This window comes from Triturus cristatus, chromosome 2_2 (assembly GCF_964204655.1).
Source record: "Triturus cristatus chromosome 2_2, aTriCri1.1, whole genome shotgun sequence".
NCBI classification, from domain to species: domain Eukaryota; kingdom Metazoa; phylum Chordata; class Amphibia; order Caudata; family Salamandridae; genus Triturus; species Triturus cristatus.
Genome location: NC_140582.1, coordinates 1106019209 through 1106307566, shown reverse-complemented (window position 1 = coordinate 1106307566; position 288358 = coordinate 1106019209). Strand labels below are relative to the sequence as shown.

At 45.3% G+C, this 288358-nt stretch overlaps 1 protein-coding gene and 1 pseudogene across 1 annotated transcript; both read right to left on the bottom strand.

Moving 5' to 3' along the window:
• Nucleotides 1-66448: 66448 nt before the first annotated feature.
• LOC146863228 (serine/threonine-protein kinase TBK1 pseudogene) lies at nt 66449-67542 on the bottom strand (annotated as a pseudogene).
• A 36046-nt stretch (nt 67543-103588) lies between these two features.
• On the bottom strand, nt 103589-284059 carry SUCLG1 (succinate-CoA ligase GDP/ADP-forming subunit alpha). Its single transcript, XM_085642659.1, has 9 exons — nt 283790-284059; nt 247597-247700; nt 207696-207812; nt 190349-190561; nt 178565-178622; nt 171601-171684; nt 164768-164919; nt 149399-149587; nt 103589-104530 (listed from the first exon to the last, which is right to left on the bottom strand). Exons 1-9 carry the CDS (start codon nt 283821-283823, stop codon nt 104504-104506), a joined length of 978 nt encoding a protein of 325 aa, XP_085498785.1. The 5' UTR covers nt 283824-284059; the 3' UTR covers nt 103589-104503.
• Between the last annotated feature and the right edge of the window lie 4299 nt (nt 284060-288358).

The following is a 288358-nucleotide window of genomic DNA, read 5'->3' as shown; positions in this document are numbered from 1 at the left end:
TGGGCAGAACAAAAGAACTTTTGAAAGGCCATTCTTCTCACATGGAAGCTGTTTTGAACAAAACACTGAAAGTAGAACCAGCCAACGCCATCGGTCCACACCCAGTGCCAGTAGACCCAGGAAAGGTGGTATGGCCCCATGGAACGTGCAGTTACTGTAGCAGACCAGCCTACTGACCCACAGAATGCCCAACGAGGGGGAAAGAAATGCACAGGTTGTGGTAAACTGAATCAATTTGTGAAAGCTTGCCATTCAGGTAAAGGGCACTCACCGCGCACCACGGTGAATGCCATACCAGAAGTACAAGAGACAAGCAGTGATATGGATGATGATGACAATGAAGAACACAACATCCACTCCATCTTCGCTGTTGGTACAGTATTCCAAGGCACACATCAACTTCGCCAGTGCCAAATACTCATTGAAGCTCATACGACAACAGCAGTAGTGAACACAGGAGTGTCCATCAACATAATGTCTTCCGAAGCATATCACGTCATGCAACCACCTCCATGTCTATACCAAGCAGTGATCAAGTATTTACCTATGTGCAAGACAAGATGATTGACTTAAAAGAAAAGTTCCGAACAACGATCACATATGATTCTCAATCAGTAGATGTGCAAATATAAGTTGCAGAAGAAGGGTATAGAGCACCGGAAGCCCTGGGCATCATCGGTTTTGCATTTAGAGTCCACCAAAAAGCCAAAATCCCACATCCTCAATGAGTTTCCCAAGATTACACATAGACAAATCGGTGCAACCCATAGCCTTCCGTCACCAATGTATTGCTTTTCATCAGAGGCCTCAAGTTGAAAAATAACTAGAAAATCTTGAGAGAGTGAGAGGTCCCACCCATGGGTGCCTCTAATTGTAGTAGCCAGGATGCCCAAACAACCTTGTGAGGTCCGGATATTTGTAGATATGCGTCTACCTAATGTTGCCACTAAGAGAGAGCGACATCTAACGCCAACAATAGACAACCTGATTGTTGAACTCAGTGGGGCCTGCTGGTTTTCCAAACTAGATTTGAACTTTGGCTATCTCCAGCTTGTCCTTGCAGAGGATGCTCACTTCATCAAGACCTTTTCTACTCATATAGGTCTGTAGCGTTACATGCAACTAAATTTTGGAATCTCCACCACCGCTGAGGTATTCCAAAATGTCATACACAAACTCCTAGTCAACCTCCCAGGAGTCATCAATGTCAGCGACAGCATCCTAATACATACCAAGTCCATCCCAGAACATAACATAAGGTTAAAGAAGGTGCTCCAAAGGATTCAAGATTTTGACCTCACCCTGCACCTCAGTAAATGTGAATTCCTAAAACAAAAACTTAATTTCTTTCGATACATGTTCTCCTAAAAAGGAGGAGTTCCAGACCCTGACAAGGTACGGGGCATCAAAATATCATCTTCTCCCACTACAGTGACTGAAGTATGCAGTTTTTTAGGTATGGTCAACTACCGCGGTCATTTTATCAAAGACTTGACGACTCTCACACAACCACTCAGAGAGCTCACCAAAGCCACGGTCCCATGGTCATGGGCACTCAACCAAGAACAGGGTTTTAAAGCTACAAAGGAAGTCTTGTCAACTGATAAGACACTGATCTATTTTGAACCCTCAGAAAGAGACAACAGTAGTGGCAGACGCAGACACAAAAGGTCTGAGTTCTGTGCTAATGCAACGCTAAGTGGGCGCAGACTGGATCCCTGTGGCGTTTTCAAGCCGATCTCTCACAATGATGGCACAAAGGTATTCTCAGATTGAGAAGGAGGCAATCGCCATACACTGGGGATGTAGTAATTTTCAACTATACGTATATGGCAATCCGTTTACAGTCATGACTGACCACATGCCCCTGATACTGCTATTCAATGGAACAGACTCAAAACTAAGGGTGGACAGAGCTGGCGTAGTGCCTCTACACAGAGCTCCACGGAGTTTGAAAAAAACTCATTGGAGCTCCCTCCCCCCTCCCAAATTATTTAAACATTTAAAAAGAAGGCACTTACCTGCGTGTCTGCCACCTCCCCTGCCTGGCCACTCTCGTTCCTGCTCCTCGCGTCCTTCTTCCATGAAAAAACTCCTACATTGTACGTCTTGCGCGTACACTGCAGGAGCCTGTGTTCAACCTCATGGTCACAGGTTCACATCCCGGTGGGTCCATTCAGCCTTTCATCCATCTGGGGTTGATTAAATGAGTACCATTGAACTGTGTAACAATGAACATCTGTTATTCAGTGCCAAGATACCTCTGGGTGAACGTGTACTTTCCAAATACACATGTTCAGGTAGTCTATTCTCGAGAAGTGAACATTTTTCTTACTATGGAAGATGTCCTCCCCACAATTCCTCCCCACTCTACGAAAGACGTCACATATGTTCAAATTCTCCATCATATCCAGTAGGTATGCCCTCATCTCTTTTTATTGAAGAAGGACGCGAGGAGCAAGAAGGAGAGCGACCAGGCAGGGAAGGCGGCAGACACGCAGGTATGTGCCTTCTTTTTTAATATTTAAAGAATTTGGGAGGGTGGAGGGGCTGGCTAACTCCGCTATACCATTGAGTTGGATTTTTGCCTACCTTCACAATTGAGCGTGGAGTAGGCAAATCTCCGCAAACACTGCTGGAGGAGCGGAGTTACCCACCCAGGGTTACTCAAAACCTCCTCTGTCGTTCGAAAAATGGATGCTCTGACTTCAGGAGTATAAATGTAAGACAGAATATCGCCCTGGGTCCAACAACCTTCCAGACAACCTGTTGGAGCACCCTCATGCTGCCACACTAGAGGAAGAAGAGGCCAACAAAACAGAAGAGTGCGTGAGGTATGTGACTAATCGATATCCTCCTCTTCCACTCTATATAGATATCCTCCGTCAAGCCACGAGTAGTGACGAATGCCAGCAAAAAACCCTGGATGGCATAAAAAATTATCAATGGGTTGCATTCAAAAACCACTGAGCCTAGCTTACACCTGATGCTGATCCAGATGGCTGCCTTTTGAGGGGACATTGCTTAGTCATTCCAGCAGCCTCACTGACTGGGTAGTTCAGTTTATCCATGCTGGACACCATGGTATGGTCAAGACCAAGAGTCGGCTATGTACCAAGATGAGATTCCCCTTGATGATGAACTAGTTGAAGCAATGATAAGGTTGTGTGCCTGGTGTCAAGAGTCAGCTGAAGTCAATCCGCCAGCTCTGGTGATGACAGATGTACGACCTCAACTGCCTTGGGTGAGTGCTAGACTTGATTTTGAGACCCTCCCAGATGGAATGCACACCATGGTTATGATTGATGACTATTCAAAATACCCCATGGTGGAAAGACTTTTCTTTCTAAGTGCAATAGAAGCACTACCCAAGATTGAGAAAATCATGGAGACATATGGCTTGATAAAAGTATTAAAAACTGATAACGGTCCACCGTTCTGAGACCAAGAGGTGGCAGCCTATCTGAGGTCACTGGACATAAATCACAAATGAATCACACAACGTTGGCCTCAAGCCAACGGCAAGGTAGAAAGAGTCATGAGCACCTTAAACAAGGTCATTCAGATCGCATCTGCCAGCCAACAAGCTCCTGAATTGGCCATCTATTAATTTCTGCAAAATTACCACAAGACTCCAAACTCCACCACGGGCAGGATCCTGAGTATCTCTCTATGGGTATAGTAGTAGTAGACACTATCCCTCATTACCAGACATGGACATCTGCTCCTATTGATGCTTCCGAGTGCACAAGAAAAGAACAAAAGCCAATGATAGAGCCAGCCAATACCGGCATGCGAAAACATCTGCTCATAAGGTTAGAGACTTAGTCCTCATCAAGGACCGATTCCCTTTAAGCAAATTCAGACTACCATTTGAGTATTTCTCTTGGACCATTATTCATGTACATGGTACAAAACTTACTGCTCGTCGGGGACTGAAGAGGTCACTCAAAATGTGTCAGCGTTTAGGAGATATGACCCCTGTACTGAGTATTCCAGGGACCCGGGTGGCAGTGATCCCCAGGTGGATGAGCATGACACAGTGTCAGAGTAAGGCAGTTTGGTTTACTCTTTGCGGGCATCATTTGATGAAACTCCTGATCTGGCATCCCCTTCACAAGGCAAAGTTGTGAAGCTAGCTCACCTGAACAATGCCGTAATCGTGCCACTCGTACCAGATATGCACTGAGAGGGAACCCAGCACCTTCCAAGAGGCTGACGGATCATGTACCATAGATAAGTATTTGGACCCAGGTAACAGAATCTCTTATCATTAATGAAAGGACATTTGTGCATTTCATTACTTCTTCTCATGTGGTTCAGATAAGCCTGGTGTATTCGTGCATCAGATTCTGTAGATCACTTTTTATCTTTATTTTTCAACATTGATTTGTGTTGTCATTAACTGTTGTAGTCTTTTTTTCAATTCGTTCGTTTTGGGGTGGAATGTTGAGTCATTCTAGTGGCGTAACTGGAGTGCGGGTTTGTTTAAAGAGAATAGAGGGAATTAGGTATTTGTGTAATCCCCCTTTTGAATGTACAAATGTTGTTTGACACATGTGACCACGTTGGTCAAGGAAATAAAGGAGGGTTCGGTGAGGCATTGTCAGGAGGAGTTCGGCTGATGCGTGACACCACTGAAAGCCACATATGACTGTATCTTTATTTATGGGCCTCAGAACAAGTGTCACTTACACACTTGAAAGTACTGAGTCAACATTGGCCACGACACAAAAGACCACCACACTAACTCAGGTTTATATCAATCGAAACGTTAATTAATTTTACCACAGAATTAGAAAATAAAGTGGTAGAGTGAATTCCATGAAGGATCTTAATGAAAATTATACAGAAAATGCAAAAAGCAGAAGCCTTCTGGCTCACCCTCAAAATGAAGGGTTGTTATACATTATTTATTTTTGCATATGAAATTACAGGATCTTCTGACTTACTGTGGTGTGAACAACTGTGGCATTTCATCAGCAAATTAGAGTAAATGAAAACTGAATGTCATATTGCCTTAACATCTAAGCAGTACCCACTACATTAATAATTATTCAGCACCCTCTATGATAGAGATGCTAGATCAAACTAGATACATGAACAATAATGTGTTATTTGAAAGAATAGTCACAGTGAACCAAAGGAAGGATCTTGCAAATGTTTTGGGTTGTGACTAAAAGTTCATCGACTGCAGACTAACAATGGAAATGAACCAATAGATGTCAGCTTGACTGTGCTGCAGAATCTGAGGGGAGAGAAGTGCGCAGGGGGGAGAAAAGTGAATGACAGAGGTGACTTCCATCTTAGAAAAGACGCTGTGTATGTCATGAAGCCTATTTAACATATATCAGAAAACCACGCTCCTAAACATCACAGAGAATATGTTTCAAAAGCAACAGTACTATATCAGTATATACATGTGTAATCCAGTGAAAAAAAATATATTGCACACAAATATAAACACATAACATCTTCTGCACCACCACCATCCTCTATTAGAAAAACACTGCAGGCAGAGCTTGCTGCAAAATCGGCGTTAGATCGCAGGGCCAATGTATCTTATAATTATTTGTAAAGGGAAATTCCAGGACTTGATACACTGTGTTTTGTACAGAAGGAGCAATCTGGAAAACTGAAGTGTCTTATGTGAAGATTGTTTTATGTTAATATTGGCAATGAAAGTACAGAATCCCAGTGCAACATACTTATTATAACAAGGATGGAATAGGCATGTTCAGAGCATTGATTTGCTAACAGCGTGATGGTTTAAAGGAGGGAAATAATTAAATGGACATGGAGAATGGAGTACTCCATCACCTAAAAGAAGTAATTTCACAAAGAAAAATCTAAGACTTGAATAGGCATTGCCACCAGTTCTTCTAGTCACTCAATTATGTTTTTTTATTTCAGCAAACAGGCAATACACTGAATGAACATGAAACAGTCATCAACACACTTTTCATCCCTTTTTAGGTCTCTCCTGCAGGGAGGGTGTATGTGTTGTCGCTTGGCAACGACCTGTTGTGTCTAAAAAAAAAAAAACACTCTAAAAAGGGGCTTTTAGCTCACCCATTACTAACCATTTGTTGGCATCATTATCAGCCTTCTAATTTGGCAGAGTGTTCCAAGCGTCTCTTCCTTGTCTTTGTGTGGTGCACGGATGAAGTACACATTGATTTACCTTAATTAGAATCTGTCCACTGCTTGCACTGTGATAGAGGTACTATTTTGTCTTTTTTGGGCATTTTTATACAGAGCAACCTCTACCGAAGCCCGAAGAAGTGCTTTACATAAGCAACAGTTATGTTCCAAAAGGTCACATTAATTTCTAAGCACGGGGAGATTAGGTGATTGCCCAGAATCCTGGGGTGTAGTTTAGTTAATAACATTAGAGGGGTGTGAGTCTGACATTCTGTCATTTCCCAACAAGCAATATAGAGTACTCAACTAAAAAAGACATATGGAGGGTTGGGACATAGTTTGGAATTGGTGATGCTAATGAAATTAGTTTGGACCATAGACAATGAAGCAATATTCTTGGGAACATTAATAGATAGAACCATTCTCTGGCAAAACAACTTTGGAAACCCCTAAGTAATATATAGTAAAAATCCCAGTTAGATAATAAACAAATGGCAGGCAATGCAATAAACCAAGCACATGACATAGTGCTTCATTACAAAGTGGCACATTGCAATGCCACATTCATATGGCATACAACCATATGTATGGACATGAGGCATGACATAATCCCACTTCAGTACTATGTTATGTGTTAGTCTTGGGTCATTCAATTCTGTCTTTTTTTAACTGGGTTTTAGTTTATAAAATGCCCAATGCAAGATCACAATCTAAATAGCTATGCACGGAAATTATTGGATGCAGGTGCTTGCAGAATCAATCTTTAGGAAAAACAGCAAGTATAAATGGCGCCTAATCTCCGTGTCTTCTACCTACCACAACCATCTCCTGTAGAGTCCAACTCCCATGGACTGACCTTCGATGCGTCCACTTCACCCTCAGAACACCCACCATCCACAGACACCTGCACCTGCTCCAACAAAGAAACTGGACCAGAATCACAGACAACCAGCTAACCTCATCACTCAGCAACTCCACCCCAACCATCGCGGAAAACGATGACCACAACACCGCAGCCCGAACCCTGCACTGATGGATCTCCGACAGCGCCAACACCATAGCCCCCCTCAAGAAAAACAACAATACCCATGCCAAGAAAGCCAGATGGTTTACCACCGAGCTTCGAGACTCCAGACGTACTTGTCGCCGCCTCGAAAAGGCCTGGAGGAACACCAAATCCACAGAAGCCTACAACAACTTCAGAGCCGCCACCAACGCTCACCACCAGCTCATCAGAAATCACAAAGTGATTGAAGACAGAATCTCCACTCACGCACACAACAGCAAAGAACTCTTCAACATCATCAAGGAGTTCGCCCAACCCACCAGCGAGTCCACCGACATCCCTCCCTCACAAGACCTCTGCGACAAACTCTGCACCTTTTTCCACCACAAAATCAAGAGCATCTACGACAACTTCGACTAAGACAACCAATACACTGAAGCCTCACCAACCACCCCCGACACCCTGAAGCCAGCGATCGACAACTGGAAAGCCCTCACCACCGAAGACACACTAAAGACGATGAACTCAATCCACTCTGGGGCCCCTACGGACCCCTGCCCCCACCAAATTTTCAACAGAGCCACCAACACCATCGCACCCATGCTCTGCCACACCATCAACTGCTCCCTTGCAACCGCTACGTTCCCCGACGACTGTAAACACGCTGAGGTCAAACCCCTCCTGAAGAAACCCTCAGCGGACCCCACCGACCTCAAAAACTACAGACCCATCTCCCTGCTCACATTCCCAGCAAAAGTCATCGAGAAAGCCATTAACAGCCAACTCGCCACATTCATCAAAGAGCACAACATCCTCGACTCCTCGCAATCCGGCTTCAGAAAAAACCACAGTACGGAAACCCCCCTCCTCGCTGCAACAGACGACATCCGCACTCTACTGGAGGGCTCTCCAGCAGCCCTCATCCTCCTCAACTTATCAGTGTCGTTCGACACAGTCTCTCACCGCACCCTAATATGCAGACTCCACATTGCAGAGATCCAAGACAAGGACCTCAACTGGATCTGCTCCTTTTTCTCCGGCAGAACGCAGCGGGTCAGACTCAACCTTTCTTCTCCGACCCTTCACCTACCACCTGCGGAGTCCCCCAGGGGTCCTCCCTCAGCCCTACACTCTTCAACGTCTACATGGCTCCGCTCGCCCCCATCGTCAGAACCTATGGACTCAACATTGCGTTATACGCTGTCGACACCCAACTCATCCTCTTCCTATCCAACGAACCCAATAACGCCAGACACAATTTTCGAGAAGGCATGGAAGCCGTCGCCAAATAGATGAAAAACAGCTGCCTACAACTAAACACCATACACTAACAAATTGGTCAGGTAGTATACAATAGATTGAAAACACACAGTAAATCACAGCCACAGTACCGAGTTATTCGGAGTCCAAAGGATCGGAACTCCAATTTATCAAACAGTGTAATTTTGTGTTTTCGTTCGTGGCAACGCAGTTGCTCAAAGCTCTTAAACTGGTGCTAATATTTACAAATATTTACACTATTTGGTGTTCGGGGTAGGGTAATGGGAAAAGGAGTGCTTGTGAACATTGTGGAGTTGTGAGGGTAGTGGACATGGACAGGGTAGTTTGACATATATCCATCTCATTTGCATGGTGATACTGATCCGGCCTTAAACAGAAGTCCGTTGTTCCACATATATTACATAGCTTTACATCGATACCGTCAATAATTTACAATTGTCCTCGCTTGTAATCAGGTAGGTAGTTGTCGACAATTCGACCCCTGTATATTAAACTAGGTAAATCCAGCCTTAAGGGGGGGGGGGGGGGTCTTCTTCAGGATTGTGATAGAGCACCTAGAGGTAATGGAATACTATGTGTTAGGGTGGTGATAGTGTTGGCTCATGGTAGTGGATGTGAAAGCAATGTGTAAAATCAATTACCTAATTGGACTTCCAGCATGTGCCTGGTTGCTGAGTACTTGGAAAGAGGAAGTGGGCTCGTCAGAGCTCCTAAATGCAGAGAAAAAGTCTAGGTAAGTATAAAAAAGAGACGCAGGAAATGACTAAGCACCCAATCTAAATTCACACTTACTCAGAGGGGTCGGTGTACGGCCTTAAGTGCATGTACCTGGTAGGTCAAAATATCACTGGCATCATGCAGATGAATCTATAATATTGAAGGACAGACAAGGTTCAGTGGTCTGAGGTCAGTGTATTTATGGTAAACACATTAAAGGAGAGAAAAAATAAAAAATTACAGAAGTCACACAATCCCAGTATGTGGACCCTGTGGTGTCCGCCGTGGGTCCAGCTGTCGGGCAGCATGTTAAGGGCCAGGGTGAAAAATTCAATAAGCGGCCACGGTGGGTCCGCAAGACTTTAATTGTGGAGGCAGAGTGCGTATTAACGCTGGGGCATCGCTGTGCGGTTAAGACTTTCAGAAGTCATACAATCTCAGTATGTGCACCCTCCGACGGCCGCCGTGGGTCCAGCTGACAGGCAACATCTGGGGTGAGTCAAGGGCCAGGGTGACAAATTAAATAAACTGCCACTATAGGTCTTGAAATTGTGGAGGCAGAGCGCACTCAACGCTAGGGCATCACTGTGAGGTGGCGCTGATCTGAAAAACAGCTAGCTTGTATTAAGACAAAAGTAAACAAAACCTGCTGCCGTGCAGGTCCGCGGCAAGCAGAAATTGTGCCTAAAAAAAAATGGTTCACTATAAGCTGGGGCCTCGCTCTGCGTAGAACAAAGAGTATTGAACAGCAGAGAATCTCTTACCTCATGAACGTTCTAACCGTCTCCAACGGAATGAGCCGGCGGATGCCGGTTACATTAAATAGATGCGGAGGATGAGCATGCACGTCGGGTGCAGCAGCTCAATGTCTAAGTGTTGGTAGACGTGTGGGTCCTGACTACTATGACGGGCAGGAAATGCTGTAGATGTTATTACGTTTAGCCCAGGGCATCGATAATGGGATCTTTGTCTGTTTGCATGAAAAGACTTTGAAAAGTGCAGTGTTACTGAAACTACTATTTGAACTAGATGGAACGGCAATAGTTCACATGTAAAATATATCTGTGTGAAATTATTCCACATGATGTTTTGCAGTGCCTCAGGGGTGGGAAATATATTATGTATACATATAAAACATAATAGTAAATGCATCAATTGCTAGACATATAGAAAAATAGAAAAGAACACATTCGTACCCAAATAACTCTGGATGGTCTTTGACAGTATTATTATTAATCAGTAGCAAGGATAAGTCTTTATTGCATAGCAGCTTACTGGCAACGCATTGGTCGAGATAGTAAACGATCTGGAAAGTGCATATGTTATAGGTTGTACCCATTGTCTTTGTGTATAATAAAGAACGTGAAGAAATTGTTAAACATGCCACTTGTAGCCCTGATGTTCTGGAAGTGTCAAAATTCACTCATGTGAGAGACTTGTATTTCACATACAATATTTGAACATAGCTAAAAAGACATCTGTTTATAAACATAAGAACATGTTGGTAACCTAGCAATTCTGTACAAAATAGAACGCTATTGGTGTTTATTCAGTAGCAAGTGTAGACATTTGGGCATATGTGCCCTCTAGTTCATTGAGTCCATTGTTTACAGTGTCCAATTTATGCATCCATTTACATTCCCTTGTGTTTAGGATGCAGTTGATGTCACCTCCTCTATCACCCGAAGTCACTTTCTCGAGGACCAGCCATCTCAGTGAATCAGGTTGATGTAGTTTGGTGGTAAAGTGTTCAACTAGGGGTGCTCCTACTGTTCCGCATCTGATCCTGCTACAATGTTGTAGTATTCTTGTTTTAACTTTTTGTCTCATCTGTCCAATGTACAGTTCGTCACAAGGGCACAGGATGATGAAGATCACATCGGTTGTATTGCAATTTGAGTGAACTTTCAAATCGATGGTGTGATGTTTATAGCAAAATTGTTTTATCTCAATAGTCACCTTGCATGCCTTACATTTGGTGCATTTGTAATGTCCCACTATTTCTGGTAGATTCCATAGTGTTTGGATGGTAGGTTGGGGAGGTGTGTCCAACAGAGACCGAATGACATGATCTCTGACATTTTTTGCTTTTTTGAAGGATTGTAGTGAAGGGTCCGCAATATCCACATCATCTGAGATAAGGTTTCAATGTTTATTCACGATCTTACTTATTTTGTTGCTCCTTGTGCAAAAGGTGGTTACACATATCATTCTTGAAATTTCTGTTGGTCGTTGTTTTGGTGTTAGGAGAGCTTCACGGTCGTAGTACCTGGCCCGTTTCCTGGCCCGTTTGACTAACCTTTTAGGATATCCACGCTCAATCAGGCGGTTAATTAGGTTTTCAGATTCTTGGAAGTAATCATCTCTGAGGGAACAATTCCTATGAATCCTGAGGAATTGTCTGAAAGGTAGATTATCACGGAGCCCTCTAGTTTGATGACTGGAGTATCTGAGTATTCCTGTCTGCAGGTTTTCTATATAGTGTTGTATATAAATGGTCTTTGTCTATTTTGATGGTGATATCTAGAGAATCCATGGTATTTCTGTGCCATTTGATGGTAAATTAAATGCCTAATGATCTCGTGTTCAGCCATTCAAAAAATTATTGGAGTCATCTTCATTTCCAGTCCAAATTAGTAATACATCATCTGTGTATCGGCTCCACTCCGTCACCTTGTCTCTGAAAGGATTGGTGAGATGAAAGATAAATTGTTCTTCAAATTCATCCATGAATAGAATCACCAGATCCGGTGCAAAGACTGCCCAGATGGCTACTCCCTTTGTTTGGACAAATAACTTGTTTTGGAATATGAAGAAATTCCTCATCATAGCTATCTTCAAGAGTTTGATGATAAAATTGGTGGGGATGTAGGTCGGTTGTGGTCTTTTCTCCAATGCTCTGGTCATAGATTCTAGTGCCGGCTGTTGGGGGATGCTCGTGTACAACGACACTATGTCCAGTGTCACGAGTAGTTGGGTTTCTTCATTAAAGGGTATGTCATCAACCAAGTTGATTACTTGCATGGTATCTCGTAGGTATGAAGAGGTCAGTTCAGCCAGTGGTTTTAAGAAGAAATCAATATATTTACATATAGGTTCCAGAAGGGAGCCGTATCCGGAGATAATAGGTCTTTTCCCGGTGGCTTGGCTTGGTTCTTGTGCACTTTGGGTAAAGTGTAGATCGTAGGTAGTCGTGGTTGCTTGGTGTTTAGGTACTGGAATTCATGGTCAGATAAATAGCCAGCTGTTATACCTCTTTCGCTGATTAACAGGATTTGTTTCTTGATGTCTTTAGTAGAATCCGTAGTCAACCTGTAGTAACTTACTCCATCATAGAGTTGGGAGTAGATTTCAGCCTTATAGTCCTGTGTGTTCTGAACCTCTCTTGCTCCTCCCTTATCTGCTGGTTTGATTACTATTGACTGGTTGTGTTTCAGGGTTTCAAGGGTTTCGCGCTCACCATTGGACTCATTATGTTTGGTATATTGTTTTGTCAAACACACCTTCATCACGTCACGCAGGACCACACTTTCGTATGCCAGTATCCTGTGTGGCATCATATGCACTGGTGGCATGATCGTGGAGGCTGGTCGAAGTCCGGTTTGTGATGTTGACGAAATCGGTAAGGAGTTTTGAAAAAGTGCCTCAATCTTATTTTCCGAAAGAAACGGTGTAGTTCTGATGTGATAATGAAGTGATTGGGGTAGGTAGTAGGCATGAAGGATAAGCCCTTACTAAGGACACTGGTTTCGTTGTCCGATAGTACATATGAAGAGAGATTGATGATGGGGCTCTTCATCTTTGTCACCATCTGTAGGTTTGTCTGCGGGTCTGGATCTCTCCGTGTTGTTCCTGAGGGAATCTTACCTGCTTCTGTTCCTGTCCTGGTGGGCGGCCTGTATTCCAGGTATGCTGGTTCTGACCCCGGTGGGCAGTCCTGTTCCAGTTGTAACTTCTGCCTCTGGGCGGTCGCCATTGACATTCTTCTAAAAAATACGGTTATGCCTGCGGTGGTTGGTACCAGGCGTCTTGATATTGACACCCACTGCTGGTTCCTGCGTGTTCGGTGTCGCTTCCAGTGCTATTGGAGCCCGAAGATTCAGAGAAGGTGGTATATCGTTTGTTCCCTCTGAATCCACCTCTGCCCCTGTTGTAGAAACGCCCTCGGTTGTCCTGTTTAAAGTAGTCTTCCTGTAAGTAAGGGTATGTGATCTTCTTACCGTAATACTTAATGTCTTTAGCCAGTTTATCCAGTTTCTTGGTTGAGTGTTAATATCAAAATCTTTAATGGTTTTCTCCAGTTTCTCTAGGGCTTCTTTTGCATTTGTAAGTGTGGAATCTCCACTGATTTCAAGTTTGAGCTCATTGATTTCTTTCAACAATCTCTCCACCTAGTCGATAGCTGTCTCTATGCCCAGGACCATCCAGTGACGCAAGCAGTTGTTCGCCACAAAGCTGAAGCCCTCCATGAATTTGGGCAAGTCAACAAAAATAGCCGGCTTGTTTCTGACCTGAAGTCCAGACGGGATAATGTTTGCCTGTAGATAGTTGGTCAGGAGAAGTCCGTACAAGCGTGTGCGAATTAATTTTTTCTCCAGACGTTCTAATCTATTGATTTTCTCATTTAGAGAGAAGTCAATATTAGGTGTTTCTGATGATTAGAAAACAGACCTAGATTGTCCTTGTATTAGACTGTTTATATAGTCTTCTGTGTAAGATAATGTCTCTTTCTCTGACATGTTCGGACCCTTAGGTTCCAGAAACAAAGGATCCTCGCAGGTAGGTCTCTGCACAGAGAGTGTTGTGTATCAATGGGAAATACCCGAATGACTACCAGACCCGGGTTAATAGTACAGTACAGTAACAAATTGGTCAGGTATTATACAATAGATTGAAAACACATAGTGAATCACAGCCACAGTACCGAGTTATTCAGAGTCCAAAAGATCGGAACTCCAATTTATTATACAGTGTAATTTTGTGTTTTCGTTCGTGGCAACGCAGTTGCTCAATGCTCCGAAACTGGTACTAATATTTACAAATATTTACACTATTTGGTGCTCGGGATAGGGTTGTCTACGTTTTGACCCCTGTATATTCAACTAGGTGAATATATATGGGGGTCGAAACGTCGACAACTACCTACCTGATTACAAGTGAGGACAATTGTAAATTATTGACGGTGTTCATGTAAAGCTATGTGATATATGTGGAATACCGGACCTATGGTTAAGGCCGGATCAGTATCACCATGCAAATGTGATGGATATATGTCACACTACCCTGTCCATGTTCACTACCTTCAAAACTCCACAATGTTCACAAGCACTCCTTTTCCCATTACCCCACCCGAGCACCAAATAGTGTAAATATTTGTAAATATTAGTACCAGTTTAGGAGCATTGAGCAACTGCGTTACCACAAACAAAAACACAACTCGGTACTGTGGCTGTGATTTACTGGGTGTTTTCAATCTATTGTATACTACCGACCCAATTTGTTACTGTACTGTACTATTAACCCGGCTCTGGTAGTCCTTCGGGTATTACCCATTGATACACTACAGCTAAACAGCAACAAAACAGAAGTACTCATCATGGGCCCAAACCCGACGCATGGAACAACACCTGGTGGCCCCCCGTCTTCGGAAGCCCGCCCACCCCCACAGACCACGCACGCAACCTGGGAATCCTCCTGGACTCTGAGCTCAAAATGGACCGCCAGATCAACTCCATCTTGTCCTCCTGCTTCCACACCCTCCGCCTCCTACATAAGACCTTCAAATGGATTCCCCTTGAACAGAGAAAGACCGTCAATCACGCCCTGGTCACCAGCAGACACGACTACGGCAACGCACTCTATGCCAGAATAAACAAAAACCTCACCCGCAAGCTACAGAACATCCAGAACGCCGCCGCAAGACTGGTTCTCGACCTGCCAAGACACTGCCACATCTCCCAGCACCTGCGCACACTCCACTGGCTCCCCATCGAAGCTAGAGTCACCTTCAAGATGCTCGCCCACGTCCACAAGGCCCTCCACGACACCGGACCAGTATACCTGAACAGCCGACTCAAATTCCATGCACCTCAGAGGACCCTACGTTCTGCCCAGCTCTCCTACGCTGTGGTCCCCCGTACCAGAAAGACCAGATCGAGAGGCCGCTCCTTCTCCCTCTTCGCGGCCCGAGCTTGGAACGCCCTGCTGCTCCACCTCTGACAGACAACATTGCTGCCCATCTTCGCAAGAAACCTCAAAACCTGGCTCTTCGACAGACCCCCCCCCCCCTTGATGGACTGGAGCCTACTAACCCCCCTTCCCCCAGTGCCTTGAGACCCCTACGGGTGAGTAGTTGCGCTTAACAAAAGACTGATTGATTGATTGAGAAGCAAGGTATTTAACTAGGCATTCAGTTCTACTTCATATTACCTGGAGTTGTATTTGCAGACAGGAGAATGAACTGTTCTCTTCCTTAAACCTTATCTGTTTATGGACAGTTCACACCCAAGATCCCAGTTTGATGATTGCCAGCCAATTAGCAATGGTAACAGGAAATTTGTGGATGGTAGGGGGCGATGGTGGGTGATGTTTTCTATACTAGTCCTGTTCTTCGGCACAGCAGAGTAGCACACTGCCGACAAGTAGAGTAGTCCAACAGTAGCCCTGGTATAGCAAGAGCAAACTGGACTGAGGCAGGGGCAGCATTCCATGATTAGACTAGACTGGGGGATGCAAAAAGATCATTCAAGGGCTGCATGAGAAATAAAAGTTCCAAATTCTGATTGGTGAAAACTGTGAGATGGCAGAAAATGCTGCCAAATACCTAGCAGCATGTGACAACATGAGGCACGCAAAACTCCAGCGATAATATTAGAAAGTGTACTGTAAGGAAATGCAACTTCTTGCATTTTCACCCCCACATTTTTGGACTAAAGCTGTTGTTTTTTTGACTCTGAGAGTCCACTGAGGCCTGCCAATCAGACCTCAGTGCCAGTGTTCTAACCCTATACAAAAGATATATTGAATTAGGTAAACCCATTTGGCAAGTACTGCCTTACTTATATGTCTCTAGTATATGATACCCAGGGCATGTAAGGCAACGTGTTCACACAGACCTTCAGCACTGTTTGTGCAACCCTGAATGTGACAAGGACAAAATGGATCCCAGCCTATCACTGCAGACTGAAAGGACATTGATTAGACTGGTAGTTCGACTTTGCCATTTAACTAATGGCAAAAGACCCCACTTCCCTCAATATTATCTGTACATCTCCCCAAAGGAACGCCTATAGAGCCTTATGGCAGGGACCTATTTATAAGTAGGACATGTCACACAGAGTGGATGTGGATGTGGATGTGTCCCGAGCTGCTGACTCAGGGGCTGGGGATCTGGGTTCCAGCCTTGGTGTTGGCACAATATCCTGTAATTCTAGGCAAAATACTTAATCACCCCATGCCCATGGACAGCGCCTGGATACCTCATGGGTGAAAACCGCACTATATAAATCTACAAAGAAAACAAACATATCTTTCATATGTCTTAACAGCAGCACTTTCAAATTGTCATTTTGCTGTGGAAAGGTTAGTAGCTCCATTGGTTACTGTCTGGTACCCCAGCCTAGCTAACCTCTGAATGGGACTACTTGAGTGGGTCACGTAAGGTATCAAATTGTCATGGCATTGAATCCTGCATTGATGCCGAGGTTGAATATAATGTCACTATTAAAGAAAGGAACTTTTAGAAAATTGCCACTCTGCACTCCAGCTACAGTGACCTCACAAAGGCCCTGGCACACAGACAGCTTTCTGCCTGCCTGGGGAGATATGTGAATGCTTCTTTAGCCCAAGAAAGGCAGTTGCCACACAGCGAGATGGGACCTCATCTCCCAGGATGGCCCCTCAAGGTATTAGCCCAAATGGCTGGCTTCAAAAAGGAAGCCACCTTTGACGGGCCGACTGCAGCAACACCCCAGACCGGCTGCAGACAATTAGGAGACAGAGCCAGAGAGATGGTAAACCCATCATCAAACCTGTTTTACCGTGGGGTGAAGCCCACTGGTAGCCACACCTCTAGGGTGGGCTACCAGTCTCCTGATGACCAAGGAAGGGTCGTGTCATTTTAAAAGGGCCAAGAATGGAGCACTCTTGGATAGCCAGATGCCACACATTGTAGAAAACATGTAACTCTATGTAGGAGGGGACCCAGTAGCCCATTGGCTAGTGACTGTGTGCACTCCTGACTCTTTGTCCCTCAGATCATGCTGGAATAGGAGAAAGGACCAAAGGAGGACTGCCCTGCTGCCCTTGAAAGCTCTCAAAGAAAGGCTGCACCGTCAGAAGGACTGCACTTGCTGCACAGTGGGATAGCGAAGTTTGGACTGGGCCTGCGGCTCCTGGCTTGTGGAAAAGTTGTTCTACAGCCCAAATCTACAGCAGTGACCCCAAGGATCAGTCGCTGATCCCCTGGAACCAGCTCCAGGGACACAAGAGCTGAAAAAGCCCAAACCGACAAGTTGGTAGCTAAAGCAGCCGTTTTGTTGATAACAGTCACCCAGCGCACAAAAGGACAAATCCGAAACAGCCAAAAGTTGCACCCGTATCGGACAGCTATCAAAGATTAGATTTGTCATACACAGCCTCCACCTAAAGATTTTGCCTAAACTGCCAAGCAGGGAGACCAGTAGCCAAGCATTGGCTTTCCCTCTACTCCATTGTAGAGAACTTCAAGTGACCCTGATCTCTGTGGCCAAAGTGACCCCATATCACCTTGAGATTGAGGGATCACCACACAGACAACCCTGTTGACCGCTCCACAACTGGTGCATCCTTGGAGCATCTTTTGCCTGTATCCATAGAATCAGGACCACACCATTGATGGCTATGTCAGTGGACCTGTAAAGTTTGGAACTTGCCTTAAAATGTTCTGGTGGCCAGGTAACTGTCCAAAGTATCCTCTCTGGCCCCCTCGATCTTTTCCCTGTCAGATTTTGTCCCCAACCTGGGATGGAGTACTGCACTAACTCTTTCAAACTTTCGAAACGTTTACAAACTCTTTCTTGATCAATGCTTCTTTGCGGTTGCATTTAAAGGGGATAAAAACATCTAACATCTTTATCCTTGGAACCCTCTGGTGGATTTTGATGATCAAGGTCTCAAAAAATTCATAAAAATATACAATATTTTTTTTATAAATTGTCTTTTTTTATTGGTGTGTGACTTTCTTATTTTGTTGTTTGGTGCTGTTAAATGCTTTACACTGAGTTCCTTTGCCAAGCCTTACTGCTCACTGCCACAGATACCCAAAGTTGAACTATGGTTAAGAAAACGAGACTGACTGGACCCAGGATGGTATTTATGAGTGTACTCCATGATAAGCCCCACATCAATATTATATAGTACACCCAAATCCTCACAGTAACACTACCACAACTTGCTAAAAAAACAATATTAAAGAGTGTTTGGGAAATTTTTGAGTACTTTCAAATAGTACCAACCAAGACTGACTTTCACTGGACGTGTTAAAGATTGACTCGTCCCAAGAACATTTTCAGACATTGTTGTTAAAATGGTGCAATTCTCAGCAGAGTTTCTTAAAGCTATAGATAATAGAAGGAGTTTATAAACTGCAATGTCATTTGACCTATCATTGACCCTAGCATCTAGTTAGATCTATATTATTTATTCATGTCCTAACACCTTCCAAGTAGATTCTCAATCATATGCTGTAACTGAGAATCTTCTTGGAAAGAAAATGGTTGCAAATAAATATAGAATCTTGCAATCCCAGTCAATACAGGAAACCTAGAGTGCAGCAGACTATTTACACAATCAGTCGTAAACAGTTTGTTTAAGAGCAGGGCAGCTTGGTGGACTTCTCAGGGATGGTTCATGGCCATCCAACAGTCTTCGTCCTTGTAGTTTTGATGTTTATGAACTGACATTTTTGGTAGATTATTAGTGTCTTATTCCATCTGAGTCTGATGGTCCATACATAAAATAATTTCAGCCTCTGCATGTAGCCTGGCCACTTTGGAAAGCAGCGTGCATGCTACATAGAAGAATGAAAGTCATCCTTTATACTATAATGTTCGGAATTCAAGGACAGTGGCTTGAAAATGTCAGGTAACAGTTGAGTTTTTTCGGACAAATATTTTGGAAGTGTGAAGTCATAGTTGAACAATTATTTTGTTTGTAGGTCGTGAGTGACTCAGAACACCCTTCTGAATAGGATCAGTAGCTTGAAAGGCAGGACAACCTGGACTAAGCAGAAGAGAATATGATGTCTCTTGTTCACGGCTCACAAGGGGCACCTAGTGCTGGACTTTCTACACTTCAAAAGTCTTCACAAAATCCCAGGTACTTTCAGACATCTTCAAAGCCCTCCATGGGGAAGATCTCGGCCCCTCTGCGTGATGGCTAGCACGACGGAAGCAAATAAGAAGGCTCTGGCACATGGTAGGAATCTTGTTAGGGAGTGCAAGAACAATATTTCTTTTGTTGATGCACGGAAGCAAGTTCACTAAACATAGACACTACTCTGGACCACTACTTGAACTTCATTACTATCACTTTCCTTAACTGCAAGAACATCAGTAGTCTCCAGGGAGCAGTGGGCGCACACACATCCTGGACTCTTCCCTTAACACTTTGTTGTGGGGGATGATTCCTTCAAATCAGGAACCTTTGAAGTACTCAGACAGGCAAGTTATCTTGTACAGAACTGCACTCCTGCTGGAGGCTGTGGGCTAACATACAATTCCATGTCTTGATAACTGCACAAATCAACTTTGAGGTCTGCAGGTATAATCCTTTCTGATCTTTTTTTAAAATCCTAGAGCCAGATTTATCTAGGGCTTGTGTTGCCCTTGTATCATGTAAAGCAACACAAGCCTTAAGTCAGATTTACTATGCCATGCAGAGCCAACTTTCGTGACTCTGCTAGTAAATCTAGAGTAACGTAAGGCAGCGTAAGTTGCTGCATTGCATTAGTTTGCATTGGTATAACGGTCCATGGGTGGAGCATTGGTGCTCCCGCCCATCCACCCATGTTTTTTGGTGCATTCCCAGATTTACTAAGATTAGTAAACCTGGTAATTCATCAAAATGCGGCGCCTTCCCAGTTAAGGCATAAGGAGGAGAAATATTTTTATTTCACCTCATTACTTCCCCTTTCTATGTGTGCTGCATTCTGCAGCATCCACAGAAAGAGGAAAATGCCTCACAGAGTTAGTTGTTTTTCTGCAGTAAAGTGTCCCACCCTGCCCAGAAGCAATCCTGGCTGTAACACAGGCACACTTGCACCACGGCTCAAGGGTGCCTGCATTGGTGCTAGGCAGCACTCAGTGCACCAACGCAGTGAAAGAGCAGGAGTGCGTCATGTATCAGTAGATATGGTGTATTCCTTCTCTCTCTGTCATGCAGCACAGTGCAACAAGTTATCTTACTGTATTGCATTGTGTCACTTTTTCTTAAAACTGACCCATAGTGACTAGCCTATGCAAAAGGAAGACTGTTCCGTTGTCATTTCCCTCAGTTGGCACACTTAAAACAGTCTTTGTTAGAGTTCAATATAGACTTCAGCTTTCAAGCCAGCCAGCTACATAATACATTTTCTGTAGGCAGGCAGATGGGAGATAAGATGAAAGGGCACAATGACAAAAGAATCCTACCTAGTGATGGAGGAGGGGTTCATATTTAATACTATCTCTCCTCTTGAGTGTATAACTCATTTCCTTTACCTACCTTGTTAGAAATTAGGTTGTTGGTTGACTGGGGTGTGAACCCTAGTCAAGCAGCAAACACTGTCCTAGTCAGGGTGAGGCACAAGCAATCCCCATATTATCCTGTGCTCAACCCCCTTGGTAGCTTGGCACAGAGCAGTCAGGCTTAATTTAGAGGCTATGTGTAAAGTATCTGTGCAACACTTCAAACAGTAAAACTGTGAACACACCACACAAACAGATCCCACACCAGGATAGAACAAACAGAACTGAATGTAATAAATAAAACAAGACCCAAACGACAAAAATCTAATCAGTAGAACTGGCGTTATTCATTTTTGAAGAACAAAGTGAAAAATAGCAGCTAGAAACATAAAGCACCAGAAAGGGATAGATGGTCATACTGGTCCAGATCAAAGTTCAGGCCGACAGCAATGGGGCACAGTGGATACAGTCTCAGATGTGTCCCTCTGAAGATTTACCATTTCAAGTTTTGTGCCAAGAGTCCTGTTAGACCTGGCATTCTTGCCGTGGTTTTCCCTGACTTTTTGCCTCTACTTTCTATGTTTTGCTGCTATGCTGGATTTAGTTTTTGCTGGTTTAGATGCTTTGGGCACTTTGCCACTGCTGATCAGTGTCATAGTGCAAGTGCTCCCTGTATAAATTGTTATAGTGATTGGTTATCCATGATTGGCATATTTGTCTTACCAGCAGGTCCCTAGTAAAGTGCACTAAGTGTGCCAGGGCTGGTAAGTCAAATGGTACGTGTGGGCCTGCAGCACTGATTGTGCCACCCACATAAGTCGGCCCGAAGAGATGTCTCTGGCCTGCCACCGCAGTGCTTGCTCACAGTTGCTAACTGCCATGTTGATCTTGCCAGTGCACCCACTTGCCGGCCTTCCCCTTTCATTTTCTTACACATAGGACACCCCTATGGTAGGACCAAGGTACCCCCCTGGGCAGGGTGCAGTGAATGTGAAAGGAAGGACATGTACTTGTGTGTGTAAAATGTCCTGATAGTGAAATACTGCCAATTTTATTTTTACTATTGAAAGGCCATCTTGCCCATAGGACAGAACTGGGAATGCTGTGTAACATGTTTACCTCCATATCTTCCCATAGGAGTGAGATGGGACATTGGAATCTGGTATCCCTGAACTCAGAATTTAATAACACATCATTTAGTAAATATGTTTTTTAAATTCTGTGTTTGAAAATAGCACTTTTAGAAAGTGGCTATTTTCTTGTTCAACCTTTCTGTGTGCCTCTGCCTGGTTGTGTATTGACTGTCTGGATTGAGAGTGACGGGGGCTGGGGTGGCTCATGAAGTCTGGGTGAGTCAGCACTAGGCTGAATAGACCTATCTGCATTTGGACTGGTGGGAGGAGTAGCACCTGGGCCTGAACAGGGCTGTGCCAGCCTTCCACAATGCTGGCTCAACCTCCTGTGGTGCGTCTGAAAACCCTGGCTCACAGTCACAAAGGAAGAAGTTGTGCGCTGGCAGAGTGCACCCAAAACTGGTTTGAACTGGGTCCAGGACCCCTAACACATGAAGAACAAAGACCTTTGGGGTATACAAGTAAGAGCTGAAACCCCTGTAAAATTAGACTACTTTGTGATCAAGAGGAACTTCTGCCAAAGAAGAACAGCTGAAGAGACTGAGGAGAAGTACTGCCCTTGCTGTGTGCTCTGGGGCTGGCCTGCAGTTTGCTGATCTAACTGAGGAGAGGACAAGGGGCTTTGCTGTGTCCCCCCTGCTTGCTAAGGACTTTGCTCTGTGCTGTGTCCTGAAGAAACAAGTCTCCAGGGGCCTGAGGAGAGCTGGCCTCCTGTTCCAGAAACACAGGGAAATTGAAAGTTTTCAAAGATTTTGAGGCTCGCACTTTCTGAATAGTGCTTCGTTTTCTACTGCCTCCAAAAGATAGCTGCATGTGCTATCTGCCGCCTGAAACAGCCGTGGGGCGTGTGCTGTGTCTGTGTGACTGGAGACAGCCTAGCCGCCACCTTTGTAGCAGTGTGACCAACGAAGCGCCGCAATTGCCCGAGCCATCTTCAACCGGGAGCTGCAAACATATCACCACCGCTGGCACCTTCACTCGCTCAAGAAGTATTGGGAGCGTTCACCACCATGGCCCGAGTCGGGAGGAAGAGCCGCGCTGAGAAAGAAAAGCTGCAAGGCTTTGCCTAGCAGCGTGGGGGCTTGTCACTAGAAGGAGCTGCGCTGAGGACAGGAAGAGCGAGGCGTCACTGAGCAAGCCGACTCCGCCATGAGGAACAGTGGCTGCCTGCGAAGAAAGGAGAGAGACCGCACACCCCAGGTAAACGCTCGGACTAAGTCCAGGGAGCGTATGTGTGTTACCGCCTGGGACGGGGGTGCAGGTCTGCAAGAGTCTGCTCTCGGCCTCCAGCCTTTGTAGAGCGAGCATTGTGATCGTAGAGGCCCGTACTTGCCCCTAGAGGAGCAACAGTACTGGGGTCTGTGTTGGGACAATCCGTTGCATTCCTACAGCATTTGGGGCATATTTTGGGCAATCGCTGACGACTAAGTCAGCATTTCGACTAACGAAGCAGCTGGGGACCCATTAATTTGTCTAAAACAGATCAAAGGGTGAGAGGAGTCCCACGCACTACAGAGAAGTGCCCAATATTAAGGGCAACAGTATTTAAAACCCGCAGCTTGCTTTTAAGTAACTTTCCACACGTCTGGAACAGTGTTTCCATCCATACCATACCTACAAGGTTATTCTCCTTTTCCTTACCACAAACCTTATCAAAGACATTCCTAAAGAAAAGCTAATTGTGTATGTGGAATTTTTGTTGCTTTGGTCTTGACTAAAAATTAGATCACGATAACTACATTTATATAATAACCTGTGTGGTGCTCATTTGTGGTGTTTTACTGTGTTACTGTGGGTGTTGGTGCAAATACTTTACACATTGCCTTGGGGATAAGCCTGTCTGCTCGTGCCAAGCTACCAAGTGGGTGAGCAGGGGTTATCTACAGTGTGTTTCCCCCTTAACCTGACTACAAGCAAGGGTCCCTAGTTGGACCTACCTCTGCCAACAAGAGACCCCCAGTTCTAACAAGCCCCATTCATATTGGAGAGTGCTGCAGGGAGAAAGGACAGCGTCACTGGCGGTAGTCGTCGTGGCTCGAAGAGCAGGGAGGGCCAATTGGAGTTTTACTTTGGTGGACCTCTCTGGGCGATTGATGCTTGCTGTGCAAAGGCAAAGGCTGTTGGTGACGTGCGCTGAATTTCGGTGCAATGCTAGTTCGGGTGCGAACGGGCACGTTTGAGATCACAAAGAGTCAAAAAGTTTGATTTTATAGAGCTCATAAGCCATATACAAGGTACAGGACCTGAGGGGTACCAGCTGGGTCCAGGAGTTGGCTGGGGAGCCTTTTATGTCTCTGAGCCTCAGATCAGGAGGCCAGCAGACTAGCCCTTGGAGTCAGTCTGAGGTCATGGACTCAAGATGAAGTTGAAGGTTCAGTTCTCCTTCCCCAGGAAATAAGGCAGCAGGTCAGGGTAACAGTTCCTTTAGAGCGGTAGAGTGGCATTCCTTGTAGCAGCACAGCAGTCCTTGTTACTGGCAGAGTATCCACAGTTCCATAAGTATACTGAAGAGTTGCTCTCTATAATGGACCATCACTAAAATATTTTGTGATTTATATCCTGGCTAGCAGAAAGTGTTGGAAGGGATTCTAAATATTCTTCAAAACCCCCACACCCATTTTTAATAATCACACTGTGGATACTTTTACAAGTTAGTAAGACCTGCCTGCCCAGAATAGTATGTTTGGCAATCATGTACTTGCTTGCATTTTTAAAACAGTAACAGAACTTACCTGCAATGTTTAAATAAGCCTAGAGTAGACACATTAAAACAGTGCCAGTTTAATAGAATAATTGTGGACGTTTTTGAGGGGGGGTGATGACTTTTTTTGGGGGGGGAGCGGTGCTGCATTAAAAGGCTTGAGCCAATGACTCAGCGGTTACACTGTATGCATGAGAGACCTCACACAGCTTTAGAACGGAAGGGAACTCGGGGACACAGCTGAATGCTGGGTCAATGGACTGCAGGAATGAAAGTAGCAGAGCTCTTTGGTCTAGGACTCCTTAGAAACGACTAGACATGAATCTGCCTTTCTGACCCCAGCTCTACGTGGCACCAATCAGGCTCAGATGCCTGAAACACGGACGAGAGGAGGTGTCTCAGCCCGGGCTGACACACACAACAGGGGGGGCTGAATCCCGTTGAGCCCAATGGGCGTTGCGTGCCTGGGTCACAGTAACGAGGACCGCCGGGGCATAATATTGTATTGTATCGCAGCCAAGTGTTAGGGGTCTATTTGTGATTAATACAAATTGCACACTCACACGTGGTATCACCACTCCCATCAGAAGGCATTTAAGAATCAAAAAGAACTGCAAATGGATGCATGATTTTCCTGTATTTCACCTTGGTGGGTTATAAAGCGCTTGTAACGTTCAAGTCCTCGCGATGGCGCTATCATGCATGCTGAAGACCAGGAAGAAAACCTGTATGAAGAGAGGGCGTTTCTTTCTTTCAGACATGTTGGTGTTCCCAAGGAGAGGTACTTTCCAGGTTACATTTCAGCACTGAGGGACATGGAGGCGACACCCTAATTAATGTTTTTTTTGTCTCCCAGGAACCCAAAGTGTCCAGAACTTTTGAATGTGTATTTAGGGCCACCTCTTAATAATGTGAGCTGTAATTATACTGCAGCCAGGGCCGGGCCACCGAGGGACTCTGCTCACACCTACTCTAGGCTAGATTTAGGCGTGCATCAACATTTTAGGGAGAAAGCAGATAGACTGGGGTCCTGATTAGCAGGATCCCAATCAGACTAGTCTAAAACTGGGGCGTGGCTTGATCACCGGTGAGGATGGAGGCATCAGAGTAGAGCTCCGCAGGGAGACGCAGTGAATCTTGAGGCATTTCGCACATTTCTTCGACCAAATGACTTTTATCGGCAGCGGATTCTGCCCTGCCTGTAAGGACGTCTTTGGCGGGTTCCGCGGTGCCTTTGAAGCGCAGACCTCCCGCATATCGTTCTTTGCCTCACATCGGATGCAAACGCGGCAGCCATTTCCTTTTTATCGGCGCTACTGAGGTTACAGCTGATGCTCAGAATATGCCTGCATTTGTGCTTACAGACTTCTTTTTGTGACTTCCTCACTTCCTTTTTGGGCTTGGCATGATGTGGAGGCGCTTTTTATATATTTTTATGAGGTTCTTTACATAGAATTTTGATTGTTAAATCTTTGGAACTGATGGCAGCTATTTTGTTCGTCCCTTCTTCAACTAATATTCTGCTTTGCTGACAAAGGTATAGGTTTCTCAGACCAAGACGCCTCAAACATAATCAGTTGCTGGTGTGAATCCCTCCTCTCGTCTCACTATAACCATTTTTTGCACTCTCTTTTCACCACTGCGATTGTGATCTGAGACATCTGTGCACTACTGCGTATACCTGATTGTCCCGGCGCAATTGGTATCACTTTTTTTCTACTTTATATGGGAAGGTTACGGAGAGGAGGCTCCTCCTTAGCTCGTCCCACACAAGTATTTATTAAAAATTCTACGCTATTTTCAAAATACTCTGCGATGGAAGATGAATTGGCATCTGTTTCAAAGAGCTCTTCTTCTTCGATTCCCGCCCCTGTTGTTGCGGGGAAGGCTTCCATAAAACGTGTAAAAAAAGGACCCACCTTCACCGCAGAAACCTTCCTCCCCGGTTTCCATGGACATGTTAATGGAAGAAATCCGGTTGCTGCAACAATTCATGGAAGCCGCATCTACAAAGTTGCAATTTCTCCCTGAAAATTGGTCAACAATGAACGAAAGACTTACTGTAGTAGAGCGCTATGTATTCTCGCTTGAAAGCACTGAGAGTAAGTTTACTTCTCTGCAATCTCAAGTCAACTCACTCTAAAAACAGGTGGAGGACTTGGAAAACAGAAACAGGCGTAATAATTTACGCATTTACGACCTGGCGGAAGGCACGGAGACCAACGATCCACTTACATTTTATAAATCCTTCCTTCCGAAGGTTTTAAATATGCCACCAGTAACCTCTCTCAATATCCAACGTGCTCATCGCCTTTGACGTATGCCAGCTTCCTCCACCAGTTTGCAACGGCCTCGAGGTGTTATTCTATATTTTTTAGAATATACTGTTCTACTCAAGGTCCTGGCAGCTGCTAGAGCACTCAAACGTGTTGTTTGGTCTGGTACTACACTCTACTTCTCTCAAGATTACGCCAAAAATACAGCTGACAGGCACAAAGAATTTCTCAACTTGAGACCTGATCTCAGATCCCTTGGCGCTCGTTTTGGTCTATTCCACCCTTGTCTATTTAAGGTCACCTACAAGAATAGAACCACTACTTATGAGGATCCGATCAGACTGAAAAGTTTTATTAACTCGTGCTAGTTGGAAGCAATGGATCTTTCTGGATCTTCTTCCTCCTAAACTATATTAATTTGTAAAGTTCTCTAAAAATTGTCTATGTTTTTTGTTGGATTTCAACATGTATTTTGTTTCTCTATCCAGGGTAGTACTGGTTAATATGACGTTGGTCTATTAGATTTCACTGTTGCCTGTAATATGGTTCTTCCTTTTGACTAATCATTTCTTTCCTCCTCACAGGTTGTCCTTGTTATTCTTGTTTGTTCCTGTTTGTCCTTCATGGTCTTCTATGAGTCGTGGTTTTTCCTCGTTCTCCCACTTGACCTACTTGGATGTCCCTCCTTCCCATTCGGTCTCCCCCCCATTCTCAATTGGATCTTTGGTATGTTATCACTCCTTTTTTTCTGTTACTCCCCATCCGTTTTTTTTTCCCCTTTTGTTTTCTCTTAGTTGGTGTTCAATTAAACGATTTCGGATTTATTATGTTTCTTGTTTATATCTTCATAATTATGTGCTACCATTTGTTTTTATTTTTCTAAACTTTGTATACAATTTGAGTGTTGCTGTAGCTTTCCTACACTTTCATCCAATTTGGTGCTTTTTTCTTTCTATTTTTATTTCCACCTCATCCCTTCTCCACTTTTATTTCCTCTCCTTTATTCTCGTTCTCCCTTTTTTCTTTCATCTCCTTTCAGTCACATGTACCATTTTTTCTGTTTTCTTGCATTTCAATCATCAAGTCTTGTCTTGTCTCTTCCTTATTCTCTTACTCACCTCTTGTTTTTTTATTTTATTTTTCTTGCTTATAGTTGGTTCAACTTCAAGTATTCTCTTTGTTATTTGACACTATACATTTTTTGTTCCCTTCTATCCTTTTTCTTACCTCTTTTATGTCCTTAAATTTTATTTCCTGGAATGTCAAAGGTCTGCATTCAACTATTAAAAGACAACGGGTGCTCACCCACTTAGCTAAATTGGGGGCTGATGTAGCATGTTTACAGGAATCTCACCTAACAGCTGAGGAATCCATTAAACTAAAGAGAGCTTGGGTCAGGGAAGTTTTCTATACCCCAGGAGATGGTAAACGATATGGGGTATTGACTCTTGTTCGGAAATCTCTTTCTGTTAAATTGATCTCACAAAGTGTGGATGATGGCAGATGGCTATTTACTAAATTGATAATTGGTAATGCTCAGGTCTCTTTACTTAATCTATATGCCTCCACCGTGGGAAATCCCTCCTTTTGGACTTCCCTAGCCCAACAACTTGCGCATTGCATTGATGAGAATTGTATTCTTGCAGGGGACTGCAACCAGGTTTTTGACCCTTTTTTAGATCGCCATTCCAAAGTCTCTTTTATCCCCCATAGATCCCATAAGCTTTTTGTTCAGACTATTAAACAACATAAACTTCTGGATGTCTGGCGGCTTTGTCATCCTACTACTAGGGAATATACCTTTTATTCTCCAGCTCATCAAACTCAATCACGCATTGATTATTTTTTTGTATCTCATAATATTTCCCAATCTCTAATCGCAGCAGATATTCTAATATCTGAGCATGCTCCTCTCTCCATTCGATTGGATGTTTTCCAGAAGCCGACCTCCTCTCGTACCTGGCGTTTTAATACCGCTCTCCTCTCCGATCACGTATTCACTTCCTCCTTTACTTCTTTCTCCAATGAATACTTTCTGTTTAATCAGAATGACACTATGCCTTTTCCTGTGGTGTGGGATGCTTTTAAAACCGCAGCCCGGGATTTCATTCTTGGCTATGTTTCCAAACGATGTAAACAGTCAAGAGATCTTACCAAAATCCTTTTAGACAAGAGAAAGAGACTGGAGCATTCTTTTTATTCCTCAAAAAAGAAATCGAAAGATTGTTTGGCAGAACTTATTAACGTTAAATTTCAGTTCAATAAACAGTCTACAAATGATGCATCTACATTTCTATTAACATCCGGTGCAAAATGTTATGGGGGCCAGAACAAAGCTGGCAAGGTGTTAGCTAACATTATGGATGAACATCAAATCTTGAAATTCAAAGACGATGAAATTTTAGACAATTTTCTCTATTATTATAAAAAATTGTACACCCCAGAAAGTCCCCCGACACCTCACCACATATCCCACTTTTTATCTAGTATCCAACGACCTTCCCACGCCCAACCAAACCTCATTCTCCTCGAAAATGACATTTCATAAAGGAACTTCTTACCGCCCTACAGACCCTTAAAAAAGACAAGGCCCCGGGACCAGACGGATTTACTGTCAAGTTTTTTGCACATTTTCAGTCTTTATTGCTTCCCAAATTACATACTCTTATGACTTCTTTTTTACAAACTGGTGAATCCTCAGGTTCTTTTTCAGATGCCCTAATCTGTCTCATTTCTAAGGGTAAGATATACAATATTGTAAAAATTATCGACCTATTTCTTTGGTTAATGTCGATTATAAAATATTCTCAAAAGGTTTGGCTTTGCGTTTGGATTCCCATTTGCCTGATCTTTTGGGATTGGAACAATCTGGTTTTGTTCATAATCGTTTCATCACCGATAACACGTGTTTATTTTTTGACATTCTATCCAAATCCCCCCACGTCCCCCACTCCTTAGCAGCCATCGCGTTAGAAGTAGAAAAAGCCTTCAACCGAGTAGAGTGGCCGTACCTTTTCCAGACTCTCAAATGGTTTGGATTTGTCCCAAAATCATTTCCTTAATCACAATTTTATACTCAAATCTGAGAGCTGCAGTGCGTGCAAACGGTAAAACCTCCTCTTATTTTAATTTAGGCAGAGGGGTTCGTCAAGGCTGTCCTTTGTCCCCTTTTCTTTTTAACTTAGCCTTGGAGCTCTTCCTCACCCGGATCCGTCAAAATGAGGATATCCATGGATTTCAATTCCAAAACACTCATATTAAACTAGCAGCATACGCTTATGATGTTCTCTTACTTCTGTCCCAACCTCAGTCTTCTCTCCCCGCATTTCTCCACGAAGTACCCTCTTTTGCTGCTATTTCTGGTTATAAACTCAACACAGATAAATGTGAAATTCTACCCCTGACAAAATATACTTTTAAAGAGGACTTCGCTATTTCTAACTTCACTTGGAGTTCCCAACATGTCAAATATCTAGGTCTTCATTTTACCCCCTCTGTTTCAGGCACAGTTTTACGATATATAGAAAACTGCATACAGAAAATCTCCTCCTTAACCACCCAAAGGCATCCTTTGTACTTATCATGGTGGGGTCGTCTTGACACCATGAAAAATGATGTTTTCCCCTATAGCTTTCTTCACTATCTCCAGCAACCCTGTATCAACCCCCCAAAAAATGTTAAGAAAATTAATTCTTTATTGTCGTCTTTTCAATGGAGCAACAAGAACTCTCGTATGTCTCTATCAAAATTAATACGCCCTAAATCAGAGGGTGATGTTAATCTCCCTCCCTTACCTTCCTATCACAAATCCTTTTCGCTTCATCAAGCTGCAAAGTGGCTCTCTATACCTTCCAAGGTTTCTCCTCTTTGGGCCCAACTCGAACTCTCTTATCTTTCTCCTTTCTCATTTAAAGAATATCTTTCTTTTTCCAGTAAACCGCAGTTCCTTTCCACTCCCATCATTAAACACACAACTATGCTTTTGAAGTCCGCTTCGCCTAACCCACCTCTGGACTGGACTTCTTTTTCTGACTCTACAATCTGGCACAACAATACAATTTTAATACGTGGCAAACCCTTTTACTGGAAATCTTGGCGGCAGAGAGGTCTAATCTGGGTACATCAACTATTCGCACAGGATGATCTCATGTCATTTTCGCAAATTAGTGAACATTTTGACCTTCCCCCAACATTTCGTTCCAAATACTCCCTACTGCAGCAAGCTGTTCTAGCTGCTCGCACCCGGTATCTACTTCGGGGCCCTTTGAATGCCCACGCACCTTCCTCCGTTGACCATTTACACACCCTTTTACGTATAAATACCAAAGCCTCTACTCTTTAGACCCATTTACAAGCTCATGCATTTCCCGATAAAAATCCTAAGGTGGAACTCGCCTGGGAACTGACCTGGATGTTAACTGGTCTACACATACATGGGCCAAGCTATGGACTAAAATTCGGAAATCTTCTAGATCAGCGAGTACTACGCAAACATAATTTTTTTTATAATCGATTGTTACTGACCCCAGTTACTTTACACATACGCCATGCCAACCTTCCAGATGTTTGCTGGTCATGTTCCTCACCACATGCAGATTTTCAGCACTCACCTGCCCCCTCGGTTATACATTTTGGGAAAAGGTATGGTCCCAAATTAACTTAAGTTTTGGTTCCAGTCATCCTGTTACTATTTGTGATATATTTTTAGGTAGCCTGTCACCCGTATGGGCATAATGTACTTCTAGCATAAAGATAATTGATTTACTGTTAGCAGGTGTCTTTCAGAAAATTACCAAGAATTGGAAGGATTTTCGCAAATTATCTTACCAAGCTTGGTGGTATGCTGTGTGTTATAATCACAGATTAGATACAACTTTTGTGTATCCTGTCACTCTAACAGTGAAACACTTGAACTTATGGTTACCTGTTACATTATTTCTCGATTCCAGTGCTTGATGGACAAGCATCCTAGGACAGGTTTCCGGGTTTCACCCCTCTTCAGCCAGGATAGCTTGATTCCAGCGGCACAGTTTTTTTGCATTTGTCACCCCGAGTGGTACGGGTATGCCCAGACTTGGGTCCCATGCTCTCCATGACATTGGAATCAAGCTATCCTGGCTGAAGAGGGGTGAAACCCCTAAACCGGTCCTAGGATGCTTTTTTCCAGTCCAGGGAGGACCTGGCTTGGCAATTCGGGCTGGACTGTTCCCATGAGGCACAGGGTCAAGACTGATTTGCATATGGCTGGGTTCAAACTGGAATGGCATGGTGAGCAAAAAAACGATGGATTTATGCCCAGATACCTGTACTGGGGTGAATGTATGACATTGTTCTGCATTTTGTCCATCAACTGTTTTTTTGCCTTCTAATTGGCAGCATCTTTTCTTTGGTTGGAACTTGGACCAAGTACAGATTGATTTATCTTGTCATTTTTAGGTTTCGCCTGCACATTGCTTGTGCTGTGCTTGTATTTAATATATCTGAAAAGGGAGCTCTCATCTGTTCCCATAACCGAAGTACTGTGTTCATCTGCGTATGTGTGGAACTTGTTTTTTTAAATGTTTCCTGGCTGCACTCATTGAAATTGTGATGTTGCATTTGTCTCACTCATCTTTTTCTTATTTGTTGTCTTAAAATGGAAGCTACTGTACTTTTCACGCGTTTATGTTTTTTTCTACATATCTTATCGGTGGCCCAAGTACCACAACACTCGTTGCAGCTCAGTAATTTCCGTGTTTGGACTGGAGCGCCACATCGTGATGTGAGGCGGAACTGTGTTTGTGCTTGAACCGAAGAAACAATTAAGCAATGTGTATGATAACAAAAAGTACATAATAGCTTTAAAGAGGCGTGTTTTATTTTATTAGTTGTTTTAGATTAGAACAAACTGTCAAACATTTTATATACGCTAAATGAAAACAATAGTTACAAATATATAGAAAAAAATATTAGATTCCCGAACTCTGGACGCTTCTATTACTATTTTCACCTTACAGATATATGCTTCAAGCCTGCCAAATTATATTTTTACTGACAAAATTTACAAACTCTTCTTTTGCCAGCACGCATTTTACGCGATTGTTAGCTGCATGTTCTTGCTTTGTCGCCTTCTGTAAGCATGCATGTTAAGCATTGTTAACAACTGAATTATTTTTCGAGATCTTCTGATGCATTTAAAAAGATTTTCTTATTTTATCTCCCACAACTTCAAACTTATTTTGTCCTATTGACACTCATTTACAGTAAGTTTGTTGTGTTCATTTCTTTTGCTTTATACTCCACCCTTTCTCTAGTTTCCTACTATCTGTACACATTTACTTCATTATGAAAAAAAATTATGGACAACGAACGGATAGTTTATTTCGCTTGATGACTTCATAACATCAGTGCAAAATGCATTTCATAAAAGCAGAACATCAGTCCAATATGCATTTACAATATTTTGCAGGTTTAACTCTTGGACGCAGTATTTTTCATTATGATTGTATATCCTCTTGTCTGAACCTTTGGAGGAGTCTAGATTGCCGGGAGGAGGACGTTTGATTCTAGACCTACCACCATTCCTGGCCGCCTGGGGTGAGAGACAGTGCAATCTGCCTGAAGGACTCGTGGTCTGTGGCTAAAAGGGTGCAGCAGGGCTACGAGCGTTTCAGCAGGGACTCCATCTCCCAGGAGTCCCTGCCAGACCGACTGCCAACACCTGGTCCGCTCTCCCTGTTGCTCCGCCCACGGCCACCCGAGAGGATTACAGACACCTGCCTGCCCTGCTTCAGTGGGACCTCTTGTCTGAACCTTTGGAGGAGTCTAGTTTGCCGGGAGGAGGACGCTTGATTCTAGACCTACAACCATTCCTGGCCGCCGGGGGTGGTCCGCTCTCCCTGTTGCTACGCCCACGGCCTGTAACCCCGCCCTACTTAAACGATCTAGATCCCCGCTGCGCGGGAGTGCCCGGGGCTAAGCCCGGGCAAAGGGCAGGCCCTCTGAGGCCGAGCAAGGCCGGGCAGGGCTCATTCCCTTTCATCTTTTTTCCTTTTCATTTGTATCTTTTGTTAGCATCGTTGCTATGGCCCAGAGTCTGGACTATGTCATTCTAGAAAAGCCGGGGAGGTCGTTAAATGGCACCCTCGACAGTTACTTCACAAGGGTTCCCATCGATTTAGATAGGGAATCAACACTAGAAGAGCGTAGGGCAGAGCGCCGTCGCTCGGTTGGATGTCTGAAAAATAGGGCTTCAATAGATCTCACGCCTCACGCCCTCTCCCTCAGTGGAGGAAGTCTCAGTGGTATTGCCGACCTTACATCCTTAGAGAGTGTTCCACTCCTGCTACGTGATTGCACACCTACACCATGTCTCTCCATTGAACAGCCCATGAGTTATACTCCCCTTCCCAGTCCCGTCAACATAACTGCCAATTTGACCAATCCGACCACTAGTAGGGGAAAATCTGTCCGAAATAAGATGAATAAATTATTGCCGCATAAGGGCTATGGCCCACCACCAGGCAAAAGAAGACGCAAAGGGGGGGAACAACAAAAATCCAAGATTAGTCACACCGACTTTGGCAGGCCTTCCAAGCCAGCCATTAGAACAGATCAGGCATCAGTAGCCGTACTAGTCAACTTGCCTAACTTGGAAGCTCCCCTTAAACCTCCACATATCGATAAGGAAGTTAGTACCATTGTACCTACTGCCATTTCTGCTGAATCCATGCTGAAAGCAGCATTTCCCACCGTCCCACCAGATAGCATGGAACAACTAATTAGGTCTTTTTTTCTACCAATTATTGAGGGGCTAAAGAGGGTGGAGAAGCGACTCGAGGCCATCGAGTCTGTTATTAGCAGTAGGGACGGTGCAACTAGGGCCACAGTGAGTACGGCGGTGCCACCCATAACCCTGGTTGCACAACCAACCAGTTCTGCCTCTAAAGTTTTATTCCAACCCACCAAAGTTACATCACAACTTCCCAATCAAGCAAAATCTAATCAACAAAGATTATTTCCCCCATTGCAGGCAAACAAACTAGCTGTAACTCCTGCCAGTGAACCCACGAGGGGAATGGAAAAGGTACTTGTAGGAAAAACGCGGGAGGAGGGGGGAAGCACCAGACACGTAAGGGCACCAATGAACAATGGTCCACTAGTTGAACTTCCCCCTGAAGCTGTGCCCTTCGTGGTTGTCTTGACGGGGGTCCCTATACTGACAGACAATAAAAGGGAAGGGTTCGCCCAGTTAAAAAATAAAATCATGCACTGGTTCAGTATATACAGACCAATCACAAAAAACATCAATGGTGAAATAGTGCATGTTCGGCGACTCCCATGGCTGGGTGGTAGAAGTAAAGACCTTGAGGGAGATGTAGTTATAGTTAATTTCAGAGACCCATGTGTGGTCAATTACATATTAAACTGGCCCACGGGCAATGGCAATAACTGCATCATCCCTCGTGCCCTAACATACTTCTATCCCAGATCACTTGTGTTCCCTCCAACCTACATAAGCGGACAAGCACCTACCTATACAAATTTCTTAGCACCGTACAACACTGGGCATTTTGTGCAAGCACAATGCCCAGTACCTGTTGCCGATCCCTTTGGGTGGAATACCGTACCTCCTAGTTTTAACATAACCACTAACAGGAGAATGGATCATTTGAGACCTTTCACACCCCTGGAGACAGTAAACAGGTTTGATGTGTTCAATGGCATGGAAGGGTGCGATTGAAGATTACAGCCCTTGTGGGGCATGTGGGCCACAACTCATTGAACCCTCTAGTACACAAATAGTTCAGTCTGCCCCCCTCACTGACCGCGATTCCATTATTGATCATGGTAATATTTGTAGGGAGGAGGTTTTGATGGTTGGTGAGACTTGCTCTGTAGATGAAAAAGGCCTAACTACAACTTTTAATGTGCCATCGCCTTTGTCAGTTCCAGTTAGGGAAGCTCCAACCGATGGTGGGGAAGGGGTAGGAAGTCTAATGTCATGGAACATTGCGGGCTTGCGTCACAAACAGGAGTCCCAAGACTGGGTTGACTTTGTTAATGGTTTTGATATATGTCTATTTCAAGAGACATGGATGTGCGAACCCATGTTCCTTCAGGGCTATTTGAATTACTCTATACCAGCTACTAAGGGCCAAAAGGGTCGACCTATGGGAGGTCTGATGATCTGGGTTCGGCAAAACCTGCGTTTTAACATAAGAGTTATTGAGACAGGGAGTAAGGATATCCAACTTATAAATCTTGATTTGGGACCGTTAGGGCGACTTGATTTATACAATGTATATGCCAGGGGCAACAAGGGTGGAAAGTCTGAAGTTTTAGCTTCTTTGGTGGCTTTCCTAGAGACTCACTCCCTGGTTAATAATATCATAATTGCTGGCGATTTTAATCGTACATTCGAACCACTAGACACAGGTGATGACTGTATTGGGTCAGAAGAGGATAGGCATTGGGGTGTCCCTCCACTAGATCTAGACCCGATAAAACGATGGTCTGATGATGTTATTTGCCTTAACGCCATCTGCCTAGAGAGAGGCCTCCGTGCGTTGAATGGGAGAACCAAGAGTGACAGGGTGGGGGCTTGCACTTTTGACAATGGCCGGAGTAGGAGTAGGATAGACTATGTCATGTGTAGTTTGGAAATATGGAAGCAGGTTAATGATATGGAGGTCATGCACAGGTTGGAAAGTGACCATGACCCTCTGTGTATTTGTCACAGATGGTGGACCTTGCTTAGCGGGAATGTTCGAACAGAGTGGGAAGGTCTCCCCTTACCAGTTCCTTCCAATGATACACGCCGGTTAAAACGGCCTCGTGTACTGGCCAATCAAGATTCTATGGCTAGTATAAATATGGAGGTGGATAGAGCAATTGAGGCCTTGGAGCAAGTTGCCATTGTTACCCAGGGGTCGCAGGAAGCGACATCAATTCACATTTATATTCTCTTTTTAACCATTAAGTCACATTTCCAGAAGGTAGGTAGGAATAATAGTAGGTCCCTAACCAAGACTGCGAAGTGGTACAATGCACAGTGCAGGATGGCAAGGCTTGCTTTGGGCAGTGCTATTAAGACTAGGGACCTGGCGGTAATTCGTGGTGCCAGAAGGAATTATAAAGATTGTATAGTCGCAGCAAAAAAGGAGTGGGATGAGAGGCACTGGAGAGAGCTACTGGAAGCCTGCGGCTCCAAGGATTCCAGGCTTTTCTGGAGTATTGTTAAATGGGGGAGGGGTGGTGAGCCTGACTGCCCTGATAATAATGTCCAGGAGGAGGATTGGGTCAAATATTTTAAAACTCAATATGCCGAATCTAATCCTGGCAGGGAGATGGACGGGTTTAAGGTTGTCTATCCCAAAGAGCCATTTTTTAGTCTCAAAGAGGTCCTGTTGGCATTAAGTGTAGCATCGTCGGGTAGAGCCCCTGGAATGGATGGGGTCCCGGTAGACCTTTTTACTAATGATAAGGAACGATGGGGTAGATACATCCTTCTCCTCGCTAATGCAGTCGCTCAAGGAGCACCGGTACCGATGAGTTGGAGGGATGCAATCATTATTCCCATATTTAAGAAGGGCGATAGGGGGTCGCCTGGGAACTACCGGCCAATTAGCTTGATAGCGACCATACAAAAGGTTGTGGGGAGGATGGTGGTAAACAGGCTCATGGAATGGGTTGATGAGCATAATGCACTATCACCCTACCAAGCAGGGTTTCGGAGGGCCACCAGCACGATGGACCAGGTGTTTCGATTCACTCTGGTACAGTGGCGGACTGTGGTACTTGGCGATGGCAGCTTGTACGCTGCTTTTGTAGATTTGCGGGCTGCCTTCGACCTGGTGCCTAGGTCCAAGCTGTGGTTTTGAATTAAGAAGCCTGGGTCTGCCTGACGATCTACTGACTATGGCTATGCAGTTACATGAGGCAAATTTCGCCAGGATACAGTGGGGTAGGCAGGGTGAGACTACTGCTGATTTTCCGGTAGAACGGGGTGTGCGACAAGGGTGTGCGATGGCCCCGCTGCTCTTTTCACTATTTATTAATGGGGTAGTAGCAAGAATGCTATCCGCGAATGTGGACGCACCCTCGTTGGCGGGCATCAAGATACCGATCTTGATGTTTGCCGATGATACGCTGATCCTGTCAAAGACTCCCAGTGGTCTGCAAAGTGCCCTCTGTATTTTTGATGATTTTTGTAGGAATAATGATTTGGAAGTCAACGTGGCAAAGACTAAACTCATGTTTTTTAACCCTCACCGCAGTGTCAGATCCAAGTTGTATTTGAGCCAACGCCCCCTAGATGCAGTTAGAGCCTTTACTTATCTGGGCATTTACATAACAGATGATTTAAGATGGCCTCAGCACATTGACTTGGCTGCTCGAAAGCATAGGCAAGTGGCTGGAGTCCTTGGGCTCGAGCATAGGAAATCACAGTCGAAATCTATTGCACCAGCTTTGCAGGTGTATGAAGCAAAAACCCTGGGATCTGCACTGTATGGTGCAGAATTGTGGGGATTTGGTAACCTCAATTCGATGCAGATGTCTGAGAATAACTTTTCTAGGTCATTAACCGGTCTCCCTAAAAGTACACCTCTGATCCCCCTCAGACATGATTTGGGAAGGAAGGCAGTAGGTGACCTGTCAAGGTTACGCCCGATTTTATATTGGAGGCGGCTCTGGACTAGACCAGAACTTAAGCATTATGCCGAGGGCTTTCTAGCAGTGATTAAGGCCGATGTCTTCCATAAGATCCAATGGTTGAGTAAACTTAGAACATTGTTATGTGTGCCTGGGCTAAAGCTCCTATGGGATTCCCCATTAGAAGCATCCTTTCCAAGCAAGCAAGCAATCAAGGAGCTGTATTGGGCCCATGTGTCTGAGCAGGCATGGAGAAAATCTGATGCCGGTTCTATGTCTGGTCGTTTCTTGGAGGTTAAGCCCCTCCCTACACTGGAACTATTCTGGGACATTATAACTAACCCAAGGGATAGGAAACTTTTCTTTCAATTGAGGATAGGTGCCCTCCCTTTAAGGTCTTTAACCGGGAGGTGGAGGGGTTCTACCGATACTACCTGTCCTGCCTGTGGAATTACAAAAGAGTCCATTGGGCACCGTTTGTTTTCCTGCAAAGCCTATGCAGCCCCACAACGTATTTGGTTAGCACCGGCCTGTAAAAATTTGTGTGCTCCCAGCAGCTCTGTAGCTATGAGAATTATTTGCACCAGCTCCTGTCTTCAACTGACTGTAGCAACCGCTAAATTTTTGGGGTGGGCATCGTCCATTAGGCAGAGTGTCATTGTTTAGGAGCTATTTAATTAAAAGAACGTAATATTGGTTACTGTGCTAATGCATTGTGTTTATATCTAGTTTTCTGAATTCTGATTGTCTGTACATTTTATGAGGTATGATTTTAACAATGTTTTCTAAAAATTATCATTGTGTGTACTGCTTTTATGAGAATTTCTCGAATAAAGCCTCTTGATTGATTGATTGTATATCCTATGCGAACATGGATTAAAGGCTTGCACAATGTTCTCACCTCTATTTCATAAAAAAAAAAAATACTAGGCTCTTTACATTATCTCCCAGGATTTGCCTTACTTCACTTATGTTTTAACAGTATGTTTTATGTTACTAACAACTTCTTAATATGAAGTTGCTTACAATAAAGGCAGCACACATTTACTGGAGGGTACCCTTTAAACTCACAGAAATTACACAAGATTATTTGGATCTACATATTATTCTATTGATGTTGTTAACTCTTTACATTATATCACCATGGCTGCATGGATAGACTCGACCTTACCCCTTAAACTCCTGAACGATAGGCATTTCTGTTTATGGCTGCATAGTATTGTATAATTGTGTACTCTATATCATAAACTAACACAAGTTGGAGGCAAAAATATATTAATCTAAAACTGCTTTTTGGATGTTATCTAACACCTTTTATATAATCTTTTACCTATATCAACAGAACCTTTTAACGTTTTTTCCCATTACAGCACACTGTTTAAACACATTAACTTGTACACATCCCACACGAACATACATCCACCACTGCAAACACAATATTAATACAAACACAGGACTAGCAGCTTACAACACATTTTACTTACAAAAAAATAGAACACCACTTTATAAAATAATTCTCATGGGTATTATATAGTCACTAAGCGTTCGTGGGTACAGATTATTTTTTCAACATCTGAGGTTTTTATTTAATTGCCACATTGCTATTTGGTGGCATATTTCACATCTTCCTCCATGCACTTTAACCAACAAATACTGTCAAAACCTGTAGTATTCTTCAACCACATTAAAAGATCTTATCACCACCTACTTTCTCTCAGAAAGGATGACAACATTTTCAGATTTATCCTGATTTACATCCTACCCATAACTGTGATCCAGCGCAAGACTGGGAAATGGGGAACAACATTTACCAATGCCCTCCCTGCGTCGAGGACCCGACGTCACACTAGCTCATTCACACACACAATCATTGGTGGGGCCCATAACACCAACACTCATACATCTCTCTCACGAGTCTGCACACACAGGAGGGATGAGTAATTCAAGCGCTGGACATGTGGGGGGAAATACCTTATATAACCTATAGGGAGAGAAAAGTTATTTTACAAAATATACATTAATATCCTTCGCCTATAGATCCCTAATCTCAAACATCAAGGCACTCCTCCCACCTGGTCAATGGACCATTTTAGTTGCATTGGTTGATGGTGATTTAGAACCAGCTAAAACACAATTTAAGACTCAGAATCCTTATTTCCCTCAATGAAACCACAAACTCATATTTCTTGTTAATCAATATTTGTTTATCTAAATCTTCATAATGATTATTATTTGCATTTGTCTCAGCAAAGTTTAGAGTTTTAGATCAATTCAAATAAACCACAGAACATCATATTTACCTAATTTGGCTATTTTAAGTCCTCTAATTCATTGGCTCTGCATAACCAAATTTAGTCGTAAATTGTCCGAAAAGCCGGCCAAAGCTCAAAGTCCTCTGCTCAGCACGCTACAATCCCAATTTATCAATGGACAAGAAATCATGCAAGCATATATCATAGCCCGTGGATTTTTAGAAAACGTTTGCAGTCATCAAGCGGTCGGGCAGCATCTGGATCTTCAGAAAAGGCGTCACAACGAACGTGGAAAAATGATGAATAAAAGAAAGAGAGATCATCATCCGCTGTACTCTCCCTATTCTACTAGCCTTTTTATAATAAAACAAGTCAAAGAAGATACAAATTTAAACTTTAGAGCAGTCGTGATTGGCTGGTTGAGATCGTACGACCAGTATTCCAAGATTTTCAGTATAGTTCGAGGGGTGAGTTCATTGGTTAGCAAAGAATCGGCTTGTTCCGGTTTACTGTAAGGTTGATTGATCCCGTGTCTTGGCGAGTGTCCTGTTTCGTCTCCTTGACCAGGGACAGTCTGTGCAAAGGTCGCTACGAGGTTTAGGAGATCTCTTACACATGCGCAGCTCACTTTGCGCCTCATGAGACAGTGGCCACTTCTGCGTGTGGTGACAGCGGCCATATTGGATTTAGGCCCAAACGCCAACTTAAGCAAAACAAACACAAAAGAATATTTAATTCATGGAAATGGTGATCCTAATGTTAACCCCTTGCTAATCCCTCTATGTGCTTGTATTCAACTAGCATATAGCGACATTTAAAGCAATTATATTCACCTTTTTCTAACCTCTTCAAGGGTGTAACATCTCAAAGCAACATATATCATGCAGTATTCTATTACAACATATACTATTGTTAATATGCGTACAGATTTTAGTTATAAGAGTTATTTAGCCATGCAATTAGCAAATCCCATGTGTATTTTAGTATTAATAAGGTTGATTATTATACATGCAACACTTGTTTAATAATATTATAATTAATAGATTATATAATTAGTATTTTCATGCAAAAATAGAGGAGGTATACAAACTTTTGCACTACCTGCTCCATCAATCCCCCCTTTGGTGATTTTATCACCACAATACCTACAATTTTGTAAATTTATTATGAAAAGAAAATGAATTCATAGAAGTTCAGTTCACATTTCTGTTTCTCCAATTTCTTCTTCTTTCGCTTTTCTATACATACTATCTTTCATTTCTTCTAATTCTATTTCTTCAAATTCTCTTTCTTGTCTTTTATTCTCTTTCTTTCTTAAAGTTTCTCGTTTAAGTTTTTCTGTATTTTCTTTCTTTTGCAACAGAAACATCCTAGTCTTATGACTAATACTAGAAAAATTACACAGTTTAATGGAAACAAGATTTTACCTATAAATTTACTACCTAATTTTAATAAGAACTCTTTAATAGAAGATAATTTCTTTCCAATCTTTTCCCAGACACCTTCAACCTCCAGTGGTGCAATTTCCTCATGCAAATCAGTTTTAATGTATGACTTTAGATCTTGACTTTCGTCTGGAATATAAGTACAACAATGTTGAACTTTCAAAATTCCACAGACTCCACCCTCTTTTGCCAAAATTATATCAAGGGCAAGTCGATTTTGCATTACCATGGCGCGCATGGCAACCAATTCTGTTTTTACCAATAAAAATCCTCCAGCGGTGCTTGTTGACAAGCGATCCACTACTGTTGATAATTTTCTAATTTTATGTACATTCAGAGATATTCCCAAGATTCTCTCTTTCTACGTGTTAGCTGTCTACCTAACTCATGTACACCATCTCTTCCTCTTCCCACATGAAATATCTTTGGAAAAACCAGGCCCACATAAAATGTGCCAAACCAGTGATCTGGTAATCGATAATATGTTTTGTTCCCGCAGATAAAATATAATCCAGGAAAAACTGGATCATTTCCTCCTTTAATTCCCCATCCACCCATGATTTGATATGTATCATGGCAATCACTGTTACCTCCAAAATAATTATCATATGCAGAAATGTTTTTCCTTTTCAACATCCCAGACTGTCCTTTCCTCTCTTCCCTCAGATACTTTCTTTTGCATTTTTAATCTCCTTTCTTCAACCATGTCCAAGAACACTTTCTCCTCCTTCTTTAACTACAAGTTAGATTATTTCTAAATATAGACTCTAATGTTAATTATTTAGTTTCTAAGAAAAATTCACCTAATACCTTTGCAGGTTTTACTTTATTCAATGTGTTAATTACAGGGATTTGTGAAAATATGTTATCTACATCTGAAAAGTAATATTCTAATTTGCCTATTTTGTAAAACAAACTTGCTATTACACTACATGTTATTCCATACGTTACTGTAGGTGATGATAGGTCACTCCCTCAGATACAGATGCAGGTAACTGCATGCAGATGTAGCAATCCCTCACGTCCATTGTCTTTACATATTCATATAGTAGTTTTGAAAATAGATTGTTAGAGAAATCATTTATAGACCTGTCTTTATGTAAATCATTTCTATCTATATTAGTCGGATATACTTTCTGAAACTTTTCTACATTCGTTTTATTCTCACTATGTCCTTCTATTGTATCTAGTGTAACTTTAAATGAGATCATCAAAGCCAAAGCACTCCATAGAAGCATTAGTAATCCTGTACAACAACAACTTATTTTTAACCACCTTCTAAGAAATATACATTTAGTTTTTCTATTCTCTGTGTTTGCCATTTCGAAAAATGATCAGTGTCTTTTGACTTAGCCTCTTCTACTTAACAACTAGTTTTGTTTAACCCAAGGCTCTAAGCACCTACTTGGTTCTATCAGTTATGTCTCTTCCAGTAATTTTATTGTCTTTCCATTGGTATCAATTTTTGGTCTTTGCAGTTTGGCATTTGATCGTCTTTCACTTTTCCTTCACAATCTTGATACAGAACTTCCTGAACATCCGTTTCTTCTCCAATGTCGGACAAGATAACTCTCAGGATTTCTGATTCTTTGTCTTCCTCAACCACTTCTGGTACAGTCACCTCTGGATTTTCTTGGCTATCCGCCTCTTCTTTTATTTCAGGCAGCGCCACATATGACCATTCTGGCAACTTATACTTCTGGTTAGGTTTTCTAAGTTCTCTTATTTTCTTCGGTTGTCGTTTTTCCCTCGTCTTTCAACTTTTCTTGACTAGATACTTCAGTGACTTGTTCAGCTCTGGATGAATTTACTTGTGTCAGTCGGTATCTCAATCTCTTTATTTTGTTTGGCCAGATTTCATCTCTTGCTGGTCTTTTCAATGTATTTCCCTTTTAGCTTTTCTCAGCTCTCCATGCTCTTTTTCTCAGAACTCGACCTTCTGGTACTTCTTCATCAATGTCCTCTGTTTCTGTTTCAACTTGACTTTTACTTTCAGCTGTTTCTTTTTCCACCACTTCTTTTATTTTCCCTACTTCTGTCCCTCCTCGTGTTTCTTGCACACAATCTTCCTGCTGACTAACTGTCCCTTCCTCTAACTGGATGTTTGAATTCCCTACAACTCCTCGGGGGTCTTCCTCAAAAACCTTTCCCTCACTTTCTGTATCTGTCACCTTACCATCTGCTTTTGTTACTTCAGGTGGAATTTCTCTCAACTTTCCATCAGAAATTTCTTTATCGAGAACTTCTTTAATTGTCTCTTCACTGTTTTTCTCTTTTCCTGTATGTACTTGGGCTTGTTCAGTTTCTGAGTCTGAGCTGGTGTCTGAGATCTGCAACTTCCTCCTCATGGGAATGTTCTCTGGGGCAACAGTCACATTTGGTTCTGACTCCCCCTTTCAGGGATTTGTCCTGTTCTAGTGTCTTCAGTAGCAGATTCAGAGCTGGATTCTGATTCTTCAAAATACTCTCCTTCCTTGTTATCTACTGGATTTGGAATTCGCAAGGTATGACTAGCATGGATCCAGTTCTTTATTCTGGCACCCCTTACAGCTGTTGTTGTAGTTAAAATCACTTGTCGTGGTTTTCCCCAACATGGGACCAAAAAGTTCCTTCTTCTGTGCACTTTAATTCTCACCCAGTCACCTGGGCTCAGATCATGAGCTGGCTTCTTTTCAAGGGTGGTGGCATCCGATCCAACCTGCTGAAACACAGAATGTAAGGCATCAGCCAGCCCCTTACAGTAATCCAACACCAAGTCATCAGAGATAGGCAATAACTTGTTGACTGGTATGAATACATGCCTCATTGCTCTCCCCATTACAATTTTGTGGGGACTCAAACCTGTGTTCCTATCTGGAATTGATCTAATAGTCATGAGTACCAGAGGCAAGACATCAGGCCATTTCAGTCCTGTGGCTAAACATATCTTTCCTAATCTGTTTTTAATAGTGCCATTTACCTGTTCTACCACACCAGAAGCTTCTGGCCGATAGGCACAATGCAGTTTTTGTTGTATATTCAATGCTTCGCAAATTAGCTTCATGATTTCATATGGAAATGTTTTCCTCTATCTGGCTCAATTGTGACTGGAAACCCAACTCTTGGGATGAACTCCCTTAAAAGCAGTTTTGCTACTGTTATTCCATCACTTCTTCTTGTGGTATATGCTTCTACCCATCTAGAAAATAAGCAGACCATCACTAAAACATACCTAAACCTGTTACAAGGAGGCATCTCAATGAAATCGATTTGCATTCTGGTGAAAGGCCCTCCTTCTCGACCTATCGTTCCTAGACTTACCACTGTTTTTCTTCCAGGATTGAACTGCTGACATATAAGGCATCGCTGACAAAGACTCTAAGCTACAAGTCTGAATTTTGCATTGTACCATGTCTGTTTAAATAGTCTAAGCATTGCATCTCTCCCTACGTGTGCTTGTCCATGATACATCCGGGCCATGGCTGACACCATGCTATCAGGCATAACTGGTCTTGCATCCCGATAGACCCACACATGATCTGTTTCCCTTGGTGCACATCCTGCCTTGACCCATTGTCTCATTTCCTCATCTCCTGCTTCTTCCTGTAACTGCCTCACTTCTTCCCATGTATTCACAATGTTAGTAAACAACAAGGGACATGAATTAATTTCCTTCTCTTTTGCCCTGTTTACCGAATTCTGGTTTCGCGCACAATATTGAGCCATATCATTCGCATACTGATTCCCAGCTGTGATATAATCTCCGGCTTTGGAGTGGGCAGCACACTTCACAACAGCCAATTGCTTAGGCAGCTGTATCACCTCAAGCAATTTCCCAACCACTTCAGCATTCTTTATAGGGGTTCCACTTGAAGTCAAAAATCCTCTCTGTGACCAAATTTGGCCAAAGTCATGCACAACACCAAAGCCATACTGACTATCAGTTATCACAGTCACTCTCACATTCTTTCCCAACTTACATGCTCTAGTTTTAGCAAATAGCTCAGCAACTTGGGCTGACTTTACTCCCTTTAGATAAGATGCTTCCATTACTGCTGCTTCTGTGCACACTGCATCCGAACCACCACCGGAGGAAGATCGTTCTCCTACCTGGCAGCCAAGACATGGAATTCCCTCCCCGCACACCTACGACTGACACAGGACCATCTCACCTTCAGGAAACACATCAAGACCTGGTTATTCGAGCAATAGCGGCACCCCCCTCCCTTCAGCGCCTTGAGACCCTCACGGGTGAGTAGCGCGCTCTACAAATGTATTGATTGATGCTGCACTCAGAGTTCCTTTGTCTTTTCTCAAGCATGATCCGTCCACAAACACCACATAGTCACTTTCTGTCAAAGGTATATCTTTTATATCAGGTCGTGGTTTGGTACAGAAATCAAGCACATCCAAGCAGTCATGAGCCATATCATCTCTGACTTCCACATTCTCAGCACCCGGCAATAATGTTGAAGGATTCACATTCAGACATCTTACAAGGCTCACATTTGTTGCACCTAATATGACTTTGTCATATTTAGTCAGCCGACTATGTGTCATGAACTGAGTGCGGCTCCTTGTTAAAAGGATTGCCACAGCATGAGGTACGAATACTCGCACAGGATATCCCATCACAATCCCCTCGCTCTGTTCCAAACTCTTACAAGTGGCAGCCACTGCTTTCAGACAACCAGGTAACGCTACAGCTACTGGGTCAAGTATAGCTAAAAAATATGCAATTGGTCTTCTCAGTTTTACATGTTTCTGTATTAATACAGAGAGTGCACATCCATTCCTCTCGCTGCAGTATAGTTCAAACTCCTTCTCATAATCAGGCATACCAAGTGCTGGTGCCTCACACAAACTATCTCTCAATTGTTTAAAGGCTGTTAACTCTTCTTTATTCAATTCAATGGGATCTTTTACATCACTTCTTGTCAGGCGTACCAAACGTTTTGCATTCAGGGAAAAGTTACTTATCCACTGACGACAATATCCTACCTTTTCAAGAAACATTCTCACTTCTCTTTGCGTCATTGGTGCTCTCATTCCTTTTATTATCTTGATTCTTTCTGCTGTTATTTTCCTCAGTCCTTTTTCAATATTATGGCCTAAATATTGTACTTCTTTCTGGCAGAATTGCAATTTCGATGGGGATACTTTAAGTCCTTCATCTGCTAGATGATTTAGCAATGCTATGGTATCCTCTACACAAGCTTCTCGTGTTTTTGACGTCACAAGCAGGTCGTCAATGTATTGGACTAGTACTGAGCTCTCTGACATCTCTAGATCTTCTAAGGACTTTTTCAATATCTGGTTAAATATTGAGGGGCTCTCTGTATACCCCTGAGGGATTCGGTACCATGCCAAAATACGTTCGCCAAACCGGAACGCAAAAATCTGCTGACAGTCTTGATGCAATGGGATGGAAAAGAAAGCATGACACAGGTCAATCACTGTGTACCGTTCTGCATCATGTGGAATCTGATACAAAATCACTGATGGATTTGGTACAATAGGGCAACATGACACAACTATTTTGTTTATTTTTCTCAAATCTTGCACTATTCTGAACGTTGCATTAGGATTTTTCAGGCCCATAATTGGTGAATTACATGGACTACTCATTATTTCTCTCAAAATACCTTGTTTAATCATTTTCTCTATTATAGGAGTAACTCCTTCAACTATTTCGGGTGTCAATTTAAACTGAGGAATATTTGGGTAACTTATTCCTTCTTTTATAGTCACTTTTATGGGATCCACATTTTTCATTAATCCTACATCTTCTCCTGTGAAACCAAACCTCTGCCTTTACTGTCTTTTTCAGTTCCTTTGGTAGTTCTTCAGGATTAAATACAGCAAATGCCTCAGTAATCTCAGGTTCCATATTAGCCATAGTCATTTTATATAGTACATCTTCATCAGGGGTCTCAAATGCTATACCATCGGGAGTGCAAAATATGGTGCAATTCATTTTGCACAATAAATCTCTTCATAACAAATTTACAGGGCTTGAATCACACACGACAAAGCGGTGCATTTCAGAACATTTTCCTATGTTAACTTTTACTGGTTCAGTGAGATATATTTTAATCTGTCTGTTGGATACCCCAACAACTTGGATTGTTTCATCCGAGAGACGAAGGTTTTTAACATCAGCTGACCTAACAGTTGAACGAGTAGCACCAGTATCTACTAGGAAAGTAATATTTTCATCATTTACCTTTCCATCGACAAAAGGGCCTGTCTGGTCTACTTCTAGAGTTGTGCCAAGTCCGCACTCTTCTTCCTCCTCTCGGCACCGTCAAAAACTTTCTTCTAACTCACTCTCATCGCGTTGTAGCCAATACTGCGAAACAGCACTAGCGCGCGACAGCTTAGTTACCTGTTCTTCATTGTAGAATCCTGTCTCATTACTGTATTTATGAGGATTTACGTTCTGTGGAAAAGGCGGTTTTGGCGCCTGATTCTGTTGGGCAACAACCTGCTGCTGTCGCTGTGGTTGACAACTCACCTCTTTCTGCACCTGCAAATTCAATGATGCATTATCACCATTAGTACTCGGGGGAAATTTACACTCGGATTTCCAGTGCCCTATTCTTCCGCAATTATGACATGGCCACTTCTTTCGGCTTCTTCTATATTAAATTGTTCCTTTCCCTCTCCAACATTAAATTTAGGTTTCATACTTGCACCATTTTCCTGTTCAATTAATTGAGCTTCCTGTCTTTCTGCCACCTTTACCTGTGCCCATATAGCTTTTTCTTTTAACTTACGCTGTTTGGCTTCAATTTCATCACTAAAATATTTGGCATGTCTCAGTACTTCATCTATTTTCTTATTTTGCCAGTCTACTGTATGCTGCTTAATCATTTCACTTATTTCTGGACGCAGCCCATATACAAATCGGTATATAAAGTGACTTAAATCCTTTTCACTCAAATTTTCATCACCACTGAACTGCTTAAAGGCAAGGATCAACCTCTCATAATAAGCGTGTACCTATTCCTTAGCTTCCTGATGAGTCCTGTCAATTTTTACCCAATCAGTCTCCTTGGGAGGTACTTTGTTTTTCAGAAAGGTAATTACTTGTTCATATTTTTTCATCACTTCTGGGTCAGGGGCACCTGTTTTTGGGTCTCTAGGGTATTCTTGTGTAGGCCAATTTATCATTATTTTACGCTCTGTCCATAACTCTGCTGGTACTATTATGTCAAAAAGACTATTTTAATCAATCCATAAAACTTTTGATAACTTTACAAACCTATCCACTTGCCTATACCACTCGACTGGCTTTTCGCTTAGTCGAGGGAAATCATTGGTAAATGACAAAATATCTTTCTAGTCCAAGGGACATGTACATATCCTCCTCCTGGAATTTCCTTCATGGGGCATTCTGTTACTACCTTTTCTTTTTCTCTTACGGGGAAAGCTGCAAACGTCTTGTCCGAGACATCATCTCGTTTTCGGAACCATCGACTCTTCCATTTATCTTCATCTCCCCATTTTCTTAACAAAATGATTATGTCTTTGATCTGAGTTGTTCTTCCTGTGGTATTCAGATTTTCAATATCTTTTTCAGAAAAATCTACTCTGTATGGTTTTTGTAAAGCTTTTACTTTTTCAAAGCCTACACCCATAGGCGATTTTGGTGGGGGAAGAACTGTCCCTCTCGAGTCACAATCGGTTTGTCTTTTTTAAATAAGCTCTTTATTTTTCCAAACCAGGACTTTTTCTCTTTTTCTGGTAGATTGTAATACATCATTTACTCTTCCGTGTATCGCTAGATTTTCCTATGGCTATTCTGTTGTTTTAACCAATCGTAGCGCAATTCACACTAACGCACCAATCCGGAGCGTCTATGTCACTTCTGTAATTCTCCAATCCCAGCGTGATTTACACTAACGCACCAATCAGGAGCGTCCACGTCACCCTGTGATTCTCCACTCTTAGCGCGACTCACACTAACGCATCAATAAGGAGCGCCTACGTTTCTTACTGACTGGCCAATCCCAGCGCGGTCTTTCTGACGTCAGCTTTTCTCGCTAATCCTGCTTCTGCTGACCCCTCCTTTACAAAATTTATCGGCAAACTTCTTTACGTTCTTCTGACTTACAGATCTGTTAGTAACGACATAAAAACGCCACCATTATCTGTTTCGCTAACCAAAGGATAGTTAATGACTTTTGTCACAAGAATTCCGTCTTTCCCGAGAGCAGCGCTTACCTCTGCCCAACTACAGAATCGTTACTTCCGTTGATAAAGTATTACATCCCTCTACCTTACCCTTCTAACAAGCATTAGCTTACCGTTTCTCCAGAATTAAGACACCTAGTTGGAGACGCTCTGCTTCTGAGAAATAAAACCAGAGTTTCACAATTAACCTGAATGCTATTTCATTCACGCACTTTCATATGGAAAATGTAGTTCATTCACACAGAATTCTGTCTTTCCTGAGAACAGCGAACTGTCTGCTCTACTACAGAATTATTACACTTGTTAATAAAGTAGCACTTCCCTCTACTTTATCCTTCTAGCAAGCTTAGGGAACACCTATTACCTTTCCAGTGATAAGCGTAATCAGAGTGCCTTTTGGACTCCTGGTACCTAACACCAAAAATTCACAGGTGATCTTCGCTACCATACATTTCTCTCATACAGAAAATGTACCTAATGGCAACACACGATGATGCTACCGAATCGAACCCGGACAATGCATCGTGCAACTCCAATCATCACACGTTTTCCCCGTGTACCTACAGGGCAACAACAATTCCGTCTTTCCCGAGAGCAGCGCTTACCTCTGCTCTACTACGGAACCGTTACAAACTTCCGACTTCCTACATCCCAGAAGCCGTCAGACAACATAGAACTCGACGCGACTCAACATAGAGTGTTAATACATAAACCAATTCTCATCCAAACATCCGCAATCAATAACCAATAAGCAAAATTGAGAAATCAATAAGCAATAATCAGATCAATAAGCAATAATCACCAAACCAAAACAATAAAACCATCATACTGCTACTAGAAAAACGGATCCAGCGCAAGACAGGGAAATGGGGAACAACATTTACCGATGCCCTCCCTGCGTCGCAGACCCGACGTCACACTAGCTCATTCACACACACAATCATTGGTGGGCCCATAACACCAACACTCATACGTCTCTCTCACGAGTCTGCACACACAGGAGGGATGAGTAATTCAAGCGCTGGACATGTGGGGGGTAATACCTTATATAACCTATAGGGAGAGAACAGTTATTTTACAATATATACATTAATATCCTTTACCTATAGATCCCTAGTCTCAAACATCAAGGCACTCCACCCACCTGGTCAATGGACCAATTTAGTTGGATTGGTTGATGGTGATTTAGAACCAGCTAAAACACAATTTAAGACTCAGAATCCTTATTTCCCTCAATGAAACCACAAACTCATATTTCTTGTTAATCAATATTTGTTTATCTAAATTTTCATAATGATTATTATTTGCATTTGTCTCTTCAAAGTTTAGAGTTTTAGATCAATTCAGTTAATTCGCAGAACATCATATTTACCTAATTTGGCTATTTGAAGTCCTCTAATTCATTGGCTCTGCATAACCAAAATTTGTCGTAAACTGTCCGAAAAGCAGGCCAAAGCTCAAAGTCCTCTGCTCAGCACGCTACAGTCCCAATTTATCAATCGCGCAAGCATATATCATAGCCTGTGGATTTTTAGAAAATGTTTGCAGTCATCAAGCAGTCGGGCAGCATCTGGATCTTCAGAAAAGGCGTCACAACGAATGTGGAAAAATTATGAATAAAAGAAAGATAGATCATCATCCGCTGTACACTCCCTATTCTACTAGCCTTTTTATAATAAAATAAGTCAAAGAAGATACAAATTTAAACTTTAGAGCAGTTGTGATTGGCTGGTTGAGATTGTACGACCAGTATTCCAAGATTTTCAGTATAGTTCTAGGGATGAGGTCATTGGTTAGCGAAGTATCGTCTTGTTCCGGTTTACTGTAAGGTTGATTGTTCCCGTGTCTTGGCGAGTGTCCCGTTTCGTCTCCTTGACCATGGACAGTCTGTGCAAAGGTCGCTACGAGGTTTAGGAGATCTCTTGCACATGCGCATCTCACTTCGCGCCTCATGAGACAGTGGCCACTTCTGAGTGTGGCGACAGCGGCCATATTGAATTTAGTCCCAAACACCAACTTAAGCGAATCAAACACAAAAGAATAATTAAATCATGGAAATGGTGATACTAATGTTAACCCCTTGCTAATCCCTCTATGTGCTTGTATTTAACTAGCATATAGCGACATTTAAAGCAATTATATTCACCTTTTTCGATCCTCCTCAAGGGTTCAACATCACAAAGCAACATATATCATGCAGTATTCTATTACAACATATACTATTGTTAATATGCGTACAGATTTTAGTTATAAGAGTTATTTAGCCATGCAATTAGCAAATCCCATGTGTATTTTAGTATTAATAATGTTGATTATTATACATGCAACACTCGTTTAATAATATTATAATTAATAGATTATATAATTAGTATTTTCATGCAAAAATAGAGGAGGTATACACAATTTTGCACTACCTGCTCCATCAACTGCTTCACCCACATTTTCAACATTGACCTGGGCCACTAGTATACACCTTTTAACAAAACTTCTTTTTCAAGCACATCCCTCATTATTTTGCAAACATGATGAAATGTGCTCACAATATGTCTGTAACAATTCCTTTGGAATGCAAAAAACACACAGGGCTCAAAGTGAGTGAATGAAAATGAGGTGAGGCTCCTGCGATATGAGTTTTACACCAGGAAATATACACAGCCTTGATGTCATCACAAACATTTGAACAGACTTCCAGTAACTTATATTGCATAACTGTTCACCAAGCTACAACTTACTACAACAAAACTGCTTTTTATTAATTCCATAGACTGAACCTAATGCATTTACCAATGCTTGTTTATATAGCGCAGACCCAAAGGAATTTGATGTACATCACATTGCATGAAAACCAATCACATTTCACAAGGTCACCTTGATTTTTTTTTTTAGGTAGGCTAGATAAAGTAATTTGCCCAGATTTACAGGATATTGATGCCACACAAAGTTTGGTACCTGGTTTTCCAGGCCCGAAGTCTGCAAGTAGCGCCACATCCATCGTCCATCTCCCACCAACTCCTTCTCTACTGGGCTTTATACATAAAATACATTTGTGTCAGCCTCCATGATGGTAATGCAGGACAATCGTCCTTTCGGTAAAAGGCGCGCATGAAAGTTACACACTCTGGTAACAGCATATTTGTTGCAGCTGCTGGCCTAGAAAGCATTTGGCTGTGCTCTTGTCCACCCGCCACATGTAAGCATCTTGACGGGTTAGTGCAGGGCACAAATCACTGGGTACATGCGGGTAGACCGTGTCTACCATCTATTTTTACAGGATAGACGCTGTCTTCTCTGCCAAGAAGCTGGTCCCCACTGAGATATGCTGAACTCGTCAGCAGCGCCTGCAGGTTGTTTGCTTTCTATTCCCAGCAGCAAAGTGTACACCGGTAGGGTTTTTTCTTTCACCTCCAGCTGAGTCAAAGATAAAAGTCGAAGCTAAGAGGCCATCAGGCCTTATCCGATCCAATATGAACCCGGCTGGGCGTGGCCTCACACATTGATGCAAATGCTACGGAGGTGAAACAAAGAGACACAGCTTATCACTTCACAGGCATTTAAGAGTGGGATGCTCTTACCTTTTTTCAGTCCCTGCACATGACATATAATCATGAACTGTAAGAATGTCAGATGTGGAAAAAGTTCAGAGGCAAGATGGCGTCCGCGTGAGTGGACGTGTGAGCTGACCGCTCCTGCTGGAGCTCGCAAATTGCTGTTTTTTGAGGAGGAGAGAGACAAATACTTTGCCAAAATTAAATGCTGTGCTGATAAGCAATCTTCAGCACTTCAGAAATATCACTCATGTGGATTTACCGATGTGACAATTTTTGGGCTGATTTTCCCGGGGAGGCTGAATGCTGAGTGTTTTGGTAACGTTCGTGGCGGGGCTGCTCAGAATCCGACGAAGTCGCTGGGCGTTTGCGGTACGTGAACTCTGCCTCAAGGTGATTGATTCCACCTGGAGACAGCTCAAAGGCTCCTGCAGGAAGTTTGCTCAACCGATGGTCATGCCACCAAAAGGAACGCGCGGGCTCAAGAAGATGCGTCGGCCGAAGAGTGGGAGCGACAAGACGCCCGGTAATGTAGTCAAAGGCTCTAAAAATTATTTAAATACTGTGCGAGTTAAAACGGATGCTGGAGGAAGGAAAACTATCCCAGCAATTTTCTCTGCTGCCAAACACAAAAGGAAAGGCAAAAAGCCTCCTCTTAGTCAACTAGAGGGAGCGGAAATTGCAGATAACACGGATGGTGGCGGGGAGTCAAATATGGAACTTCTTTATGTGGTATCAGCCCCAACCCTGACCCCGAGTGAAGATTTATTGGCAGCAAAAGATAAGGAGTAGCTTATTGGTGGTTGTGAGGCGACAGCACAAAACTCCACTGTTTTTGACTCTGGTGTTGCTGAGAGCAGTGAATCAGCTAACATACAGGTTGCAAATGTGGAAGGAGATATGCAAATACCTATGCAGAATGTGGAGTCTGAAGACTTGTTTTCCTTATCTGAACAGTCGACTTCATCGTGTGAAGACTTGGTGGTACATTATTCTAAACAGATGAATGGAGCTGGTGGCAGCGACCACAGTAGTATTTGTTTGGAGAACTCTGTGGAGTTTATAGAAGGCAATCCTCAAACTGTTTGTAAGCGAATAGAGCACAGTGTGACTAGGGGTGAGGCTGAGAAATACCAGCAGAGCGATGGTCAGTCGCAATTATGTCAGCCTCCGGAAAATATTTCCTTGTCTTTAATATATCAATCAATCATGTCCCACCGGGAGGAAACAAGAGATGAAAGCCAGAGAGTCCAAAATCTTTGTCGTAAGTTGCAAAACTCGGTGCGACGTATGGCTAAATCTTGTGCTGATTTTACTTCTAGATTTAATGAGGCAGAGGTGCGTATATCTATTTATAGAAGATACACAGTGGAAAATGGATGAAATTGAAAATCGCACATGAAGGATAAATCTTAGAGTACTACAGATTCCAGAGGGAAGGGAAGGATCGGACCCTCGTAAATTTATTGTGGACTTGTTCACAAGTGCCTTTCCTGAGCTTACTAGATGGGACTGGGATAGGAAGATTGAACGGGTGCATCGGTTCCCATTTAACATACGGACAAGAGCAGGTCAAACTGATGAAAAACCTAGAGCTTATTTAGTTTCATTTAACAGTTTTTTGGCCCGAGAGAAGGTTTTTAATTTAGCTCGTCCGGATAAGAAAAGATCTGGGAAAGATTTTTAGTTTTTTGTTAGGCCAGATTTCTGGCGGTTTACAGTAGAGATTCGCTGGCAGTTACGCCAGCTTATTACATTGTTTCATGGTGAAGGCGCTAAAGCGTTTTTGATGAATCCGACTAAACTTAAAGTAATCTTTCAGGAGCATACTCGATTCTTTACTAATAAAGCTTCTGCTAAGGAGTTTTTAAACACCATTTAGATTTTTTCTGGTCACGAAATAGAGGTATAAGCTGTGGGAAGCAGGGATAATATATGGTATCAGTCAGTTTTTTTTTTCCTTTCTGTAGGCTCTCTCTATCCTCCTATTTTGGATAGCTAGTAACATATGTTTCCGTCCAGTCAGGGGGAGGGAGGAATTTCCTCTTATGACTGGGGGGGGTTTGTGAGCAATGGCAGGAGACACACGGAAGCTTGGCATCTACAGGACCATGGGTCCTAAAGCCCCATTAAAGGAGGGGGGTTAGCACAGTGTTGGGGGTGTCTGGGGAGGGTGGAGGGTGGTGGTGGTGGGGTGGCTTGGTGGGGGGGCACTTCGGTGGGGTATAGCGAAAAGATCCATGGTATCAAAAATGAAAATAAAATGATACAATACCGAAAATTTTGTTTGGAGTTTATAATTGTAGTAGCATTTGGATTGGGTATAGTTTCTTTTTGGCTTTATTATGGTTTCCAGGGGTGTTAAAATCTGCTCTTTAAATGTCTCTGGCCTCAATAATTATAATAAGAGGAACAGGGTTGCGGCAGAGCTTTGCAACAATTCAACTGTCCTAGAGACACACATACCTTGGGGCAAACGCAATATGTTAAATGATTTAGGATTTTCTCTCTTAGTTGCCTCACAACAAGCCTCAATGACATGGGGGGTTGCAATATTAGCTAAAACAGCTGTGCAGACTACAGGCCGCTGTTTAGCAGATACAATGGGGCGATGGGCTATTGCTGAATGTGTGTTTGGCAACAGCAAACTTACACTTTGTACTATTTATGGGTCCAATTTAGATGAATCAGCAGTTTTTGATTATCTAAATTTAGAGCTTACATCGTGGTCAACTCCTTTAGTGGTATGTGGTGATCTTAATATTAGTTTTTTAAGATAAAGGAACTTCAGAGTGGACCACAAGCATATAAGGGGCGTAAACCAAGAGTTTTTAAAGCTTTATATAATTTTGTGAATGATCATGGCCTGGTCGATGTATGGGATAATTTTTTCCCAGCAGATCCGGGCTATACGTTTTATTTGTTTCCTCATAAGAAATTGGTATGGCTTGATTATTTTTTTTTGTCTTCAGCATATGTAGCTGGGGCATCGGTTCATATATTTCCTAGGATTACATCAGATCATGATCTATTACTTTTAGAAATAGAGGCAATTGGTCTAAAGTCCATAATAAGAACATTTTCATTTGATCGGAAGCTGTGCCTAGATGACAGTTTCAAAGAACATATGTCTAGTTGGATTACGGAGTTCTTTGAACTTAATAGGCAATCTGCTCATGTTGCAATTATATGGGATACTTTTAAGGCTAGTTTTAGGGGCGAAGTGTTGAGCTTTGGTTTATATTATTCGAAGAAAGCTAAATTGGAGGTACAAGAATTGTATTCCAAAATGAGAATGGCTGAGGAAAAATTGACCCAGGGGATAGCACAACAGAAATATATTGGATTTTGAGACCGATGTTGCTAGGTGTCGGGCAAATATTAATGCTTTATGGAACAGGGAAAATGCTAGGAAATACTTGATTTATACAAAGCAATGCCATGAGTATGGGGAAGCGGTTGGTTGGTGCTTAGCACTACGGTTGCGGATGAAGGAAGCCTCCCATCGAATTATGGGCATCAAAGATCGTTTAGGTGCAGTGTGTCAAGATCCGCAAGGGATATTGGGAATCTTTCATCAATTTTACATGGAATTATATACATAACAGGAAATGTTGGATGTGGGTAACAATATATTTATGGGGGGAACATACCACAATTAGACCCAGATGCGGTAGAGTTATTAGAAACCCCAATTACTATGGAGGAATTAGAGATTGCGGTTAATAGTCTGGCAATGGGCAAAGCCGCAGGACCTGATAAACTTCCGGGGGGAAATCTATAAGGCATTTTTTCAACAGATTAAGCATGAAATGTTGGCTATTATTAGGGCTGCACAGAATGGGCGAGCTCCTAAATCCTGGAATGAGGCCACAATTGTGGTCTTTAAGAAGAAGGGGAAACCACCGGAACAGCCCGGTTCATATCGTCCAATATCTTTGATTAATTGTGATTGTAAAATGTATTCGAAAATTTTAGCTAATTGGTTGGCAAAGATTATTTGTCCATTAGTATCATTAAACCAACATGGGCTTATACCGGGTCGGGGGACGGTTACTCATGTTAATAAGGTGGTGACACTCTTTGACAGCTCAGGCAGAAAGGAGGAAAATGGGGTTCATTTTGTTAGATGCTGAAAAGGCATTTGATCGTGTCGAGTGGGAGTATTTATGGAAACTAATGTATCGGGCAGGGTTTGGGAAGGGGTTTATGATGGCTTTGCAGGTATCGTATACCGCACCTGTTGCAAAAATAGCTGCAATGGGCATAGTTTCAGAACCAGTGAAAATTACTAGAGGAACTCGACAGGGGTGCCCTTGCTCCCCGTTACTGTTCGCTCTATACATCAATCCTTTTTTCAGGCATGTTGGAAAAGCTTCCTTAGTCAAACCCTTTATAGTTCAGGGGATCCCTCATTCTGTTTTTCTCATATGCGGATGACATAGCCATCACCACAGAAGATCCGTTTACTGCCTTTAAAGAGGTAGAGCGTTTAGCAACAGAATTTGGTTTGGTATCAGGATATAAGCTTAATATTATTGAAACGCAAGTACTTTGTATGGATAATATTGTATTAAACGATGTGAGATCGGTGAAAGAAGTTATGTATTTAGGTATCAAAATTCAAACATCGATGAAAGATCTAGTTGAAGCTAATTGGTTGGATATAATGGGCAGCATTAAAGAATCGTTAGAAAGAATGTGGCGGCTACATTTAACACTCGTCGGTAGAGGTAACATCATAAAAATGAATATTTTACCATGGGTATTATATTTATTCAGCTCTATTCCTCTTGAAGTGACACGAGATCACATTCAACAATTGCAATCTTTGTGTACTAAATTTCTCGGGGCCCCTGGTAAACCCAGACGGGCTATAAGGTTTATTACTTTAATAAAAGAGAGGGGGGGCTGGTCGATACCCGATTTTACACTTTATTATTATGTTTGTTTTTTGTTAAAAATGCAAGTATTATTGACAGGGGAGGAGGTCAGGAACACCACGGAGGCTCCCTCCTTTTTCCAGTTAATGCTTGGCTCTGAGGCAAAGTGCTGTCTGTTTAAAGAAATTGATGGTAAATACTTTAAAAGGACACGGTTTAAAGTAATGGAAGCTGCTTTCAAGGTTTGGAGAACTGTGCGGAAATTACTTCTGTTGGAAGGGCTAACATATTATACACCCACGAATTCCCTTCGGATTCTCCCTTCCATTTTTTGGGATACGGTGGCATTAAGTTGGAGAAATAAAGATATTTTATAAGTTGGAGATTTTTATGAGGTTGGTGGGCTTTTCTCAACTTATGCAGATTTGGCTAGGCAATATAATTTGTCTAAGACACACTTTTTCAAATTTCTGCAAATCCGGGACTTTTTAAGTCGGAAAAATATGGTGCTTGCACCAAATCAGTTTATTGAAAGCATAAGATGTCAGGAAAAAATTGGGGTGCTGTATAAGATCCTTTTATCCCTTAGACCAGGCGATTTGGAGAAACATAATGCCCAATGGGCTAATGTGTTGGGTGAATCTGGTATAGCTATAGAGAAAGCCATTATAATGTCTAAAGAAACTCTCCTGTCTGCTAACTTGAAGGTTCAATTATTCAAAACTGTATTTAATTTATACTACACTCCAGCACGTATGGCAAAGGGGGGGGAGGTTTGATGGCAAATGTTTTCGTTGTGGGGGGGATAGTGTGGATAGTGTACATGTTTTTATAGTTGCTGTAAACTGTCTAGTATGTGATGGATATTGTGAAATTTTTGTCAGAAATCACAGGGATACCTATTAAGATTACTCTTTTTTATGTTATTGGGTATTGGACAGGACCTGGACAAGGGGACCCCTATGTTTAAACATTGCTATTCAATTTTTATAGCAATGGTTGTAGCTCGACTGTGTATTGCTGCTGATTGGCTTCAACCTGAGCCCCCTCCTTTTGAACGATGGCGTGCCAAAATGTATAATTTACTTAATATAGAAATGAGTTTGTATTCGGCAAAAGGTGCAAGGAAACGCAAGGTTGGAATGTGTATTTGGGGGGCATTTTGTGATCATATGAATGTATTAAATTATTGATACATTGTTTGTTTTGATACCGTGGAACAATAACATATTTAAAAAATTTTTAAAAAAGAATTTCAGATGTGTTGGTTTTTCCTAGTATTATACACATAACTTAATTAAAACAATTTTTTTATAGCACTACTCATCCCAAAGCAGGGTGTCAGAGAGCTTTACATAACATACAAATTACACATTGCAAATAAATCATGTAAGTGTGTAAATCAATGTACACGATGTGTTACCTAAGACAGTGTGGGTTACAAGGTATAGGATTCACATGTCCTTAGTAGCTCACTGTGCTAACAGAAGGATCTCTGTTTTAAAAGTAGTAACCCACTTACCAATCTACATTAAAAAAAAATCTGTCACCTGCATGTCACACGATCTGCTTTGCAGGAGACACATTAACCTTATATACTAATTTGATTCAAATCTGGGACTAGACAAAACACAGATCTCTGGAGCAAAAGTCTTAACTCTAGAGTTATCTTACCAATGTTATTATTCCTTGAAATTTACTGGGCACACAAAGGTCTCTGCAGTAGGTGCTCAACCCCATAATATATTTTAAAATGCAGACTCTGCAACCAATTAAGCAAAACATATTTCCTGCCATGTTTCTTCTTGTTGCTGATTTCTTTGTGGCAAAGTTTAAATAAAATTAAAAAAAGCATTGGCAATGCCAATCGATCTTGGTAGTGCCTGCAGCCGATGCACCATTACTCCTTTGTGTCACCACGGCATACAAAAACAAGGTCATATTCATTTAACCATTTGATAGAGAGCAAAACATGATATGAAATGTGTACATTTCCTTTAATGAGCGCCGCCAAAATTGCCTAGTAAAATTATGATACTTATTGTTTTCACCTTTCAAAAAAAGAAGGTACCGCCTGCCTTAGTGCAATTCATACTTGTGACTTGTGTGTTACACGTACATACCTGCTGAAGTCACTTAACTCACTGAGCTATCCAACTGGCTAGAAGTACCAAAGCCAACAATCATCAAAATAAAGAGATCATTGCATGTGTAGATTCAAATGCAGGAATCCTTTATTAAATCTCTTCCCTCTTCCTACTACATTGTGTGTTTTTGGTCACTGTCTTACCATACCTCCCTTCTAGTCAGTGAATTGGATTTTCAATGACCACCAAGATGTCAAGGCCATTGCATGAAAGTGGTAAGCCAGATAATTAGGACACTGTACTGTTATTATAAATGGGTCACATGGTCAGATCCTGGCGGGGCTAACTCGTCCTTTGGACATTTTGAGGATAACATTTAATCCTGTTAATTTGTGTAATGGTAATTAATTCTTGGAATACTTAGACATATCAGCCTTAAAGTATTATGTAATAGTATTGTATTATTTTTTACCACTGTTCTTCTGGTTCCCAAGGTGCTTGGAGACCGTACACATAAGTACCTCTTTGGTGTCCCTGGTAGGTCAGTTTCAAAATTTGAGTAATGTGAATTTACTTGGGTGCTGGCATCAACATTACCTAACCTAGGATGTATGATGTTACAATGCGAGTGAGTACAACGCGTGCCGTTACATCGCGGTCGTTACAACGACTGCGATGTTACCAAGCTATTCCATTACAACGCAAGTCTTTACATCGACTTGCACTAGATGGCGTGCTAACATTAGTAAAGTGTAATTTACTATTCCAACTCCAGTCCACTTAACAGTAGGGAAGGTGCTGGGATAGTAAACTACACTATTTGTAATGTTAGCACGCCATCTAGCGCAAGTCGATGTAAAGACTTGCGTTGTAATGGCATTGCGTGGTTACATCGCGTTCGTTGTAACGATTGCGATATAACCGCATCGCGGTGTACTAACCGCGATGTTAAGGATGTTCCCCCCTAACCTACATCTCAAAGACAGGGTAATGTATTTTAAACATACCATTGTTTGTGTTATCCTTCAATAAGCCTTTTACTGATCACTTGCTTTTAACCTGTAATTCTGCAACAATGTGCCTGCTTGTATACTGTGCGCTGTATTCTAAACCTCTAAATGCTTACTATACAGATGCACTCCAACGCCTAGGAGTGCAGTTAATGGCATGTGCGCTTTACGATGACCATCAAGCAAATTAGAACAAGCCCTTCCTGCAGCCTGTTTTATTAGTACCCAGCTAGCCCATTATGACATGTTCCTCTTTTTTGTAACAATCTCAGGAGTTAGGAGGGGGTTGTGAATGAGTAAGTGAAAGGCAGTAGACATTAAGCTGTCCCATGACCTTGCAAGGCAATGGTGACCATGGTAGGGTTTGCTGATGTACTGTGCGCTGTATTCTAAAACACAAAACGCTTAGTATACAGATGCACTCCTGCTGCTGTGGAGTGTAGTTGATGGCATGTGATGCATTACCATGACTATCCTGTAAACTGAAACAAGACCTCCCACAGCCTGTTTTATTTGTAACCAGCAAGCTCGTTATGACGTGTTCCTGTTTTTTAGGTCTCTGCTAGCGTTACAGCTCAATCGTTGCTCGCTCTGCGAGACATATATTAGAAAGAGGATTTCAGAAGGGGGCTTGAAGCCCCCCCCTATGTTTCATTGGCTGGCATCATCGTTTATGCTAAACGGTGGCCTGCCATTGGAAATTAGTTTGTTTTGTTGACGCCCTTTCTCCTTTCGGGACGGCCTCTTCGGACTGGATCGCTTGCTTCACGGCTGTCATAAATCACTTTCTTATCTTCAGGAGGCGTGTTATATAAACAAGCCGTGATCCAGTCCGGATGGGCCGTCCCAAAAGGAGGCAGGGCTGAAGGCAGGTACAACGCGCATGGCGCGCTTTCACTTTATAATTCCATTGCGTGGCGACAGCTTGTTTCACATACACCCATATTTGGTTCGCTCTCCGTGCTTAAGCTCTCTATCTCTTTGGTGCTCACCGACTTGTGTGGTCACTATGTCCTTTTTTTCTCTCTCCTTCACGTAGCATTTAACCATCCCTCCTTTCATTCCCCGATGTTGTTATTATGCCTTTGTCACCCATTTCACCCTATCCTTGCCTCTTTTAAACTCTTCTCTTGCATTTCTTCCCCAACTGTTCTGCCCTTAGCTCCGGCTTTTGCGTCAGCTCTTGTTTTCTCTTTCCTACCACTCCCCGCGTTTCTCTTCACCTGCAGCTTCTCCCTCTCACATTGCGTCTCTTTCACTGCTGGTTTAAATATGATTCTAGATAAGTCCCGGTCCCCAAAATGAAGTGTAAGAGGGCCCACTGTCACCGTCACAAAAGAAGTACTGGTTATTGCAGGAAAGAGTAGTGGCTGAGACCCTGTTTGTTTACTTGCGTGTGCACTGAATCGCTTAGGCACCAGGACTTGAGTCACAAGCTTCTCAGGGGAGGGGAGTTATATTGGAATCCTCCGGCATCCAAAACCTTGCTAAAGAAGTCTTTCCTCAGGAAAGGCGGCAAAGTGTCCTGTGTTTTTGAGTGATTTATGGTCCGATACAAGGCAGGCTGTCAGTGGGAGAAGTTGGCCTGGTATATGCTGGCCACTAGTTATAGTGGGCACCTTGCACCAGTCCAAACAACCCCTTATTGATGATGGGTTAAAGACAACCTTTATTGAAAGCTATCCTAGTGGTAGCTATGAAGAGCAGCCTTCAGGCTAAGTCTTGAAGGAATGTAAAGCAGCATGTTTTACCAGTCTATAATCTCTTGAGTGACTAGATGAAAGGAGACCACACCAGATATATATATAAAATATATTTATTTTTCCTAAACACACCATACTAGTCTCTTTATGAAGCTAGAGGTAAAAGCACATAAGTTACACTTCAAATATTACAGTAAAAGAGCACAAATACACGTTAGGCCCTAGGGTCGGACCAAACCATATACTAAGAAAGTGGTATAAGAACCACGACTTGACTAGACACAAGGCCTAGAGCCTGTAGAATCGCCGGGACCCCAAGGAACCACCCAAGGTAGTGACACAGGGGACCGATGGGGGCCATGTGCAGTGTGAGAACACAGCTGTGAGCTCCCATTAGCTTCTATGGGGAAAGTCACGGTTAGATTTTTAAAGTTAAAGGACACTTAGAGATGGACTAGGACCAAACCCTCTTGGACTTAGACAGTGCTAGGGTCAACACCCTTGGGAGCACCGGAGTACTCGAGTTACCTCACCCAGGAAAGCCGGGTGCACAGGTGTCAAATGGTGTCAGGTCGCGTCGTCATTTTCAATGGCTGCTGGCGAAGAAGTGCTGCTGCCGGGAAGATGCGAAGTGTCCTAAGAGATCCAAGCCTGGATCGGAGATGTGAGTAACCTGAAAGCAGAGAGGACAGAGTCTGGGTCACTTGCCAGTGACCCAGGGCACAATAGACGAATGCCCACCGATGTCGGGTGTCCCAGGTGAAAAAGGTGAAGCTTGACTCTTCAGCCACGAGGACCAGGAGGCATCAAGGATGACCAGGAGCTGGATTCGAGCTGTCCCACAAAGGATGTTGAGTGCTGAAGCGTCAGTGCTCGGATTGGACACAAAAAGCCTTGGCAACAGCAACCCACAAAGAAAGGAGAAAGATGCTTCGGTGTGGACCAGCAAGGTCCTGGGGACTCCCCAGCAATGGAGAGTCAGGGCACGTCTGGAGCAACCAGGGAAGCCCAATAAAAGTGAAGTTACTCTTCTCAGGGACCCACAAGTTGACAGACCAGAGATTACGAAGGGACCTCGAGCTGAATCACAAGATGGTGGCCCACGGGTCACTCGGAGTGGACAGGCCAGCAATTTTCTGAGGATTCACTGCTCGGGGTCTGAGCTGCAAGTAACCCAATGCACAGCCTCAGGGGACGTCGAGAAGCTATTGCACTAGCAAATGTGCACGGTGCTTAGGGGTTCCGGTTCCACAGTACCCACGAGGGCTACGGGTCTCAGCTTCGCTGGGGACACGCTTCGGCCTCTGAGAAGTCTGGAAATCCACCTCTGGTGTTGCAGAGACTTCGGCGTCCAGCGGGAGCTTCAGAGATGCAGACCGGACAGATGCGTCTTTGGTGCCTGCCAAGCAGGGGAGTAACTCCTTTACCCCAAGAGAGATTCTTCAGTCATCTGGCGTTGAACCGATCGTCGAAGGTCCAGGATTCAGTTTCAGAGTTAAATCCAGGAATATCTAAAGTTCTGGTTACAGAGGTTCCGTCTTTATACCCAAGGAAGGGGTTGGGCTAACTCAGGGGACCCACCTATGGAAGGGTTTGGAAAGAGGGGTGGCTTCACCCATTTCCTTTGTCCAGTTTCGCGCCAGACCAGGGGCTGGTAGCCCCTGCAACCGGTTTGAGCTGGACTATGCACAGGAACACCAAATGAGTCCCCAGTGCAGGACTTCAAAGAACTCCTGGAGTGCTCCCACCCAGCCATAATCCACTAAGGCCTGTCTGGGAGGTGGTAACACCTCCCTGTGACAGGAAACCTATTGTCCAGGCCTCCCCTGCCGGAGTTTCAATCAGCAGCAGGAAGCCAGACTCGTGTCTGTGGCTGCAGCATTCATTTTGAGATGCCAGGGCTCTTTTAAGCTGGTACCGGGTATACCGGTGCTGTCATGTCTCGCTAGAAGGGTGGGATCATACTCCCACACCAGTTACTGGTGTGGGGGTATGTTCCCAAGGTGTTTGACACCAAATACGACATTTTTCCATGCAGCCAGTCCAAAGTTAACATTTACCGTTTGGTTATAATGCACTTAAGAGTATATGGTCATGCTGCATCACATACCAACAAAAAAGGAGACACTGTTCCAAAGCAGGGTCAAGAAAGATACCCAAAAAGCCTAACAGTATAAAGAAAAAAAGCATCATAAAAAGAAGAAGTCCTAAGTAAAGTGGGCCCATCAGGTGAGGGAAAGAACATATCTTGCCTCTTGTTGCCCTCACACACCCCGAGAGGTGTCATGCTTCATCATCGGGCATGTGCTCCTCGTTGGGCCGGCGCTGCAATTCCCAACGGGTCCCCCGTAGGTTCACTTTGGTGGAGATCTTTTGAGGCATGCCGGATGGTGCATGAGGGTGTGCGGGGTGGGTCCTATGTAGGGGTAACAAAAATTGCGTGCATAGTGAGTTAAAACTGGCAAGGGGTAACCTCCTAGAGGTTGAAGTAATTCAATGACCCTCTTGGTAGTATAAAAAACTCTCAATAAGAGTATCATCCCAAATGGCACAATATGCCTAAGCATAAAAAAAATGGCCAACATGTTTCGCACCTCTGTCGCCGCTAAGGTCATTGGCGCTTCTTCAGGACCTGGATATAGGAAAATAGTGAAGTGCATGTGAGATAAAAAGAATCAAAGATAAATACCCAAAATGCATTTCAGGGCGGGCCATTGTGCTGCTCCTGATCAATACCCAAAATGCATTTCAGGGCGGGCCATTGTGCTGCTCCTGATCAATACTATAAATCAGGAGGATCAGGGTCCAACGTATAACACGTGAAAGTAGATATCCAGCAACGTGTTCTTGCCTCCCATATGAAATGAGAGGAGCTCCAATGGTAATAAATGTTAAACGCCCACACCTTATCGAGCTGGAAAGGCTGCAGGAAGCTGGCATATCACAACTCCATTCAATTGGTCCATTTTCTGCTTTCTGTAGTCCAGATATTGCCCCAGAAGGCTTTCCGGTGATTAGCTGATACATCATCTCCTTATTCCTGCAAGGGCCTTCAAAGGGTCTGAAAGGAAGGCTGCCAGTGGCAGCATGGTAAAATGTCACCCCAATGCTCCAAAGATCCACAGTTGCTCCATACTTTTTTTGATGGTCTTTTCGTAGTACAGCTCGCTCATACATATCTGGATGCAAATATTCTTCTGTGCCATATAGAGAAACAAATTGTTCATCATCTTCCAGTTCCCGGGCAGCCCCAAAATCTGTCAGCTTATAGACAGACTGGCCATCTTCACCAATAATACGCATTATGTTGCCAGGCTTGATGTCTCTATGGATTATACCATTCTCTCGAAGATGATTCATCCCTGCCACAACATCTCGCAAGACGATTAAGAACTCGGATTCTGGTAGTCCAAAGGCATTGGATGGTTCCTCTAAAACAGTGTACAAACTGGCACACGGGCAGTACTCCATCACAAGAACCTTGTGTCGTGTGGCTGTCTCTTCTTCAATAGCAAAGAGCTTGACAATATTCTTGTGATTCAGTTTCTTTAACACTTCAAACTCCCGGTCTTGAACATCATGGGGACGCAAGAAGCTCATGCTATTGAACACCTTCACAGCATATAAGTCACCAGTTTTCTTGTTGCGGCCGCGATAGACATTGGCCGTGGCTCCTTGCCCGAGAATATCAGACACCAGCCACAGGTAATTGGCTGTACTCTGCATGGCTGCGCTTGCCAGCCGTCTGTTCATTCACAACGGACAGTCCGTTGGTTCAGCTTACTGTCTGTTCCTGTATTAGCACTTCCGTATCGCATCAGAAACACCACTTCTGACCATACTCCAGGACCCGGCTAACTCAGGGGACCCACCTATGGAAGGGTTTGGAAAGAGGGGTGACTTCACCCATTTCCTTTGTCCAGTTTCGCGCCAGAGCAGGGGCTGGTAGCCCCTGCAACCGGTTTGAGCTGGTCTATGCACAGGAACACCAAATGAGTCCCCAGTGCAGGACTTCAAAGAACTCCTGGAGTGCTCCCACCCAGCCATAATCCACTAAGGCCTGTCTGGGAGGTGGTAACACCTCCCTGTGACAGGAAACCTATTGTCCAGGCCTCCCCTGCCGGAGTTTCAATCAGCAGCAGGAAGCCAGACTCGTGTCTGTGGCTGCAGCATCCATTTTGAGATGCCAGGGCTCTTTTAAGCTGGTACCGGGTATACCGGTGCTGTCATGTCCCGCTAGAAGGGTGGGATCATACTCCCACACCAGTTACTGGTGTGGGGGTATGTTCCCAAGGTGTTTGACACCAAATACAACATGTTTCCATGCAGCCAGTCCAAAGTTAACATTTACCGTTTGGTTATAATGCACTTAAGAGTATATGGTCATGCTGCATCACAGACAACCCCGGAGAATAGATTCGAAAGGCTGCAGAGGGGCTCTGCTCCTGCATGGGCACCCTCTCACACAAAACCAAGCACCCTGCTTTCAGGATTGATAAGGCCTACCATAGGGGTGACAGATAGGTTTATATGTACAGTGATGGGTGAGATATAGTGAACTAATATCTCAGTAAGGGGTGCATGCACCACCTTGCTCAGGCTGCAGTAGCAGACCTATGGTGTCATTTTGGAGGGCTTCCCAGGGGTGACATAATACATGCTTCTGCCCCTGGTAGGCCTCTGGGGTACCTATGCCCTGGGTACATAGTATACCATATACTAGGGACGTATAAGGGCACCCCAGAATCCAATCTGTGGGGTACTTAAGGTACTAGGAATCAATTTAGAGAGGAAGCAGCTAGGCTGGGGTCCTGGATAGCAGGCCTCCAGCCAGACTAAAGTCAAAAAACAGTGTTACAGCAGCATAAAATGGGGGTAACCATAAGAAGCAGATCCTACTCTCCTACACAACGCCCCCGCCAAACGCAGGGACATTAAACTAACCTTGACCAGTTGAATCTTCATGTTCTAAGTGGAAATATCTGGAGAGTCCATCTGCATTTGCATGGTTACTCCCAGGTCTATGTTCCACTGTATAGTCCATCCCCTGTAGGGAAATGGACCACCTTAAAAGTTTTGGGGTTTCACCCTTCATCTGTTTTAGTCATAAGAGGGGCTTATGGTCTGTCTGAACAATCAAGTGAGTACCAAACAAGTATGACCTCAACTTCTTCAGAGCCCAAACCACAGCAAAGGCCTCCCTCCCAATGGCTTACCAACGTTTCTCTCTGGGGTCAGCCTTCTTCTTATGAAAGCTACTGGCTGATCCTGACCTTCATCATTCAACTGTGACAGTACAGCCCCTACCCCCAACTCAGATGCATCTGTTTGCACAATGAACTTCTTGGAGTAATCAGGACTTTGCAGAATGGGAACAGTGCACATGGCCTGCTTCAGGTCATCAAATGCCTTTTGACAGCTAGCTGTCCATTGAACCTTTTTGGGCATTCTCTTGGAAGTAAGGTGTCACAATGGATCCATAAACTTTTACAAATCTTCTGTAATACCCAGTCAGGCCTAAGAAGGCTCCCACCTGAGTCTGGGTAGTGGGAGCAACCCTGTCCATTATGGTCTGGATTTTGCTCTGCAATGGTTGAACCTGGCCTCCACCTACAAGGTGGACCAGATACACAACCTAACTCTGACCTATCTGGCATTTAGTAGCCTTGATAGTTAAGCCTGCTTTTTGCAAGACCTCCAAAACATTTCTTAGGTGGACCAGGTGATCCTCCCAGGTGGAGCTAAAGACAGCAATATCATCTAGATATGCTGCACTATGGTCTTCCAGGACTGTAAGGACTTGATTCACCAACCTTAGGAAAGTGGCAGGTGCATTCTTCAAACCAAAGGGCATTACCACAAATTGATAGTGCCCACTAGGGGTAGAAAATGCTGTCTTTGGCTTTGCATCATCAGCTAGTCTGATCTGCCAGTAGCCAGCTGTCAAGTCAAAGGTGCTTAGAAACTTGGCTGAGGCCAAAGCATCTATCAGCTCATCTGCCCTTGGGATGGGATGGGCATCAGTCCTAGTGACTGCATTGAGACTCCTGTAATCCACACAAAACATCATCTCTCTCTTACCATCTTTGGTGTGAGGTTTAGGCACCAGGACTACTGGACTAGCCCAAAGGCTATCTGAGGGTTCAATGACTCCCAAATCCAACATCTTTTGGACTTCTGTCCTCATACAGTACCTGACATGATCGGGTTGCCTGTAGATCTTATTCTTCACAGGCAGACTGTCCCCAGTGTCCACTTCATGAGTGCACCAGTTAGTCTGACTTGGAGTCAGAGAAAACATATGTCTGAACTGGCTGAGAACTTGTCTGCTGTCAGTTTGCTGCTGGACAGTGAGGCTGCCTGCCAAGGCTACTCCATCTACTGATCCATCATCAGGGTTCTGAGAGAGCAGGTGAGGGAGTGGGTCACTCTCTTCCTCCTGTCCCTCATCAGTAGCCATGAGCAAGCCCATGTCTGCCCTGTCAACATATGGTTTTAGTCTGTTGGCATGAAGTACCCTTTGGGGACTCCTGGGGGTTCCATGGTCTACCAAGTAGGTAGCCTTCCCCTTCTGTTCAACAATTGTATGGGAGCCACTCCATTTATCTTGGAGGGCGGCTGGGGCCACAGTTTCCAACACCCACACCTTCTGCCCTGACTGGTAAACAGTCAGTACAGCCTTTTAGTCATGCCAGGCCTTTTGCAATTCCTGGCTAGCCTCGAGGTTTTTAGTTGCCCTTTTCATATACTAAGCCATCCTGGAGCGGAGACCAAGTACATAAGCCACTATGTCCTGTTTAGGGGTTTTGAGTGGTAACTCCTAGGCCTCCTTCGCCAGACACAAAGGACCCCTAACAGAATGGCCAAACAAAAGTTCAAAAGGGCTGCAACCAACCCCCTTTTGTGGCACCTCCCTGTAGGCAAACCAAAGGCATGGCAAAAGGATGTCCCATCTGTGCGTAAGCTTCTCTGGGAGTCCTTTGATCATGCCTTTAAGGTTTTGTTGAACCTTTCAACTAAACCATTGCATTGTGGGTGATAGGGTGTGGTGAATTTGTAATTCACTCCACACTCCTTCCACATTGCAGTCAAGTAACTAGACATGAAGTTTGCATCCCTGTCAGATACTACCTCCTTAGGAAAACCCACTCTTGAGAATAAATCCAAGAGGGCCCTTGCCACCACAGGTGCTATAGTGGTCCTATGGGGAATGGCTTCTGGGTACCTAGTGGCATGGTTCACCACCACCAGGATGGATCTGTGCCCAGAGGCTGTTAGAGGATCCATGGGACCAACGATGTCAATCTCAACCCTCTCAAATGGAACCCTCACCACAGGTAATGGTATCAGGGGGGCCTTTGTTGTTCCACCTGCCTTGCCACTGGCTTGACAGGTGATACAGGAGCGGCAAAACTCCTTAGTATCTTCAGACATGTGGGGCCAATGAAAGTGAGGAACAATTCTGTCCTAAGTCTTTTTTTGGACCAGGTGTCCTGCTAGGGGAATATCATGGGTTATTGTCAGTAAGAAGCCCCTAAACCTCAAAGGTATTACCAACCTCCTGGAAGCACCAGGCTTGGGGTCTCTACTCTCTGAATATAGGAGTCCATCATCCCAATAAATCATATGGGTGCCACTAGCATTCCCAGCACCCTCATCAGCAGCCTGTTTTCTGAGGGGTTCAAGAGAGTGGCAGCTGTGCTGCTCCTGGCTCAGATCTGCCCTGGAAGGGCCCCCTGTTCCCAAGAACTCAACCTGGTCAGGTTCAAGCACCTCTGGGACAGTTACTTCTTCAGGTCCAAGATCATCTCCCTCGGGAGGCTGATCTGTATTCTGAGTCAGGGGGAAGGCACTGCCTTAACCCTACTGCTCCTCCTATTGGGAGGCACCTGATCCATTCTTCCAGAATCCAGGGCCTGTTCAGTTTTAGACATATTGGCCTGTGACCTAGTCACAGCAAATACATGTGCTGGGATCCCTAGCATTTCTGCATGTGTTCTGAGCTCCACTTCAGCCCACGCTGAAGTTTCTAGATCATTGCCAAGCAAGCATTCAACAGGGAGGTCTGCATTTACCACAACCTTTTTGCGGCCAGCTACCCCTCCTCAGGAGAAATTAACAACTGCCAAGGAATGGTCAGTCCTGACATTGCTAGCATTGGTTACTTGGTGCATTTCACCAAGTATAATCTGCCCAGGATCCACAAGATCTTTTGTCACCATTGTGACACTTGCTCCTGTGTCCCTGAATGCCAAAGCCTCTTTTCCATTAATCAAAGGCTGCTGTATATATTTGCCCAATTTACTGGGACTCACAAAGGGAGACATGTCCATGCCTCCATCACAGATCAGGACAGTCGGAGTTGGACAGCCAACTAGGCCAGAGTCCATCTCAGAACCCAGGGTTAACCCTACTACAACCTTATTCTGAGTATTAACACCACTACTGTAGCTGTACTAGGGGGGACAGTTGCCTTAGGGGCAATGGTGGCTGGATTTGAGTCTTTGGGCTTGGTGCAATCACTAGTCCAATGTGTTTTCTGCTTACATACCTTGCACCATGGTTTCTTTTGGCCTTTTCCTTTGGTAGATTGGGACTCCCCCCTGAAGAAGATTTTTGGGGACCTTGTGAAGACTTCTGGTTTTTACCCTTCTCCCCACCCTTGTCATAGTTCTTTGAATCTTGCTTCTTTGGGTCACCACCTTGGTTCTGAACCTTCTGCTTCACTCTGGTTCTGACCCATTTGTCTGCCTTCTTTCCCAATTCCTGGGGAGAGGTCAGGTCAGAGTCCACCAGGTACTGATGCAACAGCTGATTCTGACAATTATTAAGGATCTGCTCCCTCATAATTATGTTGTACAATCCTTTGAAATCACACTCCTTGCTGCCAAACAACCAGCCCTCCAGAGCCTTAGTAGCACAATCTACAAAGCCCATCCAATCTTTATTCTGTGCCTTTCAGGTATCCCTGAACTTTAACCTATATTGTTCAGTGGTTAGGCCAAACCCATCAATCAGTGCACTCTTCAAGCTTTGGTAATCATCAGCATCCTCTTCTCTTACAGTGAGGAGCTTATCTCTGCCTTTGTCTGCAAAGGAGAGCCACAGGATTGCTGCCCACTGCTCCTGGGGGACCCTCTGTACTTTACAGGCCCTTTCCAGTGCAGTAATCCATTTGTGGATGTCATCCCCACTCTGGTAGGAAGGGACAATCTTGTTTAGGTTTCTATGGTCATGAGACCTCTCTCTAACAATAGGGATGTTGCTGCCACCATGGGACTCTAGTCCCATCTTTTGTCTAGCTCTATGGAGCTCTAGGGACTCCCTTTCTAGGGCTAGCTGCTCTCTTCTATTCTTAAGCTGAGCTTCCTCATACTGGAGCAGTCTCTCCCTCCTCTCCTGAGAGGTTTCCCTCATATGAGAGGAAACAGAGGTACCAATGGAGGTGTCAGAATGGTTAGACTCCTGAGAAGGAAATCTGGACCTTCTAGGCACACTCCCAACTGTTCAAGGTGGAGTAAAGAGAGGGCCATCATGGCCATCTTCCTCATCTTCAGGAGTTGCATCTTCCAGGTTAGGATCATTGTCATCCTCCTGGCCAGCTCAGAGGTCAGGTCAGGGATGTCTGAACCCCCAGGGCCCTTCCTCATCGCTTCCCCACCCACTCTACCTACCCCATCAGACCCTGAGGTCTTTCTGAGATCATCTAGGAGGAATACCTCTATGAGGCGTTGGGTGTTTGCACTCTTGTCTGTCTTCAACTTCCTAGTACTACACAATGCTCTCAATTCCAAGAATGTGAGTTTATCATACTTGGAGGCTAGAAACCTACTGGCTTCTGGCAGGGACCCACTGGTTCCTGGCCTTGAAGACATTACTAGTGCGGTGTGGTGTATGCACTACCTACTCTACTGTGTCCTACTAAACTCTCTTGAGTTGCAGAAAGGGTGTGCTAAGTCCATGACACTCAACTCTAAGTTCAGTAGAATTTACTGTATTTTAAGCTTGTATTATATGTACCTTAGGTACCTTTAGCGGTTTTCAGTTAGTCACTCACTTGAGATTATCTGGTAAAACAAAAGCAAGCTGGAATCCCTCACGCTGCGATCCAATGTGAGAAGTTGGCCTGGTATATGCTATACACTAGTTATAGTCGGCACCTTGCACCAGTCCAAACAACCCCTTATTAAAGATAGGTTAAAGACAACATTTATTGAAAGCTATCCTAGTGGTAGCTATGGAGAGCAGCCTTCAGGCTAAGTCTTGAAGGAATGTAAAGCAGCTTGTTTTACCAGTCTATAATCTCTTAAGTGGCTAAATGAAAGGAGACCACACCAGGTATATATATAAAATATATGTATTTATTACTAAACACACCCCACTAGTCTCTTTATGAGGCTAGAGGTAAAAGCACATAAGTTACACTTCAAATATTACAGTAAAATAGCACAAATACACGTTAGGCCCTGGGGCGGACCAAACCATACACTAAGAAAGTGGTATAAGGACCACGACTTGACTAGACACAAGGCCTAGAGCCTGTAGAATCGCCGGGACCCTAAGGAACCACCCAAGGTAGTGACACAGGGGACCCACGGGGGCAGTGTGCAGTGTGAGAACACAGCTGTGAGCTCCCATTAGCTTCTATGGGGAAAGTAGCAGTTAGATTTTTAAAGTTAAAGGATACTTAGACATGGACTAGGACCAAACCCTCTTGGACTTAGACAGTTCTAGGGTCAACACCCTTGGGAGCACTGGAGCACTCGAGTTACCTCACCCAGGGAAGCCGGGTGCATAGGTGTCAATTAGTGCGGGTCGCGTCGTCGTTTTCAATGGCCGCTGGCGAAGAAGTGCTGCTGCTGGGAAGATACGAAGTGTCCGTAGAGATCCAAGCCTGGATCTGAGATGTGAAGAACCTGAAAGCAGAGGGGACAGAGTCTGGGTCACTTGCCAGTGACCCGGGGCACGATAGACGAATGCCCACCGATGTTGGGTGTTTCAGATGAAAGAGGTGAAGCTTGACTCTTCAGCCAAGAGGACCTGGAGGCATTGAGGACAACCAGGAGCTGGATTTGAGCTGTCCCATGAAGGATGTCGAGTGCTGCAGCGTCGGTGCCCGGATTGGACACAACAAGAAAGATGCTTCGATGCGGAACAGCAAGGTTCTGGGGACTCCCCAAGCGATGGCAAGTCAGGGCACGTCGGGCACAACCAGGGAAGCCCAATAAAAGTAAAATTACCCTTCTCAGGGACCCACAAGTCGACAGACCAGGGATCGCGAAGGGACCTCGAGAGGAATCACAAGATGGCGGCCCATTGGTCACTCGGAGTGGACAGGCCAGCAATCTTCAGTGAATTCACTGCTCGGGGTCTGGGCTACAAGTAACCCAATGCACAGCCTCAGGGGACGTCGAAAAGCTATTGCGCTAGCAAATGTGCACGTGTCCAGGGGTTCTGGTTCCACGGTACCCACGAGGGCTATAGATCTCAGCTTTGCTGGGGACTCGGTTCGGCCTCTGGGAAGTCTGGAAATCCACCGCTGGTGTTGCAAAGTCTTCGGCGTCCGGCGGGAGCTTCGGAGATACAGATTGGACAGATGCGTCTTTGGTGCCTGCCAAGCAGGGGAGTAACTCCTTTACCCCATGGGAGATTCTTCTGTCATTTGGCGTTGAACTGATTGTCGAAGGTCCAGGATTCAGTTTCAGAGTTTCGTCCAGGAATATCTAAAGTTCTGGTTACAGAGGTTCCTTCTTTATACCCAAGGATGGGGTTGAACTAACTCTGGGGACCCACATATGGGTGGGTTTGGAAAGAGAGGTGGCTACACCCATTTCCTTTGTCCAGTTTTGCACCAGAGCAGGGGCTGGCAGCCCCTGCAACCGGTTTAAGCTGGACTATGCCCAGGGACACCAAATGTGCCCCCGGTGCAGGACTTCAAAGCACTCCTGGAGTGCTCCCACCCAGCCCTAATCCACTAAGGCCTGTCTGGGAGGCGGTAACACCTCCCTGTGACAGGAAACCTATTGTCCAGGCCTCCCCTGCCGGAGTTTCGGTCAGCAGCAGGAGGCCAGACTCTTGTCTGTGGCTGCAGCATCCATTTTGTGATGCCAGGGCTCAAAATTATTTTTTTTATTAAGCGTCAAAACCAAAGAATCACAGTGACAGCATAAGTACAGTAGGGCGCGCAGGCCCAGGGGTTGCAGAACAGTCCGCTATATGGGTGTCAGTTTCAAACAGCTCTAGGGTCATATCACCCCCCCCCCCTTCAAAGGCAAAGATGCTAAATTGAAATATCAAAAACCCCTGAGGAAGGTCTTCAATCAAGAGCCTAACCTCAACGCAACTGCCCCCCCCCAAAACAAAACCCTCCTCTTCACCCCCCAGTCCCAGTGGTGATGATGATTCACAAAGAAACTATAGTAAGCAAAAGCACTGATGCAGTGGAAAGTAGACAAAACAATGTTCCCCCTATTCAAACAGCCAGGGTGCACCCTGTCATACGCCGACCATGCATGACCTAGACCTGGAAGAGGTGCAGAGCCCTTATGGAGGCCGGACATACTGCAGAGGGCAAAACCTGGGATAGATACGTGACTAGGGGACCCCACTTGTGCTCAAAAGCCTTGTAGTTGTCCCTAAAAATGTTGGCCAGACGCTCCATGGTGAGAATCCTCTACAAGCGGGAGTGCCACAGTGATGTGGGCGGAGCATCGTTCTTTTTCCATGCAGCAGCTATGGTGAGTTTCGCCGCCCCCAGGCAGGTCCACATGATCGCCTAGTCAGCTTTCGTTTGGTGCTCCAAGGCCGGATCTCTGATGCCCAGCAGAACCTCCTCTATGCTAGTTGGAATAGGGTAGCCCAACATATCTGAGGTGGGAGAGAATTTCTTCCCAAAAAGGTCGAATACCCGGGCAGTCCCCCCAGATGTGGCAGAAATCCCCCTGGAGGCCACATCCTCGCCAGCAGAGGTCAGATGTATCAGGGAAAATGTGTCGCAGTTTAGTAGGGTATAGATACCAGTCAAGTAGTGTGTTATAGTGGGCTTCCCATAAAGCCACTGATTTGTTGTGTTTAATAATGTTGCACCAAACATGTTTCCATTCCTCCTCATTGACATCCCTGCCCAAGACCCGTTCCCAAAAAGACATGTAGCATGTTCGAGAAGAGTGTAAGGTGGTCAGTAGCATGTCATAAAGTGAGGAGATGACACACCTCGAGGTGTGTATGACCAGACGCTCCATGTCTGTGAGGTCTCTAGTGGCAGTCTCTCTAACGTGGGAAGTGTCGCCCAGTGTTTAAGCTGGAGGTAGTGAAAGTGTTCGCTGTGGGAAAATAAAAATTCTCTTTTGCAGTGTTCAGATGTGAGGATGTCGAGGTTATGAAACAAAGCCGAGCGTTTTAGACAACCTCCTTCCTTCCAGCAATCTAAGGGTCCTTCGCGCAGGGCAGGTGGGAAAGCCGGGTTAAAATGGATTGGGGTGTAAGGGGAAGGAAATGAGGTCCAGCCCTCCCTCCCTGTAACCTAATCCCAGATTGTCAGGGTGGTGAGCATAGGGGTGCTAATATAAGCATTTGCTGAGCGGTCTTTCCTAGGCTTCCACAGGACATCCCAAATGGATCTTCCTACCACCAAACGATCCATATGTAGCCATTGTTTATCGGATTCTCGCACGGCCCACTCCTTTACCACTCTCAATTTTGCAGCCTGGTAATAAAGTGCAAAGTCTGGTAGGGCTAAGACCCCTTTGCTCCTTGGTTGACGCAGCACAAGAAAAGGTAGGCGAGCTCTCCCTCACTGCCAAATGAATTTGGTAATCAAGGAGCTCAAGTGTGGCAATAAACCCTGGTCAAGGCCACTGGGCAGGGCCTGAAATAAATATAAAAGTTTTGGCAAGACCGACATTTTAATAGCATTGATTAGCCCTAACCAAGAGATGTAAAGGGGAGTCCATCCCTTAAGGTCTTGTTGTATTTGTGTCACCAGAGCTGGATAGTTGGCCTTGTAGAGGTCCCCAATACGGGCAGTAAGGTGGACCCCCAAATAGAGGAGCGAGTGTTTGGCCCATTGTAGACCCATCTGAGCCCACAATCCAGTCGCCTCAGCAGCTGGAAGTGTAAGATTAAGTATAGATGATTTAGATAGATTTACCTTGAAACCGGCCACCTGCTCAAAATGCTGCAGTTCTCCCTGAACCGCTTGGAGCGAGGAAACGGGACCGTAAGTGTGAGCAGGATGTCAAATGCAAAGAGTGATGCCTTGTGTTCTATACCGCTGAAACGGAGGCCTCGAATCTCATCATTGGACCAGAATTTTGCTGCGAGGAGTTCAATACTGAGAGCGAACAAAAGGGGTGAGAGGGGATAGAGCAAAAGGAAGCGAAGGGTAGCCATTGACCGTGACCCGCGAGTTTGGGAGATGATAATTGGCCCTGACCATGGTGAGAAAGATATCTCCAAAGCCAAACGTCCCCATGGCCCAAAAAAGGAAGGACCAGTCCACCTGGTTGAAGGCCTTTTCTGCGTCTAGGCCCACCAGAACCGCCGGAATCTAGAATTTAGACACCTTCTCGATCAGATGGAAAGTACGTCTGATATTATCGTGCATTTGCCTTCCCTTTATAAAGCCTGATTGGTCTGGATGGACCAGATCTGGCATCAAATTTTCCAATCTTGCCGCTAAAATCGAGGAGTAGTGCTTCACATCCAGATTGAGAAGGGCTGTGGGTGTATACGAGCCACAAAGCTGGGGGTCCTTGCCGGGCTTAGGAAGTACCAATATCACAGCCTCGGCCATAGAGACGGACACCCGAGCGTCTTTCGCTATCGCCTGAAACAGGGCAGTGAGGTGAGGGGTGAGTTTGGACGCATCGCATTTATAAAATTGCGCAGTGAGGCCCTCGGGTTCTGGGACTTTGTGCAGCTTGAGCCTTGAAATAGCTTTCGTCACCTCCTCCGCGGTGATAGGGAGGTCTAAGGATTCGGCAGTGGCAGGAGGGACCTAGGTGAGCGTCACAGAGTCGAGGTAGTTCTGTTGCAGGTCCGCATCGGGGGCGGTGCCTTGGTAGAGCTTCCTGAAAAAATCACCAAAAATGTTGCCTTTCGTGGTATCATCGTGGGTGAGGTGGCCCTGTTGGTCTAGAATGCCCCCAATAAATTCCCGTCCCCATTGCACCCTAAGCTGCCTTGTCAAGTGATGGCCCACCTTGTCTCCTTGGGCAAAGGAGGTCTGTTGCAGTTTCAGAAGGGTGACCTCTGCGCGGTTGGTGTAGATGGAGCGTAATTTCCCCCTGATGGCGGTGAGTTGTCGCTGCAGCGCGCGTGTAGGTGTGGCTTTGTGTACTTGTTCAAATATCTCTAGCTCCTGTTCAAGAGCATTGCGTTCCTTCACCCTTTGCTTGTTGAGTGTTGCGTTGAGCTGAATGCATTTGCCTCGCAGCACTGCCTTAAAGGCATCCCAGTTATTCTGCGGGGAGGTGTCTTGCGGTATGTTAAATGTAAAGAAATCAGTGATGGCAACCCTTAACTCCTCCCTCATTACCTTGTCCCGTGTAAGCGCTGTCGGGAAATACCACCTAGACCTTCCAGATTAAGGTCCACTCCAGGTCAGGCTAATGGTGATTAGGCTATGGTCCGAAACTGAGATTGGCATGATCTGCGCTGCCTGTAGCGGCCGAAGCAGGGCTTGGCTAATGAATATGTAGTCAATCCTGGAGTATGTCTGGTGAACATGAGAATAGTGTGTGTAGTCTTTGGTGGTAGGATGGAGGGATCGCCAGGCATTGCATAAGCCAAGAGTCTGAATTTTCTGTTTAAGCCCTTTGGAAAAGGTACCGGTAGGCAACCGGTTGGGGTGGGAACTGTCCGCTGTGCCGTGCCAAGTCAAATTAAAGTCCCCCAATAGTATCACCGGCCCTTCTGCAAATCCGCCCAGCAAATCAAGAGTTTTAGAAAGGAATGTGGCCTGCCCCGAGTTAGGAGCGTAAAGGGAAATGAATGTGCAGAGTACGCCCTTCAGCCTCCCATTAACCATTATGAATCTCCTTTCCTGGTCTGATTTAGTGGCCTCAGATTGAAGGGGTAAGCTTCATGCCGAAGCCTAGTATCTTCAGATTTTTTAAGATGGGTCTCCTGGAGGGCCACCACACCAAAGTGGTGTTCCTCGAGGTACTTCCATATTTTCTGGTGCTTCTGGGGGGAGTTCAGTCCCTTAACATTCCAAGATGCAACAGATATCACCGTAGTAAACCCCACTCCCTCCCCATGTGCACAAGTCCTCTCCCAAGTATGTGGATACAGCTGTCCTCCGCGGAGTGGGACCGGCCCTGCCCGCAAACACAGGGAACAGATCTACTTGTCCAGCAGCACTGTAGAAGTCCAAGAAAACCAAATCGAAAACCCCGTAGGACACCACTGGGACATCCCTCCCCACCCCACTAGAAAGAACCCCCAACATCTCCCCAAACTGAGAGCCAAGAGACCAACGGGTCCAAGGCTCAGGATTCTTCCAAAAATTAAGAAGAACAGAGGGTATCATGAATAAGGCCCGAACCCCCCGGTTGCCTGTTGAGAATGTCTAAAGAGCAATACCATAGGAAGGAAAATAAAAACCTCAGTGTCCATAACCAACAAATGTAATATCGGACTTTTTCCCCATATCATCGTTGTCCAAGTAAGGCAGCAGTGGTGATCGCCATAGAGGGGTATATCTAGAGATTCTTGGGATTGCCATAACCTTAGAGACCTGCTTCCAAATTCTCCACGAACCATAGATTACTTTAAACCGCACCTTCTTGCAGTAGCTGGGTTCCAATTGTCTCAATAGCTGCCCGGAAGCTTCCTTCCCCACGAAAGTTCATAAATTGTGGGTATTTTTGGGCCTTGCGTTGGTTCCTCGGTATTATTCACCGATAGCAGGGTAGTCATCTGATATAAGAGGGCTGCCCAGTAATACAACATAATATTAGGAACTGCAAGGCCCCCCCTATCCTGGGGCAATGCTAAATATTTGAGTGCTCTTCTGACTTTCCCATATTGCCATATGAAATTAGAGAAAATTGTTTCCAGTGTCCTCAATAAATTATCATCTACGGCCAATGGTATTGAACGAAACAAATACAATATTTTCAGTAATATGGTCATCTTTAAATAATTCCCCCTCCCGATAATAGACAAGTGCAGCCCGTTAGCCCTCCTTAAATCCCTATATTTTTGATCAAAGGTATAAAATTAATTCTGCTAATTTCATCTACCTTGGCACTTATTCGGACTCAGAGGTACACTGCTGAGGTTGCTCTCCTAGAGTCGTTAAAATCAAGGTTATCTGTGCATAATACTATTGTTTTCCCAGCGTTCAGAGCATAGCCAGAGAAGCGACCATATGCCTCAGCAATCTTACTGATTTCTTCAATCGCCTCGGCTGGGTTGGGAGTAAGGACCGCAATATCGCCAGCGTAAGCCAATACTTTTGTCTCGAACCCACCCATAATTATTGGTGTAATTCGCCTGGTCTGTAGCAGCTTATCAACTAGAGGGTTGATATATAAGGCAAATAAAATTGGGGAGCAGGGACAGCCCTGTCTAGTCCCTCTTGATATTTTGATATTGCTAGATTCACCCCCCCCCCCAGTAGTTGTAGTCGGGCTAGGAACAAAAGGGGATTTCTGTGGGGGAGTGCAAGATGCTCAATTCCTTAGGCTACAGCGGGTGTTTGGCATTCTAGACAACCAATATTTTACATTTCTCCAGATTAAGAATGTCCTCACCACATGGAAGCCGAAGATTAAACTGGAGGAGATCCCGCTTTTAGAAACGGTAACCAGGGAAACAAGCAGAATTAGGGACTTCTATAAAATATTGGTTGATAAAAGCCCAGACGACCTGGAAAAAACGGACGCATCCTGGGTAACAAAACTGGGCAACCCTGATGTGGATATCTACATGAGTCTTTCCCTAACTGCAAACATTTTCTTAGCTTCGAATTTAAAAGCTCAAATATATAAAACGATATTCAATCTTTACTTTACCCCTGCTAAACTTTACCAGTGGGGGAAGAGGGTTGATGACAAATGTCCTAGATGTGGGTCTGGACCTGCCACTTTGATACATATGTTCTATGGTTGTGACAGGCTGGCCCTACTTAAAGATGGTCTGTTAGGTTTTTGAGAAGTATTGTTTCGTTGTAGACCAGAATTAACCCCGACCCTGCTGATTCTCGGATATGATAGTACTCTGGGTCTGAACACCGAACAAGAATATGGTTTGTTCCTGTTGGCAGCAGTATACAGGTTATTATTGGCCACAAGATGGAAAGATTCTGAGCCACCAACCTTTCATATGTGGCTTGCTAGGCTCCTTGGGATATACAAACAAGAGATGTCGATATAAGCTTGTAGAGGCAGACAGGCCAGGAACCGGGGTAGGAAGATCTGGGCGCATATTGCTGAATGGGGTATAGACGTGAGGATCAACTAGCTGAGCCTCTCCACGCTCCCTAATTGATAATTCTGGGTAAACTGTACTGAAATGTCAGTTGTTTTTTCTTCTGTCTGTGTAAAATTTTCTCAATCCTAAACGATTTTCTTACTCTGTAAACTATCTCCATCTTAATTTAATGAACTTGTATGTATCTGTATTTATTTTTTCTGGATATGCTCAATAAAAAAACCCCCAAAAAAACACAAATGTAATATCGGGTGAGCCAGGTCTACCAGCCCTATGTATCGGGTTCTCGTCGCCGCCACGCAGAAAGCCTCTCCGGAAACCGTGATGAAATCAGAAGTGGTGGCGATCAGAACAATCATGGAGGCCCTTTATCTGTAGAAGCACCGATCGGAGATCTTCGGGCTTTCGTGACAGTATGCCAGGATCTGGCGCCTCACCTGGGTAGGCCCGTCTCCTCAGAAGGGCCTGCTGTGGAGGCTTCGTCAGGGAGTGGGAGACCCAGGATGCATAGACCATTGGAAAGTTCTGTTACAAGGTGCGACTTGTTTCGATACTCGAACGAGAGACCAAAGGGGAAGGTCCAGCGATAGCAGACTCCTTCGTCCCGTATCTTAGAGGTGACTGGACGCAGTACCTGACGTCGAGCCAGAGTGGAGGGAGCCAGGTCTTGATAGAGGGAGCACCTGAAGCCCTGGAAGGAGACTTCCTTCCATTTCCTCGCTGCGTCAGTACGGCCTCCTTTGTGGTGAAGGAGTGGAATTTGACCAAGATGTCACGGGGTCTCCTATGTTCTGTAGACTGCAGGGTCCCCACGCGGTGGACCCGATCTAATGTAAGTTTCAGTTGTTGAGGGGCCAGAAGTTCCGCAAAGAGGCCAGTCACAAATGCCTCCAAGTCGGGTCCCTCCGAACCCTCCTCCAAGTCCCGAATCCTTACGTTCTCCCGCCGGGTCCTGTTTTCCAGGTCTTCCGCTTTCAGGATAATCTGCTGAAGCTGAGCCTGGAAAGTTTGTTTGGAGTCCTGTAGTTTGGTGACGCGAGACGTAAGGCCCTGGGCCGGTTCCTCCACCTCAAGCACCCTGGTACCAACGGAGTCCACATCATGGCGTAGCGTCGACATCTGTTCCGTGACGTTGGCATTCAGTTGGTCCATGGAGGACTGTAAGTCTTGCTTGATTTCTAGGCAGAGTTCTGTCTTGAAGTCTCTTAAGGTAGTCACCAGATCTTCTCTTGTGAGGGACATGGTCTGCAGACAGTCAGCCTCCACTGGAGCCTTTTGCGTGGCAGTAAAATAGCGAGAAACCTTGTTCGTGTTCTTCTTAGGCGGCATAAGGGCAAGGCCCAGCATGGCGAGTGATACGACAGTGCGGGTGCAGGGCAGCTCCAGATTCCAAACGACTAGAAGCGGGTAGCAAGCACGTGGATTCCCCACAAGTGGATGGCAATCTGTTGCTGAATGGCAGGATTAGGGCGCCATATTGGGGTCAGGCAGAGCGAGGCAGGCCTTGGGGGAGAGACAGCAGCCCCCTCGTAGTCCAGAAATCAATAAAGTCATTCCCTCCAGGGGGGTCGTCTATTCTCTGGTTGAGGTGGGCCACCCGGACCCTGCACACTTCATGGGGCTCATTACGGCTATTGCGCCACCATCTTTGAGTCAGGCTTGGAGCTCGTAGTGCAGGCCCCTCACCCACGAGTCAATGGGGGACAGACTGACCTGCACAGAGTACTCTGAAGAAGCTGCCCAACCGCCCGCAGTCACCGCCACCTCAGGGGAGACTGTTGCACCGCAATAGCTCCAGCATTCAATGCGACCAACCAGTTCCCCGCCACAGTTACATAGCTTGGATGATTGCGGGTTTTGGTAAGTGGCTCCAGGCGCATCCGCAGGGTTGCAGTGTCAGGAGAAGCGCAGCGCAATCCACGATGTACTGAAATCCGCCACTCCTGTAAGGGTAATGAGGCATGCAGGGTATCCGGAGTATGCCGCTACGCCATTTTGAGTGCAGCCGCAGGGCTCCGTCTCAGCGGAAGCGGGATTAAATGCTTTCATTTGCTGCACTTTTCAGCGTCCTGGCGATTCCCTGGGCTTTTTAGATGAGAAGCAGGTAAGGTATAGCTCAGTACATGCTGTAGAAGGTCAGGAGGCAAACGTCAGGTTCCGGAGCTGAATCTGCTCACGTCCGTTCAGCCATCATACTTGGCCACGCCCCCCCAGGGCTCTTTTAAGCTGGTACCGGGTATACTGTCATGTCTCTCCCGCTAGAAGGGTGGGATCATACTCCCACACCAGTTACTGGTGTGGGGGTATGATTCCAAGGTGTTTGACACCAAACACAACATGTTTCCATGCAGCCAGTCCAAAGTTAGCATTTACTGTTTGGTTATAATGCACTTTAGAGTATATGGTCATGCTGCATCACAGACAACCCCGGAGAATAGATTCCAAAGGCTGCAGAGGGGCTCTGCTCATGCATGGGCACCCTCTCACACAAAACCAAGCACCCTGCCTTCAGGATTGATAAGGCCTACCATAGGGGTGACGGATAGGTTTATATGTGCAGTGATAACCACACGGCACCCGTGGCTCATGACGGAGTGGTTCCGTCATGAGCAGGCAAGGGGTTAAATGATGGATACTATGGCGTGATTGCATGGAATAGTAGGACTTTTTTTTTTAACTGGAAGTCTGCGTTTCAAATATTGGGGCTTGTGACTGTATTTAGAATTCAATTGTAGATTCCACATGAAAATAAAACAATTTTCCTCATGATTCTGGATATGGGAGAAATTCTGTACCATGCTGGGATTTGACATATGGATATACCAAGTGAGTTATCTTTTGATTATCATCTTCTAGATAGTGACATTCTTTTAATGCACCACAATGTAGGGAAGTACACTAAAACAAATTGGGATTAAAGCCTTAAAACTCAGGACAGATTGAAAGTAATAACATTAGTCTTTATGAATTGTAAATGAAGTTGATATAAATGCTGTGAGGTTTTTAAGAAAATAGTTTTGTTCAATGGGGTTAAAGGATGTATATAGGATGGGAGTTGTGTAGTGTTTGTAAATTGTTTCCTATGTCATGTATTTGATCACTATATGTACTATTGTTGAAAGTTTGTACATATATTATCTATATATCTTTTAAATTTACAGCACTGATGAAGGCCTATTGGACGAAACAAGTTGGCTGGACTGATTACATTTTTGATAAAGGAATCAATAAAATTGGATCTGAAGTTAAATGCATGACTCCAGATGGACTGAATTCGATTGAATGGATGTTCTTTGCAAGTTGAGGATGGCATAATATACTTTGAATTTTCATTGCTCAAACTGAGATATATCAATTCTGATTTTTTTCACTCCTTTTACAGTTTTTGTACAATTGGTTAGTCCCCCACTTGTGCCCTTGGTTCGAGAGTTTGTGGAGAAAGGAAAAAACAGCAGGAGGCTCTGCTAAGATGCTAAAACTGTGAGAGTTCACAGCTTGAGTAGTTGGGGGAATGCACATAAAGAAAACACTGTTCGATCCCCCATTAAGCAAGGAGGGAGTGCCTTGAAATTGTTGGATAGCGGCCTTGCAGATTAGAAGTATCCACCTCTTTGATGGGTGATGGCTATTATATTAGTCACTGTGCAATGAAAGATGACTGAAAATGAACTTCAACCATCATATTAAAAAAGTGAAGCACTAACGGGTTGAAGTAGCAAAAAGGATACTATTTAAGAAAAAAGTAGTAGTGGCAAATATTTATTCTTAAAGTGGATGAAGAAAAACTAAATATTATGGTGACAAACTATAACCTAGTGCTTTTAAGTGGGTGTGGTGATGCACTGGTCATCAGATCTGCTATAAACCTTCTGTGGAGAGACTAAGTTAGGCATACTGCATAAATTGATGCAATGGGTGCCCATTAACCTACCCCTATAAAAGGTTACACTCCCTCCTACAAGTTCAGAGTACAACCACCGTCAGCTTGGATCTGATAGTGCATTCTTGATGTCCTGTCAGCAATGCAAGTTAGACTCATTCATTTCCTTGGGCATCCCACTGCAGCCTCCTGCTGTTTTTTCACCCCAGGTGCTCCAGCAACTCTGCTAGTTTTGCCACCTAGTAAGTGTTATTGTATAGCATTACATTTATCATGCATCTAGTTTTTCAATAGTGATCATCTCTACCCAGTCTCTCTACATTTTAAGAATGTGTGGTTGCTTCCTGGCCAATCATCTCATACTGACGTGACAACATTCTTTCAGAACTCCACTGATCAGTAAGTAGTTTGTGGCATGGGCTGCCACCAATAATCTATCTCCTTAATAAATGATTAAGGATGACAGCGGATCTGCATTGACCCTCACCGTGGAGGCAGCCATTTTCTCAATTTAGACCTTTTTCTTCAGATCTTGATGAGTGTTCACAAGTCTGGAGCAGCATGAGAACTTAGGGATAAGCCCTTCAGTCTACCCTGTGGGGTGCCACAGGGGTCTTCCCATAGCCCCACTCTTTTTAATCTTTATGTCTCTCCCCCTTGCAGAGCTAGTGATCTTTGGCTTCCAAGTTCTATCCTATGCGAATGGCACGCAAAACTTGCCACTGGTGGATGAGAAATCTAAAAATTGTATGACCAGTGTCTGGATGAAAGACAACTGTTTGAAACTGAACGCAGATAAAATCGAGGTCCTTGTGTTTGGGGCTCATCCTTCAAACTGCGCCAAATTATAGCAGCCTAGGGGCCTCTACTGACGCCGGTGGAATAGGCTAAAAACCTCATGGTCATCTTTGATAGTTCGCTTAATTTTGACTCACAGGTTAGTCACATCACCTGTAATTGTTTTTCATCATCAGAACTTCGAAGAAAATGTTTGCTTTTATCCCACATGAACTCTGAAAATCAGTAGTCATCACTTTGATAATGTCACGCTTAGATACTGTGAGGCACTCTATCTGAATATTAGCTATCTTTCCCTGAATACACTTCAGGCGATTCAGAATGCGGCAGTCAATCTCATCTTAAACTTGCCAAAACACCTTTCGGTTATGGTACGTATTTGTTCCCTTCATTGGTTGCCAGTCAGAAAGCGAGCAGTCTACATAGTCCTTTGCATGGCCTTTCTTGCTATTCATCACCAAGGACCCTTTTAGAGCATCCTTTCAGTGGTAAATTCCACGTAGGCTGCTCAGATAAGCCTTTAGCAGAAAGGTGACCATTCATAGGTTCCACAAAACCACATTGGGTTGGGGGGGGGGGGGAGGGGATGTTCCCTTTGTGTTGCGGTGGCAAAACTCTGGAACACTATGCCTGCTCATATTGCTTCACTAGAGTTCGCTTTGTTGCGCACGTATTACAAAACCTGGCTCTTCCTTCCTTGAGAGTTTGTCCTGTTTTTCCGGTGTTGTTTCCTCTTATGGCTTAGCGTTTTGGATCTAGTGCGCTACATAAAACTGTAATTCATTTAATGCTCTTTTGTATCACAGATCTTATGTCCTTCTGTCGATTTGTTATTAAGCAATGGACATTCCTTGTGATTTACTCGGTTTCTAACTGCTGGAGTGTTCACAGATTGGTTAAAGTAGCTGGATCTTAGACTGAACACGTGCTTGCACCAGTGACTCAATTATCTCTCATTTCATTCCCCTATTACATTATTTGCATAATATAACAGCTCACTGACATTGCCAATGGCCTTGTGGGCTGCTCTCATGAGACCATAACCGTTTATTGATCTACCACATGAAATTACATTGGATGTACTTTTGTTAAACATTTCTAAAGCATGATGGGATTGTTCAAATATTCTTGGCTTTCTGAGTTTTTAAGCTCCTGAAGTGCAATGGCGTAAAAAGCATGAAGCATGGATACGATGAAACCCAATGATTATTAATCATAAAGTATGGACTATGAATATTGGTCGAACATAATACAGATTCACCTGCTTTTCAATATTACTTACCTCATTATCAGGATTGTTTTCGTTACTCCTGGAAATAGTACCACAGTAGGAACTAAACCTAGTGCAAGGAGAAATCTAGACAACCCTTCAGATCTTCTGTTACTTTATTACTGGAGACGTGTAAGGATACACCGGTGCACTGAAGAATTTACAGATGGGAATCAGCCATTACAACGGGCTCGAACCACGCTGTGCCTTAACAACACGGTCTGAAACACAACTGCGTCTTTACAATGCATTCCTTTACCACGCAAGTAATTACAATGACTCGCCTTAAGGAAAGCGTTGTTGGCCTGATGTTGGGCTTTAAGTCCAACACTTTGCCTACTGTTGTGCACACTGGAACAGTAAAATTTACTATTTGAAATCCAAAGTCCAGCGCTTTACCTAAGGCAAGTTGTTGCAATGACTTGCATGGTAAAGGATTGTGTTGTAAAGATGAATTCTTGGTGTGGGCTACGTTGTTAAAGGAGTGGTAATGCCCGCATAGTTCGGACATACAAACGTAATAGATGTCTTCCCACTGCATAGCATTCCTTCTAATTTTCATTTGGAGTGCTGTCTCGTGTTGCAAACATCGGTAAGTGTCAAATGAAAAAAAAACCTGAACATAAGGCAACTATTTGCGCCACTGTATGCAAAGCATTTATCCAATGTAGTCTGCCCGGAGTATATAATACCATTTTAAAATTTTGAGTCTGAGTGGGATGGCCATCACGGTTTCTCTACCAGTTAAGAGCCCATTAGAACATGTATGCTGCTAAATAGGCCACACTGCCAAGGATGACATAAGTATGCTCCACAAAAATACCTGGCTGAAAATGATCGCAAATGGTTTCAAGCCAAAAAAGCCAGTTCTGCTTGTTATGACAGAAGATTGCTCACTACATCAAGAGACCATGCAGAGTGCTACAGCATTTGTCCATAGTACTGGTAAACAATGCGGAGCTACTAGTTATCCATTAGTTTACAGGTAGTGTCTTGATGCTATTTTCCACAACACCAAAATATGAGCAACACGCGTTGCCAATTGCGGAGTAGCTAATACACCACTGCCATTTCAGATAAACAGCTTTCCCCGGTGCATAAGGCACCACTATTGTGGTCAAATCTAAAACGGACTGAGTAAAAACAGCTGTCATGCCAGAATTCACATTGCGCTGTGATTTATAAAAGTTCTTAACTCATCCCTTTTACATCTAGGAGAGTGGTTGTACTGGTACTGGCACACCTAGACAATGGGAAAGCCTAATACCTTGCCACTCCTTGCTATGTGGTCAGATTTTGCAGACACTTCCAATTGTCAGCCAGCTGCTAAGGCCCTTAAGGGTCTCCACTGGCTTCCGGTGGTGTGCCACATCCAGTTAAAAGTCCCTATGCATCATTTATAGGGCAATAAACAGTAGAGGTCCTCTGTTGCTACGATTACTAGCCATCTGTATGTGTCCAGCAGGCCTCTGAGCTCAGCTTCCACCCACCTACTCAAGGTTCCTAAGAATAGAAGATCACACTGGGGTGGATGCTCAACGTCTTTTCTGGCGTTCAAGCTCTGGCACTCCCTCCCCTTTAAACTTTGACCTTTGGAGCAAGAACTTCCCTTCTGCAAAGTTCAAAGACCTGGCTATTCAAGGAGTAATTTTATCCCGGAGATGTTCTACGGTAGCTGTGAAAGTGCTGGGAGGCTCATAGGTAGCCATCTCCTATACAAATATTACAGTAAAGAATGTATACGACTTTCATGTCATTAACCAAAATGGCTTGGTATGTATAGCTCCATTTTAAAGCAAGCACTATTGCAATTGTGATACCCGTTTATCATCTTGCTTCCCAAACTTGCCGTTGTATGTATGTGATCCTTGGCTATAACGGGTAGCAGGTGCTGTAGGGCAACGGCTGCCAGCATCTGAGCTGCAGGGGATGCCCACCAAGTCCTGGCACATGGAGCCAGCTGGTTTTTGCACTGCAGCAGAGATAAAGCAAACTCCCTTTTCCTCCCCTGTACTTCCGTTTTTGCAGCTTCTGTAGGTGGGCGAATTTTATTTATCGCTATTGTCACCTAGAGATGGCCTATTCAATATGGATGCATGCATGCTATTGCACCCATTGGAAGTGCACAGTGTAATAGGTTTCTACTTTGAGCCAAAGGAGCTATCAGACCACTCAGCTGGGTGCGGAAACTGGCAGGGGGCTCCAGGCCCTTTCAAATAATGATCACGGCAGTTGATCCAGCCTTAGAAGCAGCTCACCGGATGAATTTCGGCGTTCACAAAAGGCCAGTTTGTCTTTGGAGTGAAGAGCTTCACTGTGTATGAATATTCTACCACTGGTTATTGTCCATGCAGGCCCGCTGTCAATGGCCGAAAAGATGGTTAAAATGGTGTTATAGTTAGGTGAAAAGTCTGTTAGAGACACCAATTTAAATGCAAAGAACAATGAAATTCACCAGTTCTAGTTAACGGAAGTAACTTTAGCTTGGGCAATTGCAGTGCACAGTAATGCCATTATGTCATTCCAGATGCTATCAGTGAGGTTATCAATCACACAACATGTCCTGAGTGATGTAATATGCGAGGTCATAAGGAGAGCATGGTAAATATGCAAGTTATTTATTTATTTTATTTATAATTGAATTTGTATGGCGCAACAGCTACACAAAATGGGTTTCCCAGCGCCTGGACGGGCAGAGTGGTAAGAGCGAGAGGGGATTACTGGTTGAACAGCCAGGTCTTTAGGGATCTGCGGAAGCTAGTGTAAATGGTTTCTTTACGGATATTAAGAAAAAGAGGGTTCCAGAGGGTGGGGCCGAGATGAGAAAAGGACCTTCCACCCATCCTGGCGAGTTTGAACCTAGGAACCGTACATTTTTCAAGAGTTATGGATCGGAGATGGCATGTGGGAACATAAGGGCAAACAAGAGATTGCAGATATTGTGGTGCTGAACCCCATTTGATCTTAAACATAAAGCTCAGGGCTTTGAACTTTATACGGTTTTCAACTCTGAGCCAATGTAGATCACGGAGATAGCCAGAGATATGAGTGGTTCTAGGAACTGTGCAAAGTAGTCTAGCTGCAGAGTTCTCTACCAGCTGCAGTCTGCGGGTCACGGCCTTATTAGCACCTAGAAAAAGAACATTACCGTAGTCCAACCGTGAGGTGATAAGGGCATGGACCACTGTTTTTTGGATGGCTGTTGGTAGCATCCAGATGATCTTTCTAAGCCATTTTAAGATGGTGAAACATATGGCTGTGACCCTGACTGCTTGATGATGCCAGGACAAAGAATCATTAATATACACACCTAGGTTACGAACATGGCTGGATGGCCGCGGGAGGGCACCCATCTCGGCAGGTCAATGAAGCGGGCCCCAGAGATCTTTCTCCTTACCAAGGATTAAGACCTCGGTTTTATCACCGTTTAGTGGTTTTGGTTCATCCATGTAGCGATTCTCCTGAGACCCAACTGTAGGCAAGAATTTAAGCCGGGGTCTGTGTGAGAGAGAAAATGATCTGAGAATTGTCACCATTGGTAAAGAGAGTCAGGCCAGCCTGTTCAGCGATGTCCGCTAAAGGCCTGACGTATAGATTAAAAAGCAGTGGACTGAGTATGGAGCCCTGGGGTACCCCATGAGGTAATGGGTAGATGTTGGAGCTGTCCGTAGCAGAGAAAATATGAAAAGTACAGCCGTCCAGCAAGGAGATGATTCAGTCCAGGGCTGAGCCGCAGATGCCCAGGGATCTCAGTGTGTTGATTAGTATGGGATGGGAGATTTTGTCGAACGCCGCGCTGAGGTCCAACAATAGGAGTGCGACTGTCTCCCCACCATCAAGATAATGGCGTAACCTCTCTGTGACCACCAGCAAAGTAGTTTCTGTGGATAAGTTGGTCCTAAACCCGGATTGGGAGGGTTGAAGAATTTTGTTCAATTCAACAAACTGAGAAAAATGAGAGGGAATGTGACTCTCAAGGATTTTGGAGAAAACTGGCAGAAGGAAGATCGGTCAGTAATTTGAGAGAGTGGCAGGGTCGGCAGTGAGCTTTTTTAGAAGAGGGGTCACCATAGCTTGTTTCCACTGAGATGGAACTATAGACTCGCGTCGGGAAGAATTTAAAACATTCAGGATGACTTGCATATGGGAGGGATCCAGTTGTTTGAGTATAGAGGGAGGTAATGGGTCATTAGGAGAGCCAGACTTAACTTTGTTTAAAATAATAGTTGAAGAATCCATATTGAGAAGTGTCCAGGAGTCTAAAAGAGGGGCAGTGGTGACAGACTCAGTGGAGAGTTCAGCAAGAGATGGATCATCCATGCAGGGGGGGAGCACCGTCGTTGTTGTGGTTGCGGATTGTGCTTGCAGGGGACTGCTTGAATGTGAGTTGGCAATCTCAAGATGAATCTTCTCAATCTTATGCTTGAAAAAGTGAGCAAGGTCTTCGCACTGGCATTTGTTCAAAGGAAGGGGATTTGCTAGGGTCTCGGACCCAGCAAGCTTTTTAACTAAGCCGAAAAGTGTCTTAGAGCAGTTAGCGGCATCTGTGATGGTATTAGAAACAAAACGGGCTTTGGTAGATTTACAAAGGTTGTGGTAAATTTTTTTAGCTTTTATATAGGCGACTTTAAAATCGGGCGCATAGTCTCTCCATTTACGTTCTAGTGATTTGCATCTAGATTTTTCAGTTTTTAGAGCATCGTTGAACCATGGGACGGTGGTTTCTAAGTTTTTTCTTTGTCGGGGGAAGGCAGGAATCTATGGCACTTGAGAGCCAACTATGTACGTTTTTGGAGAGTAAATCGACCTTTGAATCAGATGTGGGGGCGTTAGATCGTAGGTCATTGTTAAGAGCATTCAAGTCAAGTTTTTTCCAGTCTCTTTTAGATGTCTTAAGGGAAGGGAATAAAGAAGTCGAGGTAAGAGGAAGAGTAACGTTAAATCTAGATAAAAAGTGGTCGGACCAGTGGATGGGCATTGCTGGGGCGTAATGAAAGCCAGAAAAGCTGAAAAAGATGGGGTCAAGAAAGTGGCCTGCTTTGTGTGTGGGTCCCGAGTTCTGTAGGTTGATGTTCATAGCAGCAAGGTCAGAGATGAAGTTAATACAAGTGGAGTTTGAGAGATCATCCAGATGTAAATTTAGAGCCTAGCAGTGAAAAGTTATTAGAGCTCATAATTAAAGGAGTAAGAAGGCCCGTCAAGGATGTGGCCCAAGAAGAAAGGGGTCCGGAGGGCGATAAATTAAAAGGCCTGAAAAAGTAAATTTGGGGTTTAATGTTAATTTAAACAGAGCGGCTTCACAATTTGGAATAACCGCTCTATCAAATTTACATTGAACATAGTTTTTGTAAATGATAGCTATACCACCGCCACCGCCAGATGATGTAGTTCTGTCCCTCGTGGAGCCAGGTCTCCGTAAGAAAAAGAGCATCAGGTTGTTCCTCAAGGAGGAGGTCAAAAATATCCATTTTGTGTTTGGGGAGTGAGCGGCAGTTTGAACTGAGAAATGTAAAAACATTTGTGGGGGGAGATGTCAAACGAGTGTTTGACATATTTCCTGATCACGTGTGGGCGCTTGACTGGAAGTTGATGGAAGAGAAATTGCAACCAGGACAAGTTTCATTAGCTAAATTAGTAGCTAAGGCCTGAGTGCAGTCAGGTGCAATTTTGAGGCAAAGGGCTAGAAGTTGCTCAGATGAGAACGTCAAACTTTTGAGGGGATTAGGACCAGGGGTTGTGGCCCCTAGCCCCGGTCTTTGGCGCGCCCGCTGCGCGAAGCGTATGGCATGAAAATATAAACCTTAGATTAGGTGACCGGCAGCCCGTGAACACCCCGCCTCCCCTCACCTATAGCCCGGAAGAATTGTGACCGCGCCTCCCTCCACATCAACCGGGAAAACCCGTGGTGGGCCGGGAAGGATGCGGAGTTACAAATGCTCCAGCTAACTATAGCTGGTGAATTTCAGTGATTTTAGTTTTTAGTTTAAAATTGTATTCTTAACAGACATGTACACCTACCTATAACACCACTTTAACCTTTTCAAGGGAATTTTTAAGTACATTTTTAAATGTTAAGATACTACCACACCTAATTATGTAATTTTAACCCTTGTTCTTTAGTGAATTTCTACGTTTTTTTTTTAACATGAAGTTAGATTGTATTGGTATCCCTAACTATCCACACCAGCTGAAGTGGGCACCAAACTCCCCCAGGCACATTGACTTAAGACCATCCCCCAAGGTGGTAAACCCACCACAGTTGTCGAATTTTCACAGGGAGCGACCATACTGAGTCCCGCACGTCCACGGCAACGTGATTTTTGTATGCACTTTGAGGCCAAGGGAGGAGAGGGGAGTCCCACTAGTGTTGAAGCAGGCTCTTATTATCAAAAAGTAGAACAGCAAGGCTTGGCAATCAGGAATAGTTTAGATTTAATTAAGCAATAATGGCCGGGAATAACAGCGACATCTTTTACAGTTGCGTGCTGGAATTCAGTTTACATTAGGTACATGGGATGCTTTTTACTGTACAATGGGTGCAATAAAGTGAAGCTCATCACCCTTTGGGCAGGAAATACTGATACAGTGGGTCATAAATTGGGTGTTCAGATGCTTGATCTCACTCTAATAGAAGGGGATATAAATGCCAACTGGAAGTCACATTCGGAGGTGGTCCAGGTGCGTCATGCGTGTTATCTAGGGTGACACTTACTGCTAGGCATTGTGTGGCCTTTATCTGATGAATGCAACTGACCAGCTGCTCTGGTATCATGTCCTTGGGCTGAATGCAGGCCATCAGCTGTGCAATTATTTGTGTTTATGAGTGTGTGCATCGGACTCCTTTCTTTAGCCATTATATCCTGGGGCCATAAGTGACTTACCGCTGCAAACTTCCAGGTGGGTTTGAGGCACTAGGGCTGAACAGATGGCAGCTGTGTTATGTTGATCTGAATATGGGTCACTCTGAAACCGTAACAAGTATTTTATGGTGACTGAGTAGCGCGGGCAACAGATGATCTGTGGTGTGCTGGACTTCTAAGAGCGGGACCTTTCTATAAATTGATCCGATGCTAATAAAGGTAATGTTGAAACTAGGTCCCTTATTTATTATATTGAGGACTAGAAACTGGTGTTCTGGACTTCTGTGATCTGCCTCTTTGTGTGGACGGACCCAAACGAGAAAGTGCTTTCGAGTATCATCTCAAAAAAAATTGGCATCATTGTCTATAAAGAACCTGCTAATTATCATACAGTATTCGAATCAGAATGCAAGCGTCTCTGAAACTTTAAACCTAGACAACCAACAACTGGTCTTTCTACTTCCATTCTCTATCTTCTTATTTCTGGTACCAATCATGTGGTGAAACTATAAAAAATGTTCGTAAAAGCGCCAACTGAGGTAATTGGTCAAGTGTCCAACCTCACAAAAAGTACAGTGGAATATTAAAAGCCATTCAGAGGATTTGTAGGTGCAGGGAAAAGAAAACAGAATTGTGGACTTTATCAAGGTTATATTTGAAGTACTACATTGTTATATATACACTATCTCTCCTCACAAGTGATCTTGGGGTACAAACACTAATTTACCGATGGATAAGCATGTGTTTGCGTAATTGCATAGGGGTCCAATATCCGCAATAGCAGGGTCATGTTCTTTCTTGGGTCACTTGCATCTGTGCTTGCACATGGACAAAATAAGAGCAAGTTAATAGTCATACATAGCTGTCCACAGCTGACCACGAAAACATGGCCTGTCAGATATTGTAGAGCAAAGACCTTAGAAGCCAGCTACAAGAGCTTTTGAATTGGAACTAAGAGAGGAGTTGTAATTCTGTTATCAGCAACAGTGCCAGTGTATGCAAGCCAATATGACATAACCCAGTGTCTGTTATGGCTTAACGATTGGCATGACCTATTTGACACTGGAGGGTGTTTTTAAGTAGCCTACATCACCAATCCAGAAAAACAGAAGTTGACAAATTATTCAGCTTGTAAACTGCTTGTAAACTAAGCATCAAAACTCCTTGTACATTTTTCAAAAAGTGATGGCTGGATTCAAAAGCAAATACAGAGAAAAATTTAATTTAATTTAAGGTACAATGAGAAATTTGGTTTAACCAGGGTATTATTATTTCACTTCGCAGTTAAGACGATTCAAACCATCATAAGTGTTCTTCAATGGTGATTTCTAGAACTAGTATTATGGTAAACTGATGTGCCACGTGAGTTTCAGCGGAATACCAGCATGCACATAAAACTTCATTTTGCAAACTCAGAAAAACATTACAGGACTTTATGAGGTCAAAGTGAATTCCAAAGTGTTGTGGCAGCAAACACCACCACAATGGGGGTATTCGAAAGAACACCAAACTGATCAATGTTGAATCATTTAGGTAACAAAGTCTAAAGTAAGATTTTTATGCATGGAAATAGCTATCCATCTTAACTTATCAGATGCCACTAAACTGTCCGTAAATAACCGTTATAAGTTTAGAAAAAACTGGCAGAAACAAATAATTACGTTTATTTTGAACAGAAAGCAATTTCACTATACTAATACACCAATAACAGTGTTTGCTAGTCTGACCATTATATACATAGAAGCTATGTGGCATGGTACAAACTGATATTTTCACAGGTGACTCATGTTAATCAACTAACATATGCGTCCAGTGCATACATTATTTACACAAAAAATAGTCCAAAGGCAGATCAAATCATTAGAATGTATATATATCGCTGAAGTTAAAAAAAAAAAATTGTCAGCCAGCTGCTAAGGCCCTTAAGGGTCTCCACTGGCTTCCGGTGGTGTGCCACATCCAGTTAAAAGTCCCTATGCATCATTTATAGGGCAATAAACAGTAGAGGTCCTCTGTTGCTACGATTACTAGCCATCTGTATGTGTCCAGCAGGCCTCTGAGCTCAGCTTCCACCCACCTACTCAAGGTTCCTAAGAATAGAAGATCACACTGGGGTGGATGCTCAACGTCTTTTCTGGCGTTCAAGCTCTGGCACTCCCTCCCCTTTAAACTGTGACCTTTGGAGCAAGAACTTCCCTTCAGCAAAGTTCAAAGACCTGGCTATTCAAGGAGTAATTTTATCCCTGAGATGTTCTACGGTAGCTGTGAAAGTGCTGGGAGGCTCATAGGTAGCCATCTCCTATACAAATATTACAGAAAAGAATGTATACGACTTTCATGTCATTAACCAAAATGGCTTGGTATGTATAGCTCCATTTTAAAGCAAGCACTATTGCAATTGTGATACCCGTTTATCATCTTGCTTCCCAAACTTGCCGTTGTATGTATGTGATCCTTGGCTATAACGGGTAGCAGGTGCTGTAGGGCAACGGCTGCCAGCATCTGAGCTGCAGGGGATGCCCACCAAGTCCTGGCACATGGAGCCAGCTGGTTTTTGCACTGCAGCAGAGATAAAGCAAACTCCCTTTTCCTCCCCTGTACTTCCGTTTTTGCAGCTTCTGTAGGTGGGCGAATTTTATTTATCGCTATTGTCACCTAGAGATGGCCTATTCAATATGGATGCATGCATGCTATTGCACCCATTGGAAGTGCACAGTGTAATAGGTTTCTACTTTGAGCCAAAGGAGCTATCAGACCACTCAGCTGGGTGCGGAAACTGGCAGGGGCTCCAGGCCCTTTCAAATAATGATCACGGCAGTTGATCCAGCCTTAGAAGCAGCTCACCGGATGAATTTCGGCGTTCACAAAAGGCCAGTTTGTCCTTGGAGTGAAGAGCTTCACTGTGTATGAATGTTCTACCACTGGTTATTGTCCATGCAGGCCCGCTGTCAATGGCCGAAAAGATGGTTAAAATGGTGTTATAGTTAGGTGAAAAGTCTGTTAGAAACACCAATTTAAATGCAAAGAACAATGAAATTCACCAGTTCTAGTTAACGGAAGTAACTTTAGCTTGGGCAATTGCAGTGCACAGTAATGCCATTATGTCATTCCAGATGCTATCAGTGAGGTTATCAATCACACAACATGTCCTGAGTGATGTAATATGCGAGGTCATAAGGAGAGCATGGTAAATATGCAAGTTATTTATTTATTTTATTTATAATTGAATTTGTATGGCGCAACAGCTACACAAAATGGGTTTCCCGGCGCCTAGACGGACAGAGTGGTAAGAGCGAGAGGGGATTACTGGTTGAACAGCCAGGTCTTTAGGGATCTGCGGAAGCTAGTGTAAATGGTTTCTTTACGGATATTAAGAAAAAGAGGGTTCCAGAGGGTGGGGCCGAGATGAGAAAAGGACCTTCCACCCATCCTGGCGAGTTTGAACCTAGGAACCGTACATTTTTCAAGAGTTATGGATCGGAGATGGCATGTGGGAACATAAGGGCAAACAAGAGATTGCAGATATTGTGATGCTGAACCCCATTTGATCTTAAACATAAAGCTCAGGGCTTTGAACTTTATACGGTTTTCAACTCTGAGCCAATGTAGATCACGGAGATAGCCAGAGATATGAGTGGTTCTAGGAACTGTGCAAAGTAGTCTAGCTGCAGAGTTCTCTACCAGCTGCAGTCTGCGGGTCACGGCCTTATTAGCACCTAGAAAAAGAACATTACCGTAGTCCAACCGTGAGGTGATAAGGGCATGGACCACTGTTTTTTGGATGGCTGTTGGTAGCATCCAGATGATCTTTCTAAGCAATTTTAAGATGGTGAAACATATGGCTGTGACCCTGACTGCTTGATGATGCCAGCACAAAGAATCATTAATAAACACACCTAGGTTACGAACATGGCTGGATGGCCGCGGGAGGGCACCCATCTCGGCAGGTCAATGAAGCGGGCCCCAGAGATCTTTCTCCTTACCAAGGATTAAGACCTCGGTTTTATCACCGTTAAGTGGTTTTGGTTCATGCACGTAGCGATTCTCCTGAGACCCAACTGTAGGCAAGATGTTAAGCCGGGGTCTGTGTGAGAGAGAGAAAATGATCTGAGAATTGTCACCATTGGTAAAAAGAGTCAGGCCAGCCTGTTCAGCGATGTCCGCTAAAGGCCTGACGTATAGATTAAAAAGCAGTGGACTGAGTATGGAGCCCTGGGGTACCCCATGAGGTAATGGGTAGATGTTGGAGCTGTCCGTAGCAGAGAAAATCTGAAAAGTACAGCCGTCCAGCAAGGAGATGATCCAGTCCAGGGCTGAGCCGCAGATGCCCAGGGATCTCAGTGTGTTGATTAGTATGGGATGGGAGATTTTGTCGAACGCCGCGCTGAGGTCCAACAATAGGACTGCCCACCATCAAGATAATGGCGTAATGGCGTAACCTCTCTGTGACCACCAGCAAAGTAGTTTCTGTGGATAAGTTGGTCCTAAACCCGGATTGGGAGGGGTGAAGAATTTTGTTCAATTCAACAAACTGAGAAAAATGAGAGGGAATGTGACTCTCAAGGATTTTGGAGTTAACTGGCAGAAGGGAGATCGGTCGGTAATTTGAGAGAGTGGCAGGGTCGGCAGTGAGCTTTTTTAGAAGAGGGGTCACCATAGCTTGTTTCCACTGAGATGGAACTATAGACTCGCGTCGGGAAGAATTTAAAACATTCAGGATGACTTGCATATGGGAGGGATCCAGTTGTTTGAGTATAGAGGGAGGTAATGGGTCATTAGGAGAGCCAGACTTAACTTTGTTTAAAATAATAGTTGAAGAATCCATATTGAGAAGTGGCCAGGAGTCTAAAAGAGGGGCAGTGGTGACAGACTCAGTGGAGAGTTCAGCAAGAGATGGATCATCCATGCAGGGGGGGGAGCACCGTCGGTGTTGTGGTTGCGGATTGTGCTTGCAGGGGACTGCTTGAATGTGAGTTGGCAATCTCAAGATGAATCTTCTCAATCTTATGCTTGAAAAAGTGAGCAAGGTCTTCGCACTGGCATTTGTTCAAAGGAAGGGGATTTGCTAGGGTCTCGGACCCAGCAAGCTTTTTAACTAAGCCGAAAAGTGTCTTAGAGCAGTTAGCGGCATCTGTGATGGTATTGGAAACAAAACGGGATTTACAAAGGCTGTGGTAAATTTTTTTAGCTTTTATATAGGCGACTTTAAAATTGGGCGCATAGTCTCTCCATTTACGTTCTAGTGATTTGCATCTAGATTTTTCAGTTTTTAGAGCATCGTTGAACCATGGGACGGTGGTTTCTAAGTTTTTTCTTTGTCGGGGGAAGGCAGGAATCTATGGCACTTGAGAGCCAACTATGTACGTTTTTGGAGAGTAAATCGACCTTTGAATCAGATGTGGGTGCGTTAGATCGTAGGTCATTGTTAAGAGCATTCAAGTCAAGTTTTTTACAGTCTCTTTTAGATGTCTTAAGGGAAGGGAATAAAGAAGTCGAGGTAAGAGGAAGAGTAACGTTAAATCTAGATAAAAAGTGGTCGGACCAGTGGATGGGCATTGCTGGGGCGTAATGAAAGCCAGAAAAGCTGAAAAAGATGGGGTCAAGAAAGTGGCCTGCTTTGTGTTTGGGTCCCGAGTTCTGTAGGTTGATGTTCATAGCAGCAAGGTCAGAGATTAAGTTACTACAAGTGGAGTTTGAGAGATCATCCAGATGTAAATTTAGAGCCTAGCAGTGAAAAGTTATTAGAGCTCATAATTAAAGGAGTAAGAAGGCCCGGCAAGGATGTGGCCCAAGAAGAAAGGTCGCCCGGAGGGCGATAAATTAAAAGGCCTGAAAAAGTAAATTTGGGGTTTAATGTTAATTTAAACAGAGCGGCTTCACAATTTGGAATAACCTTTACATTGAACATAGTTTTTGTAAATGATAGCTATACCACCGCCAGATGATGTAGTTCTGTCCCTCGTGGAGCCAGGTCTCCGTAAGAAAAAGAGCATCAGGTTGTTCCTCAAGGAGGAGGTCAAAAATATCCATTTTGTGTTTGGGGAGTGAGCGGCAGTTTGAACTGAGAAATGTAAAAACATTTGTGGGGGGAGATGTCAAACGAGTGTTTGACATATTTCCTGATCACGTGTGGGCGCTTGACTGGAAGTTGATGGAAGAGAAATTGCAACCAGGACAAGTTTCATTAGCTAAATTAGTAGCTAAGGCCTGAGTGCAGTCAGGTGCAATTTTGAGGCAAAGGGCTAGAAGTTGCTCAGATGAGAACGTCAAACTTTTGAGGGGATTAGGACCAGGGGTTGTGGCCCCTAGCCCCGGACTTCGGCGCGCCCGCTGCGCGAAGCGTATGGCATGAAAATATAAACCTTAGATCAGGTGACCGGCAGCCCGTGAACACCCCGCCTCCCCTCACCTCTAGCCCGGAAGAACTGTGACCGCGCCTCCCTCCACATCAACCGGGAAAACCAGTGGTGGACCGGGAAGGAAGCGGAGTTACAAATGCTCCAGCTAACTATAGCTGGTGAATTTCAGTGATTTTAGTTTTTAGTTTAAAATTGTATTCTTAACAGACATGTACACCTAACTATAACACCACTTTAACCTTTTCAAGTGAATTTTTAAGTACATTTTTAAATGTTAAGATACTACCACACCTAATTATGTAGTTTTAACCCTTGTTCTTTAGTGAATTTCTAGGTTTTTTTTTAACATGAAGTTAGATTGTATTGGTATCCCTAACTATCGACACCAGCCCGCCCCTCTCACAGCTGAAGTGGGCACCAAACTCCCCCAGGCACATTGACTTAAGACCATACCCCAAGGTGGTAAACCCACCACAGTTGCCGAATTTTCACAGGGAGCGACCATATTGAGTACCGCACGTCCACGGCAACGTGATTTTTGTTTGCACTTTGAGGCCAAGGGAGGAGAGGGGAGTCCCACTAGTGTTGAAGCAGGTTCTTATTATCAAAAAGTAGAACAGCAAGGCTTGGCAATCAGGAATAGTTTAGATTTAATTAAGCAATAATGGCTGGGAATAACAGCGACATCTTTTACAGTTGCGTGCTGGAATTCAGTTTGCATTAGGTACATGGGATGCTTTTTACTGTACAATGGGTGCAATAAAGTGAAGCTCATCACCCTTTGGGCAGGAAATACGGATACAGTGGGTCATAAATTGGGTGTTCAGATGCTTGATCTCACTCTGATAGAAGGGGATATAAATGCCAACTGGAAGTCACATTCGGAGGTGGTCCAGGTGGCCAGGTGCGTCATGCGTGTTATCTAGGGTGACACTTACTGCTAGGCATTGTGTGGCCTTTATCTGATGAATGCAACTGACCAGCTGCTCTGGTATCATGTCCTTGGGCTGAATGCAGGCCATCAGCTGTGCAATTATTTGTGTTTATGAGTGTGTGCATCGGACTCCTTTCTTTAGCCATTATATCCTGGGGCCATAAGTGACTTACCGCTGCAAACTTCCAGGTGGGTTTGAGGCACTAGGGCTGAACAGATGGCAGCTGTGTTATGTTGATCTGAATATGGGTCACTCTGAAACCGTATGGTGACTGAGTAGCGCGGGCAACAGATGATCTGTGGTGTGCTGGACTTCTAAGAGCGGGACCTTTCTATAAATTGATCCGATGCTAATAAAGGTAATGTTGAAACTAGGTCCCTTATTTATTATATTGAAGACTAGAAACTGGTGTTCTGGACTTCTGTGATCTGCCTCTTTGTGTGGACGGACCCAAACGAGAAAGTGCTTTCGTGTGTCCTCTCAAAAAAAATTGGCATCATTGTCTATAAAGAACCTGCTAATTATCATACAGTATTCAAATCAGAATGCAAGCGTCTCTGAAACTTTAAACCTAGACAACCAACAACTGGTCTTTCTACTTCCATTCTCCATCTTCTTATTTCTGGTACCAATCATGTGGTGGAACTATAAAAAATGTTCGTAAAAGCGGCAACTGAGGTAATTGGTCAAGTGTCCAACCTCACAAAAAGTACAGTGGAATATTAAAAGCCATTCAGAGGATTTGTAGGTGCAGGGAAAAGAAAACAGAAGTGTGGACTTTATCAAGGTTATATTTGAAGTACTACACTGTTATATATACACTATCTCTCCTCACAAGTGATCTTGGGGTACAAACACTAATTTACCGATGGATAAGCATGTGTTTGCGTAATTGCATAGGGGTCCAATATCGGCAATAGCAGGGTCATGTTCTTTCTTGGGTCTCTTACATCTGTGCTTGCACATGGACAAAATAAGAGCAAGTTAATAGTCATACATAGCTGTCCACAGCTGACCACGAAAACATGGCCTGTCAGATATTGTAGAGCAAAGACCTTAGAAGCCAGCTACAAGAGCTTTTGGATTGGAACTAAGAGAGGAGTTGTAATTCTGTTATCAGCAACAGTGCCAGTGTATGCAAGCCAATATGACATAACCCAGTGTCTGTTATGGCTTAACGATTGGCATGAACTATTTGACACTGGAGGGTGTTTTTAAGTAGCCTACATCACCAATCCAGAAAAACTGAAGTTGACAAATTATTCAGCTTGTAAACTGCTTGTAAACTAAGCATCAAAACTCCTTGTACATTTTTCAAAAAGTGATAGCTGGATTCAAAAGCAAATACAGAGAACATTTTTATTTAATTTAAGGTACAATGAGAAATTTGGTTTAATCAGGGTATTATTATTTCACTTCGCAGTTAAGACGATTCAAACCATCATAAGTGTTCTTCAATGGTGATTTACTAGAACTAGTATTATGGTCAACTGATGTGCCACGTGAGTTTCAGAGGAATAAACCCAACAAAACCAGCATGCACATAATACTTAATTTTGCAAACTCAGAAAAACATTACAGGACTTTATGAGGTCAAAGTGAATTCCAAAGTGTTGTGGCAGCAAACACCACCACAATGGGGGTATTCGAAAGAACACCAAACTGATCAATGTTGAATCATTTAGGTAACAAAGTCTAAAGTAAGATTTTGATGCATGGAAATAGCTATCCATCTTAACTTATCAGATGCCACTAAACTGTCCGTAAATAACCGTTATAAGTTTAGAAAAAACTTGCAGAAACAAATAATTACGTTTATTTTGAACAGAAAGCAATTTCACTATACTAATACACCAATAACAGTGTTTGCTAGTCTGACCATTATATACATAGAAGCTATGTGGCATGGTACAAACTGATATTTTTACAGGTGACTCATGTTAATCAACTAACATATGCGTCCAGTGCATACATTATTTACACAAAAAATTGTCCAAAGGCAGATCAAATCATCAGAATGTATATATATCGCTGAAGTTAAAAAAAAAAAAAAAAACTCATATAATGAACCTCAAAAAATATATTTATTGGATGGCTAGGATTCACAAAAAGAAAACTTGATCCATGGTACAATTTTGTGTGGTCTGAGTGGTGGTGAAATACGCCAGTAGCTTGTCAATCGGAGACGGACATCCTGGTCTCGGAGGCCATGTGCGTACAGCTGATATTTCTTCTGTTAGTCTTTAAGTTCACGTGGTTTTCATAGCATTTTTCTCTTCTCAAACTCCTTTAAAGTTAAAAAAACAAAAACATACTTGTCAAGATAAGAGACGGCAAAGCACCCTATAACAGAAAATATACTGAAGAGACAAAACAAAGCAGACGTTTTACATCTGTACGGCAGTCAACTGCCCGGTACATGTGAGCTTCAGTTTAACTGAAAGACAAGTTGACCTTTGAATGATAGTCATTCACCACGGATAAAAATACACTTGTTACACGATCACAGTGTATTAGGCATTTTCAGAAATCCAAAGCAGTGCCTTTGCTGCTTATCGATCTTAGCATTCACGCACACATTAACAGCTGCAAAAAAAGTACAAAATATTTCTCAACTGATCATATATACATATATATATATATACACACATATATATATACCTATATATACATACACACATATATATGTACATACACACCTCTATACATACACATACATACACATTTATATACACACACACACACATATATATACACACACACATACACACACACACATATATATACACACATACATATATACACACATATACATATATACACACATACACATATACATATATATACATATACACACATATATACATATACACACATATATACATCAATGCTCCAAGGTTCCCACCTGCGGAGACACACACTGACATCCACTGCAGCAACCCTCATGAGGTAAAAGCCGGATCGGCGGGCGGATCCAGTTTACAGCATGCATATACACATATATATACATACACATATAAATACACACACACACATATATATATATACACACACACATACATACATATATATATATATATATATATATATATATATATATATATATATATTCACTGAAAAACCCATTGGTTTCAGGGACGTTATAGTTAGTTGGACATTTCACTCGTTACAAAACCATAGAAATTCCCCCAGCTAACTATAACTCGCGCCCCCGCAATGCACTGCTGATGACGTCACATATTACATCATTCATGACAGGGTCAGTGGCATCACTGATGACATCACTGATGACATCATCCAGTGTCTGTGTGTTTCTGTAAAGTTTAAATATGTTTTATATATATGCCAAGATGTATTGAAGAATAAGTGGGTGTAGAAGAGTCAGGATGTAGGATTTAGTAGGTGTGTGACTGACAGTATAAGTGAGTGAATAAATGTGTCTTACTGAATGCATGGGTTAGTGACTAAACTGTCTGAATGTGTGCATCAGTATGTGTGTTGTTGTGTAAGCTGCTGCATGTGTTGGTCAGTAGCTAAATGAGTGTCTATATGGGTTATTGATTGGTTAACCTGAGTATTTGTATGGGAGACTGAGTGTGTGGGTGGGTGGGAGGTGTGTGACTGTGCATAGATGTGTGAATGGTTGATTTACTGGGTGTATGGGTTCAAGAGTGCATGTGGAAACAGCTGTATGTGTATGGGTGGGTGAGTGTGTGTTGGTGAGAGTAACTACATATGTAAAAGGCAGTGTATGTGAGAGTTGGAGTATATAAATGACTATACGCGAGAGTCCGTGATTGTGAGAGTGGCTGTATGGATGAGTGTGTACTTGTATCAGTGATTGTATAAGAGAGTAAGTATGTGTTAGTATATGTTATAATAAGTGAGATGGTGTGTATAGCTGTATAGGTGAGGATATGGGAGTGTGATTGATTCTTTGCATGACTGAATAGGTGTGTGAGTAACTCCATGGATGAATGGCAGTGTGTGAGTGTCAGTATAGGTGTATGAGTTCATATGATAGTGTTGTATTGATGAGTGACTGTATGTATGAGTGATTGTATGGGTGAATGAGTGGATGTGTGTGTAGACCTAGGGATGGGAGTGCATATGTAGTAACTGGTATTGATTGGTGTGTCGATGGTTTCGAAATAGGTAGTCTGTATTTTACAGTGGGTGTATCAAAGGTTATATTAGGGTGTGAGGAGGTGCATCAGATTTTCACGTGGATGATGTCATCAGTGAAGTCATCAGTGAAGTCATCAGTGATGTCACTGACCATGTCATGAATGATACAATATGTGACGTCATCAGCAGTGCATTGCGGGGGCGCGAGTTATAGTTAGCTGAACTAACTATAACAGGGACATTTCTATGGTTTTGTACGAGTGAAATGTCCAACTAACTATAACGTCCCTGAAACCAATGATTTTTTCAGTGAATTTCTAAGGTTTTTTCAAATGCTAATTTCTAACTATAACGTGCCTGAAACCTATGGTTTTTTCAATGAATTTCAATAGTTTTTTAAATGCTAGTTTCTAACTATGACGTGCCTGAAACCTGTGTTTTTTTTCAGTGAAGAAAAAAAAAAAAAAATATATATATATATATACATACATATATCGAGAGAGAGAGAGTGTTAATGAGCGAGAGAGAGGGGTATAAAATTACTGAGGGCCAATACAGCGTAAAAAGGACAATGTTTTCCAGGACACCTCCAAAGCACACATACATGACGGTGTGTTTTGTGTCTACAGTAGACTTTTCACAGAGAATTCTAACAATGGCGCTCGGTTGCACCTAGGAACATCATACGGATAAGCAAACTGAAAATCTGTGAACATTCTGATGACTGGGAAGGATTATCTACAGTCATCAGGTTACTGAGAGTGAATGCGAACATGTTTGAATTTACAACAGTCACTAATGTCGGCTTAGGTCTACCTTAAAAACAGCAAAAAAGTCGGTATCAAGAGTGTGCACGCCGCTGTGGCCTAACAAAGGTATTGTCACCCGAATTAAGAATCTCCTCTCCTCACCTGCCGATTACAAGCTACATCATCCTACACTGGGCATGCAAGTACGTACAGGTTAAGCTTGTTAGGCCCAAAATGTAAGAAATGTGGCCAGTCCGGTTCATTACGGCAATTTCAGAATAACATCCCTGAATGGAGTGTAAGCGCTATGGCGCCCGGAGGCCATGGAATTCAGCGATGCTGCTAAATCCTGCAGAAACGCACACCTTCCACTGGACATGTTGATTTCAGCCACAAGAAAAGCTTCCCGCTCAAACAGTTCAAAATCACCAGTTACTCCAATGAACTCGGGGGTCTTGTGTTTACAACTTTATGTTAGGTACAACCAGGTGCTTGGCACTCAGGGGGAGCAGAGTTCAGAAGCGAACTGAAAGAAGGAAGACAACCTGAAACAAGAGCGGCGTTGCTTGTTTTCGAATGGTATGAGTAGCATTAGCTTTGGCACAACGTTATAAAATGACCCAAATTTGAAAAGTGCCAGGATACCCATATTACCAGTAGTGCTCTGACACGTGTAAACAGAAGCATGTGTAGCAAATGCACACTGCACTTTCAGTTCACACAAATTACTTGGAGAGGTGGAGGGCAGAGGGCTCTTATGTATCAAAGTATTTTCCCACAAACATATAGGACCTGATTCACAAAGGTAAATTACACTTTTGTATGAGTTTACACTTAAGATTAAGTTCACTACTGTTTGGTACTCACAAACTACACTTTTGTAGTAATGTACACTGTTGTAGTAAGTCCAGCTCTACACATGGCCAACCACTGGTACTGCAACACCCTCCCAAAGTAAATAATGGGGGTAGGTATTTACTACAAGGGTGTAAGTTACTACAAAAGTGCAGTTTGCAAATACTGCAAAGTAGTAAACTTACTAAAAAGTGTAATTTACTACAAATGTGCAGCTTGTGAATAGTACCTTGTAGTACGTTTTGTAGTACTGCAAAACATACTACAAAGTGAAGTTTATGAATCAGGTCCACCATGGAAAAAGAAGACCTTTGCCACAAGGGCCTTACTGAAGACAGACACACTAAAGTGATTTCTTTTGTTGAAATACAATTCACAATACTGTCTATTGGCTGGTAAACAGGCATGATTCAAACATGCATTGGCAAAGCCAATTGGACTCACCTGTGCAAGAGCTATTGGCTTTGCCAATGTTTTTTAGACATGTTGTACACCAGCATGCCTGCTGTTCAGCATGGCCAAAATTTAGGGGGGGGTAAAAAAGAGTGGTGTGGAATGGAGGGTCGTAAAGCAGTGTACAGTGAAGTGTTATGGAGTGGCATAGGGGGTCGTGGAGTGGCGCAGAGTAGACTTGAGTGAATTGAAGTAGAGTGTCATGAAGGGGCATAAAGTGAAGTGGTGTAAAGTGTTGTGGAGTGTCGTGGAGGGGGTAGAATGTCAGAGCAGAATGGTGCTGAGTGTAGTTGTGTGGAGTAGAGTGTTGTGGCATAGAGTGTCATGGAGTGGTATGGAATAGAGTGGAGTGGCATACAGGATGATGCCTAGAGTAGAGTGGAGTAGAGCGAAATAGATTGCTGTTGAGTGCAGTGGCATAGATTGGAGTAGTGTAGGAGACTGGAATGGTAAAAAGTGGAGTAGGGTGTTGTAGAGTCGAATGGCATGGAGTGGCATAGCGTTTCATAGAGGGGAATGGCAGAGAGTGGAGTGCAGCAGAGTAGTGTAGTGTGTTGTAGAATAGAGTGGAGTAGAGAGGCATAGAGGGAGTTGGGTAGAGCATCAAAGAATGGAGAGTTGTAGAGTGGAGTCGAGTTTTGCAGGCTGGAGTGCCATAGAGTGGAGTAAAGTTTAATGAAGCAGAGTGTAGTGTCGTAGAGTGGAGTGTTATAGAGTAAAGTACAGTGGCCTAGAATGAAGTGGCATAAAGTACAGTGGTGCAGAGCAGATTGGTGTAGAGTGCATTGGTTTTGAGTAAAGTAGTGTAGACTATATTGGCACAGAGTGCAGTGATGTAGAGTTGTATAAAGTAGAGTGGTGCAGAGTAGATTGCAGTGACGTAGAATTCAACGGCCTAGAGTGGAGTAGACTGGCGTAGAGCATAGTGGTGTAGAATGCAGTGGCATAGTCAGAGTAGATGGTTTCAGAGTAGAGGAAAGTGGTGTTCAGTTGAGTAGGGTGGATTAAAATGGAGTGGTGATGAGTGAAGTGGTGCAGGGTAGAGTGGAGAGGTGTAGAGTAGCATAGAGTGGTTCAGAGTGCAGTGGCATGGATTACAGTGATACAGAATAGATTAGAGTGTCGTAGAGTGGAATAATGTAGAATTTTGTGGCATAGACTGCAGTAGAATGCTGTAGAGTTGAGTGGGGCAGAATAGGGTGCAGTAGTGTAGAGTAGAGTGGTGTCGAGGTCAGGGGTGGAGAGTGCATTCTTGCAGAGTAGTATTGTACACTGCAGTGGCGTAGCACAGAGTGCCGCGGTGCAGAGCAGAGTGATGGATAGTAGAGTGGTGCAGAGTAGACTGGCGTAGAGAGCAGTGCGCAGAGTAGAGTGGCACAGAGCGCAATGGGGTAGAGAGGCATAGCATGCAGTGGCTTAGAGTGTTGCAGAGTGGAATATAATGGCATAAAGTGCAGTGGTGAAGAATAGTTGGTGTAGAATGCAGTGGGGTATATTGCGCTGGTTTTGAGTAAAGTGGTGTAGAGTGCATTGCCATAGAGCGCAGTAGCGTAGAGTGGTGCTGCGTAGGGTGCAATGGCATAGAGGGGAGTGGCATAGAGTACAGTGGAGTAGAGTGGTTTGTCTCAGTAGAATGAAGTGCGTAGAGTGTAATTGTACAGGTTAGAGTGTCGTGGCATAGAGTAGAGGCATAGATGCATTGGCATAGAGTGTAATAGTGTGGAGTGGCATAGAGGGGAGTAGCAAAGAGAGCAGTATTGTAGAGCGCAATGCGTTGAGTGCAGTGGTGCAGAGCACAATGGTGTGGAGTGACAGCATGCAGCGGTGCAGGGTGTCGCAGAGCAGAGTATAGTAGCACAGAGTGCAGTGGTGCACAGTAGTTGGCGTAGAGTGCAGTGGAATAGAGCGCATTTGCATAGAGTTGAGTGGCGCAGAGGGGAGTAGAATGGCACAGAGCGCAGTGGTATATATTGCAGTGACGTAGAGTAGATTGTTTCAGAGTAAAGGCGTACAGTGCATTGGCGTAGAGTGCAGTGTTGCAGAGTAGAGTGACTTAGAGCGGCCTAGACTGAGTGGTGTAGAGTGCTGTGGCAAAAAGAGCAGTGGAACATAGTAGAGTGGGGTATAGGGCACTGGCATAGAGTACCTCTTACCGTCCCTGTCGTTGATATATGATGAAGTACTGAGTCAGCCTTGCTGGTATTAAGACCCGTCATTTGCACTTTGAATACAGTTCTTGGAAGCATAGACTCCACCTACAGTACTTCTTTACCATCGCTAACAACAGGATATTCTCAAAAAGAGATGTGACCCTGGAATGAATGCATCATCTGAGCCACTGAGTGCTCCAAGAGAGGGAATGGCAGCTCAGTCACTTAGTGCATCTGCCTTTCAGCTCAATGTGTTAGCTGTTGGTTTCCATAAATAGGCCCGCTACAATGAGCCAGAAAATTAACTGACCTCCCCCTCTGCACCATATCTCTTATGGCACCAAGAGAGAGAAGCAAGTGAGCCAGACCCTCCCTAGAATAATCCCCTTCACCCATCCCTCTGTCCATCATTTCACCCTTCGATCCATCCATGCAGCCATCCACTCATCCTTTCATCCTCCAATGCTCCCTTCCATTGACCCATCCTAGCACCCGCCTCTTTACCAATGCCTCGTTCTCGGCCTTCCACCTATCCCTTCACTTGGTTTCCTCTGTTCACCCTTCTTCCACACTTCCATCTACCCTTTCACTCTTTCTTCCTTCTGATCACTCTTTTTCATACTTTCATTCATCCTTTCACTCTTTCTTCCTCCTTTCTTCTGATCACCCTCTATTCACCTTTCCATCTATGCTTTCGCTCTATTTTCATTCTGCCCATATATTTTTTTATTCTCCATCGATCTTTCCACTCTTTGTTCCTTCTCTTAACCCTTGCTACACCCTTCCATCTATCCTTTCACACTTTCTTCCTTCTGCTCACCCTTCCATCCGTCATTTCACTCTTCTTTCCGTTCACCCTTGCACCTGTCCGTTCACTCTTTCTTCCTTCTGCTCACCTTTCTTTCACCCTTCCATGTAGCCTTTCAGTTTCTTCCTTCTTTTCACCCTTCTTTCTTCCTTCCGTCTATCCTTTTACTTTTTTCTTTCTGTTCACACCCCTTTCACCCTGCCATCTGTCCTTTTACTTTTTCCCCTTTGTTCACTCTTCTTTCACTATTAGATGTATCCTTTTACTCTTTCTTTTTTCCGCTCACCTTTCTTTCACCCTTCCATCTAGCCTTTCACTTTCTTCCTTCTGTTCACCCTCCTTTCACCCTTTCATCTACCTTGCACTTTCCTCCTTCTTTTACCATCCTTCCACCCATCCATGTATCCTTTCACTTTCTTCCTTCTGTTCACCCTCCTTTCACCGCCATCTGTCCTTTTAATTTTTGCCTCTGTTTACTCTTGTTTCTTTCACTATTAGATTTGTCCTTCATATCTTTCCTCTTTTTATTAGCTTTAGCTTCATGTTCATGCTTCATCCTTTCCCTTACCTTCTTTCATTTCAACCCTCCTTTTCAGTTTCCCCCTTTTCTCTACAAATATATTTCTCCATCTCTCGCTCTCTCCTTTTCTCCATGTTTATCTTCGCTCTCTCTGTCTTGCTTGCTGTATTTGTCTTGATTAGAATGTTTGAGCCACAACATTTTGAAGTTTTCTTTGAAAACAGAAGCGTCCCATAGAAACTCCTCGAAGTGTGTTTGGGCCTGTGACAACCTACTCCCCCTTCCTTCCCCCTTTTTGTAGCTGCTAGAATTGGATTTCATGACGCCTCTGCCCTCTGGGATGGCCAGAAGCAGCCCCCGCCGTTCTACAAAGCCACAAACTGCAGCAGCCAGCCCCATATGAAACCAGCTAGTTGTTCAAGGGTCAAAGTGCGCCCTCTTCTCCCCCCGCCCGCACCCCTCCTCCCCCATTCCCTACGTGTTTATTAACCACATGTGCCTTGAAGCTGTGATATAGCGGCGCATGTTAGTTCTTCTTTACTACAGAGTTTTTAAGTTTAATGAACTGGCCACATCACCCCTTCAATGCCTGTGGAGTGAATCTGGAAGCCTGAATATCACAAAAGCGCCTGGCAATCAGGCCGTCGATTGATGGATAAACGCCTCTCTCCCGAGTACCTTCCATTTCAAGGCCTGCACACATCCGCACGCGCCCTCCATAATTCATTGAGAGCCCCATTCATATCAGCGCAAGACTTCATTTCAAAGCGGGCACTTCACTCCCAGCCCCGGTGGCTTAATCAAAGCACTTCTGTTAATGAATCCCCCCTCCTACCGCCCCCTGGCGCACTGGGCAGGCCCAAGACGGCCCCCCCAGCTGTTATTTTATTTAGCCTCTTCTGTTTATTTCACAAACACTCTCTACCGTGTTTATTTAGTGTATTAATTTGGATGTTTATATAGCACGTTGAAGTCCCATAAGGTGAGAGTGTACACTTGCAGCAACATAAAATGTGACTAGTACAAATATTTAAAGAAATTATAAGTTCTAACATGCATGTCAGATGGTGTAACAGCTATGGTGGTTCGGACTCCCATGTATCGCCGAGAATGCGGCTCTCTCCAGATGCGGGTTCCTCGTTCCAGACACAGACAGGGAGAACGGACTTAACGCAGACCACCTAAACACAGTAGGTGTTTTAAGAAAAGATATCCAGCCTTACTTACTCATTTTTCTGTAGAATTCTTTGACAAATGCCTACTTGTCCCACCTTTTTGATTTTCACTCCATGCCAGGCACAAGATGGTTGCCAACACTTCCTGGTTTGAAAGGTTGACAGCCAATCAGAGCCAAGCTCGTGCTGGGGGGGAGGAGTGGGAGTTAGGCTCCGCCCAGATATCACTATCTTTATTTTTTTATTTTCTCAGGAACTACTGAATGGATTTACACCATTTAAAACAAGCATTTACAATGCAACGGTCTCGGCATTGTTAAAGTTAGAGCTTTTGGCATTGCTCATGACATTATTTTTGTTAATGTTTTTGTTCTTAAAACATTCTCGGCATTGTTATTTACAATGTCAATAGCTTAATCACTCTCAAATGCGAGACCTATTGCATTTGCACCCACACACAGAGCCACACACACAAATAGAGCCACCCAAACACACAGAGCCACCCACATAGAGCAACCCACACACAAATAGTGCCACCCACAGGGCCACCTACACACACACACACGCAGCCGGACACGGGAGCCGAGAGCAGGGGGAGAGGACGTCATGAACACCACCGCCTTTCTCCGTGGGCTTTAATCCCTTTAGAGTAGTAAAAGCAGAAAACTGTGTATAATATGTTGACCGTATATTCTCATTCCAGTAGGCTTTCTCAGTGGGTTCTTTCACCTGATGCAAAGATCAGCCCTGCAGGAGCACGTTATAGTCCCAGTGAAATAGCACAGGTGGCTGATGTACATGCAAGCGTGACGTGGGTGTAACCTGTAGACCATATGTCTGAATTAGGGAAAGTTCTTCTAAAACATTAAATCTAGCGAGCGAGACCTAAAAAGGCATCGATTTCTCCAATTCCCACGATCCTCCGACCGGAGTGGCCCCTGCTAGAGACACCAAAGTGTGAATAGAAAATGCAGAGATTTGAAATGTTTTAATAAATACCAAATATGGTTCTGTAGGAAGCCACGCAGCTAAGAGACACCAATTCAACCGAACATGTAAAGTTTGGTCAGCTGGGTTTATACCACGCATAACTTCATCAACATCATACAGTCCATGTATTTTTTTGCAACAGCAGCGTACAGGTTGGAACTTGGTAGCTCAAATGTACCACAGTAAAAGAGAGCGCACATGTCCAGAATGCAAAAAGCTGTTTTGTGTCATTCGACATGGGACCGCGGGCAACTAGTCCGCGTCACTCGCTTAGAGCCTACGTCTCTTTCCTAACTTTTCTCTCACCTGTGGCTCCAAACACGACAATGATGCGCTGCGACATGGTGGAACAACAGGTAGATGCTCGCAGGAAGGAGCGTCGCACTACACAGCGGTGGGGTTGATGGATCTGTGCCTGATGGTCTCCGCATGCCCCCACTCACTCTCTTGTGTCGCAAGCGCGCGCCCTGCACTCTTCAGCAGCTATATCGCGCCGAGGGGGCGGGAACAACGTCACACCCTGACGTCATGCAGGCCTCTTGCTGATTGGATGGTGGAGTGTATGTCGGATTGATCGATGTATTCTTCGCCGTAGTTCCGCAGGCAGATGTTTGGAAGTCCTTGAATTTATTCACTAAAGCTTTTTATGATATATCTTGTTAGGGAAGCTTCTCGGTCCCTTCCCGAGTAGGCTGACTTAATGCCACACTGGCACTGGCACTGGCACATACCTGCGTGCACAGCCTGAGAGGACAGGGGGGAGGAGACCAGAGCAGCAGTCGAACACGGGAGCCGAGAGCAGGGGAAGAGGACGCCATTAACACCACCTCCTTTCTCCGAGGTCAAGCAGAAATGCCTCGGAGAAACGCAGCGGTGTTTTCGGATTCGGGGGCGTGTTTTTCTCTCTCTCCTCTTGCCATTGGCTGGAATGTTTACATTTCAGAGGAGAGAAAGAAAGTAAAAAACACGCCCCCGAATCCGACAAAGCTCTTCTCCAATGGCTGACCAGCATTTAAGAGGCCAGCCAATGGAGAAGAGGGGCGGGTTAAAGCCCCACTTCTAAAACAATAAATCTTACGAGCGAGACTGCGCAAGCGCAGCCTTCGCTAGCCGAGACCTAAAAAGGTCTCTTTCTGAGCCGAGGGCTACCTTTTTGCAAAATTTGGTGTAATTCCGTTCAGCAGTTCGGGCTGTAGCCTGTTTCAAAATTTCCTATGGGAAATAACATGAAGAAAACGCGTTTTGGGATACCCCTTTTTTCTCGGCCCCCGCTTGACAAATCACCCCAAAACTTTCAGGATAGGAGCTGACCAGATCACCCCACCAGTTTAGAAAATTATTTATTGGGGAAAGAATGTTACGATTTTCCTATGGTAACTAGTCCTAACTATAACTACCTACCAGCGACTGCCAGTAGGTAATACACACACACACACATATATATATATATATATATATATATATAAATAAATGTACACACACACGCACAAACATTATATATATATATATATATATATATATATATATATATATATATATATATATATATATATATATATATAACACACACACATATACATTTATCTTAAACAAAGAGGGGGGACCCAGGAGCTAATAAAGGTCCAGTATCCATGCTCCATATGCCAATATCAAAACCACAAAAGGACACTGTTCCTATTGCATGGTGCAAACAGTTACCATTGCATAGAGGTGCAAAAAGTCACCCATTTATTAGAAAAGAAAAACAAAGGAAGAAAAAAGAGAGATCCTAGGTGATAGGGACCCACCAGTGAAGTGAAGTAACACATGTAGTCCTCTGTTGCCCTCACACACCCCAAGGAGTGTCATGCTTCATCATCGGGCATTTGCCCCTCGTGGGGCCGGCGCTGCAATTCCCCACGGGTCCCCCGAAGGGTCTCTTTGTCGGAGATCTTTTTTGGACTGCCGGATGGTGCATGCGGGTGTGTGGGGTGGGGGTCCGATGAGGGTAAAAATAGTGCGTGCATAGTGATGAATCAGTTCATAAAGGGTAAACATGCAGCAAATGTTTTAGATTGTATACCCTTCACAGACTAAACTGCTGTGTGAAATCTTGCCCCTGCGGCACACTATGCCTGGGTGTCAGAAAGGTCATAGGTCGACATGTTTCGCGCATGCGTCGCCTTAATGGTAGTTGGCGCTTCCTCAGGACACGTGCACGTGAAATAAATCCAATTAAAATACCCTCTAGATCAGTCAGGGCGGGCAGTGAGCCTGTGTACCTATAATCTGGCTGCAGCTGCATGGTGTATACCGCTCCTGGTCGATGCCTCCCACTGTCAAGGTGGTTCTTCTCTGGCTCGAGCAATGGGCGCCCGCACATTGTCGGGAAATTTAGCCGGGATGCTGACACCTGTCCACCTACCCCGTCCCTGTGTCTGCCATGTATACACACATATATACACATACATACATATATACATACACATATATACATATACACAAATATATATACACACACACACACACATATATACATATACACACACATTACAAACACACATACACACAAGCATACATGCACACAAGCATACATACACACACATATATATAGATATATATATATACACACACACACACACACACACACACACAGAAAACCTGCAACCAAGAGCAGAAGGGAACTGGAATTTCAGCTTGTCATCCAAATAATTGAAAACTATTCAGTGTATTAACCACACACGAAGACTTGACTTTATATGGTTTAATATATGTATCACCCCCTTAACTGCTGGGCCTATCAATCAGAAAGACAGAAGATACCAGAACTTTTGCAACGTACATAACAGGGCAAAACAAGTACAACTGAATTGACTTGGGTGTGAAACAGCAATTGTCCATCAAGTTTAATGCACAGGTTTTTCACAGGGGCATTTTGAGTCTCCAGAGGGGATGCATCAGATGGCCAGAAGGACTGATAAGGTACTTCGGCATCTAGACCGAAGAAGAGGAGCTCAGTTTATCCAGAATTACATAGAGCTGATTAAGAGAGAGCCACTTAAACACTACAGTAAGGCATTTACATATTTTGTCAACTAGGAATGCCTCATTATTCTTCCAAGAATAGAGCAATTGGGTGTCATCAGCATATGACAAGATCTTGGTCCCTAGTGACTATGCCAGAGAGGCCAAGGGAGGGAGATATATAATAAATAAGTAGGGTTCAGAGCCCTGTGGAACTCCAATCCTCAATTTAGGAGAGTTGACGGAGAAAGGGGGACACCACACCTCTTGTCCTCTCTCCTCAAGAAAAGATGCATAGATCCTTCAAGGTTTGCCTATAGAAAGTAACAGTTGAAATAATAAAATATTGAAAACAAGTTATAAAAAACAGCAATTTGTGCCTGCGTTTTCACCTGTAGCTTCTTCTAAGTATGGCAGATGTTTAAAAACAATATATACTGTTAAGTCCACTGGACCCTTATGGTTGTAGGGGTATGTACGACTTGTAGGTTCACCAAGAACACGATGTGCCCAGAACCAATAACTGAGCTGCACCATGGTTTTTCATTGTGTACCAGGTACACCGCAATTCACTTTCTAAAATATAAAGAGTGAAAAACAAGGTATTTCCGAAATGGAAAGAACATATGGACTTTAGAAGCAGTGGTTATTTGCACAACTCCGAGTGGGTACCTATACTTGCATGTGTATTAGAGGCCAATTTTGAAAATGACTTCTTTTTTACACATTGTCTTACATTTGGAAGGCAGAAATGCATAGAAAGTCTACTGGTAATAACACATGTTCTACTATTCTGTGTTCCCCCAAGTCTCCCGATAAAAAGGGTACATTTTCAAAAACTAGACACCCAGGAGAATGACTTGTGTCTCACAGAGATCTTTTATCCAGAATCCCTTGCAAACCTCAAACTTTATCTAAAAAACAAATTGTCCTCACATTTCTGTGAATCTGTGGGGAGCTACAAACTTTCTTCCACCCAGCATTTTCCCAAGTCTCCTGATAAAAATGGTACCTCACTTGTGTGGGTAGGCTTATTGCCCGCAAAGGGATAAAGCCCCAAATGCTACGTGGGCACATCACATTTTTCCAGTGAAAACTGACCATTTTTCCCCTAAGTATCTAGCTGGGGATTTTGGACCCTAGCTCAGCCGGCACATAGGGAAACCTAGCAAACCTATACATTTTGGAAAACTACACAACCAGGGGGATTAAGAACGGGGTGACTCATGTGGCTCTCACAGGCTTCTGTTACCCAGAATCCCTTGCAAACCTCAAAATGTGTCTAAAAACACATTTTCCTCACATTTCTGTGATGGAAAGCTCTGTAATCTGAGGAAGCCAGAAACTTCCTTCGACCCAGCATTCCCCCAAGTCTCCCAATAAAAATTGTACCTCACTTGTGTGGGCAGTCCTAGTGGCCGCGACAGTAAAAGGCCCAAAACGCAACGTGAATACATCAAATTTTTCTAATGAAAACTGACCCTTTTTATTTTTTGCAATGTGCCTAGCTGCAGATTTTGAACTGTATATTTTTGGGAAACCAGGGTGGGGTGAGTTCTGTGGCTCTCACCAGGTTCTGTTACCCAGAATCCCTTACAAACCTCAAACTTTGTAAACATTTTTTTAAAAAAGCAAATGTTTCTTCACATTTCTGTTATGAAAGTTCTGCAAACTGCGGGGAGCCACAAACTTCTACACAACCAGCGTCCCCCCCAAGTAGCCAGATAAAAATGGTACCTCACTTGTGTGGGTAGGCCTTGTGCCTGCAACAGGATACGGCTCAAAACATACTGTGGAGACCTAAAAAGTTATTGATTAGAAAAAAATCTTGTTTTGTGAGTTAGTCACCTGCGTTTTGGGACCCAGAGTCGGCAGCCATCTAGGGAAACCTACCAAACCCAGACATTTCTGCAAACTAGACACTAGGGGGGAGTCCAGGAAGGTGTGGCTTGCATGGGTCCTCCAATATTTTCCTACCCAGAATCTCCTGCAAACCTCAAATTTAGATGGAAAAAAATAAATCATATTTTTTTCAAATTTCTGTGTTGGAAAGTTGTGGAATCACCGAGCTGACACAAATTTCCTACGACCCATCTTTACCCCAGGTATCTCAATAAAAATGGTACCTCACTTGTGTGGGTGGGCCAAGTACCCAAGACAGCCAAGGGCCCAAAACGTATTTTGGATACATCAAAATTATCGTTTACAAAACAACCTGGTTTTGCAAGGGGGGCACCTGCATTTTTGGTTACGGGCTCTGGGGCCATCTAGGGAAACATACCAAACCTACACATTTGGGAGGGGGGGGGGTCCATGGAGGTGTGGCTTGCCTTGATCCCCAAAAGTTTTCCTACCTAGAATCAGTTTTGGGCCATTTCTTGTCAAGACCTAATCACACAAGTGAGGTACCATTTTTATCGTGAGACTTGGAGAAATGCTGGGTGGGTGGAAACTTGTGGCTCCCTGTAGATTCCAGATCGGTCCATCAAAGAAATGCGAGGTAAATATATTTCTTTCAACAATGTTTGAAGTTTGCAAGGGATTATGGATAAGAGTATCTGGTGTGAGCCACACAAGACACCGCAAGTGGGGGGCAAAAAGACTGTGGCCCTTTAGTTTTGAGGGGGGGGGGGGGGAGGCATTGGCATTCCCTTTCAGGGCAGCCTCCACCCCTACATATAAAAAATAAAAACATAATCCCTGGTGCCTAATGAGCTTTCTGCTTCCCCGGGGGTGGAGGGGAAGGTCAGGGCCTATTGCCCCATCTGCCTCCTGCGGGGGCAAAAATACTGTCTTTTTTTTTGGGGTGGTAGAGGCATTGGCATTCCCATTTTGGGCAGCCCCCACCCGTATAAACATTTATAAAATAAAATCTGTGGGGCCTAGTGGGATTTCTACCCCCGTGGAGGCAGACTGGGTCCTATTGCCCCATCTGCCTCTGGGGGGCAGAAAGACCGATATTTCCCCAAAACATTTGGGTGTGAGCAAAAGCTCTTGCCCAAGGTGCTGCACCCTGGTGCCTAGTGGGTGGGTACCAAGCATGGATCCACTAGAGGTGATTCTCCCCTTTCCAACAATGCCTCTCCCACCTGCCTACGTGCTCGGGGTGCTGAGATAGCCAACTGAGCATGCAGGCATGAAACATCAAAACAGCCTCGGGAGCTGGGGGAACCCTTCCCCAGCTCCCAAGGCTGTTTTGATGCAAAGAAATCGCTCTGGTGCCCAAACCAGAGGGATATAAAGTGCCATGTCGTTGGACGCTCTGGAGCCATCTGACGCACAAGAGCACTTTTGCATCAGACGTCTGCTGCGCGCCCGACAACAGGTTAAAAGTCACGCCCTTAATTACATCTGCCACACCTCTTTGAGAGACACTCCATTTTTTTCATCCCACTCAAAGCTCTAAAAGAGAGACCGATATATATATATATATATATATTACCCACTGGCGGTCGCCAGTAGGTAGTTATAGTTAGGACCACGTTTCCATAGGAAATCCGCAACATTCTATTTTGAATAACTTTGGCGCCGGTCGACGAATCCTCGCGAATTTTTCAAAATAGGTGGGGCGCTACGCTCCGCTCCTACCCTGAAAGTCTCGGGGGATTCGTCAAGCGGGGGCTGAGATAAAAGGGGGGTCCCAAAACGCGTTTTTCCCATGCATTTTTCCATAGGACCTTTAGACACAGCTACAGCCCGAACGGCTGAACAGAATTACTAGAAATTTGGCAGAGAGGTAGTCCTCAGGTCAAGGAAGTGCCTTTTGTAGGTTTGGTGTAAATCTGTTCAGTAGATTCTGAGAAAATAGCCTTTAAATCAATATATATATATCTGAGCCAGCTTACGGTGCGCTTACGGTACGCTTACCGTACGCGTACGGTGGCGTGCGCGAGCGCGATTCTGATTGGCTCTTAGATCTTAGTAAACATTCGAATCAGCCGAAACCAGGAAGCGGCGGCCGTCATTTTCTCTCTCGCACTGAGAGTGAAACATGTACAGGGGCTGTTTGCACAGCTCCAAAACACCTAGCCATGTTGAGGGAGTCCCCAAAGATCCCCCAAGGCCAAAAACGGAATTTTTATTTTTTCGCTAATTTTGCCGATAACGCTTACCGTACGCGTACGGTAAAAAAATAATAATAAAAAAAAATTATCCACACTCCCCCCACCCCGTGTGCAAATGGTGCCCGAAGGGCACAATTTGTGCATGGCTTCTAAAACGTGCGAAAAATTAAAATATTACCTTTCAAAACGAAGTGCATCATATGTCCTCCATGTGCGCACGGTGCGCGAAGCGCATCGTGCGTACATGGCCCATCTAGCGTAACGTGGGCACGCGGTGCGCGTAGCGCACCACGTGCCCACCGTGCGTGCACAGCACTAACTGCGTAAAGTGGGCGCGCGGTGCGCGAAGCGCACCGCGTGCTCACTGTGCGCGCACGGTGCGCGAAGCGCACCGTGCGCGCACGGAACGAACTGCGTTAAGTGGGCGCGCACGCCACGAATGGCGTAAAGTAACTTAGCATTTAAAAAACCGTACAAATTCACTGAAAAAACCATAGGTTTCACACACGTTATAGTTAGGAATTGGCATTTAAAAAACCTTGCAAATTCACTGAAAAAACCATAGGTTTCACACGTTATAGTTAGCGGAAATTTTACTGATAAAAAACCAATGAAATTCCCCCGTTATAGTTAGTGCAGGCAACTATAACTCACGCGACCGCAATCTTCTGCTGATGACATATGTGTCTTTATGAAAAAAAAATATTTGTAATATATGTATAGCTAAAAATGTATGGAAGAAGACATGGGCAAATAAGTGTCTAAATACAGTATTAGCATCAGCAGAGGATTGCGGTCGCGTGAGTTATAGTTGCCTGCACTAACTATAACGGGGGAATTTCATAGGTTTTTTATCAGTAAAATTTCCGCTAACTATAACATGTGTGAAACCTATGGTTTTTTCAGTGAATATATATATATATACACATACATCTATATATATATATATATATATCTATATCTATATAAATATATATATATATTACCTACTGGCAGTCGCCAGTAGGTAGTTATAGTTAGGACCTATTTTCCATAGGAAATCCGCAACATTCTATTCGGAATAACGTTGGCGTAGACTGATGAATCTTCGCGAAATTTTCCAAACTTTTGGCCAGCTCCGGTCCGCTCCTATCCTGAAAATGTCACGGTGATTCGTCAAGCGGGGGACGAGAAAAAAGCGGGGTCCCAAAACGCGTTTTCCCCATGCATTTTCCCATAGGACCTGTTGACGCAGCTACAGCCCGAAGTGCTGAACGGAATTACACCAAATTTGGCAAAGAGGTAGTCCTCAGTTGAGACTCGTGCCTTTTGCTTAAATTGTGTAAATCCGTTCAGTAGTTCCTGAGAAAATCAAAAGTAAAACCACATATATATCTGGGCAGAGCCTAACCACACATCTCATCGTGAGATCTGATTGGCTGTCAGCACTTCATCCAAGAAGTGTTGGCAGCCATCTTGGGACCAAAATACATGATAGCACCTCATTAAAAAGCATTGCAGTTAATAGAAGGTTTTAAGACTTTAGTTACATTATAAATCATTTGTTGATGGTACCATACCCATTTTAGGAATTGTGGTGTGTTCTAAGGTGATTTTACCATGTGAAAAAGCCTTCTGCTGTGATATCATGAATCATGTTTGAGAGAAAACTATTTTCTCATGCCTTTCCCACAGAGGTTTGGAAGGTGATCTATAAGCTAAACTGAGAGCATATTTTCTGTAAATTCACATTATCTTTCTCAGTAATGTGAGAATGAAGTCTGACATTCTCAGTAAAACATGTACAGCCAACAAGGGCAGAGACTGTCAGTTGATTCCTTTGTGTTCTACTGCAGCTTCCCAGAGTGTTCTAAAGAACAACTAGAGCGGTAACAGTCCTACTTATGACAAACGTATGGCACACCTGAAGCCATCTTGGTTGGAATAAAGTGGTAACTCTTAAAACATTTAATTTAAAAAGGAACAAAATGAGGGGGTTCATTTTGCCATAGAATGTATGATTAGTGCTGCAGAAAGAAAAATTAGGGCACATTTTGAGTGACTTCTCAAATCCTCTTCTATTTCATTAAAATATTCTGACATGCAGACTGAAACATGCACTTTCAATACCAGCAGCAGACTTCCCTGGTGAGCAGTAGATTTACTACAGTGATCTAATGAGCAACTAGAGTGCTAACATTCAGAATTTATGGCAAATGTGTAACACATCTGAATGCCTTCTTGATGGAACCAAAGTAAACAAGCATTTACAATGCAATGGTCTCGGCAATATTATAGGTAGAGCTATTGGTATTGCTCATTATTTTTTTATCATTTTTGTATCCCTAAATAAATGGCATTGTCATTTCTATTGGCATTAGCTTTTTTTTGCATATGTGATACCTATTGCATTAGCAGAGAGAGAGTGAGGTAGTGAGATAGAGTGAGGTAGATAGAGAGTGAGGTAGTGAGATAGAGAGAGTGAGGTAGTGAAAGAGTGAGGTAGTGAGGGAGAGGGATGTTGTGAGGTAGTGATATATAAGCATAGAGTGATGAGCCTGAGTCAGGAGGTAGATAGTGAAGTCTTGTTGTAAATTAAAGCAGAATGTGATTAAGCATTTACTGAAAACATTAATGCTTCCCCTTTAGATCGTGTTTTCCTCGTTATGTTGACAGAAGTCCGGACTCCATTTTGTATTGACATGCTGCCACGTGTTCGTCACGAGGAGAGTCCGACCTCTGTGTTAGTTGCTCCTGTAATCTGCCTAGTAACAGTTTATAAATAGCTCTCTTGTCCATCTGGCGCATGCCCAGACTTGACCACATCTGTTATAATTAGCTTTGCTTGACCATGTGTTTTCGCGGGCTCAAAGAGTGTGTTAGCTCCGCCCATGTATTGATTCAGTATCGAGAATGACCATAAACGGTAATGTTCTTCGACCTCATGTTGTATCCACCCACTATGAGCCCCTCTGTTGTGTATAAAAGGGGACTGTGTACGCAAGTTCTGTGTGCTACTCCATGCAATACTGAAGAGTGTTGTGTGGATTGTAGGACCACCCTTAAGGGTTAATAAACGTTGTTTTTGTACTTTGCAGTTTCCGTGCCAACTTCCTTATAGATTCCGTTACAGGAGAGCGAACCCTTGTGCTTTGCGGGCCTAGCTGGGGCCTGTATTCATCAATTGGCGCCCGTCACGTGGGGCTCATCGGCGACTCGGATGCTCGAAGGACTGGTCGCGACGAAGGTGAGGAGTTTGGCCGGGGACGTGATCACTGCCAGCGGCGTCTTAGCCCTGGCATCCCGAGGTTTTTCTTCCTTCCCTTCCGAGCTGACCGTCTGGGTGGCGCCGGTCATCGACTGAGACCTCTTCTGTCGGTCCTGCCGTGAGAGCCGTTTGGGCGATTGTGGAGCTTGGCAGTTGGAACCTGGACTCTTGATTGGTAAGAACCGTTGTACGGTACTTGCTCCGAGTTTTTGAAGCCTGGGTCTGGCTATTTGAGTTTGATTGATGATGACTAGTCATATTTTGAATTTGTCTTTGTGAAAATATATACGTTGCAACACATATAGGCAGGTAATGTGGAGAAATTTCTCCGGAGCTGTGTAAACTTTGAACGGCGCAACGATTAAGTGCCATTTTCTTTATAATATTGCATATTTTGCATTATTCCTAGCATGCCTGCTTTTAGCGCACTCCGTAAGTGGTGCTGCTGTTTTGGAAATCGGTTGAACCTCGAGGAATCTGCTCCAGCTCCCCCAGAGGGGACTCCTAATAGGGATATGTACGTGAAGCATGGTCTTTCTTCCATAATGTACAGCACGCTATGGAGGAAATACACGAAGAAGGATCCTGAGTTGCGATGGCCTTTGTATGGATCGTTTGATATACGTAAGATTGAGTATGTGGAACAGTGTATGTGTAAGCGACGTGCTCGTCAGGATATGTTTGAGTGTGTGCGATTATGGGTGAAGGAAGTGCGTGAGAAGCGTGAGAAAGCGCTGTTTGATAAGGAGCAACGAAAGAATGATCATGTGCGAGCGCAGGAAGCGAAGCGTCGGGAGGACACAGAGCAAACGGACAGACAAGAGAAAGAGCATAGGCTACAAGTTTCGGGTCAATATGTTGTTCGCCAGCCGCTTTATCCTGTCCTTAATAATCCTGATGATGATTTTTATTTGCTAGATCGCTCTCCGCCCCCTTATGTTGGCGCATCTGCTCCACGGCCGCAAGATTCTGACCCGGTTTCGGGTAAGGTAGACACACGGTCCATGCTGTCGGCCGAGCAAATGGCTGAGCTTCGGACACTTTCCTTCCGTGCGCTTAAAGGCAAGGTATCCATGGAGGACTTATTTCAAACTTGGGGGCCGTGGCAGGAGAGAGATAAAGTGTATTTTCTGGGTCATTTCGCGGAAGAAGTTATTACTGCTTTCCGAAAATATTCTCATGTCCTTGAGCCTGACGAAGTGTCTTCGGACGCTAGAGCAATACGTAACGGTGCTTTTTCTCCCTCTAAGGCTCCTGAGGCGGCTCGGCGGCTGTTCGCCTTGCGGGACGAGGTGCTGGCCCTTCGAGAGAAAGCACGCCAACAAGCGGAGGAGGAGAAGCAGTCGGATTCGGTTGCGGCAGGGGGCTACCCATCTACCTCCCAGTCAGATAAGGATGATGTAGTGCATGCTAAACCAATGCGAGAGGCGGCGCCTTTGTATGTTCCTCCTAAAGGAGCGGGGACTAGCCCGGACATTAATTCCGCAGATGCTAGGGGATATTTTGTGTATAATTGGGTTTATACTCCATGGCATAGAGCCGATGTTATGGCATTGAAGAATGCGTTGCCTGACCCCCGCAAGAATCCAGCGGCCTTCTATGAAGAAGTTGAGGGGGCCTTGAATTCTTGCATTATGACTTTAGCGGATATAGACCTGTTCTTTGGCCTTATTCTACCACTGGACACGTGGAGGTCTGTCCGCAGGGTAGATGATGTAGTTGCCTTTAAGGCTCGATGATCTGACCTTGAGGATGAGGATAGGGAACGGAAGCCCGCACAGAAACCACCCCAGAATATTTTAGATCTCCCTGCTGCTATGGTGGCTAAATTGAAAACAATAATTCCCCCCAAAAAGATTGACTGGAATATGTTAGCAGCATGTAAACAGAAAGTTGACGAGTCAGTTGCAGATTTCTTCACGCGCTTTGAAGAAACGTTTCATGACTTTAGTGGCCAGTCGCTTACTGACGACACAGGCCGCCACCTTTTCGCGGACAAATATGTGGCTAATCTGCTACCGGCAGTTGCGGCCCGGTTAAAAGCGAGTGAGAGTTCTTGGTCCTCCGCGACACCGACGGCCCTTCTGACTATCGCTCAGTATTATGAGCGTCAGGAGCACGAGGCGAAGGGCCAGGAGGAGAAGAAATCGAAAGATCTCAAAACCAAGGTGATGTTAGCACAAGTATATGGCCCGCCCCGACGGGGTAATAATAATAGAGGAAGGGGCGGATCTTATGGTCCCCCTTCGGGCCGATCTGATTTGAATAGGAACCAGTGTGCGTACTGCAAGCAGTTGGGCCATTGGGCCAGGGATTGCCCAGCGTTGCGTGCTTCGCGTCAGGGGCACACTCCGGGTGGCCCGAGAGGTAGAGGGGGCTTCTCGAACTTTAGAGGGAATTCTAACGATAATGTCCGTTTCGATACTGCCGGGCAGCACCGAGATAGCTCAAATGTTTTTGATCGCCAGCATCATGTATCGGACATCGATCAATCGGGATATCATGATTCTCAGCATGCATAGGAATGCGTTGGATGGGGGTCCGAATCAGTTGAGGTGCCGGTCGATCAGACGGGTCCTTATGTATCGGCTGAGGTTTTAGGTTCTACTGATCAGTTCCTAGTGGATACAGGAGCGACACGTAGTGCATTGTCTAGGTACTTGGTTCCGGGGGCTCCCCCATCCGGCTCAATAGTTACATCGGTAGGGTTTGACGGTACACTCTCCCGAAGCCCTCTTTCACAGCCCCTTGCATTTAAAGTTGATTGTTTTTCTGCGCCCTGTCCGTTTCTGCTTGCTCCGTATACACCGGATAACATTATGGGCCTTGATATGTTAAAGTACTTTAGGGCTACAATCCGCTGCTCCCCTGAGGGTGTGAGGGTGATCTTAAATGACAACTATCCCAGGTCTGGGCGGATGTGTACGATATTAGAGGATGCATTGTTGGCTACCCTCCCCCGAGCTTTATGGGCGACTTCGGACACAGATGTGGGACAAATGGTGATTCCTCCGGTCCACATTAGTGTCCAGGAGGGGGCGGTGCTACCACGCCTCCCGCAGTATCGTATTTCCCAGGAGGGCGAGGAAGCTCTCATACAGATTGTGCAAGATTTGATCGCAGTAGGAGTAGTGGAAGAAGTTCCCTATAATATCTGTAACAGTCCGATTCTCCCTATTCTGAAAAAGGATACAGATGCAAGGGTCTAAAGGATGTGCGTGCATTTTTGGGTCTTGTTTCTTTTTGTAGACAGTGGATATTGGGGTTTTCACACATAGCTAAGCCATTACTAGCTCTCTTGACAAAAGACACGCCCATCCCGATCCCCTGGTCAGATGAGTGTGACGCTGCTTTTCAGCAATTGAGACAGGCCCTTTGTTCAGCACCAGTGTTAGGGACCCCTGATTATACAAAACCCTTTTCGTTGTATGTGCATGAGAAAGATGGATGTGCATTATCAGTCTTAGTGCAGATGCACGGCGATAAGCAACGCCCTTGTGCATACTTTTCGGCTGTACTTGATCCTGTCGCCCGAGCATTGCCAGGGTGTTTTCGTTCGGTTGCGGCGACAGCTGTGTCAATACGGCAGAGTGAAGGAATTGTGTTGTCCCATAAGCTGTTGGTGTTAGTCCCCCACGCTGTTGATGCCCTGCTTAATCAAACAAAGACGCAGCATTTGACCAGTGCCCGTTTAACGGGATATGAGTTGACGCTTTTGGCTCCTCATATTACGTTAAAAAGGTGCGTGACATTAAACCCGGCCACATTGTTGCCATACCCCGAGACCCAGCCTGAGGCGCAGAAAGCGCATGATTGTATTCTTGTGACTGAGGAACAAACAAAGGGTCGTATTGATCTCCAGGATACGCCCTTTTCAGAGGTAGATGGAGAGTTGTGGGTAGACGGATCATGCCTGAAGCTACCAGATGGTACGACTTCAGCAGCGTATGCAATTACCACGTTACAGACGATAGTGGAGACAGCACGCATACCGCAGAAATCAGCTCAAGCAGCGGAACTGATAGCCTTAACACGAGCATGTGAGCTCAGTACAGGATTGTGTGTGAATGTTTACACAGATAGCCGCTATGCCTTCGGAGTAGTGCACGATTTCGGCCTACTCTGGAAGGAGAGAGGGTTCTTAACGTCACATGGGGTACAGATAATGCATGGGGAGTTAGTCCACAATCTCTTAACCGCATTGACATACCCGAAGAAAATTGCCATTGTTAAGTGTAGTGCCCATAGGAAAGTAGTTGATAAAGTTGGAGAAGGGAATGCGTTAGCAGACCGGGTAGCACGGGAGACTGCGATGCAGCCCGGCGCTACTGCCATGTATGTAGTAAAGTCACAGGTGGAAAGATGGCGTGATGCGAAGGAGGAAGTGCGAGAAATGCAAAGGACCGCTTCTGATAAAGAGCGGGAGCAATGGGCTAGCGAGGGAGAGTTGGATGATGAGGGCTGTTGGAGAAATAAGCAGATGGATAGATGGAAGTTACCCACGGCTTTCGTACAACCTATGGTTCAAATGGCACATGGGCTAGCACATGTTGGAGCTTCCGCAATTGTGAAATTGCTTACCCAAGTCTGGGAGCATCCAGAGATTGCTAGCACGGCAAAGAGGGTGGTGCAAACCTGCATGATCTGTCTGAAGTATAACCCAGGGAAAGGCACTCGAACTCCAGCAGGAGGATTTGCGACACCCACTGCACCCTTTGAGGTTCTGCAGATGGACTATATCCAGCTTGAGCGCTGTAACAATTTGAAGTATGTTCTAGTAGTGGTCTGCGCCTTCAGTAAATGGGTTGAGGCGTACCCTACGAAAGACAATACTGCAATGACTACAGCGAAGCTATTGCTGAAAGAGTTTTTCCCTCGATACGGCGTCTGTAGACTTCTGTGGAGTGATAATGGCCCTCACTTTGTAGCGGATGTTATAAAATATGTCTTGAAGGGCCTAGGCATCACCCAGAAGTTCCACGCCGTATTCCACCCCCAGTCTGCAGGACTAGTCGAGAAGTATAATGGTACACTGAAGCTTAAGATCGCCAAAATCCAAGCTTCAACATCTTTGACTTGGCCAGACGCCCTGCCCCTGGCGTTATTGTCAATTAGGTCGGTGCCACACTCTCGAACTGGCCTTACGCCATATGAAATCGTATTTGGACGCCCAATGAATATTTGGGGTCCACCAAGGCCTAAGGCGGTGTATGATGTACCTTGTGTAATGATGAGCGATTATCTGGCACAGTTAACGGATAATTTGGTTTCTATTCATCAACAGGTCCGAGAGGCGCTCCCTGATCGGTCTACCGGCGAAGGACATGGTCTCCGGCCTGGGGATCATGTCATGGTGAAGGTCTTCGACAGAACGAACAGTTTGGAGCCGAGATGGGTCGGACCTGAGCAAGTCCTCCTTGCAACGAGGACGGCAGTGCGAGTCTCGAACAGGAAGAATTGGATCCATTCCTTACACTGTCGAAAGGTACCGCCCGGATTGGTGGAGTCTGCCGTGCTGACCGATCAACGAGAAATCCTAGCAGCAGAGACAGGCCGTGCTGCGGAGCCAAACGACACTGAGGAGCTCTTTCCGGACCACGCGACTTCTGGAGGAAGGCGATATCATCTGCGACCAAGGAAGTGAGGTTTCCAGTACCGGGACATACTGTCAGAACGGCCCTTGGGTTAGTGAAACGGAGAGCCGATGAGGCAAGGGGGGGGGATCAGCCCTGCATTAGTGTAGTGACACCCGTCTTGGCCCGCTGGTGAAGAAATCAACCGCTGCCCAAGGGGAAGAGTTCTGACAGACCTTTTTAGTTTCAGGAAGATATCAGGGTATTGTTTCCTTTGACATGGAGAAGAAGAAAATCCTTTGTGCGTTGGGGTTCATGCTAACAGTGGCTATTGTTGGCATAACCACATGGTTTGTGGAGGAAGTAACTCCTGCTCGGAAAACGCTTGTGTTGACGACTCCAGTGCCTGCGGAGCACTACTTTTATACATTGCCATATCAAGAGTTGAAGCATCGACAATCCTATTTGAATAACACTTTCATTCAGATGCTGCATCACACCCACGTTGCTACGAACGCTACGAACTGTTGGATATGTGGGATGATGCCAGCCCATCAGAAGAAAGGAGGTACGCCATTCATACCACTTCCTTTCTCTCATAATGGCTCTTGTAGAGCATGGTACACTTTGCTGTTTGCCACTCGGAAACAGACAGTGGGACGATTGCTTTTCAGACTCAATAAAGAATGTCATCAGGACAAAAATGGATATCCACAAGCAAATGGGACAATTTGGGAATGGGAAGAGTACCGACCAGACAATGAATCCATTCCCTATATCTTCACGAACACCAGAGACACTGGGGGGAAGGACAAATTTGTGATCCAAGTGGCCCAAGCCCAAGCGGACCCGTGTGTCCAGAGTGTGGGTTTTATCCCTGTTGGTGTCAGTGATTGCATAACCGTATTGAACATTGACGGGTTGAACAACAGTACCTTCCTAGCGTCCCATAATACCTATTTTGTATGTGGAAATAAAGGTTATTACCGTTTGCCGGCTGGGTGGTCTGGGGTATGCTATGTATCATTCCTATTACCTCCTGTATTCTTAGCACCTGCGTCATATCATAAGGATTTGAAACTGTTGAATAATGTGACTGTAAATAGATATAAACGTACTCTATCAATTGATGATGTGGATCAAACCGATACCAGCTTGCAACAGTATATTGATTTTAACCTAGGACTGTTTTTCTTTGTTGGAGCTGCTTTGAATAGTAGGAAGATCCGAAGATTGACAAGAGTGGTAGAAGCTGTGACAAATCAGACTGCTGCCGCTCTTGGGAATCTTACGGAAGAATTACAAATAACTAGGATTGTTGCATTACAGAATCGTATGGTATTGGATGTAATACTAGCTGATCGAGGTGGAGCCTGTAAAATTATTGGAAGTAGCTGCTGTGTGTTCATCCCTGATCATACGCCATCCGTTTATAACGCCATTAACAAGCTGCATAAAATAGCAGCTGAAATCCACACAGAAAACGGCACTTGGTCCTTTTCTGGATGGTTTTGGGCGTTGGTTACTGCCTGGGGATGGAAGGTTTTAACTGGTCTCTGTATTATTATAGCAATTCTGTTCCTTTTCTGTATGTGTGTTCAATGTGGACCATTGTGCTGTTCCGTATGCATTTCATTCTGCATTCCAGATAAGAAAGCTATTGCCGATGTTGCTCGTCAGAAGGGTCTAGCTAAAGAGGTTAAGGGAATGATGATAATTGATATATATGATGATTATTCCTGGAAGCCGGATGTCTTCAGTAAATGCTGAAAGGGTCGTCTGTTGTAAATTAAAGCAGAATGTGATTAAGCATTTACTGAAAACATTAATGCTTCCCCTTTAGATCGTGTTTTCCTCGTTATGTTGACAGAAGTCCGGACTCCATTTTGTATTGACATGCTGCCACGTGTTCGTCACGAGGAGAGTCCGACCTCTGTGTTAGTTGCTCCTGTAATCTGCCTAGTAACAGTTTATAAATAGCTCTCTTGTCCATCTGGCGCATGCCCAGACTTGACCACATCTGTTATAATTAGCTTTGCTTGACCATGTGTTTTCGCGGGCTCAAAGAGTGTGTTAGCTCCGCCCATGTATTGATTCAGTATCGAGAATGACCATAAACGGTAATGTTCTTCGACCTCATGTTGTATCCACCCACTATGAGCCCCTCTGTTGTGTATAAAAGGGGACTGTGTACGCAAGTTCTGTGTGCTACTCCATGCAATACTGAAGAGTGTTGTGTGGATTGTAGGACCACCCTTAAGGGTTAATAAACGTTGTTTTTGTACTTTGCAGTTTCCGTGCCAACTTCCTTATAGATTCCGTTACAGGAGAGCGAACCCTTGTGCTTTGCGGGCCTAGCTGGGGCCTGTATTCATCAGTCTTCCCAACAGTAAACATTTTGATGTGGGGGCATGTAACAGCAGTCCGGTAATTGATGGGGGCACAGTGTCCTTTTAATGATTTTAGAGGCAAAACATTGTTGGGGCCCCTTGTATCAAACACACTTGATTTTTAGTACCCATTCAATCCCACATGATGCTAAACAATACTAAATTAAATGTTAAATTTCAAAAAGGTCAAATAAAAACAGTTGACATATGTCTTGCCTGTCACCCAAGAATCCTTAAGATGGCACTGGTTTTCCGCAGTAAGAGTTACGTAACAGTAGGTTGTGAGGTTAAATAGAGAAGTAAAATAGACAGAGGTCAAATAGAGAGATGGTTCGGTTTTTACAGGGGGGGGGGGCTCTTGGAAGGTGGGGCCCCTGTGCACATGCCAGCTTTGCCCATGCCTCAAAACTTATCTGAGGGGGCATGGCCCCTAGGAGAGTTATGAATGATATGGATTCATACCAGTGGAGGGCATCCCCCCGACCAACCAAACAAATAAAACGTCACCCTCATTATATTCAGGGCACCGGCCATCTCCTCACCATGCTCTGATTACCCTGGGAGGAGGTCGGAAGAGTCCATGATGTTGGCCCAACTTTAGGCTCAAGATGATTCAAGCATGTCCCTTCATCAGAGATCACTGGGTGCCCTTGGATTTCGTCTGTGCTCACAGAAATTTACAGCATAAAGAAAAGGGTGGGGTAAGAGAGACACCCCCTGTAGTAGGCGAGCTATGCTGTCAGGCACGGTCCTTGGCATGCAGAGGAGATGCGGTCTTCCTGCTGTTGGCCAAAATTGTCCCCTGTCGACTCAGGGTTTCAGTTCACCTTTTGGGGGATTCTGCCAATATTCCTTTTAATAGGAATATGCGAGACAAGAAATTGTTTTATAGAGTTACGTACCTCAACAGCTACATTTTAAAATAACATCTGTAACAAAGACTGGAGTACTAGAAATGTGTGTCTCTGGAATACTCGTAAGGTTATTCAAATCAATTGTTAAGCCAAGGGCCAATGCAGACAACAGAATTTGTGTGAATCCGACTCAGGACGCCGCATAAAAGGAGAGGTTAAGTGGATTGGAAACCACCTCCGTCAGAATTGATATTTTAGAGGCATTACAATTTATATGGACATGGCGGCGATTTTTAAGAGGTTTTTTTATTATCTTTCTTTTTAAAAAAAATATATTTCCTAAAGTTTTTCGCGGGATCGAGAGTTCTCGGCGTATGCACGTCTGACCCACTCCCCCCAAATTGAAGCTCCTTGGCAAATAACTTAAGCCTCACTTCCTATGCCTTTGAAAAACGAGAGCGCTTAAAAACTGCCTAAATACGTCTAAAAACGTAATACCACGCCATAAAAGAACTTGGCATTCTCATGCCAGAGCAGACGGACTGGGGTGCCAATCTGTAGGATGCGTCTATTAGTGAAGGGGTCCGCCGTGGGCACTATAGCGCCTTCTGTCTGGTACTCTCTATGCTGTGGTCTGTGCTTAAGTGAAAACGGGAGCTGGGAGGGGTGTGGGTTTCGGCCCAGCACACCGTGTGCGCCTCCTCGTGTTTAGGTTGCCTTCCGTTGTGTACACGCAGCCAGGGCGCTCGGTGTCAGTCGGGAGTCTGATCACAAATTCATAACCCGCCACGGATTCATCCGCCGGGGTCAGAGGGCGCCGATGGAAGTGGCGGCTGTGGAGTGAGATAATTCAGTGGCGAGGCCCTGGGAGAGATGCGCACACAAGCCGGGCTTTGTGCACCGGGCTAAAAATACCACCGGCTCTGCCTCTCGCTGTCACAGTGGGCACCGGCTTCACAGGCCCCAGATTACTTTCAGAGGAATTTTTTTTTTTATTCTTCTTCTTTACTACAAAAAAGGGAGAGGCGACAGTAGATAAATCAAGGTAGTCGCAGTTCATAAGAAACTGCTGGCAGTGCGGGGAGTTCGTTAAATGATAAAAGGGAGGTTTTCAGCACAGAGAGGTGCGCGCGCGGCAACGCGGAAATCGGCCTTTCTCCAGAGCCTGTCTCTGGCCAAGGCACTGGTCAATGTTGTTTGTCCGCAGAATACAGTCACTTGCCGGTAAGACAGCCGCTGGGTGAATGCTCCTGCTACTGCGGTTTGTATGTGCAACTTGCTGCAAACCAAGTGTGTTTATCCAGCCGGGCCCTCTTTCACTTTCATTCTTCCCGGAACAAAAAGCAGTGGTCACTCAGTTGCCCGTTGTTGTGGTTCAGGGGTTGGAGCTGCCGGGCTGGGGCGGCATCTGCAGGGACTGGGCTTCTATTAACGCTGCCTCTGACGGGCTAATTCTTTGCTTCAATGGTGCGGAGCCTCAGCCTCGGACCCGCTGCATGTGTCACCCAGTCATGGCGGGTCCCGGCCGTGGTTGCTGATTAAGATACAGGGCCTAACTAGGCGGGCAGCGCGCGAGAGCAACAACAAGAAGATCCTCACGGCCAGACACCAGCAAAACAATGGCGGATGGAAGCTCCGAAACTTTTTCGGATTCGGGGGCGTGTTCCTGCTGTTCTAAAAGGGCGTGGCTAAAAAGTAGAAAGAACAGCAAGGAACACGCCCCCGATTCTGAAAAAGACGGAGCCTATTTGGAGGGACGGCTCTCTCCTCCAATGGCGGGCCTCCGTTTAGGAAGCCAGCCAATGGAGGAGAGGCAAAAAGAGAGGCGGGCTAAGGAGCCACTCTAGGAAACATTAAATCTCGACTTCCGGTTCTGCCTTCGGCAGACCGGTAGTCCTCGACCTAAAAACTGAAAGTATTTCCTACTGAGGAGACTGCAGTAAATGAGGAAATTAGGAAACTTCATAACAAATAAATCTCCCAAGATTGCCACCAGAGACAAAAGAGCCCAAATGTAGCACACATATCACCCAGATGTAGCCCAAGTTTAGCCCAATGACAGAAGTGTGCAAAACACTTATTTTTTGTGTATTTGCAGTTTTATATAGTGCAGACTTGTCATGTATTGGAGTGCTTTACATGAGCATTGGTTACATCACACAAGATCAAATTCATTTTGGTTGTAGACATGGGGAGACTAAGTGTTTTGACCAGAATCGCAGAATGTTGAGCTGAAGCAGAAACTCCAACCTGGTTCCCCAGTTGCAAAGTCTGCAGCTCTGGAAGTAACACCACATCCTCTCCCCTAGGTGCAACATTTAATCAAGTGGTCAACTGGATAAAAAAAACAAAGATTACAAATAATTTAAAAGTTCTTTGTCTCTATTTGAAAACTCAGAAAATATTTCCTCATTTTAGTTTTTTAGAGCACTAAACATAATTTTGATGCAAATAAGACCCTCTCATATATGTAATTTCTAAAGAAAATACTCTAGGTATTACAGTTTTGATTACATCAAGATGACGTCAGGCGTTCCACACTTTTGTAATAAATATAGAATGTTAGCAATCTAGTTGTTCATTGGGATACTGTTGAGAAGCAGAGGCCTAGGGGCACAGACTCTGAAAATTGAAGGCAGGTACGAGGGTGCAGATGCAAGAATTTGACCACACTGGGCAGGCAGGAAGGGCAGTGGCAGCACAACAGACTATGGAGGGCAGTGGAAAGGGGGGCAGGGGCAACAAACCAACAATACAGGACTGGCAAGAGAGGCTGTGGCAATATAATAGACCATTGTGGGCAGAAGGAAGAGGCAGTGGTAGTACAACCATACATGCCAACAGACCCGTTTCAGCCAGGAAACGTCCAATGTTTTTAAGCTCAAATGGGCTTTATTTGATCTGTCTCCTATCTACAATCTCCTCTTTTTCAATGTAACTCAAAGGGGAAAATCAATACCCCAGTTTTTTTTCAAAATCTCCCTCTTACCAAGTTCAAAATGTTCGCAAGTATGGTACATTGGATCATGGGAGGCAGGAGGAATTGGGGTAGGGACATGGACTCGGATAACAGAGGACAGGAGAGACATGGAGAGGTGCACCAAACTGACCCTACAGGGCAGGCATCAGAGTTTGCAGCAGAGAACAGAGGAGAAAGAGGCAATGGTAGCTAGCTGACCATAATGGACAGACAGGAGAGAAAGCTGCAGCATAATAGACCATAAAGGGCAGGAGGGACGGATCAGGGGCATTACAATGGAACAGACAAGCCAGGAGGGAGGGAATAGGGGTCTGCACATGGAAACAGAGGGCTGGGGGCAAGGGGGCAGGAGCAGCAAGATGACCATGGAGGTCAGGCAGGATGGGCACTAGAAACAAGACACACCATGGAGCGCAACAATGAGACTATGATGGCATACACACAGACCATGGAGGGAGGGTAGGAGGGGGTCAGGGGCAGCTAGCTGACCACACAGGGAAGGTGGGAGGGGCCATGGCAGCACAGAAGACCATGCATGGCAAGCGGGAGGGTTAGTGGCAGCACAATGGCTATGATGGGCAAGAAGGAGGGTGCAGGGGCATGCACAAAGGACCATGGAGGATAGAAGGGAGGGTCAGGACCTGGGCACAGACAAGAGAGTTCAGGGGAAGGGGCCTCACAACAGACCGCGCGGGGCAGGCAGGAGGAGCAGTTGCAGCACAACAGACCAGAGAGGGCAGAAGGGTGTGGCAGTAAAATAGACCATGGAGGACAGGAGGAAGGGGATAGGGGCATGGCATGTGGACAGGCAGGGTGGAGGTGGCGGGGACAGGTTACAGTCATCTGACAATGCTAGGCAGGTGGGAGGGGAGTGGCAGCTCAACAGAACACTCAGAGTAGATAGGAGTGGCAGGTCCATGGAACATGGTGGGCAAAAAGGATGGAGCAGGGGCATGCACAAAGACAACGGAGAGCAGGGGGAAGGAGAATAGGGGCAGCAAGCTAAGCACAGAGGCTAAGCAGAGGTCAATGATGGGCCATAGAATTGTGCAATGGAGGGCAGGAGGAGTGGACTGGTACATCATGCTAAATGGAGGGCAGTGGCAGCACATCAGACCATGCATGGCAGGAGGGAGGAGGCTAGTCCATGGATTCAGACAACAGAGGATAGGGAGGAGGTGGATGGGGCAGCAAGCTAACTGTTCAGAAAAGGTGGGTATTAGGAACTTTATTGTTTTTAAAATGTGTGTGTGTGCGAACTACTTAAAATATGAACAAGTATGCAGCATAATCTACCTTATATTCAGGAAGAAGAGGACTTCTGTGACTGACTCCGGGCTCACTTGTCAGACACACCCCCTGACCCTCCACCCCCCATCGCAAAATGTAATGCCCGTGATGGGTAGGTGGACTCAGTGTTATATAGAACATAGTCGTGAGAGCACAATTGAAAATGAAAACTAGATATAGTATATGGTATAAACTATGCAACAAAACGTGTGATACAAGATGAACCGGGGCGTGAAATATAATATGCAATACATTGTGCGCAATGACAGATTCATTGGAGAGCGCGAGATAGCACAGGCACTAGCGCGTGCTATGCGATATGCGCCTTGGAGTGTAATATGCACAGGGCAGTGTTGTGTAACCTAACTAGTCTCTAAAGTTGTAATATAAAATATGTGCTGGTGAGTGTAACGTTGCACATGCACTGTGACAAAGATATGGATCCCAGATTGCAATATGTATGCCATAGCGCTGTGAGTTATAACATAGGCATCGAGGAAGGCACGTTAGATGGGGCAATATAACCCGTGTGAAGGCAAGTGTGGCATGACACATTCACGGGGTGGAGTTACAGTGCACATGGGCTAGAGAGTGTCATAGCATACGCACTAGCTGGTGGAATACAACACAGAGGTGTGAGGCACTCGGCGGGCACTGGTGGGTGTAACACAGCATTGGGCTCAGCCAGGAGCCCGCTGTGACTCTCAAGTGAGGTTCGTCTCCTTTCCGGAGAGTAAAATAAAAAGTATTACACATCCGGCGGTGGATGTGTGTTTTATTAACCGTGAGGGGGGTTTCTTGCATAGTTTGGTCGAATTTTTGTCGAATCCCCTTTGAATGGCTTGGTGTGCGTGTATATTAAATGTGCCCGTCAATAGGTACCCAAGTTTGTATAAATAAACAACAAGGGTGTCTACTTGGAGAGTACCCACCGGCGGGGGCGCCGGGATTAGGCACGGTAGGGCGTCAGACACGTCAGAGGTTCACTAGCGGTGTAAATACATTCCATGTGGATTCATTGTATGCATAGTCGCCTTTTAATGAATATCACGCAAATCGTCATGGTGATAGGTACATACGGTTTGTCCAGCATGTCTTAGGTTATTCTATAAATATATATGTTTTTAAAATAATAAAAAACAAAGGCCGGCCCCGGGGGTTGGGGTCGATTAAGGCCTTGGGAGGTCCAAATTTATTTTTTTCAACAACAAAAAATTTGCGTGCAGGCCCTGGGGGATGCGGTCCCCAGGGCCAGTAAATTAGAAAAAGAAGGGGGCCACACAGCCCTCCTTCTTTAAAAAATAAAATAAATAAAAGACCGGTATCGCGCCGGAGGCCACGCCCCCTCCTTGCAGCACTCTGCAAACGCACCCCCTGGCCAGTTGTAAGTTGGGGAATTAATTCCCCTTCAATACTGAGGGTCCCTGAGGGCCAACTAGCCCAACAGGTATCTCCAGTATGCGCCAGGGAGCTGCGTTGCAGACCGGTGTTCTGAGGCCACGCCCCTTTTTACACCTCTATGCAACGCAGCTCTGTGGCGCTTACTGGAGGTGCCTAGTGGGCTAGTTGGACCCTAGGGACCCTCAGGATTCAAATGAACTTAATCTCCCAACTAAAAACGGCCACAGGGCGTGTTTACACAGTGGTGAAGGGAGGAGACGGGGCCTGAGTTAACGTGTGCAAACAAGCCCTGTGGCGCGTTTTAAGTTGGGGAAATAATTCCCCTTCAATCCTGAGGGACCCTGGGGGCCAATTAGCCCACCAGGTGCTTCCAGTAAGCGCCACAGCACTGCGTTGCGGAGAGGTGGTCTAGGCCGTGCCCCTTTTTACATCTCTCAGCAACGCAGCTCTGTGGCGCTTACTGGAGGTACCTAGTGGTCTAGTTGGACCCTAGGGACCCTCAGGATTCAAATGAACTTAATCTCCCAACTTAAAACAGCCACAGGGCGTGTTTACACAGTGGGGAAGTGAGGGGACGGGGCCTGAGGTGAAATGAAATGAAATGAAAATGTGACTTGTAGAGCGCTACAGTTGCCCTGAGGCGTCCAGGCGCTAAAAACAGATGGAGCCCTCTTGAGGTTACTTTATTAGGCATTAAACTGCAGGGTTTTTAGCTGTTTGCGAAAAGTAGTCAGATTGGGGTTGTTCCTCAACTGCAGGGGGAGAGAGTTCCAAAGTTTGGAAACATTATACGAGAAGGAGCGTCCTCCCGCTCTGGCTCTGCGAATTCTGGGGATCTCGGCCAAGGATGCTGTAGAAGAGCGGAGGAATTTATTAGGCCTGTAGGGAGAAATCAGGGGCCGATTGATGTCTGGGCCCATTTCCCAGAAAGTCTGGTGGGCAATGCAGAGCGATTTGAATTTTACTCTGTCCCTGACAGGTAACCAGTGCAGGGTCTTTAAGCTGGTTCTCACTGAGGTCCTCCGGGGGATGCCCAGCAGCGCTCTGGCAGCACAGTTCTGGGTGCGTTGGAGCTTTTGTAGGGTGTAATCCGGGGCTCCCAGGTATAGGGCGTTATTAAAGTCCAGACGGGATTGGATAAGGCCCTGTATAATTATCTGTTTAGCCTCGAAGCAGAGGAGGGGAAGGACTTTCTTGATCACTCTAAGGAGGCCAAAGCAGGTGGCTGAGATCTTCGTGGCCTGTGTGTTAAGGCTCAGAGACTTGTCAAGCCAGACCCCTAAGCTTTTGATGTTGTCTCTGGGGGGTGGGGCCACTCCCATGCTTGATGGCCAGATCGACTCTATGGAGACGGGGGAGGCTGTGCCCAGGATCATCAGCTCAGTTTTATCGTCATTCAACTTTAAGCATGAGCTCATCATCCACTTCTTTACGTCCTCCAGACAAGCCGCTAGGTCTGGTGGCGCCTGGAGGCCGCTCTTCTCTGCCAGGGAGACCACCAGCTGGGTGTCGTCCGCATAGGAGATGATCCTTACACCATGCGGACGAACAACCTCAGCCAGTGGCCTCATATAAGCGTTGAAGAGCGTAGGGCTTAAGGAGGAGCCCTGGGGGACTCCGCATCCCAGGGGATGAGTGGATGAGCGTGATGTGCCATCGAAGACCTGAAAGGTTCTGTTGGACAAAAAAGAATTGAACCATGTCAGGGCATCTCCGGTCACTCCTAAGGCGGCAAGGCGGGTTTGCAAGATTTTGTGATGTACCGTATCGAATGCGGCACTTAGATCGAGGAGGATCACTGCCACTGATCCCCCTCGATCCAGAAGCCGTCTTGCCTCCTCAGTCACAGCCAGTAAAGCCGTCTCTGTCCCATGTTTGGTACGAAAACCTGTTTGGGAGGAGTCGAGGAGGTGGTTTTCCTCAAAAAACATTGTCAGAGTGGTATTGACATGTTTTTCCAGAATTTTCGATGCCCAGGGCAGTAATGAGATCGGACGATAATTACTGGGGTTGGCCGGGTCTAGGGAAGGTTTTTTCAGCAGGGCCCGCACCATAGCATGCTTCCATGTTGAAGGGACCGTCCTACTGTTTATGGAGGAGTTCATGAGCTCCAGGAGCGTGGGGAAAATCGCAGTGCTGGCAAGGTTTAATGAGCCTGGGGGGGCAGGGTCGCACGGGGAGCCGGATTTTATTTGTTGTGCCAGTGTCTGTACGATTTCCAATGTTATCAGGGGAAAAGACTCCAGGCACTTGGTCGAATTTGAGGTCAGGTACGGGTTCTGGCCAGGGGAGTCAGAGGGAGGATTGGGGAAAGAGAGATACATTTTGTTAATTTTTTGGAAGAAGAATTCCGCCAGATCATTGCATTTAGTCGGTGAGTTGTTGTTATCTATAACCGGAGGCGGGGGTTTGATCAGGGAGTTGACTATACGGTAGATTTCTTTAGATTTGGATTTTGCCGTGGTTATTTTAAGATTGTAGAAGGCAGCTTGCGAAGATTTAATGGCCAATTTATAGTTCCTGATCATTTCCCTGTAGGTGGCTTTTTCTTCAGGATTGTATGAAGTGCGCCACTTTCTCTCCTGCTCTTTACAGAGACGTTTGTGGTTCCTGAGCACTTCTGTGTACCAGGGAGCTGTTTTGCTATGTCTCTTAGATTTTGGTGCGTGTTCTGGGAGGACCTGGTCCAGAGAGGTGGTTATCCATTCTTCATATTTTTTGTTGTTAGCAGTTGGGTCTTGGGAGAGGAAGGGTCTCATGGTGCAAAGAGCTTGTGCCCAGTTGTCAATAGGGAGTTTGGATCAGTTACGAGTTTTCCTAATAGTAAATGAGGACGAGGGTGGTTTACTTGTGGTCCAATTGAAGGCTATTAAGAAGTGGTCTGACCAGGGAAGTCTGGTTATGTTTCCCACTTTAAGCTGGTCACAGTTGCTGAAAATAGGGTCCAGCAGATGTCCCTTTTCGTGTGTGGCAGATGGAACCCGTTGCTCGAGTTGATATGCAGCCAAGCTTGACTGGGTCTCTTGTGCCGAAAGGTCTAGTGGGTTGTCAAAATGAATGTTAAAATCTCCAAGTAGGGAGAAATTGGAGGGAGAGACAACCGACTGAGAGGTCACAGAGAGCAAGGAAGTATTGAATTGTCCTATGGGACCGGGGGAGCGGTAGATGAGAATGCCGGTGAAACAGGCATTAGGAGAAAATTCGATGGCGAAAGAGAGGTTTTCGCAGTCCTCAATATCTTCCAATAAGTGACGACAGATATAGCTTTCTTTATATATAATCGCGAGGCCGCCACCTCGGCCCAGTGGTCGGTCTGCTCGTGCTATCTGATACCCTGGGATGATAGCTTGTGCTAGGTCTGGCTGAGAGTCTTGGTTCAGCCAGGTCTCAGTCAGGAACATTGCATCTGGAGAGTGTTCCTCTAATAATAGGGAGATCTCAAGGCAGTGTTTTACGAGGGACCTACAGTTTAAAAGAAACATGGAGTAATTCATTAACTCGCCTGTTGGTTTGGTGGTTGAAATACATAGGTCTAAATTGCAGTACTTACAGCGTCGAGGAATCTCCAAGGGGTGTAGCGGGATGCCGCATTTAGGAGAGATAGGTGGCCGTAGCTGGCATAGAAGGTCTGGACTGTATACCAGTCTGTCGCCTCTGGAAGAAACAGGGGACGTGGCCCTTGGGCCCGGCCGGGCGCGGACGAGCGCAGACGAGCTTGCCTTAAGCGCGCCTTCGGCGCGCAAACGGCGCGCCCGCTGCGCTCGTCCGCTGCGCGTACTGTAGTTGCACATGGCTATAGGGGAAAGGAGGAGTAGAAGGGGGCATGGCCTGTTGAATGGGCGTGTCTCCCTCCGCGACAGCTTCCAATCAGCTGTGCGGGGTGCTGGCTGAAACGCGAAGCGAGTGGTGGTGAATTAAGTGTTTTAAAATCGGACACAACACACACAAGTGAGCACAATAATACAATTTTAAAAAGGGTAGAGCGTCTCCCGGCTTTTCGCCTCAGGAGGGGTGGGTCTGTCTAAGCGCCGCTTTCAGTCAGCGCGCGCTTTTGTAGTGGTTAAAGGGGGCGTGGCCTGTTGAATGGGCGTGTCTCCCTCCGCGACAGCTTCCAATCAGCTGTGCGGGGTGCTGGCTGAAACGCGAAGCGAAGCGAGTGGTGGTGAATGAAGTGTTTTAAAATCGGACACAACACACACAAGTGAGCACAATAATACAATTTTAAAAAGGGTAGAGCGTCTCCCGGCTTTTCGCCTCAGGAGGGGTGGGTCTGTCTAAGGTGACGTGTGCAAACACGCCCTGTGGCGCGTTTTAAGAGGTAGTTTTAATCCCCTGCCTTATTTTATACTAGGGGCTTACAGAGGAGGTCATGCTGATCACAGGGGGACCCCAACGCATAGTGTTCCCTAGTGTATGTAGGTGTTTTCACTGTATTCTGAGTGTCTTTTAACATAGTATAAGTATAAAAATATATGCCTATTGGCTATTGGTCAACAATCACTATCCTCTCAATCTTCAAACACACTCATATTGCACACTTTACTCTCCCCCTAACTGTTGGGTCTGTAAGAAGCACTTGTAATGAAACGAAGTAGATAAAAAAATCTGTATTTTAATAATCAATGTAAATTCATCACTAATATTTTATATGAAACATAATAAATCATACACATAAAGATCGTATACAGTTTAAAATGATAAAAGCACCACACACTTTGTCACAATTGTTTCAAAACATTTTCCATGCCATAAAAAGGAGAACAGTAATCGACAAGCAATGTGTCATACATCTGTCAATTTGGATTTGTTGAAGGCAGTGTCAGACATAAGTTACTGATCCCTGTCTTTCCCTAACTGTACCAAATTTAACACTTAAAAAACAACAGGCGTCGACGCGTTTCGGTGGTGAAACCTTCACATAGAACCACCTTCCTCAGGACTCAAGCTATTTTCTCCTTGTATATATAAGTGTTCAATTATGATGTCGAATTCACCGGTACAATTGTACTGCGGCAAAAGTGTCTCCAAAGATGGAGTACTTGTAGATATCTTGACGGAACGTTGGAAACTTGCAGAGATTGCTCAATGTTTCTCAAAGGACGCAAAGACGGGGTAGACTTCAATTCAAGTTCAATTTGTTTGCCGGAAATGGTCTCGGTCACTTTCTTTTCTGGAGCTATGTTTATTCCAGGTGGATGTCAATCCCTCTCTTGTGTTTTCCTATTGTTCAGAAAGGGGCGAGCATATAGTTTGTCATCTCCCTTGATTTTCGTATATCAGGGTCGTGTATGTATTCCTCCGTCTTTCGTCTATTCTTCCGCTTTCTCAGAAAAGCGGAAGAATAGACGAAAGACGGAGGAATACATACACGAGAAAGCGGAAGAATAGACGAAAGACGGAGGAATACATACACGAGAAAGCGGAAGAATAGACGAAAGACGGAGGAATACATACACGACCCTGATATATGAAAATCAAGGGAGATGACAAACTATATGCTCGCCCCTTTCTGAACAATAAGAAAACACAAGAGAGGGATTGACATCCACCTGGAATAAACATAGCTCCAGAAAAGAAAGTGACCGAGACCATTTCCGGCAAACAAATTGAACTTGAATTGAAGTCTACCCCGTCTTTGCGTCCTTTGAGAAACATTGAGCAATTTCTGCAAGTTTCCAACGTTCCGTCAAGATATCTACAAGTACTCCATCTTTGGAGACACTTTTGCCGCAGTACAATTGTACCGGTGAATTCGACATCATAATTGAACACTTATATATACAAGGAGAAAATAGCTTGAGTCCTGAGGAAGGTGGTTCTATGTGAAGGTTTCACCACCGAAACGCGTCGACGCCTGTTGTTTTTTAAGTGTTAAATTTGGTACAGTTAGGGAAAGACAGGGATCAGTAACTTATGTCTGACACTGCCTTCAACAAATCCAAATTGACAGATGTATGACACATTGCTTGTCGATTACTGTTCTCCTTTTTATGGCATGGAAAATGTTTTGAAACAATTGTGACAAAGTGTGTGGTGCTTTTATCATTTTAAACTGTATACGATCTTTATGTGTATGATTTATTATGTTTCATATAAAATATTAGTGATGAATTTACATTGATTATTAAAATACAGATTTTTTTATCTACTTCGTTTCATTACAAGTGCTTCTTACAGACCCAACAGTTAGGGGGAGAGTAAAGTGTGCAATATGAGTGTGTTTGAAGATTGAGAGGATAGTGATTGTTGACCAATAGCCAATAGGCATATATTTTTATACTTGTATTTCTGGGTACTCCAGCCTTTGGCTTAAAGAGTCCCCTCTCCTTGTTTTCAAGGTTCTTTTAACATAGCACTGGCTCTAGGACTGGTTAGTCAGACCCAGTTACCACCAGTATCCGTCTGAAAAAGTTGAGGGTACAGGATGATTTTGCAACAAGGCTTCTTTCTGATCTTCTGTTAGTTCTTCCTGCAATTTTCTTCGTCTTTGTGGACTTCTGTTGCTTCTTTCTGCATTTCTTTTTTTTCTTTCTGTGCGTTTTTTCTTCTTTCTTCACATGTCCTATCTCTGTAGGCATAGTTAGAAATTAGCATTTAAAAAAACCTTTGAAATTCACTGAAAAAACCATAGGTTTCAGGCACGTTATAGTTAGAAATTAGCATTTAAAAAACCTTAGAAATTCACTGAAAAAACCATAGGTTTCAGGGGCGTTATAGTTAGCTGGACTTTTCACTCGTACAAAACCATTGAAATTCCCCCGTTATAGTTAGTTCAGCTAACTAACTCGCGCGCCCGCAATGCACTGCTGATGACGTCACATATTACATCACTCATGACATCACTGATGACATCTCAAATGACATCACTGATGACATCACTGTGAGTGAAAAGTCCAGCTAACTATAACGCCCCTGAAAACTGTTTTTTTCAGTGAATTTCTAAGGTTTTTTAAATGCTAATTCCTAACTATAACGTGCCTGAAACCTATGGTTTTTCAGTGAATATAGATATTTATATATATCCAAAGAAAGTTGCAGCTTTTACCAGCTTGCGCCTGACCGCAGGTGGTGCAAATGAAGTGTGGCCGCCAGCACCTCTAACATACAAACACTACTCCAATTCATAGGAAAAGCCTGCAATTGAAGGTTCGGTTAAATTGGCTCATTTAATACTTAAACGGCACGAAATGTTCAATCAATCTGACAGCAATTAAATTGTTCGTTGTGGGCAATATGGAAACGTGTTTCAGCTGACCTCCAGCCTTTCTCAATGCAACTGATTCCCCCCTAAAGCCAGGGATGTGGAAATCCTATAGCCCAATGCCAAGGACATATTGTTTAGGGTCAAGGGAGAGGAGTTGGCCTAACGGCTAGGGCAGTCTACCTCCATCTGGGGAACCGGGTTTGAGTCAACGACGCTGAACATCCTGTGATTCTGGGCAAATCACTTAATCTCCCTGTGCCTAACAAAAATGAATGTGTGCTCATCTAACGCAACTGGTGCTCGTGTAAAGCGCTCCAATACCCTTGGGTCAAGTTTGCGCTATATAAAACTCTGTTAAAAAAAAAAATAAGAGGGCAATAAGTTTTCATATGTATTTTGTCCTCGGGACAAGTAGGCCCAACCCCCTAAAGCACAAACCCTTTGGCTGCCAGTTTACAGTACCACATTATGGATCAGGGAAAGTCATTGCCCGCAGTTAAGGTAATATTTGTGTCCATGTGTTAAAGCTGTTCAAACTTGTATTTATGGTTCAATAATGCAAAGCCTTTATTATTAGGATGAGCGCTCCAAGTAAATGTTGTAAGCTCAGACTGCACTACTGACAGTGGTTCCAGTATAGAATTGTGCACACACGTTTTCAATGTTTAGCAATATGAGGCTATGTATACTGCTCCCAGAATGCTCTCTGATTAGATGCAAATATTTGCAGAAACTTAAAAGCAAGATTGATTTTTGCTTTCAAAATAAAATGTTCACAAAAAAATGCAAAAACATTTTGCTAAACTACTGTAAAATGTTAGGTGTTTGCAGCATTATTTAGTAAAATGCGTTGATGTATGCTAGTATTTCCCAAAAATATTTATATGGGAAAATCAGTGTAACTAGTTTAAAGTATGGGAAATATAAAAATAAACAAGCATTGGTAAAGCCAGTAGTTAAGCCTTTTGGTTTTGCCATTGCAGGACTTATTTTGGCATGGTTTTTGTAAAACCTTATTGGTGTGGGGCCTTCACTATTATAACAAACATTGGCAAAAGCAAAAATTGTCTTGGTCTCAAAAAGCACAAATTGCAACAGTAGTTCCTGGCACTGAACAAAACGACTGTCGATATGCTCCTTGTGAAAGAACAGAATGTGGTCACTCACAGTAAAGCTAGCCAATAGACAAAGAGGGATAGATAGAATTTTAATAAGCAAAAAAGGTCATGGTTAACGCCAGACCTAATTAGGGGCCCAATTATTAAATAAAGTCTCAAAAGTGCACCCATATCCTTGCATTAACTGCAGATATAAGACTTTCGTGAATTCACAAGACTTTACAGAAGTAGGCCAAGAAATAGTACTCCTTGAAAATATTTGTGAACTGCATTTTAGCATGAGCAAATATGCAGGTGTAAATTTGCTTATGCGAAAATCTGAGTGCTTGCAAGTTTACTTTCCCTCCAACCACTTTTTTCCCAAATCTGGAAGACGTTTTATGTCTGCCATTGTCAGGAGTAAATTTCCAACCTTTCTCAGTATGAGAAAAGATTAGAAAAGAGTTGGTAAAAACCCTAAAACAGGCAAGTTAGTAGGTCTGCACCTACTTAATAGGGCATTCCAACCCTGGAACCGTTGCTTCCCATTACCTTCAGTCCCCGTATGTAGATTTGCGTTAAACGTGGCAACATAAGGGAATTGCTAATATTCAAATTCTACTATGGAAGTAGCCCTGGCATAATCAGAGAGGCTGTTTCAGAGCTCTTATATAATGAGATTGCTGCCATAATGTTTTGCAGCATTATATGGCACAAAAGGGACAAGTGGATTTGTTACAGGGCAAGTAGATTTATGAAGCAACCCGCCCCATACACAAGTAGATATTTCATTAAATTCCATACCTCTCCCTTTGCTCCATCCCAGGCACTGGTGAGCGCAGGGATGTTGCAGCAGCCCTCATTATCTATTGGGTTAGGGCAGTTTTGAAAGAAACCTTTCGTTTTCGTACTAATGTTGTGAAGAGACGGATGCACATCTTGTACCCTCCCTCCTTTCCCCCACTTTGTGTTGAAAGGCGATTTCAGCAGGGAGCATGAGAAAGGAGCAGTACCTCTCTCCCCTACTTTTTTGTGTGTAAACATAATTATAGAGACGCCTACAAAACGTAAGTTTATGAAAGACTGAGTTAATCAAGTAGCTAGCTGCTATTCAGGAGGAAAAGACAATTCAAAATGACAAAAGGCATCACACACACAGCCTTAAACATGATTTATCAGGACTTCTAGTTATCTGGCATCTCAGCATAAATCCCATTCCTTACTTGACTTCTTAACATTTTGCTGGGTCCAATTTCAACTACATGGACTACGTCCTTTACTCTAACTCTTGCCTGGATTCATGTGCTGTCCCATGAGCCTCATCCCTTTTAACAGTTGTCTTAATCTAACATTGCACATCATGGAGATCCTAGGCTACCACAGCTTACTTTATCACCCAAAGACCAACAACAGTCAAATTTATCTGCGTATCCCAAACAAATATAGCCAATTCAACAGACTCTACGAAGTTAATAACCTGCCTTTGTGCTAAAATGGGGAGGGGAAGTAGGGTTGAAAGTTTGCTGAAACTCAACAGAAGAAAATCCAAACTACTGGTTTGCAGCACACAATGGGCTTCAAACCTCCGCATCCAGCTACCCATCCACTATACAATCACTCATCCCAACTGCCTCTTTCTAGATTTAACACAGAACCTCAGCATCAACATCCAACTCTAAAAGTTCTCTTAGGTTCAAAATGGCAGGCATGCTGCATACCAAGAAGGAAGTTCAACATCCCTCCACAATGAAGCTAACCACCTTGTCTTCTGAAAAACAGAACTTATGTCTATTCACTGCCAAGCACACTCACTATTACAAGATAAAATTACAGTTCAAACTTCCAACCCATTTTAAGACTTTCTGTTCTAAAATTTGAAAAGTTGCTCATTTTCTAGTTGGAAACAATACATTTAATTTATCAGCAACGCTATATGACTTATATTATATAGGAAGTATGTAGCTCTAAGAAATAAATCTTACAGACCTCCAAACACAGACTTGGAAGTTTGAATTACTTAAATGGAAAGACAAGTTAAATTGAGAAAATATACAAAATAAATGATAAGCTTGTAAGAATATGTAAAATTTCAGATTTAAACATAAGTAACAGACGTGTTTTTAAACCTGTGTCCGCCTGAGGAACACACAGCTTTTAAATTTTGTATTTCTGACCACATATCTAAAAAGGACAGTTGAAAGGCATTGATATCTTTATATTGTACCTTGTGCATAGTGCTACCCAGCTGAGCTGGAGACATACTGACGACAACACCAGCTCTCTGAAGAGCAGCAATTTTTTCCTTAGCACCGCCTTTACCACCTGCGATGATGGCCCCAGCATGGCCCATCCTTCTGCCTGGAGGGGCAGTCAGACCCGCAATAAAGGACACTACTGGTTTGGCATCAGCACCCTGTTGAGACAAAACAAAGATATTTATTCAGAATGTGGTTTAACTATTTACTTTTTATAACATGGCTTAAGGACAAACTAAGATGGAATAATATACAACTTTTTGTACCAAAAAAGGTTTGGATGTCACAGTAGGACAGATCCTTTTGAGTATTCTGAAACACATTTCATCTCAAATTCTGAAAAAATTCTGAAATGCCTGGCAAACACCATATATGAATAATGAAGCTGCCCAAGCAGAGGATTTCCCTGCAGAATGACCCTTCCTCAAGTCATCTGCATACATTTACGTGAAATTGAGGTGGGTGAGGGTTTAGGTGGAGACTTGTATATATTTATAAGCCAATAAGTCAATCCAAGAGCAATGCTATTCTTTATGTTAATTTCCTGTGCCCAGGATTTTAACAGAACTATCTCCACCCCAAAGCTCCACAAACTTAAGAAGACTTGACGAAGGTTAAATCTCTTCAAACAGTTACTGATTTGGGTTTCTATGTTAGAAGTACACTTGTGATTTGACGAGGGCACAGTGCATCATGCGCAAGACACCAGATAGAGTAGTGTTATACTCTTGTACTGTGCTTTTATGCCTGGGTTAACATGTACTATGAAACAGATAAAGGCAAACGCAGCTCGTGATACTTAGGTGAGCAATTGCACTTCAACACCAAAGAAAGAATAGAAAGCAATGAAACAGCAATGACATATTAGGTATGCCTCTGGTTCATATGCCCTCAATAAATGATTCTCTGCTGGGAAGCCCCAAAAGCAATCTCAAAATCTCATCTGAAAGCTGTGCCTTCTTAGCGCAAGTGAGAGGGGTCAATTCACAGAAGACTTTTTTACTGGGAGCTCCACTATAAAAACTGAAGGCATTGAGAGACCAGCTAGTTTTGTTGGCATAATACCCAAAACATGCTTAAATGTTTAGCATTCACTAAGGCCACCCAAAGAGTTGTAACCAACCCAAGCCAACACTACTTAAAGCTGCTCTCTGTCACGCAACAAACAGAAAGTAAAAATCTAAGTAATGTCCAATTAAGCAGCCTCCAAATTGCCTTACACTGGACATATATATATATATATATTTTTTCTTACATTTAGTTTAAGAACACTGCTCGATAGTCAATATGATTTGCAAGTGAACAATATCATTCTGTTAGCATGAAGCAGAGATGCCAGAGGTAGTACTGGCTACTTAGGAAAAAACAAACTAGTTTCAAGTTTACTGCAACATTAGACCCTTCACTTCTCATATGCACCCTCATACCCACAGTACGGCTGACTTATTCTCAGTGCCTGGAATTTCTGTTTTTATTATGCTGGCACAATATGAGAAATGTAGATGTGTTAATTGCTGAGCCGGTTACCGGCTCATGTTGTACTGACGTAAAACTGAAAAAAATATATATATATGTCTCTCTCTCTGGTCTGGAGGATAGGCCCAACCTGGTCTGGAGGATAGGCCCAACCTGGTCTGGAGGATAGGCCCAACCTTGTCTGGAGGATAGGCCCAACCTGGCCTGGAGGATAGGCCCAACCTGCACTGTGTCTAGGAGGCTCAAATTAAAGATAGTGTCTCAGAGGGAGTCAGGAGTGACTTCAGCAGTTGACAGTGAACCCCAGCGGAAGCAGAAGTGCGCAGAAGTCTGAAGGTGCACCATAATCTGGAGTTGAACCCGACTTCAACAGCCAGTCAGCTCTACAGTTGGGCTGCAACCACCACCTTCACCCTTGTGTACACCTGAGTGGCAATGGTAAGGCCAAAGGGAAGCACAGCGAACTAAAAGTGCTTGTGACCCAAAGTGAACTGCATGTAACCTGTGTGGGCCAGCATGACCGGTATGTAAAAATAGGCGTCCTGCAAGTCTAACGCTAGGAGTCTCATGGTCCAGGGCAGAAAGGACCTGAGCCAATGTGAGCATTCTGAATTTATCCTTCTTCAGGAAGAAGGTTGAGAGGGTACAGTTCTGGTAAAGAGCAGAGGCCTCAGCCTTTTTTCAGCACCAGAAACAAGGGGGAATTTCTAACACAAACTAATTCTGATGTCAGCACCCCGTTCAATTGACTCCTTTGGCCCTGTTTAACCAAAGTGCTCCACCTTCGAGTCTGCCTTATTGAGTAGTGAGAAAATTAGGTGTATTACATGGTGCGGTTTGAACGACCGCACAGTGTAATACACTTTCAACCCCTTTCGGACCAGTAGGTTTTGTTTATGAAACCTTTAGCTCATCTGGGGTAAAGGCTCTGAGCAGTCAGGCTTGCATAAAGCAACAAGTGTTAAGCATTTAAACATCACCAAAACTATTGTAAACGAAATTAATGAGACACTCAAGAAATCTGACACCAATTTACAAAAACTAAACTGTATTTTTAGACACCAACATGAAGTATCAATGCAGTTACCTTGAGTTACTATTGGTGACTAAATCCGGCAGGGACTCAGTCAGGCAGACTAGAAAGGTCCTCAGAAACAGTTACCTCGAAGGAAAAACCAGCATTCAGTGAGTTCCAGGCAATTTTATCTCCTTGCCATAACCTTCTATGGAAGTGTCCTGATGCAAGGGATACAAGATGCTCAAAGATGCAGTGGCTGTGATGCGATCAACTGTGTTCTTTCTGCCTAGCCCTTGGTCCACAAACTTGTCGTCCTGGCCACTAAGATTGACATCCCTCAAAGTCCTCTCAGTCCTGCCAGAAGTCCAGGTCCCACTGGGCCACCAGTCGCCGTGAAATCTTCCTTTGGACGATCATTTGCCTTCTGGGTGACCAAGGGATACTCTGATGACTCTCATGGGTCCAGCAGTCTCTGTTGCAACTTTGAGCTGGTGCTGCACGCCGGCGAGTGGCGGCAATTCGAAGATCTGGGCTACCAGCTAGCCCTAGCAGGCTTCTTTAGCTATTGTGGCCCTGTGCTGCGAACAGGACTGCTAGCTTACCATTGGAGTCTCTCGCTTTGACTGGACTCTGGAGACGACTTTTCCACAAGGAGTGGGTAGGCACAGACCCTTCTCCTTTGGTAGCCAACAGGTTCCGCCGGAGTAGTCCACGTCGATACAGCCGCTCTTCACCAGGCCTTTCGTGCAGCAGGGAAGCCCTTCAGCCCTTTTTTCCAGTTCATCGAGATTTGAGGTTTGAGTGCCAAGGGCACCCTTTTATGCCCAGAAAATTACCGCAGGGTAGCACATGGTCAGTGGAAAATGGGCTAGTAGGTCCCCCCCTTCCTCCTGAAGACCACTTCCTACAAATTGTGGCATCTAGCCATCCCAGAATTCTCTATCTCCTTTTGGTGATAGTGCGCATGGGCATCAACTAGACCGGGGAGGTGGGTGGGCACACGTGGATCTACAGCTCTACATGCCAGATGTGTACTGTGTACTGTGTAAGTAACATTATCCGTTAGACGCATGTGAGCTGTAGATCACATGCTTTGCATAGACTTAAGCAGTAAATTCCTAAAGTACTGCTTGGCCTACATTTGCCTGCTGTCTTGCTAACACATCTACACAATAGTGTTTGGTGAACATGTTGCTGCCTTACAAGTATCAGCTAAGGGAATATTTCCCAAGAATGCCATAGTAGACCCTATTTTGCAAGTAGAATGCGCTCTAGGGGGTACTAACAAAGCTCTCTTTGCTTTAACAAAACGTGTTTGGATACATTTTACAATCCATCTTGCAATACCTGACTTAGATATAGGATTGCCCTTGTGAGGTGGAGAAAAAGCAACAAATAGTTGCTTTGTTTTCCAAAAATCTTTGGTTCTTTCTATCTAGTAAAGTATAGCTCATCTAACATCAAGTGTGTGTAGGGCTTGTTCTGCTACAAAATCAGGTTGAGGAAAGAACATAGGTAACTCAACTGATTGATTGATATGAAAAGCAGAAACTACTTTACGGAGAAATTTAGGATTGGTGCGAAGAACCACTCAGTCTTTGTGAATTTGAAAGAAAGGCTCTTGTATAGTTAATGCCTGAAGTTCACCAACTCTCCTTAGTGAAGTTATCGCTATTGGGAAAGCAACTTTCCATGATAGGAATTGTAACTGACATTTGTGCATTGGTTCAAAAGGTGGATCCATTAGTATTATTGTAAGGATAATGTTTAAGTTCCACTTTGGAGCAGGGGGAATTCTTGGTGGCATCACCCTTTTTAATCCTTCCATGAAGGCTTTAATCACTGGTACTCTGAATAGAGATAAGTGTTGTCTATTTTGCAAGTATGCAGCTACCTCTGCTAGATGTAAATGAATGGATGTGTAAGTTAGTCCACATTGCTGTAAATGCAACTGATAACAAATGATGTTCTGTACAGAAGCATCAAGTGGATTGATACGGTCGTTGTTACAACAGTTAACACACTGTTTCCCTTTTGCTGCATAACATGTTCTGGTAGTAAGTCTTCTAACCTCTTTGAGAATATTCATACAGTCTGGTGGCAGTTGTAAATAACCAAAATCTATGACTTCAGAAGCCAAATCACTAGGTTGACCTCTCCGGGATTTGGTTGATTTTTCCACGGCTCTGAGTGAGGGGACAGGGTGTGAGATGTAGCTTTTGATGTGGAACCACTGAGAGTTCTAACAGTGGTTTACCAAGGTGGACAAGCCCATGTGGGGGCTACTAAGATTAGTGTGAGGGACGTTTGTCTGAGCTTCCGAACCAGTAATCGAATTAGTGAGAGAGGTGGAAAAGCATAAGCAAATATCCCTAACCAATTCAGCCATAGAGCATTGCTCTTGGATGGTGGGTGTGGGAACCTGGATGCATAGCTTGGGCATTTTGTGTTGTGTACTGTGGCAAACAGATCTATCTGTGGAAAACCCCATTTTTGAAAGTAGGGAAGAAGAACTTGAGGGTGAAGTTCCCATTCGTGTACTTGCTGCTTGTGTCTGCCGAGCAGGTCTGCAATCTGATTGTTTACTCCTGGAAAGTGTTCTGCTAGGATATAGATTTTGTGGTGAATTGCCCAATTCCAAATGCTTTGTGCAAGGCACGACAGTTGGAGAGAGTGAGTCCCTCCCTGTTTCTGTGGGTAGTAAATTGCTGTCATGTTGTCTGTGCAAACTAAGACAGTCTTGTTGGGTGATAAAAGCTTTAAGTGCTAGGAGTACTGCTAGAAGTTCCAGGTAGTTGATGTGGAGACGTTTGCAATTGTCCGACCACAGTCCCTGTACTGTGTATTGTTGAAGATGGGCACCCCAATCTGTTAAGGATGCGTCTGTTGTCAGTATAGTCTGTGGAATCGGGTCTACGAAAGGCAGTCCTTTTGCTAAGTTTTGAGCGTTCCACCACTGCAGAGAGCGATGAGTGTGGCTGTCTACCAACACTAGATCGGTTAATAGACCCTGTGACTGATTCCACTGACTCGGTAGACATTCTTACAGAGGACTCATGTGAAGACTTGCATGAGGTACAATTGAAATGCAGGATGCCATAATTCCCAGCAGTTGCATGTAGACTCTCGCTGGTAATGATTAGTTGGTTTGGAATTGTAATAGTGTGGCCTGAGTATTGTGAAATCTGGCTACATTGGGAGTGGCTAGAGCTTTGAGAGTGTTGAGGGAAGCTCCCAGTTAAGATTGCACTTGTGCTGGGCACAGGAGAGACTTTTGTGCATTTATTGTAAAACTTAATTGGTGAAGTTGGTGCAGTGTTGTCTGAGTGTGTAGAATACAGTTCTGGTAAGTGCCCGCACTGACAAGCCAGTCCTCCAGGTAAGGGAAGACATGTACACATTGCCTTCTGAGATGAGCAGCTACCACTGCGAGACATTTGGTGAACACTCTGGGGGCTGTGGTGACGCCAAATGGAAGTACCTTGAACTGGTAATGTTTGCCTGCTATCACAAACCTGAGGTATTTGCGATGAGAGGGATGAATTGGAATATGAAAGTAGGCGTCCTTTAGACCTAGAGTAGACATAAAGTAGCCCTGCTGCAAGAGAGGAAGTACTTGTTCAAGAGTTACCATGTGACAGTGTTCTGACAATATACATTTGTTTAACTCTCGGAGATCTAGAATAGGTCTCAGGGAGCCGTCCTTTTTGGAATGAGAAAGTAAAGGGTATAAACCCCTGACCCTTGGTATGATGTGGGACTGGTTCTATAGCCCCTTTGAGTAAGTGCTGGTGATATTTTGTGAGATCGAGGAGGAATGTTTAGAGGATTGTTGATAAGCTCCAGGCAATAACCATGTTAGATAATTCCAAGCACCCATTTGTCTGTTACTGTGTTCCAAATGGGGAGAAAGTCTTGAAGTGTTCCGCCGACAGGTGTGGAATAGTCGGAGGGAAGTTTTGGGAAGTCAATGTTTGCTTGAGGAAGGGGGGGGTGCAAGGTGTGTCATTTTTACCTCTACCCCTGGGACTGTTTCCTCTTTAACCAACTCTTCTGAAAAATCGTCTTGTAAAGAGGATTGGGAATCGTCTTTGTAGGAGGAAGTGTTCTGGTCAGTGCCCGTGGACTTGGACCCTCCCCTATAAAAAGGGTACCAAAATGAACTTCTATTGGAGGGAGATTGAAACGCTCCTATCGATTTTTCTACATCCGTGTGCTTTTCAATTTTTCCGAGCACTAGATCGACTTCAGGGCCAAAGAGATGTTTTTTTATCAAAGGGTATAGCCAGGATGGATTGTTGGACTTCAGGTTTGAGCCCTGAGATCCGCAACAATGCGTGTTGTCGTAGTAAGATGCTATTATTTACTTCTATAGCTGCAGAGTCAGATATATCTAGAGTGCATCTGATGGAGGCATTATAAATTAGTTTGCCTTCCTGGACTTAATTCTGAGCCTTTGCCCTATGCTCGTCTGGGAGAAACTGAAGTAATCGTTCCATTTCGTCCCAGTGGGCTCTATTGTATCTTGCTAGTAAGCCCTTTGTATTAGCGATACGCCATTGGTTAGCTGCTTGCGCAACCACCCGTTTACCTGAAGCATCGATAATGAATATGCTACTTACCAGTATGCATCTGTTCTTGGCATGTAGGGCTGCTGACATTCATATCTGTGCATAGATCGCCGCCTAGTGTTGGGTCCGGATGTTTGCACGTTGTTGTCCTGGAAGAGTCTTCGAAGTATCCTTGGATAGGTGACTCCTCCCCTGGACTACAGTGCGCATGGGAATCCTCTCCATCCTCAGATTGTTTTTCGCCATTGTGGCAGTGATGGAGTAGATACAGAAAGTGATGACCATGCTTGCAGTAATTCTGAGAGCTGCAGCTGCGACAGGCGCCGGGGAGGAGGGAGGGCGATATGAATGTCAGCAGCCCTACATGCCAAGAACAGATGCATACTGGTAAGTAGCATATTCAGTTCGAGGCATGTGGGCTGCTGAATTCATATCTGTGCATAGAATACATAGCAGTGCCCTCTATTAGCGGCGGCTACCCGTGCCAGCTGCAGCGGTCTGAAAAAGTGTCTTGAGAACAGCCTGTCCTACAGCTGCCTGCTGTTTTGACTGCACATCTACACAATAGTGTTTTGTAAATGTGTGTGTAGTGGACCATGTGGCTGCTCTGCATATATCATGCAGGGGAATATTTCCTAGGAAGGCCATGGAAGCCCCCAACTTACGTGTTGAGTGGGCTCGTGGTGGAATAGTTAATGTGCGTTTTGCCTTTTGATAACAGATTTGAATACACTTAACTATCCATCTGGCTATCCCTGCTTTGGAGATGGCGTTACCTTTGTGGTGTGGGGCAAAGGCAACGAACAGTTGTTTTGTCTTCCTGAAGGGTTTAGTCCTGTCGATGTAGTACATGAGGGCCCTCCGTACATCTAGTGTATGTAGTGCCCTTTCTGCAACAGTTTGTGGGTTTTGGAAGAAAACGGGCAGTTCAATAGTCTGATTCATGTGGAACTGCGATATTACCTTGGGCATGAATTTGGGGTTGGTACGTAGTACGACCCTGTTGGCGTGAACCTGAATAAATGGCTCTTGAACGGTTAGTGCCTGGAGTTCACTAACTCTTCTTAGGGAAGTGATCGCTACCAGGAAGGCCACTTTCCAGGTAAGGAATTGAATCTCGCATGAGTGTAGAGGTTCAAAGGGTGGACCCATCAGGCGTGTGAGGACCAAGTTGAGGTTCCACATTGGAGCTGGTGGGTGACTAGGTGGAATGACTCGTTTGAGCCCTTCCAAGAATGCTTTGATGGCCGGCACTCTGAATAGAGAGAGGTGCTGCCTGGTTTGCAGATAGGCTGATATTGCGGTCAAATGGACACGTATAGAGGTGTACGCCAGATTGCATCGGTATAGGTGTAAGAGGTAACAGATGATGTTGTGGATGGATGCGTCCAGCGGGTTGATGTCATTATTATCGCAATAGATGACGAACCTTTTCCATTTGGCTGCATAGCAAGCTCTGGTAGTGGGTCTCCTGGCCTCCTTGATGATGTTCATACAGTCAGGTGGCAGGTTGAGATAGCCAAACTCTAGGACTTCAGGAGCCAGATCGCCAGGTTCAGCTGTTGGGGATCTGGGTGCTGAACCTCTCCATGGTTCTGCGTCAAATGCGCGGGTTTGATCCGCAGCCTTTGATGCGGCACCACGGAAAGTTCGAGGAAGGTGGTGTACCACGGCTGGCGTGCCCACGTGGGAGCAACTAGGACGAGTGTCAGGGAGTGTTGTCGGAGTTTGCGAGCCACCAGCGGTAGCAACGGCGCTGGGGGAAAAGCGTACGCAAATCTGCCGGACCAGTTCATCCATATCGCATTGCCCTGCGACTGCGGATGTGGGAATCTGGCGGCGAAGCTTTGGCATTTTGCGTTTTCGCTTGTCGCGAATAGGTCTATCTCTGGATGACCCCACTGCTGGAAGTACGGTTGGAGTACTGATGGGTGTAACTCCCACTCGTGCATCTGGTGGCTGTGTCTGCTGAGCAGATCCGCCATCTGGTTGTCCTTGCCAGGGAGGTGTTCCGCCATGAGGAACATGTTCCTTTGAATGGCCCACTTCCACATGCTCTGAGCCAGATGAGACAACTGTGGAGAGTGTGTTCCTCCCTGTTTCTGTATGTAGTACATTGCGGTCATGTTGTCCGTCCGGATCAACACGACCTTGTTGCATAGATGTACTTTGAATGCCTTCATGGCTAGGAAGATTGCCATCAGTTCCAGAAGGTTGATGTGCATCTTCTTTTGTTGTGTTGTCCATAGTCCCTGCACTGTGTAGTGGAGTACATGAGCTCCCCATCCCTGGAGAGACGCGTCCGCTGTCAGTACTATCTGTGGGACAGGCTCTTGGAACGGTCGGCCCTTGCAAAGGTTTTGTGGATTCCACCAATGCAGAGAGTTGTATGCCCGACCGCTCACCAACACTAGGTCTTTCAACTGTCCTTGAGCCTGATTCCACTGACGTGCTAGGCACTCCTGAAGTGGGCGCATATGTAACCTCGCGTGCGGGACTATGAAGATGCAGGAGGCCATCATGCCTATCAACTGCATAAACACTCGCGCTGGAAGCGAGTGATTGGGTTTGAACTTGGAGATCAGCAGTTGTATGCTGTTGATCCTCACTAAATTTGGCTGAGCTGTGGCCGCCAGAGTGTCTATAGTCGCACCTAGGTACTGTTGTACGTGTGCGGGCTGGAGATGGGACTTTGGGTCATTTAGTGAGAATCCCAGACTGTGAAGAAGGTGAATGGTGCGGGACATGTGGCTTGCACATTGCTGGGCTGACTTCGCTTGAACGAGCCAGTCGTCTAGGTAGGGGTAGACGTGTATATGCTGTCTCCGTAAATGTGCTGCCACCGTAGCTAGGCACTTCGTGAAAACCCTGGGCGCTGTTGTCACGCCGAAGGGAAGGACTTTGAACTGATAGTGCCGTCCCTGAACAGTGAACCTGAGGTATTTTTTGTGTGAGGGGTGGATGGGTATGTGAAAGTACGCATCCTTGAGGTCCAGTGAGGCTAGGAAGTCTCCCTGCTTGAGAAGCGGAAGGACTTGCTGTAGAGTGAGCATGTGAAAGTGCTCTGAAAGAATGTACTGGTTCAGGGGTCTCAGGTCTAATATAGGCCTGAGCGACCCGTCCTTTTTTGGAATTAAGAAGTAGAGGGAGTAAACCCCCGTACCCTGCTCGTGGATGGGTACGACCTCGATAGCGCCTTTTAGAAGCATACTTTCTACCTCTTGCTGTAAGAGCGTTAAGTGCTCTGAGGACATAGGACGGTTTCTTGGTGGTATTGTGGGTGGAGTGGAGGTTAACTCCAGACAGTAACCGTATTTTATAATATCTTTGACCCACCTGTCCGTGGTGATGGAGTTCCACGTGGACAGGAACCTTTGTAGTCTTCCCCCGACAGGTGTTATGTGGTCGGGAGGAAGGGAGAGGGCGTCACTGCTTGTTCTTGGGGGAGGACCTGGTGTTGCCGTAGCCACGTCCTCTGCCCTTTGTACTGGAGCCACGATATCCACCTCGGGTGTTTTTATCGTAGGTGGTCTGTGTATTGCCTTTGTTATACGTTTGTTGTGACCCCTGTCCTCTACCTGCTCCCTTGTTTCCGGGGCGACGAAAGGAGCCGCTCCGAAAGGACTGAGTTTGGAGAGCGCCCATGGACTTTGCAGTGTCCGTGTCCTTTTTTATCTTTTCGAGGGTGGTGTCAACCTCGGGGCCGAATAAATAGTCGGGGTTGACGGGCTGGTTCAGTATGTTGTTTTGTACCTCAGGCTTGAATCCTGAGATTCGTAGCCAGGCATGGCGTTGAGCATGACGCTTGTGTTTATGGCCCTGGCAGCCGTGTCTGCAGCATCTAGCGCACATTTGATGGAAGCATTTGTGAGTAGCTGTCCCTCTCTGATAAGAATTTCCGCGCCTTCTTTGAAGTGGTCAGGGAGATGTTGGAGGAGGTGCTCCAATGTGTCATAGTGCGCTCTATCGTAGCGAGCGAGGAGCGCTTGAGTGTTGGCTATGCGCCATATGTTGGCAGCCTGGGCGGCAACTCGTTTGCCGGAGGTCTCTAGCACCTTGGACTCTTTGTCCGGGGGAGGAGCGTCACCTGTCGTTTGCGAGTGTGCCCTCTTGCGAGCATTCGCTACGACGATGGAGTCGAGTGGTAATTGTCCTTTGATGTAAGTAGGATCCCCAGGTGCTGATCTGTATTTTTTATCAATCCTGGGGTTTATCACTCGTGCCCTGGTGGGTTCCTTGAAAATGTCCTTAGCCGGCTTGAGGACCCCCTTCAGCATTGGCAAAGTTTTCACGTGTCTTTCTGAGGATGCAAAGGTGTCCATTAGAAAGTCATCCTCGATGGTATCCGAGTGAAGCTGTACCCCATGGTTATTTGCCGCACGTTCAATAAGTGCGTTGAACGCCGCAGTATCCTCCGTGGGAGATGTTTTCGCCCCATAGAGTTGTGGGTCCTGTGTATCGAGAGGTGCACTGGGGTCTGCAGGGTCGCCCCAAGTTTGATCAGGGTCCTGCTGGTCATCAGGGTCTGTGTCTACATGGTAGGGTGCTTGGTCCCCCATGTAGTCCTCCAATGCATCCGTGTCGGAGCGTGCGGGGGAGAACCGGTGTGGATCCTGGTAGGAGGAATGGAGTGGTTCATAAAGGAGAGGTTCTGATTCCACAGGCAGCTTCCTTTTTAGTGGGATCCTGAAAGGGTCCAATGGCGGTTCCGAAGTTATTCTTCGGTCGTGGAGAATCATCCTGCCAGTGTCGGCGTCGATGACACATGACGGCGACGTCTCGTCCGGTGGAACCGGAGTCTGGGTAACCCGTGTCCTGAGTTGGAACATCTTCGGGATTGTTGACGGAGGCAAGCCGAAGGTAATGTTGGCTGGCCCCGTTGAGGGTGCTGGAGCTCCTATCGGGCCGGAACCCGACGGGTCCTTGAGGGCCGCCGTGGTTTTGTTGCTTTGTGTCGCACCAGGCCGCACTTGGGGCGTCTTTGAGGCTTTGGCACCGGGCAGGTTCGTAGAGCCGGGCGTGGATTTTTTCGGCGCCGGCGGGTCTTCGAGTCGAGGTGTGGAGATCACCACCGACGTCCTCGGTACGTGAGGCTTCGGCGTCGTCGAGGGAGCGACGCGTGGCGAAGCAGGCGGTATTGCCCTCGGTGTCGTTGGCGTCGGTAGCCGAGTAGGTTTCTCGGTGCCGATGGCCTTTTTCCCTTTGCCGACTCCGATGTCGCCCGATTCCAGTTCGGCACCGAAGTCCCTCTTGGTGCGGTCGGTGCCGACGCGTTGCGCTGGCGTCGAAGGCGTTGAAGGCCTCGATCCGACCAAGGCCACTTTCAGTTTCGGTTTCGTTTGAACCGGAGCAGCTTTCGGTTTCGGTTTTGTGGTAGGGAAACCAGCTGGCTTATGCGGCAATGGCTGCCGCTGAACGTCCGAGGCCGGGCCCGAGGGCGGGGCCGAAGAACTACGGGATGGGTCTCGGGTAAGGCCCGAAGGCGATCCCTCGACCGGAGCCAAAGGCCGTGGCGCTGGTGTTTCTTCGGTTTGAACAGGCAGGCCTTGTTCATCATTGGAGCTACTCTCCTCGGCCCCTAAGGCCTCCTCGTCGTCTCCTACCTCGGTGTCGTCTTCACCTCTGTGGAAGAGTGACTCGTTGCCCCCGTCCGATCCGGGGTCGTGTTCGGAAACGGGACTGGAGGGTATGGCTTCTAAGTCTTCGACGTCGGCCTCGTCGAAGATGTCTGCCGGGGCCGGTGCCGCGTGCCGCGCCTCGAGTCTCGCCGCTCTTCGGTTCCTTAGAGTCTTCTTGGAACGGAACCCGGCACAGGCCATGCATGTCGATTCGTCGTGGTCCGGTGAAAGGCATTTGTTGCACACCGGATGGACGTCGATGTGTGGGTACTTCGCATTGCATACCGGACACCTTTTGAATGGCGTCCTGGATTCCATCGTCGAAGTCGTCGATGGACAGGTAAATGCGAAAGAAGTCGGTGCTGAAAAGTTAGTAAACTAACAAATTCTATCGAAACCCGATCGATAAACAGTACCGACGCGAACTAAAGGCCTTTTGGCCTCGACCAAATATTTTCCTAACTTGAGCTAAGATAGCACATCCGAACCCAATGGCGGAAAAAAACAATCTGAGGATGGAGAGGATGCCCATGCGCACTGTAGTCCAGGGGAGGAGTCACCTATCCAAGGATACTTCGAAGACTCTTCCAGGACAACAACGTGCAAACATCCGGACCCAACACTAGGCGGCGATCTATGCACAGATATGAATTCAGCAGCCCACATGCCTCGAACCCTTTGATTCTTTTTCTGGGGGAAGGGCATCCTCAGAAGCTTGAGAGTTAGCCCTCTTTCTAGCATTTGATACCACTAAAGGATGAAGTGGTAACAGACCCTTAAAAAAATAGGATCTGTGGGGGAACATTTATATTTTTTATCTACTCTAGGAGTAAATATTCTGGCACGAACAGGATCTTTAAAAATATCGTTTGTGTGCCTTAACATACCCTTGAGTATAGGTAGTGTCTGACTAGACTTATGGGATCCTAGAGTGTTAAAGAGGGAATTTTCCTCTAAAGACTCTTTATGTAGCTATGGTTTTCTTCTGCGCTAGCAATAAGCTGTTGGTAAGACAGATTGCCATCTGGTGGAGATAGCCTGGCAGGATAAACATCTGGATCGGTGTACTGTGGAGGATCAGTTGTGTAGTCCGTCCAAGGATCTGGTAATTGTGCATCGTCAGTGTCACCTGTGTGAAAATGATGTAGACGAGACTGAGTCGGTGTAATCTGTGATGGATCAAGTTGTGGTGGAGAGGGAGGTGGAGGAGGAGATGGAAGTGTATGGAAAGGACTAGTGCCTACACTTTTTTTCTTGAGAGGAATTTTGCATGGGCTATCATCCTCACAAAGTTTGTGCTTGGATGGTGTTTTAGCATGGATATGCCATGTGTCAGGGTGAATGTACAGCTTTTTCTGTTTAGGATCTAGTTTAGGAGGTACAGTGTCTATGTTTGGAACTGGTTGTGTAGTAGTCAAATCTTTGATTTTCTGCACCGTAGTTTTTGGAGTCGAGCCGGAATGTCCTTTTCAATGCCGAGGGTTTCGACTCCGAGGGATGTTTCTTAATTTTCAGTGTCAAAGGTTTCGGTTCAGAACCCATCTCGGATTTCGAGCTGGAAGATTTCATCTCAGAAGTGGACAGTTTCGGTGCCGAGCCATGAGGCGGAGAGTTGGAAACCTCATCTCTGTGCCGACCTTGGTCTTGAGGCCTAGGTGGTGCCGAAGCCTTAGATTTCCTAGGGACGGTGGGAGGGGCGAAGGTGTATTCGGTCTAAAGTCCCCATGTCCCTGCGGCACATCATCGTCCTCAAGGTCGATCTGTAAGTCTGATCCGGAGTCAGGCACAGCTGAAGCTACCTCCTTCTCTTCCGCTGATACCTCTTCTTGCTCGGAGTCTTTGCCGAAGAGGTCTGGTGTGATATCCAACCGCTGCATCTCTCGACGTCCAGCCCGACGATCACAGAGAGTTTTCTTAGACCAGAAGGTGCAGCACACATCACAGTCTTGCTCTTTGTACTCTGGGGACAAGCACAAATTACACACCGGATAAGAGTCCGTACGCGGATATTTCGCATGCAACGGGGACAGAATTTAAATGGAGTCTGTTCCATCGAAAAGGAGCCGACTGGACGTGGAATGGCTGGAAGGCCACCCACAGATCTTCCGGTCGAAATGTCTAAGTTTTTGAAGTTCGAATCGAACTGCGGAAAGAAAAAATGCATTTGAAAACAATACCGTCAAGGTAGAGAGAGTACGCATCGAGTGGGAACCAGAGGATCGATTCTGAAGGGGAGCGCAGCAATACCCGTCTGAACCCGATGGTGGAAAAAAACAATCTAGCAATGGAGTCGATGCCCATGCGCACTATCACCGAAAGGAGTCGTCACCTACCTCGTGACTGTAAAGACTTCTTCAAACAAAAACAACTTGCAAACATCCGGACCCAACACTAGATGGCAGGAGTATGCATAGCATGTGATCAACAGTTCACATGCCTCGAATATATAGCAAATTGAAGAGTGGATGAGCCATGGATTGAGGTCTAGGGCGGTAAGAGCCTGGGCATGACCAGCAATATCTGGCGTTATAAAAAATGTAACGTCTGCCTATATCCAATACAAGAAATATACAAAAAGCAATAATTGTGAACACCCTGCAATTTGTGTGAGGTAGACAACTATTTAATCAGAACAATGTCTTTCAAGGCACTTACGGAATTGTGTTCTTTCAAAAATTCTGCAGCATTTTCTTCAGCGTTGCCACCAATTTCACCTATCAATATAATTCCTTCTGTATGTGGATCTTTCAGAAAGACATCAAGACAATCAATAAAATTTGTTCCATTGAAGGGATCTCCTCCAATACCTGAAAAGAAGCAACAATTTAGTAAAAAAAAGAAATTGTCAATCACTCTTGGTATACCAAAAAACAGAACATATAAAGTGGTTAACTAATCAGTATCACTACTGCTCTAGCATCCAACTGTCTGTGTATACAAAACATATACTAGAAGTAATATTATTCTTAAGGAATTAACAACTTTCTACCTGTGTTTATCCATCTTGAAAGTCAAAAAACTAAAACGGTCTCCCATGAAAAGGTTGCAAAGTGCTACAGGCTGCACACTGGACAACTTCTAATTTGAGATGCAGAACCATTCAAATGCAAGTGGTTTCGATTACATTTCAGGGTAGAATGGCATTGAAGAACCACATATTTGAGGTTAGACTTTACCGCAGAATACTAGCTCATTATCCAGTTAAAATTAGGTTTTGAGAAATATTTAATATATGGTTTGTTTCCTTTTTATACCAGATAACGAATAGTTTCTTACCTGTCGGTGTAGTTTTGCAGCTTGAAGATCTTTCTGGATTCACTATGCTGTGCATTATTCCGCGATCTTGTGGTTGGGTCCGGATTCGTAGTCTTTTCTTTGTTTTTTTTTTGTAGCCCAGGTGGGCGGTGACGACGCACCATTTGGTGCACCTCCCGTGACGTCGTCGTGCTTCCTGCGGAAGTCCCACCTTTGGGGCGCCATCTTCGGGTTCTTTTTTCCCCCTTTTTTTTTTTTTAACCCTAGGCGATTGATTATTCCTTCTTGTCCATTTTTCTGTAAGTTTTCATTCCTTCTGATCTTTTCCATTTTACCCCCTCTTCCTCCAGCCTCATCTTCCTGGCGGAGGTGGGTGGGTTCGCTAGTGAATCCAGAAAGATCTTCAAGCTGCAAAACTACACCGACAGGTAAGAAACTATTCGTTTTGCAGCGTGAATCTTTCTGGATTCACTATGCTGTGCATAGACTTTGTAGCGGTTTTCCTAATTTTGTGGCGGCTGGGTGGTAGATGAGCGTTGGTCGTTGAAAATGTGTTGAAGCACCTTCTGTCCAACCTGTGCTTCCTTCTTCATCTGAATGTCCACGCAGTAGTGTTTTGTGAACGTGTGCACAGATGCCCAAGTTGCCGCCAGACATATGTCCTGGATGGGCGTGTTTGCCAGGAAGGCAACGGTGGCCCCCTTCTTCCTTGTGGAGTGAGCCTGAGGCCCCTCCGCTAGCTCCTGTCCAGCCTGTTTGTGGCAGAATTGAATAGTGAGGGCAATCCATCTAGCGATGGTGCTCTTAGTCACTGGCCTACCCATGAAGCTAGTAGCAAAGGACACAAACAGCTGTTTCGACTTCCTGAGTTCCTTGGTTCTTTCAATGTAGTGCATCACCGCTCTTCTAGCGTCGAGGGTGTGCAGAGTCTTTTCTGCGTTTGAAGTCGGGTTTTGGAAGAAACTTGGTATCTGAATGCTCTGATTCATGTGGAACGCCGACACCACCTTGGGCATGAAGTGTGGGTCTGTCCTCAGGACTACCCTGTCCTTGTGGATCTGAATGTAGGGTTCCTGAAGTGTTAGTGCTTGAAGCTCGCTCACCCTGCGGAGTGAGGTTATGGCCACTAGAAAGGCCGTCTTCATCGTCAACATTTGTAGTGTGGCCTTGTGAATGGGTTCAAACGGTGCCTTCATGAGCTCTGTCAGAACCACGTTCAGATTCCATGCCGGCGGCGGCAACCTTTTCGGTGGGGCCAATCTTTTGGCTCCTTCGATGAATCTCTTCACCACCTGCGAAGTGAAGAAACTTCCACCCTTTTCACCTCTGGTGTTGGCAACGATCGCCGCTAGGTGTACCCTCAGGGAGCTCGAGCAGAGGTTACTCTTTAGAAGGTGTGTGAGGTACCTCAGCACTGTTGAGTCTCTTGTCATTCTGTTTTGGAGGCCCTTCTTCCTGCACCACACAGTAAATCTCTGCCATTTTGCGCTGTAGCATTTTCGTGTAGTTGGTTTCCTTGCCTCTCGTAGCACTCTCAAAGTGCTAGGAGGCATTCTAAGGTGCGCAAACTCTAGGTCTTCAGGAGCCACGCCGCCAGGTTGAGGGTCTCTGGCTCCGGATGCAGGACCTCTCCGTTTTGCATGGAGAGCAGGTCCCTTCTCCTCTCGAACCTGTATGGATGGCCTTGTGCCATTTCTAGGATTTGTGAGAACCATGTCTGCCTTGCCCACTGCGGAGCCACTAGGATCAGAGTCATGTTGCTGGTTCTGCACTTGTCGAGCACTCTGTGCAACAGGGGTATCGGTGGAAAGGCGTAGGCAAATGTCCTCGACCAGCTTATCCATAGGGCATTTCCCTGGGATTGCTGATCTGGTTGCCTGGACGAGAAGCTTTGGCATTTTGCATTCTGGCGTGTTGCAAATAGGTCTATTGTGGGAGTTCCCCATCTCCGGAAAAGCTTCTCCGCTTCCTGGCCATTGAGCTCCCACTCGTGCGATGCCGAGGTCTGCCTGCTTAGCCAGTCTGCCTCCCCATTGTCCTTCCCCGGTAGGTGAATTGCCAGTAGATCTATCCTGAGAGGTATGGCCCATCTCCAAATCTCCTGTGCCAGAGAGGAGAGAGGGAACGACTGTGTCCCCCCCCCTGTTTGTTGATGTAGAACATTGCCGTAGTGTTGTCTGTTTGAACCAACACCCTCTGGTTGTACAGGTGCCTCTGGAATGCCTTCAGGGCTAGCAGGATTGTTTTCAACTCGAGGTAATTGATATGGCGAACCGCATCTGCTGGAGCCCACAGACCCCTCACTCTGAGGTTGTCCATGTGCGCTCCCCATCCCTTTTGCGATGCGTCCGTGGTAATGGTCATTGTTGGGTTTGGTGGTGTCAGGCTTCTCCCTGCTGCCATGTTGTCTCTGTTCCACCAAGTTATCTCCTCCTGCACTGCGTGCGTAACAACCACTAGATCCTCCCAACTTCCGTTTGCTTGTGACCATTGCCGTTGTAGCCATTCCTGGAATGGTCTCATGTGCAGGCACACATTCGGCACCAGCTGGATACACGACGCCATCATCCCCATCATCTTGCTCACTGACCTCACTGTCAGAGCTCGCCCATTCTGGTAGAGCTGCGTCTCCTTCAGTAGGGCATCTGTCCTCCTGTCGCTGGGCACCACTGTGCTGTTCAGGGAGTTGATTTTCGCCCCCAGGAAAATCTTCACCTGCTCCGGTTCCAGCGATGACTTCCCCCAGTGAATCGAGAACCCCAGATTCGTGAGATTGTCTGTTACGCGTTTTGCATGCCTGTCGCACTCCTCGCGTGAGTTTGCCTTGACCAGCCAGTCGTCTAAGTAGGGGTAGACGTGGATCCCCTGCCTTCGTAGGTGGGCCGCGACCGCCGACAGGCATTTTGTAAAAACCCTTGGCGCCGATTTTAATCCGAAGGCCAGGGTTGTGAACTGGTAGTGTTCCTGGTCGATGTTGAACCTTAGAAGGCCCTTGTGTCTTCTGTTTATTGGGATGTGCAGGTAGGCATCCTTGAGGTCCACGGTGACCATGAAGTCCCCGTCTCTCATTTGGGGGAGAACCTCCTGCAGCGAAGTCATTTTGAACCTTTGCGTTCTGATGAACTTGTTTATGTACCGCAGGTCCAGGATGGGTCTGAGGTTTCCGTCTACTTTCGGGACCACGAAGTAGTTTGAGTAGACCCCTTTGTTGCATTCTCTGAACGGCACTGCCTCTATGGCTCTCTTTTCTAGAAGTTTCCGTGTTTCTTCTCTGAGTACGGCCAGTTCTTGAGCCGATCTCTGCCTTCCCTTTGGTTTCCTGTTTGGAGGTTTTTTCTCCAAATCTATGCAGTATCCGTACTGCATGACGTTCGGTATCCACTTGTCTGGTTATACGCCGCCACTCCTGAAGGTAGAACCTCAGTCTTCCGCCTACTGGTGTTGTATGCTCGTAGGCTTTTGAATCTTCTCTCCCCCCTGATGTTACTGTTTTGCGCCTCACTCTTGGGGGCATGTCGAGGGTAGGCGTCCTCTTGCGTGCTGAGTCACTTTGATGAGGGCTGGTCACCCCCTCTCCTCCTCTGGCCACGCCCGTTCCCTCTCCCGCGAAAGGACTGGCCCCGAGGTTGGTACTGCCAGTTTTGCTTCTGTTGACCTTGTTGTCCGTGACTTTCACCCTGCTGGAACGTCTGGTGCGACGCCCCCTGCTGGCTTCCTCCCCTACTGTAGGGTCTCCTTGAGGGATTGCCTCGCCTCATTCCCCTCAGCTGTAGGGCCCCCATGGACCTCGCCGTTTCATTTTCTTTTTTCAGCTGGGTGAGTTTCACGTCCACTGTTGCTTTGAACAGTGTCTCTCCGTTGAAGGGGGTGCTAAGGATGTTGTTCTGCACCTCCGGTTTGAATCCCGAGATTCTTAGCCATGCATGCCTTCTCTCGGTGACCCCTATGGCCATTAGTCTTGCTGAAGTCTCTGCCCCGTCCAACGCCGTCTTTATACAAGAGTTGGCGATGTTTTTGCCTTCGTCTACCAGGTGCGAGGCTCTCTGGCGGTATTCTTCGGGGAGGTGCTTTACTAGCTCCCCCATCTCGTCCCAGTGCTGGTACTGGTGCCTATTGAGAAGTGCATTGGAATTCGCCATGCGCCAGTGCATTGCGGCGTTCCTTTCGACTTTTCTTCCTGTGAGGTCTACCCTCCTGCTTTCTTTATCAGGTGGTGGGCCCGAAGTTGCTGGTACGTTGGCCCTTCTCCTGGCCGTGGAAGCTATGATGGAGTCGGCGGTGACGCTACCTTTGATGTAAGGGGGGGTCCAGGGAAGAGTGCTTATACTTCTTCTCAGTCCTGGGCGTGATCGAACGGCAGGTCGCTGGTTCTTTGAAGGCTTCTCTCCCCTGATTCATCACGCTTTGTAGCATGGGGAGGAATTGGCTCCTCGTCTGGATGGGGAGCAGAGTCACGAGGAGGAAATCGGCTTTCGGCTTCTCTTCGTCGAGTTTGACGCCGAAGGCTGTCGCTGCGCTCCTGACCACCATATTGTATACCCCGATGTCGTCGGGTGGCGAAGGGCTCGAAGGGTACGTGTCCACGGGCTCCTCCGGGTTTTCGGTGTCGAGATCCTGCCATTCGATGTCGTGGCTGGTAGATGGCGCCGAGCCGTAGAACGACTGCTGGTCTTCTTCCTCGGCTTCGCCGTCATAATAGGTCTCGTCCTCTTCTTCGAGATCTCTCGTCAGCCCCTCGGTGTCGAATTCGTCCTCGACCTCGACGACGTCCGTCGGTGGAGCCGTTGGAATCTTGAATTCCTTCATCTTGGCGTCGAACTCCTTCTTCCTTTGAAGGATGTTCTCCATTTCGGCCTCGAGCCGCCTCTTCTTTTTCTCCATCTCGGAGATGCTTTCGGCGTCGACCGCCGGTCTTTTCGACGGAACTTGCGTCGACCGTTCTTTCTGCGTCGATCGTCCCGTTTTCTGGGTTGTCTTCGACGACCCTTGCCTTTCGGCGTCTTTCGGCACCAGGGAGTCCTTTTCGAAGGATCCGCTCGGCCTCTTGTCCATGCTTCCCCCTTTGGTCGTCGAAGTTTTCGGCGCCGGGGCTCCCTTCGTGGACTTTGACTCTGATTTTCTCGAGTCGCCCTCGTGTTTGAGGTATTTTCTGTTTTGTGCTTGACGATTCTCTTACCTCGTCTTCTTTTTTCTTGTCGGTCTCTACGACCGTGAAATTTTCGGCTGCCTCGGCGACGTTGTCCTCATCGTCCGTGGAGAGGCCCAGATCGTAGAGCGACGGGGCCTTACCCTTGCCATCCATGCTGGCGTTGGCTCTTCTCTGCCGATCTCTCACCCGAAGCGCCCCAAAGGTGGGACTTCCGCAGGAAGCACAACAACGTCACGGGAGGTGCACCAAATGGTGCGTCGTCGCCGCCCACCTGGGCTACAAAAAAACAAACAAAAAAACAAAGAAAAGACTACGAATCCGGACCCAACCACAAGATCGCGGAATTATGCACAGCATAGTGAATCCAGAAAGATTCACGCTGCAAAACTAGATTTTAGAGTTTTAAAACACTAAAGTGGTACGCGAACAATATGCCTCATTTTTTATGATTAAGTAGTGACTGTTCATTGCAAACAGTCACTCTCTCTCATGCCTTCATGACTTCACCTAAAGTAATATGTACCACTTTGTTTGAAAAGGTAAGGCGGGTTAATAAATTATTTTTTTTGTTATCAGGATTGGCGGAGGAAATTATCTAATATTTTCACTAAATTAATGTTTAATGAACAATCTCCTTTTAAAAAGGATTGCAATTGACATAATACACTGAAACCATTGCTCTTAGATGCTGATATTTGAACTCCAACAGACGTTTATCAAGTTTATAAAGGAACTGAAGGTAATTCCACACCTTTTAACATACTTTAGGTACTCAATGTGCAAAGAAGGATTCCATACACATCTTACGAAGCAGTTGAAAACAATTCTCTTCTGAGTACCAAATAGCCACTAATCGATAAAGCACTTTCTCCGATAAAAACATTATGAAAACCAAACGTGCGCTTAGAAACAATACAGTAAGAATACAAACTCCATGAGCAAGTTTGCAGAAGTGTATCCAATTAGGAAACTACTATAGGTCGATATGAAGTGTACACATATATTGGTATACAAATTCAAGAAGCAGAACAGTCAATATTTTACATGAACAATTAATTCACTTTATAGCATAAAATATACTCACCGACACAAAGAGACTGTCCTAATCCAACTTGAGTTGTCTGGTGGACGGCTTCATACGTAAGAGTTCCTGATCTGGACACAATACCTGAGAAAAATATTTATTTTAGACCACGCAATACTCAGTTAACAATCAGTATGTATATTTTGACAGGAGGAACATATGGCTTAATGAGCCACAGGACATTAAAATGTAAATGAAGTCTAAGAGATTGGATTCATTTTGAGAAGCAAAAGGTTGTTGGAAAATGATTCTTTATGCAGAGTCACACACAAACCTTTTGTCTGCCTCCTCCACTTTTTCTGACCTCGTTTTTGTTGGCTTTAGGACTCTATCACTGATAACTATTGTTAAAGTGCTTATGCTCTCTCCCTAAAACATGGTACCATTGGCTCATACCCAATTGGCATATTCAATTTACTTATAAGTCTCTTATATATAAGTAGCCCTTTAATCATGTCTCAGACCTGTCATTGCAGAGCCTGTGTGCGCAGTTTACAATACCACGTTGACCTGAACAAATAAACCTTTTGCCAAGCCAAAACCTTCCCTGTTTACACACACAAGTCACCCTAAGGTAGGCCTGTTGGAGGACTGCCACTCTGCTGCACTGCCGCTTTGCTGGACCCCTGCCTTGCTGTGCTGTTCCTTTGCCTGGGCGAGAAGGACTGGACCTACATCACTGGAACCAACAATGACTCCAAGAAATAGCAGTCTGGCCTCCTGATCTCCTGGTCTCAGGGACAAAAAATACTTCTAACCACATTACTTCTGCACCTGGACTCAGCAATTTCTGAGTCTGCCCTGCCAACAGGTGCCACCCCAGTCCTGGACCCTTGAAAGTGGGCCTACGGTTCCAGCAGAACCAATGCATCTGCTGTTGAACAGATGCATTGCCCCTGCTGCATGGATCAGAACTGACGCATCGCTTTTGCTGCGTTGATCAGCACCGATGCAATGCCGCTGCTGTGTGGATAGAAGCAGAGGCACTGCCTTGGGAACCACCACTGTAACAAAGCTCTTCCTGGTGCATGATCTGCGCACCCCTTTGAGGGCAGCCTAGATGACGATGAACATCTGCATCACAGCTTACACCACACCTCGCAGCTGACACACCATCACAGCTGGATCAGCACACCATCGCCAATGTGTGGATCGGCACAGATGGATCGCCTCGACTGTACCATGCATCCTTGATGTAGATGCCCCAGGATAAAGGTATTTTTGTTGAGCGGGCCTGACTTGGTCCCTGTATCCAGCCAGCGCTATATCGTTGTCGGCCTGGACTTTGGACTATGTTCCGGTCTGGTGCATACAGATATTCCGAATAGAAATGTTTGCTTTTAGGTGCTATTTTACCTAAACACGTTGAAATTCAATATTACAAGTTCTATTTATTATTTTGCCATTTTGGGCCTGTTTTATCTATTCAATTATAAGCTATTTTTCTAATCTGGTGTGGAATATTTTTGTGAGATGTTTTCACTGTTTGAAGTGTTGCACAAATAATTTTTACCATGCTTCCAAGTTAAGCCTGGCTGCTCTGTGCCAAGCTACCAGAGGGTGGGTGTAGGTTAATTTAAGGTTTGCCTGCTTCTTACCCTCCTAGGATTGTAGTTGCTGCTCAACTAGAGCTCATAACCAGTCAATTTACATCCCAACTTCTAACAGCGGTCATACCCAAAATCTGGAACACATGTACAAAGAATCCAATTTTGCATGTTTTGGAAAAGTTTTAAGTTTTGTCAACAAACACAAAAACGGATGCAAAAAGAAAGGTATGTACCAGAAAATGTTCATGCTTTTTAATGCACAAAATGTTGCAAGCCAAGATGCTGTGCAAAGTCCACAAACTTTGCAAAATATTGAACTTCCCACTATTCCACTGGAAAATGTAACTGTCACGGTTTGACACAAAACATTTTTTTTAAATAATTTACAAAAATGGCAGTTGGGGCACTAGCAGAGAGCATCGCACTTCTCACTGCTGTCAAAGGTAAATCAAAACCAACTGTGTATTCTCTTATTGGTGCCAGAGTTAAACAGTGATCAGCCACAGCTATTCCTTACATAGCGACAACCATAAGTTGCCATTTAACAAAATGAAAGCAAAAAACTCAGCACTCAATAGATCGAAATGAAATCAGTCAACTAGCTCTATTACAGCGAACAAAAAAAGTATCATAATCTCAGCCCTTTCACTAACGAACAGAAGTTGTTTGCTCAATGTCATTAAAGATACTAAACTGATTTCATTATGCTCCATTGATTGCTGATGATTTTGCTTAAAGGAAAGAAAAAAAAATCAACATCCCAAAAGATCCGGAAATGGCCACAGTAGTGGACAAAATGGCAACCAGCACATCTGAAGCTTTATTACTAATAAACACAGAACAAATTGTTATACGGTCTATGGTCCTGCAACAAGACTGTCTCGCACTAGACACCCTGCTGGCCGAGAAAAGGGGGGGGGGAGGGGGCAGGGAGTTCCTGTCACATGCTGAAGGTACTCGCTGCTGTTTGTATATCCCAGACGAGGTAGAAAAGTAGAGGAGTTTGCAGGATTTGTATCAAATTTGAGACAAGAATTGAAGACACCAAGTCTGTATAAGAACTTCAGGAACGGTTTAAATACAATTGCCAACTGGTTCTCAACAGCAGGTATGGGGATAGTGAAAGCTATATTAATGCCCATACTGATTATTCGATTATGCCTGATACTTCTGTATGTTTACATACTATGCAAGAAACATGATGCTTATCAATTTTTTTTTAAAAAGACATGGGTTTAGTGGGAATAATGAATGACGACTACATAAAGACACTATAATACTCAAGCATTCGGTTGTGGAGGTGAAACCAACAATTATTGTAATGATATACATCAACAAAGGGGGGGGGGGGGGGAGAGAAATGACTACATATTTAGAAATCGTTATTTTATATTAGAAATGAAATTTAGCAACATGTTTAAATACAAATGAAATGCCCGTTTTAGAAATGACTCACAAAATATCTATCTTAGTAAAACAAATAAATACAACCTGTTAGACCTGGCACATTGGCATGGGTCTCCCTTCCATTTTTTTGCTGTTGCATCATATGTTTTTGCTGGTGTTAGGTGCTCAGAGCACTGTGCCACTGCTATCCAGTGCCACAGTGCAAGTGCTCCCTACTGTAAATTGTTGTATGAATTTGTGATTCCATGATTGGTTGGTTTGGTTTACCTGTCAGACCCTAGTACAGTGCATCAGGAGTGCCCAGGGCTTGTAAATACAAATACTGCTGGTGGGCTTGCAGCACTGGTTGTGCCACCCACAGAAGCGGCCTGTAAAAGTGTGTCTAAGGTCTGCCATTGCAGAGCCAGCATGCAGTCTGGTACTGTTATGCTGACTGGTCAAGTACACCCACTTGCCAGTCCCTAAACCTTCCCTTTTCTTCATATCAGACACCCTTATGGTAGGCCCAAGGGCAGGGTGCATTGTAAGGATAAGGTAGGACATGCCCTGGTGTGTGTGGCATGTTCTAATAGTGAATTACAGCCATTTTCGTTTTTCACTATTGCAAGGCTACCTGTTGTCCATAGGCCAAAATGGGCAGTTTGGTTATTACACCTTATAATCCTAATTAACTCAGGGAACATGGTAAAAATTCGAATTCAGTATGCCAGAACTCAGAATGATAAAATACATATTTTAGTGAAGTTGGTTTTAACATTCTGTGTTTGAAAATACCACTTTTAGAAATTAGGTATTTTCTTGTCTAACCATTCAAACCTGCCTCTGCTAGGCTGTGTATTCCCTGTCTGGAGTTTCAGTGACAGGGCTGGGGAATTCCAGGAGACAGGGTGAGGTGTCCCAGTGGTGAAAAGAGAGATCGGCATCTAGATGGAAGGGAGGAGCTGCACCTGGGACCTGAATAGGGCTGGGCCTTCCCTCCACAATGCTGGCTCCACCTCCTGTGGTGCGTCTGATGTCTCTGCCCTGCACTCTGAAAGGAAAGGAGGAGTCAGGTAAACAAAGTGCTCCAGGACTGACGAGAACCGGTTTGAACAAGGCAAAGGCCCCTCTGCCCTCAGAGGACAAAGGATTTTGGAGTATAAGTATTGGGACCCTGATCCCAAGAATTTAGATCACTTTGGGAAACAAGAAGAAACTCTACTGAGGAGAGGAACCAAGAAGAAACTGAGGAGATACTATCTCTGAAACTGGGGGATTGACCTGCAGGGGTTGCCTACTGCCAAAGAGAGGAGAAAGGAACTTTGTGTGTACGTTTGCTCAACTTGTGAAGGATCTCCAAGGGCTTGGAAAAGAGCTTGCCTCCTGCCGAAGTCTCAGGAACAACAGACTTCAACCCCCAGCTCCCCAGAGTTCTTTGGAAGTGCCTGCTTCTGTCTTTGGGGCTTCTGAAGGACTGCGTGTCGCAAGGAGCTGGAAGCGCGACTCAAGAAGGAGAAGCGTGCCACCGTCAGAGCTGTTGTCGTAGCATCACGTAAAGTGTGTCGCCGCTGCAGCTGTCGTATCGAGCGGAAGCGTCGCGCATCATCGAAGAAGTGTCTCGCAACGCCGAAGAAGCGTGTCACCATCGCAGAGAGAGAAGGAAAACAGGAGGCGCCGACTATGTTGCCTTCCACCATAGAACAGCATCAGGCAGCGGAGCTGGCACAGGCTATACTGCTTGGAGAGCCACTGCATAGACCCCAAGTTCTCCAGACTTGGTGCCCCCAACAAGAAGCCGTGCCACCCATGAGAATGTGTGAATATATGAAAGGTAAGTTTGAGAGTAACAAAAGTAGTGGAAAAACCAATAATTATAGGTTCTTGTGAAGCCAGTAAGTTTCTCAAATTAAAGGGAGCATGGACTGTCAAAGGCCAAGTGTTAACGTCTCTTATTAAACATCAAGATACCTCAAGTTTAAAAGTGAGCTTTGAAATGTGTTGTGCTAAGATCATTGTGAACTCTGTGACAAAGGCTAAAGGTTAAGATTTAGGTGGTTAGTTGCCCACTGTAACCTTTCTTTAAGATAAACAATATGTACTGCAGGTAGTTTGCCATGCTCCTTCTGGAGGAATGCTAATTGTATTTCCACCTGCCCCTTTGTAAATACTTGTAATTTTATTTATGTATTTTGTTTGGTTTAAGTCTTTTCCATTTCAAAAGCACTGTTTAGACAGGGATTTACTGAATGTTATTTGATATGTTGTAGAGTTCTGCGTTTCTCTCTCATAGCCCTGCAATCTGCCTCGCTATCATGAGTCAAGGACAAAAAGGGATTCTTGGTCCCCAGTGTCTGCAGTACACGGCTAAGAACACCAGAGGAGAAAGACCAGTTGACACATCTAGGTTCTAGTAACTTCTGTCCACTGCTCGCTAGCTCAACGAGAGAGCAGGATGTTGACCCACTACCTTGCTGTCTTCACCTAACTGCGTGGCATGTTACAGATTTTACATGAAAACAAACAGTCTCAAAGACCCTTTGTTTGCATGCAAAAGCTGTAATCTAACCTTAGCAGCAGAAGACAGTTCCACTGCTGTATTATGCATGTCAGGTGGGGGCTGTTACAGGCCGGCCTCACACAGACACTATACACATCTGATATTCTGCACTAGTGTCAGGCAGTGAAGCATGCCAGAAAATAGAACTCCAGGACTTGTAAATCATACGCCCCCTTACCCAATCAGAAGTCAGAATAGAGAAAAAAAGGTCTACCTCAGTACATTCAACCCTATTCTGGCTCCTGAATGAATACAAGCCAGTGCACAGATTGGTGCTGTGCTAGCCTAGCTGAAATAAGGAATCAAAGTGCATGCTTGCGGCAAACAAAGTTTACCACAAAACATTTTCCCCGCAGGGAATTACAACGCAGTCGTTACAATGACCGGGTTTTAATTTCACATACCATTACTCCGCAAGTCAGAACAACGACTTGCGGAGGGGGAAAGGTGTTGGATTTAAAATTCAACACCTTCCCTAATGTCCGCGCAGACTGAAGTTGGAATAGTAAATTAGACTATTCCAACATCCAGCGCCCCCCCTCCGCAAGTCGTTGAAACGACTTGCGGGGTAATGGTATGCGGAATTACAACGCAGTCGTTGTAACGACCGCGTTGTAATTCCCTGCGGGGAAAAAGACTGCAGGGTAAAGAGGCATATTTCATGCTCGCTAATGTCAGAAAGTAGCAGGTAAGCGTGTGCGTGTTTGTAAATTTGAAAGCCTGAGGTGGGAGGAGTTGGGCACAGGGGTTGGATACTACAGTATATGACTTTGTGCTCCACCTTCTTACAACTTTAGAAACAAACACTGCTTCTGGCAGCCCTGGGATCCATGGACCCAGACTTCTCACACATCGTTTAGGAAGCCAAAACATCAACTGAGACTATACAATAACTCAATTTAATTCATCTGAGAAAGTTAGTTGGAATTTAACAATTTGCTGGATGTGAAAAGGGGCCATGCCCACCAAGCTCCTATATCCTGTGATTGGCTTTATCTAGAGTGATTCTGTCACTTGTATCATCCCTGGAAAAACACTAAAAAAACAGAAAAAAGCCCAAAACAACTCTGCACCCTGAGATGGGCTACTTGTGTTCATAACGACAGGGTGGGGATAACGAAATGCTGGGCAGCAGGTGCACCTGTACTTTGCTTGGAATGCCATACGTAGCTTATGTGAATTTTATGCTGGGGTGCAGCATATTAGACAGCAGTTACGGAAGCTCTAATGAAATTAAATAAAGAAAACTATGAAAATGACTGATATTGTGTTAAAATAAAACACAAACTGAGCTGGGAAGTCACATCTGTTAAATATTGTGTGGCTAGGCACAGTTGCAGTATCATGTATGAACAATCATCACTCAAAATGAACCAGAAATCTCTTTATAAATTCTAATGCGCAGCAGCACATTTGTCACAGCCCATTGACAATGGGTATAGCAAAAAAGACATCAGTATGCAGAACTCACCAATTCTTCCTTTCTTGTGGATGTGGCCAGGCATGATGCCAATTTTGCATTCACCAGGCTAAAAAAAAGCCAAAATATAAAAAAGAAAAGGCACTGTTTTACAGGACTAAACAGTTTTATGCCAAAATTTACAGGTAGGGCAGCTGGAATTATGTGTTTCTGCTGCAGCTCTTTTATGATAATTATCAATTTGCCACATAATCAATTATCTGCTACATAATCTTCAGATTTTACCAAAATTAAAAATGTTTCTAGCTAAAAACGGATGGAAACATACTACAATAGTAGCGACATGTGTTCGCACACATGGAAGGCTCTTTGAAAAAGTTAACTGGTCATCTTTCAGTTGCTTATTTCTCTATTTTGCTCTTAAACTGGTCCTATGGAGGTGAAATCTTAATCAGAAAGTATTGCCAATGTGTAAAAATTACAAAATCATGAAGTAATATTAAAAAAAAGCCACATCCAGCAATATGAACAAGTAACTTACCTTCGGTAATGCTTTTTCTGGTGGATACAGTATCTGCCTGTGGATTCCTTAACTTTTAAATAACCCCTTGCACAGAATTCCACGGAAACTTTTTTCATAGCTCTCCCACGTTGATGAGGACATCACAATGGCACGGCTCTGTTCGCGACTCTGTATGATGTCATCAGAGCCATAAGAAGGCCTAGTCAGTGTGCTGACGTCAGTTCCACCCATTTTTTCCATGCCTTTGAGGCAAACCGACAACATTTCACAAGTATACAGAGTATAAAATATATACACAAATATACACAGATTATGACTTAAAAAAGAAAGAAAAGTGAAATTCCAAAATATAGACATTTCCTAGCGACAAGCATCATATCAGTGCAAATGACAATGAAACAAGATTGTCATGTCAAAAAATCTTTTCAGTATAAGTAGGTAGACAACGGGGAGGCGGTAGGTCAGTGAGCAATCCACAGGCATACTGTATCCATCAGAAAAATCGTTACCGAAGGTAAGTAACTTGTTCTTCTGATGGATACATATTTCTGTGGATTCCTCACCTTCTGAATTGAATCCCCAAGCAGTCCCGCTCTCAGAGGAGGGTGTCCCCCTAATCAATACAAGTCTTTAAAATGATAGAAAATAGCTTAGTTCAATGTAGATGGTAAATGCAACACTTTACTCTTAAAGTACCTTGGATGCGTTAGACAATACAAACAAAAGGGCCGCAGGGAAGGTGATGCGTTGGTTCCTTGCTTCGGGGAGGTGATCTGTCTGTTCCTTACTGCAGCACAGGGGAGGTGATGCGTTGGTTCCTTACCAGAGAGGAGGTGATGCGTTGGTTTCTACTGTGATCCGGTGCGATGCGACAAGATGGCGCCTCAATGCGATGATCTGGTGAGATGCAACAAAATGGTGTCTGATGCGATGCAACAACGTGGATGCGATGCGTGCACGTCCAACGGCCGTGCGACGACTCGGTGAACTCTTGAGCTGCGACAGGCCCTGCGACACACTTCTCCGGAGATGCGACCTCTGTGGCGGTGACACGCTTCTCCAGTGATGCGACACACTTTGTCGGTGATGCAAAGGTGAACAGCTGCGGCGGCGACAAGCTTCTTCGGCGATGCAACAGCAACTGCTGCGGCGGAGACATGCTGCTTCCTCGATGAGTTGCGCTTCCAGCTACCAGTGACACGCAGTCTTCAGAGGGCCCAAAATAACAGCAGGCACCTCACTGCAGGTAGAATTCCCAGCAAGGGAATTCAGGGGGAGCTGGTGGTGAAGTCTTTGTGTCCCTGAGACTTAAGAACAGGAGACAAGCTCAGCTTCAAGCCCTTGGAGATAGTAAAAGTACACACAAAGTTCCCTTTCTTCTTTCCTTGGCAATAAAGTAACCACTGCAGGCCAACCCCAAACAGCAAACAGCACAGGGGCAGTCTCCTCCTTCAGCTTCCTTGGTTTATCTCCTTGGCAAAGGTTCGTCTTGATTCCCAGAAGTGATCTAAAGTTCTGGGGTCTGGGACGCAATATTTATGCTGCAAAATCCTTTGTCGTCTGAAGGCAGAGGGTGTCTGTGCCCAGCCAAAACCAGTTCTGTCCTCCCTGGTGTAGCTTCCTGGCAGGAGGTGGAGACAGCATTGTTTAAGAGCAGACCTGGCTCAGGTAGCTGAAAGGAAATCTCCTCCCCCTACTCTCTATTCTATGAGGGCTCAGGTCAGTGAAAGGAAATCTCGGCCCCCTACTCTCTATTCAATGCAGGTCCTATTCAGCCCAGCCCTGACCCATAAGACTGCTGGAGCCAAGGTTCTTTCTAGCTCCCTGTCACTCACAAACCAGACATGGAATACACAAACCCAGCAGAGACATGCTGGATGGTTAGGCAAGAAAATACCTACTTTCTAAAAGTGGTATTTTCAAACACAGAATGTGAAAATCACCCTCACTAAAAGATGTATTTTAACGTTCTGAGTTCAGGCATACTAAACTCGAATTTCTACCTTGTTCCCTGGGTCAGTTAGGATTATAAGATGTTATAATCAAACTGCCCATTTTGGCCTACGGGAACAGGTAGCCTTGCAATAGTGAGAAACTAAATTGGCTGTATTTCACTATCAGGACATGCCACACACATCAGGTCATGTCCTACCTTTTACACACAATGCCCCCCCCCCCACGGGGCCTACCTTAGGGGTGACTAATATGTAGAAAAGGGGTTTAGGGACTGGCAAGTGGGTGCACTTGCCAAGTCAACATGGCAGTCCCAGACCGCACACAGGCTCTGCAATGGCAGGCCCGAGACATATTTTACAAGCTGCTTCTGTGGGTGGCACAACCAGTGCTGCAAGCCCACCAGCAGCATTTGATTTACTGGCCCTGGGCACACATGGTGCACTATTCTAGGGTCTGACAAGTAAATCAAATAAGCCAATCATGGAGTCACTAATCCAATACAACAATTTACAATAGGGAGCACTTGCACTTTGGCACTGAATAACAGTAGCAAAGTGCCCAAAGCATCTAGACCAGCAAAAACATAGTAACAACACAGGAGGCAACAGCAAAAAATGAAAGGGAGACCCACGCCAATGGTGCCAGGTCTAACAATCCACATGAAAAGCGCTCGCTTGTAGACAGCTTTGCCCTTCATTCTTCCCACGTAACCAAAGAAGAGCTGATCGTCCAGCCGCAAGTCCTTGGTTCTGTCCGGGTAGAAGCTGACCGCCCTCCTAGGATGCAGGCAGTGAAGTCTCTCCTCCTCCTCCTTGGAAGGGTGAGGGGGAAGATATAAAGTAGCTAAGGTGATAGACTGCCCTAGATGTAAAGGAGTAACCACCTTAGGCAGGAAAGCAGCTCTGGTCCTGAGAGAACCATCTTATCTGCATGAATGGTTGTAAAAGGGGGCTTAGAACTAAGAGCCTGAAACTCACTTACCCTCATGGCAGAGGTAACAGCAACCACAATTTTTTTATTTTTATGTAAGAAGCATCAACGGACAACTATGAAGATGCTCAAAAGGAGATCACATCAGTAAAGTAAGAACCAAATTTAAGTCCCATTGAGGCATAATAAAATGAGTGGTAGGAAATCTATTTTTTAAACCATTGATGAACCCCATAACTATGGGAGATTTAAACAACGATAGCTGGTCTGGCAAACAAAGAAAGGGCGATAAACCAAACAAATAGCCTTTAACAGTCACCATAGCACAACGTCGCTGGGTCAAGGAAAGAGAAAAACTAAGAACATCGGACACATGGACCTTCAAAGGATCAATTGAACTCTCTCCATACCACTTAACAAATCTGGCCCATCTATAGGAATAGACTGATTTGGTGGAGTGTCTTCTGGCCGATAATATAAAATCCACAACATCAGGTGGGAGAGAGAAAGAACTCAGGTTGCCCCGTTCAATCTCCAGGCATAAAGGTGCTGGCTCCGGAGGTGAGGATGTAGAACCCGCCCCTGCGACTGCGAGCTGAGGTCTGCCCTGAGAGGGAGACGGAGCGGAGGGTGAGATGAGATATGAAGGCCTGTGCACCAATCTTTCTTGGCCAATCTGGGGCGATCAATGTGACTTGGGCCCGGTCTTGGACAATCTTCCTCAGACCCTGAGGAATCAAGGGTATGGGAGGAAACGTGTAAACTAGCCAAAGCCTCTAATCTAGTTGAAACGCGTCCCCTAACGCTCCACGCATCGGATACTGGAGACTGCAGAACCACAGGCAGTGCGTGTTCTTGTGAGATGCAAAAAGGTTCACCCGAGGAAACCCCCACATTCTGAAAATGCGGTGAACCTCCTCCGAGTATAGACGCCACTCATGATTGGCTGAGTATTGCCGACTGAGACTGTCTGCACAAACATTCAGCACCCTGGCCAGAAGATTTGCAATTAAGCAAATTTGGTGGTCCTGAGCCCAAGACCAGAGCTGCAGAGCCTCTCTGCAGACACTAAACGGCCCTACTCCTCCCTGTTTGTTGATATATCACATAGCGGTAGTGTTGTTCGTCAGGACCAGAACTGACTGACCGCAAAGGGAGGGAAGAAAGGCATTGAGAGCCAAACGTATCGCCCGCAATTCCAGAGGATTGATATAAGCAATCTTTCCTCTGGAGACCAAAACTCTTGATCTGAAGATCCATCAGATGAGCACCCCACCCAAGAGTGGCAGCATCTGTTATTACTGTGGCCACTGGTGAAGTAGATGGAAAAGGCTTCCCTTGAGTCAGGTTGCCTGAAACACTCCACCATCACAGATAAGCCGCAGTGTCTCTGTAGTTTCTGACCACCGCCCTGAGATCTCCGTTGTGATGAACAACACTGCCTTCCGAGACACCACACGAGAGTGCCTTTATGTGCCAGCGTGCATGGTTGACCAACAGTATGCAGGAAGCGAACAGACCGAGCAGGCACAAAACCTTCAGGACTGGAACAGCCGGTCCATCTTGAAACATTGGGATCATTGCTTGGATGTCTAGAACCCTCTGAGGAGGCATGAAAGCACGACTCAGTAGTGTCCAGTACTGTCCCTATGAACAGGTTGCACTGAGAGTGCACCAGGTGAGATTTGAGTACACTTATCGAAAAACCCAAGTCGAACAACAGTCGAGTTGTTACCTGCAGATGTTGCAGCACCATCTCTGGCGACCTTGCTTTGAACAGCTTGTTGTCCAGATAGGGGAAAACAGAAATCCCTGACCTTCAGAGATCTGCTACTACCACCGCCATCACCTTTGTGAAAGACCTGTGGCGCGAATGTAAGACCAAACAGAAGGATCACAAACTGGTAGTGTTGAGATCCCACCGTAAAAAGGAGATATCTCTGATGCGACTTCAGGATGGGAATGTGATAATAAGCATCCTGTAAATCGATTGACACAATCCAGTCTTCCTGCTGCAGCGCCAGAAGAACCTAAGCTAGAGTCACCATCTTGAACTTTTCCGGTTTGAGGTAAAAATTCAAGACCCAGAGGTCTAGGATCAGCTGCAATCGACTATCCTTTTTGGGGAATCAGGACATACCGGGAGTAGCATCCCTGACCCCTCTCCTGCTCCAGAACAATCTCTATCGCACCATTCTGTAACAGGGACAGGTCCTCTTGTTGCAGAAGCATCAGATGGTCCTCCGAACACCAACCCTGGCCAGGAGGGTGAGGAGTGCAAAACTCCCGGAAGGGAAGCAAAGGGCGTACCCATTTTCTACAAGATTCAAAACCCGACGATCTGACGTAACAGATTTCCAATTTTGCTGAAAATGGGGCATCTGGCCTCCAACAGGACCAACATGCTCCAAGACGGGACATACAGAGCTGCTTCCCTGTAGAGCCGGGGGTGGGGGATCAACAGGTGAAGAGGAGGACGAGAACGATTGGTGTGCAGCCCCTCGCAGACTACTTCTTCCCTTCCCTCTTTATGACTTATGCAGAGGGTTCTGTTGCTGCTGCCGTCGGCCTCGAAAAGGAGCCGCCTTTCCAAAGCCCTAAAACCTTTGGAAACCAAAGCCCCTAAGCTGTGACTGCAAGCCTAAAGATCTAGCTGTAGCCCTGCTATCCTTAAATCGCTGTAAGTCTGAGTCGGCCTTGGTCCTAAAGAGTCTTGATTCGTCAAAAGATAGGTCCAACAGCATGGGTTGGATATCCAGAGAGAAACCTGACCCTCTCAACCAGGCATGCCTCTTAGTTGCCACCGAAGAGCCGATTACCCTGGCAACGGAGTCAGCCGTATCAAGGCCGGACTAGGTCACCAGACGGGCTGCAGCCTGTGTGTCCAACAGCACCTCAGCAAAGTGACCCTGGACATCCTCTGGCAACTGGGGTATTACATCCTTCACAGAATCCATCAATGAATGGATATAACGCAAGCAAGTGGCATTAGTTGTTTTTAAAGCCATGCTGGCCAACGCACTTTGTTCCAACTTCTTGGAGTCCCTATGCCATGAGTAGAACAAAAGGAAGCAGTTTTGAGTTCTTCACAAAGCAGGGGCAGACATTGGCTTCTGCCATATCTCCAAAATTGGATCTGTAAGAGCCTCATTGAAGGGAATCAGAGATTCCACCGCCGAAGGAGGAGAATGCAGAACTTCCGTCAAAATATTAAATTTGACCCCTGCCGTTGCCAACTGTAAGCCCAAAGGGTCAGCAGACTTTCTAATAACCGAATGGTAAATGGCCACACCCTGAGAGGGAAGAGATTTTGGAGAGGAGAACTCCAACTGTGGTGATGTGTCAAGCCCACTGGCTTCTAGCAGTCCTGCAAAATCTTCCATTGAGTCAAGTCTCTCCGCCTCTTCAGCCTGCTCCTGCTGCTCCTGGAGTTCCTATTCTTCCAGAAGCTTCTGAGCCTCCCTCTTCGAATGAATCTTCGAGGAGGGAGGCTCAGAGGCTTCCTCCAAGCCGGCGTCAATGGAGGACCTTCAGAAGCAGGTAGCGGTGCCAACCGAAGTCGAGATGGAGCCGGAGCGGAGCTCCACAGTGCCGGAGAGTAGTCCAATCTTCCCTCCTGAGATGGAATCGGTGTCGAGAACCTCGGCGTCGGGAGAGGCCAAGATGGAGTCATTGGCATGAATGGTGCCTGGGCATAATGCTGGTGACTGCCCAAACTATAAGAAAGTGGACTCACGGGCCAGCCAGCTTGCCGGATAGGTTAACTGCCCTGCATTAAATGCGACACATCCGTGGCGGGAAAGGTGGGTATGGATCCAGAACTGCCTGACCTGAGACGAATCGAGGTCGAAGAGCGTGCACTGGCAGCGGTGCATGGAGATGCCGGATCCAGCATCAGAGCGGCCGAAGGTGCAGGAGACTCCCCCTGGAAGACGGAGAGTCCCTAGGCGTTAAAGAATGCCTCCAAGTCGGAGAATACCCAGGAGACACCTTTGGTGAAAGAGAAGGGGAGATATCATCCTTTCAATGTTGACCCCGGACCGGGGACACTGACGACTTCTCCCTCGAAGAGCGACCCATGGACTAGTGTTGCCTCTTCTTCTTGTGCTTTTTGGAAGACCTAGAGGTGTGCGGAGTCGACTACTTCGACCACGACCTGGTCCTCTTCCAACCTCTCTTCTCCTTTGCCCGGGCCATAAACAACTTTGCCTGCCTTTCTTTAATTGCATTCAGATTCATCCAACGTCACGAAGAACATTCTACAAGTCGTGGCTCGACGACAAACACCAAAGGCAGTCTTCGTGGGGGTTCGTGACCGACATATGGGCCCTACATTCCCAACAGGGTTTCAAACCAGGCTTCTTCGGAGTAGCCATTGTGAAGAAATAGTGTAAGGGCAACTGCAACAAAGTAGACTCCAAAGAAATGGAGAGACCTAGAAAACCGTTATGCGTCTATGGCACGGAAAACAAGCATTGAAAATGCAATAGGTCTCGCCTTTGATTAAGTTAAAGCCATTTGCTTTGCTTATGGTATTCTATAGCAAAGCAAATGGTTTTAACTTAATGAAAGGCGAGACCTCTTTCATTTTTAATGCTTGTTATTTCTGCTAGAGCTTTTAGTGAGTTTTCTCCTGCGGAACATTGTTTTCTATTGTCTGATTGGCTCACAAGGCCTAACATCACAGAGGTGGGTGTTACATGGCCAGGTCGACAACAAGATGTTGGCAGCATCTGAGAAATGCATCATTGTATCATTGTTTCTGGTCTCCGTATACCCAATAAAAGATATGAAAACATTCAGAAACTTTCCTTAATTATTCCTACTCGCATGTGTGCATCAAAGGTGGCTGTTAAGTCTCACTAAAAACACCTTTATCATGTTTAGCTCTGTGTCACTGCGCAGGGTCTCTTCATGCCAGACGAGCTTATGAGACTTTCTAGGAATAAACAATGGTTTCATGTTTGCTTCCCCTCTTCGGAGACATTGGGCAATAAAGCACACTGAAGGGTGAAGAACACATTAGTGGCACTTGTTTTCTCCAGCTGTTTATTTCATAATCTGCTCGTTTGGTTATTGGGTGATGTGAAAATTCATCCTCGGATGGGTTTATGCTTGCAGCTGATGACTGAGTATAAACCAACTGAGACGGACTTGCCTTAGGCTACTGACATGGCTCTCGGCTCTCACCTCTCAAGGGGCAAGCTCTGGAGAGTGAACGAAAGAGAGAAGAGAGACCGCGATGGGAGATACAGAGAGAGGAGATACATAGAGATAATAGACAGAGAGAGAGAGAGAGAGAGAGAGAGAAAGGGGGAGAATCAAAGATACATAGGGACAAGAGAGACAGATTCGCAGGGAGAGACAGAGAGAAAGAGAGAAGAGAGACAGAAAGAGAGGAGATGCAGAGATACATGGAGGCAGGAGAGAGACACAGGGAAAGACAGAGAGAGAGAACGAGAGAAGAGAGAGAGAGAGAGAGAGAGAGAGAGAGAGAGAAAGAGAGAGGTGGTTCAGAAATACATACAGACGAGAGATAGAAATAGAGGCGGAGGGAGAGACAGAGAGAAAGAGAAAAGAGACAGACAACGAGGAAAGAGAAGAGTCAGAGAGGGACAGAACGCAGAGGAAATTCAGAAATAAAAAGTGACGAGAGACAGAGACACATCGAGAGACAGAGAGAGATAGGAGGCTCAGAGATACATAGAAACAAGAGCGAGAGATCGAGATGTAGGGAGAGACAGAACTAGAAAAGAAACAGAGAGAAAAAGAAAAGAGACATAGAGAAAGAGTGAAGAAAGTGACAGAGATAAAAGATGCAGGGGTACAAGAGAGATAGAGACACAATGAGAAACAGAGAGAGAGACAGAGACACATAGAAAGAGAGGGAACCACAGAGTATCAGGAAAGTCTGGCATGGATTCTGTCCTCCTCCAAGAAATCTGGGTCTCAGGACTGAAGGAAAGGAAAGAGTTAGGCGTGTGTCCTGCATTCGCTCTGATACTAACATATGAATTTATATCTAGTGCCTGATTTATAGTTTGACAGACAGGGTACCCGGCTGCAAAGATGGCGGAGAAACTAGCAGTCCTGAACAGAAAAAAAAATAATTACTAAACGACCCCCACACCATCAGGGAAAACTCCCAGGCTGTCAAGGTCTTTAGTATTTTGTTTTCAAAAACAAGCTCCCCCATCTGAGACTTTGATGTTAAAAAGAAAACAACGTTTGGAGCGCGGCCCCCCGAAACATGGTGGATGCTCACCAAAGTTGTGTGTATTCACAAGAGCTTCTATGATGGAGGCTCCTGTTAAGGCACAGAGATGGGAGAGGTGATCTCCTGGTGTGGTAGGCGGTGGTCTGCCAGGGTGGCATAAGTCATGTCCCCTCCATCACCCTGTTGGACGGCGGAGCACCGGCGAGCCAATGAACCAGGCCCTTAGCTTCTCTGAGAAAGAAAGTCACAGCTTGGTTTAAAGTATTTTAAAACCCTGATTTGTGTAAGCATCATAACAAAAGAGAGCAAGGAAAGTAAAACCGACAAAACTCTGAGGCTTGCTGTTTTCCACCAGTGGAGGGAGGTAAATATAGGAATTATTCGGTAATGGCCACTCACATCAATAACGGTGTTTGATGGGAATTGAACAAAAAGAAACCAGTGCCTTGTTGTGCGCTTAACAGCAGGGAAAAATCAATTTATCTTAATAAGTGATCCAACATCTGGCCCTCACCTCCAGCATTTCTCAATATTGATGGGTCTCAGAATCTCATTGTAGCGAAGATGGAGGCGCTGGCCTGCAGGGCGCGTGCACCGTGGCGGGGAGGAGACATGTCTTATTTCTTTTGCCGCGAGCCCGCGAGGGACGGAAGCGCCCGTTGTCAGAAGCCAAGTCCTCAATCGAAACCTATAACCCCAGTTGCTCAAACTGGTCTCATCTGCTAGTTCTGAGAACGTACAATTTTTCTGAACTAGAACAGCTTTTCTCTACAGGAAACATGTAAACATCCTCCCTTTCGAAACAAGCATTGGCCGCGAGACGAGATATGTGGTGGCGGAGGGGGAGAAGCGGGAGTTGTGTGCGCGCGCGGCCAATGCTACGAAAGTCATCGCGATCACGGTGAAAGCGAAAGTGATCACGATGACGCACTAATGGCGTTCCTGAGTGCTGCTGGCTGGCCTGGCGCATGGCGGCAGCGAGCGTGCATGCTCACGTGCACGCAAGCGCTAGGCCAGCCAGCAGCACTTAAAAAAGCCACATACAAAATGTCTCTCCGAGCCAGCGCATGCGCTGGGCTCAGCGAGACCTAAAAAAGGGAACGGACGTCAATATGCCAATGAGGTCTTCTTACGGCTCAGATGGCGTCACATGGAGTCACGAGCAGAGCTGTGCCATTGTGAAGTCCTTGTTGACGTGGGAGAGCTATGAGAAAAGTTTCCGTGGAATGCTGGGCAAGGGGTAATTCAAAAGGTGAGGAATCCACAGGCAGATATATCCATCAGAAAATTCGCATTTTCTTGCCGCATAATTCATTCATTTCCTGCCTCATTATCCCAGTGACTGATTATAAAGAATTTTGGGCGAAAAAAGGGCAAAAATAATAAAGACTAAGAAACGTTAAGGGTCCCAACAAATTAAAACGCATGTCATGTTATGACATCTCTACTGGGCATAAAGTGTTATTTTGTGACAACTGAACCATTCTCAAAATAGTGGCAATCAAAACCAAGTGGAAACAATGTTGCCTTGATGTCCTTTGTAATGTAACAGAATAACCATGCAAGGCACAGCTCGATGTACAGTTCAATCCTAAATTCAGACCCACTGGATATAGTGTCATTTTTTGCCAGTTAGACCTCATCAAAGTTTGTCTCTTTTACATAAACACTTCTGCATGCTATATTTTCTAAAGCAGTACAAAATAGCAATCAAGTTGTTTAAGGGCAGAAAGGGAGAACTAGACATCACAAAAAACAAGACTGGAATAGGTAGGTTTATCAGTACATACTTAAGCATCCACAGAAGAATTTCACAGGGGATTTTATTACTTTGAAGTCTTATACATACATGGGCAAAAGTACAAAAAAAATCATAAATTACATGAATTACACATGGCATTTTAGTCAGATTCTGAAAGCGTGGATTTGGTAAATGCAAACAATGTACTCTGCAGGGTTCGAAAACAACTTTAAAATGTTGCCAGTTCTGCAGGTCCAATTACACCAATTATCCCAACTATAATGCACACAACCAATGAACTGGTCACAAAAAAGGACTGGCCACCATGCTATTGCCAAACAAACATCAAACATGAATGCGTCATTAAATTAATTTCTTTGTATATGGACCCTGTGCTACATAGCTGGTGGAGACTCGCTGGAAAACCAACATGTTAAATACATACATTAGAACAGTTCTTTAACTTACATTGATGACTCCGGGGCAGTTTGGGCCAATGAGGCGCGTGGTGCCCTGGCGCAGGAGCCGGTGCTTCACACGCACCATGTCCTGCTGTGGTATTCCTTCAGTAATGCACACAACTAAGGGCATTTGGGCATCAAGCGATTCATCAATGGCAGCAGCAGCAAAGGGAGGTGGCACGTAAATAACAGACGCAGTAGCTCCAGTAGCTTCTTTGGCCTGCAGAAAAAATAAGATTAACAGTAAAAGAGATCGCTATACAAAACAAAATGCTTGAGCCTTTTAAAGAGTCGGTAACTACATTCAATAATCCCCAGTCACATGTTAAGACCAGCATAGTTAGGAAAATAATCGACGTTTCAAAGGGCTCAGTACGCTCAACTGGAGAATGAACACAATGGAATCAACAAACCAAGATTTCAGCCTGGTTTAGCTCTCAAAAGAATAGCAGGTCAGACTCCTACTTATCCCTCATAAGGTTACTTATATTGATTAAACACGCTTACTTATATTGATTAAACACGCTATCACAGATTTTGCTTTTTCACAGTACTGTAATAACAGGTAACAGTATTGCCCATTTAATGCCACACACTTAATCACCTTGGGGGGAATTGAAGACTTAATAAGGTTAAACTAGGGGCAGGAAGGTTATTAATTGTGTGATCCTGCCATTTCATTGACAATCATGTAACTGCTTCCTCACCATAATGTGGATATGTTGATTCCGTATTGATTATGTTAATTATTTTCTTACACAGGCACGTTCTTGTTTTTGGTAGCATCTTCAGCATGAGAAGGCACATTAGACAGGTATTGCATCTTATGACGTCCAGGGCTAGGACCCCCAGCTCAGGCTCTGTAAAAGCGTACTTCCTTTCCCTGCCTTGGTCCATGATGAAAGAGTCTGGCAGGTGTCTGCTTGTGATGGTTAAGTGATATTATAGGATGGCAGTGTATTGTTTTTGTGTTGTTTCAAGGTGCTTTGTCCAAACAAAATGAATGCCTGCATAATCCACACAACGTAGTTGTTGGTGCACATTCGGGCTTTTTCTGCTCCCTAGGGATTAATTTCCTCACTCTAAGAACTTCACTTGCTTGAAAATTGACACTTTTTGATGTTTTGTGAATGTGCCATTTATCGGGTGTGGTATTTACCACATGTGCTAAGTAACATGCATTTGTAATTAACACATGTGCTAAATAACATTTCCGGGGTACACGGGAAAAACTCAAAATCTGTGTTACTTAACCCGTGGTATTTGCCAAGCTCTGTGGAATTGGTATGTGTAAGTTTGTAAGTTTTTACCGCCAAATTTAATCGAGGCCATAATGAATAGACTAATATCAACAACCTTTGGCAATGAAGATAAATGTAGCTTCAAAGGAAAATTGTATGGTAATGTGAAGTATTACAAGTAGATAGAGTGGGAATGGATATGTACTTATGCACAAGAAAAGAGGTGCAGAGTAGTATTGGTGTAGGTTAAAAAGTAGGGTGACAGTTTCAATGCAAGACGGGCCTATACATCCATATAGGTTATTGACTCATCTGCCTCCCATCTGTGCTGCTGCCAGAGAAATCCACCATTAATTATCTAGTTATATCAGAAAATGTAATAGCATGTGTGGGCCCTTGAAAGTTCGACCTCAGGTAGCTTGAAAAATAAACAAAATGATTGCAGGTAGGTGGAGAGCAAGCACTTTTTTGTGAAAGCACACAACGTATGCCCAATCGAAACATGCCCGGAAGACAACCAAATCATGCTGCAGGACGAAGCACTAATTGTATTTGTTAATCACAGGCAAACGGAAGGGAAAGAATGGCTTAAAATCATACTCAACAAAAGCCTAATGACTTATTGTCAGCCAGAAACTGATTTCCATCTTACAACCCTTTTAATATTACACAGACCCCAGTAGCGTAGCCAGTGTGTTATTGGCCCTCGTGCAAGGAAGGAAATGAGATCCCTCGCCACTGTTTGAACTAGGAAATAAAGCAATAAACAGAGCATGCTCTTCAGGCATTCATGCCCCGGTCCCCTGCACATGCTGCACCACTAGAACCTACACCTGATAGACCTTGAAGGACAAATTACTTACCTTCGATAATGCCTTATCTGGTAAAGACACGATCTAGCTGCAGATTTCTTACCTTCGAACTTCCAGTCTGAATCCAGAAGATTTTTAATAACAGTACCCCTGCATGCCGATCGGTGGTGTCGCTTGACTCTCTGTGATGTCGTGAGCTTCGGGTATGTCGTTGTGATGTCCACATCATCTGTATAGGCGCAACCCTGGGTCGCGAACGTCAGTACTTTTCATGACTTTCCACGCAAGAGGCACGGAACCATGAAGTGACTGACAATGGTGTGCCAAAAATCAACTAGGGCTCTGAAGGGGAACTTTCCTGACACTTAACTAATCCTCAGTGCGGGGAGGATGGGTGGGTCAGTAAGTAATCTGAAGCTAAATCAGGACTCTCTAGCCGATATGGCGTTACCGAAGGTAAGTAACTTGTCCATTTGATAGACATCGTGCCGCAGATTCCTTAACCTTTGAACAGATTCCCGAGCAATACCAGGGACTGCAGAAAGGTTTTAAGCTAAGAAGTCCTGCAAAATAGTGCGGCCAAAGAGGCCCTCCCTGCAGACCTAAGATAATCTAGGCAGTACTGTCTAGCAAACGTGTGCAGAGATGCCCACATGGCCACTTGGCAGATGTCAGTAACCGGGACACCACGCTGAAGAGCCCTGGTGGCTGCCTTCGCCCTGGTGGCTGCCTTCGTCCTGGTAGAATGGGCCCTAAGGCCTTCAGGAGGTTGTTTCTTTGCCAAGACATAACGTATTTTATACAGAGGATGACCCAGCATGAAATGGTCTTCTTCTGAACTGCTCGCCTCTCCTTTGCCTCAACGTACCCTACGAAGAGTTGGTTGTCCACCCAGAACTGTTTTAGTATGATCAAGGTATAACGAGAACGCACTTTTTGGGTTCAGACGGTGGAGACGCTCCTCTTCCTTGGAAGGATGCAGACGCACATAGAAAGTGGCCAGAATAACAAATTGAGCAAGATGGAACGGTGTAACTTTAGGCAGAAATGATGCCCTAGTGCTGAGCACTACTTGGTCCGGAAAGAATGGTCAGGTAAAGAGGCTGAGATGACAGTGCCTGCAGTTCGCTCACCCTCCTGGCAGAAGTTATTGCCACTAAAAAGGCTGCTAGAGGGGACAATTGTGCAGAGGTTCAAACAGTGTACACATCAAAAAGATAAGGACCAAATTAAGGTCCCATTGGGGCATACTAAAAGGCAAAGGGGAAACAGATGGGTAAGCCCCTTCAAAAATCTCTGTACAAGAGGTATTTCACAAAGTGATGGCTGATCCAGCAGCTGAAGAAAAGCAGACAGGGCCGATAGGTAGCCATTCAGAGTGCAAGAGCAGAGCCCTGCTGTGCCAAGGAGAGAATTAAAAGAAGAAAATCTGATAGGGAAGCAGAGAAAGGGTCAACAGACTGTTCTGTAAGGAATTGACAAAACGTTTGCCACCAGCAGGAGCATACCAACTCGTGGAGGGATACTTGGCTGCCAAAATAACCTGACATACTTCAGCAGGAAGGTCAAAAGCTGTCAACTGTCGCTCCTCAATCTCCACGCAAGGAGACGGAGAGTGGACAGGTTTGGGTGGAGGACCCTCCCATGCTACTGCGACAGAAGATCCTCCCGAAGAGACAGCCTGACTGGAGGATCGATGATCATTTGCAGAAGCTCGGGATACCAGACTCTCCTTGCTCAGTTCGTAGCCACAAGAATGACTTGGGCCAAGTTGCTCCTGATCTTTTTGAGCACTGTGGGCAGCAGTGGTATAGGCGCAAAGGCGTATAGGAGGCCTGTGCTCCACCCAGAATGAAAAGAGTCACCGAGCAAGAGCCACCTTGGCAACTCCAACGTGCAAAACTGCTGACATTGTGCTTTCTCTTCTGAGGCAAAAAGATCCAACCAATACTCTCCCCACTGTTGAAAGAGACCTTGCATCACCTCCGAATGGAGACGCCATTCGTGATGTGCAAGGCACCGCCAGCTGAGTTAGTCCACTCTGGTGTTCAGAGAACCGGCCAGATGCTCATCAACCAGGAAAATGCTCTGTTTATCACCCAAGTCCAGAGACGCAGGGCCTCATTACAGAGGGTCCACAACCCCACTCCGCCTTGCTTGTTATACAATACCACAAGGCGGCAGTGTTGTTCGTGAACACCTGAACTAGCCTTTCTTTGAGGGATGGTAAAAAGGCTTTCAGTGCCGACCGGATCGCATGATGGAGCTTGGTTTCTGCAGGAGACCACAGTCCTCTGATCTCCACCGCTCCCAAATAGCCCCCAATTCCAGAAGAGACACATCGGTCACTACCATGAGATCCAGGTTGGGAAGAGGGGGGGGGGGGGGGGGAAGGGGGGGGGTCTGCCTCTGACCAAACCGCAGTTTGTCAGCCACCACCGTAGGTCGTTCACAGAGCCCTCTGAAATCTGAACTAGGTTAGTGAGATTTCTTTGTTGCTGTGCCCATTGAAACTTCAGGTCCCACTGCAGAGCATGCATGTGCCATCCATCTGGCATGGTCCACTAGCAGAATGCAGGAGGCCTGAGGCGCAACAGCCTCAGAGTCATGCTAACCAAAATCCAGGATAAAGGCTGCAACATCGGTATCATAGCCACTCGGGAAGATAAATCCGAAACGTCACCATGCCCGGGATTGATCTGATGAAACGGAGCATCTGAGAAGGAGTCAGGTGTGACTTCTGCACGTTGATAGTGAACCCCAGCGAATGCAGGAGGTTCGCTGTAGTCTGGACGTGGGAGAAGACTGCTTGGGATCCCGCCTACAACAACCCGACAATCGGCGAGATAGGGGAAGACTGGGACCCCTGATCTCAGCAGATGGGCTGCAACCACCGCCATCACCTTGGGCCTGAGGGGCACTGGTGAGACCGAAGTGGAGCATGATAAACTGAAAGTGCTTGTGGCCTACCGTAAACTGTAGATCCCGACGATGGGCTGGCAGAACGGGAATGTGGAAACAGGTGTCTTGCAAGTCCAACGCTACCATCCAGTCTCCCAGGTCTAAGGCAGACAGGACCTGAGCAATGGTGAGCATCTTCTGCATTTTGAGGAAGTAGGTGAGGGCATGAGGTCAATGATAGGATGTAGGCCTCTGTCCTTCTTTGGAACCAGAAATAGCGGGAATAGCAACCACAGCCTATTTCTGTCCCGGGAACCCTCTCCATAGCTCCCTTGGCCAAGAGTGTCTTGACTTCTTCGAGGAGTAAGGCAAGGTGATCCTCAGTCAGACCGTCGCAAGTTGGAGGCATGGCGAGATGGGTAGTCTCGAAGGGAAGGGGGAAGTCTTGAAGGGAAGGGAGTAGCCTGTTTGGACAAATATGCAGCACCCACCTGTCCGAGGTGATATCTCCCCAGTGGTGGAGGTGATCACGAATCTTGCCACTGTAGGAGGCTGGCTTAGTATTTGGTGCAAACTTATTTAAGTGAAGCACCCTGCTCTGATCCAGACAACCCTTATGGTGATTTTAGTCATCTTAGACAACCATAGAAATCTCTCTAAGTGATAGCTGTGGAGAGCAGTCTTAGTCCAGAAGGAGTGTAATGCAGCTTGTTTTACTAGTACTAATCATGCAGTGTAGGTTAAGTTAAAAAAAACACTGTGCAGTTATAAAAATCTGCATTTAATATAAACACTGAATAACACATTGCAATATCTCCTACCCAGAGATATAATCACAATACCCACAATACTTCAACAATGGAACATGTAAGTAGCACAAATACACAGTGGTCTCTGGTGGGAGGGTTGTGGGGGGGCGGGAGAGACCAAACCATATACTATCAAAGTGGAATGTGAACCGCTACCAAAGTCGAGACTGGACCCAGAAGACTTAGAAGAGCCGGGGACCCAAGGACCAACCCAAGTTAAGTACCCAGGAACCCCACGGAGGCCGTGTGCAGAGTGGTAACATGATTGCGTGCTCAATACAAGTCAAAGGGGAAGTCGCGGTTGCAGTTTTCAAGAAGAAGGACCCTTTCAAGAGGACCCTGAAGAAACCCTATGGAAGGTTCGAAAGTCACCCCAGGAACCAGGATACCTACACCAGGGAAGCTGGGTGCATAGGTGTGAAGTGACGTCAAAAACCGCCGTAGACCACAATGGAGGACTACAGTGAAGATGCCGCTGCCGAAGGTGAAAGAGTCCGGTGGAATCCAAGGGTGGATTCTTGACGAGGAGTACTTGCAAGCAGAAGGGGCAGTCTATGCCACTCAGGAGTTACCAGGAGGCACGGAAGACCAATACCCACTGATGAGGGAAGATGGAGGAGGTGTGACGGTGCCTTTGTAGCTGCAGCTGTGAGGACCAGGTGACACTGTGGAAGACCAGGAGCCATTCACGAGCTATCTCACGTCGAAGTCGAGAGCCCGGTGGTTGGTGTCCGCCAGGAGCAACAACAATCCTTGGCAGCAGCAACAGAGGAACAGAGGACAAGGAAAGCGAAGTGCAGTGTTTGACCAGCAAGGTCCAAGGGACTCACCAAGTGCAGAAGAGTCAGAGCAGGCCCGAGCAAGCAGGGGAGCCCACTGGAGCCAAAGAAGACCATCAAGAAGACCCACAGACTGGAGGCACAGGAATTGCAAGAGGACCTTGAGCAGCTCAACAAGAATGCAGGCCCACGGGGCAGAGGATGCGGTGAGGATGAAGGCGTTGGCAGTAAGAGATGCTGGAGGCTGGAGCTTCTTGGAGCCCGAAGATCTCTGGAGAAGAAAGTCAACAAGCCTTTATAACGGCAAGTTGCCGCAGTGCACAGGGGTACTGCTCCAGTGGTTCCGACAAGGTATACTGACTTCAAACATGCGGAGAGGACAATGCAGGCCTCGAGGGAGTTGCAGAACCAAAACCTGTGTTGCTGAGCCTAAGAGTCCGTGGGACGTCAGGAGCAGCAGACAGGATAGCTTGGCTGTGGTGCCTGCAGATGCGGGGGAGTGACTCCTTCACTCCAAGGGAGATTACTTCGGGTGTCTTGATGTCCACAAACTTGGAGAAGATCCTGTATGGAGCACAGGCGCAGATGATGCAGAAGACTGGCAGGATGACATGACCAGGAGCAGCAAGAGTCTTCCCAGATGCAGCCTCGGTTCCCAAAGCGAAGTCCAACGAAGTTTAAATTGCCCCGACGGTTGAAGATGAAGTGGTTTTGGATCTGAATCTTGTCCCATGACGAATCTGAAGAGTCACCTACAGGTAAGCCCTTAAGTGCCATAGGGAAAGAGTTTAGACGATTCAGGGATCCCTCCCAAAGGAGGGGCTGGACAGAGGGGAGGATACTCCCATGTCCTTTGTCCAGTTTTGCCCCAGAGCAGGAGCCAATGACTCCCTGAACTGGTTCAAACTGGAGTATGCAAGGAAGACCCAAAGTGTGCCTTTCTAAGTAGTCTGATGGCGCTGGCAATCGTCCCCACCCCAGTCCAATACACTAAGTCCTGTCTGGGAGGTGGTTACACCTCGCTGTGACAGGAAACCTATAGTTCTACCTTCCTCTGCTCAAGCCTGGCTCAGCAGCTGGAGAGCAGAATTGGGTCTGTGGTCTGCAGCAGCACTAGCTGGCTGTTAGACCTTGAAAGGCTGGTACCGGGAATACAGGGGGCTTTCTAGGGGAGCCTTCCAGTACATGTTATCCTACATCCAACATTGGAATCAGTTGTTGAGGTAGGTTTCCAACATGTTTGATACCAACATGTTTGATACCAGTTTTGGTGCAGCCAATATATATAGTTACACATTTCGTAATTGACTTGATGTCCACTATATGTCTAAAATGTCAGACCGCACTTGCAAAGCCGTGAGACTCGACTCCTAGGTTTGTAGGGGGTGTCCGGCGCATGCAGGGCAACCTCACATTTATAAACAAGCACCCTGCTTTCAGGATTGAAAGGCCTACCTTAGGGGTGACTTATAGGTTTTAAGTGCAGTGACCTCAGATCTAAGGAAACAAGACCATGTTTTTGGTCGCAGTGTTTTTCAGCACCGACCTAAAAAATTTAAACATCTCCTGTCCGTTCTATACACTACGAAAGCTCTACATAGGACTTCATTCATTAAAAGGGCATAATTGATGCAAAAACAGTCTTCTGTAATCTGCAATAGCTTCCCAGGAACTATACAAATTCAAGACCACCTTAAACATTTTCAAGAAAATGTAGGCTTGGATTTTCAGTGTCTAGGCACCAATTTCATCACAATCCTTTACAGTACAAAGAGATCATTCTGTGGTATAGGACAAGTCTATAAACAAACATAAATAGAACCACAAAACCACAGAAGAGAGCAGAAATAGCAAGCATTTGCAATGCAATAGGTCTCGCAGTTGTTAGAGTTTGAGCTATTGGCATTGTAAATGGCAATGCCTTTGATTTATGTGTTGGTTTTTAAAACATACAGAAAAGGCATTGTCATTTACAATGCCAATAGGTTAAACTCTCGCAAATGCGAGACCTATTGCAATGTAAATGCTTGTTACACATGGTAATACTGTCTGGGCAAAAATGTCACCTTATTAGTACCTTGTTAGGTAGGTCGCTCCCCCTCCGCACACCACCGCCTGTGCGTCCTGTCCCTGCCCCAGCTACTGCTGCTGAGGAAAGTTGAGGCCCTCCTCCACCCGCAGGCTACCACCTACGCCTCATCCCTGGTGGCCAGTGGTAGGCCTTAGGTCTGTTCTATTGTTCATTGTACTGCCCTTATCATTTTCCTTTTCTCTGTGTGTGACTGCTGTTGTCCGTCTTCCCCTGTGCCTGTATTTTCTCCTGTACCCTTCTTTCCTTCTGTTCCCATCGTCACCCCTGTGATTCTGTGCCCGTTTTCCTTCTGTGACCCCCGTGATTCTGAGCCCGTTTTCCTTCTGTGACCCCCGTGATTCTGTGTCCGTTTTCCCGTCTGTGACCCCTGTGATTCTGTGCACTTGCCTTCCGTGCCGTTCATCGCTCCCGTTCCCGCTGCTGCATCTCCGCCCCCTGACTGCCCATTTGCTGCCCCTATCTCCCACCTCCCAGCTGCTCCTCCCTCCCACCGTCCCATATATGGTGGCCGCTGCGCGGCTGCGCCACTGGCACGCCAAAGGCGCGCCTACGGCAAGCCCGTCTGCGCCTGGACCGCATCCAGCGCCAGGACCCCTGACCCCCGCAAAAGCCATGACGCCTGCCTCTGCTACCACTCCAGCACCCTCCAGCCACGCAATGCCAGACGATCACGCACCTGCTGCCTGGCTGGCCGAAGCGTACCCAAGGACCCTTCTCCTGCCGGAACTGCAGCTTCACCAGCATCCAGCCCGCCAACCCACCTACCAAAGAACCCAACCACCTCAGATGCATCCTTCTCAACACCCGCTCCGCACGCAAACATGCCGTGGGACTCTGGGACCGATTGGACTCCAACACCCCAGACGTCTTCTTGACGGAGACCTGGCTGAACCCCTCCTCGGCACCCGACAACGCCATAGCCATCACCTGCAGGGACTGCACCAATGGAGTAGGAGGAGGAATCGCCATCGTCCACAGGAACACTCTCAAAGTCTCGACCAACACCGACGACACCCTTAGCACCGCCGATCACCTGCACTTCCAGATCCACACCGATCCCAACACCACCCTCAGAGGAACCCTCATCTATAGACCCCCCGGACCACGAGCACAGTTCAGCGACTCCATCACCGACCTCGTCAGCACACACGCCCTCGCCTCCACGGACTACATCCTCCTCGGGGACCTGAACGTCCACCTCGAGAACAACAACGACACCAACTCCTCCACTCTGATCGACAACCTCGGACTCAAGACGACTCGTCACTATACCCACCCACTCCGCCGGCCACACGCTTGATCCCATCTTCTCTGCAAGCTCCCACGTCTCCTTCAACCACACCACTGAGCTCCACTGGACCGATCACCGTTGCATCCACTTCACCTTCCGGAAACCCACCACGCACCTGCCGTGCCGCTGCTGGAGCAAAGTCCCAAAGACCAGCTTTCCACTACCCTCGCACGGAACCCACCCGCAGATCCGACCGACCCCGACACTGCTGCTTGCAACCTCAGACAGTGGATCAACGACTGCGCCAACACCCTCGCCCTGCTCAAGAAGCCCTCCAACACCCACACCAGCAAGAAAGCCAACTGGTTCACCAAAGACCTCCAGGCCTCCAAGCGAACCTGCAGAAAACTCGAAAAAAACTGGATCCGTGAACGAACACCGGAAAGCTACACAGCCCACAAGAACGCCACCCGCAGACACCACCTCATCAGATACGCCAAAAGGACCTCCTTCAAAGACCGCCTAGATAACAACACACACAACAGCAAAGAGCTCTTCAACATCGTGAAGAAACTCTCCGACCCCGCTCCAACACCAACGACATCCCACCTTCATAAGACCTGTGCGACTCGCTGGCCACCTTCTCCCATCGCAAGATCGCAGACATCCACGACAGCTTCATCGCCACCACCACCCCGGCACCCACTGAGACCCTCACTCCCACGACCACCACCCGCCTGATCGCCCGACCAACATCAACGACGACGACACCATGATGATCATGAACACCGTCCACTCCGGATCCCCGGAAGACCCCTGTCCACACCACATCTTCAACAAAGCCAGCAGCACCATCGCACCCCATCTCCGGAAAACCATCAACATCTCCTTCGAGACAGTGACCTTCCCGAAGAGCCGGAAGCACGCAGAGATAAACGCCTTACTCAAGAAACCCAAGACGGACCCCAAGGACCTCAAGAACTTCCGACCCATCTCCCTGCTCCCGTTCCCGGCGAAGATCATCGAAAAGGCCGTCAACAAACAACTGACCAGCTTCCTTGAGGAGAACAGCATTCTAGACACGTCCCAGTTCGGGTTCCGCAGCAACCACAGCACCGAAACTGCCCTCATCGCCGCCACCGATGACATCAGGACCCTGCAAGACAACGGAGAAACCGCGGCCCTCATCCTCCTGGACCTGTCAGCCGCCTTCGACACGGTCTGCCACCGCACACTACGAACACGCCTCTACAACGCCGGAATCCAAGAGAAGGCCCTGGACTGGACCTCCTCCTTCCTCTCCGGCAGAACGCAGAGCATCCGCCTTCCCCCCTTCCGCTCAGAAGCCAGAGGGACCATCTGCGGTGTACCCCAAGGCTCATCCCTCAGCCCAACGTTGTTCAACGTCGACATGGCACTGCTCGCCCACATCGCACGACCTCGACATCATCTCCTACGCCGACGACACCCAGCTTATCCTCTCCCTCACCAAGGACTCCCACACCGCCAAAATCAACTTCCATGAAGGAATGAAGGCTGTCGCCGACTGGATGAGGAACAGCCGACTGAAGCTGAACTCAGACAAGATGGAGGTCCTCATCCTCGGATCCACTCCCTTGGCCTGGGACGACTCCTGGTGGCCGACTGCACTAGGAACACCCCCAACACACACCGACCACGCACGCAACCTAGGGGTCATCCTCGACTCTACCCTCTCCATGACGAAGCAGGTCAACGCCGTCTCCTCTTCCTCCGCATGCTTCGCAGGATCTTCAAGTGGATCCCCACCAAAACAAGAAGGACGGTCACCCAGGCCCTCATCAGCAGTAGACTGGACTACGGAAACGCACTCTACGCAGGAACCCCGGCCAAACTCCTGAAACGGCTTCAACGCATCCAGAACGCCTCCGCAAGCCTGATCCTCAACATCCCTCGCCGCAGCCACATCACACCCCACCTGAGAGACCTGCACTGGCTCCCTGTCAACAAGAGGATAACCTTCAAACTCCTCACCCACGCACACAAGGCACTCCACAACATCGGACCAACGTACCTCAACAGCCAACTCAGCCTCTACACCCCCACCCGCCAGCTCCGCTCACTGCGCCCTCGCCACCGTCCCCCGCATCCGAAGAGTGACCGGCGGCGGCAGATCCTTCTTCCACCTCGCCGCCAAGTCATGGAACACTCTCCCCATCTGCCTGCGGCAGACCAAAGACCTTCTGACCTTCAGAAGACTTCTCAAGACCTGGCTCTTAGCGACTTCCCTCCCCCACTAGCGCCTTGAGACCCTCGCGGGTATATAGTGCGCTTTACAAATGCTATGATTGATTGATTGATTGATTACCAGTCTAACAACCAAATATATAAATAAGCAACTGAAAGATGACGAGCTAAAGTCTGTGAAGGGTCTTCCAAAGTGTGTGAACATATATCACCAAGTTTTCTGTAACCTTTGATCCTTTTGAGTTAGAAACAATTTATCTACAGATTATGCGCCAGATGGGGGATATACACACCGTACACAAGTGTGTGTAAATCAGTGTATCGTGAGTACCGGGAAGTAATCTAAGCATTACAACTGAAAAAATGGCGTCCACATTTTTTCATCTCATGAACCATTTGATGGCAAACTGTTAAATACTTTTTTATATGAAATAGCAAATTTTCCACTTGATTTTTTATTTTACATTCAATATGATTGCAATGATTTTAATTAATTGTGCAATAAAAACTATTTATCTTAGCATTGCATCCTTTTCACTTCTTCCTCCTAGTCTTTATCACATGGCGTAATACTGAAATGAGGGCATAGAGTCCGACTCTTGGGTTACCAGTGAGTGAGTCAATCCAGAGCATCGCTGTGCATTTTAAATACTTTGATGACACAGAGTCCATGCAGGGGCCTTCTACGGTGTGTTTGGTGCACAGGGACGAGCTGTTCTGTGGGTTTCCTAACACTTTGTCAAGAGTCATCACTTCACACGGAGGGGAAGCGGGTGTGGACCCAAGCAGGCAACGAGAATGCCCACCCCTGCCAACCAGTTGGGTATTGAAAGACAACCATAACTGAGGTGCAGATAGATCCCCTCCATCTCCAGGACCGGTGCCACTGCACCAATGATATGTAGTAACCTTCAGAAGGCGGGTGCTACATTTTCTCTCATCCTAGGTGCAACCCCTGCAAGTCACGTGCTTAGACATGATGTGCTTGTGATGTGCCCAGAGCCTTGTAATCTACTTACACTGAACCCCCTGACGGAACAAGACGTGACAGCGTCAGCAAGTCACAGCCTTTGACACCGGCACGTCATCCGTGGCCTGTTAACAAGTAATTGTTTGGGTTGATTAAGAAGAAAGACAATCAACATCAGGCTAACAACCAAAGAGCCAAGCCCGATTTCCAATCAGAAACGTGAACGTTTGAGTGCGGGATGCTCGTCTTCCGAAGACATGACGTCACCACTTATCCGGTGATGCGGTTGTTGGCCTCAGACACTAAAACCATGAATACATCAACACTGCACACCTGGAAATAAAACAATGCCTGTACTGCACACCTTCGAAAATTGTGCACTTTAAAAACATTGATTTAATGCTCACCTAACAACACACTGAAATGATGTGTGCATGTGCTCATGAAATACACCAACCCAATGCACAGAGAACACACTGAAATAAAACATGCATTAAATATGTTGATAGATTCCGCTGCAGAGGTGTATACGGTGTGCATATGGTGCAGAGAGCAGAGCTCTGCAGCTGGGCATAAAGCGCTCACACAGCTGGGGTCCACACCACACACAGGGTCTGCTGGGAGACCAAAGCCACGCGCAGATAGAGGGGATTAGACTATGGAACCCTGAACCTGCCAGTCCTCAGAAGCGCGGTGCACATCGGACCTTTTCCTGTGGTTCCAACGGTGGGGCGCCCTACCAAAGCACACGATGTCAACAACACGTTTGGGGTGTGATAGGTTCCCCAAAATTGAAATAGTCCCCCTTCATCCTGGAGAAGATTTGATATTACCTACGAATATCCACAATATACTTGTGAAAACAATTTTGGGGATGTGCGAGTACCACACATTGCCGAAAGCACTGTGTGGCCCCCACCGCGACTTCAGCAAGACTCCTCGGCCTGCACCCAGACACCCGGCTCTTGCGAACACCTCGGAGCTGCACTCGGACACCCGGCTCCTGCGAACACCTTGCAGCTGCACTCGGACACCTGGCTCCAGCAGAACTTCTCGGACCTACACTACGCCACCCGGCTCGAGAAGCGCAGAGAGCCCAAGCTATGGAACAGCCCGAAGAGGAGAATCAGTCTGCCAGTCCCGTGCAGGTACGGAGAGCGTCTCTACAGCAGTGACTGCAGCTCTAAAGGGGAGAATGTGCCCTCCGTAAGCACAGTTCTAACTGGGCGGCTGTATGCCCACACAATAAGTGCATGTCTATATACAAGCCTGTGCCCGCTCTAAAGGCAGCTCTAAACGGCAGAGGAACAAAGTGACCCTGTGTAAGGAACACCAATGACTGCGCATGAGGACAAAGATAGTGAGAGACCAGGAAAAAAATAAGCATATTTGTGTCAATCTCGTGACAGTTTTAAAACAAAGGGTGGGTTTAATCAGTGCTAGGGCTGCTCGCACAAGGTGGAGCAACACTCACTCAGCCTCTAGGGATTGGGAAGGAGCAGCCGTTCCAGAGGGTGGGGTGGGGCCAGCATGCCACTGTGCGAAGGATAAATAAAAATAGGAAAGTGAAAGCGCGATATGCGCTTTGTGCCTGCCTGCAGTAGGAACCAGGGCTCGCCATTGCGGGAAGGCAGGGGGCCATCTGTTTTCACTCAGCTGCGTGTTTATATTTGCATTGCGCTTTCACTTTAAGTGAAAGCGCCATGCAAAAATAAACACGGGCTGAGTGAAAACAGAGCAGCAAAGCAGACGACCCTGTCCGGATCGGCCGGACGAAAAGGCGAAAGGGTGTCACCAAAAAAAGCTAATTTCCAATGGCAGGCCACCGTTTAGCATAAACGGTGACGCCAGCCAATGAAAATGAGGGGCGGGGCTTCAAGTCTCATTCTCAAATAAACTCTCTCACTATAGGTCTCGCCGAGCGAGCAATGCATGTGCTGCAACGCTAGGCGAGACCTAAAAAAGGAGCCTAGGATCAGAGGTGAAAGAACAAAGGCATACAAGAGGAAGGTCATAACAGGGGTGTGGAATATAATAAAATATCTACTTGTCCATGGGACATTCTGCTCCATAAATCTAATTGTTCTGTGTGGTGCCACGTAGTGCAGCGGCAAATTATGGCACCAAATTCATAAAACAGTAGGGTTTGAAATCTAGCAATTTCCTCATTTTGCCACTTTTCCGCAGATCTACATAATAGGGCTGGAGGTGACGTTAAGCAATAGTTCCAGGGTTGGAGGCCCCCTTTTGAGTCTGTGCAAATCTACTAAATTGCATGTTTTAGGAGTTTTCGCCGGCTCTTCTCGAATCTTTCCCATTACTGAGAAAGGGTGGAAACTTATTCCGGACAATGGCAGAAGAGGGAAAGTGAACTCAAACGCTCAACAGGATTTTCGCCATAGCAATTCTGCATCTGCATATTTGCTTGTGTTAAAAAGCAGTTCACAAATATTTCTGGTACGATTTCCTGTCCTAATTCTATAAATTCTTGGGAATTCATGGAAGCAGTAAATCTGCACTAATGAAAGGACGCTTACCATGGGTGAAATTTTGAGGCTTTCTATAAGAATTTATTAGCATGTGTGGGCCCTTAAAGGTTCATCCTCAAGCAGCTGGATAAATAAACAAAATGATTGCAGCTGTGTGGAAAGCAAGCACATGTTTTGTGAAAGCACACAGCTTATGCCCAATCTAAAACTGTACTCCTGGCTTCCAACATGTGGGTGGGGTCTAAACCCCTCTTCTGGTATTCTCACATAATTGTCTGGCGACAGACCATAAGAAAGGAGAAGTATGGAGCGTAAACATTTCAGTGAAGCTACGTTTAATTTGGTCTGGAGTTGACCAAGACCTACCTTTTGTATTTATTAGAATTCCTTCTCTAACTATCCATCGACTGGCTTCCGCTCTTTCGCAATGAGCATATTGGCACACAAAGGAGTTTTGTTTGGTGCCAGCGATTACTGTGGCAATGTGTGCTTTTTGAGACCAATAAATATTATTGCTTTTTGCCAAACTTTGTCATAATGGTGAGGGCCTGGCAGCTCCCACAAAAATGTACAAAAACCATATCAAAACAAGACCAGCATTGACAAAACCAGAAGGCTGACCACCAATAGCAGAGCACCTGTTGACTTTGCCAATGCTGTTTTTTTCCCAATATCTTATTGAAAATAGTTGCATTGATTTTCCATTATGAATATTTTTTGGGAAATACTAGCGTGTACCAGCACATTTTAGAAAATGATGCTTCAAAGAAATGCTAACTACAATTTCACAGTAGTTAAGCAAAACGTTTGTTTTCCTAGTTGCATTTCTTTGTGAACATTTTATTTTGAAAGCAAAGGATCATCAATCTTGCTTTGAAGCTTCTGCATGTAATTGCATCTAATTAGAGAGCATTCTGGAAGCACTGTATGTAGACTCGTATTGTATAAACTCTGCAAACCTGTGTACACATTTATACACTGGAACCACTGTCAGTAGTGCAGTCCGAGCTTACATTTCCTTAAAGCGCTCACCCGAATAAAAAAGGTTTTGTATTAATGAGCCATACAAACACCATTAACATATGAACACAAATATTACATTAACCACATTGCCCTTCCCTGATCCATTATGTGGTACTTTACACTGGTAGCCAAAACGGTCTGTGCTGCATGGACTTGGCCCTACTTTTCCCAAGGGCAGAATAAACATGAAAACGTGTTGTCCTTGACTTCTCTGGAAGTCAGGCTATAGGAATTCTAACCCCCTGCATAGCACAGATACAAACATCTTTTTATTTCAAAGCACTGATCAGGAGGCACAAACATCTCAAAAAGGGGAGAAGAGAAAGCCACAGCAATAAGAATGCAAAAGACAAGTTAAAGATATACCTAAAAAGCAAGATAACACAGAGACACAGTAATAACAGCTTTCACAAACTAAAAGAAACCTGGAAAGCGGCTAAAACTGTTAATGCATTAACACACAAACCGCAAAAAATAGAAAAGCTAATATATAGATAGATGCCTGTGTACAAATAGTTACTTTGCATGCAGGGGATTTTAATAGGGTGAATATTTATGTGCATTTCTGAGAATAAACTGTGAGCATATCAGTTGTTAAACTTGGATGCAGTGACACAACAGTGCCCGAATCCATGCACAGATACAGGCATGTCCATATTCACAGATGACTACCCAGAAATCTATGAGCAGACAGATTCCCACATAATACTTTGTACTGCTGAGAGATTCTAATTTTCAGTGTGCAAATATTCACAAAGTAACCAATTACAGCATACATTACCTCTGCCACTGAATTGAAGACTGGCAGACCCAGGTGTGTTTTACCCCCCTTGCCAGGGGAAACTCCGCCTACTAACTTGGTGCCATATTCCAAGGACTGCTGACTGTGGAAAGTACCCTATAACAAAATGACCAGAAAGTGAAAAGATTACTTCAAACTGTAGAGTAACTCTCATTTTGACAACATCAGCAAACTCACATTCAAAAGGGAGAAATAGCAGGAAGCTAAAAAGATTTGTGTATTGGAGACATTTTCTCATCCTTTAATGACCGGATGTATGTTGTTCCTAGCAAAAATGTGGATTGTTGGCCTACACTAAAACTGAACAGCCAAGTGAATATCAAGACTATGTGTAGGACTATGTTTTATGTGAGCATAGCACGAGTGACACAGAAAAGCCTTCGCAGCTAAATCACACAAAGGTCATCAGCTGAGGGCTAAATTCCAATCCCTGCGCAATCACGTGCACATAGAAATCCAAATTAAGAGTTGTGTGATAATTACTCGCAGTCAAACCTGCTGAAATGTATTTGGGGGGAAAGGCCCAGGAATAATATAGAGAACTCTGAGTGTTCCAAACCACTTCTGCATGTTATGCCTTGCTTTCTTACTGAAAACTCGGAAGACGATGTATTTACCACACATGCCACATACCTTACTGTGTGGCAATGGAATTTACCGCATATGATAAATAGCCCACCCTTCCGACAAACTTAATGGGGACCAAAGAAGGCTAGATTAGGTGGAAAGTGATTATCAAGTTAAATAGTAGAGATTTGCAAATGGGCACACCACTGTGCCCTGTTAGCGATTGATTTAGTACACCTGCGAAGTTGCCTGCTCAATGCAAGCTACATCAAGATGAGATCAGAATGCCTCTAGTAGTAGGCATTATCGGTCTAATAGCACACATCACCAGTAATCCTACAGTCTTCAATGCCGGGAGATGGCAAAGCACCTGGCATCCCATAGGGATAATGCAAGTAGTGAACAGATTCTGGTGCAAACCACCAGCGAGCTCAACAAAGCAGGGGCTCTCTAACACAATAAGAACATAAAGGAGACTTATGAGGCTTTCCTTACAGCTTGCAGAGTAGACCAAACACACTGGATCCAGAGGAGTGTGAGGAATCAATTGACAGCGCAGGTCCTGTAGTGATAGTGTATTATGGCTAAGCTGAATCTTGCTCACACCAAACCACTCTGCAGAGCGTGTATCGTAGAAGCAGAGAGAGAGAGAGACACACGCACAGCATTGCTTGCGTGATGGCTGCAAACACAGGGGGATTGTAAATGGATAATTGTAAGAACTTGGATTGTTGATGGACTGTGGTGAAGAAGCAACCGCAATCCTTTTCAGAGTGAGGCACTAGCCAACCCAAAATTAACCTGTGCTCTACCGTATGCTAGATTGGAGCAGAGCAGTCAGGCTTAATTTACAGGCAATGTGTAAAGTGTTTGTGCAACACTTCAACCAATAATGAAGTTAAAAACACCACACACAAAAAGTATTTTTAATTAATAAAAAGACCAAAACGACAAAAATGTATTTAGTAGAACTGGAGATATGCAAGATTTTGGTGGAAATAGCGCTGAAAAGCACAAGGCATGAACTGTGGACATCATATCGGACAGACACAAAGTCACTAGTTTAGGCTTAACGCAATCGACTGCGGGCCGGCTACAGAGACCCAGTTAGGCCCGAGGAACAAAGTACCCTAAATCTGGGTTTGCGAGGAGTGCGTCGAAGATGCGTCGCGTAGCCGGAGCGATGTATCGGTTCCAAGATGTGGTGAGGCTGCTGTACAAGGTCCTACATTTTCAATGACGTTCCCGTTCTTGCGGGTTGAGATGCGACAGCCAGCATTGAGGATGTGCTGTGCAGTCAAGGCACTGCGTCAGATCTGAAGAGCTGCGATGTGGAGTTGTCAAGGCTGCGTCAACAAGAGATGCAGGGGCCTAAGAAGAGGATGCAGCATGCAGAAGTGGCTCCAAAAGGACTGTGGTGTGACGCTGGGATTTACGACAAGCCCAATGCACACAGTGGCAGAGATTCTGCTTGGGTTTGTGTAACGCAGAAGAGGAGATGTGTTGGTTCCGCTGGAGCCACAGACACTGGCAGAGGCCATTAAGCCTACTTCCAAGGGTTCACGTCTGGGGTGGCACCACTTCACAGGGTAGACTCAGACAGCAGAGTCAGGTGCAAGGTTCAAAACCATGACATGTGGCTGGGGGGAGAGAGCAAGCACACGCTTAAGTATCACCACAATTCTAAATATCTTTTTCAGAACAAAGCACCAAGTGAATGTTGCTCAAGAAGGGAGAAGAGCAAACCTTATCCTACAACTTGGACTTGTTCCACCAGAAGAGAAGAGTGCTCAGAGTTCTACAGGTGCAAGGTTGTTGGACGCCCGTTGTGTCCCTGAGCTTCAGATTAGAGAGCCAGCAAACTAGATCATGGAGTAACTCTGGGGTCCTGGGTTCAAGAGATGCAGGTCCAGGCCTTCAAACCCAGGCAAGAAGGACGCAGGGGATCAGAGCAGGAGGGCAGCTGTCCTTCAGAGTGGCTGACTTTTCAGCAGCACAGCATTCCTCCTTCCTGGCAGAGTATCCACAGGTGCAGAAGTGTAATGAAGAGTTGGTGTCTGTGGTACAGTATATGGAAACCCAGATAGGGAACCTTCTAGAGGCAGGCCTTCGAAGTGCACAGCTGCTCTGCTTTCCTGGCCTTGGTTCCAGACAAACTACAGGGGGTAAGCAGCCCTTTGTCTGGAGGCAGGAAACAGCCTATTTAAGTGCAAGCAAGCTTGGACCCAGCTACTCCCTCTCATCCAGCCAGTAATGGCCTATCCAACCGCACCTACGCTCCCAATTGAGTTTAGCTGTCTACAAAATGCACAACTGTGAACTACACAGTAATGTGACCGAAAGACAGGTTGCAGGCACCAAATAGCTAAGGCAGGAAAATGTCACATTTATAAAAGGTAGGAATTGGTGTAGACCATGCACACCTAAATTATTCTACTAAAACCCGTGTTAAACGTGATAATTTTGAACTGTGTGTTGTACCTCTCAATGTTTATCTCGCACTATAATTTCAAGAAAAACTAGGGCCAGCAGCCAACTGGCTAGTTGGAAAAAGGTTAGCACTACTTGAAAGATATACAAACATTTAGCACAAATTAACAATCAAATAATTTGACATTTCTCACATGATTTTTAATACAATCCTTCTTGATTTCAATCAGAAAATTGTTGCGTTATTTCACATTAGTACACAACACTATACAAATGTCAACCTTGTTGTATATAACAAACAACTAAGTTTTCATGTCATTTAAACATACATAATTTCAACATCAGTCCAATGCATTTCGGGACAGGTGTCCCATCCTCAGGGGCACATTTGTAAAAACAATAAAGCATATTGGCATGTACAATCATAGATCGACCACCCATTCAAATGATCTCAATTTAATTGTACCTCATGAACCCAAAAACTCAGCAAGGTTGCATTTGTACCCTTAACACCCCCCCCCCCGTAAATACAGTATTTAGGGGGCAGCCCTGAACCAAGAAGACAGATTCCCGCAACCTAAACAGAAAAACAGGATGAAAGAAGACGCCCAGCTCACGAGACTGCAGAGAACAACTGACTTGGGCCCAGCCCTACCGGCTCGTCTGCAGTTTCCAGAGATCCTGCACCGAAAGTTGCCTTGTCCTGCAGCCAGCAACCTCCAGAACCCTGGGAGGACTGACTACCTTCAACAAAGACAAGATCTCCTGTGAACAGTAGCTCTGTTCAAAATGAAACTCACAAGACAGACTCTGAGCCTGCTGAGGACAAAGAAACCCAACGCCTGGAACAACCAATGCACCAGTTATCTTCAGTCCGAGTTTGAGTGGCCCACCGGTCCCAGCGGGGTCGCCCAGAGCTCCAGGGTCCGAGTCCACTGAGGGTTCACCCCTCCAGGGCTCCCCAACATCACCTGCAGCCTCTGCACGGCAACCCCCACAACCGCGAGTGGCCCGGTAAGGTGAAATCTGACCTCAAAAGACACCCTTGCAACCAGCCGCCCTGCACCCTGGAGAAAGGAACTCTAGGTGCACCTAAGTACCTGAGCCCTCCAACTTACCTGCCCAGCAGATGGTTCAGCTCAGAAGTCTTCCTGGGCCAAGCTTGCAGCTAAAAACCAAACCCCAAAATCCCCATTGAAAACAACAGGGCACCCAATGCCAAAACTGCACCCTGCACCCAGCTACTGCTGCGGGTGCACTTTGTGTGCTAAACCGGATTCCCCTTTGCCCTGTAGCTTGGTTCCCACAACCTTGTGACCTGCTCGACAGCAGCCACCAACTGGAGGCCCCCTATTCTCTATTGGATAACATTGAGCCTCGGCACTCTACACCCGGCCGCCCTAGTGCCGCTGAGGGTGTTACAAGAGTGCATCCTTGACCCTGAGGGACCCCTGAGTCTACCACCAGAATACCAACTCCCACAACCGAATACTTACCTTTGAACCGATAACCCTAATTTCCTCCATAGGATAACAATGACTGTTTTTCTGTGGAAAGTTTCTAAGTGTGGAGTTGGAAAATGTATAAAAGTCTTTCAAACTGTAACCAAATAACAAAAACGCTTTTACTTATCTATTTACAGGAAATGTCCCAGTGCAGTATCCTGGTATACTGCGTTGTATGAGAAAAGTAATCGTTCATGTTATATTATTGCCGGTTATTATGCCGCACGAGACCTGCTTGCTATGATAGAGAACGCAATTTTGGGCGTTATCGACAGCTGTGTGTTCTGAATTTCTGTGGACTTAATCTGTAAAGTAATCTACTTGACATTATACTAAAAAGCCAATACAGTGTATATGTACAAACTTCTAAAGCATTGCATTACTAGTAGTTCTACTGTAATCAAATCAAAAGCTTATATACAACTGCAATACAAACGGTTTACAAACTGTATTATTCCTGCAAAGTACTTATGTTATGTTATTTTTATTTGTAGCGCGTACAGATACTTAGGAAGAGGACTGGAATTTAGACACAAAGGCGTGTTTTCATCTTCTTCTTGAAAAGCAACGGATCCTAAATGTTCCGTAAGGCGAAGGGGAGAGCATTCCAAGCAACAGCAGCTTTCCGGGCAAGAGGGCTGCCACCTAGCTTCTGATATTTGAAACGAGGAACCTGTGCAAGACATTGGGTCGTAGAGCGCAGATGTCTCGGAGGGGCATAGAAGGAGAAGCGTTTTTGCAAATAAGTAGAGCCGTGGCCATGAAAAGCGCGATGGGTGATAACTAAAGATTTAAATTTGACCCGTTCGGCCACGGGAAGCCAATGCAGTGAGCGCAAGTTATTCCTGGAGGGAATGTCAAGGAGGAGTCTGGCTGGCGCATTCTGCACCACCTGGAGCTTCCTAACCAGATGCCAGGGATTCCAGTATAGAGGGCGTTGGTGGAATCCAGCCGAGACAGGATAAGAGAGCAGATGACTGTTTCTTTTGCAGCACTGGACAGGAGAGGGAGAAACTTCCTTCGTGTTTTAAGGAGACCAAAGCAATTGCCGGCAAGCTTTTTAATCTGAGTAAGGAAGAAGAGGTTCTCATCGAACCACACCCCCCAGGTTCTTGGCAGGCTTGCCTGTAGAAGTAGGCAGGGGGAATTCGGAAGGCCAAGGAGTTTCCCGAAAATTGGGAGGGAATTTTCCAAAGAAGAGAATCTCAGACTTCTTTTCATTGAACTTGAGTTGCGCAGCAGCCAGCCACTTGAAAACAGAAGACAGACAGTGTTGAGCAGAAGAGACTGAGTATGCATTTTTAACCCATGTGAAGAGAAGCTGGGTATCGTCCGCATAAGCCATAACTTTAGCCCCCAGACCCTCTGCCAGATAAACCAGAGGTGTAACATAAATGTTAAAGAGAAGGGGACTATTGGAGGACTCCTGGGGGACTCCAGTGGTCACTGACTGGGGAGAAGAAGAGGATGGAGGAAGCCAGATCTGCTGGACCCGTCCTTCCAAAAAGGTTCTGAGCCAGCCCCAAACAGTGCCCGAAACACAAATTTTGGCGAGTCGCTTAAGGAGCAGTGAATGCGGAAACGTGTCGAACGCCACCGAGAGGTCAAGGTAATGCTGCCCTCTTGCCGGCGTCCTGACACTCCCGATTGGCCTCCGAGACCTCCGTCAGGGCAGAGACTCCGTGTTGTGGGAGGCCCTAAACTCAGACTGGATGCAGAAGGCCCTCTTTATCAACAAACTCGGTGAGTTGTTTCTTCACCACCTTCTCACACACCTTGGCCAGGCCCGGCAGGAGAGAGATGGGGCAATAGTTCCCTAGGCTAAGGGGATCAAGTAACGGCTTTTTTAGAAGAGGCAGAATCTTGGCTTGCTTCCAGGGTCTCTGGGACACAGGATTCCTGAAGGGACAGATTAATAATGCCATTCACTTCAGTATTGATAGTCTCTGCAACTGCTGCCAGCCGTCTAGATGGACAGGGGTCCTAGGGCGAGCCCGACTTCAAGCCCTTGAGGAGTTAGAGAGAATCAGGCAGGTCCACAGGCCTAAAAGCATACAAGGAGTGATTGGGGTCAGCAGGAAATGACTCCAAAGCTGTCCCAGAACAGTTGTCACAGGATGAGAAAGATGCCTGGATAGTGCGAATTTTGTCCCCTCAAAAATTGGAGAGACTATCGCACCAGGCATCCGTAGATGGAGATGTGCTAGATTGGGCAGTAAGGGGAAGTAAAACTCTGGACAATTGCAAAGATTTCTTTGGCATTGTTTTTTGCAGAATCAATGCGAGCTGAGCAGAATTGCCTTTTGGCATGAGTTATAGCCCCATAGTAGATCTTTTGTTTAAGTCTAAGTTTCAACTTAGCAGCAGGGCAGTAATCGCTGTGATGCCACGCACGCTCAAGAATTGATGTTTGAGCGCTTCGAGGTCAGAGGTAAAGCAATGTTTGAAGGGGATTCCTTAGACAGCCTAGGTGAAGAGGACGAGGCTAGCATGTCTACAGTGTCAGAAATCCAGCTAGCAAATCCAGCAAGTCGGCCCGCTAGATCCCCCGAAAAGACGGGCCTGGAGGCATCCAAGGCCTGTTTAAACTCCAGTTGATCAATTTTACCAAAAGCAGGTTTACAGTAAAATCGCGCCGAGGGCTCGGCATTAGATACTTCCCACGAGAAATACGTTAGAAAATGGTCAGACCATGGTACCGGACAAGGATCTTCCAGCGAGATGGGAAAATTGGTGCAAATAGGGTGCAGTATATGACCTGCCTGGTGAGTCGGAAGGCTAACCCACTGAGAGAGTTGGGCCAGGTGTAAAGCATCCAGAAAGTAAAGAGAGTCCTTAGTATCTGTCTGATCAAGATGGATATTGAGATCTCCTAGAACAATGTAATGAGAGAATCGAAGAGCCTGGGGAATTACAGCATCACTCCAAGTTTGGAGGAAGGATCCCAAAGGGGCAGGGGGCCTGTAAATCAGGGAGCCTCCCAGCGTGAAGTGAGCTGAAAAGCGGATGCTAAAGTCAAGGGTCTCACAGTCTCCCCAGGAAGTAACATCGCCCATACAAAGGTCCCACTTATTCTTATAAATAATAGCCACCCCCCCCCCTCCCCTCCTATCTGGGCGATCGGCTCTAGAGATCTTATAGCCCTTGGGAATGGCGAGGGTGACAATGGGATCAAACAAGGCGTCTAGCCAAGTCTCTGTAATAAACAAAAGGTCCTCAAGAGTAGGGCACTCAGTCCATACCTTGCAGAATGCTTTCCTGCTGCCAGCTGGTCTGCTCCAGTCAATACCCCAGGGTGGCAATGTCCTTCCCGGTAGGTTCTGAGTGTCGCCCTCAGAATCAGCCGTGAAAGTTTGTGGAACAGGTTTCCTGCACCCCTTGCCCTTACTCTTTTGGCAGGCACCTGGGTCATTGTTCAAGGCACCAGGTACTCCTGACTACTCTCATGCCCACTCAAGCAACCCGAACATCTCCTAGTGCGACCTAAGGTCCACCTCCTACCAGATGGTGTACTCTAGGGCATGGCCAAGCAGACAATCCACAGGCCTGGATAGGCTCACAGCTACCCTGAAGAAACCTGAGACCCTGCACCCCCCCTCCACCCCTCACTCAAAGAGACCCAGAGCCACTGGGTAGTGACTCATGGTTGTCATCTGCAACAACTAGATGGAATGCATTAGGGACTACCTGCTCGGAGGTCCCCAGATGACATCCACAAAATCCACAAAATCCACCCAGGGATGCTGGATCAGCTTCTGCCTGTCCCTAAATATCTGCCTGCGGTTCTCAGGGGGTAAAGCCATACTTTATGACTAGGGTTTCCTTCAATGGGGATACCTCACCCTATCTCCCTTATCTAGGGCTAGTAGTGTGTCCCAAACCACTTGTGAATGCTATCACTCACAATAAAGTCAGGAACCAGACCTTTGAGAATGTGGACCCACCTGTCTTCAGAGGGCACTGTAAGATTGCTGCAACCATCACTACTGTGTCTGCCTGGTATTAAGCTCCAGCTCATTCAGACTTAGTTTGTGAGCCCGCAAGATCTTTCTATCCTCCAAGGCCCTCTCAGCCTCAGCCTTGTTCTGTTCTGCCTCCATGGCCAGTTTCTTCTCTAGACCAAGCTTGGTCATCTCCAGTCTCAACTCCCTCTCTGCCAGGTCCTTTGTGGACAGGCTTTGGGAGGACACACTGTTTTCTGCTCTGGCAGGGAGTTTCAACTCAGGAGGTACGTCGTCCTCCTCAGCAAATGGCTGCCTCTCAGGACTGGTATCCAGATCCTCATTTCCACCTCCTTATCTCCTTCTGTGGATATAGCCAGTGATTGCTGGACTTCCACCTAGGCACTCAGCGCCTTTTGGAGCTCAACCTTCCTGGTGGTGTTCTTTGCAGAATTCCACTTTCCTTTGCAGAACTCTTTGAGCTGGGTCACAGTGTAGGCCTCCATTTTAGCATGCTCAAACTCAATTCTTGCAGAGGTGGATTAAGATACAACAGTCAATAGAGCATAACATTTAAATGCGCATGTCCAACTTTTTAAATACATTTCACCCTGCCCTCTGGGCTGTCCAGGGCTTCCCCAAGGGGTGGCATATGTATCAGTTTAGTCCTGGCCAAAAAGTGGCATTTTTAAAATAGTAGTAAAAAAATCCATCTACACCAGAAAGCATGAATTATCACTACTAATCTAAACATACCAAACATGGCAGCAATATTCCTTTCAGTTCACAAATTACCACTTAAACATACATAAAGGAATTGTCATTGCTAGCCTATGAGAGGAATAGACCTCACAGTAGTGAGAGACAAAATAGAGTGTTTGTCACTATCAGGACATGCCACACAATAAAGACGCGTTTTATCTTTTCCTTACTCAGCACCCTGCCCATAGGGCTACTTGGGCATACCATAGGGGAAACCTATATGTAATAAAAGGGGAGTTTAAGGCTTGGAAAGTAGTTTTAAATGCCACTTCAATGTGTCAGTTAACTGTGCATGCAGGCACTTGAGTAGCAGGCCTGAGACAGGTTTGAAAGGCTACTCCTGTGGGTGCCGCAATCTGTGCAGTAGGCCTACTAGTAGCATTTAATTTACAGGCCGAGGGCTATGGGATACAACTTTACAAGAGACTTTTTTTTTTATTTTTAAAAATCGAGTTTTCTGATAAACGTACATAACAGTCGTCACATCCAGGACAGTCCCTGCAGGGATAATACATTGTAAGGATCTATAAATCAAATTTTCCAATAACACACAGTTGAGCGATCTTCAGCACTTTAACATCATGTATACAAAGCAAGAGTTAAATCAGCGGGTATCTTGGAGTAAGTTAGGGTGGTCACGCAGGTATACTGTAAGTGGCTCCCAAATATGTGATGGTTTCGACGTAGTTGGCAGTTCCTCAGCATATAATACAAAATTGTCTCTGCAGTATACAGCGTCTTGTATCCAGTTCGCCAGGGTAGGGGTTAGTTTACTGTCCCAGTGCATCGCCACTCTGTGTTTTGCCAAGAGCAACAGTATGGCAGTTAATTTCTTTTTCGGCGATTTCACAGGTATATTCAATCCTAATAAACATAACTGTGGTGTGCACTATAATGTACATGAGATCAACATACCCAAATGATGAGTCACTATTTCCCAATATTTTTTTAATCTTATCACAATTCCACGCTAGGTGTGCGAAGTCTGCCAGGTCAGCTCCACATCTCTTACATCGCGCATTGTCCCGTAGCCCATTTTTATGTAATTTGGCTGGAGTGTGGTAGGCTTGATGAATATACTTGTAATGAATAATACGGAGATCACCGCTAGGTGTGAACAGCGTAATAAGTGCACAGCATGATGCCCAGTCGTCATCTGTCAGGGGGTGTCTAAAAGTTTGTTCCAGCTGTCCCAGGCCTTATGTGTTTGTGTCCCAATTTCCCAATTTCCGCTTGAGCTAGTTTATATAGTCTTGAGATTGTTAGTGCGTGTGGGCGTGGCTATCAGCGTCTGCAATGGCTGTAACGTTGGGGGCTCCACTGGGAATGTGGGGTACAGTTCCCTGACGGCTGCCCTCAATCTGTGATAAATAAATCTGAATAGCAGAGTCTGATTACTAATGTAGGACAAGTCATCTAATGTGATGAAGGTGACACCTGGGTACAGATCACCCATCCGTGTTATGCCTATTTGTTCTAGGATCTTCATGCTGTTTTTTTCTTGTGTGACTGATAGCGCAGGGTGATGAACTAGTGGTAGATTTGGGGCATATATCGGGGTTTTGCCCGCTTTTTGGCTAATGCTATGCCAGGCTTCCGATGTCGTCCGCACTGTATTTATTTCTCGCAGCGATAGGTGATGTTGAGTGTGTGTAACTATACTTGTTAGTGGTATTGGATCTGCATCACCATCTTCCACTGCTAAATGTGGCAAATATCTCACCGGGTGATACCAATAGTGTGCGTATTGTGCCTGTGCGCATAGATAGTATAAATGATTATCCGGGACTGTAAAACCTCCCAATTCATACGGAAGGGACATGGTGCGAAGTCTGATGCGAGCTTGCTTCCCGGCCCATATCAGCCTGCTGAAATTAGATCGTATCCGTTTAAAAATTGGAGCTGGTGGTTTTATTGGTATATTAATAAAAAGATATAATAGTTTGGGTAACAGCACCATCTTTATTAGTGATATTCTGTCAGTTAGTGATAGAGGCAGTGTGATCCACCTGGTTATTTGCGTTTCTATGCGGTCTATTGTGGCTACATAATTATATCTCAATACTAATTCAGCATCACGGTGCACCCAGATTCCTAGGTACTTAACCGGATCTTCATGCCAAACAAGCGGAAATTCCATTTGCGGAGCTTTAGTGTGTGCCGTTAGTGGTACTACAGCCGATTTACTCCAGTTAATGAGTAGTCCCGAGATGTGCCCATACTTTATATACTCACGCAGTATTGGTGAGAGTGTCTCTTCCGGGTTACGCAGGTATAGTACCATATCATCTGCGTATAATGATATGATAATAGGTCGCAGGCTGAACCGTAGTGCCGCATGCACATAGTTCTGACGAAATTTACAAGCCAGCGGTTCCAAAGCAATGGAAAATAGTATTGGGGACAGCGGGCAGCCCTGTCTGGTGCCACGCTGTATTACCAGTGTATCCGATATATGCATATTTACCTTGATGCGGGCAGTGGGTTTGTTATATAATAGGGCAATCCAGTTGATGAGCATGGGTGGTAAGCCTATTGCTTGTAGTATCGCAAACAGATAAGGCCACTCAACAGAGTCGAAGGCCTTAACTGCATCCAGAGGTACCGCCACAGCCTGCAACTCCAGATTCAACTGATGTAGTAGGGCAAATATGGTGCGTAGATTATGTGCTGTTGAGCGAGCTGGTATGAAGCCGGATTGTTCAGGTAAAACTATTGTGGGCATGAGTGGCTGCAGTCTTGTAGCAAGAATTGTGGCTAGTATCTTCGCGTCAGTGTTTATCAATGATAGGGGTCTATATGATTCCACCTTGTCTGGGTTTTTGTCTGGTTTTAAGAGTGCCACTATAAGCGCTTTTCGCAGCGTTGGGGGGAGAAGTTTGTTATGATAAGCTTCATCATACATCTCTAGCAATGGTAGAATGAGTAGCTCTGGAAATGCTTTATAAAATTCAGTAGGATATCCGTCAGGACCAGGCGATTTACAATTAGGTAGTGATTTGATTGCTGTCAATACCTCTTCCTCCGATATAGGTTGAGCGAGGTATTCTCGATGTGTGTCAGATAGCCATACCAAGGCAATATCTTCAATATATTCTAAGATGTCTGCCGTTTGTGCCGCGAGTTGTGACTTATAAAAATCGCGGTATGTTTCTACAAATGTGTTCAGTATGCCCCGAGTGTCATATTGTAGCTGTCCGCTGTCTTCCTCTATCTGGGTAACAGTTTGCTGTTTGCGTTCTGCGCGTACCTTTTGGGCTAGTACTCTGCCTGGCCTTCCACCCTTCCCCAATCTGCGTGCTACCTGGTGTCGGGAGATGTATTTTATTTCATCATCCGCTAGCGCATTATATCTATTCAGTTCTTCCTGTATGTCACTAAGGGTGGGTGCACTGTTGGATGTGTCATTCTGCATCTAGGCATCTTATGCGATCCTCACTTATCTTCAGTTGTGTTCTGATATCCTTCAGGATACCCACATTCGTACTTACACAGACTCCCCTCAGCGTGGCTTTAAAGGCTAAGGTACCTGCACTGTCAACTGATTTTGCATTGTTAACGAAGTAATCTTTTATCGCTGTTTGTATTGTGTCTTTATATATGGGATCTAGGAGCGCCGCAGCATTAAATCGCCACACAAATGGAGGAGGTTTGCAAGTCGGAATCCTTAATGCTAGTAAGACAGGTTTGTGGTCAGAGAGTGTTTTGGGAAGATGTGTTATGTCTATAGCCCACGTGGAAGCGCGGCTTGTGAGAAGCCAATAATCCAATCTCGACCAACTATTATTTGCGGTTGAGGAATGAGTGCTATCCCGAGTTGTCGGGTTGCGTGTTCGCATCACATTAAGCATGCGGAATTCTGTCATGCCATTGAGAATAATGGAGGCTGCACATGTGTGTCGTTCTGTGGTATTATGGACGCCTGTGACGATGACATATCTACCATGTGGATCAATAAGTGACTGGTGCAGGAGAAAGTTTGTTCCTTTACGTATAATTGTAGTGACCCCCCCGAGCATATGAGGAATATGTAGCAGATACTACCGCTTCTGCCCATCTATTGCCTAGTTTATCTGCCTTGTGCTTGAGTAGATGTGTTTCTTGAAGCAGTGCGATATCAACATGGTGCCTGTCAAGATAGGCAAAGACTTGTCTAATCTTCTTAGGATTGTTGAGGGCCCTTACATTCCACGTTATGATTTGCAAGGGTAAGGCTTTAGCCTTCGGATATGTGCTTGACATTACCATTTGTTTCTTATGGAACTGACATCGTGTGCTTTGACCATAATCAGTGGGCGCTTTTGTGTGTCATCCTGGGTTGCGTGACGCAATTGTGCGTGTGAACATGGTGTCCTGGCAAGTATACGACCGTCAACATAACAGATTCCCACCCCGTACCTCCCCCCATCCACCCCGCCATCCCAAATATGGCAAAGGCAAGTCCCCATAACTGCTAACAAAGTCCCACCCCCAGTTCTTTCCCCAGTTCAAACACAGTCCAAAAACAAAGGTTGTGGTATACACAGGGGGGGATGGCGGCCGCAGGCTGACTACCCCATCCGTTAAAAGGCTGGGGGACCACGCCGCCAATCCCATAGTAATATAAACATCGTGGGATATCATATAACAACCGAGATCTGGAAATTGAGTAGGCGTGTCTCAGAAGTTGTAGGAACAGACCAGTAAAACAGTAAAGTATTACATAAGGAATCATATAACCACACTTACATATCCTGCGGCACACAGAAGATCTCAGGATAACTTACAGAGAGTCTATGAGTTCTGTGAGTGCGTTATATTCACCACCGGATAGCGAACATCATGTCCATTTGGTATCTGCTTTTATTCTACGTCCGAAGAGGGATCCTGTTCAGCGCTCATACCCCTTGGAGATTTAAGACGCAGGGTCTGAGGGTGCTTCAACTGCAAGTATTTTAGAACTTCCTTAGGGTCGTTACAAATCGTGCTTTTGTCATGTTCCGTGATTTTCAGACGAGCAGGATACAGCATAGCATAGGGGATGTTCATATCTCTTAATTTTTTCTTTACTTCCAGACATTTCTTGCGTGCTTCTTGTACTTGCGATGTGAAGTCCGGATAGATGGAAACATTCATTCCCTCATAATTTAGCGTTCCAATCTCACGAGCCTTACGAAGGGCCGCATCTCTGTCCCTGTAATTTAGTATCTTGGCGATTATGGGACGAGGTCGTGCTCCAGGTATTGGTGGAGGAGCAAGAGATCTATGAGCTTGCTCTACGATGAAGACCTCAGAGAAGACCTCTCTGCCAAGGAGAGTGGTTAGGAGTGCTTCAATGTACCGCTCCATGTTCCCTGTCCATGTCGACTCCGCCACTCCCATTATGCGCAGATTGCAGCGGAGCGAGCGGGCTTCTAAGTCCTCAGTCTTCGCCAATAGCGTTCAGGCCAGAGGCGGTGTCCTAGCGCGGGTACAGGGGTAGTCCATCTCTTGCCCAGCACCTCAGCACATTCCCTGCATCAGTGGTGGAGGTAAGGGCTGGCTCCGCAGTTTGGCCCGTTGGCTTTAGAAAGTGTGCAGCTGGTCTAGTGCAGGCGCGACCTCTTCAGGGAAGTTGCTTATTCGCCCACCAGTATTGGCTTCTTCTTGATATCACTGGGTGATCTCCCAGATGGAACAGCGATCAGGGTGCAAATTGTCGTGCACATTGGAGAGGACACGCAGGACCGCGTGGAAGAGGCCCTGTCGTTGCTCGTCAGATACAGTGCCCGTAGTGTGGCCATTTAATGGGTCCACCTTGCGGTCAGTGGCATGCTGCTTACTTTTTGCGCTTTCCCATCTAATTAAAATGCGCTGTTCACTGCTGTTTATTCCATTGGGACCGCTCCGTCTACAAATCACGTCTCCACCGCCCGGCGTTCCATCCAACCTGCCGCAAATGGCCGCCCACGTGCCCTATATTGATAGCGCTGTTCCCCCAGTATTTGCTGTATGGGCCTCTCACAAAAGCGATGATGCTGGTGGGCAGGTCCAAAGCAATCATGCGTCTTGGGCCTGCCACCCTCGGTGCATACCAGCCTCATTCAATATTACCATCACTTGCTAGATGGCACAGGTAGGGCGCTGAAGGGTAACGGGAGGTGCACCAAGACAGCAGCCCCCGCGGGTGTCTCTTACCATGTGCCACGACGTCGGGTCACCTCAGGATCTTCAACCTCCCGACCTCGCGCCAGGGCCTCACCCCACCTCCAACACGGCACTCTCATCCTCCCGAGCGCCACAAGACTCGTGCAGCAAGGCGGAGCAGCAGTCCGCCGTCCGCGGCCACCAGCACTCGCGGCTCGACACCGTCCACTCTCCGTAAGCTGGTCCATGCACCTGTCACGCTAGTAGGTCTGCCCCGGACAGCGGCACCCCGGGCCTGCGTGCAGGAAGCGACACAAGCATCCTCAAGCGTACAGTCGCCGCCCGGCCGGAGCCTCAGTCTCGTCCTGCTCCGACCCAGATCACCGCAAGCAAAATAGGAGCGCCCGTACACCACGCCAGGTATTTCAGTCACACGATCCCTCCGTTTTTTGGGCGAAACCTCAGTTTAATATCCAGGATAAATGCAGGATTGCGGCGTGATCAGGAGAGCTCGCCTACAGCGCGGCCATTTCCAAGCGCGGCAAGCTCCGCCCCCCAACTTTACAAGAGACTTGAAACTAAATTTAAATTTGCCGAACAGGTGCAAACCAACCATACCATGATTTAGGGGTGAGAGCACATGCACTTTAGCACTGATTAAAAGTGGTAAATTGCCAAGAGTCCCAATGCCAACAAAAAGGTCAGAAAAATAAGGAGGAAGAAGGCAAAATGTTTGGGGATAACCCTGCAAAAAGGCCAGGTCCAACACACTGTTTCATAGCATGATACTAAATCTACAATCCGGTTATTCACAAAAGCTAATTCTCCACATATTGTACTGTTACTTTTATGGATGGAACTACAGAGTCTGGAATCTAAGATGTAAACTAACAAACCGTATATCCACTCAAAAACCTGTGTGAGGTGACATTTGTAAGCAAAAAAGAAATAAGCGGGGGGTAGACAGAAGGGAGAGGATGGTGGTGGGAAAAAAAAAGAGGAAGTCAAGGTCCCCATCAAGAATGTTTAACAGGGGGACATCCCACCCTCCCAAAATAAAAGAAGACCAGATTTTTTCAAATACAGGGGTCTGCTCTTGGAGGCAGTATATAATTTGTTTATGTGAGGTTGCCTCAGCCATTTCCTGCATCTATTCTGTGTGAAAGGGAGCGGCCATTGGTGCAGAGTAGTCATTGTAGCCAACGCTAGAACCCTCTCTATCAACTGCTTTGTGTGGTTATTAAGGTCTGCCTTTGCTAGGGTATCATGGCGAGTCAGGTCTAGCGGGGCAGTAAATTGAGATTGCGATAAGTTTCTGGTTCCTAACACCAGTCGCCAAAATGTTTGTAGCGAGGGACAGGTTTCGTATAAAAGTAGAATGTACACATTCGGGGCAGGTTAGCTGCCTTTAGTCAATATAGGTGCCACTGCCAGTCATGTAGCAGCTTGAGGAATCTAAATAGAAGCTGGGCTTTGCGAAGGCCCCAGTCATGAGTGTCCAGGATCTCAAATCACTCTGCATCAGAATATTCCTTCCAGGTGGATCTTGCCATTTCTCTCGCTGTAATTTCTGAGGAGGGATACAGTGCAGTTCACAGGTAGTCATGGACTACTAATTCAGGAATTGGGGAATCCAGGGGCAATTTGGCGCTTTGCAAACAGTGTTGCAATTGTAGATATTTCAATTGCTGCCTCACCTCCAGATGGAATTCTTCCTGGAAGTCAGCAAAGGGCTTTAAGCCATCTGCACGCCAGAGCTGTCCTACTGTATTAATGCAACAATCCTTCCAATCCTGCCACAAAATTGGCTGCCCATCAATTTGGAAGTATTTACTGTTCCAGAGAGGAGCTTTTTCATGTAAACAAGCAGCAGGTGCGTAGCCTACCAGTTACAGACAGATTCTTTAACAAGCATTTGCAATGCAATAGGTCTCACATTTACCCGAGTTTAAGCTACTGGCATTGTAAATAACAATGCGTTTTATTTATGTTTCAAAAACCTTGACAAGGCCTATTATTTTTGGTTTTTAACCCCTTTGCTGTTAGGCCTTGTCCCCCCCTGTGCTAAGCCCTTTTTTGGCTATTTGGGGTAGTGCGCGCTTAAGCTCCTGTAACGTTTTGACCACATAAGGTATCCACGCCAAATTTGCGTCCTTTTCTTCCACCATCATGGGGATTCTAAAGGTACCCAGGGTTTCTGGATTCCCCTGGAGGGGTCCCAGAAATTAGCCAAAATACAGCTAAATTTTGTTTTTGGGGGGAAAAATGGGAACAAATGGCTGCAAAGGAAAGCGTCTCGGTTTTTCCCTGCAAATGGTATCAAAAAAGGGTTTATGGGGCTGAAATCACAATTTTCCCAGATTTTAGGGAATGACAGACTTTTGTCAGAAAACCAACATTTTTTACACAGTTTTGGCATTTTTCTGGGACCTAGCCTATTTCTGCTATTTTTGTGTGCTTTCAACATCCTTCCAGTTAATGGTAGGAATGGGTATGAAAGTAATAATGGATCCTGGAAAGCTATACATTTTAGAAAAGTAGACAACATTCTGAATTCAGCAAGGGGTCATTTGTGTAGATTCTTCAAGGTTTCTTTATAGAAACTAACAGTTAAATATAGGAAAAATGGAAAAAATCAATTGAAAAAAAAACCAGCCTTTTGTGTAAACGTTTTCACCTGTAACTTCTTCTAATTATGACAGCTCTTTGAAAGCAATATACCGTTACATCCGCTGGACCTTTCTGGTTGTGGGGATATATAGGACTTGTAGGTTCACCAAAAAACCCGACGAACCCAGAGTCAAAAACTGAGCAGCAATTTGCAATGGCTTTTTATTATGTACCGGGTATATAGCAATTATTGTGAGAAAATGTATACATGGAATAATCAATATGAAAGACACCTATGTATTTCTGAAATGGGAACAAATTATAGAGTTTAGAAACAGTAGATATTTGCACATTTTCGAAATTGGGAATATTCACACTAGCTTGAGAATTATCGGTCCTTTCAAAATGACTTTTTTTTTACACAATGTCTTTCATTTGGAAGGCAGAAATGCATCGAACGTCAATAGGTAATAACAGTTGCTTTACAAACCTGAATTACCCTAAGTCTCCGATAAAAATGGTACCTCACTTGTGTGGGTAGGCATAGTGCCCACAACAGTAAATGGCTCAAAACCCAACGTGAGCACACCACATTTTCACAATGAAAAATTACCCTTTTTTTGCAAAGTGCCTATCTGTAGTTTTTGCACCCTAGCTCTGCTGGCACCTAGGGAAACCTAGCAAACCTATACATTTTTTAAAACTAGACAACTAGGGGAATCCAGGATTGGATGACTTGACTGCCTCCCACAAGGTTCTGTTACCCAGAATCCCTTGCAAACCTAAAAAATTGTCTGAAAAAAACACATTTTCCCCACATTTCTGTGATGGAAAGTTCTGGAATCTGCGTGGATCCACAAATTTCCACCCACCCCGCGTTCCCAAAAGTCTTCCGAGAAAAATGGTACCTCACATGTGTGTGTCGGCCTAGTGCCCGCGACAGGAAACGGCGCAAAAGGCAACGTGGACACACCTCGATTTCGCAGTGAAAAATGGCCTTTTTTGGCAAAGTGCCTAGCTGCAGTTTTTTTAATCATAGGTCAGCCGGCACCTAGGGCAACCTAGCAAACACATACTTTTTGAAAAGTAGACACCTAGGGAAAACCCGGATGGGGTAACTTGACTGCCTCCCACCAGGTTCTGTTAATCAGAATCCCTTGCAAACCTAAAAAATTGTCAAAATAAATACATTTTCCTCACATATCTGTGGTGGAAAGTTCTGGAATCTGCGTGGATCCACAAATTTCCACCCACCCCGCGTTCACCAAAGTCTTCCAAGAAAAATGGTACCTCACTTGTGTGGGTCAGCCTAGTGCCCGCGACAGGAAACAGCGCAAAAGGCAACGTGGACACACCTCAATTTTGCAGTGAAAAATGACCCTTTTTGGCAAAGTGCCTAGGTGTAGTTTTTGAACCATACATCTGCCGACACCTAGGGAAACCTAGCAAAACGAATAGTTTCTTACCTGTCGGTGTAGTTTTGCAGCTTGAAGATCTTTCTGGATTCACTATGCTGTGCATTATTCCGCGATCTTGTGGTTGGGTCCGGATTCGTAGTCTTTTCTTTGTTTTTTGTTTTTTTTTGTAGCCCAGGTGGGCGTCGACGTCCACCATTTGGTGCTCCTCCCGTGACGTCGTCGTGCTTCCTGCGGAAGTCCCACCTTTGGGGCGCGATCTTCGGGTTCTTTTTTCCCTTTCTCTCTTTTTTTTTTTTTTTTTTTAACCCTAGGCGATTGATTAATCTTTCCTGTTCGTTTTCATTCCTTCTGATTTTTTCCATTTTACCCCCTCTTCCTCCAGCCTCATCTTCCTGGCGGAGGTGGGTGGGTTCGCTAGTGAATCCAGAAAGATCTTCAAGCTGCAAAACTACACCGACAGGTAAGAAACTATTCGTTTTGCAGCGTGAATCTTTCTGGATTCACTATGCTGTGCATAGACTTTGTAGCGGTTTCCCTAATTCTGTGGCGGCTGGGTGGTAGATGAGCGTTGGTCGTTGAAAATGTGCTGAAGCACCTTCTGTCCAACCTGTGCTTCCTTGTTCATCTGAATGTCCACGCAGTAGTGTTTCGTGAACGTGTGCACCGATGCCCAAGTTGCCGCGAGGCATATGTCCTGGATGGGCGTGTTCGCCAGGAAGGCCACGGTGGCCCCTTTCTTCCTTGTGGAGTGGGCCTGAGGCCCCACCGCTAGCTCCTGTCCCGCCTGTTTGTGGCAGAATTGAATAGTGAGGGCAATCCACCTTGCGATGGTGCCCTTAGTCACTGGCCTACCCATGAAGCTAGTTGCAAAGGACACAAACAGCTGTTTCGACTTCCTGAGTCCCTTTGTTCTCTCAATGTAGTGCATCACCGCTCTTCTTGCGTCGAGGGTGTGCAGGGCCTTTTCTGCGTTTGAAGTCGGGTTCTGGAAGAAACTTGGTATCTGAATGCTCTGATTCATGTGGAACGCCGACACCACCTTGGGCATGAAGTGTGGGTCCGTTCTCAGGACTATTCTGTCCTTGTGAATCTGAATGTACGGTTCCTGCAGTGTTAGCGCTTGAAGCTCGCTCACCCTGTGTAATGATGTTATGGCCACCAGAAAGGCCGTTTTCATCGTCAACATCTGCAGTGTGGCCTTGTGAATGGGTTCAAACGGTGCCTTCATGAGCTCCGTCAGAACCACGTTTAGATTCCATGCCGGCGGAGGCAACCTTTTCGGGGGGGCCATCCTTTTGGCTCCTTCCATGAATCTCCTCACCACCTGCGAGGTGAAGAAACTTCCACCCTTTTCACCCCTGGTATAGGCCACGATTGCCGCTAGGTGTACCCTTAGTGAGCTCGAGCAGAGGTTACTCTTTAGAAGGTGGGTGAGGTACCTCAGTACAGTCGAGTCTATTGTCATTCTGTTTTGCAGGCCCTTTTTCCGGCACCACACGGTGAATCTCTTCCATTTTGCGCTGTAGCATTTTCGTGTAGTTGGCTTCCTTGCCTCCCGTAGCACTCGCATAGTGCTCTGAGGCAATCTTAGGTGTGCGAACTCTAGGTCTTCAGGAGCCATGCAGCCAGGTTGAGGGTCTCTGGCTCTGGATGCAGGACCTCTCCGTTTTGCATTGAGAGCAGGTCTTTCCTCCTCTCGAACCTGTATGGATTGCCTTGTGCCATTTCTTGAATTTGTGAGAACCATGTCTGCCTTGCCCACTGCGGAGCCACTAGGATCAGAGTCATGTTGCTGGTTCTGCACTTGTCGAGCACTCTGTGCAACAGGGGTATCGGTGGAAAGGCGTAGGCAAATGTCCTCGACCAGCTTATCCATAGGGCATTTCCCTGGGATTTCTGATCTGGTTGCCTGGACGCGAAGCTTTGGCATTTTGCATTTTGGCGTGTTGCAAATAGGTCTATTGTGGGAGTTCCCCATCTCCGGAAAAGCTTCTCCGCTTCCTGGCCATTGAGCTCCCACTCGTGCGATGCCGAGGTCTGCCTGCTTAGCCAGTCTGCCTCCACATTGTCCTTCCCCGGTAGGTGAATTGCCAGTAGATCTATCCTGAGAGGTATGGCCCATCTCCAAATCTCCTGCGCCAGAGAGGAGAGAGGGAACGACTGCGTCCCCCCCCTGCTTGTTGATGTAGAACATCGCCGTGGTGTTGTCTGTCTGAACCAACACCCTCTGGTTGTACAGGTGCCTCTGGAAGGCCTTCAGGGCTAGCAGGATTGTTTTTAACTCTAGGTAATTGATATGGCGAACCGCATCTGCTGGAGCCCACAGACCCCTCACTCTGAGGTTGTCCATGTGCGCTCCCCATCCCTTCTGCGATGCGTCCGTGGTAATGGTCACTGTTGGGATTGGTGGTGTCAGGCTTCTCCCTGCTGTTATGTTGTCTCTGTTCCACCAAGTTATCTCCTCCTGCACTGCGTGCGTAACAACCACTAGATCCTCCCAACTTCCGTTTGCTTGTGACCATTGCTGTTGTAGCCATTCCTGGAATGGTCTCATGTGCAGGCGTACATTCGGCACCAGCTGGATACAGGACGCTATCATCCCCATCATCTTGCTCACAGCCCTCACTGTCAGAGCTCGCCCCTTCTGGTAGAGCTGCGTCTCCTTCAGTAGAGCATCTGTCCTCCTGTCGCTGGGCACTACTGTACTGTTGCGGGAGTTGATCTTTGCCCCCAGGAAAATCTTCACCTGTTCCGGTTCCAGCGATGATTTTCCCCAGTGGATCGAGAATCCCAGATTCGTGAGGGTGTCTGTTACGCGTTTTGCGTGCCTCTCGCACTTCTCGCGTGAGTTTGCCTTGACCAGCCAGTCGTCTAAGTAGGGGTAGACATGTATTCCCTGCCTTCGTAGGTGTGCCGCTACCGCCGACAGGCATTTTGTAAAGACCCTTGGTGCTGATTTTAATCCGAAGGCCAGGGTTGTGAACTGGTAGTGTTCCTGTTCGATGTTGAATCTTAGAAGGCCCTTGTGCCTTCTGTTTATTGGGATGTGAAGGTAGGCATCCTTGAGGTCCACGGTGACCATGAAGTCCCCCTCTCTTATCTGTGGCAGTACCTCCTGCAGCGAAGTCATTTTGAACCTTTGCGTTCTGATGAACTTGTTTAGGTAACGGAGGTCCAGTATGGGTCTGAGGTCTCCGTCTACCTTCGGAACCACGAAGTAGTTTGAGTAGACCCCTTTGTTGCGTTCTCTGAACGGCACTTTCTCTATGGCTCTCTTTTGTAGGAGTTTCCGCGTTTCTTCTCTGAGTATTGCCAGTTCTTGGGCCGATCTCTGTCTTCCTTTCGGTTTCCTGTTTGGAGGTCTTTTCTCCAAATCTACGCAGTATCCGTACTGCACGATGTTCCGTATCCACTTGTCTGTGGTTATACGCCGCCACTCCTGAAGGTAGAACCTCAGTCTTCCGCCTACTGGTGTCGTATGCTCGTAGGCTCTTGAATCTTTTCTTCCCCCTGATGATACTTTTTTGCGCCTCACCCTTGGGGTCCTGACGAGGGTAGGCGTCCTCTTGCGTGCTGAGTCACTTCGACGAGGGCTGTTCGCCCCCTCTCCTCCTTTGGCCACGTCCGTTCCCTCTCCCGCGAAAGGACTGGCCCCGAGGTTGATATTGCCAGTTTTGATTCTGCTGACCTTGTCCGTGACCTTCACCCTGCTGACCTTGTTGGAACGCCTGGTGCGACGTCCCCTGCTGGCTTCCTCCCCTACCGTAGGGTCTCCTCGAGGGATTTCCTCGCCTCATTCCCCTCAGCTGTAGGGCCCCCATGGACCTCGCCGTCTTGTTTTCTTTTTTCAGCTGGGTGAGCTTCTCGTCCACTGTTGCTCCGAACAGTGTCTCTCCGTTGAAGGGGGTGCCAAGGATGTTGTTCTGCACTTCCGGTTTGAATCCCGAGATTCTTAGCCATGCATGCCTCCTCTCTGTGACTCCTATGGCCATGAGTCTTGCTGAAGTCTCTGCCCCATCCAACGCCGTCTTAATACAGGAGTTGGCGATGTTCTTGCCTTCGTCTATCAGGTGAGAGGCTCTCTGGCGGTATTCTTCGGGGAGGTGCTTTACTAGCTCCCCCATCTCATCCCAGTGCTGGTATTGGTGTCTATTGAGGAGTGCATTCGAATTCGCCATGCGCCAGTGCATTGCGGCGTTCCTCTCGACCTTTCTTCCTGTGAGGTCTATCCTCCTGCTCTCCTTATCCGGAGGTGGGCCCGAAGTTGCTGGTACGTTGGCCCTTCTCCTGGCCGTGGAGGCTATGATGGAGTCTGCGGTCAAGCTACCCTTGATGTAAGGGGGGTCCAGGGAGGAGTGCTTATATTTCTTCTCTGTCCTGGGCGTGATCGACCGGCAGGTCGCAGGTTCCTTGAAGGCTTCTCTCCCCTGATTCATCACGCTTTGTAGCATGGGGAGGAACTGGCTCCTTGTCTGGATGGGGAGCAGTGTCTCGACGAGAAAATCTGCTTTCGGTTTCTCCTCGTCGAGCTTGACGCCGAAGGCCATTGCTGCGCTCCTGACCACCATATTGTACACCCCGATGTCGTCGGGTGGCGAAGGCCTCGAAGGGTACGTGTCCACGGGCTCCTCCGGGTTTTCGGTGTCGAGATCGTGCCATTCGACGTTGTTGCTGGTAGATGCCGCCGATTCGTAGAACGACTGTTGGTCTTCTTCCTCGGCTTCTCCCTCATAATAGGGCTCTTCTTCCTCTTCGAGATCCCTTGTCAGCCCTTCGGCGTCGAACTCGTCTTCGACCTCGCCGACGTCCGCCGATGAAACCGTTGGAATCTTGAATTCCTTCATCCTGGCGTCGAACTCCTTCTTCCTTTGAAGGATGTTCTCCATTTCGGCCTCGAGCCGCCTCTTCTTTTTCTCCATCTCGGAGATGCTTTCGGCGTCGACCGCGGGTCTTTTCGATGAAACTTGCGTCGACGTCGAACGTTCTTTCAGCGTCGATCGGCCCGTTTCATGGGATGTTTTCGACGACCCTTGCCTTTCGGCGTCTTTCGGCACCAGGGAGTCCCTTTCTAAGGATCCGCTCGGCCTCTTGTCCGTGGTTCCCCCTTTGGACGTCGAAGTTTTCGGCGCCGGGGCTCCCTTCGTGGACTTTGACTCAGTTTTTCTCGAGTCACCCTCGTGTTTCCGAGGTACTTTCTGTTTTGCGCTCGACGATTCTCTTACCTCGTCTTCTTTTTTCTTGTCGGTCTCTACGACCGTGAAGTTTTCGGCTGTCTCGGCGACGTTGTCCTCGTCGTCCGTGGAGAGGCCCAGATCGTAGAGCGTCGGGGGTTTCCCCTTGCCATCCATGTTGGCTCTTCTCTGCCGCTCTCTCACCCTGAGTGTCTTCGGCGCGAAGGCTGAGCAGGTGTTGCAGTCGATACTCTGGTGATCTACCGGTAGGCAGAGGTTGCAGACCGGATGCTGGTCCTTCTGCGCGAACTTGTGGTGGCAGTTTGGGCAGAACTTGAATGGCGTCTTGTCCATTGCGCTCAGGGTCTCTGAGCGTGCATTCTCCAAGGCCGTCGAAGAAAAGGGCGCTGGTCCTCTTTTCTTCGCGCTCCTGATGAAATCTCTTCCTTTCCTGATATCTTCTAGTGATTCTATCGACGAAACTCGCTTTTCTTCCTTCTTCCTCCGAGTGTAATTCTGGAGCTTCCCGATGACGATCCAGACCCAACGGCGGAAAAAAGAATCTGAAGATGGCGCCCCAAAGGTGGGACTTCCGCAGGAAGCACGACGACGTCACGGGAGGAGCACCAAATGGTGGACGTCGACGCCCACCTGGGCTACAAAAAAAAAAAAAAAACCAAAGAAAAGACTACGAATCCGGACCCAACCACAAGATCGCGGAATAATGCACAGCATAGTGAATCCAGAAAGATTCACGCTGCAAAACTATACATTTCTGAAAACTAGACACCAAGGGGATTCCAGGGAGGTATGGCTTGCGTGGATCCCCCAACGTTTCCTTACCCAGAATCCCCTGAAAACCTCAATTTTAACAGAAAAAAATCACTTTTTTTTACACATTTTTGTGTGGGCAATTTGTGGCATCACGGGGCTGACACAAATTTCCTACCACCCAGCGTTTCCCCAGGTCTTCCGATAAATAACGGTGCCTCACTCGCGTGGGAGGCCCAAGTACCCGCGACAGGCAAGGGCACAAAACGTAGTGAGGCAACATCAAAATTGCCTATCCCAAAACAACCTGGTTTTGCAAAAGGGGTCACCTGGGTTTTTGGCCCCGTGCACGGCGAAACCCTGCAGAAAGACTGAATTTACCCCATTTTTCTATGGGGGGAGCGAAGGCCCTTGCCCAAGGGGCCGCTCCCCCGTCCCTGGTGTCTAGTGGGTGGATCCCTGCTTGGGCATCGCCCCAGGATCCACTGGGGAGGTGTATCATTGGAAAGGGGGGATTCTCCCCTTTCCAATGATACCTCTCCCGTCTTTCTACGTGCCCGGGGGGCTGAGATAGCCCCCTGAGCATATTGAAAGTGAAACTGAAATGAGCCTAAAGGCTCATTTCAGTTTCGGTTTCTGTGCAATGAAGACAGCGCGACGTGCGCGCTGATCTTCATGGCACAGAAACCAGGGAGGAGGGCCTCGGGAGCTGGGGAAACTCTTTCCCAGCTCCCAAGGTAACATGGGTTAAAAAGAAATCCCTCTGCTGTCTGTAGCAGAGGCATTTCGTGCCCCTGGCCTCAGGACGGAATGGTTCCGTCATGAGCACAGGGGCACCGATGCTCAGGACGGAACCATTCCGTCATGAACATCGAAGGGGTTAAAACATACATAAAAGGCATTGTCATTTACAATGCCAATAGTTTAAACTTGCATAAATGCAAGACCTATTGCATTGCAAATGCTTGTTTGATTGCCTTTCAGTAACTCACCAGGAAGATTTTGTTCACCATCACTTGGGGCAGCCAGGGATGGGATTTCTGGGCTGTGTTTCTGGGTGAAACCCTGACTAATGGAAGTTCTGCATTATGGCAGCCTTGCAGGCAGCGCTGTGTAGGGACAGCCAAGCACTCTGTGAAACCCCAGCAAGCAGGCCTGCCATATATACTGGAAGCGCAGCAGGCAGCCCTGTGAAGATACAGCCATGCACACTTGAAGTCCTGAAGGATCCCCCATGAATACTGGCATCCTTCCACATTGGCAGACTCGGTTGGCACTGGCGTCTTGAGTTCTGCACACCATTCCACAGATGTGTGACGGTTTCCACATAAACAGGTATCCCAGTGTGGGCTGCGATGTAGCACACAAGGGCTCGGCTACTCGCGCGCCCATCGCCATCAGTACAAACTGTAGCCCCAATCCACCATTTGAACTGCCCTGTCCTATTCGCGAAATTTTACACAGCGTCCTATGGAGTTCCAGCTGGTCAGGAGAATGACATCTCTTGCCACAGTTTAAGTGAGTGCAGTGTGTGAAGTGTCCCGCATGCGGGGTGTGTGTAAGCCACCCAGACCCAGGGCACGAGCAGCGGGGTTGCTGCGAGGAGGTGGGTGGTGGGTGGGGTTACGCAGCAGGGGTATTGCTGGGGTCCAGAGAGCCCTGGGGCTGTTGTGGCGGGCGTGAGGAGGTGTGTATCATCCTTGATTGTAATTGTAGATAACTCATTTAAACAGTATTGTATTGGAATTGCATTTATATAGCGCGTACTACCCCTGACGAGGCGTCGAAGTGATAGATGGTCCTCACACACACAACCTCCTGTTCGGCGCATAGCAAGTGTATCATATGACCTAGTGCAAGGAAGGCTGCTGTTTGAACTGTGAAACACAATAGTAATCAGGGTTTAGCGGCCCCCTGAGGCATTTGGCCCCTGTGCCACTGCACCTGACTGCCCACTGGAAGTGACGCACATCCTCTGTTAAGCGGCGGCAAGTGACCCGCTGCAGGCAGTAGAGCTAGGCTCGCACCACAGGCAGCTCAGGTCCATCGAGTATGTTACTCCTCATTGGGATACTTAAGATACCCGGCCTCAGCATCCCCGGATACCGCTCAAGGCAGACGCGCGACAGAACGCCAAGGCTGCATCACACTGACGATACACACACACTGACATTACAGACATGATAAAGGGCAGTCATTTTTCACATAACAATGTCAGCGACATTATTCAGATAATACCACGATAATAATGGGATACTGAGCAAAATAGTACACCATAAACAATAGCCTGTATTATAATGATACATATAGTGTAAAGAAATATTACACATAAAAAGAGCAACAATATTAACATAGTTAATGTCACAGGTTAAATTGGGATAGAATACTCAAAGTTGCACGAGACATTGCACAATATAAATTATGTGAAGTTATTATTATTGCCCATGTCATATTGAGTAATATTGCACGCGATAATAGCTGACCTTCGTTACCACTGCAAAGGTGATGTTTGAGAATTACATTGCATATGCAATGTGAAGATATTCGGAAATGTTTCGGTAACAACATGTGCAGCGTGGCTCTACGTATTACAGGTAAACATCCATATTGCTTTCTACATCTTAAAAGTGAGTCATGCTCTTGTTGGCTACCGGTGTCTGCGCGTGTGTTTTGTGTGTAGATAGCATGTCATTGTTGGCCTCAAGCACGTTAAACCCCCCAGGACATCTGCCACCCCAATACCTCCCAGACTTACCAGCCACAAGACACATTGGAAGAAGCAGTCTGAAGATCAGACCGCACATCACCTCGGAAACCATGACTGCTAGTGGGACTCCAAAGAGAGCAAATCAAAACACAAATATACACGGTGCAGCCCGGCGTGTCACAGCCACGGTCCCATCACCAGGGCGCCCGCCCATTCTTGGGTCCAGAGCTGCTCGGCATGACCTGTCACCGGACAATCCCCTCAAGCGCTGACCCACACGCCCATCTCAGCCCATGGACGCATCGCCAAGCCCAGCGGCCAAGGACGTCTTCGGCATTCCCATAGCAGGGCCGGTAAGACGCGCAGGTTGACGTTGCACCGAAGAGTTAACAGATAAGCATCTCCCTTGTCGGGCAGGTGAGAATGGGCTCAAGGGTAATCCAGAAGTTGGTGAAGATGTCAAAAATAAACGTTAGATCCCAGCGGAGCTGTGTGATCCAAATAAGCATTAAAATTTACAGACAGCGTCCAGCAGGGAGTGATGCTAAGGGCGATGTGATCCAAGCGCCTTCAGATTCCGTGGCCAAGTTTATTCAGACGGAATAGTCAGGGTCACCTGCATTGAGAAGAATGTGCTACTAAGGGTGATGTGACCCAAAGTTCCAACAGTCCAGTATTCCGCATGCAGTACATTCAGGGCAGTCCTATGTCTTGAGCCGCTCTACTTCCCCAGCCTTCAATGAAACTTTACAGCAGACCCCACCCCGCTGAGTAGCAGACCGCAGCTCCAGGGCGGGTTTCAGGATTGGGCGGTGTAGGAGAGTAGGATCTGCTTCACATGGTTACCCCCACTTTTTGCTGGTGTTTCGCTGTTTTTCGACTTTAGTCTGGCTGGAACCCTGCTATTCAGGGCCCCAGCCTAGCTGCTTCCTCTCTAAATTGATTCCATGTACCTTAGGTACACTCCAGATTGGATTCTGGGGTACCCTTGTGAGTCCCTAGTATATGGTATACTATGTACCCAGGGCATAGGTACCCCAGAGGCCTACCAGGGGCTGAAGCATGTATTGTGCCACACCTGGGAAGCCCTCCAAAATGACACCACAGGTCTGCTTCTGCAGCCTGGGTAAGGTGGTGCATGCACCCCTTACTGAGGTATAGGTTCACTATACCTCACTTATCACTGCACATAGAAACCTATCAGTCACCCCTATGACAGGCCTTATCAATCCTGAAGACAGGGTGCTTGGTTATATGTGAGAGAGTTCCCAGGCATGAGCTGAGCCCCTCTGCAGCCTTCGGAATCTCTTCTCCGGGGTTGTCAGTGGTGCAGCCTGACCATATACTCTTAAGTGCATTATAACCCAACGGTAAATGCTAACTTTGGACTGGCTGCACGGAAAAATGTCGTGTTTGGTGTCAAACATCTTGGAATCATACCCCCACACCAGTAACTGGTGTGGGAGTATGATCCCACCCTTCTAGAGGGAGAGACATGGCAATACTGGTATACTCGGTAGAAACTTAACAGAGCCCTGGCATCACAAAATGGATGCTGCAGCCACAGCCACGGGTCTGGGCTCCTGCTGCTGACCGAAACTCCGGCAGGGGAGGCCTGGACAACAGGTTTCCTGTCACAGGGAGGTGTAACCACCTCCCAGACAGGATGATTATTACTGGGGCTGGGTGGGAGCACTCTCCGAGTGCTTTGAAGTCCTACACTGGGGGCACATTTGGTGTCCCTCTTCATAGTCCAGCTCAAACTGGTCAGGGGCTTCCAGCCCCTGCTCTGGCGCGAAACTGGAGAAAGAAAATGGGTGTAGCCACCCCTCTTTTCAAACCCTCCCATAGGTGGGTCCCTAGAGTAAGTCCAACTCCTTTCTTAGGTATAAGTAAGGAACCCCTGGCAACAGGAATTTAGATATCCATGGACAAAAGTCTGAAGCTGAATCCTGGAACTTTGACGCTCTACTAAAGACTAGAGGACTGAAGAAATCTCCCTTGGGTCAAGGAGTGACTCCGCTGCTTGGCAGGCACCAACAAAGCATTTTGCAGGTCTGCATCCTCGAAGCTCCTGCCGGACTCCGAAGTATTTGCAGCCCAGGAAGAGGATTTCCAGACATCTCAGAAGTGCACCAGAGTCCCCAGCAAAGCTGAGACCCGCAGCCCTCGTGAGTAGCGTGGAACCGGAACTCCTGGTCACCGTGCACTTTTGCAAGTGCATTGACTTCTCAACATCTCTTGAAGTCGTGCCTGGAGTTACTTGTAGCCCCCACCTCGAGCAGAGAATCCACAGAAGATTGTCGGCCTAGTCACCCCGAGGGACCCGTGGGCCGCCATTTTGTGTTTCCTCTCGAGGCTCTTTCGCGATCCCTGGTCCGTCTACTGGTGGGTCCCTGAGAAGGCAACTTTGATTTTCCTTGGGCTTCCCTGGTTGCTCCAGACATGCCCTGACTACCTACCAAGTGGTGAGTCCCTCAGACCGTGCTGGTCTGCACCCAAGCATATTTCTCCTTTCTGCGTGGGTTGCTGTTGCCAATGCTTGTTGTGTCCAACCCGGGCACCAACGCTGCAGCTCGAATCCAGCTCCTGGTCGTCCGCGACGCCACCTGGTCCTCGTGGCTGAAGAGTCAACTATCACCTTCTTCACCTGACATCGGTGGGCATTCTTCTATCGTGCCCCTGGTCACTGGCAAGTGACCCTGACTCTGTCCCCTCTGCTTTCAGGTTCTTCACATCTTTGATCCAGGCTTGGATCTCTTCAGACACTTTGCATCTTCCCGGCAGCAGCACTTCTTTGCTAGCTCCCACTGAAATCGACGACGCGACCAGACACTATTTGACACCTACGCACCCGGCTTCCCTGGGTGAGGTAACACGAGTACTCCGGTGTTCCTGTGGGTGTTGACCCTAGAACTTGCTAAGTCCCAAAGGGTTTGGTCCTGACTCATGTCTAAGCGCCCCTAATCTTTAAAAATCTAACCGTGACTTTCCCCATAGAAGCTAATGGGAGCTCGCGGCTGTGTTCTCACACTGCACACGGCCCCCGTGGGTCCCCTGTGTCACTACCTTGGGTGGTTCCTTGGGGTCCCAGTGATTCTACAGGCTCTAAGCCTTGTGTCTAGTTAAGTCGTGGTTCTTATACCACTATTTTAGAATATGGTTTGGCTCGCCCCTAGGGCCTGACGTGTATTTGTGCTATTTTACTGTCATATTTGAAGTGTAACTTAAGTGTTTTGACCTCTAGCCTCATAAAGCGAATAGGAGGGTGTGTTTAGAAATAAATACATATATTTTACATGTATACCTGGTGTGGTTGTCTTTCATTTAGCCATTCAAGAGATAATAGACTAGTAAAACAAGCTGCTTTACATTCCTTCAAGATTTAGCCTGAAGGCTACTCTCCATAGCTACCACTAGGATGGATTTCAATAAAGGTTGTCTTTAAGCTATCATCAATAAGGGGTTGTTTGGACTGGTACAAGGTGCCCACTATAATTAGTGGACAGCATATACCAGGCCAATTGGTTGGTAGCCGAGACGTCACTCCATACCGTGAGTGTTCTACAGGTGCCAGGCACCCGTGGGGCAGAGGTAGCGTGCGCTGCCCACGGCTAGAGCCTGACTCCGCCGCCCTCTCACTCCGCTGCCTGCCTAAGGCCTGGAGGGCTACCTCAGTTACATGGTCGTTACAAAGATTTGTATTTTTCAGTACAAGTGCCCTCAGGCATACCTTTGAGCCTCACAAACTCCTATTATCTGATCAAAAAGGTTGTTGTGCTGCTTCTCCCGGTGATGTATATTTTCATGCTAAAAAGATCTTTCCAGCATATGTTTCTACATGAACATGTGGCAGAAGGTGCAAGGCTGTTGGGTATTCACTTGCTTGCGTGCAACCTTTCCTTTGAAGTTTTCCTGCTTTCTGACTGTCGTACTTCTCGAAATTTGTTTCTATTTCGCGTTTCGACTGCAAATTATTCCTTCAATCCCCGCTGCTGAAATGCCGTAAATAAAGTGAAAGCGCGCCGAAGTGCCGGGCCCGCACAGCAAACGCATGCACATCTCCTGCTCGGGCGTGTGCAAGCACGGCGAAGAGGAGTCCAGGCGCGTGCACATGCCCTGTCCGGGCAGGCACGCTGAACGAAAACAGGGAGGGAACCAAACATGCTTCCCTCTCAATAGAAAGCACGGATTTGGCAAGCGCACCAGTAAGACGTGTGGGTGGAGCTTCCACCATCGCTTCGCAACCTAAACCGACGACAATAGATCTCGCCAGGAGTGAGCAGCACATGTCCTGCGTCGCTAGGCGAGACCTAAAAATTGAGTTTTCTTTCATTGAGGGAGCATTGCATGCATTAGTAACTTTGAGGAGGTGGCATTGTATTGGCACCCAGTGTGCCAAATGGTGTGCTTTATAATAGAGAGACAGGTCTAGTAGGCAGAGACCTCCTGATCCTGTCTGCATGCAATTTACTAACTTTAAGCCGGAGTGTCCGACCATCTCACGCATAGTTTTTGATGAGTGTACCAGGTTTAAGAAGCAGACAGGTAGGAAAAGCAGTTGGGATCATTCCAAAGATATAGTTAAAGCTGGGTGCAGTAACCATCTTTACTGTTTGAATACTGCCCCAGATTGGAAGTCTCAGAGCTGACCATTTTTTAAAGTCAGTGGTTTTAGTCAGCAAGGCTTCCATGTTATCCTGTGCTGTCTGCTCCAGGTGATTGCCAATCATGAACCCCAGGTACTTGATGACGGTGATAGCCCATTATAACAGCAACACATCCAGCACTGTTGCAGTTTAATTAAGAGGCAGCGCCTCACTTTTGTCCCAGTTACTTTTATAAACAGAGAGGCATTTAAATGTTAATTGCCCGTTTTCGTACCTGCTGTGTACCTGCTGTGACATTTCCCTATTTGCTGCCAACGCTGGGGATAAGGAGATCGCTGTTGGGAGTCCTGTTAAAGCACCGCCAAACATCGCTTGCTGCCACTGCAAGGGGACTACAAATCCCATCATCCCCCAAGGCGCGCACATTGTGCATCGTCATTTGAGCGCCAGGAGGTGCTCAAAAGGAGGGCAGGGCTCCCTCAGCGCGGGACGCGCTCGGGCCCGTCCGAGCCCGTCAGAGACCGAAAGAGGCTGGGCAGGGTCACATCATTAAGCCTTCAACCTACAGCACTCCATAAGGTTAGTCTTGTTACTTCGCTACCAATTACCATACTAACTCTCTGCCAAGAGCACAGCTGTATTAGACGCTGCTAACCTTAAGCGCTAACATGAACAAGCAAGATCCTAAGGGTAAGAGTGTGCAAACAGGAGGAAGCATTGTGGGGACTCTTGATCAATTCCTTACTGTTAATTGTGTTTAGTAAATGGGGTGTGGAGGTGTTCTGATCATAAAGCAGAAGTAGAATGCTGTCCACGTATAGAAGATTCTTCACTTTCCTGGCCTCAGATATGGTGGCAGAAGCTCTGAGTTTTGCTGCCAAAGGTTTACGTGCCAGTAGAAAAAGGAGTGGTGATAAGGGGCAACCCTGTTGGGTACTTATTCTAAAGTCCATAATATTAAGGGAAACAGAATGTTAGCTACCACACTGTAGAGGATCTTTGTTGGGCTTGGGTAGGAGAACGACATTAGCTCTACTGAATTCTGAGCGTAGGGATTTTGAGTTACACATGTCCTCATAGACTTAAGCCAATAGTGTGATTATAGTCTTTTCATTCATTTTTATAATATTCAATAGGAAGGTTTTCTTTCCCTGGGTTCTTGCCTGTGGGCATTTTTTTTCTGGTGTCCGGATCTAGTCTTCAGTGATGTCACTATCTAGTTCTGTCTGAGGTGACCAAGGTGGAGTCTAGTGAGGAAAGCCAATTCCTCCACAGTCACATCAGCAACAGCTGCAGAGGAGTAAAGTTCCTTATACAAAAGAAGCAAACTTCTCAGAAATCCGGACGGGGTTGGTGAGTAATTCCTGTGTAATGCTAAGGGCGGGACCAGAGTGATGGGCCTCCACGTCTCAGCTGTTGGGCAATGAGGTGGCCAGCTTCTCACCAAACTCATAGTGTCTATGTTTATTTTGTCCTAACACCCTTTGCACCAATGAAGTGAATATTGAATTAAGGTCCATTTTGGTGCGTCACACTTAGAAGATTAACCACGGATGTGTGGTGTCGATTTTAGGTCATCAAATCGGTGATGCGGTGTTACAGTTGCCACCTCGTGTTCGTGTACTGTGAAAATCTGATTCTCTCATGAGTTAGCCACGGATATAGGCCTTGCTACCTGCCCACAGGGTTCGTGCGACGGCCACCAAACTTTCATTCACTAAAATGTACGCGCGAAGTCTGATTTTGAAAAATAAAAGACTGGAATTTGCACTCTTAGCTGTACCTCGGTGCCAAACTAAAGCTTTTTTCATTTGTCTTGATTTGCAGCAGAAATCCTCGGACCTAGCAGTATGAGAAGATCAGCGGTTAGGCAATAAAATATTTTTGTGTTTATATTTGGATATTTGTAGACACGGAATACCCGAGGGTGTCAAAGCGGTAGTAGAAATGAAAGAAGCAATAGCGTGCAATCAATCAATCAATCAGGGAATTGTAAGCGTGCTACTCACCCGTAAGGGTCTCAAGGCGCTGGGGGCGGGTCCGCAGATCTGTTTAGCCAAAGAGCCAGGTCTCGAGGGTCTTCAGGGAGGGGGCGCATCTGATGTCTCCCAGTAGCTCGTTCCAGGTCTTGGCTGCAATGTGAGAGAAGGATCTTCTGCCTGCTCTGGCTCTGTGGATGCGAGGGGTTTCGGCCAGTGCGAGGTTGGAAGATCGGTGGTTTCTTTTGGGTACTTGTAACTTGATTCTGTTGTTGAGGTATTTGGGTCCGTTGTGGTGTAGGCATTTGTAGGCGTGAGTGAGGATTTTGAAAGTGACTCATTTCTACACGGGGAGCCAGTGGAGACTTTGTAGGTGTTGACTGTGTTTGTGTCGGGGGATGCTGAGGACGAGTCTGGTGGCGGTGTTCTGTATTGTCTGGAGTTTGCGGAGTAGGGACTTATTGATGCCGGCGTGGAGTCTGCTGGTGATGAATGCGTGGGTGACTATCTTCCTTGACTCAGGGGGGGATCCACTTTAAGGTCTTGTGGAAGATACGGAGGGTGCTGAAGCAGCTGGAGGTGATGGCGTTGACCTATCGGTTCATGGTGAGTGAGGGGGTAGGTGGGCTTCCGAGGGCGGTCGGCCACCAGGTGCTGTCCCATGCAGAAGGGGTGGTACCGAGAACGAGGACTTCTGTCTTTTCGGCATTGAGCTTCAGGCAGCTGTGGGTCCACCTAGACTGCATCATCTTGCATTCCTTTCTGGAAGTTGAGTTTGGCAGTGGTGGGGTCTTTGGTGAGGGAGAGGATGAGCTGGGTGTCGTTGGCATAGGATACGATGTTGAGGCCGTGTTGTTGGACAATGGCTGCGAGGGGGGCCATGTAGATGTTAAAGAGGGTGGGGCTCAGGGATGAACCCTGTGGGACTCGGCAGGTGATTTTCGTGGGGTCGGAGAGGAAGGGTGGGAGTCTGATCCTTTGGCTTCTTCCAGTGGGGAAAGATCGGATCCAGTCCAGAGCTGTTCATTGTATGCCTGCGTCGTGTAGTCTAGCGACTAGTGTGTGGTGGGAGACGGTGTCGAAGGCTGCTGGTAGGTCGAGTAGGATGAGGCCTGCGGAGATGCCTTGGTCCAGGAGGGTGCGGATGTCATCTGTGGCGGCGAGTAGAGCAGTCTCTGTGCTGTGGTTGCTTCAGAATCCGGATTGGAACAGGTCGAGGACTGCATTCTCTTCAATGAATCGTGTCAGTTTCTTGTTGACTGTTTTCTCTGCAACTTTGGCTGCGAAGGGGAGGAGCGAGATGGGCCGATAGTTCTTGAGGTCGGTGGGGTCAGCTGTGGGCTTCTTGAGCAGAGTTCTGACTTCTGCGCGCTTCCAGTCATCTGGGAAGGTGCCTGTTTTAAAGGTGGTGTTTATGGTGATTGTAGTTCGGGTGCGATGGCGGCTACGGTTCTGTGGTAGATGTGCGATTCTGTGGTAGATGTGAAGGGGGCAGGGGTCGGGGGGCAGGGGTCGGTGCCCCCCCCCACCCCCCCCCCCGAGTGGATGCTTTTCATGGTCGAGGCGGCGTCTTCGGCCGTGATCGGTTTCCAGTTGGAGATGGTGGGCTGGCTGGTGTTACTGAGGGGTGGTGGGCCGTCTGTGGCGCCTGGTGGATGGTCGATGAAGTTGTCGTAGAGGTTTTCAATCTTGAGGTGGAAATAGGTTTCAAGCTTGTCGCAGATGTCTTGGGATGGGGTGATGTCTGTGGCTTCCCTGCGGAAGAATCCACCTGTCATCACAGAAGGGAGAAAAGCCCGGTTTTTAATTTCTAACAGAAAACTGTATGGGAAGTAATACTAGCAAGGTCTGAAGGTAATGCATTCCACAGCTTGGCTGCACCAACCCAAAAGGTTTGCCTCCCCATCTGGCTTTACAGAATCTTGGAGTATTCACCTTCCTAAGATAGGACTATCTCAACTGTCTGCTTGGAGTATACCACTGGAAATATGATCTTAGTGTAGGGCAGTGTGAACCAGAAAAAAAAGCTTTAAACATCACACGCTTCCTAATCGGCAGCCAATGAACAGACTGAATGCCCTCCCTAACAGAAAAACGTTTAGAGACATCCAGCATCAAGCGCGCAGTCCCATTTTGAGCAATCTGAAGTCTATTAAGGGTAGATTTATAGATATTTAAATACAGCGAGTTGTAGTCCAACCAAGGTAATCAAGGTGATAACCACTGCAACCCTAAGCTCGACAGGACTGAAAGGAAAGACCTTATTCAAGATTCTGAAAAAACAGGTGCTTACTGTCTTCTTAACATGAGACTCAAAAGAGAGGGTACAGTCAAAGATAACTCCTAGATTTTTGGCTTCGGTGACTGTATATATTACTGGTCCACAGGTTTCTGGCCACCACTATTCAGACCAATTTAATGTTATGTTAATATGGTTTGTAAAGAGCTCGAATACCAGAGGGTGTCTTGGCTCTGCCTTGGGGAAAAAGAGTGGGGACTAACTGCGGAACAGCCCCAAGCTTATTGATTGAAGAGCCAGGTTTTCAGGGATTTCCTGAGCTGAAGGTGGTTAGAGGATGCTTTGAGATTAAGAGGGAGAGAGTTTCATATCTTTGTGGTACTGATCACAAAACTGGTTCCTCCCCACCATGCTTTCTAAAATGTAGGTACTACCAAGAGTCTGTTATCAGAAGATTGAAGTGTTCTAGAAGGTCTGTACCAGATTAACTTTTGTGCAAAGAATTAAGGACCAGAGTTGTACAGGGCCCAATAGGCAATGCAACGAGCAATAAAAGATGAATCTTTTCTGAAACGGTAGCCAGTGAAGCTCACATAAGGCCCGGGAGGCTGACTGATGGTTAGGAATGTGAAAGATGAGGCGAGCCGAAGTGTTTTGTAGGGTTGCTTACACTGCAATAATCTAGTTTAGATAGGATGAGTGCTGTAACCACCAGTTTTTGAAGGTGAGATGAATGAAAGGCATGATTTTCCCAATGATCTTTAAAAGGAAAAACACCGCAGATGCAATTTGATTGACTTGGTGTTCAAACGTGAGTCTCTAATCAAAGATTACTCTAAGGTTCCTAACTTTTTATACTGGTGTTGGAAGCGGGCCGAGATTAGGTGGCCCCCAGTCCAGGGACCAGAAGGTGCTGTTTTTCCCTGAACAGCAGGACCTCAGTTTTGTTCGAGTTGAGACTAAGGCAGTTTTCACTCATCCATGCACTGATGTTTGCCATGCAGTTTCGAAATTTTTCAGCTGTCAGGGCAAGATTGTCAGATACTGATACAATAATTTGGGTGTCATCGGATGACACCACAGGGAAACCAAAATTCCTAATAAGTTTGAATAATGGAAAGATTGAAAAGAGTGGGGCTGAGAGATGCACCCTGGGGGATGCCGCATGGAAGAGTAAAAGGTTGAGATACGTTGCCATTTATGGCAACTGACTATTCCTTCTCAAATAGAAAAGAGGCTAGGAGAGATAGAGCGGTATCTCGGATGCCTAGATCATACAGGCGTTTGATGAGGATCTTATGGAAAACAGTACAGAAGGCCACAGAGAGATCTAATAAAAAACAAGAGCCACACTGTCACCTCGGTCAGTGATGGATGTTCTATTCTCTGCTGTCATAATGAGGGCTGTTTCGGTACTGTGCTCTTTTCAGGACCGAAATTGGTCAGCATCGAGTAGATTATGTGCATTGATAAAATCCGATAGGTGAAGATTGAGTACTTTACCCATCACCTTGGCTTGAAGGGGCAGACGTGAAATGGGGCAATAATTCTAGAGATCTGAAAAAGATCTTTGCTCACTGAAGACCATATCAATATAATATGTTTACAGAAAATGACACTCTATTCCATTTTATTGCCTTTCATTAACATTTTCCACCATTAGCACTGAAAAAAGGTTTCCTAATAAGAAGAGGACACACAGTTCTGGATATAAATCACTGGACAGAACTGTGGCTGGGTAATTAAGTATCTCCAGTTATTCAAAAATTTTACTTTTCACTAAATAATGAACCAAGTGCCAACTGAATGTGCCGTCCGGATGGTGACACTGTAGATGATGCCCTAGTGTCCACAGGTGAGGATAACTTCCATTACCTGTTATTGCTGGATCTCTTGCCTGCATTCAACACCAGCGATCATCCCACACTCCTACAAATACTAAAGTCTCTAATGGGATTCAATGGCAGCGTACTTCAATACTTCTCCTACCTTTCCAACACTAGTTTGTTTTTACGGGGACCTCCCACAAGAACCTTTTTTACCTTCAATCTCTACATTGAGCACAACGAGTCTCTACTTCCCAATAACCGCATCAAAATTCACCAATATGTTAATGATATTCCACTCCACTTGGTAGTCTCCTCCCCTTCAGACATCCAATGCCTTAAACACTGCCTACACCTCAAGCAGAGCTGATTTCCTATTATGTGGCAAAGGACAACAATCAGGACATAGTACAAACACAGTTTACTGACATGAACATGGATGGCTTCAAATGCTTTCACCCAATGCCAAATCATTTGAATTCACCTTCACTCTCATGGAACACATGGCCAAGAACATGGTCTAGTGCCAGCTCTCACCGTTCCTCCCAAAAAGCAAATGATGAAGCCCTCATCTTGATGTCGGAAACACAGTTTCACGGCCTACCAGATTTACACTTGCTTTTCCCACCTTCCACTTTCCCCAACATCCAAAGAGCATCCTCCAAACCGCAGCAAGTCTAATCGAGGGCCAGAAGAATTATGATCACAACCTGCACCCGACCTCTCTGACTTGCACGTTCACCATTTCTGGTGGCTCTCAGCACACCCACAGCCCACACTAAAAGACTGAAGACAAAAATGGCACCAAAAAAAAAAAAAGATTAAAAAAAAAAATATATCAAGGCAACAAGCCCTTGAGCATCAGGCCAGTCTCAACTCCGTTCCAATTAATGAAATGGTTCAAGAAGACTCCTATTAAAGGCTGCATCATGAGATGTAGCAACAGTCCCCAAACCAGAAACCTCTCTAATCACCTACTGATTGTATCCTTGCCTTTGAACCTGTACGGTGATCTGCTGCCTTTTCGGTAGGATTGAGATATGCAAATAGTGAATACATTAATTCATACAGGTAGCAACAATGTAAGGAAATCAGAAAATACAGACAATATAGTTTAAGTAACCTGGAAGCAGAACTTGCAAAATTGGAGAAACAAAAAGGGTTAAAAATATAGAGAATAAGCAGGTGAACGGGTAAAACTGGATTTAAAGGTCTACGGAATGTAAAGACAGGGCATACCTGTTTGCCAGTAAAACCTTGACAAATGACCTTGGTGTCCTTATTGATGTAGAGATGTTTCCGAGAGGCTGTATAGGAACAGTGTCGGACGGCATTTTGTTGTACTATAAATTAAAATAAAGAATTTAATGAATATTCTGATCAAAACAGCAAAGATCGTATACAGAAAGGCTCATCACTAACCTCCAAAGTCTAAAATGTAAACTGTAAATGTAAAAACTCCAAAGTCTAAAGTGTGAAAGCACTTGAATTGTCAATCTTGATGGCAGAAAAATTCAGCTGTAAGGGGAGAAGTGAACCCACAGATTCCCACATTATTATAAGTTTTCATTTTAGAGCTCACATGGCCGCAAGGGCATTAGGCCTCTTTACAAGTGATGGGTAATACACACTACCACATAAACAGGTTACACAGATTTACAATAAAACAGGTGTGGTACACAAAGTAGATTAAGAAAAAAATTAAAACAGAACAAAAACGCATGCAATTACAGTAGAAACAGAATGGGGAAACAATCTGTTCCAAATCTGAGGTAGGATGTCATAGATGAAGAATGCATTTAAAACAAAGATCTTTGAGTTTTAGATATAAAAGAGGACTAGAATTCCATATCTCGAAGCACCCTAATAAAGTTTCTAATTTTTCTTTATCCCAGATAGTTCCAGAAGAAGGGTTTCTCACCACCGGCGGACTGGAGCTCTCAAGAGATAATATTGTTTGCATTGAATTAGCTGTTTATGTGTGAATGCCCATTTTGTTTTATGTCAAAAGAGAAGTGTGGACTTGGTGTCCACCATAAAAGGGACTGCAAGCAAATATGTCAAGTTCCCCAAGCCTGCTGCAGGGAATGGAAAAGGAGGACCCAGCTACATATGGGCAGCTACAACACCCTTTGTGGTATTAACTGGCTTGTGGTGTAGCAAATGGGATGAGATACACAGGAGACATTCCAGTTCCAAGATTGACACTACACTCAGAATCAGTCACTTCATTGTCCTTTGGCAGTTAATGTAACAAAGTAATTCTCAAAAGTAATGTGCCATGTAGCTCTATATCTTTCTGCCTTGCACTTTTTGCTGCATTAGTGGCTTCAAAAGGCTCTTTTCCCAATATTGAATATCACAGGGGCAGCCAGAGAGGAGTTAAGAGTCAATACTGTCTTGGGCACTCAACACAACCACTGATTCTATCCACTGCTATACCAACAGATCAAAGAACAGATGTCATGGGATGATCCACTATGTCAATGCCAAAGGCAACAAGAAACACCAGAGAGAGCAAATCCTCTGCTCCTTTGACTATTTCTTATTATGAATTTGTTTCATACGATCTGACAAACAGTTGAAACATGTCTCACGCCTGAGACTGCAGCCTGTATTGCAGTGTTAAACTGCCATTTTACTCTGGCAAAATAAACCTTTACTCAGGCAGGAACTCCAGGGCCCAAGGGCAGAATGCATTGTATATAAAAAGTAGGACATGTGGGTTTACGTTTTACATCTCCTGGAAGCGAAAAACTCCTAAAGTTATCACTATTTCAAGGCCTATTTCTCTCATAGTATAACACTGTGTTACCTTATTACACTACATAAGTGATAACAAATTCAGGAGAAGATAGGATAATGATGTCTACACTCAATTGAATAATAACCTAAACCTCTCGTTAATGGCAAAATCTGAATTTGAGTCACTATCCTGAAAATGCCACTTTTAGAAAGTTTATCTAGAATGGGGGGTTTGGCCCTCACCTACAACCACCTTGTGAGATTCAAACACATCTTTAGTTGTGCATGAGGAACGCCTTGCTCAATAGATGATCTCAAGTTTCTTTAGTTGTATTTGACAAAAAACACATTTCAAATTATCAAAATTAGTACGATAAAAGAAAAGATCAACCACATTCAATTCAATGGCTATACAGTGAATAGTTTGTGAAAAACCATGTGCAAAGTGTTAAAAAGCTACAAAAACAAATGAGATTCAAACTCAAAGTTATTATGTAAACCTATTAAAAATTCTGTCTTCACCAATCCTAAACTTGAAAAATAAGAGCAATAAGTTCACAGAAACGCTCTTGGTGTTAGGACATTAAGAGGGTCAAGATGGATCTGATATATGGTTGTAAATGATTGCTTATGGAAAAATGAATTTTAATCGTCCATATTGATGCTCGTTGGACCGGGATCCCTCAATCCTAGTCTATGCGTTTTGAACTTAAAGTGTTTTTGCGGGTTCTCTTCAGGACAAAGGTTTGGCGAGTTCTGCAAGTATAAAGGGAAAGACTTTTAAACTAAGTGATCAGCACACTCCAGTTTTTTAGTGTGGCATGCTTATCCTATATTTACCTTGAGGGCACGTAAAATGCCATAGACTCGGATTGCGGTCCGTCTTATCTGTAATTTATTGAATAAATAATCAATCTAGTACCTCAGGTTTTCAGCGCTGATACTTTAAGGAGACATATAGATTCACATCAATGCTATGGCGCCTAATTGTGTAGACGACTGGTAAACTGCGCATTAAAACAATGTACCTTGGGTTATCGAGGTTTAAACACGTACACCAAATGAGGAGTGGAGCTTTAAATAATTTTTTGTACTTGTCTTTAAATTTCTAAGATTTTTGAATTAAGGCATCTTGTCTGATTCCTTTCTGGAAAAAAAAACCAGAACAGACTTGTTGACTTTGTTGCATTATGTCAGGCGCGATTTTCAAATCAATGAAATAATGACACATCTTTCACCAATGCTTTCATTCGAGGATGGCTGTTTAGGCATTTAATTAATTTTGGGGGCGCCGACTTGCTGTTCCCTTTGTGCATCGGTGTGACATGGTCTCTCTTGCAGCTATCGCTACTTGATTGCAGCCGCATTTAGCTATTCGTTCTAAGAGTTACAATGTTTTAGACACACTGCAGGTTCGTGAACGAGCTGAACCACTTCCAGTTACTTTGTAACAAAGGCGCATATGAACGTGATGTTGTGCTTAAGCGACTAAGGCTCCAGGCCTGCCAGGGATTTACGCAATCTATGGAGTGCAATTCCACAGGACGCTTGACTACTCCTAAAGCAGTACAACAAGCCAGTTTGTACTTACTTCGGGCTTGCTTCAGTTAGTTCTGCAAAATGGGAAATGGTGCTCCGGTTCTCTGATCTTTTAAAAAGAATTGTAGGTGTTTCTCTCTGGGGCTGGACAAGCCCAAGGATTCTGGAAGATGGGGTGTTTTGTATCCGAAAACTTTCTTGGCACACACTACATTAAATTCATAGACTTGGCCGAACAACAGGATATTTATATTTTAACGTGTTTACTGTACATTCAGGAATTGGCCTGAATTTCCGTAATGTTATAAAAACTAAGTGTATTTTGTTTATACACTCACAAGACCCGAAATGGATCACAGACAAGGCAACAGTCTGTTTTTGTATGACTAAGCAAAATAATTTGGATAACTTAGCGGGCACAAGGACCTGAGTATAAATTGAGAATGGAAGATGAGCTTGGCTAAAGTCTGTTCGTTTCAGACATTCCAGTCAGACCTCTTGATACTGTGTTGAATTTCATAATCAAATATGCTTCTTTGCACATCAACTTGTTATCAATATCTCAACCTCTAGGATCAGCTTGATTGGCACTTAGCACTGTCCAGTGGAATTCTCCCTCTGTGTGACCCATTTGGTTAAAATGGTTGACCACGGGTGCTGTCAGAGTGTTCGTTTTAATGCAAGATTTATGCTGGATGATTTGTTGTCTCACTTCTTGATTAGTCTAGCCAGTGTAAATCTCTTGGTATGGGCAACATATGGCAAAGACCACATTTTTGGTTTTGCAGTTTGAAAATTCTTTGAGACCAGGTGATCTTTCCCTCTGAAAAGGTGCATCCTTCTAGCATCTGATTACAAACACTGCATGTTCCACATTTATGGTGGCCTTGAATTGGCTTCATGTTCCACAATGTAAGCAAGTCACTGCACTTTGACTTTGTCAGGCTTGCGCAAACTAATTGGGATCCCACACTGGGGCATTTTCTCATTGCAAACATGGGCAACTAAAGGCTGCATTAGAGTTGTTTATCAAATGCCAATTGTTGCATATAATTTTCTTGAATTGCGTCGTATGGGGCAAATGTTGATACACCTACTAGTTTCTTGCTAGATTCCTTTTGTTTGGGGGGGGGGGGGTAAACCATGCTCTTTTAATTGAGGTCTTTAAATGTTTACGTGGGTACCCCCTTTGCTTACGTTTTTGTTGCAATACTTTTGCATGTAGGAAATAGTCCTCTTTTCTTGTGCAGTTCCTGCGTATGCGAATGAATTGCCCATAGGGCAAATTGTCACACACGTTTCTTGGGTGAAAGTTCTTATAATGAAGTGATTAATTTTTGTCTGTTGGCTCGCGGTATAGAGTTGTGTTAAGTGTGTTGTTGCTTACCCACACTTATTAATCCAGAAAAGTGAGCGTTGACTTGCTTTTTGACATGCTAAATTGGAAGTCAGGGCCTCTGTTTAGCCAAATGTAAAATATATCAAGTTGTTCTTCTGTACCATTCCACAGGCACCACACATCGTCTATATATCCGAGCCACTGAACTATTTGGTTCGAATAAGGGTTGTTGTTAGCGGTGTATTTTTCTTTATATTGTGCCATGTATAGTACAGCCATCTCCGGCGCGAAGGGACAGCCCATAGCTGTCCCTTTGACTTGGATAAAAAAAAAAAACATTAAAAACTCATATTCAAAACATGAAAAGTTCCTTTTTAGTGCCAGTTCTGCCAATATGATTATGAACGAGATTGGCAGGGATGCCACCACTGGCTCAGAAGGTGGATAAAGATAAGATAGAGACTCTGGCACATTTTGTTAGCTTCGAGTGCCTCCTCAGGATCCCCTCCGGATCCATTACCGCACCAGGTGTGGAAAGAATTAAAGGAGGATCTTTTCCACAACTCCTGCTGCCAATCTTTGAGTAGCGGAGTAGTACCAGCACATTGGAAACAGGCTATGGTTACACCACTTTACAAGACAGCCACGTTAGACCTTGTGTGCCCTAATAACTATAGACCTATTTCCCTTTTACCTTATCCTGTGAAAATAATAGAACTTCTGGTCAGCAAAACACTCTCTCTAGTCCAAGAAACTTATGAGCAATTTGGCTACCGACCAGGACATGGAAGAGAAACCACTCTACTTACAGTCATGGATGAACTTAGAATGCGAGCAGAAAAAGGACAATCAGTTATACTGATCCTACTGGATATGTCTGCCGCCTTCGATACAGTCAACCACAGAACCCTCATGAAAAGGCTTACTGAAATTCGGGTAGGTGGCAAGGTAATAAGTGGCTTCAGTCATACCTGTCAGACAAACAACAGGCAGTGGCCTTACCCCTCTTCCAATCTAAGTTTGGAAATATTAAGCACAGTGTCCATCAGGGTTCGACAATTAGCCCTTTATTGTTCAATATCTATATGAGCCCACTGATTTCAATCATTACGTCATACAAAGTTAACCTGGTGAACTATGCCGACGACAACCAACTTATCTTGTCACTGGAAGGGAATCAATCAACATCATTCAACAGCTTCCACGTGTGAAGGCAAAAGACTGCAGGATGGCTTAAAGATATCTCCCTGCAGTTTAATGGTGACAAAACGGAGAGCCTATGCTGTATGGCAAACAAAGTTCCTCTTTCCCTCTCGACTAATTTCTGGCCTATCCGCACAGATAAGCCGCTGATGCCCTCCGAGACAGTGCGAAATCTGGGGGAAGTTTTGACAAAGAGTCTAGAAACCCAGCTGAATAAAACGCCTGGGACTTGCTTTTCCCTTATCAGAGCACTACGAAAAATAATTCCAATGCTACCTGTCTCAGCCAGATCAATAGTAGTAAGAAGTGTAATCCTGAGTCCAGAGAATTCAGACAATAGCTGCAAAACTAGCCTTAAAGAGAGCATGCAGATCATCGGCTTCCATGTCTTTAAGGGAGCTTCAATAGCTTCAGCTGGCGCAGAGGATACAGTTTAAATCCTTCTATATTGTGTTTAAGGCACTGCATGGTCTTCGGCCCATACAGCTGCAAAACAAATTCAAATGGTATGTTCCGACTAGAAGCCTTCTTTCGTCATCAGCCAACCTGGTCAGAAGGCCCAGATTTATAACAACAAGATTTGAAGGAAGAGCTTTTAGTATTGAAGCAGCACGACTCTGGAATGAGCTCCTGTCTACTCTAAGAAAGACAAAAGATCTATTACAGTTCAAAAAGAGGCTTAAAACATGGCTCTTTCTAAAGGAGTAATTTAGATCGCATGATAACACCCAGTAACTTACATCTATATAGGAATATATGTTAATAGCAGTACTTACGTAATAGGATACCCATGGGGTGATAGTGCACTTTATAAATAGCTGTAACATAACAAGGTTGTCACTCGATGGGGTTTTGGGTGGGCCTTGAGATAGATATCCATTGTTTCTAGCCCGTTATCCTGGGGGATTTAGGTTTGTGAGACCACATCGACCGATGCAAGCCAGTGGTCATCCATGTGGCATTGGTGGCCGTTAATTTTGTTAATAAAGTCAGGTATAATGGTATTTCCTGGAGGAATGGTTTGAGAAAAACATCTACATATTAAGCAATAGGCTCAAGGGCCGAATCGCATACGGACACAATCGGGAAACCATGAGGGTTTTGAGGATCTTTATGAAGTTTTGATATATATAACTGGGATCCTAGGATTTGTTTCAACCAAATAGGTGAATTGCTTTGGGCCTGAAATATCATTATCGAAGCCTTCCTGGAGCACCTGGTTAATCTCCACCTTGATTTCATTTGTGGGGTCGTATGATATACGTCGATAAAAATTCATGTTGTCCAAGTGTTTTTTCGCCTCCGTGCTATAGCCATCTTGAGACCAGACAACAACTGTGCCCCCTTGTCTGCTTGTTTTATAACTACAGACTGGTCATTTCTCAATTCCTGCATTGCTATTTGATCTCTGGTAATGTTGCTTCTGTAATGTTTTTTTCCCCCAATAGTTTAATGGATGACATCACTACCTGCTCAAATGTTACAAATTCCTAGGGAATTGAATGCAGAGGGGGGAGAACTTGAAATGTGTCTAAAACATTGTAACACTAAGAACAAATAGCTAAATGCGGCTGCAATCAAGAAGCGATTGCTGCAATAGAGACCGTGTCACACCGTCACACTAAGGGCACAGCAACTCAGCGCTCCCAAAATTAATTGAATGCCTAAACAGCCATCCCTGAATGTGAGAATAGGTGTAATCGGGTCATTATTTCATTGATTTGATAAGTGCGCCTGACATAAAGCAACAAAGTCAACAAGTCTGTCCTGTTTTTTCCCACAAAGGAATCAGGCGAGGCTCCTCAAAGCAAAAATCATAGAAATATAAGGACAAGTAAGAAAAATTCTTTAAAACTTCCCTCTTCATTTGGTATATGAGTTTAAACCTCGATAACCCAAGGTAAATTTATTTCATACGCAGTTTACCAGTCGCCTAAGCAATTAGACGCCATAGCATTGATGTGAATCTAAGTGTCCCCTTACAGTATCAACGCTGAAAACCCGAGGTACTAGATTGATTATTTAATCAATGAACTACAGATAAAACGGACTGCAATCCGAGTCTTTGGCATTTTTCGTGCCCTAAAGGTAAATATTAGATAATCATGTCATACTAAAAAACGGGAGTGTGCTGATCACTTAGTTTAAAAGTCTTTCCCTTTACACTTGCAGAACTCGCCAAACTTTGTCCTGAAGAGAACCCGCAAAGACACTTTGGGTTCGAAACGCATAGACTAGGACTGAGGGATCCCGGTCCAACGATCATCAATATGGACGATTAAAATTATTTTTTCCATAAGCAATCATTTACTACCATATTTTAGATCCATCTTGACCCTCTTAATGTCCTAACACCAAGAGCATTTTCTGTGAGCTTATTGCTCTTATTTTTCAAGTTTAGGATTGGTGAAGACTGAATTTTAGTAGGTTTACATAATAATTTCGAGTTTGAATCTCATTTGTTTTTGTAGCTTTTTAACACTTTGCACATGTTTTTTCACAAACTATTCATTGTATAGCCATTGAATTGAATGTGGTTGATATTTTTTTTTCCATCGCAATAATTGTCATAATTTGCAATGTGCTTTTTGTCAAATACAACTAAAGAAATTTGAGGTCATCTATTGAGCAAGGTGTTCCTCTTGCATATATAAAGATGTGTTTGAATCTCACAACCCCCTGATATTGTATTGTGTTTATACTTTTTGAAAGTTGGCATTTTCTTGTCTCAACCATATGGTGCCTGCTATCTGTGCCACATGATTAGGTGCTGTTGGCCTTTGTCTATTGCTCCCTGTCAGTGAGACAAAGGGGAATTAGGTGTTGCCACGATGGACCACCCTGCCAAGATGGTTGAGGGTGTAGCTGTTCCGCCTGCTATTACATTTTAAAGGGCTGCCCTAGCCTATATATTTTTTACTCTACATCGCGGTTTGCCTGTCAGCGCCAAACCACAGGTTACGCAACGTAGGACGCTACCGCTCTACGCCTTAATTTTACCATTTGCTTCTTCAAATTAAAAAGAGTCCTTGCACCCCAGAGAGAGTATGCCACCTTCCTTTATTAAATGCCACTTTGTTACTCACAGAGACGTTTTTGGGCACTTTGCTGCCTTTATCAATCTGTAGCCACATGATGATCGTTTAATTTATGCTAATCATCCCTCTATCGACTGAAGGAAATACTACTCTTATATCTTTAGCAGACTGGCCCGTCCTGATAAACGTTATAAACACAAATGTACCAGTCTACATGGTGATTATTTTAATGTTAATAATCTTCACACAAAACAATCAAAATGGTGCAAGTTCTTAAAATTAAGGCATATAATTTTCTTAGTCCTCCCTCCTCTCCACTGCTTAGCAATGCCCTGCTTCAAAATCCTTGCAGTTAACTCGGCAGAAGGGCTTCTCTCAGGAACAACTGCCTCTAAGTCACAAGTAAAATTCTCTCACAGCGATGGCTGCAGATCCTGCCTCGTCCCCTCTTCAACTCGTCACAATACCAGGCTCGGGGGCTGGTCGGCCACGTATCTTCCACGCTCCATTGAGGGGGAAGAGCTATTTTTAATTATAATGCATGGGGGGGGGGCTAAAGACCCCCCTCACCAGGCAGCCCCAGGGACCGACACCTCCCCCGGCTATTATCAAAATGGGAGGGAGCCGCGCGGCCCCCCTCCTGGAGTTGTAAATAGCACTAGGCATTGCAACCCCCAGGGCCGGCTCCAGCAAAGTCCCAGGGAGCCCAGCCCCCGGAAGTTGCAGTTTGCTATGGGCTGGCGGGAGCACTGCTCCCTCCATCCCATAGCAAACAGTGTGCTCCAATTTTAAAAGCAAAAGCATTTTGCTCTTGCTTGGTCAAAGCAGAGCACACTTTGCTTTTTACGCCTAGGGAGCTGCATGTCAGCATCTCTCTGGGTGGTGTTAATAGCAATGCCAGTTCCCGCAGGAAGCGGGACCTAGCCGGGAATGCAGGATCCTTCAGGCTCCCCTCGCGGTCCCCTAAGAGAGGCCAAGCCCCAGGGGATGGGGATCCTGGGTCCGAAATCAGACTGAGGAGGGGGGCTGCATGGACTCCTCCCTTTTAAACAACAACAAAAAAAAAAAATTCCCAGGGGATGGGGTCCCCGGGGTCAAAATCAGCCTGAGAAAGGGGACCGCAGGGCCCCACTTTCATTTTTATATTATAAATTAATAAAGGCCTAGTCCCAGGGGAGCGGGTCCCCGGGCCGAAATCAGCATCAGAAGGGAGGCCATTTGACCCTCCTACCGTTTTATTTTGTTGAAATGTAGAAAAATAGGTCAGGATCCCGGTGATGGGGTTCCTGGGGCGGAAAAGGGCAAAGGGAAGGGGGACTGCAGCCCCTCCGTCTTTACAAGTGGGACTGCAGCCCCTCCTTCTTTACAAGAAAAGCTGGCAATTCGCCAGAGGCCACGCCCCTTTCTCTACTACTCTGCAAACGCGCCTCCTGGCGCGCTCTTGGTTGGGGGATGAAGTCCCCTTCACTGCGGAGGGTCCTTAGGGGCCAACTAGCCAACCTGTCACCTCCAGTAAGCCCCACACAGTGGGATTGATAAGAAGCAGTCACAGGCCACGCCCCTTTCTCCACCACTCTTCACACGCATCTCCTGGTGCACTGCTGGTGGGGGGGGGTTAGGTCTTCTTGTCTCCTGAGGGCCTCAGGACTAAAGTGGATTTCCCCCAAGCAGCAGTGTGCCAAGAGGCATGTTGGCAGAGTAAGGGGGCATGTGATAATGATCCTCCTCCTCCTCCCATCTTGACACAAGTCCTCACATTGTCAGCTCCAAACTGGCAGCTTCAGCAGATCCGAAGCAGCTCGACACCAGGCCATGCATCACGGTTACTGATCAGTCGCTTCCCCAGCATCAGCGCAACGCATATCGATGTGGTACCACCCATCGCAGCTCCTGTTCGACACGGTGCTGGCAGCCTCAGTGTTCGCATTCTGAATCTAAAGAACACAACGACCTATCTCAGCAGCCAAGCATGGGTCTGTGTATGGCCTGCGCTAAATTGGAGTCGGCCTGAACTTGTGACTTTCTCCATGTCTCCTGCGACCAGATAATTAATTGACACCATTTGCTTCTAAGCGCTATTTCCCTGCATAACATGGAACTGCATAGCTCCGTTTCTACTGATTAGATTTTAGTCATTTTGGTGTAATTTTATTTATAACATTTGACTATATTTTTCTAAATTGGTGCGGCATTTTCCTTGTTTGGTGTTCTCACATTATTACTGTGTGTGTGCTGCATAAATACTTTACGTTACAACAAACAAATGATGGACGGAATGCTGACAATGCAGACATTCTCCCCCAGTCAAGAGATCTGGGTTAAATCCATTGTTCTTTTGCCCACTGCGCCACCCCAGTTCAGACATGGCCATATGCAAATCAGTCTTGACCCTGTGCCTCATGGGAACAGTCCAGCCCGAACTGCCAAGCCATGTCTTCCCTGGACCGGAATCAAGCATCCTCGGACCGGTTTCTGGCTATCAGCCGTCATCAGCCAGGATAGCTTGACTCCAGTGGCGTAGTGAGCACGGGTCCCACGTCTGGGAATACCCATCCCACTTAGGGCGAAAAGCGTTACAACAAACAAATGATGGACGGAATGCTGACAATGCAGACATTCTCCCCCAGTCAAGAGAAGAATGTATGACATTGTTCTGCATTCTGTCCATCAATTGTTGTTTTTTGCATGGTTTTGCACCTCGAGTGGGAAGGGTATGCTCAGACGTGAGTCCCTTGCTCTCCATGCCACTGGAATCAAGCTATCCTGGCTGACGAGGGCTGAAAGCCCGAAACCGGTCCTAGGATGCTTGTTTCCAGTCCAGGGAGGACCTGGCTTGGCAGTTCGGGCTGGACTGTTCCCATGGGGCACAGGGTCAAGACTGATTTGCATATGGCTGGGTTCAAACTGGAATGGCATGGTGAGCAAAAAAAACGATGGATTTAGGCCCAGATCTCTGTACTGGGGTGAATGTATGACATTGTTCTGCATTCTGTCCATCAATTGTTGTTTTTGCATTTGTCACCCCGAGTGGGAAGGGTATGCTCAGACGTGAGTCCCTTGCTCTCCATGCCACTGGAATCAAGCTATCCTGGCTGACGAGGGCTGAAAGCCCGAAACCGGTCCTAGGATGCTTGTTTCCAGTCCAGGGAGGACCTGGCTTGGCAGTTCGGGCTGGACTGTTCCCATGTGGCACAGGGTCAAGACTGATTTGCATATGGCTGGGTTCAAACTGGAATGGCATGGTGAGCAAAAAAACGATGGATTTAGGCCCAGATCTCTGTACTGGGGTGAATGTATGACATTGTTCTGCATTCTGTCCATCAATTGTTGTTTTTGCATTTGTCACCCCGAGTGGGAAGGGTATGCTCAGACGTGAGTCCCTTGCTCTCCATGCCACTGGAATCAAGCTATCCTGGCTGACGAGGGCTGAAAGCCCGAAACCGGTCCTAGGATGCTTGTTTCCAGTCCAGGGAGGACCTGGCTTGGCAGTTCGGGCTGGACTGTTCCCATGGGGCACAGGGTCAAGACTGATTTGCACATGGCTGGGTTCAAACTGGAATGGCATGGTGAGCAACAAAACGATGGATTTAGGCCCAGATCTCTGTACTGGGGTGAATGTATGACATTGTTCTGCATTCTGTCCATCAATTGTTGTTTTTGCATTTGTCACCCCGAGTGGGAAGGGTATGCTCAGACGTGAGTCCCTTGCTCTCCATGCCACTGGAATCAAGCTATCCTGGCTGACGAGGGCTGAAAGCCCGAAACCGGTCCTAGGATGCTTGTTTCCAGTCCAGGGAGGACCTGGCTTGGCAGTTCGGGCTGGACTGTTCCCATGGGGCACAGGGTCAAGACTGATTTGCATATGGCTGGGTTCAAACTGGAATGGCATGGTGAGCAAAAAAACGATGGATTTAGGCCCAGATCTCTGTACTGGGGTGAATGTATGACATTGTTCTGCATTCTGTCCATCAATTGTTGTTTTTGCATTTGTCACCCCGAGTGGGAAGGGTATGCTCAGACGTGAGTCCCTTGCTCTCCATGCCACTGGAATCAAGCTATCCTGGCTGACGAGGGCTGAAAGCCCGAAACCGGTCCTAGGATGCTTGTTTCCAATCCAGGGAGGACCTGGATTGGCAGTTCGGGCTGGACTGTTCCCATGGGGCACAGGGCCAAGACTGATTTGCATATGGCTGGGTTCAAACTGGAATGGCATGGTGAGCAAAAAAACGATGGATTTAGGCCCAGATCTCTGTACTGGGGTGAATGTATGACATTGTTCTGCATTCTGTCCATCAATTGTTGTTTTTGCATTTGTCACCCCGAGTGGGAAGGGTATGCTCAGACGTGAGTCCCTTGCTCTCCATGCCACTGGAATCAAGCTATCCTGGCTGACGAGGGCTGAAAGCCCGAAACCGGTCCTAGGATGCTTGTTTCCAGTCCAGGGAGGACCTGGTTTGGCAGTTCGGGCTGGACTGTTCCCATGGGGCACAGGGTCAAGACTGATTTGCATATGGCTGGGTTCAAACTGGAATGGCATGGTGAGCAAAAAAACGATGGATTTAGGCCCAGATCTCTGTACTGGGGTGAATGTATGACATTGTTCTGCATTCTGTCCATCAATTGTTGTTTTTGCACGCATAAATACTTTACGCATCGCCTCCAAGTTAAGCCTGACTGCTTTCGTGTGAAGTTACCACAGGTTTAATACTTAATTTAGTGGCTTTTTGTGGTTCACTCCGACAAGGAATGCGGTTGTTGATCCATGTTCCTCAACCAAGGCCTAATTAGCAAGGCCCTTTTTTTGTTGAAGATGAGCACTCCCTTGTAATCTGGTTTAATTGTTTGTACTACAGTACTCTTATTTAACTAAGCATGCTACAGAGGTAGACATGCTGTCCTGACATGCCTTCATTCTGCTCATCAGTATTCAAGTACTGCTACTTGACCTCTGTGCACTATAACTGGTGTGCCTTTGCTAACATGTATTCACTAATCTCAATATATATATATTTTTTTAAATCACATTATCAATATAACACTCGATAGTGCGCTGTTTAAACAAATTGTTATCACGAGAACATTGTTCTATGCAACATGATTTAATCTGTTGTAATCACAGAAATCAATCACAGAAATCACATTCTTATTATATACAACTTATGGCAGAAATTCCAATTCATGCTTCAAACATAATCATGTCCGTGACGAATGCATTTCGGGCCTTTCTGGCCCTTCTTCGGGGGCTGAATCTATGAACATAAATATTTTAGTTGATCTATAGGCTGACATATGTTTTGGGGGTGCCCGGAATCAGTCTTGGCACCAAGCCCTTAGTTTATGTTATCCAACAAACGTGCAGAACCTATGTATTTTTAGGAACTACGCGACAATTGCTTGAGTAGGGTTTCAACCTCCTCAACTAATAACCCAATTTTTCACAAAGACTTGAGCATGAACTGCCCTAAAAGTAAAAAAAAAGGTGTTTAGCCTTTAAGAGGCCAGGGCCTTCACCATCTTAAATATTGTACTGAAATTCTTGTGTGACTGAATGTTTAAGACCTCAAAGATTAACTTAAAAGTGTCAAAATACACCAAATCGGAAATTATACCAGGCAACTGTGATCAAATAGCTTGTTTGGGAATCATTATGACAATCAGCATCATCTTCACTTGAAATTCATGTTTACATTCAGCCAGGATTCTGTAAAGTCTATTTTCATCTCAGCTAATAAATTACAGCGTAATAGATTGATGACTAGTGTCATTAAGTAATAGTTTACCCAGGTTTGGGTAATACTTGGTCAACTCACACCTAGACAGAAAAAAGAAAAATCAAACACTGTCCAATGCAAACTCACTCGTCCATATATGGATAACAGGATAGTCTCATGTAGATACACTTATGATTATTCAGTATTGTACTACTTAAAGGCGATATGCTACTTCAGTCCAATGAGAGAATTTCCATGTAATCTGGGTACTTGTTTAGTGAGTTTCATATTAATTGTTTGAAATATATGTTATGTCTATATTGCAACCATGGAGAAGTTTGAATATAGCAAAATGTGTCAGCTGCAACAAAATGTTAATTTGTTCAGGCTACAATCAATTTTGAGTACAGATGAATTATAAATAAAGAATTGTTTTTATTCCCACATGGGCTCTTCTTGCAATCTGCTCAAACTGGAAACACTAATCGCCTTGCATCAGTAAATCGTTTCTTGCATCCTTCACCAATGAATTATGATTGATTTTATAAATGTTGGACTTGGCCCTTCTGGCAAGTTCACCCCTGAAACTTTTTGCTTTTATTGGTGACTTGGTGATAGTGGTTTTTGGTTCCTGCGCACTTTCCCTGGGTCCCATGTGGTGAGATAGGCCTGCCCTCCCATAGGAATGCATGGGGAATGTATGCGTCCCTGGTAGTTCCTGATGCGTGGGGTGTGCATGGTCGAGTCTGGTATGTACAGATTCGTGTGGTTAAATGCTGCGCAATGATGCGTGCGTGTAGCTAGTATGGAAGTGCCAATTCTAGAAGTGGGCACTTCGGTGTGCAGTGTAAAATGTGTGCCTTGTCGCGTGATTGGCTGGCTGAGGTCATGTGACGGGCTAGGGATTCCCCAGAGTCAGGAGGAGTCACCCGGTGGTGAATAGGGAGATCAGCAGCTAGATGGGTGGGAGGAGTACACCTGGGTCCTGAATAGGGCAGGGCTTTCCCCACACAATGCTGGCTCCGCCCCCTGTGGTGCGACTGGCGACCCTAGCCCTGCCAGTGAATAGAGTGAGGGGCTGAGCACATCAAGGGTGCTCCCCAACCAGCTGCGACTGGTTTTCCCCCTCACCCTGAACCCAGAACAAAGGGATTTGGTGTATAAAAGAGGGGCTCTGACCCCATGAAAATGTTCTTGCGTTCTGTCTTGAATCTACCAGAGGCGTGCTGCTGCTGGGGCCCAGGGGAAGGCTTGCCTCCCTGGGCCCTGCCCAGCCCCTGGATGCCTAAGGAACTCCTGGGACCTGCTTGGATCTATCTTCTTGGCCCCAGGAACTTTGCACACTTCTAGCGCCTAGTGAGCGCTTCCTTGCTTCTCCTAGCACCCTGGGAGCACTATAAGGATTTACTTCAGGCCAGAGGAGCGCTTGAGCTTCGCAGCGCTGAGCTGCATGTTTTGACTTCGGAGGGAGCCTACCCCTCGTTGTCCGATTGTGCTTTCATTGGGAAATTGCGGGTGCCCACCCCGCGTCATGGCCGCCTTTCTATTTTCTTTATGTACAGAGCGGGTGCCCACCCCGCGATTTGCCGTGTCTGGCGGGTGCCCACCCCGCCTTATGTCGTGAATTTAGAGGGAGCCTACCCCTCTTACGAAGAAATCACCGCCGCGCTTCAAATCCCTTCCGGGCCGCTGCCCAGCGCGACCCGGAAGGCAGGCAAAGCTGTTCCTTTGTGGGCGGGGCTTCCGGGACGGAAGGGAAGCCCCACAAGAGCGGAATTCAGCGCCAGGAGTTCGGCGGGGCTCCGCGTTGCCGGCAGAAGGGAGGTGAAGAGAGGAGTGTTGATGGCAGGAGCCCACCCCGCGGTGAGAGGCCCGGTCCCGAGACGGGGACCGGGCGAAGCCAGCCTACAAGCAAGAGAGAGCCCGGTGAGTGGGATGGCTGAGGGGAGGTGAGATCGGTGCCGACCCTCTGAGCGGCCCCACCTGACAGCGGGCCGCTCCAACATTGGGCCTCACTATTCTTAGAGCCCCAGCTGGCTCTATCGTCGGGGGCATTATTTTCTCTGAGCCCACGAGGCTCCAACGTTACTTGGGGGCATTTGTCGTTAAGAGCCAGGAAAGGCTCCAACGCTAGGGGGCATGATTTGTTTCTTAGAGCCTCTGTGGCTCCCACGCTATGGGGACATGTTGTCTTAGAGCCTAGGTGGCTCCAACGTTTTGACATTGGTTCCAGTGCCCTTGAGAGCCCAGGCCCCTAGTTGCCTTCCACAGCTGCGCAGCACTTAGTGCCAGCTGCAGCGTTTAGGCCCTGCTTTGTGCCCAGCAAGTAGTGGGCAGCTGCTACGTTTAGGTTCTGGTGCGACCTGGGCCCTAATGTGATTGAGGTATTATTGCGACTCATGCTGATGTGATTTTGGTGCTAGGAAATGTACGGTGTAGTATGTTTTGCGCACCATGTCTTCATGCTTTTGGTGCTAGGAAATGTACTGTATATAGCATGTTTTGCGCACCCTGTGTCTTATACCTCTAAATGTGGTTAGTTCTGCCTAGGAGGTTGTTTTACCTGTTTAGGTTGATGGTAGGGAGAATGTACTTCCCTGTGCGATGTGCGCCCCTAGTATAGTTATACTTAGGTGGTTCGGTCTAATGCGTTAGACCAATGAGAATTGCATAATGTGATTTATGTCCCTGTGATAGATGCAGGATAGGTTTTACACCTGATGCTAGTGTGATGACGCTGAGGTCAGTATTGCGCCAGTAGAGACTGGTTGTGCTCTACAGTTACTTTGTGTTATGTTCTACGTTTACTATTGGTGATTTGTGCTATGTTCTAAGTGCTAATTCCTGACAGTGGTCCATGTGGCCCTGTCCCCTGTATATATAATCCCTTGTAAATTCTGCCCGTGCCTGTTGGCACATTGTAAAGTGTGTGTGTGTTTTTTTATCTAATGTGTTTGGTATAATACAAAGGCTATTTTTATATAATACCTTGTGTGGAGTTTCCTTTGTGGTGGGCCTTGGGTGTTGTTGCTGGGTGCGCGCGCAAACGCTTTACACATTGCCTCAGAGATAAGCCTGACTGCTTGTGCCAAGCTACCAAGGGGGTGAGCAGGGGTTATCTTTGGCGTGTAACTCCCCAGCCCTGACTAGAGTGGTGGTTTCTGCCTGGCTTTGGCGCAAGCCTTAGCCAACCAGAAATCGCCATTCCTAACAATAAATATATTGAGTGTTGAGGTTATTGTACAAATAAAATTATAGGAAAACTTTAGGTTGTCTTTACCTAAGGGATGGTGGTGGCTGATCCCTGTTTTACTTGGGCACCGTGGAATTCTTAATTGGCGCCTACTGCTATTGCCAATAGTGACGGACACATATTTCTGCTCTAATGTCTCTGTTACCAATTATAAATTATTTGCTGTGTCAATTTAGGCTGCTGACAGCACTATCACTGGTGTGAATCAAAATGGATTCTGAGGACAGTAGAGAAGAAATATGAACTGGAGAGTGCAGAAAGACACAGGGATTAGGAAGGCTGTGAGACTGGAGGACACGTTTTTGAAACTTGAAAGGCTTAAACAACAGGAACCTGCTAAATGGTGAGATGGGGCTACCTTGAATAACATTGAAAGCAAAAGAATTCCAAGGGGTTTAAGAATTTTTATTTGCCTTTACGATGCTATTCTTTCGCACTGCAAAGTTTTGATTTCTCAGAAAACGTATCAATAAAAATATTCGGAAACAAATGTATGTTCCCTAACATTTCAGATTTAGGCAGAAATCGTCATGTAGAGTAGAAAGACAGACTCCATTAAACCTCCTAGAATATGATAAGGATCTTAATTAAAAACTCAGAAAGAAAGATTAAAAAACTTAAAGAGGAGATAGCTAAAATGGAAATTAAAAGGTATGAATCTTCAAGAGTAGACCTCAAAGAACTAAATTGCAAATTGCCAAGTATTTTTAAAGGACAAGAACTTGAAAGAAATTAGAAACTATGAAGTTTTTCTTTTGCGGGAAAGAACAATAATATTAGCATCAGAAAGGTAAGGGAGGTGGTAGAAAAAGTGAAAGATTCAAATGTATCGCAGAGCAGTACCTCCATATCTTTGCCAGAAAGTAATCAGGGTGAAGGTACTAGCTCTATGGTCCTATGACTTACAATTTCTCAACCTTTTTAGACAAAGTATAGAGGCACAGAATAGGGAACAGGAGAAGAAAGGAAGTGAGAAGGACAGTAGAGCCAGATGAGAAGGGGGGAAAAAGCATAAAAATAGCAGCTCAAACAGGACAAAGCAGAAAGAAACAGTCCTAAAAGATATTTTAATTAGGAGTGATATTAATGAGACGAACGCCTTAATTTACACAACAAATGATGGTGAAACTTGTAAATTGACAATAATTAATTTGTCCTTGAGAATACTGGATAATGATAGAATTTAAATTTGGAGTAGAGGTCTAAATTACTTTCCCACTATATCTTGTGAATATGTGAATGCACATGTTGATCTATTTAGGGTTATGAGAAAAATCTAGTTAAAAACAGCAAGTCACCTGCTTGGCATTCATCTATGATACTGAAACAGATTCATTCGTACTTTCTATATAGGTCTAAAGGCCATTCACACATTAACCACATTCGGGATTTTTGCCACCAAGTTCCTCTGACTCGGTCTTTGAGGAGTTTTCTAGAAGAGTGACATGGACCTATACAAATTAGAAGATCAATTTGGGAGATCGCAATAAACACTCTTTCAAATATATTAAAAAAGTCAAAGGGCAGCATTGAATAGACTTCATGAGGAGGATGATGATATTATTGTAATACAAGAAGCGAATAAAGGCGGCAATATAGTCATCATGGACAAAGATGATTCACAAACGGAGACATTGATACAACTAAAATATCAACTTATGAGAAATTGGAATAAATCCCATACCAGTTCAACAAGTCAACTCCAGACTAGTTGAATGGAAGGAGTGACTTAGTTTCTGACTTAAACAGCTTTCTGAAACTTGACTCACCAAGATTTCATGTATATCTAAGGTGCATAAGCTAGAAGCATTCCCACCAGGGAGACCAATCATTTCAGGGAATAGATCAATCACCCACAGAATCAAAATGCACAGCATGTGGTTACTTTTTTGCAATTAATAGTCCAGTAGCTTTCATCATTTGCACAGGACTGTATGAAAATGAGATGCTAGTTAAGCCGGGGGTGAGCCATAGTCAAGCAGCAACCACACTTGTCAGGGTGAGGCACAACCCAGCCCTAAATTAACCTGTGCTCAACCCAATGGGATCTTGGCACAGAGCAGTCAGTCTTAACTTGGAGGCAATGTGTAAAGTATTTGTGCACACAAGTTAGGAAAATAGAGTTCAATCAATAAATAAATAAATAACTTTATTTCAGTTTGTTGAACCATAAAAGTGCACACTGTAAATGTTAAGGTGCATAACAAAACACATAATAAACGAAAATACATTTATATTTTATCATAAGCCATCCTTAAGCACGACACCTTCCTCCTAAGGCAAAGATAAAAAAAAGTGCTAAAATCTCCAAAGAAGTCCTTAAAATTAGGTTTAGAAAGGGCCTGTTATGCGATCTGGAGAGTCTGGTCTACTGAAAGCTTTTGAGATGCCTTGAGCTAAGTTAAAACTACTTTAATATACAATATGGAAATAATGTCAATCTAGTCAATGCATGAGAAAAAGAACCAAATTTGCAAAAATAGCATTAAAAACTATTTTCCTGCATGATATTTTACTTTATATACCATATACAGTTCATACAAAGTTTACATAAAAAAAATACAGTACATTGAACTACCACTCCCAATTTATAGAACATAACAAATGTAAAAATAAGCCTCCCAAATCAGTATTTGCTTAAAGTCTGGAAGGCACGCAGGATAAAATTCAGGTCTGTATGGATAACCTCTTTACTGCCCAGGCTGCGTAAATATTCAAAAGCTAATTTATGTGATCTAATTTCAGACTTTCTTAAAGCTGGGCAGAGACACTGCCTCCTTTGCACTATATACATACATACATGGTGCAGAAGAGGGTAGAGTGCTCTGGGGTTTAAATCCATCACAGTCATAAGGAGGCAGTGAAGAAAACTATGCACCCTGGATAGGAAATGCTGCCAGAAAATGTAAAGTATCTAGGCGGAACATGGTTAGTAAAAATGTATGCCGCTCATGTACAATTATTTGCAGATAACAATGCAGGGTGGGGTTGACATGTAGGAGTGCTTGTGTGTCCTCTGCCGCCCCATCTGTCTTTTTTGCAATACGAGTAGTATGAGTGTGCAGAGAAAAAAGTTATTTGACAATCGGTACTGCGTTGGCAGTAACGGCGTTGGGCATGAAAAAATACTCTGGAGTGCCCAAAGTTATAAAGGAGTCTCTAACAAAATTAAGTCATGGTATGTCCAGGGCCTTATCTACTGCTAAGCAGTTGGTTAGCACTAGTCTACAAAACTGGGTTTTTGGACTGTTCCAGACTCTGAGCCATAGTATAAGAAGCTGCAATCGAATATGGTCTCCTAATAAACCCTAAGCTGCATCTTTCTTGCAGAACAATGTGGAAGGGGACTGCACGAAGCCTTCTCGAAATGTATTTTCTGTAGGTATAGCCCACACTCCAGCTTCTAATGAAACAATAGATAAGCACATGCTCCTATAAATACAAAGTAATTTTTTTACTGGTTTATGCCCTAGTCTTTTAGAAAATCTAAACACAGCGTCAATGACCTTTGAAAATGTTAAAACCTTTCACTCTGTAGATATTTCCAGTTCAAACCAGCGCCCAGTGGCACGCCTAAATATGAAAGGTTGGTGACTTCTATAATCTCCGAACCATCAAGCATGAATTCCTTCGCGTTGGTTACTTTCGGCCCACATTTCAATATGAAAGATTTTGTTCTATTTGCCTTGAGGCTCAGATTAATCATGACAGTGTAAAAAGCATCCAGCAGAGAACTCGAAATATTTTAATATATAAAACAAGACCGAAATGATAAAAATCCAATCAGTAGAACCTGCTATATGGATTTTAGTGAAAATAGAGCCAACTGTGGAAATCTGTCTGAACAGGACAAAGTCATAAGTTCAGGTCGACCATGATGGAGCATGGACCAGCTCCAGGGACCCAGTTAGGCCAGCTGAACAAAGTACCTTAAATCCTACCTTACGAAGCTTTGCAAGGGTTTGTGTCAAAGATGTCGCACAGCCAAAGTTCTGCTGCAACAGAGCTTGTGGTGCAAAGTACGGCGTCGTGGATGCGTCGCAGAGTCGGTGTGATCTGTTGGTTCAGAGGAGCTGCGAGTCAGTGTTCGTCGTCAAGGCTGCGACGGACGAGGGCTGTGACGAGGATGTGTCACGCAGTGGTGGGCTGCATGCGATGCAGGTCTTTACAATAGGGGGGGGGTTCACGCGGCGATGCAGCGGTTCTGCTTGGGGTTTCGCAACAGCAGAGAAAAGGAGATGTGTCGGCTTCCCTGGATTTACAGAGGCTGGCAGAGCATCTTCGGCCCACTTCCAAGGGTCGAAGCCTGGAGTGGTACTACTTGGCTGGGTAGACACACAAATGGCAGAGGCCAGGTTCTGGGGTCAAGGTTGTTGGACCTTCTGTTCCTGAGGCTCAAGTCAGGAGGTCAGCCAACTAGCCCTTGAAGACACTCTTGAGGTCCTGGGTTCAACAGATGCAGGTCCAGTTCTCCTCAGCAGGTTAGCACGGAAGGGCAGCAGTCTTTCAGAGTGGCAGTTCTTTCAGCAGCACAGCATAGTATCCACAAATCCAAAAGCGTACTGAAGAGCTGGTGTCTGGGAACCAATATTTACACCCAGTTGTGCCTTTGAAGTGGGGAGACTCTTCTAGGGGCTTGCCTTTGAAGTGTACGGGTGCCCTGCCATCCTTGTCCTGGTTCCAGACTAACTACAGGGGTATGCCGCTTTTTGAGTAGAGGCAGTACACAGCCTATTCAATCGTAAGTGCGGCTGTCTCCAGCTCTTCTCTCCCATCTTGCCAGTGGTGGCCCATCCAGGGACACATACTGTGCCCAGTCATGTCACCCAGGACAAGCTGCAGTCACCAAGTGGCAAAGCAGAAAAATGCCAACTTTCTAAAAGTATCGTTTTTAAAAATCTAATTTAAAATCCAACTTCATTATAAGTTAGGATTTTCCATTACAGTTCTAAAAACACTAAATATGAATTCACATTTTGAAGTTACAGCTTATTAAATCTAATAAGGTAACTCTAGTGTTATTCTATTGAAGAGGTAGGCTTTGCAGTAGTGCAAAAACTAATTTTAAAGTTTTTCACTGCCAGGACAAGCAAAACTAAAAAGTACACACCCTGCTTTTTACATACATTGACACCCCCTTCCCCCCCCACCACCACCTGGGCTGTCCAGGGCCTACCCTAGGGTTGACTTACATGTATTAAAAAGGATGGTTAAAACTGCGCACACATGCTGTATTGGCAGGCCTGAGACGTTTAAAGTGCTATGTAAGTGGGGGGGAACAAGCAGTGCTGCAGGCCCACTTGCAGCATTTAATTTACAGGTTCTGGGCCCAGGTAGTGTCACTTTACTAGGGACTTTCAAGTAAATTAAATAGATCTTTTCGGTATAAGTCATTTTTTCCATGTTTACTGAGCAGCACAAGCACTTTAGTGCTGATTAGCAATGGTAAAGTGTGAGGAGTCCTGAAGCCAGCAAAAGGTAAGGTTGAAGGTAAAATGTTAGGGAGTAAACACCGCCAAGGATGCCATGTCTAACAGGGACAGTAAGGACAATTGAAGGAAATTGAAGGTTCTCAATATAATAATTAATATATGGTCTTTCCTATGACAGATCACCAATTTGTATAGATGTATTGGGATGGAAAGTAACATAGAAGAACTGAAATACTATTTGTATTAACACAGCGCAAGTCACTATGAACATACTTGAATGCTAAAGGAGAATGCAAGGATAATACTAAACAACAAAGTATTTTTACATGATGGCGCGTGGTATTTATAAAAACAAGGAACAGCTGTGGGCTCCAAGTTTGATTCCTCTTATGCAAACCATTTTATGTTTATTTTTATTTTTTAGAGGGATCATGCCTGAGCCAACACACAACACAATCACTGGAACACATTTTTAGGGGAGGTATAAGGACTACATCCTCTTTATATGAAGAGGCACAGAGGTGGAGTAGAGGTATTTTTTTTCAGCTTTTTGAATATTAAATGATTCAATGTGCATCCAGCCTTAAAATATGATAAAAGATAGAATTTTGGGAGCTTTTGCTAAAAGAAGACTCAGATGCAATACAGGGTACTATATTTCAGAACAAAACATTGTGCAATAGTATTTTACATGCTTCAAGTCCACACCTGAAAGCTATCATTAATTAGATCTCTTATGGGGAGATGGTTCAAGCCATTTATAATTGTAGCCAAGATAGCATCTTTAAGAAAAACAAAAGATGATTTTAAGGATTGCGGCTACAGTGATGTTTGTCTAGTATAGGCAGAGAGGCGAGAGTCATGAAATCACACAGAAAAAGCACATTACAAAAATAAGAATTGTGAGCAGAAACTGGGGAAGATGAGAGGAGCCGATCAAGAGATAGCTTTCATAGCTCAATATCAGATTTTTAATATACTTAGAACACATTGGCATATTCTCAATGTCCAACAATGCTCCCCGGTATCATTTCCAGTAAACCCAAGTGGGTATATAGACGAGGAGTCACTGTCAAGAGTGAATTCTGTCCCAGCTATGAAAGAACTAATAATATGATAACCAATGCCACATACTGGATGACCAAGACACCAACAAGTTTCTTTAGATGTGGGGAAATGTAGTGTCTGCCATTATGGTAAAAACCAACAGAATATAGCTGTAAGATCAATAATTTCATTAACTATACACCATATACAGTTTACGTGACCAAGGGTGTGGAATTTAATACAATATCTACATGTCCATGGAGCAGGTTGCTTCATAAATCTACTTGTCCTGTAACAAACTCCACTTGTTCCTTTGGTGCCATGTAGTGGGGTGACAAATTATGGCAGCAATCTCTTTATTTAAGAGCTCGGATACATCCTCTCTGATTATGCCAGGGCTCATAGCACAGTAGTGTTTGAATACTCGCAATCCCCTTTGTTTCCGCAGATCTACATACTGGGGCTGAAGGTAGTGGTAAGCAATAGTTCCAGGGTTAGAAGGCCCTTTTGAGTTTGTGCAAACCTACCAACTTGCATGATTTAAGGTTTTCAACAACTTTTCTCTAACCTTTTCCAATACTGAGAAGTGTTGGAAATTTACTCCCGACAACGGCATATGTAAAACTTCTTCCAGAGTAGGGATAAAAGTGGTTGGAGGGAAAGTGAACTTGCAAACACTCAGAATTTCGCATGATCAAGTCTTCACATGCATATTTGCTCATGCTAAAATGCAGTTCCAATTATTTTCTAGTACTATTTCTTGTCCTAATTCTGTAAATTCTTGGGCCTTCACGAAGGAGATATAGCTGCACTTAATGCAAGGACATATACCATGGGTGCACTTTTGAGACTTTCTTTAATAATTGAGCTCCTAATTTGGTTTGGCGTTGACCATGACCTTTTGCGTTTACTAAAATTCTGTCTCGCTCCCTCTCTGCATCGGCTGGCTTCACTGTGAGACAGCATTCTGCTCTCACACATGAAGCATATTGGCACACAAAGTAGATTTGTACAGAGCCAGTAAAAACTATGGCAGTGCGTGCTTTTTTAGACCGAAAACAATTTTTACTTTTGCCAATGTTTGTTATAATGGTGAGGGCCCAACAGCTCCCACATCAATAAGGTTTAACAAAAACCATGCCAAAACAATTCACACATTGACAAAACTAAAAAGCTGACCCACCAATTTTAGACCTGCTGGATTTCCCTAGGCTTGTTCATTTGTGTTCCCCATAATCTTATTGAAACTGGTTACCCTGATGTTTCATTATGAATATTTTGGGAAATACTAGCATGCATCAACACGTTACTAAATGATGCTGCAAAGAAATGAGACCTGAAATTTTACAGTAGTTTAGAAAAATGTTTTTTTTCCCTGCTTTTATTTTTAGGTCTCGCCTACGCAGTACGCATGCGCAACTTAGGAAAGAGACCTTTAGAAATCGCTCCAGGTTTGCAGGCAAAAACGTGCACGAGTTGCTTTGCTTTCAATGGCAAAGCGTGCATGTTTGGCGATTCCCTTGCAGGAGCGAGCGGTGCCATGTGTTAGTAATTATCGTGCTCGCTCCCGCAAGGGAAACGCTGCCTGCTCTCGGCCGCACCCCCCCCTCACCCCCTACTTGCGCGCGGTTGGTTTGTGTTTGTAAAAGGATTAATACGATCGCATGTGTTTCTTTTTAGGTTGTTTAGCATTATACTGTGCGTTTGAGCTCTTAACACCAGAGCTGGTATTATCAGCATGGCGCAGCTTTCATGTTTCACCATCTCGCCTTTGATTATCAGCAAGCCGCACCACAGCTGCTCAGCGACACAAAGACTGAAGTCTCGAGAGCGGGCTTCCCGGCTCGAACACATTCCCAATACCTCCTGACTCACTCCATGGATGCCCTGCACCACAGCCTCCATCACGGGGTTCTGTGTCCACATCCCCGGCATCTTCACCCCTTGCCATCCACGTACGGCTCAGCCCCCTCCCTGCTGTGCAATGATTTTATGAATATTTGACCAGGAATTATTATTATTTCTTTTTTTTTTAAATCACAAGGCACCCGCTCTACGGTGCTTCTACATATTCATACATGGCGTCACAAAGAGGCTGGCGCGGTGCCTTTGCAGAAAAACGTGACTCCAAGTCGGGCTTTTTAACATCCGCCAAAAGGGCTTCTGATCTAGACAGAATGGAAGGACTCCCTTTTGACAAGATTGCAGAGCTAGTTTTTCAGTGGGGTGGCCAAGTTTGCTGGCGCACCGCACGGATCTCCCGCGGATCATTTCTGTGGGGCAAAAACCTTGTTTTTCCTCATGCTGCCCCCTTCACTCCCGTACCTCTCCATTGCTTACTGATGCCTTCCCTCCTGCCATGCTTGTAGTTGCCCTGTCTCAAAGCTTGTTTTTTTACCCTTTCTGGAAATGCTGCTCACACACAAAGGACCAGTTCTCTTCGCCACCCACAAACTCCGCGAGTTTTGTAACACGATACATTGGGCTCCTCTGGTGTCTGGGAAATATCCATATTGGGCAGCTGCATTCTCTAACCCTCGCCTGGCTTATCGAGTAACTATTTTAAACCTTTTATTGGGGCTGAAAGGAAAAAACATTAAGGAAAGCCACAGTCCAGTTGCCACTAGAGTGATACAGAGAATGTAATAAAGAGCAACTTTAGCGGGCATTAATCACGGAGTTCCATGGCAAACCGCAACTCCCGCAAGCAAAAGTTGGCCCAATAATTACCGCAATAGCAGACGTTGGTGACAATCCAATTGTGCACAGAGAATGCATACAGTGAAATCTGCAACAGCCATGAACAGAGAAGCGTTTATTTTTCTTCATAGCGAAAGTACTTTCATAACTAGTGTAAACATTTAGCCCGGTTTAGTTCTTCATAGCAAGCTATTTATGTGCCGCAAGACACACAGGAGACAGAAAATACTTTTCAGCTGATTTATTTATATGTATGGTGCCGAACTAACGCTAGGCTTGCAGCCTTGAGTTAAATTCTGCGCGCTCTTGTAGCAGTCTTAAATGGCCACAGAGCAGAGAGGCGGCCTGCTTGTAAACAAAGTTGGTATCTATGTCAGACAAAATGTCTTGGTAAAAGGTGGTGAGGTGCCAATAGTATTCAATTGTAGCCAAGAACGATGGTGTAGCTTTGTTTCTGCACTATCCTCACCAGTGGTTTATACTTCATTTATTCCATATCAGTCGTTCCTATTTTCTGACTCTGACATTCCTCTTAAAGGCTAGTGTGTCACTGCCCTCTCCCTCCCTGCAGCAAATGCGCCCGCAATGCTCACCCTTTTCTGTAGCTCCTTGTTATTATGTGCCCCTCTCTCAGTCCAGTAAGCTCGGTCTCCCTTCTACTTTTGTCAGTGTTTTTTCTTCTTGGCTCACTTCGGAGTATCTTCCATTTTCACTACCAGTTTGTGGTCTCTCCTTGAGTTGGAATTGCCCTTTTCACTTTCTAATTTCTCTTATTTTACAGAAATAATTAGGGGACTGGAAGTAACAGAATGACAGAAAATAAACAGACTACATTCTCATTGTTGAGAAAAAGTCAATGAATTCCTAAATTCGAATTTTCCAAAGTCTTCTTTTTAATTAATGTATGGTCTCTCCTGTCTGGTAATATTTCAGAATATTTTTGACTCTGCACAATTATGTATCGCTTCTAAATATTAATAATAAATTAAAAGGAGCATTGCTGGCGAGTGAAGCCCAAGCCATCTTTGTTAGCTGCGACTTCCAGTTGCAAAGGCAGAACCCCCGTTAATATTACGTTATCACTCATTGTCAGTCTGTTCACTAACATACGTTTATGATGAATGGAAATGACTCACAGTGAAGATATGACATAACACACGGATCACCATAAAAAACAGTTGGTTGTTTCCGGCAGCCATGTTAAACAGGTTTTCATAGGACCATATTATATCTATGGCCCTCTACCATCTTTTTGCCTGTTCCTCTCTCTGGGTCTATCCTTCTTTGTTATCCCTGTCCCTCTGGCTATATATGCCCCTGTTTTTCTCCCAGCCCCTTCCTGCCTGTGCTTTTATCTCTGTGGCACCCTCTACTTCTGCCGGTCTCTCCCACTTTGGCTTGGAGCGTATTTCTCTTTTTAACCCTGTGGTTCGGTGGACCTCTTTCCTTCCACCGTTCTCGGCCCCTCTACCTGTGACGCAGTCTGTCTCTTTCCTTTGATCTTGATTTTGTGGCCTCCCTCCGTACCACTGTCTGTAACGCTTTTTGCTCTTGTTTGTCTCCCTTTCTTGATTTCCACACCACCTTGTTTGTCTTGCTTTATGCCCCCTGTATTTCCATCCTTCGGTCTGCCTTTGCTCCCCTGACCCTCTCTATGTGTCCCTCTGTTTGCACACACTCTATATACTTGCAGACGTTATGCCACTTCCTCCCCAGCACCCACCCAACACGAAGGAAATACAAATCCTAGCCCCTTGAAGAAGCAGTACATCCTGAAGCAACTTCACACTCTGGAGCAGGAGCTACCTCAGAGAACCCCCAGCTGCCAACAAAACTGGAGCACCCTTGGCAACTGGTGCACTTACCACCCTGGAGCTCCCACTGGCACGTATTTAAAGCTATCTTTTCAGTGAGCAAGAGTTCAGACTGTATTTGTAGAACTGCAGATCAGAGCCAACTTCACTCACTTCGAGAGCCAGGATTCAGCTGTTAAGACACATGCTTACCGATTTATTAGCTGATTTGTACAAAGTTAAACCAGAAAACCTGGACACATTGTGGCTCCCTTGCTTAAATTGTGTTATCAAGCAAATTATTTCACTTAAAAATCTTTTTTCTTTATTATTGCATATGAAAGTACTTTCAGATATGTAAATTCAGACTACCAGTTGTACAAAAATAAGAATGCAAGTACTTCTTAATGTAATTAAGAGTGTCAAAGCTTCCATGTTAAAGAACAGTAGATGGTGTAGCACCAAGTATAATGTGCTGCATGGCTAAACACTTATAGGGTCCCAAAGGCGAGACCTATTGGCTATGCCAATGCTTGTGTTATGAAAGTTTTATGTTGATAGCAAAGAGTCATAAATCTTGCTTTCAAGCTTCTGCACATATGTGCATCAAATCAGAGAGCATTCTGGGAGCATTATACATGGCCTGAAATTGCTAAACTTTGAAAACATTTGTAAACATTTTTATACTGGAACAACTGTCAGTAGGGCACTCAGAGCTCACTACATTTACTTAGGGCGTTCACCCTAATAATAAATGATTTCAATTAATGAACCATAAATATTTATAAGTATTACCATTTGGACAAAATATTACATTAACCTTCCCTAATCCATAATGTGGTATTGCAACCTGGCAGCCAAAGGGTTTGTGCTCCAGGGGGTTGGGCCTACTTGTCCCAAGGACAAAATACACATAAAAACCTGATGTCTTGACCCCAAACAATATGTCCTGGGCGCCGGGCTATAGGAATTCCACATCCTTGCAGGGATGTTGGTGTGGTAATATTTTTGTGTGCAGTAGTACAAGTCCTTTAAAGATTGTTTAAAGGTTCAGATACCAGAACACATATGAGTCATAAAAACAGAAATAACTATCTGGTGGCTTTACATTTCCAGGAGACATCCAGAGGAGAATGAAATATGTTTCCATAGGTTGGAACATGTAAGGCAGGATGAGAGAGAAGAAAATAGAGACATCTCAGAAAAACAGAAGCCAAATGGATCAGTAGATAGAAGAGTGCAGAATATTGCCACAATACTGCTAGCAAATTATATATTTTTCTGTGAAGACTTTGGAAACATGACTGTGTATTGTTTTATAAATGGTGCACATGGGATATTAATAAAACTATTCTGATGTCTTCATAGTTACATGTTTAAAGATATTTTTCACATGATATGCATAATCTGGGTTATGGCCATTAGATGTTAAATTATAACATATATATTGGTCTCTCTCTCCAAGATGATGTTATACACTATGTAATGAATCGAACGTTCCACCCAAAAATATAATTTATAGTAGAATGTCCTTTAAGCACCCATAGACATGGAGCTAACAAGATAACAAAAATCTTAAAATTGAGTGTGTAGAACTGTATGAATGACAAAAATACCTAATCAGGCCTCGAAAAATCATAAAAATGTTACTGGACCTTCAGGTCGAGTAACTTGAATAATATACTCAACCTAACTAACGTACTTGACCCATAAACTGGTCTCAAATGGTGTGATCATTGGCAAAAAATATTTTTACAGTCGCTTTTTTCTAACGAGTGCACCTTCAAATACGTGAATTCAACATTTCTCCTGTACACAACTATATTGTTTGATTAATTAGACTACACGTTTGCTCCATGTGTAATCAAAATCTAGTCCACAGATGGGGTACATATGATCCGTTACTTGCCTCTCAGTTTACCAGTAGCACTGCCATCAGCGCAGGGGCAGGAGTGTTTCTCAGTTTGTGTTTTAAACACTCATTTTTAATAAATATATTATTAAAGCATGATGTAGTAGTGCATGATAATTTACAGACAGTAAATTTCCAAGAAATAGCCAATAACCCTCCCACTACTTTAAAACTTTACTGATAAAACTATATTGTTTATTAACAATAATCTGTGAAAATTAGGTTTCAGAAAACATATTAATCATTTGCACTTCACCAAGTAAACTGTTCCAATTTGTTTTTCAGCCTAGTAAAATATATATTTCATCACACATAAGTTAAGAAATATGAGATTCTACAAATACTGAAATATTTGTACTGTTTACTTATTAGCTATTTAAATGTGTTACGAAAAACCTGGTACCCTACAATCTTTTATTTCACACTTCGTACAGCACGTCAGACACATCACTTTACAAAATCCTGAAACTCGGCAGTTAGAGAAGGAAAAGTAATTATAAACTGACTTCTGGCCTCACTCTTAGAACACAGAGCAAATGTGACTAGATAAAAAGATTTAAAGGCCTCTTTATTGCTCCTTCACTTTCTGACTGAACAGAGCACCTGTTCAGTGTCAACTCATCAGACTAGGAGAGTAGGTCCGAAATATAGCTCGACCTAATAAAATCTGACTCTTCTTAGTGAGTGGGCGAGTAGATTTATCGAGGTACGTTTGTGGGATTTTTATAAAATGGTATGCACCCTTCCATATGGGTTACATAAATATAAGGTATCTGACACTGCAATGTAGACTATTTGGTGTCTACAAAAAATTGTAAATTTCTTGTTGTTGTTTGTTGGAAGTAGGATGGGCTTTTGGGTTACTATACAAGTGATTCCAAGATGGTGCTAAATTTGAACGCCGAGAGTACTGAATCATGCATGAATGTAAAATAAAGTCTGTAGATTGTATGAGTAACAAGAAGACTTCATGGGAGTTTTTTTTTTAAGATATATTATACATACATCCCCTTGGGTTACATTAGTATAGGGAAGGGCACTACAATGTAGATGTATTTGGTGTTTACAATATGGTGCTGGTCGCTTCCTGTTTTCGTCCTTTATTCTTGTTGCCAGTCGATTGAGGCTGGATGAGTCTGTGAGGTACTATAGAAAGGGATTACAAGATAGTGCTTGCATGAATGCTGCGAGCACGACACCATGCATTAACCCATTTACTCCATAAGAGAGGTAACATCTAAAGTAATTTATTTTAGGAGGAATTATTTATTTCAAATTTGGCATGCTTATGCAGCTTAATGTTTAAAAGGACAAACTAGCATCAGGTACATTGTTTTTGAGCTTGTAGGAACTAGGTTCTGATTTAAGATTACACATTTTGAAACGGGGCCCATTTTGATATTGGATGTAAGCAATGGATTAGCGAGTTTGCATTGGACAATACGTTACATTTTTTTATGTTAAGGTGTGCATTGACCAAGTATTAGCCAAATGTTTGTATGTATGAAATCAAATATCGGTATATTACACTAATTTATTCAATGGGATCTTGGTAAAAATATCACATTTTTTAAGTGGCTTATATAGTGTTTGGACCTCATGTAAGATTGTCTCTCTTTTGGAATTAGATACAAGTGATAAATGAGAATCATAGTGGATATTACAGCACCATATGCTATTTGCTAATGAACATTTCATTTTCGAATACATTGATAACTGGGTTTGGTTTCATTTTTAAGTTAGGCTTTTCTTGAATCGTTAATTGTAGGAAGGTAAGAATTGATCAAGGTACTAGATATAAAATATTGGGTAGCAGAGGCTCACATCTTTATGGACTAAATTAAAATACATTTATTATAAAAGGTACAATTCTGGTTCGTTACTTCAATGGATTGGATGAGTACATACGCATTCAAGGTAATATTTTGAATTAAATTATATGATTTTTACAGATATTGTAAGAATTGGGGGATGATTAGATTACATTTATGGACTTTGACGTAACAAGATGGAACCTTTATTGGTTTTAGTAAGTGAATTTGGAAAGTTATATTTTTTATGATACTATGTACCTTATATTAGGAACCCAGCGTTTTATACAGACTAGATCTCATGATACCTTGACGTTCCTACCTCAAGCTAAGGATAACAGGATTATCTAATGCAGATATACATACGATTATTTAATACTGTACTAATTGAAGGAAATATGTTATTGATTCAGATCTATTAGGCAATTTTCATGTAATCTGGTTACTTTTGTTTGTGAGTTTCATATTGTTTGTTTTAACTGATTTTTAAATCTATCTGGAATATAACTTGTATGTATATTTTGTAGCCCTGTAGAAATTTGCATACGACGACGAAATGTGTCAGCTACAACAAAAAGTTTGTTCAACCTACAATCAATTTCTAATATAGATGAATTAGGATTAAAGAATTGGTTTTATTCCTACATCAGATCTTCTGGCAATCTGTTAAAATCGTAAAGACTTATCTCCTCACACGTTTCATGTGTTCTTCACCAATGATCATTTGAATAATATATATGGACTGTTAAGATTATTTCTCAAATCAGTACCTAAATCCATTGCGCACCCTTCCCCCCAGGAGGCAGTAAGTGGATGGTGCAGAAAACTGCATCACATGGGCATTATTAACCTAATGGGTAAAAGCACACTTTGCGGGATAACACTATTCTTCTATGGCGGGCTGTGCTAAGACCCCCAGACATAAGGCATCAAACTACAGCAAGACATTCTGACATGACCACTTGTCAGTCATCAAGTGGGAGCAGAAAGGTTAAGCCATGCATCAAAATTATAATTAGTTGGGATTCATTCTCGTTGTTTCGAAACTGTGACTGCGTCAACATATCGCCAAGATGGAAAAAACATGCCATTCAAAATTGGGAAGCATAATTTCTATGTCATGGTAACATGTTTACTGATTAAAAATCCTGGCCACAAGAACCCTATGCAAGTGGCTATCAATAATTTTGACTCAACTAAAGAGCAAATGTACTATCTGATGGCATTCATAATTCAAGATAAAATCATCATTACAGTGCACTATTGAAGTATAAAATCTGCAGTACCTTTAAGGGGAAAACAATCTAAATCTAAATTAGGGTGAATTCACCCTACCTTTCTAATCAGCACTGTTGAATAGTAATCAGTCTTGAGTTGAGCTGTTATCTTAAGACCCATTTATTCCCCAAATGCTTCAAATAAATGAGAGATCAGTCAAAAATAAGAAAATACCCTTTAGGCAATTCCTCTCAGAGCCATATCAGTGGAAGAAATACCAGACCTTGCAGCTGTTAAATTGTGCCTAGGTCACCCAAGGCACAATAAGCTATCAACACACAAACGTGGCAACTTGCTCACCTAGAATCTGCAAACAATTCTTTAGTGACATTATGAAGCTATAAATAATGCTTCGTTACAATTACTAATTACATAAAAAAGCTTTGGTTATACTACGAAAAGAAAATTGAAAAATTAATGTTTTGACTGCAATTACTAGCAAATGTAGCAGTTTTTCGACCAGTACCTTACTTTTTCTTGATTCATAAAATTAAAAGAAGAAAACAGGTTAGGTTGCGGAGATATGAACTGATAGTGTTTCGCTAGTAAACAATTATATGGGAACAATGATAAACAATCATAAATAAGTAGTGACTCTGGCAGTGGTAGTACCTGCTAGTATCACATAAAACAAATGCAGTAAAACTTACAACAGCCTACTCAACTCCATGGGTATACAAGTACCAAGGCATCAATCATGTGTAAAGAAATTATTTAATTCGAAAAATAATGACTTACATGATTTGGTTATGTTAACAGAACTAGGCCTTATCACCAAATGGGCTTGTCACATTTCAGAGAAGTGTATTTTTGTTGTGAACGAGGTGTACGTTCATGTTTCATTTTGCTCCTCTGAAAGTCACTAAAAATCATCTGCAAAACATGGACTGTCAATGTGGGCAAATGTAACAGATATCTAGTTTGCCCAGTTGAAAGGATGTGTGCTTTACACACTAAGGTTATGAGCTATTGTGTGGTGATGTTGTAAAGAACATACAGAAATCCGTCTTTCCTTTTCTCATATTATTGCATTAATAAAACATAGGCCAGGTTATGTGTAAAGAGTAATGTAAATTACAGCCAATTAAAATAATATGTCATGTTAAATTCATATTGGATTGCTTAATGTGCATTTTTAGAGCTGCTTTCTAATAGAATACCAGGATATGATGTGCTTTTCTTTGTCCAGGACATTATAAAAGACAAGCTATTTGCAGAAGAACCAGATAATCGTGTCTTAGTAAGCTTTTCTATTAAACTGCTGGTTATTTGGAGAGCTAGATGCACGTGGTCCTTTGTAACTGGCTATTATTAATTTGAATATCTATTTAACAAATGTAAGATGTGAACGTTTCATTTCTTAAAAGCACATTGCTGTAATGATACAATTATTTGAATAAACCTACAAAGACAGAGCTAGAGCAGCCTGGTTGTGCAAGTATTCTTAATGGTTTTGACTGAGGGTTAATGTTCAGGATTCTCCCTTCACCGTCTATCGACCCTCGTCACTTAATTAGGGGTGGACGTCGACAATCACATGACTTTGGAAAAGATTTTCTAGCATCCATGCAACTTTACATCTCAGAACTTAATTAGAGTAGGGCACTTTAGAATCCAATCAACAATTGGATCAGGCTTGAAGTTAATAGGACTTAGATGTGATGAGCAAGTGATGGAAATACGGACCATGAGCATTCTTTCTACTACAGACACAACCCACCCAATAAACGTCACCCATTACCTGTGGCTCCTTGTTACTGTGCTGAGAAGACAGAAGCACTGAAAAAGTATTACATGCATAACACACGGGCATTAACTTTTAATATAACTGCATGGCAATACTGCACAATTGCTCTTAAAAGTTGCATTTTTCCAAAAGGCTATTGTATCTAACATGACGCATTTGGCACACTTAATTCCAAGACGCAGTCCCCTAGATGAATAATGGCATAAAACTGTAACTCAAAGTTTATTTCTGCGTATTTATAATGTTCGTGTGGCTAATTTACGATATTTCTACACAAAAGTAACAAACAAGAATTTGTGCGAAAGTGTATTTTTGCATTGCAATTACCATCCTGCACGCGAAGAATCTGTAACTTCAACAAACTCGAGCGAAATAGACTTCATAAAACAAAAAGCAACACAGTTTATTCCAAATTCAGAAGGGCGGTGAGAAGAGTGACCCAACGTGTACGCATAGAAACGTGGACAAACGTTAGGTTGAAATTTCAAGAGGAGAGGGGCTTAACCTTGACAACCTAAAATTAAGTTCTGATTAGTGTCGTCTCATCTGGTACACGAGTACAAACACATCGACCCCCTGAAACCACCTCGCTCCTTGCAAATCCATTTTATAAAGGGAACCTCAGTTAAGGGTGGGTACGAAGAAATCACACACGCGTTTTGGCCGACTCTTATCCCGTACGTCAGACCAGCTGCCAGGATTGCTCCAAATGACCAGGATAGCTCTAACCAGCATTCCAATACATGCATCGAATACAAGTGAAAAGTCTTTAAATCGGGTGCACTTTCCAAGCTAGAAAAATAAAACTATAAAACAACAGGTACCACCATGCACCTCTCTCCCCTTCACGGGGGACCCCCCTCTAACAGCACGGGCGTACTCACGGAGCGATCGAGCAAGCAACCTGCCGGTAAACATCTTGGGTCACTCGCCAATGACAACGCGGGGCGCGCGCAGGGGGCCACACGCACGCACGGACACGCAGGAGCACGTACGCCACGTAGAGGTCGGCAGTTCGACTGAAGCAGAAACATAGACGAAAGACTGTACGTTCGCCTTAGAGCTAGGGAAGTTTCCCCGCAGTCTTTAGTTTCAATATGGTAGGGTGGAAATTTGTTTTCAGGCATTTGGAATACACCGAAGAGGGTAGCAGCACGAAGACTTGAAAGCATGCTGGGAAATGTAGTTTTCATTAAGCCTAGCGTGACAAGTGATCAGTAGAGACTATTTAGCATAGCTGCCAAAGCTTTAGATTGCTAGGTGTGACATTTTCATAATGTCAGTATACTTCGGAATGACATTACAGCAACTAAGAGTGACACTTTCTCGCGAGCGAAACCAAGCAATGAAGAAGAGAAAAGCATATAAATATAAACAAGCATTTGCAATGCAATAGGTCTCACATATGCAAGAGTTTAAGCCGTTAGCATTGTAAATGACAATGCCTTTTACCTGTGTTTTACAAACAAAAACAAACATATAAAGCATTGTCATTTACAATGCCAATAGCTCAAACTTGCGCAAATGTGAGACCTATTGCTTTGCAAACCTCCCCAGACGTCGCCTTCCTGACGGAGACCTGGCAGAACCCCTCCTGAGCACCTGACATCGCCATAGCCATCCTGGAAGGCTACAAGATCTCCCGCGCAGGAACCGCACCAACGGAGCAGGAAGAGGAATCGCCATCGTCCACAGGAACACCCTCAGAGTCTCGACCAGCACCGACGAACAAATGCACTTCCAGATCCACACCGACCCCAACAACACCCTCAGAGGAACCCTCGTCTACAGACTCCCTGGACCCTGACCACAGTTCAGCGACTCCATCGCCGACTACGTCAGTCCACATGCCCTCGCCTCCATAGACTACATCCTCCTCGGGGACCTGAACTTCCACCTCGAGAGCAACAATGAAATCAACTCCACCACCCTGATTGCCAACCTAGCCAACCTCGGACTTACACAACTCATTACATCACCCACTCACTCCGCCGGCCACACGCTCGAACCCATCTTCTCCGCAAGCCGCCACGTCTCCTTCAACCACACCACCGAACTCCACTGGACCAACCATCGCTGCATCGCCCAAAGCCCACCCGCTGACCCCACCAACGCCAACACCGCCGCACGCAACCTCAGACAGTGGATCGACGACTGGGCCAACACCCTCGCCCCACTCAAGAAATCCTCCAACAATCACACCAGCAAGAAAGCCAACTGGTTCACTGAAGACCTCCAGGCCTCCAAACAAACTTGCTGAAAGCTGGAGAAGAAGTGGCTCCGTGAAAGAACACCGGCCAGCTACGCAGCCCACAAAAATGCCACCCGCAAACACCACCACTTCATCAGATCAGCCAAAAGGGCCTCCTTCAAAGACCGACTAGACAACAATGCAAACAACAGCAAAGAGCTCTTCAACATCGTGAAGGAACTCTCCAACCCCAGCTCCAACACCAACAACATCCCACCCTCGCAAGACCTGTGCGACTCGCTCGCCACCTTCTTCCATCGCAAAATCGCAGACATCCATGACAGCTTCAACGCCATGACCGCCCGGCAACCACTGAGACCTCCGCCCCCACAACCACAATCTGCACCAACCGCCTGCTCTCCTCGACCAACATCAACGACCCCATAAAGACCATGAACACCATCCACTCCGGATCTCCGTCAGACCCATGCCCTCACCACATCTTCAACAAAGCCAGCACCGCCATCGCACCCCACCTCCGGAAAGCCATCAACATCTCTTTCGAGACAGCTACCTTCCCGGTGAGCTGGAAGCACGCCGAGATCAACGCCTTGCTCAAGAAACCCATGTGGAGAGGTGTGGCTCACTAGGTAGAGGCGGCAGAACCGTAAGCAGAGAATTGGCCAGGGACCAGGGTTCAATTCCCGACGCGGCAGGGTCGTGGACCAGGGTCAAAACTGACTTGATAATTCTCGCCTCGGTACCTACTCTAACCAGGAACACACTCGGCAACTCTGGGCATTAAGCTTGCCTCATCTCTACAACGGCCCCCCACAGACGCCAGGGTTGCCTGGTTTCACCTTGGAGATACCCAGAAAGGGACCATCTCACAGGGATAGCCAGGACGGGTTCCCCAGCGGTCTACAGCGCCGGGACACCCCATTGCTGGGGTAGCTGTGCGCTTTACAAGTCTACAACATTTACATTTACATTTACATGGCGGACCCCAGAGACCTCAAGAACTTCCGGCCTATCTCCCATCTCCTGTTCCCGGCGAAAATCATCGAAAAAACCGTCAACAAACAACTGACCCACTACCTAGAGGAGATCCGCATCCTGGACCCATCCCAGTCCGGGTTCCGCAACAACCACAGCACCGAAACCGCCCTCATCGCCGCCACCGATGACATCAGGACCCTGCTAGACAACGGAGAAACCGCTGCCCTCATCCTCCTGGACCTGTCAGCCGCCTTTGACGCGGTCTGCCACCGCACCCTACGCACACGCCTCCACTATGCCGGAATCCAAGAGAAGGCCCTGGACTGGACCACCTCCTTCCTCTCCGGCAGAACACAGAGCATCCACCTCCCCCCCTTCCGCTCCGAAGCAAACGAGATCATCTGCGGCGTACCCCAGGGCTCATCCCTCAGCCCAACGCTGTTCAACATCTACATGGCACCGTTCGCCCACGTCGCCCGACTGCACGACCTCAACATCATCTCCTATGCCGATGACACCCAGCTGATCCTGTCCCTCACCAAGGATCCCCACACTGCCAAAACCACCTGTTAGACCTGATGCCATTAGCGGGAGCAGCAGCTCGGACGCATGGAGCTGAAGCTCCGTGCAGACCCCGTGCAACGCAGCTCACAACGGCATCCAGTCATAACCAACCCTGGCACAAAACAAAGAATTTGGTACCACGAAGTATGCAGAAGCAGTGGGGCCAAGGACCGCTGCCTAATTTGAGCATGCAAACCCAATATCGGCTGGTGTGTGATCCGAGACCCGGTTGACAAAATGGCGCCTGCCGTTCATGGACGCGTCCCAGGCCGGGCCAAGAATGGAACTAACTTGCTGGAATGGACCTCAAAGTAACCGTTCCTACTCCTGCTGAACCTGCTCCAATTGAATCGCTCTCAACCTAAAACCCAGAACGTCCTGTAGCCTGAGCCCTATACAACCGCCCACCAAGCTAAGTGCCTTGTGACTCGGCACCGGAGATCACCTGCCTGGTTTCGCGGTGCCCGAAAGCCTACCGCCGCTGTTCCGGGGGGGGGGGGGGGGGGGGGCGGCCTGCACTGCACCCGTGGTGCAGCCGATGGCTGGTTGTTCGCTTCTCCCTGCCAAGAACGGAGCCAGCGAGCGCTTCTACTTCAGACCTCCGAGCACGCTGATATGCCGTTGAAGATTAAGGATAACGCTAGTATGCGAATACTCGATCTTTGTCCTGCACGATCTAACGCTGCACCCGGGGATCCTCCCTCATCTACACAGCTTCTCCTGGCAAGAGCTCCTCAGTGGATGTCATGGTGAGTCGTTTCTCACCCTCCTACAGCCCCTGCGTTAATTTACTAGTCCTACAAAGTATGAAGTTGTCCGCCAGTTCTACCACACTTGTCTCAGCAATCTTAATGGTGTGTAGAGTATCCAACATGTTTGATACTTACCTCGTTTTCATGGCTCCATCATTACATAGATCAACTAGTTCCTATTGCAAAAGAGAGGGATATAGGAGACGCCCCGCCTGATCCGATAATGGCGGCTGTCTCTCCCTTGTTGCCTCCTCGCGACAATACTCTCCTCCATGAGAGACTAGCGGACACTGACTCTGGCCTCAAGCTGCTCCTCATTCTTCAATCACCTCCCCTCGAACGACAGATATAATTGGGGATGGCTGAATGTAACACTAAGGTCAATAGTCCCCTGCCTGACCCAAAGATGTCTGCCATAGTGGTCCCCTCCACATTGTTTTTCTTCCCTGGGACAATAATTGGACATTGACCAGACCTTGAACCTATCCCCTAACTTGCTTACACATCAGGACTTGGAACCTGCGGAACTTACCCCATACTGTAGAGACCAAGCGAATTGGCTGATGCCCGGTGGAGCTACCAGATTGCTAAAGAGGAGACTGGTTGTGGACTCATCCCCCCTCCCGAGCTGGACCTTGGGCAGATTTTCCCCTGGTCTCTACGTCTTTTCTTCCTCCTACCCCTTTACCATATCCCCTTACCCTTCCTTGCTCCATTAACCGTGTCCCCTATGTTCTTTAAATGCTTTTCTTGATACTTATGTAACTTGTCACTGATGTAAAATTGTAACATTAGTGTTCCTCATGTAAAACGCTCGCTCCTATCCCCTCTCCCCTGAATCTCTCCCCTTACCTGCTACACCGCCTAGCCCCCTGACCTTTGTGCCCTTTGACTAAGCACTTCTTCTCCCCTTGTTGGGGAAAGATCCAATATTTATACTCTGGAGT

What these genes read in the sequence shown, in the direction of transcription:
- SUCLG1 (XM_085642659.1), bottom strand. Translation starts at nt 283,823, where the DNA reads ATGTTTACCGGCAGGTTGCTTGCTCGATCGCTCC. An exon ending in GTTGCTTGCTCGATCGCTCC is followed by an intron (nt 247,701 to 283,789) that starts GTGAGTACGCCC and finishes TTTAATTTATAG; the next exon opens with TACAACAAAATGCCGTCCGA. An exon ending in CCACAAGAAAGGAAGAATTG is followed by an intron (nt 171,685 to 178,564) that starts GTGAGTTCTGCA and finishes TATTTTTCTCAG; the next exon opens with GTATTGTGTCCAGATCAGGA.